This window comes from Oryza brachyantha, chromosome 8 (genome assembly GCF_000231095.2).
Source record: "Oryza brachyantha chromosome 8, ObraRS2, whole genome shotgun sequence".
NCBI lineage: Eukaryota > Viridiplantae > Streptophyta > Magnoliopsida > Poales > Poaceae > Oryza > Oryza brachyantha.
Genome location: NC_023170.2, coordinates 16,152,433 through 16,425,774, shown reverse-complemented (window position 1 = coordinate 16,425,774; position 273,342 = coordinate 16,152,433). Strand labels below are relative to the sequence as shown.

Here is a 273,342-nt window from a genome sequence, read left to right as displayed (position 1 = left end):
TGGAGTGAAGAGAGGTGAAGCAGAAACCTGCATCTGTTTCTTACACTTGTAGAGATCTACTACCAGTTTTATCTGCCATGCTGAGAATGACCTAAAAATTGGCGACAAATGGCTAGCCCAGCTGAAGTGTGCAATAGCATTTCTTTGTTGGTTTAGTCTGATACTGAATCCCATTGCCTTTGAAAGCTCAAATCGATGTAAATAAATACTTCTAAATAGACGTCGGCGGCGTTCTTTTCAGCTAAAGCTTGATTACGGATGGTGGATTATCGAACGGATTACAATAAAAGAAATACGATTTCTCTAAAATCTCTCTTCATCTCTTCATCAGTATTACTTAGATTACTTATTTCAAGCTTATATTATATTGTTTAATTAAACCCTATGAGCAATCCATCATCTACCATCCACAATTATGTTAAGAAAAAAAAAACTAAGCAAACCGGCTAAAAATGGATATGTCCGGAAACCTATTTGGGCCGCTTGCCATTTCCAGGTACCTTACTTTGATCTCCAATCAACAAGCAGACTCACTAGAACAGTGCTTCTATGCAATCCAATCCTATCAAATCAAATCGCAAGCCTCAAAGCTTGCTTACGTGCAAGTACGAAGTTTCAAAAAATAAGAATCAGAATTATGAATTTGCAAAGGTATATGTTATTAAACTCCCGTTAATCCTTCTGGAATTTTATCTGTTAACACATATCTGGGAGAATTCAATGATGAACCAAGACTAAAATAACCATTTGAGCCCCTTTGAAAAAAAAAGAGGAATAGAAAAAACATAGAATTCTGACAGAAATGTAAGTGTAAAACAGAGAATTGCAAAACACAGAAAAAATGTAGGAATGGTCATTTGATTGGATCACAAGAAAAACACATGAATTTGAGGTGAGATAAAGACCTAAAGGATTTTTTCCATGAGGTTATACCTCTTGTTAAATTTCCTCCAAAACTTATACGGGAAGAGGCATTCCATAGAAATTTTATATGATTTCATAGGGTTCATTCCTTTGATTCAAAGGGCTTTGTAGGAAAAATTTCTCTAAAATTCCTATAAATTTCCTTTGAATCAAATGGGGCATGAGTAAATTTCAGAGAACCCAAGTTTTATGGTCAGAAAACTGCAGGTATTATGAGTTATGGCATATAAACATTGGTTTTACGGTCAAATGATTTCATATAATCCCATCATTTTTCAAATCTCATGCAAATTTAGTATCTCTAAACTAAAACGACTCAAAAGACAAAAAGGTTAAACCAGCCATCGGTTAAAGCAAATGCATACTTAAGATTTTCGTAGATAATGAAATTCATTCATTCCGGTATTTGCTTGACAAAAGCTACAACCAATTATTACAGCGTTGCATGAAAAATAACTGTAAATTATAAATTAACAACTTTATTAAAACAAAAAAAAAAGCTAGTTATAATTGTGTGTTCATCAAATAGTGGACTAGATATCCGAAATCAACGGCCAATCTAAAGGCCCATACAACCGCCGGGGCCCACCGACGCCCACTGGAATTTAAAAAAAAAACAAAATTGCCCCGCGGGCCAGCGTGGGTGTCGACGTGGCGTGACACAGCGGGTGGGCCCGGCCCAGCAGAGTACGCCTCGTCCGTATTTCTTGTCGTCGCAGTGGGCCGCGAGCCCATTAAATCCCGCGGCGCTGTTCCAATCTCGAGGGGGAAATCGATCGATCGTATTGCGCTTCCGCGTCTCTCTCTCTCTCCCCTCGCCTCCGGCCGCCTCCACCCACCCTCTCCCCGTGGGCGGAGGCAGATCTAGGGTTTCCCCTCTCGGCCTTCGTCCTTCTTGGGCCGAGCCCGCCGCGTTTGGATCGATCCTCTTCTTCCCCTCCTCCTCCTCCTCCTGTAAGTCTCTCTCTCGCTCTCTCCCTCCCTCCCTCTCCCTCTCTCTCCCCAAGCTCTGCTTCTGCTCACTACGCCGCTGGCTCAGCTCAGCTCGTTTGCCTGTCGAGAGGGGAGCGTTTTTGTTTTGTTTAGCTCAGATGTCCCTTTGCCCGTTTTGCCGCGTTTGAGTGTGGATTTGAATGGCCGCGCGTCTGCTCAGAGCAGATTTGTGGATGTGGCGGGGGTTTCGTATGGGTAGGATTTGTCTCCTTTTTTTTTTCTTCTCTTGTGAGAGAGTGAAATTTCATGGCCACGCTCTACAGGACAGTACAATCTAGCAGGCATTCCAAGACGCCTCAGATAAGAAAAAAAACGCCTTTAATGATCTTTTAAGGCATTTTGAGAAGGGTTAATTATATTGATGACATTATAAATTTGGGCATTTTGAAATATGCTATTACAATTTAACTAATTGGAAATCGTAAGAATCAAAAAGTTAGAGCATATATTGCAGAAATCTATTCGGCATTGATGTATACATGTATGTTCAAATTTTGCCTGCTACTTCATGCTAATATTGCTCTAGATCCATGTCAACAAATCTTATGCAATTTTGATCACAACATTTCTGCATGTACATGTATACGAAATTACAATCCGTCCGACTAATTCTACAAAATTTGTTCAATTTTGGTTGCTACAAGCGAGCACTGATTGCTCTGCTGCATACTCTGTTGCTGCTTGGTCCAGACCTTGCCTGCATTGTCGCAGCTTGCTGCGTGCTGCTCTGCCCATGTCACCTTCCGCTTGCTCCGGCGCCGCCTTCCTCTGCCTCCGCTTGCTCCGGCGCCTCATCGTAGTGGCAAGGAGGGCGTCTACTGCCGCTGCCGCGTGCTCTGCCGGCTCGGCTTAGGTTAGGTTTAGGCAAGGGGAGGGGATCTAGTGAGCCGCATCCCTCTCTCTCGGTCAGTAAGGCAATGGAGCAGGGGTATTACGGTCCATACGAAAATACGGTAGTCAAAGGTAGTAAAAGACAGACAACGAGTCAAACACCGTCTCAGACATACATAGGTGCATAACTCCAATTTTTTAATTCTTGTAGTAGCATCTTTCCAATCAGTTAATTGTAGCATATTTCAAAACGCCCTAATGGCGTTAATTTAATTAACCCTTTTGAGAACGTCATATTTACTTGTGTCGGGGAAAATGATGCACTACGCTTTGGATAAACACCTCAAAAGTTGTGTAAGCTGGCATTTTTAAGAATGTTGTAAGAACTTTCTAGGGTGTTTCTCAGAATGCTGTCATAATTTTTGTTGGCGTTTTTCAGAATACCTTCATCTTCACTTTTTAGAATTTTCAGAATGCCTCCAATCAAAAAAAAAAACACTTCATTAAAACCCCTAAATTATGACCAATAGCATCATCCCATTCCATTTCATATTGACTGTACAATCAAACCAATATCAAGACTCATCCAGCACCAATAATTTCCAAACTGTTCTATTTTTTAGATAGCAGTTCAAATGTCTTCTCATAGCATAGTTTACAGCTAACAGAAATAGCACACTGTTACAGTGAAGTACTCCCTCCTTCCCAGAATAAATTCATCTTCTTGAACTAGGAAGATGAAAAAAAAAAAGGCAACCAATCAATGAGGGTCCATCTATAGTTGTTAAAAATCAACGAGGGGCAATTTATATAAGTAATTGTTTGTGATGGCATTGGGCACTTGCCAGATAGCAAGGCACTCTTCAGAAATGTCATCAATCCACAAACGAAATCCAATAATGTAAGGGAAATATTTAAGCATTATTATAATGAACAAGGCTCTATTAAAGGATTAATGATGATCAAGGTGCTTACTTGACTCAACTTAAGGTTGTCTGGTAACAGTATTAACAGGTGAAGCTACAGCAACGATTTATATGATTTATTCAATATAAAAAATTAGGATGTTCAGATAATCTCTTTATTTCAAAAGTTCAAAACTATATTGTTTGTTTCTGTGAGTTTTTTGGGTGAAACAAATGTATTGCCATACTAATACCTGTAAGGATTTATCATGTGTTATCTCTTTTGCGTTGACTAGTTTGAGGCATTGTTTGATATTTTGTGTATTCAGTTTTATCTGTGAACTGAAAGTGTTGTGGTTTTACTACATTAGACCTGACTTGATTTTAATTCTAATGAAATTGACAGTCCATTAAGGCTCCATCAGCTAGTCTATCTTAAGCATGGCTGAACTAAACATCAGTTATAATACAATGGTGCAGGATAGCGAGATGGTTGATGGCAATGCGACAGTTCAAGGTAGCGAAATGGTCAACGGTAATGAGATGGTTGAAGCGAATGTGATGGTCCATGGGAATGAGATGGTTGGAGCGAATGCCATGGTCCATGGGAATGAGGAGATGGCTCAAGGGAATGGCATGGTCCATGGGAACAATGACATGGTTCAGGGGGGTGAAATGATCCATGATAATGAGATCATTCATGGTAATGAGATGGTCAGTGTTGATGTGATGGTTCATGGGAATGAACTGGTCAATGTTGAGGTGACCACACCAACCACATTGAGACGACGGCGGAAGAAGTCACTAGTGTGGGAGCACTTCACAATTGAAGCCATGCCTGGGGGTTGCTCAAGGGCATGCTGCAATTTATGCAAGCAAACCTTTGCATACAGTTCTGGCTCAAAAATTGCAGGTACGAGCCATCTCAAGAGGCACATCACCCTGGGGTCATGTCCAATGTTGAAAAGCGAAGATAGGAAGCTGCAATTAACTTCAGTGCCTGGAACTGACAATGAGGGTGAGGGTACTGCAGAACGCCCTCGCCCTGCTAAGAGGCGTTACAATTATACTGGTTATGCAAATACCACATTTGATCAAGACCGTAGCTGCTCGTATCTGGCAAAGATGATAATTTTGCACGACTACCCACTTCACATTGTTCAACAGCAAGCATTCACTGCTTTCATTGAGAGCCTGCAGCCTCGGTTCAGGGTGGTGGATGTTGATGCAATAGAGGGTGAGGTGTATTCGGTTTACCAAAAAGAAAGGGAAAATCTGCTGCAAGCATTCAACACTATGCCTGGAAGGATCAGCCTCATTATAGGGTTATGGACAACTAGTCAAACTCTTGGCTATGTTTCAGTTGCGGGTCAGTTTATTGACACTGACTGGAAATTGCATCGAAGAATGCTTAACTTTATGATGGTGTCTTCTCCTCATTCGGAGAATGCACTTAGTGAAGCTATCAGTGCAAGCCTTGCAGACTGGAATATGAAGGACAGGCTGTTCACCATCACTTTGGATAATGATTGCTCATCGCATGACATCTACAGTGCAAATCTGAGGGACTATCTCTCCAATAAGAACACCCTCATGCTCAAGGGTCAGTTATTTGTTGTGAGGTGCTACGCCCATATCCTGAATGCAGTCGCGCAGGATGTCATTGCTTCTATTCACGGAATTATCTATAATATCCGTGAAAGCATAAAGTTCATAAAAGCTTCACCTTTCCGTGAGGAGAAATTTGCTGAGATTGCTCTTCAGTTAGAGATTCCCAGTACCAAGACCCTTTGTCTCGATGTTACAACCCAGTGGAATACAACATACCTTATGCTTTTAGCTGCCTTGGATTATAGGCAGGCATTTACCACATTAGAGACATGTGATGATAACTACAACGAAGCACCCTCCGCAGAGGATTGGAAGAAGTTGGAGGCAGCTTGCAATTATCTTAAGCTGCTCTATGATTCTGCTCATAGCATCATGGCTGCAGCAAATCCAACTTCGAATATCTTCTTCCATGAGGCTTGGAAACTTCAGCTGGAGCTTTCGAACGCCATAGCGCATGAAGATCCAGTTTTCAGCACCATTGCCAAAGATATGCACGAGAGGTTTGACAAGTACTGGAAGGACTGCAACCTCGTGCTTGCCATTGCTGTTGTGATGGATCCACGCTTCAAGATGAAGCTTATTGAGTTCAGTTACTCTAAGATTTATGGTGTTGAGGCCGCAAAATATGTTAAGGTTGTGGATGATGCTGTTCATGAGCTTTACAAAGAGTATATTGCCCAGCCCCTCCCCTTAACACCCGCCTTTCTCGAGCAAGGGGAAGCCAATAAAACCGCACCCACCGGTGAGAATAACGCTCAGGTAACTCCACCTTCTACCGGTGATGGTCTTTTGGACTTTGACATGTATCTCTCAGAGATAGCAGTAAGTCAGACCACAAAGTGTGAGTTAGAGCAGTACTTGGAAGAAGCCCTCACCCCTCGCATCCAGGAGTTCGACATTTTGGACTGGTGGAAGCTGAACACCCTTAAGTTTCCTACGCTGTCGAAGATGGCGCGAGACATACTGGCGATCCCAATGTCCATGGTGAGCAGTGGCAGCTCCATCTTTTCGGCTGCAGCCACAGGAAGCCGCATTCTTGACGACTACAGAAGCTCGCTGCGTCCTGAAACCGTGGAGGCAATATTCTGCGCAAAAGACTGGCTCCAGTATGCACCGGCTGTCCCTGAAGCCCCGAGTACTGCATTGGTGAAGGTGGAGACCTAGGTTGTTATTTGTTGTTAATAATCGATCGGTTTGTCTTGTTTTTATCTTCGAGCTTAGCTGGTGTCCTAGAACAGAGAGAGAATGCGACTTGCTTGTGTTCTAGTAGCTTTATACCATCTCCTAGATGTACTTTGCATTCTAGATTTTTTTTTTCCTGTTGTTCAGATTGACCTATTGTGACACCCTTAACTGCCTGAGGCTGTGAGATATCCTGATTGCTTCTGTGTTGGCTGCACGCTGCTGCCAGCCTTGGCTGTGTAGTCTAATTCTTTCATGCTTAAAAGGTGATGCTATATTAAATGATGATGATTCACCCTTAACAATAGGCAACGCTGATGGGTTCTTCCGTTACTGATGATGATTCTGACAACACCGCCATCAACACACAGCTTGGTGCGCATTGGTGAATGCGACAGATCTGTTTGTGCATCATGAGCACTACTACACTTCTTGAATTCGCTGTGTATATTCTGGAAATCGCATGCTGTACAACCGAAAAGATCACTGTAATGAGCCTGAAAGGCCTGGGACTCGCCAAAATATAATTCATTTTTATGAAAGTTGATTTTACGACCTGGTAATTGTTCGAAATTATTTAGCAACATTTTCAAATTACAAGCCTTTTTCTATATATACTAGTTAAATAGTCGTACTTTGCTACGGAGTTATCAAATTTTATTATATGAAATAGTCGCCTTAATTTGAACTTATATATAGATATCAATCTATATTTAACTGGTTTTAATATCAAGAAATTTGAGCGCTAAATTATAAAACTGTAGTGAGGATAGATGGTGGTGCCACCACCACTACTATTTTTTATAGGAGTATATATTTCATAAAAAGATATGGTGTATTATGAATTAGAACATAAGGACATCAACTATAAGATTGAAAAGTATAGGAGAGAGGGGGTCCCCAATTGACGGTCTTTCTTTGTCGGGAAGAAACGCCCAATGTAGTTATTGACTTTTATGTCTATACTTTCTCCTAAAATGAAGGACTCGATACAAGATGTTAACTTTGGCGAAAACCCTTTCATTCAAAGAGTTTGTAGCAAAATAGTCATTTGACTTTAGCACACGACTTTTAGAAGTCTATCTTAAATAACCCCACTCATCTTCTTGCGATGCATCTCATGGATTCATGTATAACGATATCCCTTTGAAGAGTGGTGCATCCATGCATAAAAGCACTTTTTGTTGGAATCATCATATGATTAGCCACATAATTATTCTATTGGTGGCAACCTTAGAGCAAGTTCAATAGTATAGCCAACTACTAGCTCCAATTCTTTTATAGCCAATCTAATAGTCAACTCATACAATAGTTATCTACAAAACATTAATACATGATCCCGCATGTCATACACACATTTTGTCTGGGAGTTCGTGTGCAGCTGACTACAAATTAGTAGCTCATCTCTCTTCTCTCTCCTCTTATCTCTTTAAAATATGCTTATAGTTGGCTTATAGCCTGCTATTGTACCTGCTCTTAGTGAAGATTTTGAAGCTGACATTTAATAGTCAAATTGGTATGTATTGTTGTATTCGGTTAGCCTCTTTGACGTTGGGTATGAGAGTAATCACCCCAAAGTTTAGGCTAAACAAAGGAGGTTACCTGCATGAAATTCATTGAATAAATTTCAATAAAGCATAGGTTAGCATCTTTCGCTTTTGCATGAAATTCAATAAAACATGTTTGATTACATCCCAAAATGTTCGATAGAATTATACTAGAAAACCGTTTGGTCCTGGAGCTTTCTTATTTTCCATGCAAAAGACTGTCGCATGTACCTCCTCCTTGGAGAATGGTGTAATAAGAAAGTTTTTTTTTTTGCCTGAGTAACTTTGGAAATGTCATTGGTTCTAGATACGTCTAGTGTCATGGGATTTGAGTTCGATTGCCCAAAAAGTTTCTTATAAAATTTAGTGATGTAATTCTTTTTAAAGCTCCATTGTCCTCAATCTTCCCGCTTCTTGAATGAGGTAAAATGTTTGTTTCTTCCTAAGCTTGTCGTTGGCAATCATATAATAATAAGTGGCACTATTATCACCTCGAAGAACGTTGAAGACGTTTTCTTTTGGTACCATTTGGTCTCTTCTTCCCGAAGAAGGCTCGCTAACTAATCCCTAGAATGAGCAATTAGGCCTCGTTTCTTGGCTGCGATATCAAGGGAATCCATAGTATTTTACAATTTAGCTTTCTCCTGTCTATCTGTACCAATAGCGTGTGGTGGCCCACCCACTTAGATGCTTGCATAACACACTCATCTTATTGTTCCAATGTTTATATTGCGGCCCTTAGCCGACTTATTCCATATGTCAACAGCATGATCATGGAAATCCTCAATTAGGAACCAAGCTAATTCAATTTTGAACTTCTTATGATTCCTCATGAAAACCTCCACACTACTGCGAAGTAATGAGTATGATCCGATAATCCCCTATGGAGAGCATGTACCAGTACAAGCAAGTACTTGGACTCCTATTCCATAGTCATTAAAACCATGACCAACTTCAAATAAGTTGGAGTTGGAAGCGAATTTGCCCAAGTAAACGGATTGCCCATTAGATCTATCTCTCTAAGATCAAAGATGCCAATTACAACATTGAAAAAGGAAAGCCAATGGTTATTAAATCAGTCATTGTTCTTTCTTGTGCTGCTCCTTGGGATATTGAAATCCCCTGATTAATCTCGGAAGGTGATCTTGTTTAAAAGTATGAACAAATTCAGCTAGGAAACTAGCCTTGAAATCATGTCGAGTCGGTTCATACATTGCCACAAGGATCCACAGGAACTTATTCTCCTTGTTGATCAGATGAAATTTAGCATTAAATTCCCCCTTCATCAACCAGAGATAGTTCTAGCTTGGATGCATCTATCCCAAGGAGTTGGATACCTCCAAACAAAATCTGCACCTCCTGCTAACCGATCAAGATTAGTTTTAGACCTGTGTTTCTTTCTTGTTTCCATAATCACAACAAATCTAATTTCTGTTCCCTAATGCATTTAAATTCAGCTAAAATTTATATTTTCAACCTTAAATATTGAGTTGAGTTTAGGATTTTTTTTAATCACAGTTCATCTTTCAGACTTTGCTTTTAGATCACTAAAAACATGTATATAAAAAATTTTATTTACAAATTATTTTTCAAGTGCAGACATATTGTTTAGCTTTCTAAAATAAAATATCACTCATCTTATGGGCTTGTCTTTAGAATCACCAGCTTAGTTTTTTAGCCATCCAAGCCCAAATTGGGCCAGAGTGCTTTTATGCAATCAAATCCAATCCAATCAGATTTAAGATTGCTTGTGAGCAGCTACGAAATTTCCCAAAAAATAAGAAGGCCAGCCTAGCTGGCGACGGAGTGACGCTGCATGTGGGCCCGCCCAGGCAGAGCACGCTTCCTCTTTTTCTTTTTTTTTTCTGCCGTCGCAGTGGGCCGCGAGCCCATTAAATCCCGCGGGGTTGTTTCCACAGCCGCGAAGGGGGAAATCGATCGATCGCATTGCGCTGCGTGTCTCTCTCTCTCCCCTCGCCTCCGGCCGCCTCCACCCACTCTCTCCCCGCGGGCGGAGGCAGATCTAGGGTTTCCCCTCTCGGCCTTCGTCCTTCTTGGGCCGAGCCCTCTAACCCCGCCGCGCTTTGGATCGATCCTCTCCTCCTCCTCCTGCGGTCCTGCCCGTAAGCCTCGCTCTCACTCTCCCCCTCCCCCTCCCCCTCCCCTCCCCCATACTCTGCTTCTGCTGCTGCTCGCCTCTGCCTGAGATCTACGGTGTTTGGGGTACTTTTGGGTGATGCGTCTGGATCTGAGCCGCGGCGGCGGCGGCTTCAGCTCGTTTTGCCTCTCGAGAGCGAGAGGGGAGGCTGCGAGCTTGAGGGATTTGATTTTTTTGGCGCAGATTCCTTTCGCCAACGAAGGAAATGTCAGGTCATCGAATTTATGTTGTGTTTCAGCTTCAATCTCCCGTTTGTCGTCCGCGCTCGTTTCAGGATGGGTTTGGGTGGTCGTGTCTGCTCAGCGGGATTTCTGATGGGGTTCGGATGGGTAGGATTTATGGTCTCGTTTTTTTTGGAGGGGATGATGATTCGGAATTTCATCGACATGTTTGTTTGGTTGCGAGGTTGATTACTTTGCTGCTGTGCTTTCCGCAGAAAAAAATTGTATATAGCTCAACGCATGCTTAAGGATGGATGGTTTTAGTTGGCGAGGGTTTTGATCTAGAGGTAGGGTGGTTTGACTTCCCTTTCATGTGATGGAAATGAGCAGCTGGTATGCGCACAAACTAGAACTATGGAAATATATGTTTTGTTGTTGTTTTAGATAGGTATCCTTGGATTGTTGGGCCTATCTGCTGTTCTATCGGCCATCACAATCATAAATAATGTGAGCTTACGTTGCCGAAAGGAATCTGCGCTAGTTGCATTTGTTCAAAGTAAAGCTATATTATGCAGGGCCGGCTATTTTGTTCCAACCTATGTATATTTGTCATTGGTCTAACTGTTGTTATTTGTACTAGTCAAGTACATTAGGGTGGCTTAGTTTTCGCTGTGATTCTTAAATATTTTTTTCTACTGCAATTTCTGAGCAAACTGTCTGCCTTTTCTGTTAGATTTGTTGTGATGCGTACAATTTTATATTGAACCTCAGAAACATATAGATTGTTCCCCTACCAAGCACATTTTCTTTTAAGGGGGCAAATAGAGCCTTCCAAAGGCTGTGTGCTTCTATGTTTTACTTATTTAAGTGTCATCATTTTATTTGGCAAATTGGTTATGCCTCAAATAGGTCTGCTGCTAGAATCTAAAACTTAAATTTGTAAACTTGATACCTGAATATCGTCTGAAAACTATATTGTTTGTTTCTGTCAGATTTTTTGGTGAAACAAATGTATAGTCATACTAATACTTGTAAAGATTTATAACTTGTTATCTGTTTTGCGTTGACCAGTTTGTGGCATTGTCTGATATTTTGTGTATTGAGTTTTATTTGTGAACTGAGTGTTGTCGTTTTACTACATTAGACCTGACTTCATTTTAATTCTAATGACATTGACAGGCCATTAAGGCTCCATCAGCTAGTCTATCTTAAGCATGGCTGAACCAAACATCAGTGACAATACAATGGTGCAGGACAGTGAGATGGTCGATGGCAATGAGACAGTTCAAGGTAACGAAATGGTCAATGGTAATGACATGGTTGAAGGGAATGCCATGGTCCATGGGAATGACATGATCCATGGGAATGATGAAATGGTTCAGGGGGGTGTGATGATCCATGGTAATGAGTTGGTTCATGTTAATGAGATGGTGAGTGGTGATGAGATGATTCATGGGAATGAGCTGGTCAATGTTGAGGCAATCACACCGACCCCATCAAGACGGCGGCGTAAGAAGTCACTAGTGTGGGAACATTTCACTATTGAAGCCATGCCAGGGGGGTCCTCAAGGGCATGCTGCAATTTATGTAAGCAAACCTTTGCATACAGTTCTGGCTCCAAAATCGCAGGTACAAGCCATCTCAAGAGGCACATCACCCTGGGGTCATGTCCGATGTTGAAAAGCGAAGACAGGAAGCTGGCGCTACCTTCAGTACCTGGAACTGACAATGAGGGTGAGGGTACTGCAGAACGCCCTGCTAAGAGGCGTTACAGGTATACTGGTTATGCAAATGCCACATTTGATCAAGACCGTAGCTGCTCGTATCTGGCGAAGATGATAATTTTGCATGATTACCCGCTTCACATTGTTCAACAGCCAGCATTCACCGCTTTCATTGAGAGCCTGCAGCCTCGGTTCAGGGTGGCAGATGTTGATGCAATTGAGGGTGAGGTGTATTCGGTTTACCAAAAAGAAAAGGAAAATCTGCTGCAAGCATTCAGCACTATGCCTGGAAGGATCAGCCTCACTATAGGATTGTGGACAACTAGTCAAACTCTTGGCTATGTTTCAGTTGCGGGTCAGTTTATTGACACTGACTGGAAAGTGCATCGGAGAATGCTTAACTTTATGATGGTATCTTCTCCGCATTCGGAGAATGCACTTAGTGAAGCTATCAGTTCAAGCCTTGCAGACTGGAATATGAAAGACAGGCTGTTCACCATCACTTTGGATAATGATTGCTCGTCGCATGATATCTACAGTGCAAATCTGAGAGACTATCTCTCCAATAAGAACACCCTCATGCTCAAGGGTCAGCTATTTGTTGTGAGGTGCTACGCCCATATCCTGAATGCAGTCGCGCAGGATGTCATTGCTTCTATTCACGGTGTTATCTATAATATCCGTGAAAGCATAAAGTTCATAAAAGCTTCGCCTGTCCGTGAGGAGAAATTTGCTGAGATTGCTCTTCAGTTAGAGATTCCCAGTACCAAGACCCTTTGTCTTGATGTTACAACCCAGTGGAATACGACATACCTTATGCTTTTAGCTGCCTTGGATTATAGGCAGGCATTCACCACATTAGAGACATGTGATGATAACTATAACGAAGCACCCTCCGCAGAGGATTGGAAGAAGGTGGAAGCAGCTTGCAATTATCTTAAGCTGCTCTATGATTCTGCTCATAGCATCATGGCTGCAGCAAACCCAACTTCAAATATCTTTTTCCATGAGGCTTGGAAACTTCAGTTGGAGCTTTCAAACGCCATAGCGCATGAAGATCCAGTTTTCAGCACCATTGCCAAAGATATGCACGAGAGGTTTGACAAGTACTGGAAGGACTGCAACCTTGTGCTTGCCATTGCTGTTGTGATGGACCCACGCTTCAAGATGAAGCTTGTTGAGTTCAGTTACTCAAAAATTTATGGTGTTGAGGCTGCAAGGTATGTTAAGGTTGTGGATGATGCTGTTCATGAGCTTTACAAAGAGTATGTTGCCCAGCCCCTCCCCTTAACACCTGCCTTCGTTGAGCAAGGGGAAGCTAATAAAACTGCACTGGCCGGTGAGAATAATGCTCAAGTAACTCAGCCTTCTACTGGTGATGGGCTTTTGGACTTTGACATGTATCTCTCAGAGATAGCAGTAAGTCAGCCCACAAAGTCTGAGTTAGAGCAGTACTTGGAAGAAGCCCTCACCCCCCGAATCCAAGAGTTCGATATTTTGGACTGGTGGAAGCTTAACACCCTTAAGTTTCCTACACTGTCGAAGATGGCGCGCGACATACTAGCGATCCCAATGTCCATGGTGAGCAGTGGCAGCTCTATCTTTTCGGCTGCAGCAATAGGAAGCCGCATTCTTGACGACTACAGAAGCTCGCTGCGTCCTGAAACCGTTGAGGCGCTATTCTGCACAAAAGACTGGCTCCAGTATGCTCCGGCCATCCCTGAAGCTCCGAGTACTGCATTGGTGAAGGCGGAGACCTAGGTTGTTATTTATTATTAATAATCGGTTGTTTTTGTCTTTATTTGTCTATGAACTGAGCTGCGTTAGTGTACTAGAACATAGAGAGAATGCGTCTTGGTTGTGTTCTAGCTTTAAATTCTATCCCCTAGCAGTAATTTGCATTCTAGAGTGTTCCTGTTGTTCAGATTGACCCCTTAACAGCCTCGAGGTGCTTTGCCGTGATGTACTTTTGCTTGTGGCTGTGAGATATCCTGATGCTTTTGTTGGCTGCACGTCGTTGTGAGCCGTGGTTATGTAGAATCTAGTTCATTGATTCTTTCTTGCTTTGATTCATCTGAGAGAATCTAGTTCATTGATTCTTTCTTGCTTTGATTCATCTGAGAGTTTAAGTCCGACAGGTGATGTTATAATGGCACATTTTCGCAGGACACAGGTTGCTCAGATCAGTTGGTTGGTGTTGGAGACATTTTGATTCATTGGCAAACGGCCAGTTGCTGCTGACAACAGTGCCATCAACATAGTTTGATGTGTTTGTGCATCATAAGCACAAGTCCACCTCTATAATTCAAGAAAATTTAGCAGGTGCTAATTCGTTTCATTACGTCTAACAGTGGATATATTATGATACTATATAGTTACTTTGTGTTGAAAATATTGCTACATTTTTCTGACATAAAAGCATAAAAGTATAAAGCGGTGAGCATGTTTGATTTGGTCGCACCAGCTCTCACAGCAGATGACTCGAATAAACCTTCCCATGCTCCACTGGAAGCCGAGACTGTATAAACCTCTGATTATTTCGTTGATCATTCTAATCGGATGCACAAATGCAGAGAATTTAGGGTAAGAAGCCAGTGGATAACTGCACGATCTAGCACAAAATGAGATGAGCCTTCAGAGTATTCACAAGCTCATAGCTCAGGAACCTCAGTTGGGTTAATGAAATTAAACCACAACCAGGAATATCTGCTGATTAGATGCATACCCCCAAACAACAAGAAATTCAACTTAGCATTCAGAAACAAAAATGCGAAATGCGGACAGTGTTTATAGACTAATGATGCAATAGTAGATTTGGCCACATTAGAGTAGCTGCTGGTAGCAAAAACGTTGGCATAACAGTTATATTTCTCAGTACCACAAAGATTGGAAGGAGAATACTTGGAGGTGGGACAGTTTCGTATCATCAAACCAGACCAAAACATTACACTGAAGATAGAACAGTCTACTCGTCCTCCTGGCTACGGAGCCTGGCAAGCTTGTTCGTGACCACGATGTCGAGCTGCGCGGCACGCTCAACAATCTCCTTGCGCTTCTTTGTAGAGACATTGTGGGCGATCTCAGCGCAGTAGGTCCTGTGGACATGAAAATTAATTCACTGTCAGAAAGGCTTGTTACTACTAAATCTGCTGATGACAACAGATAAACAGCAAAGTTGAGTCCGGCCAGACAGTAAGATCAGTTAATGGAGTGCTTGCCTGTTGTGCATCATGAGCAACTCCAGCTCAGAGACATTGTGTACCACAAACTTCTTGAACTTGTTAGGGAGGTAGTGCCTGGTCTTCTTGTCAGAGCCGTAACCAATGTTGGGCATCAAGGTGCATCCCTTGAACTTTCTCCTGACACGGGAGTCAATACCCTTTGGCCTGCGCCAGCTTGGCTGGATGAATAACAAACAAGTCCAGCAAAATAAGCCAAATAGGACATTATGTAATAGTAAGTAGATACCAAAAAAACAATCAAATGCTCAGTGACTAGGAGGAAGCAACACAATAGCAGTAAATTCTAAAACGGTGGCGTCATATTCACATCAATGAAACTGTAACCTAGCACACCATCACCATGATAACAGGTGCACAAGTAATTCATAGCGAAGCACACTCCAATATTTTTTAAACATATAGGCCTTGTATTCTGATAAGACCTAGAGCAGCACTAGGATAGATTCTGAAGCTTGTATAAAATTACAGTCTCTTGATACCACACATCCTCATTTCTTAGCAACCCAATTCAACAATGTGACATCCTTTTGAGTACGGGATTACAAAAACATAGAATAAAGGAAGATTTATCTACAGGGAAAACAGCCACATCAAACAAACTCTACAAGCATGGTCACTAAACTAGTCCATTTGAGGCACTGTCTGACACCAAAACACTACTTGCCGCATCAAGACACCGCAAATCACCAGATGCCCAGACCAATTAATTAAAAACACTCTCTTTAGCCACTAATCCAATCAACACTAGATCCACGAATCTAAAACCTAAACAGCAGTGTATAGAACAACGACAACAGGTTAGAAATCGAATGAATCTCAGGGTAAACATTCCATCCCGGACAGAGAGAGAGAGAAAAAAACAACCAAAGCCATAGACCTCAGCACCTCACCTTGAGGCACAGGTAGCGGTCGCTATGGGGCCTCTTGAACTGCTTCACCCTCTTCTTCACGATCTTCTTCGTCAGCAACGGCACCGCCATCTGCGCTCGCTCGACCACACAGACAAAACCTAGTGAGACGGAATCAACGAGGCAACAAGGAAGAACACCCCACAACCAGAATCCCCCGGATTCGAGCGAGTAGAGGTGGGCCTCACCTTACCTTCGGATCGGAGAGCGAGGACGCGCGGGGAAGAAGACGCAGCGGCGGTGGCGGCGGTGGCGAGGATGGGGGAAGGGTTTCTTATACGGGGGTAGAAACCCTAGCGGAGTCGTGGCCCTTGATCGGATGGACGGCCGGGATCTCTCCTGGTGGAAGCGGACGGCTGGGATCACCTTGTGCGGTGGCCCAGCAGGAGAAAGGCTTGATCTGGGCTGGATCTGCTTGGATAGATGGGCTGGATCTGCTGAGGCCCATATGAATCTTCTTTCTTTTGGGCTTGTCTGATGGGCCTCAGGCACGTTGATGGACCGAGGTATTCTGGCGCAGCCCAAACCATACGGAGATTTGGTGATATATGATATATCATATATCCAAGCAGCTTGTGTCCATTTGGAAATTTTTATCGCCAGGATTTGATTGATAAAGCGTAAATTTGGCAGGATTTTTGTCAAGAGGACCGATGGCTAGGGATAAAAATGATAGGAAAACCCTCTCACTCATTTTTATTACCATATTGTTTTTCTTGGAAACAGAACCGATAATGATTGGAAGGCGGAAAATCAAGTCGGAAAACTTTAACATCAATATGTATTTAACAATACATGATTACACAACATCATATTTACATCGTACCAGGTATGCGTTATGTAACACATGTATATAATTGTATAATGCCACTATATTATTATCGTATAATATGACAATAACTTAGCGATACACCTAGGTGTAAAAAACAATATAAGTCACAATAAAAACGGATAACTCTGTCGTTAGTAAAATTTAAAAGGTTGAAGCGAGACTGGGTAGCATGTGGTTTGAGATATTGTTGTAACTTTGGTTAAAGTAAATGCCGGACTATCCATTATCTTAAATCTTAAAGAGGTTTGGTTCGAGGACTTACAAAAATTTGGTGGGATAATACAAAGTTCTACTACCACTAAATCCGAAATGCTTAGTGTTACGTGCGATGCCAAAACTTGGTATTATCTTTGTTTTATATTGTAAGTCTTTCTGATTTTGTCTAAATTTATTGATCGATAAATGTATAATGTGTCTAGATTCATTAACATTTATATAAATCTAGTAGTTAATGCTAGAAGACTTACATTGCGAAACGGAGGGAGTAACTAATAATAAAATTAGTAAGCGTTAAAGATGGCATCGGAGTGAACATTCCTCAGCAATAGAGCCGGGTATGTGAACAGCCCCCACGTTGCAAAATTGACAGCGATGTGCACACATTTGCTAGCTAGGAGCGCACTCCGGTCGGTGGTCACCTTTCACTGCACTCCACTGCAAAAGGGTCCAAACACAACTGTAGAAGTCTAGAAGATGAAACGAAGAAGATGAATCATCTCATCATCTCGCCAGCCACACTTGACGGCTCTGCCTGGGCCCGTTCACTTTTGCCCTATGTACTGAAAGATGTTCTTACTTTGATGACATGGAAGATTTTTTAATTTGTATAGCCACTATTTAATATAACAATAGAATTAACTACAACAAAGTTAATAATTTATTTTAGCAAAACAACGTGATGAACTTTATATAGATTTATTTAAAAAAAGTCCAATTTAGCATCTTTGTTTGGACCACTTTAATATCTTATTTGCTATATTGGCCTAATAACCGTGAGTATAAAAGATGAGTGAAAAGATTATCTAAGGGAAGAAGGCAGTGAGTGTTTTTTAGGTTAGCAATTTCTCCTATGAGGACGGGAGTGGGGGATAAAATGGCCCCATAGGGATTCGGGACCGAGGCCCCGGTTTTAGTCGAGGTGGGGGTGTGTTCATACCCCCGGAGACCAGAATGTACATTAGACTTTTAAATCAAGGCCCAAGAAGCAAAAAAGCCTAGAAAAAAGTCTAACAGACCCTATCTACAATCTCTCTCTGCCTCACTCAGTCACTCTCTCCCTCTCACCGTCTCACCCAACCAGGCGGCGACGGCCAAATGGGACGGCACGACGGCCAGTCTACGTGGCGTCCTGACCCTCACCATCCCAGCGGTAGCACGGTGGCCAGGCGGGACGGAGTGATAACTCGGCAGCGCGGTGCCAGCCGTCGGTCTTCATCCCCTCTTCGACCTTTCGATGCTCGACAGTAAATACCCCCGCTCTCTCTATGCAACCTTCCTTAGGGGCGTCGGGGGCCCTTCAGGTCCAGAGTCAGGGAAGAATTTCATCATGTTTTTGATTTCAAGGCCGAGGCTAGAGATGAAGTTCAGGATCAGAACCAAGGTTGTTCTTGTCCAATCCAATCTCAGAGACCCGTCGACAACCCTAGTGCTCTTGCATTGCGCATGTACCCTACACTGTCCTTCCAAACTGTCCATTGATTTGGGCTGCATCACGGTTCAGTCATTCAGCATGCATGTGCACTCATTGTCCGGATGACCCATACTAGTGGCTGCCACCTTTTCGAGTGATTGCTGTACTGCAGCCTCCTCCATCCAGAGACGCACACATGGTGATGATGCTACTACTACTTTAGTACTATGTGCGTGTAAAACTACACCATCCATGTGCCATCTGCAGATTCACATCTGCAGGTACACGGTACAGACGTTAGCTGGTTCTTATTTTTATGTATACGAGAGAAGCAGCCTGGGCCGTCAGATCTCGGGGGGCACATGAAACGGACGGTCGGATTGGTTGCCAGGCTGCACTGGTACAGGGCACAACAACCGGGTCAACCGTGTACCACACGGTGCTACGCAACAAGATCGGATAGCACCGTAGCAGCGGCCGCTCCACTTCACTTGCTGCCCACCGTTGGATCGTCCCTGTCAGTTTCGGCAAACTGCCAATCCCGCTGGTCGAGGTATTAATTATCTTTTCGTTTTTTTATTCCTATATGTTAAATTTTAAATGTTTAACCTTAAGATAATCGAAGGTAATTTCGAATTTTTTTCAATCGTAATTTATTTTTCAATCGTTGCTTTTATATTGTTAGAACATGCATGTATAAAAGTTCTATTTACAAATTATTTTTTGTTTGCAATTTTACGTCTTCACTATGGCTCCCATCGTTTTAAACTATGGCTCCCATCGTTTCAATTTTTAAAGAAATAAGCGAAAACGTATTTTTACAAACGAAAAATAATTTGTAGGTAAAATTTTTATATACGATTGACCCTATGATTTAATGACAAAATATTTTGAAATATAGCCTAAGTGATTGTTTTATTCAAAATTGTATCCCAGGATAAGTGATTAGAAGTAAAGTAAAAGAAACTAGATCAAAAGTTAATACTTGTGCCTAGCACTAAAATTTTTTTATATCCTGAATTACTCTCCTTCCAACGGTCTCCAGCTAGCTGGGCAGGTGAATAGCATAAACAAATGCAATCTCCCACTGTGCAGTTTTTGGGACGGAGTAGTACGTCGTAGATGCAGTTTCAGACATTCATGGCTGCACAGTGCTCTACCTACTATACTAATGTTTGTGGTGGGCCCAGGACAGCAGTCACTGTTTGCCAAGCTCACTGACAAGAAATACAAGACAATTCATGGGTAATTACCCGGCCTATTCATAATTAAGGTTCCGTTGATTCAGTTTAGGATTATTCTAATCTGACTTATTAAAAGTAAGCTGTACAAACAAATAATTATTGTAACAGGTTATTATAATCCAGAGCCCACATTATTATAATCTGATAAACTCATCCAAATATGCTTTCTTTAAGATTATTGGGTAGCTTTAGACCTACTACCCTACTATACTTTAAAATAATTATTTATATTTATCATTCGTTTTTACTTTAGCTTATAATAAAATCCAGCTTCCAGTAATCTGACTTAATAATCCAGATTATAATCCCTAACTGAAACAAACATAACAGGACGTAAATCCAGATCAGGCAACTGCACACACTCTACACAGCCACTGATCTGGAGATCCAAAATTAATTAGTAGCCTCAAATTGCAGAAGATCAATGGGAGGTGAACTAAATATAGTAATAATCGCTGTACTTATCTAGTAATTAACAACAGGTGCACCCAACCAATTTTTATTGCAAGTGGAAATCAAAGAAAAACTAATAAAAGGAGAGAAAGAAAGAAGAAAAAATTGGAAAACAAAGCAAAAAAAAATAGTAGGGAAATAATTGTTCAAGAAATGATTCCTCATGCAGACACCAATGAACACCACTAATCGTAGTAAAAGCTATCAACCTATCATACGATCGCCAAGAAACCCACCAAGGCCAGCACGGCGAGCGCCGGCGCCGAGACGCCGGCGGCGGCGGCGGCGTTCTTGCTGGCGGACGGCGCGACGGAAGAGGACGCGCCGCTGTCGCTGCCGGCGCCGGCTGAGGGGGAGGGGCCACCGGCGATGGGCGCCGGCGACGGCTCGGACGCCGGGGCGGTGGCTGCCGTCGCCTTGCTGCCGAGGACGAGCTTGGTCTTGGAGGCGAGGTTAGCGGCGCCGAAGGCGTGCTTGTCGGGAGCGCCGCCGGTGACGGAGGAGCCGACCTGCCACACCTGGTTCACCGACTTCATCCCCTTGTGGAGCTGCAGCTTGCCGTAGAGCCGGATCTTGCCGCCGCTGCCCTCGTCGGCGGCGAGGTCGGTAGCCGGGAACGCGATGGGCGTCGAGGTGCCGCCGAGCGGCACGTAGCCGGTGATGTTGTACGTCTTCACGGCGGGCGCCGACGACGAGGAGCCGCCCTTGAGCGCCACGAGCGCCTGCGTCCCGGCCATCCCCTCGCCGGTGGGGTTGAGCCCCCACGCCACCCACCCGCCGCTGCCCGCCGGCGCCGCCACGAACGCCACCGACAGCGACGACTTGGCCGCGTCGTAGGTCCAGTGCAGCGACGCGCCCAGCGACGGCAGGTCCTCGCACGTCGCGTACGCCCTCCCCGCCGGGAACTTCTCGCCGGCGCACGCCCCGGCCGCCGCGGCCGCGCGCATTGCCGCCGGCGAGACGAGGAGGAGCACGACCAGCGCGATCTGGTGCGCCATTGCCGCGCGTGGATCTGGAGCTGAGCTGAGTGGGTTGGTGGTTTGCTTGATTTGCTTGGCTCTTGGGCTCCTCCAAGTGTGGGAGTGTGAGTTTTTATAAGGCTCAAAAAAGTGGGGGCCATCTGTAATTAGGAGGAATCTCAGGGGGGGGGCTTTGTAAATTTACATTTGAATAAAAGTATACTATTTTGGAAATGAAAAGGCAAATTTGGTCAGTATTTAGGGGGTTAATGATGATGGCATTTGGTTTGGTGACAAGAATGCATGAGACATGAATCCTGACTCCCGTGAGCTTGTTGCGTGTGTTAGCCACGAGTTGTGGACTTGTGGGGTTTGTAGTTTGTATAATTCTGGGTTTATATTAAACAAACATGTCATTTGTCTGGAGGTTCAATTTTGTTGCAACAACACTTCGAAACCACTCGCTTCTGTCTCAAATGTCTAGCTTAAAAGAAGAAGGATGATATAAAGATATTTTCTTCAAAAATACCTACGTAATATCGTAAACTTATTAGATTTTATAATATTTCAATATAATTTCAAGAATTTAAAAAGGTCGATTGAATCTTATACTAATGATATTATCTTTTGGCTTGTATTAAGCATAAGAGAAATAACTTAATAATGACAAAAAATTTGGTTGTTAGTAAACTTTTATATACTATACATGTTCTTAGCAATTTAAAACCAAAGATTGGAAAATAAATTAGGGCAAAAAAACCTTAAAATCAACAATAAATTTTAGCTTACAAATATAACCACAAGAGAAAAAAAGATGATGCTAGAAAAGATAAATATTTATAATCAGAGGGAGTATTGTTTTATCAACAAAACATGGAGCGTAAATAAAATAACAGGACTTGTACAGTATACCTTTACAAAATAGTATATGCCTGGTACCTAGATATACACTTGTGTATCATGTTTGGTACTTAGGTATTAGCTTATACCGTTTTGTAGCATTTCTTATAAAATAAACCAGCAATGTCATGTCTGGAACAGGTGAATTTAGGCACATCAAAATATTTGATGCCGTCTAAATGGTAATTTTTCATGTGTTCCTGCATATAAATAGATCATGAATACCTGTCAAAGAGCTTTGAATACCCAACTCACAGGTCACTTGACTTGCACTAAGCTAGTCCACTAGTATTGAATCTTGCCTAACTCTAAATTCTTCAACATTGTTCAGAAATAGCTTGCAACGCGTTGGCTGCAAAACTTTAGCTTACACGTCCACAGCCATGTTAGGAGCATCACCACTAATGCACACTGTAATACACATACACATGGTGAATTAAATCAGTCAATGGTCAATGCAATTCTGTAGATTTTGGGAGCCGGCCAATTTCCCCCCTTTTTTTTTCTGAAGATCGAACAGATACAGAACACCAAGTCTGAAACATTCAGAGATTCAGAAGAGCCCAATGGCCATGCCATGTGTGATCCATGTGGGAGCTTGACGCGTGCTCCCAACGGCCGGGGTGATCGAGAAGACGAACAGCAGCAGCAGCTGAAACGACCAGCAAAAGCCTTGCTAGTCTGCTAATCGTGATTAGCCTAAGTTAACCCTGAAGTTAAGTTAACTAGTGTATCATTGTTGACCAAGCCATGGTCGTCGCTGTCAGGGGCACATGAACCAATGCATATTCATAAAAAAAGTCTAGGGCTGGCTAGGGGTAATTGGATTTCTGAAAATCGAGTGATTGACCCGTGAATTGCGAGGATTCATGACGAACGGAATGACAACTAGATGATGCAATTACAGGATGCACATGGTCGCATTCAGATTTCAGAATGGAGTAATCAGATACAGTATAATTTAGTACCAATCTAGGCTATTAACAAGAAACAGAATGTAGTAACATGAAACGCGCGTGTGACTCTTGACTGATTGGATATTTTGTTGTATGAAACTGAACCTGTTTACCTATGGATTTGGCAGATCTCCAGGAATCAATACATAAACACATCCCTTCGCAATCTCACATGATTCCGAAGTATGAAACGTATCAAGGTACTTTTGGATTCGTCTCAGCCAGCTGCTCCAACAAATCCAGTGGGTTCACACTCGACAGAATTTCAGAGTGCAGACAACACTAGCTTTAGTCCGATTGTTCCGAATAGATGATTACATGATAAATTATCTGATCTTGTAAAATATCTAAGGGTGCAATTAACCATTCATTATCTAAAAGGGTTAACAATTACAGAACTTAAAGTTTTTATAAAAAATATTTTATGCGTTTTATAAATAAACAGAAAGATTTTATGAAGATCACACCGTTTAGTTGCTTGGAAGCGTGCCTGTGATACTCTATAAACTGAAAATCTGAACAATCTGATACTTCTGTTGCCTCTCCACTTTGAAGCCTGAACCTACCTGCTACTACAACAGTAACTACAGTACTGTGTATTATGTCGGCAAATTAATCAAATCATCGTACTTTGCGCAAATTGCAACGGCAGGGGTCACCAAGAACAGGCAAAGAAAACAAACACATCTTCCATTTTAGTATTACCATGTACATTGGAGTACTTAAATAAATCTGAAACGATTACTCCCGTGATCATCACTGATAAATCCATCTGCAGTAGCGCCAAATGGCCAGCTAGGGCCATTAGATACCAAACCTTCACGCAACGCCATCCAGAAACTGCAAAAAGGTGACAGGCCACACAGTTGATTATTGCAACTTGGGTTTAAGAAGCTTAATTGGCATGGAAATGGAAGGAGACAAAAATATGGTACTCAATTATACGAGCTATTATACAGGAAGAAAAAGTTCAGACATCCCTATCACTTCAGTATAAGCTAAGCACCAGTCTCCTCCTGTACACATCTTGTAGAAGCAACTCAAAAATGATCTGGGTTTTAGGCATGCATGTGATTGTCTGAAATGACAACTTTTTGGTCATCAAATTGGCTAGTGTTTTACAGGGTGTAAGTGGCCCCATCTCACAAATTGGAGATAGCTTCAAAGGGAAAACATAACAGGATATGTGCTGATTAAGTGATTAGGTGCCTGCATGTATACGAATGCATCATTTGTTCAATGATTTGTGTCTGGTGTACATGCCAGTGTCGAAATGATTCTGGACTCATGGACTTGTCAGTAGCTATCTTTTCATGACACTTTCATCTGCCAGGGCTTCTTTGGGATAGCTTAGATTAGCCTATGAAGCTAAACTCTTTAAGAGTGGATTGGAAATTTTAGGTGAACTTTAGCTGAATCTGAGGCTCCTTCTGCAAATAATTTGGTAAAACCTGGTAAAAAAGGATATGGGCCAGACTCCAGAGTGTCCCATGAGTTCTGATTCTTTCTAAATCTGAAATAAAGTAGGTAAAAAGGTTCCTTGATGGACGATGCTTTCAGGTACAAAGTTAATCTTTTTCAGATCCAAGTGTTCCCATCTTGTTGGGTGGTTAGGTTTCACATTAGTTGCAAGCACTGCACGTTCACAACCCTTTTGTGCTGGTTACTGCGTTTCTTTAGCATCCTATCTCCTGTGTTTTCGGCGTGATATTCAGGTTTCAGGTTCGACAAATTGCTTTTTGATCGGACCACTTTAAGACAATAAAGATGTACATTAGCCATTGAGAAATTGGTAATGGCAGATTATAAGCATCTGAATTAAAAACATACTACCTCTGTTTCATATTGCAGTGTTTCTGGCCTTTTCCTAAGTCAAAACTTATTTATGTTCAACCAAATTTGTAAAGAAAAAACTTAGTAACTTTTACCACACTAAATTAGCTTTTATTAAATCCATATGTGTATTTTTTTTATTTAGATAGTATAGTTGTAGAAAAAAGGAGTATTATCTTATGTTAAGTTTGGTTTAGATAGTCAGAGAGAGCAAGAAGAAAATGAACTGAAAGACAAGCATAGTAATGGTAATGGGCCAACTTCCACAAACGTTGGATTTGGGCCGAATAATTCAAGTCAACTGACATGGTTGACCGTTGATGGGGCGATGAAAGATTCAAAGCCACTAATTTTCTCCTCGTAACATATTTATTCTATATTTATGCTCCAACTTCCATGTGGATGAGAGAAAAACTGGAAGACCTTTTGTTCGGCTGCAGTAATTCTGCAAGTGAACCACACCAATTTTCTCCAGGTAGTAATGCCCAAGTCAACAAACTTGTGCTGTAACACTTAATAAATGCTTACACATTTAAGACTTTGATGAATCTTATTTAGGCATTTTTAAATTTGTTTACACACGCTGTGACCAAGGTTGGATTGATTACTGAACAGTACATTTCTCTTCCAATGCTGTTAGGAGTTGTCACTGCAACATCAGCAACTACCAGCTTGAACACCGGCATGAAAGTTCAGAAATTTCACATGGAATTCAAATTGTCACAGTAATTAGAGCACAAAACCAGGAATTCAGAATGAGTTTCAGCAAGAACTACTTTGCGTTTGTCGTACGTCTACAGAGCAAGTGGTCATAAGTTTTGTGGCCGGGGCTTCCACACGGTCAGAGCATGAACTGTCCGGTACAAATTCAGCAGGAAAATTCATCCATGTCAAGGATTTTCCGTGGCATGTAGGACCAAACCGAGTACGACAGGTTGAACAAATTTGAAACCATGCAACACGATAGCTGCCATTTTCGTCGAGTTTCAGATTGAACAGGACGGCAGTTTGACTGACGAGCTCTCACAAACATGGGGTTCTCATGAAATTTCTCCATGGCTGTGTTCTGTCAACGACGATGCATTGCCCTGTTCTGAACTTGCAATTGCTGGCGGCTAGCACTTCCTGTTCTGAACTTGTGATCTTGGTTGCATCCTTGGCAGCCTGGGGATGTCGAGACAGCGATTACATGAACAGAAGTGGCTGGTTTGATTTTCAGGTGTTAACGATGAGAGCGCGTTTGCTTATACTTATAATATAAAAATTTAAATTTTAAAATTGAAGTAGATTTTAGGGTTTTTTTCATGGTTTATTATACGTCATTTGTTGTTACAAAGATGAGACCACATATAGAGAAATTTCATCCGTAAATTAATTTTTAATTATAAATAATCTCACATGCGAATCAATTGAGCAGTAAAAGCTTAATCGCAGAAAGCGACAAGTCAGCAGACTGGAGTAGTAAAAGCCAGCAAGAAGGTTTTTTTTTTATTTAAAGAAAGTTGTCCCCTGTGTTTGGCAAGCGCGACGTCACGCAACCGTCACCGTGACGTCATCGGACCCCGTCCCTGTCAAAGCACACCACCACATCGCTTTCGGCTTGGGAACGACGGGACGTGACGGGAATTCTCGATCAATTTACCATTTTTTTTTTTAAAACTGCTAGTCTTTTATTTAATTTTCCTATTTAGGGTGTAAAACTCCTGGCAAGAAGTTAGGAGTTTCTTAGGTTTCAAAAATAATGGAATTTTCAGCTACTAGATTCTAGTTTGTTTTACAATTTTTTATAATTATATATTCTCTCAATATGGATAAGAATCTAAACTGGTTTAGGGAGGGGGGTTTGAGAGATTCTACGACTACCAGAAACTCTTTAAATAGACTATTTATTTATAGCTTATATTTTAATTTATATATGTTCTTTCAGCGATTATATTATATTTAACATCAAATAATTAAATTGATAGATATGATTGTCGGGTATTCTTTCCGTATACATACTACAGATCCTGATAATTTTTGACCATTATCGCTTAGGCAACACACTCATGCGGCACTGTTCATCGTTGTGGTCACGGGGACTACACGGGGAAGCGAACGGACAAGGATTGCTGACAAGTGGACCCCATATCGTATGGACGACAGTAACTACAGGACCTGCACCCAAGGCAAATTGCGATTTGCGGTGGAAGTAAGGAAGGAGAGATCCGGGTCACCTAACATTACGAAGCAATGGCAGGCTAGAACAGTAAAACATAGAAGGAAAACGGTGAAACATGGTAGCAAACATGCTGAACGGTGTTATAATAAATCACTCTATCAGATAATTCATAGCCATCGATCTCAGAACATACGACCGAGATTCTTCCAATGCCATCGTATTGTTTTTTCTCTATCATTCGCATGCAATGGGAGCTAGATGTGAAGCGGTTGGCTAAACTTGTTAGCCTCATGTCATATCGGATGTTTGAACACTAATTTAAAGTTAAATATACACTAATAAAAAATAATTTTATAAATGAGTACTAATCCACGAGATGAATCTAATGAGCCTAATTAATTCATAATTAGCAAATGTTTACTTAGCATCACATAGGCTAATAATAGATTAATTTGGCTCATTAGATTCGTCTCACGAATTAGCCTAAAATTATAAATGGATTTTATTAATAAACTATATTTACTATTTATAATAAGTGTCTAAACATCTAATATGTCTAGGAGCTAATCTTTGGCCTCGAGAAACAAACAACCCTCGGGAGCATCGAGCGGGCCATCGACGGCATGGCCAAGTGTGAATCCGGACGGCCAACGACGTGCTCCACGGGCGGGCGACGCGGGGTTTTGTTCTGTTCATGCATGCAACAGAGACCCATTGTTTGCATTCGATGGCTGGATGCTCTTTCCGTCGCTCTCCTCTTATTTGCTCCTTTCACGGCTGCCTTTTCTTTTTTTTCTCCCTTTTTTCATTTGGAAATATACTTTGTCCGTTACAGAATAACTTTATTTTTCGCTCGTCACATACGTACTAATATAACGATTATAAGATTAAAGTGCCCTCTACTTTATTAAATCTCAATACAACTATCACCTGTTTTATCAATTCTCAAAGCATTTATTTCTCATCTTCCCAAACTCTAATGCATTGATTACTCTAAAGATATACTTATTTTATAATGAACTAGGATGCCTAAAAGTAATCTTATTTTGGGGGCGAAGGTACAAGTATAGTACTGGCATTATATGTGACCATTATAAATGATTTAAAGGTACAAATTAATTTATTTTTCACTTAACTAGACTACATTATAAATTTTGAGAGTCTAAATTATCTCTTTTATGATATTCCCTACGGTACATGTTGCGGCCACATACACCACAGTCTCTCAATGTGGATTGATTTAATGTTAGGTATGTCGAAATCAAAATGATTTCGCAGTTGGATTGGAGCTGAATTACTACAATAACATCTTTTTAATTTTATAATAGAATTTAAACCTACACTCGTTCATACCACCAATATATAATTTTAATATATTGTACAGTAAAAGTTCTCCTTTCCTACTGTCTGACAAGCTATGACAAGCTATGCCTGAAGTAAATAAAAGAGGTTCCTCCGACTTAAAAGTCGGAGAGACATTGAGGTTGACATGTGGACCCTATCATGTATGAGACACGGGTTCACATGTGTCCCCTGATTTTAAGCTAGAGGCTCCCGTTCCCAAATAAAGTGATGATCGTTTTTTCATCTGTGGGACACTGAGATGGTGTTTAGTTTAAAATTTGTTTTGCAAAAACATCACGTCAAGTTTTCGAATACATATTTGAAGTATTAAACGTAGTCTAATTACAAAACAAATTTCAGATTCCGGCTGAAAACCGCGAGACGAATTTTTCGAGCCTAATTAATCCGTCATTAGCACATTAGTTTTCGAGACTATAGTACTTATGGCTAATCACTTTCTAATTAGGCTCAAAAGATTCGTCTTAAGATTTCTTCCGTAACTGTGCAATTAGTTTTTTAATTTAACTATATTTAATGCTTTATTTAGATGTCCAAAGATTTGATGTGATGTTTTTGAAAAATTTTGGAAAGTAAACAAAGACCTGAGAAGCAGCAGCAGCACAGAGCCGGTGAGCCATTAAGGAGGGCGTCTGGTAACCTACAAACATTGAATGGACGAAACCTCTCTCCAGTGGCATCCATCATCGGCCAGTGACAGTCCAACCATCTGCAGGCTGTAGCTGACCAACCCCTCCCAAATCGATCAACCATCGCCATTAATTAACCAGTTAATTAACTCGATCTCACAAGGTTACCATCGGTGTTAACTCGATCCCATGCATGTGTGGTGTGGTGACTGGGTGTCATCTTCTTCCTCCTTCCGCCACCGACCCACCGCGCGCCGGAGAAGCTCCAGAGTCGGACATGGGTTGACCAACGCGACGGCCGGCGATGCGCGTGCTTCACTTTCACCAACCCCCGGGCCACATGCACTGAGTAAGTTCGTATGTTTATAACGTATAAGCCAAAATTTAAATTTTTAAACTTAAACTTAGAGTTGATTTTAAGTTTTTTTAATCACAGTTTATTTTCCTGGAGTTGTATTTAAATCGATAAGAACAAGTATGTAAAAAATATTACCGGCAAACTATTTTTTAATCGTTAATAAGCGGTTTTGCTTGTGCTTGAATAAGGTTGTAACACGATAACCGTGAGATAATCGTATAATATGATAAGCCATGGCTATAGCAAGGGTATAGCTTACCCATTTGAATCTTACATTTGTTTCAAACTCGATGGATGTCGACGGGCTCTTATCGTTGTACCCCTACATCCTAAAATATAAATGCTTTTACGTTATTTACTATGGATTAAGACTATGAATAAAATCCTTTAATACCTATTAATAAATAAAAAAATGTATGGTTGTGGGAGGATAAATGTGGGATAGAATAAAAAAACTTTAAATTAAATATGATGGACGGGCTGCGAATAGGACTAGACATGCTTATATCGTGAAACATGATTCAAATATAAAAAAATATTTATATTGTAGATCAAAGATAGTAGATGGTAGGTAACTGTGAGTTAAAAGGGGTAAATAAAACCTGGTCACAATCCCACAACGAGAACCGAGCTTTGCGCGGGTTGCTAGCTGTGCTCACGTGAGTTCAATCCCTGGGATCGCAACTTGCACATCTTGTCCGGGAATTTTTTCCCTTATACATGTGCGCATCTAAAATCCTAAGCGTATAAGCGTATGATAGGGATACGCATGTGTGTGTATACGTGTGGTGTGATGTAAGAGTGGTGTGCGTTCGTGTGCTCTGAGTTATACCCTTGGAAAAAGAAAAAGCCCACAACAACCATCCATCTTCCTGGATCGAACTGGGGGGATTTTGTATCACGTGCCAAGATTCAAGGCGGAGATCTCGTCTGGGCAACGCTAGCCATCTCATCTGCAGCAGCCATAGATGGATGGACAGATAGATCGGTGATATTGCATTTGACTCCCTTCGATGGGCACTCTGTACTGGATGCTGGAGTTATTCTAGAAGGAAGAAAAAAAAAAGAAAATATGGAATGAAGGCTGAGTGGGTGATTGATTGAGATACTGGTAGTGGTACCACCGTTTCTGTGGGGTTCACTTGAGCCTCCTCCCAAGTGATGTGCTGATTAATTGTCTCATTGTGAAGCAAATCAGCAAAACAGTACAAGATGATGGCCCTGTCATTCCTGATGTGCTTGCTCTCTCCAGTATCATCAACTCATCACTTTTATAGTAGTAACATCAAACTCACTCGCTAGAACTCTAAAAGAGGGGACTCTAACATCAACCTAGCAGATGAATAGAAAAAACACATGATTTTAAGAAATGATTTTAAGAAATAAAAGAGTAAAAAGAGAATCACAAAACACACAAAAATACAAAGACCAACCTAAGTAGATAGTATGAAAAACACAAGAATATGATATGAGAGACACTCATATGAGGTTTTTTAGGAGATTAGAGCTCTCGTTAACATTTTTCTAATATACGTGCATGGTGCATTCTAGATAAAATAAAACAAAAACGCCATGGACAAAACTAAAACTCGCTTGAACTATTCGGGAACGGGCTACCCATATGATTTGAATTTTACAAAATTTCTGTACAAATGCTTTGGTTCAACATGGGCTTATTATGAATGGTACTTAATATCGATTAGTAGGGGATTAAACGGCAGGTTTAATTTACATTAGAACCGGTGAACGTGGACGCCAAAAAGGCAACGTGCAAAGAAAACCTTCCTGGAAACCAACCTCAGACCGCGTCAATGCCGGCCCAATCACACGCATCCACGTGTCCTTCTTCCTCCTCCGCCTCCTCCTCCTTATTAACCGCGCCACCTCCACCCACCTCCCACCCCGCTGTTCTCTCCCTCTCCCTCTCTCTCTCTCTCTCTCTGAACCCAACCACCTGGCCTTGCAGGTGCAGTCCTTTGCTTGCCTGGATCCCCTCTTCTTGGAGGCAAGAACCTGAACCACCATGTCCGTGCTCGGCGTCTTCTTGGCGTCGCTGCTCGTGGCGGCGGCGGGGGCGCCGGCGCGTGTGGCGGCAGCGGGAGGGGGTTGTGCGGCGGAGAGGTTCACCAACAACCGGGTGTACCGGGCGTGCAGCGACCTGCCCCGCCTGGGCGCCGCCGTGCACTGGACCTACGACGCCGCGGCGTCGTCGCTGTCCGTGGCGTTCGTGGCCGCGCCGCCGTCGCCGGGCGGGTGGGTGGCGTGGGGGCTTAACCCCACCGGGAGCGGCATGGCCGGCACGCAGGCGCTCGTCGCGCTGCCCAAGGGCGGCGGGTACGAGGTCCAGACGTTCGACATCGAGACGTACGCGCTCGGCGCGCCGGGGAAGCTCAAGTACCCGACGGCCGACCTCGCCGCCGAGGCCGGCAGCGACGGCCGGGTCAGGCTGTTCGGGACGCTCACGCTGCAGAACGGCACGGGGGAGGTGAACCAGGTCTGGCAGGTGGGGCCGGTCTCCGGCGGGAACATGATGCCGCACGACATGGGCAACGACAACAAGGCGGCGACGGGGAAGCTCAACCTGGTCACCGGCGCCGCCACCTCCTCCAGCGCCGGCGGCAGCCTCCTCAGGAAGAAAAATGTGAGCACTCTTCAATCTTAACGTCTACTAGTACCTGTTTGCGTTAAGCGTCGCTCGTTTCTTGAATTCGTAATACTGAAATCAAAATCGTAGAAATTAGTCATCCCTGGCAAGAAAAGGGAGTAATTTTTCAAAGCTCGAATTCCATTTCCTCCAGGGCACTCAAATCCAAAACCTAAAATCACGGCGAATTTCCTGTGTAAAGTTTACACCTTTTTTTTAGCAAACGCTCTCTTGTTTTTTTGTGGCTTTAGAAATGAGCAACAGTAGTGTTTACTGAAGCCTGAAGCGTTACTGGTATGATGAGTCAACTTAATTTGAAGTAGTGGTAGAGTTGAAAATTGAAACCAAAGAAAGACAACACTTTTCTAATTGCTTGGTTAAAATAATCTTGCCTCCTCCTGTTGCCATGTGAAATGCTCGAATGGTTATACATAGGTTTGACTATCGTGTCCTGGTTAGTTGGAAATGATTTCGACTTCCGATTCATTTCAGACTTTCAGCCGCGTTAATCTGTACGGAAGATGGCGTTTCTTGACTTTTTATGTGTGTGGAAATGCGTTCTTTGCTTCCGTACCATACACTGATTTTCCATTCTTACGGATTGCAATTTTCTTGCCTAGGAGTAATTGTTAGACTTCAGCATGGATTTGTGTACTTGTTGATGAATACATAGTCAATACGCCATGCAAGTTCAGTAGAGAATAGGGATGTGTATTGTTCTAATAGAGCGGTCAATTTTTTGCTACAAAACAAAAAGGTGTAGTTTTGTTCATGTTGATTCATATTCACACATTGCTTGAGCATTCTAATATTATTATGATGTATTACTAGTTTGGTTAAACTTTCTTTCTTTTTTCTTGTGTGTAGACGCATGGAATCCTGAATGCTGTGAGCTGGGGTCTTCTACTTCCCATGGGAGCCATATTTGCTAGATATCTCAAGACATTCAAATCTGCCGATCCTGCGTGGTTCTACCTTCACGTAGCTTGCCAGCTGATTGGTTATGGTGTGGGAGTTTCTGGCTGGGCAACTGGTATTCATCTAGGGAACCTGTCCAAGGGAATCACCTATTCGGTTCACAGGAACATCGGGATCGCAGTATTTGCACTTGGTACCCTGCAGGTATGTTCTATTGCACACATTGTTATCGGCTCTTTATCTGCACAAAATTCAGGCCTATTTGTGCAATTGTACTATCAGACTGATTGTTTTATGTACAATCTTCCGTCCAGGTCTTTGCGCTCTTCCTGAGGCCCAAGAAGGATCACAAATACCGTGTTTACTGGAACGCGTATCACCACTCAGTCGGTTACACTATCATCATCCTGGGCATCATCAACATCTTCAAGGGGATGTCCATCTTGCAGGTGGAACAGAAGTGGAAGACCGGCTACATCATTGCGATCAGCATCTTGGGTGGCATTGCCGTGATCCTTGAAGTTGTTACATGGACAATTGTCTTGCAGCGGAGGAAGGAAGATGACAAGGCCTACAATGGCGCATCAAACGGCCACTTGCCACTCTCAATGTGATCCATGTAGAGGCTGGAGGGCCCTATGATCCTTACTTATATAATCAGGAGACTATATTCAGGGATGTGTATGCTTATAGGATTAGGCCTTGTGATCTTGGCATCTCTTCTTTTGTTCGATAGATATGTGTATACTGCACATTATACTGGAGATGAGAGATGCCGGTACAGCTTGTTTGATTTTTGTTCTGTTTCTGAATTGCTGAGTTGATCATCCACTTTGTGTGTTCTTGGTGCCATTACAAATGTTCCTTTTGGAAAAGTTTGGCAAGGTGCCCCCAGTGGTTGGTGAATCAGAGAAGAAATATTAAAGATGCATGCAATGCTTGCTAGTGGGAGCATGATCTCTCTAGAAAGGTTGATGCACGTAGCCGCCTAGCAAGCAGGAAGGGTACTGAATACTCCATTTGCCATGTGTTTTTCGTATTGTTCATTCAAGAAGCTGAAGGAAGTGATAAGTGATGTCAGATTTCACTTTGTTCCAGTGGCAAGGCAGCAAAATGTTTGGCCATCTGGTTCTTCAGTTAGCTTCAGAAGAGCTGCATATTTCTAGAAGATGCAAACAGTCCATCTAAAAAATTGTTTACATGCAAACACCAAGTTTATCGGCCTCCTGAAATGTCATGAAAGTATGGGCGATGTTAAGAGCAAGTTTGTCTGATTTACATAGAGAGACAACTGAACAATTCAAGCTTTTCGTGCCAACTGGTCCATGTAGGACCGCAGGAGAGCGACTATACAGAAAGAATAGTAGTAGTACAGTAGAGAGTGTGGTTCACTCAAACTCATTTAAGACGACTGAACAGAGAGAGAGTTTGTGGCGCGTGATTTAGTGCAGGTCAGTTCACAACTTTCTTGCTTGCAATTAGGAGAAAAGAAAGGGGAGATGTTGTGGCAAACCATATCAAAAGTACAGAAAGCAACCATCTTGGCAAGATCTGTGACATCAGAGATGCCTCCAGCTGATCGCACAGATCGCAGCAACAACCTCGTGTGAGTCCCCAGCGCGTGTTCTAGCGATCATGCTAATCTGGCACTAATCCACTAACCAAACGATAAACCCTTGTGTTGCCATGATGCTAATATGCTATGGTTAGGTGGTAAAAACTGCATTTTTGACTGCAACATTTGGCGAATTCTGACGCACCTCGTTCAGCTAAACCGATCATGATTAGTATAAGTGTAAAGCTGATGAATCATTGACTCTACAACTATACAAAATAGATATAAAGACGATGAATCATTGATATTATTATTATTAGTAGTGCTCAAGATGTGCAGATCAGTTCCAGAAGCCTCACTTTCCAGATGGTCTTTGAACTCACTGGTAAACACCTACCAACTCAAAAAACTAAATTAGTACATGACTTCACCAAAACTGTCCAAAAGGGTTTCCAGCAGTAGTGGATCCACAACATAAATGCCTGATCATTGGAGTGACACAAACTCCTAAGTGAGCTTTGGCCAAACTCAACTACTGCTGCACTGTACTTTCTGAACTATTATTAAGCTGCAGAAAAATCAGGTAGAAGCCAAATTATACCAAATCTCTGCATCATTAAACCTAGATGACAAATTGGTCCATAAGATTTTGGCCACTTTGCATCACTGAACCTAAACGTCATGTAGCTTTCAACTCTCTGCCCTTTCAATTTTCTATCCCCTAGTCATGTTCAAACCAAAATTCCATCAGATTGTCAAAGCTACCAAACAGTTTGGTTGAGTTGAGTATGACCCATCACTGAATAGGGTTCTTGCAAAGTCAGTTTCGCTTGAGCTTGGCTCAACTTCCATCTAGCTCAACCAGAATTTTTTGAGTGGTCTCCTTCAGTTGAGTAGGTAGTACAAGATTTGGGAACTGCATCCATCTCTGAAACAACTTTCAGGTCAGAAGGAGAGTTGAGCTGTATTAGGCCTGAAAAAAAATGTTCAGCCGCTGAAGTGACCAACAAGCATCAAAAGAGACTCATGGATCAGGATGTTTGATGCATGCCAGAACAAAAAGCTTTTTGCTGCTTTATGGAAGGAAGCAATTCTCGTTGAGCTGTAGTTGAACAGTGCATGAGTGCAGTAGGAGCAAAGCATCAACTAACTCCACGCATCACATTCTCAACAGCAGACAGCTTGGATGGTTCTATCAAGTTCCCAACAATTCTGCAAAGCAGGTATTTGTTGAACTGCCAGAATATTAGTTTGTGGAAGAAAGGAAAAACAAGAAGAATAAAAAATGCTTGTCTGGATGCTTTCAGGCAGATTGGAATCTTGTTAACAAAGGACATAGCCCACACAAATCACAATTACCATTGCTGCAAAATGAAGTAAACGAAGACCCGGAATGATTCACTGAAGTAAAATTGTAATGTTGATCAGTCACAACTCTCAACAACTTCTGAAAGAAAAAGACTCGCAATAACTTTTTCTGTATTCTACCTCTAAAGAATTCTGTGTAGCACCATGTGCCCTCTGTCAAAAGAAATTGAAAAAAAAAAAAGATGAGGAAAAAAAACTACAGTATATATTTTGTGACTACGCACTCATTTCCTTTCTTCTGTTATGCAATGAATGGCGAGAAGTCAGTGGTGAATATGTACAGAATTAACATTTGAGCCCTTCTCCCTTCGCTAAGTAATCTAAGATTCAATTCCTATACAGAACTCAACCAAAAAAAAGACTATTTTTTACACGTTTCACAAAGGGCACAAGTCATGCACCTCTGAGCTGCCGAACTGCTTAAAATCAGAGCGTTGCAAATAATTCGATGGGTTCTTCTTGGAACTTGTAGACACTTCTCCCGTTAGAGCATCAATGGACGGGGTTGTAATATACAATGGATCCATGGGCGGGGGCGCAGAAATCACTGAGCAGCAATGCCTGACATTGATCCTGTGTGTAATGGTTTCAGTTGAGGTGCTACCTGTTACATTGACCAAAAGAACAGCCTCCTTATCTCTGGTGACTTCACACCAACTATTTTGCAGTACTCCATTGACAAATACTTCTTTGGTGTAGAAGTCTTCATGGTGCACAGTAACTTCCATTGTTTCCCCAGGTTCAATGAGACCAGCTGACGGTTCAACCTGTAGAAACATAGCACGATGAAGGATTAAATTAAAAATATCGATGTTGTTAAAAGCAAGATGGAGATCATACGAGATGATGGAGCACTTTGCTATGAATGGTTAGTGGTAGCAGCTGTTCTTGTCTGTTGTGACAAAGTGGTCAGTCAGCAATTCCACTGAGATCCAACCAGTTTAGGCCTATTTTGGATGGACTAAATGGCAGCCCATCCACATGTATGGGTTTAGGAATTTGAGCTAAAATCCTAGCCCATAGAAGTGGATGGACCAGGATTTGCGCTCATCCAAATGAGGCATTACGGTTTTTAGTTGAACAAAAGCTAAATATTCTTTTTATGTTACACACGCCTTTTTCAGTATTACACATAGTATAAATACTGTACTCATTTATGCACCGAGGAACTGACATATATGAACTTGTCTATCAACTCATGCATAGATTGGTATAGATTTTTACCAAATATATAACCACAAAAGAGCTACCCTAATTGGACTACTAGAACATAATACATGAAACCAAACCTGAGCCCATCCATGACTATCTTGGTACAAGGCCATTGAAACTGTGGTTCATCTCATTTGCTTTTGTGTTCTTTTTCTTTCAGTTTGCTTATTCATAATGAAAGAAAGCCTGGTATAGTTCTCAGAAAAGGTTGGACCGTTGGAGTCAAATTAATAGAAAAGGTATCAAGTCATAGAAGTAAAATAGAGGTTCCATGGTTGTCCAGTTTGTATTATAGAATTGAAAAGGTATCTCCTATATTTATGAGCTACATTTGAGGCATTGAAAACTGAATATGTAATGGAGAAAATTTCTATGGTTTTGAACTCAACAGTCTTTCTGTCATACAAGCTGAAGAATGGTCAATACTATAGGTAGAAATAGAACAAACAACTGATAGTGTCGCCTACTCTGTAACAGAAGTAGGATAAGAATTGTAGCCTTGTAGGTTCGCTACAAGCCAAAAATTGTTTGAACCTAATCCAAGATGACAACTATTTGGGGTTTTTGGGCTGAATGACACATGCAATCCATACACTATGGGTTTTCTTTTTTCTTAATAAGGGAAAAATACAATGAGGTTTAAGAGTAGACAAAAGACAAAGAAAAGGAATACAGGAATAAACAAATGAACAGATTAAGGAATACCTCAAGCCAAAGTGGCAAGCCAAAGGATGCCCTTGGAGGAAACTCAGATTTAGTTCCATCCTGCTTGGTGATTGACTGGCTTTCACACAGGATTTCAAAAGCAGCCTTGTCTCTTTGACAATCATTAGTTATCCGAAGGACAACTTGTTCTTGATTTTCCAAAATTATGTTATTTGTGCTGATTATAGTGTCTGGAACAAAATGGGACTCCGGTAGTAAATTGCGTAATCTTTTGTCAGATTCGAGTATTTTTCCATACTCCTGCCTTCTTATAAACTCATCCACCCTTGCAATATCAACACTAAATGCACACCTCACTGGTTTATGATCACTATCTGTGACATCCATGCAAGCTTCATATCTAACAGAAGAGCAATCAGACAGCAAATTATGTATGACGGCGTGACTATGCTTAAGAGAAAACAAAATGTGTGGTAGATTCTCCTTTTCAAAAAGAGTGATAAGTTGTAGAATCTTACGACGTAATTTTAGCAACAACAGGGCATTCTAATGAGCATTCTGCTGTTAATACACCACGGCTATCTCGATACAATATTCTGTCACACCAAGCAGGTATTCTCTTCTTCTCACCCGAGTCATATCCTACATTGTTTTTGGTGCAGAAAAATTAGATCCAAAGCAATTGCATCATTTTAATGAGCACATAAAACAGAACATTTGAATATTGTGACAGCACTGGAACCTTTTAAATTATGGAGGTGCCGTTAACATCAAAAGTAAAAACAAACCATACCTGCAAGACCTGGTAGGTGTCTCTGGAATTTGTAAGTCGGAGGAAATCTGATCAAACCTTCACGCATTCCTTGAAAAACTTTTCCTGACTTCATTTCTGCTTGAAGTTGGTCCCTTTCTCTAAGCCAGTCGAAACTCCTTTGAGAGACCATGTCTCTTGCTTCATCATAGGTGATACCATAAAGTCGGTAGTTGAAATCACCAAGAAATACAACCATATCAGCTTCTGCCATCTCAGGCATATCTTCGTCAACCTGATTACCATTGGCCTGCCATTATGACAATAGCTATAAATATTTATTCTTTGTTCCATGAAAAACGAGGTACGTTGGATATTTTTCTGCAATTCAGTTCAGCAGTTACATACGTTCACGGTTTTATGCAGTTGAACAGATGTAGCAGAAGCTGTAGAGCAAACACAAATAAAAGAATGTTATAGAATTCATTTACAACAAACTATTTAAACAATAAATACACTTGAAATATAAAAGTTGAGAATGACTACCTGCAGATCCATGAGGTTTATTGAAAGTCATTGTTCGATAGATATGATCAAAGTCAGCATTACGACGGCTAACATTTTCTAGATGTGCAGCAAAATGATTGTTCACAAAACAGATCCTGCGATCATAGACTCTAATTCTTAACCCGACACCACCCTGCAAGAAGAATGATATATCATTATTCAATGAAAACAGGAAAGAAAAATAGAGAATTACTTTGTATAAAAGTAACTCATGAATCCTATATATTTCTAAATAATTGAGAGTTTCTCCTGGCAGACTGCAGCTGCACACTTCCACCTCTAATGGTCTAACCATTGCACGCTCACAAATTGTTTCTAGTTGAAGTATGTGAAGAAAAACATTTTTGAGTATCCTATGATATTGATCACACCAGTATAATGTTCTTTGTCTGAATGAAATTTCCAGCGGTATAGCGCACATATGATATGTTAAAGAACAAATATATTTTTGACAATCATGTACCTTGTTGCCAATAGCACGCCCAAAACCACATGGCACTGCAGCGGCATCAACATCACCAACATGAGGCTTAAGGTCCTTCCTTGCCCTTGAAATTATCATGATGTTCATGCCATACATATCATATGAGAAAAGTATGAAGGTGCAAAAAACAATAAATATATAATAACAGAAAAATGTGTCACTAAGAAATGGTTTTAAGATAAACCAGTACCATGCAGCAATAAGTAATCCAGCCAGCTGCCTTGAACCAACTCGGTGGAAGGATATCCCCTCATCAAGGGTCTTGCCAATATTCTCTATCCACCATTGACCATTAGCACTGCCCTCAAGCCCTACCTAAGGCCACAAAGCAAGAAATATTGAATAAAGTGCTCAAACCTCACATAAGAGGAATGGTACATGTACAGGAAATAACCGAGTGCTGTCAACTGTGAAAAGCAACTGTTAACTTCAGTTTCAGTATTCGTCATTTTATATACTAACAGAAAAATACACAGTTCTCTTGCGCCTTCTCACAAAAAACTGTAAAAGTGTAATCTGCAACTAGAGCACTAGATTGAACCCTTATGCTTAGGAACATGAAATGCTTCTAGCAGTATAGAGGCCAGATTTTATCCGTTATCTAAAAATATGAGTGATAGAGATTAAACAAGAAGGAGAAGAATTAAAATATAACATAGTACAATCATTTTTGTCAGAAAAGCAAGCATGCCCTTAATGATGTTATAAAAAATAATACAAGTTAATGTTCAGCTATATACTTAAACTGCAACATTTTTAATGTAGAAGTATTCTTATTGTTCTCGTTAGTAACCTATTTACCTATCTCAATAATAGCTGCTTCTGCTTGGTTGAACTGAAAAGAAAACAATGAAATGGAAGGTATCTTACGCTTTCTTTCGCTGCAGCCATGGCAAGAACGCCAGCACCCATCTCGACCTCTTGTAGGCCAACCACCACCAAGTCAACATCAGAAAATGCACCACCCAACCATGAAAAAAGTGATTCATAAGATGCTTTCTCCTGACCAACATTCCAAGTACCAACAAGCATTTTAATGTTCTCTAGTCTTCTATACGACAACTCCCTGTTTGACAATTCAGTTCGCAGAATATCGTCTAGAGGGCCAGGGGATGCTAGAGGCCATCCACGAATACCACCATGATGAGCAAGAGTAAAGACATAAGAACCACCAATAGCCATTTCTATGACTGGACAGCTATGCCCAGTCCATTCTGCCAGAAGGTTACCTTCAACATCCATGACTTGAATAATGCCACTGGCATAGCCCACCCACACCCTTTCTCCAAGTGCCTTCATGCACTGAACAGAAGAACAATGATGCTGGAATTCATGTAGTCGACTCCCATTTCCATCCCACAGAATGATAAAACCATCTGTGCAGCCTGACCAAACCGTTCCATTCATTGTTTGAGCCACTGTTTCTATTCGGCGGTTATCTTCAACAAATGTCCCTTTTGTAGCAACTCTGCGCACTGCACCAGCTGCTCCCATCAGGGCATTCCTTGATTTCTGGAAAAATGTGAAAGAGCTCTGCGGTTTGTCCTTCTTCATGGGTTTTGCTCTGATTTCTTCCTCTATAAATTGTTCTGGCATCATGGGTGCCTCTAGCCGAGCTGATTCAACTTGGCCGTCCATGTCAAAAACTTTTAACAGCTCCCTCGTTCTCGCATCCCTACAGGAAGAACATCAGCAAAATTAGTTCCTAACTTTGAGTGCGCCAATGAACTCAAGGATAATGCAATTTATTTTATGAAAGCATACCAAACAGCAAATGCCATGCTAGTTAAAGTCCAAACTTTTGCCAGGGAATGGTCAGCAAGCATGTGTTTCACATCAGCAGCAGGGAACGAAGATATGTTGCCAGCTGTTGCATTGTTCCTAAGGTCAATATATGACCTTTCAATCCGTAAAGCAGCCGTATGTTTTTCTTCTGGTGTTAGTGAGAGGGAGTTAGCAATGACGTCCCAGGGCCATGCCTTTATAACACCCCCTTCGGATCCTGACCATATTTCACCTGTTTCGAGATATTAAAATGAAACACATCATTTTTGCCTAACTTTCTACCTCTTTAGTGGATATTGTGAAATTTAACTCTTGTATGGAGCAGAAGAGATGCCTTAATGCCATATAACTAAGAACGAATGGTTCAGCCATTGAGAACGACTGAATGCAAAAAAGCAACCAAAATAGCTGATATTTAAGTTTTAAAAGGAACGACCATAAAGCATCTTTTTAAGTAGGCTTTTCACGTGGTATACAACTAAAAGACAAGTGAACTTTCAGACTTCAATTATTAGCATACAGGATCATAATATTTCAGGAATAAAATGGATTTATTTGGATTATTCGATAAAGTTCTCTAGGGTAAAAGAGTTAAACATTTCACAGGCCAATCCTATTGTTTATGAAAACTGGAAGATGTTTTTAAGGTGTTACTTATACATGCCAAAACTTCTCTACTTTTAGTTAAAGAGAAAGTGAGAAAAGCGTCCAAGCAACTACATTCATGCATACCACCTAGTTCAAAAGATAACGGAAGACTATGGCTCCCATCTTTTCGCAGTTGCAATTGCTTATAAACCAAAAATTTGAATTTTAAAATTTAATTTTGGAGTCGATCTTGTGGTTTTTTCATCGTGTTTTATTTTACAACATTTGCTTTTGAATTTCAATGAACACGTATGTAAAAATTTTATCCGCAAATTATTTCTCCATTGCAAATAAGTTGGTTCGCTCTTTGGGAGAAATAGCGAAACGATGGGAGCCTACCATTAGACAAAGAGTTTTACTCCCATCCTTCCTTTTGTACTTCGAGGTACCAAATCGCTTCTCACCATTGGATCACCATTGGATCTAGCTAAGTAGGATGTGCACTGTTAGATCCAACGATCAAAAACGATTTGGTACCGCGAGGTACCGGTACCTCGAGGTAGGTACAAAAGTAAGAATGGGAGTAAAACTCTTAAACAAAAACTTACAACACTTATATTACATTTATGGATGTCTACATCTCATACAGAACATAAAAAAAAAACTAGGTCACTGTTCAACCTTTTCCATTTGCAAAAGAAGTGATATTCCTCAGATCCCAAAAAAATGTTATTCCCGCTTCAGTATATACTGTAATTGCTAACGCACTGATAAAGTGACAATCAGTCAATTAAACTCCGCTGAATTAAGCATTTCATTAGCTAAAAACATTTTTTGCATTTTTAGACAGCAAGGAATGCCATTGCCACATTACGCCCGCAGCTCACTTTGATTCCTACCGTAATTTGCTTGTACTCAAACATTCAATGAAAAATAGAAGTGATTGAGACGATCAAGCTTCTCACCGTAAGATGTGATGACCATGGAGAGCACGGGCGTACGGCTGTATGCCTGCCACGTCAGGGCCTCCTCGAACAACAGTGCATCGTCGCCGCCGCCGTCGCCTGGCGCCGCCGCGGCGAGGTCCATGCGCCACGACCTGATCCCCCCATCCTTGTGGCCCGTCCACACCAGCCCGTTCGCGCCGTCCACCTCGATGCAGAGCACGGGATGCACGGGCGCGGACTCCCTGAAGGGCGCGCTCTCCTCGTCGCCGCGGCGCGCCCCGGCGCCGCACCCGACGAACACCTCGTCGAGCCCCCACACGCGGACGCCGGACTCGGAGCCCGCCCAGAGCTGCCGGCGCCGCGGCTCGCACGCCAGCGTCCGGAGGAAGGAGCCCACCTGCGTCTCCCGCAGCGGGTGGGGCCGCACCTCGAGCGGCGGCGGGCGGCCCGGGTGCATGGCCGCGCGGAGCGGCACGCGGAAGACGCCCTTGCCCCCGCCCTCGCCAACGAACTCCGGCAACGCCCTTCCCCTGCCGGCACCCCACCCTCCGCCCTCCGACACTGCCCGCTCCAGCGCCACCGCGCCGCCGCCCACGCCGCCAACCCCGGCGAAGTAAGCCGGCTCGCTCTGGCGACAGTGCTGGTGGTGCTCGTAGTACGAGTCGTCGCCGCCGTACTGGCGCCCCACGGAGGCGTCGTCGACGACGCTACGCGCGCCGAACCCAACCCCGAGCGCCGCGTCCCGCGTCGCCGGCTGGCCGTACGACGACGCGCGCTTCCGCACCGCCTCTCCCGCCCGCTCCACGGCGGCGACCGCCTCGTCGTCCGAGTCCATCCCAGCCGCCACTCCCAACCCAAAGGGCGCCTCCGCGCCGCGGAACCGATGCCGCCGCCGACGCAGATAGATAGAGCGAGCGAGCGCGCCGTGGAGGGAAGGGAAGCTGAAGCTGAAGCTGAAGGCGAAGTCGATGGCGAGAGGAGAAAGGGGGGTTTATATGGGTGGATGCTGCGTCGTCGTGGATCGGGACCACGGCCGGGCAGTGTGATAGCCACAGACGTGGAGGCGGAGGGAGACGAAGCTCCTCCACGCCTTCTCCTTCCTTCCTTCCTCCGTCGCCGCCCTCGCCGCGACGTCGGAAACGGCGGCGGCAGAGCTCAGGTCAGGCCGGCTGGATGTATTTGCTTCTGAAAAAGGCTGAAAGCAACGGTTTTCCAAATGGAGCCGAGTCCATTCTGCAGCCATTTTCGTTTCCTTTTATCAAAAAACTACTCTAGCTTCCCGAACAATTAAATATTATTTTTTTATAAAAAATTATATAAAAAAGTTACGTTCAAAATTCTAACAAAATCCATTTTCAAGTTTGTTACGGCTTCCATCACCCTCAAACTCAACCTATGTATATTTAAGAGTTGATGTTTAGTTCATATCCGCTCAAACTTAAAACGTAGAAGTTTATAAAATCAACTAATAGGGTTATAATATTATGCCTGTTAAGTTTTAATGTAAATTTATGTATATCATTAATTTTGCTTTGAAACTAAGCATCTGAGACGTTATCGGTGATTAAAGTTTCAGATTTCCCACTGAACCTTTTTTTTTTCGAAAAAGATGAAACGATGTATGACCGGATGGAGTATCGGGTATGATTTGTCTTACGACAGAAGAAGTACATACGCACAACCTGTATCTGTCGACACCTCAAATCAAGCAAGTCAAATCGTGCTGCTTAAACTCGATTTTACTTGGGATAATGACACATGTTGAATCTAGCACTACTAAGACCGTTTAGTTCCCAAAATTTTTTTCCAAAAAAGTCCCATCGAATTTTTAGACATCTAAATAAAACATTAAATATATATAAACATTAAAACTAATTACATTAAGACGTGATTAGCCATAAGTGCTACAGTAACTAACATGTGCTAATGACGAATTAATTAGACTAAAAGATTCGTCTCGCGGTTTTCAGGCGGAATCTGAAATTTGTTTTGTAACTAGACTAAGTTTAATACTTCAAATATGTGTTTAAAGTTTTGATGTGATATTTTTACAAAATTTTTTTCAAACTAAACAACCCCTAGCATGATCCATCCAAGAATTGACACTGTCAAGCTGCGTTCAGTTCCCGACAATCTCGCTCATGTGAAGGTTTCTTGGACCGTGTCTAGGCAGCACATCTCGCAGGAGAGGGACGGCAGGGGCAATTGTGTGGTGACAGTAGAGTGCTTTCGGTTGCCCATAGTTCGGGATAATCGAACTTAACACCAACGTTTTTTTTTTGCTGCTGTTTATGTTTATACGTTAAAATTTAAATTTTAAACTCTAAATTTGGAGTTTATTTTTAGTTTATACTTTTAGACCACTACGAATATGTATATAAAAGTTTTATTTACAAATCATCTTTTGTTTGCAGATATATTATTTTCAAAGGAAAAAACAAACAATCGCCCTCTAAATCTGGATAAAGAATGGTTGCATCTTCTTGGTGATCCTGCCTCCACTAATCTAACCGCCCACACCAAAGTCGCCTCTGGTTGGAAATCAAGCAGCAGGCGCCGACCACCATTAAAGAGCAATTAAACAATCGCCATTAAGGTTGCCTCCATGAGCAAGGAAAGGCAAATTCTCCTTAATTCAGAGCTCAAAAGCATCGCTCGCTCTTCGCTTCCAGCGTACTCCTGCAGCACAGGAGGCAATGGTTAGTTGTAGTTGCACGAACAATATCTAGGCTTTTAAGTTTAAATATCTATACAGATTAAATTATTTAAACGGCTAAAATTTTAGTTTAAAAAGGTCATATATATATATATATATATATAGTTGGATACAACGACCTCGTAAAAAAATACTCTTAACGAATATAGAGGCCAGGTTTTAATTAATCCTTTATCTAGGAAAGAACAAGAGGCAGGAGAGTCTCACATGGCATACTTGCGTTTGCGTCATGAGCAGAGCACTCGAGGAGGCAGGCAGTGAACGAGTGGCCAGGCGCACTGGGCATCAGCTTTTCTCTTCAGTCGCCATCGCCGTGATCAAGATCTTCGTTTCAGGTCACTCGATGTCCTCTCGTCTTGTGTTGTGGTTTTCAGATTTACTGTTATACTGACAGTGTCACTGATGAAGAAGCTGTTGTTTGTACATCTGTGAAGCTGCGAGTGTGACGTTGTGGTGATATGAGGATGATGCTGCATGCAGCCCCGATCTGTGATGCGATCGTGCAAAATTATTGAGCGATGATTGATTCGTACAGCGCACTCACTTCAATCAGGTGGTGTTTAGGTGTTAAAATTTTTGGGCAAAAACATCACATCGAACGTTTGCCCGAATGTCGGAAGGGGTTTTTGATACGAATGACGAATTTCACGGCTAGCCTAAAAACCATGAGACGAATCTTTTGAGCCTAATTAATCCGTCATTAATACATGTTGTTTACGGTAGCACTTATGGCTAATCATGGACTAATTAGGCTCAAAAGACTCGTCTCAAGATTTCTTCCATAACTGTGCAATTAGTTTTTTGGTTTATCTATATTTAATGCTTTATTTATGTGTCCAAAAATTTGATGTGATGTTTTTGGAAAAAATTTTTAAACTAAACAAGGCCTCAGTCTGAAGGGAAAAAATAAAATTTTCGTTTGTCTCCAAAACGTTTTTTGTCGATTCAGGCCTTGTTTAGTTCCCAAAATTTTTTTCCAAAAACATCACATCGAATTTTTAGACACCTAAATAAAGCATTAAACATGGATAAATCAAAAAACTAATTGCACAGTTACAGAAGAAATCTTAAGACAAATCTTTTGAGCCTAATTAGAAAGTGATTAGCCATAAGTGCTACAGTAACCAATATATGCTAATGACGGATTAATTAGGCTCAAAAAACTAATTGCACAGTTACGGAAGAAATCTTAGACGAATCTTTTGAGCCTAATTAGAAAGTGATTAGCCATAAGTGCTACAGTAACCAATATATGCTAATGACGGATTAATTAGGCTCAAAAAATTCGTCCCGTGGTTTCCAGCCGGAATCTGAAATTTGTTTTGTAATAATTAGACTACGTTTAACACTTTAAATATGTATCAAAAACTTGATGTGATGTTTTTACAAATTTTTTTTGCAAACTAAACACCACCTCAGAAGCGTCAGACAGAGTGGGTGAGCATGATAATTCCACTTGACAAGGCACTGAAATATTTGATTCGGTTGTGTTGGATGGTCAAGCAATCTGTGTACTATTGCCTGAGAGCCGAATGGAAGAGGCACAAAAGAAGACAAGCGTCGAGCAGAAGCAAAGTTCAGCCACGCCTTAACAGTGCTGCGGCAAAGTCGGCAAATCCTACATTGTTTTTCTGAAAACCAGCAAATCCTACCTTGTGCATTTCACAGAAAAATATTATATGTAAAGTTTCACTTTTCATTTATTAATTTAGCCGTTTATATCTTCAAAAAACTAAAATGAAATTGAAATAATCCTTCGATCCTAAAATCTCAACTGTCTTAAATAACACAACACTAATCGAGCATTATGACCTTGAGCTTGCTTATCAATGAATAGGCTGAACTCTCAAGAAGACAAGAACTCTTTTTTTTTGACCAGGAGAAGACAAGAACTCAAAATCTAGTTTTAGGACAGCCAAACACTCTACTGACCAGCTGTCTGAGGTAACAGTAGTCAGTAGCTAGGTAGGCCGAAAGCTGAACAGCAATTCTGCCGACCGGCCAAACCATATCATAATCTGCACTCCTATGTAGCATCCGAACTTGTATAGTCGTTAGACCTGCAAGCGTGTGAAAATCGCTCGCGAGTTCGTCGGCGGCGGCCGGCGGCGGCGGCGGCGGAGGAGACAAACGGCGGCGGCGCCGGCGAGGTCGCGAGACGTACGGCGAGGTGGGTGGAGCGGCCCCCAACTACCAGAGACACCTGGCGTCGCGGGGGACCAATCGCGTCGCGCGCGGTGGGGGCCCACCCCGCCACCGCCTCGTAACGGCTTTTGACTTTTCTCGACTCCGCCTCGCTCCGCACGCTGATGACCTCACCTCACCTCGCCGATGACGTGGCGTCGTTTCATTGGCTATCAGGTGTCACATAATCTTAGTTTTTTTTTGGATTATCTAAATTATAAATAGTTATGTAAGGTTATAAACAACTATGCTAGTTTACTACTACCCATTTTCTTTTAAAATGCTGAACAAAAAACATTATATAGTTTATTTTTTAGACACATAATGCTCAATAGCTTAAAAATATAGTACTAATAAAATCCCAAGTCCATAATAAAATAAAAATAAGGCTATGTAAGGCCCTTATCTTTTTTTTCTAAAAAGTCCAAATATTATATCTGTAAACAATAAATATTTTTAATAAAAATTTAATATACGTGTTCTTAAAGATTTAAAAGCAAATGCTGAAAAATAAAGTATGATAAAAAACTTTAAATCAAATCCAAATTAAAGATTAAAGAATTAAATTTTAATTTATAATAAGAATAAGAAAAAAAATAAAGATGAGCATTGCTGGAGCAGTATTAGTTGACCATGATTGTATAAACGCTGTGCAAGACTACTGCATTACGTACGTGCACTCAATGTACTTGTTCTTGATAGCTACCACTAGGGCTTTTGTCACTGATAGGTAGGTCCAAGGTTCATTGGGCCCACTTGTTAGTGACAATAGCATCACTTCTCTGACTACAGAAAATCCTGATCCTTTACAGAGTACTACCTTCATCTGCCTATCAAGTCAAAATGCAACACTATTCCTTAATCCAACAAGTCAAATCAAAACAGTATCTCTATCTCAACAAAAAAAACAGGGAGATGATTGATACTGTATCTTGGCTTTGATCGGAAGAGGCAATTCGTGATCTCCTGCTCGTTTTCGTGTCCAACCGAACTTGCCCGAACGAATAGTTCATGTGATAAATAAATAGAGCAATTAATTAAGGTCGGTGATGGCCGATGAGTGATGACATTGGCACAACGAGCAGGGAGGATAAATAAACCGTGTGCCTAATCTTCGGGGCTCAGGGTGATGATCCGATTAGACTAATCGTATTGTCCAATTAATTGAGATCGTGTGGTTGGATTGGATGGTGTTGATACTTAATTTTAATTGTGTTGTACTGAATTCGATATGTCCCTACTTACTTAAACTGGCAGGTAGCAATATGTATGAAGCTCCTTCTTCCTCCATGGTCCGCGGACCTTATGTTTTGGCAGCGATTTATCCAAAAATTAAAATTTAGAACTTAGCCACTGTTTATTTCGATGTATGATTATTGTGATCTAGATTATATAATTAATCTGAAACAAATAATTAGATTGTTGTGATAACTTATTATTATGTTAATATACCGTACAGATTACCATAATCTAAAAACTCCTCAAGGATGCATTTTACATATTATTAGATAGCTAAAGATCTACTACCATTGGGTATTTAAGTTAATTACCCACAATGTCAACCATTACCTACCTCAACTTACAATAATCATACTCAATAATCTAAATTACAATAATACTTAGCCTAAGTATGAATAAACAACGACTTAATTTTAAAGTTGATTTTATGCTTTTTATCATATAGTTTATTTTATATATTTGTTTTTGAACAGTAATAACGTCCTTAGTCTATATATTTTGTGTTCATCTGCTGCGAGTCCATGACCTCATGGCATCTTTCTATTTTTTTTGGTTGGAAATGATAGGTTAGTTGGAAATTATTATGAGAGCTGCCAAATTTTCATTTGGCGTTAGTGGATTTGATAGTGTTTATGCTTAGTTTTAAATTTTTTGGAGTGGATTTGATATACTGGCATGCAGGTAGGCATAAGTCATGAGCTGCTTCTTCATCATGACAGCAGTTAGAGCTACCTGACACTGTTCCATGGAATCTACGTTGTCATTCTTCTTGGCATGTCTCTCCTATCTTCATCTGTTATGAATTTTTTTATTTTTTAAAACTTTTTAAGAAATAATTTTATTACTAAATCTTGGACAAATTTGTTTCATCAAATGAACTTTTTGACCACGCAGGTATTGGTGACGTTGCAAGATAACGCTGTCACTCAGGGTATTTGGTGTGACAGGCTTGCCACACCACCGACACAGGCGTGACAGCATGGTCTTGCCACGCCGGCGACACTGGCGTAGCAAGCCTGCCATACCAAAACTCTCTGTGGTAGCGTTATCTTGCCACGCGAATGTTAGTGGCGTGGCTAAAAGGTTCATCTGGTGAAAATATTTTTCTCCGATGTTTAGAAATAAAATTATTTATTAAAATGGTTTAAAAAATAAAAAAATCACCTGTTATCGGGTATGTGACCTCATGGCAATTTTTTTTCCTTTCGGAAATGATGGGAGCTTCCAATTTGACATTTGAGACTTAGCATGGTGGTGGATCGTGGACTTTTCGATATATGGTTAACCATTTTATCATGTTTATAAAATTATCGTAATTATCATTTATTTATTTTGTTACGATTTGTTTTACCATTACAAGTATTTTAAACATGACTTAAATTTTTTCGAATAAAACAAATTGTTAAACATATGTCAAAAAGTCAACGGTGGTACTTACGTGACTTTCCGAGAACACTTTGCAAGCATGTGGACTCGATTTGAAATTTTTTCCACTGAACCTCATGACCAAAAAAACAATCGAACAAAAAACATCAAAATTTGAACGTGGCGACGAATTAAGGCCCATTTGGAACTCTCAAGGAATAAGTTCACTTTTGGTCCCTCAAGTTGTCACGAAGTATCAAAATCGTCCCTCAACCGTAATACCAGAAATGTTCGCCCTCGATGCTACAAAAACCGTTCAATTCAGGTCCCTGGACAGTATTGGAGGGTGGTTTCGCTGATGTGGCATCCTAGTCAGCAAAAAATAGATTAAAAAATTCATGGGGCCCATCTGTCAGCCTAATAAGAACACAAAAAACCCACACTCTCCTCTCTCCATCGAGGTCGGCGGCTGCGCATCGGCGAGCTCGGGTGTGGGCACGGGGAGGCGATCACACTGGGCGCGAACTTGGGCGGCAGTGGAACGGCAGCTGGCACAGGCTTGGCTGCTTGGGGCGGATGCGCCGGCGAGCTTGGCCTTCGTCGCGGCGCCCGAACAGCCTTCCCCATCCTCATCGGAATTAGCAACAACGCGCCCGTCCCCGTCTCCGGTGTTGCCCGGGCGCCGACACCTCCCGCCATCTCCTCGCCCCGCGCTCGCGCCTGGCTCCTCCAGCCAGCCGCTGAGTCGCCCCGTCGGGCTCCTGTGCGCCACACGGCCGCCGAGCCGCCACCGCCGCCCCGCACTGTCGGCCGCCGGGCGTCGTCGAGCCTCGGCCGCGCCGCTCAGCCACCGAGCCATCGCCGCCGGGCCGCTCCCGCCGTCGTGCCGCCGTGCTCCCGTGCGCCACCTAGTCGCCGAGCCACCGCCGCGCCGCCCCACGCCGCCCTACGCTGCCGCTGCCGTCGGGCGTCGTTGAGCCCCAATCGCACCTCCGCGTCGCGCCACCTGGTCGCCGACCACCGCCGCCACCGCTCGGCTGCTCCCGCCGTCGTGCCGCGCTCCCGTGCGCCATGCCACCTGACTGCCGAGCCACCGCCGCTGCCGCGCGGCCGCTCCTATCGTCGTGCCGTCGCGTTCCCGTGCGCCACCTGGCCGCCGAGCCATCGCCGTTGCCGCGCGGCCGCTCCTGTCGTCGTGCCGCCGCGCTCCCGTGGGCCACCTGGCCGCCGAGCCACCGCCGCTGCCGCGCGGCCGCTCCTGTCGTCGTTCCGCCGCGCTCCCGTGCGCCACCTGGCCGCCGAGCCACCGCCGCTGCCGCGCGGCCGCTCCTGTCGTCGTTCCGCCGCGCTCCCGTGCGCCACCTGGCCGCCGAGCCACCGCCGCTGCCGCGCGGCCGCTCCTGTCGTCGTTCCACCGCGCTCCCGTGCGCCACCCGGCCGCCGAGCCACCGCCACGCCGCCCCGCGCTACCGTTGCCGCTGGGCGTCGTTGAGCCTCGGTCGCACCGCCTCGCTGCGCCACCCAGCCGCCGAGCCACCGCCACGCCGCCCCGCGCTACCGTTGCCGCTGGGCGTCGTTGAGCCTCGGTCGCACCGCCTCGCTGCGCCACCCAGTCGCCGAGCCACCGCTGCCGCCGCCGTGCAGCCGCTCCCGCTGTCGTGGTGCCGCTCCCGTCGTCGCGCCGCCGGGCTCCCGTGCGCCACCCGGCGCCGAGCCACCGCTGCCGCCACGCGGCCGCTCCCGCTGTCGTGCCGCTGCTCCCGTTGTCGCGCCGCCGGGCTCCCGTGGGCCACCCAGCGCCGAGCCACCGCCTCCGCCACGCGGCCGCTCTCGCTGTCATGCCGTCGCTCCCGTCGTCGCGTCGCCAGGCCCCCGTGCGCCACCCGACCCCCACGCTTCTGCTGCCACCGCACGTCGTTGAGCCCCGGGCTCCCGCGTGACTCCCGACCGCCGAGCCACCCCCGCCGTCGCGCCGCCACATGTGCTTTGTGAGGGAGAGAGGAGAAGAGGAGGGAGAGGAGAGAGTAAAAGATTAAAAAAAAATCTGACATGTGAGACCCACCGGCCGCCACGTCAGCAAAACCGGTCAAAAAATAGGTTAATACTGTCAAGGGACCTTTAGTGAATGGATTCGGTGAGTTTAGGGGTTCACATTTCTGTTATTGCAGCTAAGGGACGAAAAACAAACTCGCAGTCAAGTTTAGGGACCTTTAGTGAACTTATTCCAACTCTGAATTCCGACGGATTCCGTCCGGCCCAGTCTCTGAATCCCAGACAAACAAACGAACCCCGGGCCCGTCCGTAATGGGCCCAATTGAGCCGAGATGTGCAATGGGCCGTGGATGTTGGGCCTAACTCGAGAATCCCGTGTCGCGTGCTATCTTCTTCTTCGTTTCCGGGGGGCTCTCCTTCCTCCCTCCCACGCGCCTCTCTCTCCTCGCCGTCGTCGCGGAGGATCCTAGGGTTTCGTTCGCCGGGGCGCCGGCTCGCCGCCGGCGTCCACAGAGTCAGCAGAAGCGTGCGTGGGAGCGCCTCCCCCAGCCCGTACTCTCGCTCTCGACCCCCCCTCCTCCTCCCCGTGTAAGCTTCCCGCGGGCGAGGTGAGTAGCGCATCTCCGATGCTCCTCCTTCAGATCTATCTGATCGTGCAGCTCAAGCGCCGCCCGCTTGCTCCGTGCAGGGATGGACGAGTGGGTTCGCCAGGCCGAGGCGTGGGTGGGGCGGGCCGAGATCTGGATCCGTCAGCAGCCCCCCGAGCAGATTTACCTCGCCGTCGCGGTGGTCGCCGTGACGGTTCTGTTGCTCGTCGCAGGTGGTGTGTCGAGTTCAAGCCTAGTTTCTTGCTTTAAATCCTCTAGTCAGGAGACTGTTTGGGCGTGCTAGTTTCAGTGTTGCCCTAGAGCCAGGAGCGTGAGCTCAAGTGAGACATTGGGATTGCTTAGGCTTCGTTGGTTTAGCAACTAGCTGGAGTGATATTAAGTTCATTTTTAACTCAATATTAAATATCTGGCTTGTAAAAGTCCAGCAGTTTGTCTCACAGACGTAATTGCCAGTTAGTTGTGCATCTGATTGCGTAGTCCACAGCTAGTTATAATTTACCATGTTGTTGCAGAGATCCAATAAGGTTAACCTTTGAAGTCTGGGCTTATCTTTTTTTTCTACGCTTGTCACAAGGACGTATTGCCATTATGTTTGAGTAACTTGTGTTGTCCTTCTTAATTGTTTAGCTTTAGCTCAAATGACCATGAATTGCTCAGACTTGGGGAGGTTCGCAACCTGCTAGAGTTGTTTTCAGTACAATTCCATAATCTTGAAGCATCTGGCTTGTAAAAGCCCAGCAGTTTGTCTCATAGCCACAATTGCTAATGAATGAACTAGCTGTGTAATGTGCATTTGGTTGTATAGCTCCATATCTGTTTATAGCATAGTATATTGTTGCTAAATCAAATAAGGTTACTGTTTGAAGCTTGGTTTTACCTTTTGTTACCTTTGTCATAAGAATGTATTGCCATAATGTTTAAATAACTTGTACCACCTAGTTTTCCTTCAATCCATCTGATGAATTGCATGTGTGTATGCATTATATTCATGGCACAAGCACACACAAAATCCTCAATGGGTATAACTAAAGGCATCATCACCACAAAGTGGAACTTTAAAGTAGTAATTGCTACATTATTTTGTTGGTGTTGCATGTGCAGTAATTAACAAGCAATGTTTGGCTTCTCTTTGTGTGCAGTTTCGTGCCTGAAATCCTCAAAACCAAACACCATAGTGCTATCTGGGCTCAGTGGTAGTGGCAAAACTATCCTTTTCTATCAGGTAATTTATTGTTTCTATTATTCCATTTCCATATATTGTCCTTTTTTTGTGTTTCTTACTCCTTTAAAGTGAGACAGTTATTCAATTTCTTGTGGATTAAAGCAGAAAAATGGATTTTATCAAATCGATGAATAGTGGGTAGAACTCAATTTTTTCTGTATCTTGTTTCAGCTTCTTTCCATGCCTTGTAGTCAAGTAGCTTAGTAAATTATCATTCTAAGTGGACTGCACATGTGCACTTTCTGCTTTTGATGTTATAGTCTATCAGGTCTCTCTTTTCTAGGTTACTTTGATTCGACTTTATATGCTCCAGTCTTGATTCTTTTGGTGAAATATTATATTGCAACACCATAAATAACTACTTTGTCAATTTCAAGTTAATTTTCCTTGAGTGTCTTTTATCTTGTGCTAATTTTGCCTTTCTCTAGCTTCGGGATGGATCTTCACACCAAGGAACTGTGACTTCAATGGAACAAAACAATGATACATTTGTGCTTCATTCTGAGTTGGAGAGGGTAAAGACTGCTTCTTAGAGATAAATTTTTTTAGCGCCTTGATATAAAAATGGAAGGGATGCTATCCTGTTATATAGAACCATGCATTTGCTGACAACAATATACCAACATCTGTTCTTGTTCTCTCCGCAGAAAGGCAAAATAAAGCCTATTCATGTCGTGGACGTTCCTGGTCATGCAAGGCTCAAACCCAAGCTCGATGAAGTCTTGCCTCAAGCAGCTGGGATAATTTATGTTGTTGATGCTCTAGATTTCTTGTCTACTGTGCAAGCTACTGCAGAGTAATTTTGCTGACTTAATTCCTGTTTTTAGTAAAACCATGTGGTGTTTATTTTAGCTGAAATTAAAACCCATATCTTACTGGGTTGAGATTAGGAGTGTGACTTGGAGCTTCTTTCATGATCAGACAAGTAATAAAATTGTGTGCTGTACTGCTGTGTCAACTGTTTTGTTTTAGTTGGTATTATCTCACAATATTCTCTTATCACAGGTACTTGTATGACATTCTGACAAAGGCAACTGTAGTGAAGAAGAGGGTTCCTGTTCTGATATTCTGCAACAAGACAGATAAAGTTACAGCTCACTCAAAAGAATTCATCAAGAAGCAATTGGAAAAAGAAATGTATGTATTTCTTTTAACATATTATACTACTACTATACTAGCATAACTATAGAGCATCAAACTGTGATTTTAATGCATTTACTTAGTATGCCATAGTTTTAATGTATACAGTAATTATTTTGCAAAACAAGTATCTCTGGTTCGTACACTGAAACTAACTGAGGCCACCCAGCAGCTCATTTAACTTAAACCACCTATCTGAGATCCACTGCCTAATAACTGAAGTAAAATATGAGATCCACAAGGCTTCTAAATTGCGCTGATTCTATTGTTTTGCAGAAACAAACTCCGGGAGTCTAGGAATGCCTTATCATCGGCTGACATCACTGATGAAGTCAAGCTTGGGAACCCTGGAGAAGCATTTAACTTCAGCCAGTGCCAGAACAAGGTGACAGTTGCCGAAGGTGCTGGTCTGACTGGTAATGTTTCAGCGGTTGAACAGTTCATTCGTGAGTATGTGAAAGCTTAGTAGGTCTTGAGAGTTGCCCCATCTTTACAGAATAGGGTTTGTGTTTTGTTCAAAATTGTTGATCTGAGCGGAGACTGATTTTCCTGATGGAAGAAGAAGAAAAACCTTCATCATGCATGGGTTTGATTTCCGTTGCTAACTCCTTACAAAACATCTGTTCCTGTGATGCATGATCATCTTAAAATTACGTTGTATATATCAATCCTGCATCGAAGAACCCCTTAACTACACGAGGGAAGTTACGTAAGGGGATCTCAATCCGTTTACCGGATGTCTCGTGCTGTTCGTTGCCTTCTCTCACCGACGGCGAGCTCGCTTTCTTCTCCGAGGAGGTATCTGTCGGCCACCATACCTGGCGGATCGATTAGAGAAGGAAGATAAAAATAATTAAATCAAACGGCTGATGGACCGATAGATTCGCTGAAACCAGTCAATTGATAAGATATTGTGACCAACAATTAATATAGAAGCACTATAGTAAGACTATTAGTTATGTTATTTATATAAGGGTTAATTCGTTTCATGCCACTGTCGTGACTTTTTCATCCATTTGTCTCCCTTTCGTTTTCTTCCATCTCCTCCTCCGGTTAGCGGGGCGGGGCGGGCGGAGGTCGGCGGTGAGCGTGCGGGACGGGCGTAGGCTGTCGGCGGCGCGGACTAGGCGTGGCAGTGGCTTGGCGGGGCGGTGGCCGAATGACGGCTTCGGAGGCCAGTCTCAGCCGGCCACCGCGGCCACCACCACCACTTCCATCGCTCGTTGGTGTAGAGGAGGAGGGGAAGACGAGGTCATTGTCGTCCTCAATTTTTCGATGCGGCAGCGTGACGGGGGTAGATGACGAGAACGAGGGAGATGACGGAGTGGACGGAAAAAGTAAGCGAGATGACAGAGTGGATGAAAAAAGTCACGACGGTGGCATGGATCTAATTTGGAAAAATAGTGGTGGCACCCATCCAAATACGTGAATTGTAATGATATTTTTCTAAATAACCATATTTGTAGTGGCATGGAACGAATTAACCCTTGATATAATTACAATTAGTATGTAGACTAGCATAGATCATCGGCTATATTCAATGATAATTGGCCAAGTTATATAGAATATCTAATCTAGCTTATTAGGAGTAATTTTAATAAGCCTAACCGGACCGAATCGAACCGATATAATCACTAGCAATAATATATAATATATAGGTCAAAACATTGGACCGAATCTAGAAAGGCCGAATGTAGCCAATATAATTAATAGGTAATAACCAGAACGATTAAAAAATAGCTTTAACTGAAATTGATAAGATATACATACAAGTATAATCGGAATATTGGACTTAAATAAAGAGAATGCCCTTCTAGCCGATACAACGAGAACTCAGGTACCGTTCATCGAACCTAATTGATGTAGCTTACTTGATAGCTTGCTTAATAATGAACTACTACTATGGCTATGCGTCGAAAATTGCAGTGGACATGGATTACAAAGACTCCGAGATGCCCATATTTAAACCCGCGAGTTGATACAAGTACATATCAAATATATGAGATAATACTTTCCTAACCAGACAAGGATTTAGGAAATAGAAGATAACTAAACCTGCCTAACTACAAGAAATATTATGTTGTAAGGAAGTATAGAATTATCTTGCCACGGTATTCACGATTTCTTATTGAGCTTGTCTTTTTCCATATAACGACTAAAGAATTATTCCAACTTTTGATGTTAACATATATATATATATATATTAAAAAATACTATAAATATTATTAGAAAACTCTAGGGTTCCTGATATTTTTAAACTTAAAAGACTAACCGGTAGAGTATAGCTGATTAGTTGGCCCGTTTGTTATCGCTGCCGTTATGCATGGCACATGTATATTTATAAATAAATATCCGCTCAACGAGAAATAGATATCATTCACTTGTTGACGCCACCATGTATCCCGGATGTTTCGTGCCGTTCGTTGTCAACTACTCGGTGGCGAAGTACCTCCCCGTCGGCGGTGTCGTCAGCTCCGACGAGTTCTCCGCCGGAGGCCACCTCTGGACGATCGACTGCTACCCCAGCGGCGTGAAGAAGACGGCGGCCGTCAGCGGCAAGTACCTCTCCCTCTTTCTCAGGGTCAAGAGCGCCGGATCCAATGGCGTCAAGGACATGTTCGAGGCCTTCGCGCTGACCAGAGGCGGCGAGCCGTCCGCCGGCGCCGCCGCCCAGAGGACCCACTTCCGCGTGTTCCGGTGCAACTCCGGCGACGAGGACTGGGGCTGGTCCCGGTTCGCGGCGCGGCAGGAGCTGGAGGACAGGTACGTCACCGGAACCGGCGCCTCACTTTCCTCTGCGGGGTGGTCGTCGCCGCCTCCGGCGGCGTCGCGCCCCTGCCCGCCGTGCCGCCGCCGAGCATAGGGAAGGAGCTCGGCGGCCTGCTCGACGCCGCCTACGGGACGGACGTCACCTTCGTCGTCGGCGGCGAGAGCTTCCCTGCCCCAGTCGCCGGTCTTCAAGGCGGAGCTCTTCGGCTACATGTCCGAGTCCACCTCGTCGTGCATAACGCTGCACGACATGCCGCCCGCGACGTTCCGAGCTTTCCTCCGGTTCATCTACACCGACGACCTGCACGACGACGACGGCGACCTCGTCGGCGGCGGCGGCTCGCCAACCGACACGCTCCAGCACCTACTCGTCGTGGCGGACAGGTACGCCATGGACAGGCTGAAGCAGATGTGCGCCGAGCGACTGCTGCGCAGCATGACGACGGAGTCGGTCGCCGATATCATGGTCTGCGCCGAGACGTACAACTGCCCGGAGCTGAAGACGAAGTGCGTCGAGTTCTTCGTCGCCGACAAAAACTTCAAGAAGGCCGTTTTCACCCATGGCTTTGCAGTGCTGCTGCAGAAGTTCCCGGTGATCGCTGCTGACATCAAGATGAGAGTTGGGAGATAGCTTTTGCATATCAATTGATCTCGTCTGTTAGCTTATGAAATTTCTCCTCTCTTTGTGTGCTGTGCTAATTAATTAAGATACTTTCCAATCAGAGATTTGCTCCAGTCCAATAAAACGTATCTCGAGGTATCAAATCGTTTCTGATTGTTGTATCTAACAATACACGTCCTACTCAGTTAGATCCAATAATAGGAAATGATTTGGTATCTCGAGGTTTTTTTTTATTGGACCGAAACAAATCTCTTCCGATTAAATGCATGTCTTTTTTTAAGTTAGGTATTCATAGTGCAATGATTAGAATTATGTCAATAGAATTATATAAGTGTTCACATAGGATAGAAGAGATGAGGCAATAAAAGCACAAGATATTTTTATAACCGTATTTGACAGGGCAATACGAGTCGGACGTCGACTATAAGGAAGGAAGGAAGAATTCTGTGGTATAAATAGAGTGACTTCCGAGAGGCGGGGAGGACAAGCAACACGAGATATATAAGCCATACAACTACAGGATCATAGAGCATCTACATCAAGATCAAGCCCATACAAATCATGTCGACTTCGTTGACAATTATAGTAGGGTAGTCTAGTCGAGAGTAGAGTTCCAATCTTATATTCTTGTAAATCTCACCGACATGGTTTAATGAGCAAAATAAGCTTTGACTCACTGGATTAGGGATATTATCCACTATCAATGTGCCCAAACCATTATAAGAGTTATTTGTTTCATTTATTCTTGTGGATATTTCTCTTATATACCTTGGTACAAGTCGAATCTTATACCATCTAGAGAGGGTCGATGTAATATAACGATAATGAGAGTCGATGTAATATAACGATAATGAGAGGGTAATGAGCCAAGACCAATAGAACTTAGGACGATGCCATACGTACGACGCTGTACGTATAATCTGCGTACGATAACGTTCTAGACATGCGCTCCGTCGTCCACGCCAACGTCAACGTCGTGATTACATCGTACACGGATCGTATGCAAAAGCTCGTATGTGTAGCTATTTCCATAGAACTTATCACAACATCACTTATATTCTTAGCTCAAAAATATCTAAAATTTTAGCTTACTCCTTTTAAACCCAGCTTTTAATTTTAGCTAACTCCTTTTAAACCCAGCTTTTAATTTTTGTAGGCTAAAAAGCTCGGTCCATAACTGCCCTTGGCCGACGTTTGATTTTCCAAGATTTGTGTCTGAATCGGAGAGGCGACGAGAGCATCCAGATCCGACTAGATATCTCCCTAGGAAACAAATCGATCTACAGATCTCCACCAAAACCACAGAGAGATTAGTTTGCTAAGCAGCAGAAGGCATATTAAGAAGGGGATCGAAGATTGTTGGGCGTACGTACGTCCGTTGCATCCATCCACTGGCAGGCAAGCATGGCGGACTCCGGTTTCGTGGAGCTCAAACTGGATTACACGGCGGCGGCGGAGCGCTGCGCCGCCGGCGACGTCGTCCACTCCGGCGTCCTCCACGCCGGCGGCCACGCCTGGAGGGTAGGCTGCTATCCGCGCGAGTCCAAGGTAGACGACAAGGGTGAGTACATCTCGCTCTACTTCGAGCGATTCGGCGAATCTTCGAACAACCTCGAGGCCATCTTCGACGCCTTCTTGATGGGAGGAGACGGCCAGCCATGTTCCTTCCATGCAACGGGGTGTGTGCAGGTATGGATAGTTCTATCATCCTTGAAAACGTATCATTTCATAAAATTTAGCGTGCGGTTTTATTGTTCTTAAAAAATATCTCAAGTTATTAAATTAACTCTTTATAATGTATTTGGTACCTTCGTGGATCAAGAAGCTCGAGTTTCAAATTTTACTACAATAATTTTACCATATTTGAAAAAACATATGTAGGTATTTTCTATGATAGAAAATATAGTACCTCTTGGTACTTTCTCAAGTATCGTAAAATTGCTCTTACATTAAAAATTTAGTTACTCTAGGTAGTTTCTTAAGGATCATAAAATTCCTCTCAAAATTTACGCTCAAAATTTTGGAATGTACTTAAATTTACAATAGAAAATATGATACATCAATTATATTGTCGGGAGATGCTTTTTACGGTTCTTTAGAAGGTATCAGAGAGTTACTGTAATTTCTATTGTACACATTTGGTACGTGTATGTGTTAGATATTTGGAGGTACCAAAATTTGTAGTGTAAAATTTTGGTTCATTCGGACATTTCTCGAAAACTATGAAATTTCACTTAACAAGAATAGTGAACTTATCCAAAACTTGGTATCTTCGGGTACTTACATATCTTGTGGTACAGTATTTCTACCGTGAAATTTTAGCAACTCCAGTTTATTTTACTAAGAATAGTAAAATTTCTGTGCAGAAACCTCCTGAGGACTGGGGATGGCAAAGATTCGTGAACCGGAGGGACCTTGAGTCGTCGTCGTTCATGGTGGATGGCAAGGTCAGAATCATGTGTGTGGTGATCGTTCTACGTGACAACGCCGTGCCCGTGCCGCCGTCCGACATTGGGGCCCATCTCGGTGGCCTGCTGGACCGCGGGGACGGGACGGACGTCTCCTTCCTCGTCGCCGGCGAGACGTTCCCGGCCCACCGTGCCGTGCTCGCCGCCCGTTCGCCGGTGTTCCGAGCGGAGCTCCTTGGCTCCATGGCGGAGGACAAGATGGCGTGCATCCCCCTGCAAGACATAGAGCCTGAGGCGTTCAGAGCCATGCTTCGGTTCATCTACACCGACGAGCTGCCCGTCGACGGCGCCGTCGAGCTGATCAATGGTGGCTCTTCCTCTTCGTCCGCCGCCGCAGCCGCCACGACGAAGAATATGACGACCGAGCTGCTCCAGAATCTGCTCGCGGCCGCAGACAGATACGATCTGAATAGGCTGAAGCTCATGTGCGCCCAGAGACTGTGGGACGCCGTGTCGGCGGATACCGTCGCGGCGACGCTGGCCTGCGCGGAGGCGCACGGCTGCCCGGAGCTGAGGAAGATGTGCCTCGAGTTCTTCGCGGTGGACAAGAACTTCAAGAAGGCCGTGCTGACGGAGGGATACTGCCGCCTAATGCAGCGCTTCCCTTCGGTCATCGATGAAATAGGAGCTCTGATTGAGAGCCGAGACAATGCAGATCAACGGTAGTCGATGCATGCCATTCTCCTCTAGATAATATACTCAGCTCCAGCGTGATAATTCTTTAACGTTTTAGATATGACACAGTCTTCTAAATCAATATTTTATTATGATTTCTATTTAAATATAAACAAAAAATAGCAAAATATTTATTTTTATTAAAATACTCCTTTTCATCGATACGTGTTGTCATAGTATTTCAAACTAAATATTTAAAAATTATTAATAGTTAAAGTTTTAAAAGTTTGACCGTCCCTCGTCCAAAACGACAATTATGAAACTAGAGGGAATAGTGCACAAAGTAGTTTTTGATTTTATTTATAATACTATCATGAAAAATTATAGTAACATTTTCAACACAAAATTAACCAGCATACTGTTTTATGAAGTTTAATGAAAATAATATGGTGTTACTAATATTATTCTATTTACTACTACAAACCCAAAGCATATTATATACTAATTTTGTTTCTAAAATAGTCTGATTTTTGTTGCATTTTAAATAAAAATTTCCATAGGAAAAATATAATATTTTTATTTGGAAATAATCCACAAACCCAATCGGGGCTTTTGTTGAACTAGAGATTAAGCTTTCAATTGCACGAGTACCTAGCGTAGTGATTCGTACACGTTGTGTCTTAGACATCTGAGCTCCTGGCTCATCAGAAGGTAGGCTAGCTAAGCTATATCCTTAACACGTGCATGTCCAAAGAGATGGCGATGACTCTGTCAAATCGAGATTGTGGGTGTTCTGTATCACAATCCCTGTATTCTAGGTTCTGGCTGGTTAGAGCAGAGGACTCGAAATCCTCCTTAGCTTTGTGCGTTGGACTCTAAATCCTAACAGAGTGGTTCGATTGCTGTTTAAAGAATCGCCATCGTAACCAAAGAAAATGGTCTAGGGGTGAGCATTCGGTTAGTTTGGTTATAGGAAAAATTCAGTTATTAGAATTTAAAAAGTCAGGACTAAAATTAGTTTGGAAAAGCTAGCACCGAACAATTTGGTTACGGTTTCAATCATGACTGAAATTTGACATTTTGAGTTTACATATTAAACATATAAAGTTATTTGACTACCTCCCTTGACGGCTTTCTTCGGGTGGTGCAGGACGCTTGGCGCCCGCCTGTCCACCTCCCTCCTCTCGCCGCCCTAACCTGGTGCCTCTCTAGCACGGCTAAGAGTCTGCAGAGCTGGAGCGATCACCACTTCGGCAGTATTTGGCTTCAGCTTATGTTAGCAAAGGAGATAGTCTTCTGCTTCGATGTGGCGCAGGAGAACCGCAGGCTCTCCCCTCTAGAAGCCTGGCTCAGGAGAGATTTGAAGCTTAAATGCCTCGGGCTTGCCTCGCTTGAGCGTACCTTGGCTCGCCAGCGCTCGCGTCTGATCTGGCTCAAGGAAGGGGATGCCAACACCAAGCTCTTCCACCAGCACGCCAGAGCTAGGAGGAGGAAGAACTTTATCTCGCGTCTCCGCAAATGTGCTCATTGCGCCGCCTCTCACGAGGAGTTGCAGGAGCTAGTCTCTTCTCACTTCCGCAGCATCTTGGGTTTGAGTGTCAACCGCGAGCTAGCGCTGGACTTGCAGTTTCTTGGTCTGTAGTCTGTGCCTTTGGACGGGCTGGATGACCCCCTTCACGGAAGAGGAGGTGTGGTCGGTGGTCAAATCCTTGCCATCTGACAAAGCACCCGGCCCAGATGGTTTCTCAAGCCGTTTCTACAAGGCTTGCTGGCCTGTGATCAAGGCAGAGATCATGGCAGCGCTCAATTCCCTCGCCTTGGCCAATGGTCAAGGGTTTGACCGTCTCAATGGTGCTCTTATTGCCCTTCTGCCTAAGAAGGAGGAGGTAATCGATGTGGGAGACATCCGGCCGATCAGCCTCATTCACAGCTTTGGGAAACTTTTCTCCAAGATCCTCGCCACCTGGTTGTCCCCTCACCTCAATGCCCTAGTCAAGGTGAACCAGAGCGCTTTCATCAAAGGCCGCTCTATCCACGACAACTTTCGTTACGTTCAGCTCACGGCCAGAGCCCTCTACGCCAAGCGCACCCCCAGGCTTCTCCTTAAGGTGGACATTGCGAAGGCCTTTGACACGGTCAGCTGGCCCTTCCTTTTGGAGGTGGTCACCCACCTAGGGTTCAGCCAATGGTGGCGCGACTGGATCTCTGTCATCCTCGGCGCTTCCTCTTCCCATGTTCTGATCAACGGGGTTTCCGGGCCCCGTTTTCCTCACCAGAGGGGCCTCCGCCAAGGGGACCCCCTCTCTCCCATGCTTTTTATCTTGGTCATGGAGGTGCTCAATGCGTTGCTCCGCAAAGCTGCGGAGACAGGCGGTCTTCTCTCGCTCAATGACCGGGCAATCCGGCATCGGGCCTCCCTCTATGCAGATGACCTAGTCATGTTTCTTTCCCCCGTTCGTCAGGACATTGAGTTCGTTCGAGCCATTCTCTCCGTCTTCGGTTCTGCTTCGGGCCTATGCACCAACTTCTCCAAGTGCTCGATCACTCCGATCCGTTGCTCGGCCAGTGAGCTTGAGCTGACCCGCTCCTCCTTCCCCTGCAGGATCTCCGAGTTCCCTTGCACCTACCTTGGCATTTCTCTCTCAGTCCGCAAGTTACCGAGGTCGGCCCTGTAGTCGCTGGTCGACAAGGTTTCTCGCCGCCTTCCACCCTGGAAAGGTCGGCTCCTCTCCCTTGTCGGACGGACCGTTCTTGTCCAGTCAGTGCTCTCTTCTATCCCGATCCATGTGGCCATGGTAGTCGGCTTGCCCAGCTGGGTGGTGAAAGCCATCGACAGAAAGCGCCACGCCTTTCTTTGGACGGGTTCGGACTCAGCCCATGGTGGCCAATGTAGAGTGTCGTGGTCGAACGCCTTTCGCCCTAAGGTGTTTGGGGATTGGGCATTCCTAACCTGCGTACGGCCGGCTTTGCTCTACGCCTGCGCTGGCTCTGGTTGCAGCACTCAGGGCACCCCTATTGGGCGGGCCTCAAAGCCCCTCCTGAATGTTGTGTCTCTGACATGTTCGCCGCTTCCACTTGTTTCTCGTTTGGCGATGGGGAGACTGCTCTTTTCTGGTCAGACCGGTGGATTGGTGTCCGTTCGGTCGTCGCTTTGGCCCCGCTTCTACTTCCCCTAGTCCCTCGTCGAATCCGGACCCAACGTTCAGTCGCCGCGGGCCTCGCGAACAACGCTTGAATCTCTGACCTCCGCGGGGCTCTCTGTTCCGGTCATCGGCCAATTTCTCCTTCTCTGGGATGCGGTACATCAGATCCGACTTTCGCCGGGGTCTCAGGACCGCCTCTGCTGGCGATGGACCAGCGACCAACGCTGTTCAGCGCGCTCGGCCTATCAGGCCTTCTTCTTCGGCCATCAGCTCCTCCCTTGCGCTGATCTGCTCTGGCATGCTAAAGGCCCAGCAAAGTGCAAGTTCTTCCTTTGGTTCGTCTTTCGCCATTGTTGGACAGTGAACCTGCTCCTTAGATGTGGCTTTGATTCCCATTCCGCCTGCCCCTTCTATGCCCAGGATTCTAAGATAGCGAACCACATCCTTATCGACTGTGTGTTCGCTAGACAGATCTGGCTCTTGGTTCTAACAATCGCGGGATGGGCTTCCATCTCTCCATCTAGGGGTGCCTATCCTCAGGACTGGTGGCCTTCGTCGAGAGCCCTCCTTCCGAAGCATCTGAAGGCTAGTTTTGACTCCTTTGTCCTTCTTGTCTCCTGGCAGCTCTGGTTAGAACGCAATCGCCGGGTTTTCGATCACGAGCTATCTTCCCTCCAGGATGTGCTCCAAGCCATCCGTTCGGAGGGCCTGCTGTGGTCCTCCGCTGGGGTAGCACCCCTTGACGCCTTGTTAGGAGATTAGCGTACCGTAACAAGTGTGTTTCTCCCTCTTGGGCGTTTTTCTGGGAGATTAGCTCGTAGCGTCTAGGCTCTCTCCCCTGCGTTGTTTTCTTTGGGGGTCCCTGCTGGAGGCCGGTCTAGCCGTATGCGTCGTGTATCAACACTCTTTATCTTCTAATTTATTGGTGTGCAATTCTTTTGCACGTTTAAGAAAAATCTGAATATTATTTAAACAAATTATGACAAAATAGCAGTGAACCATTAGTTAATTGTAATTACATGTTTTTAAGTTTGGACCGTAATTCCTAAAGGACAGGGTGTTTTGTTTTTTTTTTTTGATAAAAAATTGGTAAACTTAAATTGTATGTGCGCTGGCTTGTAAATATTCTTATGTTACTGTGTTGCTTCATTTTGTATAGGGTTGAAGATCAATCGGGATCCATTTTGTATAGGGTGGTCTAATACACGCACGGTTGCTAGGCCCCCGCGTGCCCGACCACTTCTATGTATATCCTCTATCTCTCTCTATATAAAAAATTTTAGATAACATATAAAATATATTTTAGACATGCAAACTTTAGACATATAAACCTTTAAACACACACATATACACACACATATTTTAGACATATAAACTTTAGACATGTAAATTTTATAATGCAAACTTATATACACACATATACATACATATATATATATAGAAACACAAAAGGATATAAATATTATTAATATAAAATTAATATGGAAAAATCTTTATACATATAAATTTATATATGCAAATTTTATACTCATAAAATTTAAAACCATATATACTATAACGGGCCGGCCCATATATTGTATATACAGTAAACAGGCCATCTCCACCTCTACTCATGGGCCTGTCTGTCTCTCCATCCCCACTCATGGGCCACTCCTACTCTAGGCCGATGTGTTCACGCGAGGACCAGGCGTGCAAACACGCATCAATTAGACTTTTTAGGCGACGACGGGCCCAAGCAAGGACGCATGTGCACAAAATGCTGTTGCCACATCTAATCCTTCCAACATGTGCCTTGAGTAGCAGTGTTTGGTGATCCCATGTGGATGGTTGGTGATCCATGTGGATGAGGCTGACCATCAATGTGGCAGATGACATGGCTCGATGAGATTCATTGAGATGAGATATGGAGGCTAAAAAATAGCCTGAGTTTGGATGACAGACTAGGGCCGTTTTGGACTTTCTGCATGGGTTCTCCACCCTATAAATAGAGGTGACTGCTGGTTTAGAGTTCACCTCGAGGATTTGAGAAAATATTTTGTGAGAGTTATTTTGATCTGTTAATTCTAAAGAGAAAATTTTTTTTGTGAGAGTTATTTTGATCTGTTAATTCCAAAGCTTTTAGGGAATTAACAGACAGATCTTTCTAAAATTCTTAGGCGGTTAATATAGGCTATGTAAACTTCATTCCATACAATAAAATATGAAGTTTATTATGATAATTAATATTTTTAGTTTTCTTCCGTACATTTTAATTCCAAATTTATGTTTTCCGTATTTAATTTTTGAATCTTTTCGTCACATGAATTTGGTTTTGATGCTCTATTTTATTTTTGATGTCTCGCCCCTCCCTATTCTCAATGAGATGTTATTTTTATGATTTTAAAAATTAATTTCGCTGTGACTAATTATATTACATAAAAAATTTAAATCAAATGTTATGTGGTCCGTTTTAAAAATAAATAAATAACCTTTAACAATGTGAAATTATTAATGGTGTTTCCACTAGTCCACATGTCTTTCAGTAATTAAAAAATATTCTGTAATGATGTTTTATTTGATATATATCAAAGAATTTATTTATTTCAGATAAAAGATTGTGCCAGCAAAACATTTTTACAACGCCAAGTATTCATTTCTTTTTACTATAGATTTATCTCTGATATCATTGTTAACGATTTGGATATTTGGGCGTATAAACAAAGTGGTATAAAGTCTTGATCGATCTTTCATTAGCGCAACTAAAGTGTCTTGGTATCGCTGCACGTGTCACACTGATGTTGTATTTAAACTTTTTTCAAAAAAATATATGAATTGCACATAAACTTTATGATTGAATTATATATATATATATATATATATATATTTATCTTTATATAAAGTTTCTAATATATAAAAAGTTAATATATAGAAAGAGGGTTATTATTTGGTTTTTTCGTGACGACATCTTTTCAATGAAACATAATTTGTAAATAAAATATTTATATATGTATTTTTAGGTATGTAAAAGCCAAGTTTAAAAAATAAACTATGATAAAAAAATCCTAAAATTAACTTCAAATTTAAGGTTAAAAATTTAAAATTTGACTTATAAGTATAAGCAGGAGCTAAAAGAAGAAGTGAAAATGTTTGACTTTTTTCTAATTGAAAAGATAATTTCTTTCATATGTAAACTCTATAATTGGTTTAAAATTTTTTTAATTTAGAATATCTTTGATATATAGAAAGCCTATGTAAGTAAAGGTAAAGTCAGTACTAACCCTCTGATCTTACTACGATAATTTTAACTGTCAGATTTAAAGAATGATGAATGAAGAATATAAAATCTGTAAAACCACTCGGTACACTATAGGGTTGAATAGACACAATATATTAACCAAACAACTATTAGCGAATCATATGATAGAATAGACACAATATATTGACCAAACAATTATTAGTGAATCACCGACGAGCCCGACTAGCCTATACGCGTCCCACAGCCAAAACTAGTTAGACAGATCGTCACGGTGGACCGTGTCGATGACTCGGATGTGCGCTTCTCCATCGGCAGCGAAATGTTCCACATGATCCGTGCTATGCTCGCCGGTGTTCGGCGCGAAGCTACTCGGCTCCATGGCAGAGTCCAACAAGTCGTGCATCACGCTATCCGATGTCAAGTCGGAGTGCTGCTCCAGTTCATCTATACGAATGAACTACCAGCGAGGCCTTACTAGCTCGAGCTCAACCGAATTTCCATGAGAGATTTCTCATGACGACAGACATGTATACCCTTGACAGGCTGAAGTTGATGTGCGCACAAATGCTATGAGAGAGCATGTCGGTGAAGACGGCAGCAACAACGCTAGGCTATACCAAGATATACAACTGTTTGAAGTTGAAGAAAAAGTGCATCGAGTTCTTGATGCAGATAAGAACCTTAACAAGATGGCCGTCATTGAAGTACAGTCGTGAGGCATCGTAAATCATTCATTTTGTTTTGTCCTTTAGAGCATTCTATTTATCGAAGTAGACAATGATATAGGTACAATTCTTGTACGTAGATATAATCATATAAATGTAATCTCTACTTAAATTCAAATTGACTTATAAGGACACGTACAAATGTGCTTATTAGCTGACTCTCGATCAATTAACATGTAAGCAAATTTGGTAACATAGAGAAAAGAGAAGGAAGAGGAGAGAAAAGTCGTTGTCAAGCGTGATAACGGCTTTAGAGTCGATTATTAACATTTACTAAAGTAAACTTTTTTCATGAGAATGAATAAAAAGAGAAACTAACGTAATAAAAATATTTTATTATATTAATAAAGAAATCATACCTAACTATATATTTTTGCGCGTATTATTATAAAATAGATCTTTGTTGCTGACGTAAATCCGATAAGAATTCATAGTGGACTCTAACTTTAAGCATGTCTAGCAAACGAAACTCTTAAATTCCATACCACACTCTAAATCCAGATCGGAGATGCATGAGCTCGCGCGGCCGTTTCGTGCGGGCGGTGGCCACGCGCACTTGCGCGGAATTCGCACTGTCTGAAGTTGGCTGGCCCTACGAAGGCAAGTGTCCGTACCATCCAAAAATACTCGTCTCTCTTTCCGCAAAACTATACGAACGCAGAAATATAATCGACCCGATTTCACGTCCCGATACATAAAAGAGCGTGCACGGTTCCAATGCATCTCACACCATTATACGTTCGGCCGCAAAAAACGTGGGTACAATCCGATCCAATATATGATGCCATCATCGTCGGGCTTCGCCGAGTTGAAGATCGACCACCCTGGGTCGACGAACGGCTTCGCCATTGGCGACGGCTTCAACAAGCGCGTGTGCGACGGCGAGCACGAGTTGCTCATCAGATGCTACCCCCGTGGCTGCAAGGTGCACGACGACGGCGAGTACGTGTCTCTGCGCATTGTCCTGGTAGCGAGGTCCAGCCACGTTAAAGACGCCATCGCCTGCGCCTTCCTGCAGCCCGCCGGCGGCGGCGGTCCGCCGCCGATCTGCTGCACGGAGAAGGCTCTCCCGGTGAGAGAGTCCGGGCGCGTGTATGCCTACGGCGCCGCGTTCCGCCGCTTCGTGAGGCGGAGCGACCTCGAGCCGCGGTATGTCGTCGACGGCGCGGTCACCGTCGTCTGCGGGGTGGTGACCTTCGACGGCCACGGCGAGTGCGACCGGTCTATACGCGTCCCGCAGACGAGCCTGGGCAGCCAGCTCGCCGCCATGGTGAACCGCGCCGACTGCTCGGACGTACGCTTCTCCGTCGGCGGCGAGATGTTCTACGCGCACCGTGCGGTGCTCGCCGCGCGCTCGCCGGTGTTTGGCGCGGAGCTCCTCGGCTCCATGGCGGAGTCCACCATGGCGTGCATCACGCTGGACGACGTCGAGCCGACCACGTTCAGAGCGCTGCTCGAGTTTGTTTACACGGACGAGCTGCCGGCGAGGCCCGCCGGATTGAGTTCGACCGAATTCCACAAGAGGCTGCTCGCGGCGGCGGACAGGTACGACCTCGACAGACTGAAGCTGATGTGCGCTCAAAAGTTGTGGGAGAGTGTGTCGGTGGAGACGGCGGCGGCGACGCTAGGCTACGCCGAGATGTACAGCTGCCCAGAGCTGAAGAAGAAGTGCATCGAGTTCTTGATGACGGGCAACAACCTTAACAAGGTAGCAGTCACCGACGACTACTTCCATCTTCGGGAGGATTTTCCGTTGGTTATCAAAGAGATAAAAACGCAGATTGGGAGCTTGCCATCTTCACCTGTCGTGTATGAGCGTGCTGCTAAAAGGTCAAAAATTCAGTGAGCAAGTGAGCATTTTTGGATTTGGTTCTCAGAGTACAGTTTTGGACGGAGTGGGGGCATTCATGCCAAGTACAAAATTCGGGATTGCAATAGGTTAGGGCTACAAAATTCTTTATTGACGGAAATTTTGTAAAAATCCATCAAATTTTTAGGTTGTTGGATTTGCTCCGGAGGTTCATATTTTTTTTTTGCTTTTTGAAGCAAAAAAGGCAACATGACATATTTGCAAACAAAAAATAGTTTATGAATAATTTTTTTTATATATATGTTCACATCAATCTACTACATCTGTCCCGTAATAACTTCATTTTTCATTTTTTCGTGTCTAACGTTTGACCATTCGTCTTATTTGAAAAAATTATAAAAAACTTTAAAAAATAGTCACGCATAAAGTATTATTCATGTTTTACCATCTAATAAGAATAAAAATATTAATTGTAAAAAATTTCAAATAAGACGAAGAGTAAAAACATTGTATCAAAAACTAAAAAACGGTCTTATTTCGGGACGGAGGTAGTAAAAGCTAAGGCTGAAAATAATATGACGAAAAAAATTTTAAAACCAAATTCAAATTTCAGGTTAAAAATTCAAACTTTAACTTATAAGTATAAGTAAAAGCCAAATGATGGGATGCATGATTTGTGCAGTCGTGAATGAAAAAAATTTATACCGTTCACGAGAGATTCGGTTCCGCGACCAAGCCTTCACTAGCGTGAATCAGGACATATCTTTATCTAGATTCACTGTAATAGAATGACAAATTCGTTATAATATGACCAATCGTGAATAGAAAAATTTGCACCGTACACGAGGGATTCGATTCCGTGACCTTCCCTTCAATAGCATGAATATGGACATACCTCTATCCAAATTAGTTGTAATAAGATGAAAATTCATTGTAATAGAATGTGTCATATGATGACAAATTCATTATAATAGGACGTGTTATATCTAGCACTAGGTTTGTTCTTTGTGGGACTGAGGGAGTACATGTTTATGGGGTATACATTGACCTATTTAGATGACAGGTAAGAGACAAGGAAATATCCTCAGTAGTATGCAGATGAATTTCATCCACAGCTATTGAAGAAGCTTTTAGAGGGATATCTTGTCTTGTCGGACTAAGAGCTCTTATCTCTTTCTTTTCCCACGGTAACTAACTAGAGATTGAATAATAGAAGCCAGATTTAACTTAAAGGAAGGGGAACAAAGCAAGGGCTTTCAATGCGCTCAATCCGTTGCTTGTTCCTTTCCTTTGGATTTATTATCATGCTTTGACCTTTATTTTATGACAGGCGAGTAATAAATGCAAAGGGATATACTCATCTTCTAGTGAAGTCAGTGTGGCGTAGGCGTCTTTTCATAATAGGTAGGGTTTCTAGTATTGCTTTGATAAGCTAAAGTAGTGTAGTAAGGTTTAATCTCTCAATAAGAGAGGAAAAGAAGGTCTAGGATTCCCTAGTTAAGCAAGGTGCTGATCAATCACTTTCTTGAAATACGTTCTCATACCAGGAGGAGTTCCTGCTGATTAACTATCCATTTCAAGCTTTCTTGGCGAGCTATAAGATGATCAGATTTATAAGTAAGTATCTCTTGTAAAATATGAGCAACACCAAATCCTTCTAAAGCCCAAACTTCCACGTGCCAGCATCCATAGGAGAATTTACTTCGGATAGATGTGATCGAAACCTCGGAAAAGGTTCATTGCCGTGCGGTTTAATTAGTACTACTTCGGCTAGCCGGCCACCTTTCTAGTAGAAATAAATAAAGCCAATAATGATTATTATTCAATAAGCATTCCTCTTGTCAAAACTTGTTTAGCGGTGACTTCTATCGATCAGGGTTATCCCATGGATACTATTTTTATTTTTACTGTTGAGTACAGGGAATTCCATCCTAGAAACATACCATCTAAGCAATTCAACCATTGGGAACGGCACGCCCCCTTCCCTAGGGCTAGAGGTGTATTGAAACCGTTGCATTGAACCTTTTAACCTCTAGCATTGAACCTAACGCTAGAGCGAGTACTACGATACCGTGAGGGAAAGGTGAAAAGAACCCTAATCGGGGAGTGCAATAGAGAACCTGAGATCCGATGCGAACAATCAGTCGAAGGAGCGGAGTGCGGGCGCTCTCAAAAGATTGAATGGAAGCCCATATTTGCTCATGGGCCGATATGTCTCTAGCTTGTGTTTCAATCACGGATAACGCAGCCAAGCTACCTGCACCTGTCTGGCCCTTTGAGTCTATAGCCGCCAAATCTAAAGATTCGGCGTCCCCGGGCGGGCCTCATCTGATGGACTATCAGCTTCACGCTTCTTGGTACCCTGCTACATTACAATACCTCGCTCCTTATACGGGAGCAGCCCTGGCTGAGTATTTTATGTGGGCTCATGAACCTTTGGCTAATTTAATTCGCTGGAGAGATAAGCCCGTGGCTCTTTCCATTGTGCAAGCAAGATTGGTGGGATTAGCTCACTTTTCCGTGGGTTATATATTCACTTATGCCGCTTTCTTGATTGCCTCAACATCAGACAAGTTTGGTTAATTTAATTAATTTTTTTTGTACTGTATCAGCACCTAGTTCATTACTCTTGATGGAGGGGGAAGATCCGCCTTCTTAGATTTATTTTTCTATTTATTTTTCCATCTAGGATACCAGCATGTCTGGGATTCCTGTGGTTCTTACTGCCCCGGTGAATGTGTAGGTACCAATGACTATCAAAGAAAGTGAGACCTATAGGTTGGATTTTACTCCCTAGTCGTATCTTTTAGTAGGTTCGCTTTGGTCTTCTTTGTTGCCGTAGACCAGATTGGTAGCCTCGCCCCTGGTCTCACTTCCCAAAAGCAGTCTTGATTGGTCATGTACCTTACATCGATAACTTGAGAAGTGGAACCGCTACCAACTCTGGTTTCTGAACACAGCATAAAACTGTGAACAGGTTGGATGTGCCATCTAGCCGATTGCCTATTGCATTCCATCAAGCAACTAATTGAAATTGAAGGCAAGAGCACCAGCTCCAGTTGGGCAAGGGGGGTTCGTACAATCTACGGGACAAGCCCTGCCACAGGAACTGAAATAGACTAAAAGAGGACTCCTGTAGAGGAGAGGGGAAACCCGCTTAGATAGGGTGATAGCCCGGTTTTTCTTTCGCCTACGAATAATAGGTAGCCCCACCCCAGGCAGAGTTTGTGAACCGTGTAATAGGCGACTATTTCGCGCGGTTCGGGGTGGTGTCAGCTCCACAGAACTAATATATGAAACCTTATATCATATTTAACAGATACGAGTGTCTGCGTAGGGCCGTCCCCCACGCCCGCCCCGGGGCATTAAGGGGTTTTGTTTTAGGAACAGACGGCGGTCGATTTGAACGGTAAGCTGCCTACCTCCAATAGGAATACGAGGTGCAGCTAAATCTTTTCACGGAAGACCCGAATGGCCCTAGTGTTTAACCCGAAGCTAGGCGCCTCCAAGCAAACCCGGCACTCCTTAACTAACTACTGTTCAGTTGAAAGTAGGTGGATCAATAGAAAGCCTCTTCAACATCGGCCCTCGTCATCAAGAGCAATCTGATCTCGCTTTGATTCATCAACAATAGGATGACCGATAAGATATGGTTACTGGACTAGTCTGCTCATTTGACTTTTGGGGGAGAATGGCTTGTCTTTTTTTTGCTTCGGATTGCTCGAAAGCCTAAATCGGCAATAGGAAACTCGTATTCAGAGATGGAGGAAATCAAGTCTCATGTTGCTCCTAAGAGATTCCTCTTTCCTATATATATCGAATATACAAGTTGGTTCGAACCAACGACTCCACCCTCATATGGATTGTGATGCGCGCTCCTTGCTTATCCTTCTATTCTGAACAAATCCCAGTGCTGGAGGGCGAACTAGAAAATCGATTTGTTTCTTCTTATCCACTACTGTAGTAATATAATTGAGAATATATGACTTTATACAAGTCACTAATACTTCTTTTATTGAAAATAGAATTGCTGATGATAAATACACATACAACGGATGAGTTGACCAGCCTGATGTTATACTATCTATTAAAATAGTTATACGGTCTAAGAAACCACTGATATAAACAACTAAACCATTTGTATATTCTTTTGTTATAGAGCAATATTCGATTAATTGATTAGACATCATATCAACAAACGCCTCATATATTTTACAAAGAAATCCTTTTAGCAGGGGAAATCTGCCTATTCTAGAATCTGTAAGATCATAGTCATGATCTATATTTTGTGATGAACAATTGGCTTGTAAATTGATAGAATTTGGTCTGGAAACGGGTATGTTGTTGTGTGAGTGTGTAACTAATGTGGGTCAGATTGCGATATCTGTGCCCGGAAGCGGTTGGTTTGTCTCTATGTGTGTAGGTGACTTGAGGTTAATTGTGGTCAATGGCTGGTGAGGACCATGACTAGGTTTAGGGAAGAACTGAGGTCTGGATGGTCGGGATGCGGACCATGACTAAGTTCGGGGAGGAACCGAGGTCTGGATGGTCGGAATGCCATGTGACATGGTTGGAGTAGAGTCGTGATTCTCGGAGGTCAATATCGGTCACCGGCGATGGGATCGTGACTAAGCTCAGGGAGGAGCTGAGGTCCGGACGATCAAGGATGCCGGGTGATGATGTTGAATACGAGATGACACATGGTGGAGGAACACCGTGCGGGGTGGAGTCGTAACGGGCTTCGCATGTTGCATGTGTAAGCATCGGGAAAATCGCGAAGTAAATCGGATCAAGATCGGACGAGAAAAAGCGAAAAGGAGTGGGTACAGTAAAGTCGCGCACTGTAGCCGTGCGGGTTACTGTAGCGAAGCCACTGTTCATGCTCGGATACTGTAGCACGCGGGTACTGTAGCACCGAGGTTTGGTTTTGGATTCTAATTGAAGATGAGTTCTACTAGGATAACGAGTCTGATTCCTAGTCAGAGATAGATTTTGTTGATATAAATAGGTACCGAAGGGTATGCTCCCGGTGAGTTTTTTGTGAGATTTAGTTGTTAATTTTAGATCGATAATTTTTATAGGAGTGTTGTTGGTGCACTTTGTAAATACCAGTGAAAGCAATAAAGTTTAGATATTCAATCTACATATTCTGCTTTTATCTACCGGTATTTCGATGGATCTCGACGATCTGATCTACGGCACAGGAGCGGCGCGATCAAGTTAATCTCAGGAGTGAGGACATAGGACGGTGTTACCAGAGGTAATCGCAGGAGCGGCTAACCAGAGGTAATCTTTTATTTCTGCTAAAAGAGTTTGGGTTTTGGTTCTACCTACCATTCACCCTCCTCTAGTAGGTCTGTTTAACTCTGTTTCGATCCAACAGAATCTTCTGTTGAACTATCACCACCGTTTGAGTTTTTAGAGCTATCACCACCATCTCCGTCATCACTATTTCTTAGGATAACACCTACAATTATTCCCATATATTTTTTTAGTTTATCAAGTGCTATACGAATGCCCAATCCTTCTTCATTATCCAACCCATCTTTTCAACAATTTAGTGCTATTTGTTTTTTAGCCGACCAACCTCAGTCCAATAGTTGAGTATATCTTTAGAATTGATGCCAACTCCAGGGCTCCAGTCTAGGTAGCAAATACGCTTCTCGATAGCAATCATTTATAATAGTTGTATATAGATTTATATATTTTATCGTCGTAGCAGTGATATTACAGTTGCTAATATATATATCGGTAACTTTAATAGCAATGATATAATAGTAGAGAATTTCAGAATGCTGTGGTATAATTAATCAAATCAATCATTTTTTTTTCAAATTATATGTATGCTAGATGGTCTCATACTCATAGCTTGACGAACTTTAACTGTAGAGAAATTTTTTGCCGTCGTAAGTTCAGATGCTACCCGCGCGCGCGGTACGTCTCCCTGGTCGTGGTCGCCGCACTGGGACCCAAACCGACGAACGTTCAAAGGCATCGTCACGACCGCTAATTTGCGGCGGCGGCGGCGGCGGTCGCATACCCGTCCCGCCGTCGACCCTCGGCGACAATCTCGGCGCCATCGGGAACCGCGCCCATGGCTCGCACCCCTTCTCCGTCGGCGGTGAGACGTTCCACGCGCACCAGGCCGTGCTCGTGCTTCCCAGTGTTCCGCACTATTCTCTCTCTCCCAAAATAAATTAACTTATCAGTTTTTGATGCCATGTTTAAGTCTTCGTCTTATTAAAAAAATTATGATTAATAATTTTATTGTTATTAGATAATAAAGTATAAATAATACTTTATGTGTAACTAATTTATTTAAAATTTCTTAAAAATTTTTTAAATAAAACGGATGGTCAAATACTTGACAAAAAATCAAAAAGTTGGTTTTTTTTACAGTACGTCGCCTCCACGGCGCCGTGGTGGGCCAGCGTCACGCTGCACGACATCGAGCCTGCGACGTTCTGTAACGACCCTATTTTTTATTTCATTTAATTTCCACGTTGTGGTATGGTTTTTCACGTTAGAAGACCACTCGTATGTATATCATCAAAATAGGAAAACACAATAAGACAAATAAAATCTTTTATTTCACTTACATATGCATATTATATACTTCTTTCATATTTCAAGTATACATCATCACCTATTACTATGAAAAGTACAGTAGCTAATTAAAAATGTGGTGTTTATTCTAACACCAAATTAATTTAGGAGGTTACCAGAATTTATCTTTTAGACATCATAGAAATATTGTGAGTTATTCATACCATATATTTTGCAACCGGACCATATAGGGGCACAAAATTAGTAGCATGAACCATCTCTACAAATTTCCATGAATATTCAATTTTTAGAAAACCCTAAGTTTTTGTTCAATTACAAATCAGTCCCTAAACTCAGAGTTACCTCCTGAATTTTGAAAATATTAGGGGCTGGAATGAAAAAGGTATCAAATATCTGCATTTTGCCAAAATTTCCATTTTTCTGGAAATCAGTAAAATTCTCAAAATTTTCCACCGAGCAAGCAAATGTGAGGTGTCAAGCTCTAGTGTTGCCAGCAAGTTCTTTGCAGGTGAGTCACCTAGAAAAACACTGTACACAGTAATAAAATCTCTCAAATTCACCGTAACAAGAGTCTCACCAGTAAGCCATTCCAAATCAATTCACACAGCACAGCCGTAGAACTCAGTATAACCAAAGGAGAGTTAGAGAGAGGAAAATCTGAGCAAGAAGAGGGCAAGACCAGCAAACTCAGGTGGAGCAGGGGCTCCAGCTCCAGAAGGAGCAGGTACCCTAGTTCAAGGAGAAGAAGATTGTTATAGCAAAATCATTCTGATCCAGAGAGTGGCAGTAGAAGCACAGGAGGAGTTTTACCACACATCTTTCAGTATCAGAATAGAAGCAACAAAAAGGTAACCAAAACTTTAAAAACAAAGGAGGAGAGGGGATACTGCATACTAATCATTAGCATTAGTATTTTTAGATGGATATAAATTCACATCAATCTGGAGTTTAGGTGAGAGAAAAGTATTGCATATTTTTATAACTGGACAATCATAGTTGGTCTGTGTGCTATTATAGTTCTGTTAGAAATAAATATTTATTCATGAAACAATTAGTGAGAAATAGAGCATGCATAAGAATCCGGCATAATTAGAGTGTTCAGTTTATTTTATTAGTATGTATATCAACCTTATAGGTATTCAGTCATAGTTATCATCTCTGAAATATAATTACCTTTAGAAGTTAGAGTTAGCCATTATTTCAGAACACTGCATTAGAGGGAAATTATTCTGAACCTAGCAACCACTCTGAACCAATATATCAAAGATATAGAAACTAAAGTGTCAGATTGTAGTAGTAGTATATACATCCTAGCTATATATACAATCACAGTGAAGAACTTTAGAGGAGGAGATATATATGTGTGTACTGTATAGCAGGAGAAAATGGGAAAAAGGGGATCCTGGAGTTAGTGAAATTACTTGTGAATGTTGGGGTCACCGGAGTTGCCAGAACTGCAACTGGCCTTCTCCATGGTGGCCACCATCGGAGCTGGGTGCCGACGGCCAAGGGGGCTGCATGCATCCAGATCCAGGTGAGAGAGAAAGGCAGAGAGCAGTAGAGAGTGATGAGCTTGGCAGGAGGCAAGCTTGGGGGCTTCGATTAGCAGCAACAGAGGAGTCACTAGGGGTAGAGCACAGCAGCTGTAGTGAAGAAATGGAGCTGCAATGGCAGCAGCAAGGTGAGAGTGTATGTATGTGAGAGAGAGCAGACAGGAGGAAGAAGAAGATAGAAAGAGGCAGAACGATTGATGCAGTAGGTGAGAGGTGCAGTGAGCATTCACTACTAAGTTAATTAGTGCTTTGGCTTAAAGAAATTGATTCCAGAAATTAGAGTATTAAAACTTGAGTAGTTGAATTGGTTCAGTTTTCCAAACTATAATTTGTAAGTTATATACTGTACTATTCAATTATTTAAATTCAATTCTTAATTTCATCATATTGTTGATTAAATAAAGTCTAAATTTTTAAGTATTAATCAATAAATCACTTAAGCATCATAATTTAAATATCTTAGAGTATACATTTTAAATTAACAATCTGAAACAAGGTTACTTAATAAAATGTATTGGGTTTAATATTCATAAGACACTGTTCATGTGCATTGCATGCGTGTATATCATACGTTCAGAATACATTTTTATTTGGTCTTTCGTATTTTTAGAAGTTCGAGTTCCCGAGGAATCAATCATTTCGACTGAATCCGGAGGCACTCTTGGTGTTTTCTATCCAGGCAAGTCCATCTCTTGATCATATTGCTTAGTTATTTCAAGTATTTACAACCTATATAACCCTCACCATTGCATAGAAAACCAGAAGTTTACTTTTAAATGTTAATTATGTGCATGGATATATATGTGGATCAGTTCCTTGATGATCTTATTTGTTGGCAACTAGTACTTGTGTGTTGTGGAGTATATCATAAGGTTAACTAACAACTGTCATCTGGTATGCAAGCGTCGTAGCGATCGTGTCGACCACATGACCTGGAATGGGACGGGCTGGCTTAGTAATACTTTCTTAATGGCTTTATCCTGTGGGCTAAGGACTTCCGTGAACCCCGTGAGCGTGGGCTAGCAATGAGGATCGTTGTTGTTGCAGGATCCGACTAGATGATATGGATTGCCGTTGTTGCGGGATCCGATGATTGATCTGCTGTTGTTGCGGGGATCACCCACAGAGATAATTGACAGATGGGATTGATAAAAAGCTTATGATCTTAACCTTGCCGGCATACAACGTGCAGTGTGTTTAAAGCGCCGACGGGCGTGGGCATTAAAAGATTTAAGACGTCTGCGGGTACAGCGACACACCTCTGCAGAGTGTATTGAATTGTGATATGTCACTCCCTGTTTCGGGTAGAAACTACGAACGCGGCAGGAAAGGAACCTATCGGAGGTTCTACCCTGTGGTACCTCATGTGCAGTAGATTTTTAAATTAAAATAGAAGATTTTGAAAGAAAGAATTGCCAAAATTAATAGGAATTCCTTGAAGGATCTTGGATACTATATTATTGCATTCAACCACTTCATTGCTATTGATGGTCTTGTTGAGTACCTTTTGTACTCATCCCCTATGTTAATTTCTTGGATATAGATGTTGAACCATTAGATACAAATGAAAAGAAGATTATACTGAAGGAGTGGAAGAAAAGCAAGCGATCGATAAGAACCCTGAAGGTCTCTATGATGACGTTGAGGTCGACGAGGAGTAGTGTTCGATGTATTGTCATAGCATGGGCATGGGTAGTAGCAGTAAAACGTTAGTATTTTAAATACTACTAGTAGTATTAGTAGTTGGACTGTTTTTGTTGTTTATATTTCTAGCTTTTGGTTTATATTTTTTTTATCGTTGTGCGAGTCCTGTCTTAGCTAAGCTTTTAGGGTATTGTAATAACCGGAACCATTATAATATTTCTGCTCTGCTACTCTGATGGACATATTTCTTGATAAATAGAGTTTATCGAGTAATGTGTCAAGACTGGTATTCTACCTCGGAAGTGGAATACATGAGTCGCTTCACGCTCAGAGAGCTCTGCTGCACTTTCGTGTACACGGACGACTTACCACCGGGCCGGGAGCATCGATCTTCGCCGTCGAACGGTAGCTTTCTTCGGAGCTCGCTCGCGGCGGCGGACAGGTTCGCCACGAAGAGACTGAAGCTCATGCAGTCATGTGCGCGCACAGGCTGTGGGAGGAGACTCTGCCTTCGCCGAGATCATGGCGGACAGCTTCAGGAAGGCAGCGGTCACCGACGGCTACTTCCGAAATATATATTATTTGAACCTTTTTAAAAGTAATCATGAAAATAAACCGATTCCAAAACTTATTTTAAAAATAAACTGTTTTGCTACACGTCACCCTTGAAGATGTGGATATCCTTCATCTCTGTGCCAAGGCAAATCTTGTTATCTAAGTACGGCCTATCCAAAAGACAGTTACCTCAGGGATAATCCCCCTAGCTCAGAGACACAAAGCAAATGATCTATTTTTAAAAATAGTTTTCAAGCCGGTCCATAAAGTGGTTTGGTAAAATTTACTCTAATATATTTGTTGCTTATTATCTCCTTGTGAATTTTCTTGAATTTGATGAGTCTTGTACTCTTGTGCCATAGTACAATACAATGCAAAGTTGCCGTACTAATTAAGCAGAAAGACTAGTTTCTAATCCAAAAGAAATTTGTAAAACATTATGGTTCTTCAATGCCACCGCCATTAACTCACTGTCACTCGCAATGCTTCATAAAATACACTCAACATAAGCATGATTTATTTTCTCGGCTTCATTTCCACAGAAGATGCATGTTAATAAACAGAACGAGCCCATAATTAACACCAAACCATGTACCCCAATGCTGACCTACTACTGCTCCAGACAGAAGCGTTAACAAACTGTACACAACAGTACACGGCTGCTACCATGAGTGATTGCACAGCCGAAGAAATGGTGCGAAGGGTAAACTGAGTACCCCCGTTTCCTCTTCTACTACAGGTACAAATGATACAACACACAGACGACCTAGGGTTTCACCAGCAATATTGCACAGAAAACAGCACATGCAAAGCTTAATATGGTCTCATGGCATCGGATCCCTCTGTGCACCAGGTGGAGCTGTTGGCATTGGAAAGTTGAATGGGTAATAGGCTCCGCCAAACTGTGGGGCCTCCACGTATGGGCTCTAGAACAAGCAAATAACGATTTTTAGCACGTCCATGAGGGGAAAAAAAGGCTATATAAGAGCTTTTACAGATTAAGTGTGGTCCAAGTTCAGCCAAACGCCCTAACCTAATGAGTCCATTGTTAAGGTGCCATGATAATGGACATTGACAAATGGCCATCTTTACAGATTTCACAGAAGATGAAAATCATAATGAGCAGAGCAGTTACCTGGGCAGGAGGAGGGTTAGGGATAGGATTGTATGATGGCTCCCTTCTTGGTGATGAATCAGGGGAGCTACCATCGTTGTCGTCCAAGTTATCTATATTCATTTGCGATGCTGCACCCTCACCATTGTTGAGCTCAACCCGCTAAGTGGAGTAAATACAAGTCAGGTGTTAACAGCATTACCTAAACTTTAACGGAACAAATGAACAGACTGTACCTGAAAAATTTTGCCTAAAGTTTTCAACCCTTTTGCACGAGCACGCAGCTCCTCCCGCTTGACACTTCCATCTTGAAGCACCTGACATGCATGCAAATTCACTATCACACTACTTATGTTAAATGAAAATAATCATGAATAAAATGGTGATGGGAAAGCTGGGACAGACCATCTGACAGACATGTGATAGGGTGGCTTCTATGTCAGCAACGTTAAGCTTCCACAAGGAATCAACCATAACCTTTTTGTGGTTTTGCATGTACATTTCTAGCTCCTCCTCTGTGTAATGTCCTTCAGCACTGAGATACTTCTTCAAGTCTTCTTGCAACTGCATCAAAGCTATTGCACCTACAGAACCACAAGAGAACCAAATTCTTTATGACTAACATAATGCTAGCACGAATATTGATGGCACTAGCATTATCATATGCTTTCGAGTTAAATATATTGATGGTTTTATTTACCTGCTGCAGCTGTTACTTGGGATTTGATAAAATGGCCTTTGTCTCTGAACCACTCAGCAACAAATGGAACACCCAAAAATATTGCTTTCTTCCCAAGTTCTTTTGCAGCTTGCCTTGAATATACGTAGCCAATGGTGTTTAACATAACAGTCCCATACGCTGCACAAGAAGCAAAAAATGACCCAACAGAGTGAGAAAGTTCACATGAAATGGTTTAAGGACCAACCTGAATTCACAATGAGCACCAGCAGAGCAGAGCAGAAACAACATAAAATCTGAAGTCAACATTGAATGTGTTCTAATTACAGACTTGGAAAATACATTTGAATCTAGGGGACATGGGTAGTGTACCAATGAGCTAAGACATCGTTATATACTCACAGAAGGGATTAAATTGCAGAATACAGGTCAGATTCGTTCAGATCCTTTTGCAACACGCACATAATGGAAATTTTGAATGAGCTTATGGTTCTTGTATATTTGCTTCAGAACTTCAGTTGATAAGCTCCACAAGAAGTACGTCAAGAAAAAAACTAACAGCATGTTGATTTTTGCCATCTCATGAGTTATTTTTGTCATCTCGTGAGCTATGTTTGTCCAGATATCTTATTATGCAGTTATCTATTGAAACATACGATGAACTAGTAACAATTCCTTTAATATTGTTTGACAACCTCTACAATAAGTGCTGACCAAGTCCTTGTAGCAATATGCAGGACAGGAAGAGACAAAGGGAAAAAAATCCAGAGTTGAAGAGGAAAGGGGTGAACAATGTTGACAAATACCTGCATTTCTAAGTCTGGACACCTCAGCTTGAGCAAGCTGAATAAATTCCTCTTTATTTCCTTGAACGTAAATGTGCAGCCGGTTTTTCAAAATCTCTGCAAGTTTTTCTTCCCTTTCCTTCTGAACAGCCTGCAGTTGAAGTATACTACTCAATACTCAGTACAATAATGTGGCAGAAGAATATGAAAAATGAAAAAAAAAATCAAAAGAAAGCTGCCTACAAGAATCATACTGATGTTCATCAACTGTAACCATGTTAAACAATGAGCATGGAAGCTAATATAAAAATAAAATAGCTAAAGGAGCATGCCTGCATTTTCTCTTGCAACTTCCTTGTGTCAATTTGTTCATCTTCACCAAAGTTATCAAGTGAAGCCATTGAGGCCATAGCGAGTTGACCAATATAATCTTCAAACAACTCACTCCCAAATAGCATTGCAAAAATAGCTGCTGGGTCAATTATTCCTTCCCTATAGAATTTCAAAATCAAATGAGTTAGAAAATAGAATATTGTTGTATGATATGGTTATTCAGAAAAGAGGGTGGTATAATCACCATCTATCCCACAAAATCTGCATATCTAGGATGGAAAGGAAAAAAGTTCAACTAAAGTACTGATGTTGCTTTGCCACAAATGACAAACCCACCGCCATTAAAATCCTATGAAGCTTTTAATGTGTTGAAAGACCATTATATAATCATTTGAGAAAGTCAGAACATACGTTGAGATGCCAGATCTCCCATGTGCATCGTAAGCTTGGCGCTGGGTAGGGTCACTAAGGACTTGGTATGCCTCTCCTAATTCCTGCAAAAAGAATTCCAAAAAGTAAACAACCGTATAAAAAGGAAAATATGCAAAGATCATACATCCTTTCTAAAAAAGTAAATGTCATTTAATACTACAATAGTCAAGCATTACAACTTCAAATAGATCTGTTGCTGCCAAGTAGTTACTAGTTAGTGGCAGAGAGAAATTTTACAAAAATTAACTAAGATGCTATTACATGGAATGGCTAATCTGCATAGTTAAGGTCAATGGCATAACTAGAACTTGAACTTCCAGTTAAACATAGCCTAGATCCTAGTAATATAATTATGATTCCAAATGCTTAGTTATGGAGTACTGAACTTTCTGCTGTTGAGTTTCACAGAGTAGTTTAGATATGCAAAACATCTACTCAACGTAGCATTATGTTAGGCATATGTATAGCTACTCATCATTAACAAAATCTGGGATGTAAAATAAGCATTTTGCATTTTCAGTCTAATTGGAAAACACACAATTTGACTGGTGCATGGTGGTTACTCGCACTTCGCTGATTAGCGATTAGCAATATATCAAGCAGTTTTGACTGAGTAGACAAACAAACAGAAACACGACTGGTTGTAAATCCAATTTACAAATTCAAGTTAATGCAGAGAAATGCGTACTGGGACAGTTCGCATTGCTCAGCCTTCCTGCATCAACTGATAAACCTCTAATCTGATTGGATCGAGGCTTCTAGGCTATCCGCTGAGTCGCTTGCTATGGCAGCACTGACTGGCTAAAAAAGGGGGTAGTTACTAGGAGTACAGCAATGGCGGAAGACCTACCTGAAACTTCGCCGCGGCTTGCGGGTCATTGGGGTTCTTGTCCGGATGGACCTGCCGCGCCTGCGCCACCACCAGCAACACAAATCAGACCAAACAAACCAAACCAGACGGAACGAGGAGGGGCGGCGACTCCCAGCATACCTTGACGTAGTACGCCTTCTTGATCTCAGACTCGGTGGCGGTCGGGCTCACCCCGAGCACGTCGTAGTACGCCGTCTCCACCACCGTGGCCGCCATCCCCTCCACCGCCGCCCCCACCGCTCCCCGAGCTCAAACTAACCGTCGATCGAGCTGCCCCCCTCCCCTCCGCGGTCCCGATTCGCCCGCCCCCGCCGATCCGATCCCGGGTGAGGGGAGATCCGCCGGAGTGTTGCCCGCTCGCCGGACGGTGGACGGAGATGGGCCGCGGCGGAGGTCGGGGCTTTTGGGGGCGTCCGGCAAAGCGCGTGGCGGCGAATTAAAACAGAAATTTCTTTTTTATTTTATTTTATTTTTGGATGGATGGAGGGGGAAAATGAGGTGGCTGGTGGGCCCACCAGTACGCTGGCCGAGTTGGAATGGGCCCCGGCCCGTGGACCGGTGGACTCCACCGGATCTAATCCGGCATCGTGCTGATGGCTTTTCGTCTTTGGCTTTGTAGAAAAAAAAAAGGGGAAGAACAATGCAAACACTTGTCGTCTGCTGGCTCAATAACAAAACCCTCCTTCTCAACTAATATAAAAATTAGAAAATAATGGTGATGCAAATTGCACAATGACTACAAACACTTCTGTCAAATGAACGAAAACAAATAGTACATGGGCTGCATTCTTTTTCTAGAGGCAAAACGCATCCCCCAGTTCCACCGCTCAGCCCAACAATATTATATTACTTTAAAATATTTAGCATGCTTTCACCTTTGCCATTTTTTATAGGTAGGCCATGTTCCTTTCTGTCGTGGATTTTGGATTTTCATTGGCATACTTTCCAATATCCTAAATTTTGTGTTTCATATAAAAAAATTCTATATAAAAAATCTATGTCCGATCTTCTGAATATTCTCTCAAAAAATAGTCTTTTATACATTATATGCAAAACTGCAACAGGATCCCTGATTTACCACCTCTTGTTGGAAGGTTTTATCACATGCCAGACTGATGTTATAGTCTGAGAAACTTTATAACTCGCACGGAAAAATCTCCATTGTTTTTTGGATTAATTAAATTCATGTCATTATAAATTTGCATGTTTTAAAAATTATCATTCATATTCAACTAATTCGAATGATGCCATTATAAATTTACAAGTATTTAAAATATAGCACTACATACCACTTTCGGAGAGTGTGGTGAACAACGAAGACCAATATGGTCCAATTTTTTTAAAAGTGCACTGAAGGGATACGCAATAACATATCTTAAATAGTTCTAAAATTATAATGATATTCTTCCAGTTAGTCAAACATCAATGATATTTTGTAAAACATGAAAATTTATAATAGCGTGATCCGATTGAACATTCTTTTTGGGCCAGGAATGGAACTGATGGGCTTCCTGCCAAAATGAAGGCCGTGTCATAACTGGGCCTTAGGCCCTGTTCTGTAAGAAGCCCGTAATTTCGGCCCATCTTAACAACCAAAAACACGGCCTCCAATTACGAAAATACCCTCCAACAGAGACACTACACCGACCTCCCAGCTGGCCCCCACCAACCCCTCCTCGCCTCCCTCCGCGTACGTAGCCGCTGACAAGTAGGTCCCACCAATGTCGGGCCCACATGTCAGCTACCAGTTCACCGGGAAGTTTCACGTCACAGTATCCCCCACTCCACCCTCTCCACCACCGACACGCTCCTCCGCCTCGCCGCCGCCGGCTCACCCGATCACGCGCTGAGGCAGAGGAAGAGGAAGACGACGATGAGGAGCGCACCGCTGCTGCTGGCGCTGGCGCTGGCGCTCCTCGCGGTGGCGGGGCCGTCACCAGCGATGGCGAGGAGGCACAAGGGCGAGGAGGAGAAGGCGTGCGACAAGGGGTGGGAGTGCAGCGGCAGCCGGTTCTGCTGCAACGACACCATCACCGACTACTTCAAGGTGTACCAGTTCGAGGACCTCTTCGCCAAGCGCAACGACCCCACCGCCCACGCCGCCGGCTTCTGGGACTACAAGGCCTTCATCACCGCCGCCGCGCTCTTCGAGCCCCGCGGCTTCGGCACCACGGGGGGCAAGGAGGTGGGGATGAGGGAGGTCGCCGCGTTCCTCGGCCACGTCGGCGCCAAGACCTCCTGTACGTGCTCTTCCCTCTCACCGATTTCTCGTTCTAACTTCAGCAATTCGCCGTGCGTATGGATCGAGAGGTCGAGGATGGGAAATGGACGAATTGGTGGATGTGCCTCTTGAATTGTGTTTAGGTTTTGTAGATCACAGGACACGTATGGGAGTTGTCAGATTCATGGTTAGAGTCTACTGTAGCATGGAGGGTACTTGCTCTGCGTAATGTAAGCGTTTTAAGATCTGAAAGTAATCTGGATCTGTTCATAGGATTGAAGGTAACAATTAACTACTAAGCCAGTGTGGGAACTCCAAATGTGTGGGTTTTCTCGGCTACAGCTGATTATTGCCGAATGCAGATATATGTGTGTTTTCGATTGGCATTATATGCATCATTCGTGCCATTTCCAGATATATCTGCAATTTCTGCAGCTTAATATCCCCAAAATAGTGGATCTTGGTCCAATTTAATATGTACTTGATTTATGTAGAAGATTGTTATCTATGTCGGGTTGTATATTGTACTAGCACAGTTTGTTCAAGTGGTTGGAAATCTTCAGTAGATTCATTCTAATTGTGTATGTTCACTGAATGCACAAGTTTCAAATAAATAAAAACTAGGTCTGTAGCATCTGATAGATACTGGAACTGTGACTCGTACAGGTGGATATGGTGTTGCAACTGGTGGTCCATTGGCTTGGGGGCTTTGCTATAACCATGAAATGAGCCCAAGCCAAAGCTACTGTGACAACAGCAACGAGCTGTATCCTTGTGTTGAGGGAGTCGAGTATTATGGTCGAGGCGCTCTTCCTGTTTACTGGTTAGGATGACCTATCCTTCTCGGTTGCTGGTGATTATTAACTGACAAGGTTAAGATACTGATTATTTATATTTGCTTGTAAATGATATTCAGGAACTACAACTATGGTATCATTGGTGAGGGTATCAAGCAGGATCTGTTGAACCACCCAGAGTTACTGGAACAGAATGCAACTCTAGCATTTGAAGCTGCAATCTGGAGGTGGATGACTCCAATGAAGAGGAGGCAGCCATCAGCCCATGATGTATTTGTTGGAAACTGGAAACCAACCAAGAACGACACTTTGTCCAAGAGGTATCCTGGCTTTGGTGCTACAATGAACATCTTGTATGGTGATCTCAGTTGCGGTCAAGGCTCCATCGATTCGATGAACGTCATTGTATCCCACTACCGACATTATCTTGACCTGATGGGAGTTGGCAGTGAGAACGCTGGAGATAACTTGGATTGTGCTGACCAACTGCCATTCAACCCATCCTCAAAGAGTTTGGACTCCTAAGCAATCTGCATGTTATGTCGACAGATGTTTCCCTGTACATTTGAGTCATGGCCATCTGGCTTCCTAAACAAAGAAATATTATGTGAAAAATATACATGGCACTTGTAGTATCTCCCAAATACTGCTACCAAATTTGCTTGTTTGCAAAATTTGTATCCTATTTATGTAGTAAGTGTACAAGAAGCTCTCATTTTTGTTTTGTCATACATACTGAAGCAGATAATTCACATCCAAACATACAATTACTGTTGTAATTATTAAATGCAATGTGTAACTCATTGCAGTTTGCTTTGCAAATTTCTGTACTGCATTGCTACTTTCTTAACTCTGTGGTACAGCAACAGTCTATGATTTTACTCTCTTGTTCTGTCAACATGTTTTCTTAACTCTATAATTGAGCTTTGCAAGGGAGAGGCTTGCTTATTTTCTAAATTGTCTAAATTGTAGATGTTTTTTTGGGCTTAGCTTGTTTTATGTTTTGGCTTACATTGCAATTCTTTTGTAAGGCACAAATAGTTCAAATCATACTTTGTTACCATAAAAGTTTTAACAAACTGACTGGAGTATTTGCTTGTAAAAGAAAGATATCCACATGAAAGAGACATTATTGGCTGTCAAAACCTATTATGAACTTAGAAAATAACCACCGGAGTATCAGAGGCATATTCTTCAGGACTGCAGTTGGGCAGATATTTACCACTGAAGTACAGCTTATCCAAGTGTCTCCTTTGGGGACCATCAGTTGGGAACCACACATGTATAGCCAGGTAGAGATAGGATGACTAATGAGTCGTGTCCTTTTCCTTTTTCAGTTCAGAGTAGTAGCAGCCACTATTGACACTTAGCAAGGCAAGAAAGAAGGGAATGGAGCTCACTAACATCCGCCGAATTGCCGCCCCCTCCAGCTTCTTCTCCAGCTGCTGTCCTTGCACCTGCAGGTAATGTCTGCATCTTCTCTCATGCTTTGATGCCAATCATGTGTTCATGGAAGGCACATGACCTGTGAAAATTGTGATGCTGCAGGGTTAGAAGAACTGGGAAGGCAGTGATAGGAGTGTCTGCTGCTGGTGGTAGGTGCAGCAGTGCTGATTCTGCATGTTTAGAATCCATTGAGCAGCAAAATGCATATTTCCTTTCAGGTATGATTTGTTTCCATTGTAAGAACTGAGAATGCTTTCAGTGCCTACTGATATATTTCTGCCCAACTGAATTTGCTTTGTGTATGGTGGCCACAGGTCCCAGATCCTTCCTTTATTACAGGAGGAGAGACTTTGCTTCTGTGGCTCTACTCCCTTTTATACTTCCTCGTGTTAATATTGCGAGCGCGTAAGTACAGTATTTAACCACAATTATATCCCTACTCTGCTCTAAATTGCCACAGCTAGCAGTATTAATTTACATTTTATGAGTATTTTGTTTATGTTCAATTGGTTCAACTGTGGAATGATGGCCTATAATCAAAAGTTGAAACGAACCAGTCAATCAAGTATACTTAGAATAGCCAGCTGTGTATGAGAAAAACCTACTGAAAGTTGTTTCATGCTTGTAAAACAGTAGCATGACATCTTTCAGAAAAATTCCTTCTATTTGACTTTGTAGGGCTGAGTCAATTGATGGTTCAATTATTCAAAATGGTGTGAGGAATGTTTTATCCAAGGTCAAGGCTGCTGGCATGCTTCGCTTGGCTTTCCATGATGCAGGGACTTTTGATATTGCTGACAAATCAGGTTCAATTGTTAATGTCTTCATTGGTTGAAGTTTAATAAACACTTGTTGTAAACAGAAGTTCTATAAAAAGTTTTTGAGCAAAAGTTGGATGTTTGTAAAGACACATGATAGAATTGTAGGATATTGCAAACAACAATAAGCAACGAATAACTACAGCTCAAGATATCTAAAAGGTCAGTCTGAGAAGTCAAACTATGGATGAACATTTGTGATATTATCTTGCAGGTGGCATGAACGGCTCTATAATTTATGAAGTTGACAGACCCGAGAATACTGGGCTAAATAAATCCATAAAGGTTTTTTTCCCTCCTAAAAGTTTCTCTCGTACTACCAAGCAGATCCTTCTTTTCCCTTTCCTTACTGAAAAACGACATGTTTTGCCTTGATATTTGTTTTTAATTGCTTAAAAACTGAACAGGTATTAGGAAAAGCAAAAGAAGTAATTGACCGTGTGCAGCAAGGTATATTATATGGTTTACTCCCTTCATGTGTTCTTTCTATATTGAGCTTCAGTTTGATGTATCTCAAGCCACATATACTGTTATTTTGTTAACAGTTTCATGGGCGGATTTGATTGCCGTGGCTGGTGCTGAGTCAGTTGCACTATGTGGAGGGCCAGAAATTCCAGTAAGATTAGGTCGATTAGATTCCAGGTGCAACATCAGTTGTTTGTTCATTTAACAATTCCCTTGCACTGTTGGCAAACCTTTAAGCTATTCATTTCCCACAAATGTTTCTGTTAGTTTGCATCCATACTGTCTGAAAGAAATATCTGTGTTCTTCTGAAACAATGCATTCGACTCTGTAGTACTGCTGATCCTTCTGGTAAGCTTCCTGAAGAAACGTTGGATGCCACTGCCCTGAAAACATTATTCAGCAAAAAGGGCTTTTCGTGAGTCCTCCTTTTCTCTACGTACACATCTTTTGTTGAATTCCCTTGAAATTTCACACTTACTATTAAATTTACTAATTCGTGGCCAGAACTATGTATCTGCATATGATTCCCCCAAGGCTTCTACAGATTGTTTCAGAAAACTTAGCATCCTTCCATGTCTGAAGTTAAATCTTGATGCTTGGCAGGACACAGGAAATGGTTGTGTTATCTGGAGCACACACAATTGGAGGTAAAGGATTCGGAAATCCAAATGTTTTTGACAACTCATATTTCAAAGTACTCCTTGAGAAGCCACAGGCATCTTCGTGTAAGTGCATCCAATGTGTCCATCCGTTCCTTTTAAATGCTATCATCATATAAATCCATAAGGCATAAGAGAATCTCGATTTACCTTATGCTATGTAAATCATCCTAGTAAAATGCATGATCGACTTAGATTATTTCTAAATCATCTTAATGAATGTATTGTGTTCTTCTATGAAGCTGGGATGCCGGCCATGGTAGGACTGCGGACAGATTGGGCACTCACTGAAGATGATGAATGCTTAAGGTTCATTTCTTGAACTACATAAAAGAAGAGAAATTTTATCATCCTTCAGAAAATGACTCTGGATATCAAAATTTTGATATCTCGATTTACATTAGAAAAATGTGATATCTCTGATATTCCTTAAGAATGGTAAAATTGCCCGTAAAATAAATAATGTCGTATACACAATACAAGCTATCAAGAAAAACTAATCGTAGTATATCTTCAATTCTTTCAGTCAGGACTTAAAGCAGGGCCTAAGCTTTAACGCATTAATTTTGTTGGACAAATAGATAGATTTGCCATTGAACATATGTTTACTACTACTTGCAGATGGATCAATTTATATGCCCAAGACCAAGCTAAATTTTTTGCCGACTTCAAGGATGCATACATCAAGCTTGTAAATACTGGAGCCTCGTGGAGATCTGCTTAATTTACTTGTACCAGAACTCATATTTCAATGTTCAAACGTAGGAACTTTAGAGCAATTTTGTACAAAACAAAGCTAAATGTGTAATTCTTAATATCTGTTCCAAGGGGATAAACATCCCCTCACCGGCGACCGGTAGCCACCGAACACAACGAGAGAGGATCCGGAGAGACAACGAACCAATCACCTATCGAATTGCATTTTAGGAACTAACGGAAAGATATTGGCTATAAAGGGTGAATACGAGAGAGCATTGTTATGTAGTGTCACACTGGAAAACGCTTATCCATCTTCCTAATTTATAATCTATTTAAACATTGTATGTAATTCCACTGTTACCTCGAATGAAAATATTTTGATGGAGAACCCTCCGACCCACGTATAGGGATGGTCATGCGTTGATCTACGAGAGATTTACGATTATCTCTGGTTCAACTAAATAAGTCAAATTTAGTTAAAAGATTACAACTTAGGTTGAGCTAGATCTAACCCTAAATTACTTGTGGGCCAACCTAGTCCATCCTACACTAGTGTCTTTAAAAGAAACTAATCAAAAGAACTTGACCAGGATCTTGTGTTGAAACCTATTCATTTTGAAGTTGAGTAATGGTTAAAATTCATATATGGCAAGTCAACACTAATCGACAAATATTTTGGAACGAAGATAGTATACTCCCCACTTAAAACCCATAAATATATATGTTCATGTTTGGTTTGGAGGATTCTTAAAAAAAATGGATAAATAAAACCGTTTCATATGAAAATCCTGTAAAATTCTTGTGTCCGAAAAGGTCCTAACTTTGACCACTCTTATATCTAAAAGAAAAATTATAAATATATAAGTATGTTGCTCACAAGATGTTAAATAAAATTATATATTTTTTTTATTCACAAGATGTAAATACGGGGTAGAAGTTACCGATCATCAAAACTGAAGCTGTCACAGCTCACCAGTAAACGAAAACGGATGGAGAAGATAAGAGCAGCAATGGTTAGATGGCAGGTGGTTGTGGTAAACAGGTTGAAGACGACAACTGCGACAGCAAGAACGCGAGGCCAGCGACCACAAACCGATCTCCACTTGTGCAGATGATCAGAGAGAGAGAGATGGCCAAGCCGCGAGCAACACGATAAGCCACCCGATCAGTGGCTCGCCTCACTCCATGCGCGAGCTCGAGCTGAGCAGCAAGGCAGCAGCTAGCTACCTAGCTGAGAGAGCGAGTGGACGATGGAATGAGGCTCGCAGCTGCCAAACCTTGCAGCTTCTTCCGAATCTCAAGGGCGGGGGTCGCCGTCGTCGCTGCAGCTGCAGCTGTTCGGCGGCCATGGCGAGCTGCGGCGGCGAGCGGCAATGCGGAGGCCGAACGAGACGACGGCGGGGATGAGCTGGTGTCGCCGACGCGGGCGGGGAGCAGGCGCGCCCGGTTGTCGGCGAGGCGGCGGGAGAGGATCAGGCTGCTGGACGTGGTGGAGGACGGCGCCGCCGGCGCCGTCGGCGGCATCGGCGAGTTCCTCCGGCAGCCCGCCGGCGTGGAGTCGCTGCTCAACACGAGGGCGCTGCAGAGCTTCGCCGCCGTCGAGCCGGAGCCCAACACGTTCCGGTGCACGCTGCGGACCATCGGCTTCCTCGGCTTCCAGGTCGCTCCGGTGCTCGACCTCCGCGTCACCCCGACCTGCACCGACTGCACCGTCGAGATGCTCTCCTGCAGGGTACCCATTGCTCCCTTTGGCTCACTGATTTCGCTCTTGCCATGTGAGCTTAAGCTCCCTGGTTAATCTGGATTAAATTTTGGTGATTTTTTTTGTGGCAGTTTGAGGGTTCAGGCTCAGTTGAGCAGCAGAATGAGCTATTTTCAGGTAAAATTCAGTTTGAGTTTAATTTGCTCATTAAAATTATTAGTAATTAAAAACTCACACTCCTTTAAAATTACTTGTAATTATGAGTGGAAACATCTGATCTCTCGGTGAAATTTAGTAGCATAATCATCAGCTTTTCATTGTGGATCATTTCTAGCTAGTGCCCTTAGTCTGAACTCTGAACTTTCTTTGGGTGTCAACAGAAATTTGTGTCTAATATGGAGGAATGGTCGTTTGCAGCCTTCATGAGCAACCATATAACATGGAAAGACGACGGTGAGGAGCCATGCTTGGACATTGATGTCAATTTGGAGGTCACTCTGGAGGTATATTGGCATTCAGTTCAGAATGATCACATTACATACAGCTTGTAGATGAACAGAACATACTATTTCACCAGTTTTTGCATACTGATTAATTCTTCTTCTGTTGCGACTAAGAGATATTTTCAGTTCAAAATCATTCAACCAGTGATTTTTTTTCAACGTGCACTGAACTTCTTCAGGTGTTCATTACAGGTGTACACAAAGCCATTCACCATGCTTCCATTGTCAGCAGTGGAGAAACCAGGCAACCTGTAATGCTCTCTGCACTGATCACCTTCTGAAAGTTTAGTAAAAGAGGCAAAACAACTCCCCAAAAAAAACACATCTTTTGCACTTGAAACTGAATCATTGTTCACTATTATCGTTTTGGTTTAACCTTGGCACTGAACATCTTGTGCAGGTTGATGCAAGGCCTCCTGGACAGGCTAGTACCCTTACTGGGGGTGCAGCTGCTGAGAGACTACCATTCGTGGGTTCAGCTTCAGCAGCAGCAGCAGCAGCAGCAGCCTGGAACATCCTCATCAGAAACTGCTCAAATCAACACTTGATTGGTCCGGATGGTTCAATCAAAATTCAGGGATTTTGGAGAGGGAAAGAATTCTGAAAAAAAAAAAGCTGGGATTGTTTGGAACAAAATTGGTTGCCTGTGTAACTCAAAATCAGCGAGTCAGAGATGGTTTGTACTATAGTCCATTGGACCATTATTTATGACTGCGTCAATACTTCAGTGAAACTAAGGCATCAAACTCCACAACTTTCAATCGCTGTTCCATTCGAAATACTAGCACTGGTTCTCGCAAGAAAAAAAAAGGAAAGAAAGAAAGAAGCAGAAGAAATAATGAAAAAAAAAATTCAATAAGCACAAGACTGTGCTAGTATTCATAGTATCTCTACTACTTAAATCTACTACTTAAAAGGTCAGCCGTCCTCTTACTCACCCAAAGTCACGCAAAAACAATCTCCACAAAAACCATAAAACAATTGAAGTGGTTTAAAAAATATGTTTTTCCTCTAAGTACACATACAATTCATTATTAGTTTTATGGATCCGTTGCAATATGTGGATATATTCCTGGTAGTAGAAAAATATATAACACCTGGGGGTGAAGGAACTACGAATGGCTTCTGTACAGACAAAATATTTAACTCAAGAAGCCTCTGCTCGTACTAGCGTCCAAGTCCGTGCCCCTTGTTTGATTTTTGTAAAAAAAAAAAATGACGATTGCCGAACTCTCCTTATGCTCAAAGGATTCTTTAGTTTCTTTCCTTCATAATGTCGCACACAATCTAGACGATCGTTATGCTCCAAGGCTCAAGAAGAAACGAAAATACCACCCGAAAAATCAAAAAAATGTTCCGTTGCCGGGATTCGAACCCGGGTCTCTCGGGTGAGAGCCGAGTATCCTAACCAGCTAGACTACAACGGATTATAACCTGATAATGATATTTTCGCTATATATTATGTAATTAATAAAACGATTAGAGGAATTAATATTTTCGCCATTCGAGGCTACCTGCATCCGTGGTGTCGTGTGTCCGTCCTGGCTAGGATGACGTGGACATGGGTACAAAAGAAAGATATGGCTGAATGATTGATGTGTTGAAAAATTAGCAGTACACCAAAACTGCTTGCAACTGATGAGTAGACTCCAGTGGTGTACTTACTATGTGTGCATACACATCTTCAAGCTAGGTAGACCGTAGATGCCATCATTTCATGACCTCACCAACATCTCCAACCTTGGTCCCTGGACATGTCTCAACTAGAGAATTAAAGAAACAGTAACTTTAATTGCTGCTGCAATGTTGGTGGTTGTTCAATCTGGTCAACTCTCTCTGCTTGAAATGAACTTGTTGACCACTGAGACAAGTGCGGGTATAGGGAAATTTTAGAGTGTGGACAAATCTTCAAGTGTTTAGTATAAATATTTGTTTCCAATTAATTGAGAAAACATTTAAATTATATTGTGAAAGACGAACACAAACATTAGCACACACTAAGAGCAGTACATGTAATACAAGCACATCACATGTACTACCTCCGTTCCAAAATATAAACATTTCTAGGTTAGTAGGTTATTTAGCATATAATAAGGAGATGCCAAAAGATTTTTTTTAGTCACTTTAGTAGTCATTTTTTTTAATTTTGATTGATTATATTCCTGTTTTAAATATCAAATTGGCTCTGAAATCATTGAAATTATTGAGATCATGAGAATATATTAGTGCAGAAATGCTTATACCGTGGTATAAAATTTAAATCCTAAAAATGTTTATATTCTGGAACCAAGAGAGTACACACCATGAATGCACCTTCTTTTAACACATGCTAAAACAAAGGAGAGAACAACGGTAAATTCGTGCTTAAACTTTATAACTGGGGTATCATATTTTCTGATATAAAACTTGATACCATATATTATGTATCTATAGTTATCAAATTAATTTTTTACCTTCAGATAGTACAGTTAATTTCTCATTGAACTATATGGCTTGGTACATATATAACTTCTCATTGAACTAACGGGGCTTAATTTCAACTCGAAATTATATATATAATGTGCATGTGAGCGCTCCGTGGGAGGAGTCCGTTACATCTCTTTAGAAAACGGGAATTCTATTACGAATTTAGTTCTCACTTTGTATGTATCTAGTCTAGTTTTAAAATACCTCTTGCAGTCGTTTGCCTCTTGTTTGCACAAAGTTCTTGATTTCTCCTGTTGCTATAGACTTTGATATGGCACAAGTTGAATCACTTTTGAATTCGTGCATTTATACATGCATGGTGAGTTTTTGACCATATACATACATTGATACATACTCCAGGCATGCAAAAGGTAATTAATTAAACACTGCCAAAATTCATTCATGATGGTCAGTACGTATCTTCAAATATAATGCTTCTTCTGGCATCCTCCAGATTGAATTGCAAGGAAGTTAGACTGCACAATTCAAACAATTCCGCTCAAAAAAATTAAATTCAAACTTCCGCGCCATCGGTCGATTTCGCGCCTTTTTTTTCCTTCTTCTTTCTTTATGCTTCCCCTACAAAAATTGCACCAAATCACACAGGAGAAATAGTTTCTATTTCACAAAAACATCCATCTCATATATTACACAAAGTTCCTTTTCCAGAACCGGTTATTACACACATTACACAAGCTAGGATATATCATACAGAGAGTGCATGACCAAAGGACGTACAGTACTACATCCAAATTTATTCCATGACCAGACTACTCTCAACTCTGCATCAGCATATGAGATCTCCTCGAGATCACCTGCATATACATGGCTAGTTACACCATTAGGACAGCACAGCACAATACAACACAACCACAATTAGTACAAAACATAGGAGTACTACATAATCAATCGGTTTTTTCACAATACAATACTTAAAAAGTACCTTGAGATACTAAAAGTTTTAATATAAATTTGTCGTACCTTAAGATATATACCTTAAAGTACTAAAATTTTATACTGAAAAATGTGGTACCTAAAGGTATTTTTTAAGGATTTGATATGGTCGTCACTCTCCCTGCTGAACAATGGCTATCAAGGCGGCGACCTCGTCGATGTCCATGGAGAGCAGGCGGTCCGCTGCCGCTATGACGTCCTCGTCTGTGGCGTTGTCAACTTCGTTGCTGTAGTAGTAAGGATCGACGGCTGCAGCAGCGGCGGTGGTGGTGGTATGGTGCAGGTCGGTCGCCGGAGCCGCCATGGGGGCCGGCGCTGCTGCTGCAGCGGCGAACACGGCGGGGACGGGCGGCGGCGGAGGCGGGCGGAAGAGGAAGGAGCCGACGTCGTGGGCGTACCGCTCGGCGATGGCCCTGATGTTGCTGAGGGTGAGGCCGTAGCGCCTGCGCTCGTCGATGTAGAGGCGGCGCGGCGCGAACGGGAAGTTAAAGGCGCGGCCGCCCGGCGGGCTGTGGCCGTGGAAGCAGTAGAGCGCGGCGTCGTAGGCGAGCGCCGCCGTCCGGGGGCACGGGAACGTGCCGATCCACAGCCTGGACTGGGTGCCCGGCACCCGGATCTCCGCCGCCCACCTGCCCCACAGCCGCCGCCGCACCCCCCTCAGCCCCAGGTTCTTCGGCGCCGCATGATGCGGCGGCGGCGGTGGCACCATGGTGAAGCGAAGCGAGGACGGGGAGAAGACGACGCCGGCGCCGGCGCCGGAGAGGAGGAGATGGAAATGGTGAGTTGTGGTGGGGGGAGAGAGGGGAGAAGGGGTTATGAAGGCGGGAGGGGTGGACACGTGGCGGCATGCACGCATGCATGAGTAACGTGAGAGGGAGCCCACGTGTCCATGCAACCTGCACGTTTATTTGACAATTTGTAAGATACTATTTTTATTTCTATTTTTTATTTTTTTATTCATTTATTTACGAAGAGAGAGATATATCTTAGACACCTAATGAGCCATGCATACGTAGTTATATCTCTAGTCTTTATATGAGATAGAGATATGATTAAAGCACGTATATTACTGCATATACAGAAAAAGTAGTTGAAGCCAGAAACGCAAAAGGAAAATGTTTCAAGAGGTCCAATAGCCTTTCTTTTCAACTTTTGAAAAATTCGAAGTAAACTTAGCGTAATGTAAAACCATAGAATAGGCCAAACCTCCTATTTCGCCAACGGAACCAACGGCCGTATGCGATGGAACGTGGTGGACCAAGAAGAGGGTTGTACAAATTTGAAAAGAAGCATCATCATTTGGATACCAAAATGAGGCGCTTTAGGGTGTTGTTTGTCAGCTTTTAGATAAAAGATAAATTATTTTCTAATTTTAATTATAGTTATTTAATAGTGTAAATGATGAAATTAGCTACTATAAGCTTAGAAATCTATTTCAGAAAGGTACGATGATGAATTCTATATATAAACATTTTTAAAAAAATACATTTTAATAGTTCAAGAAACGTGCGTATAAAAGTCGAGAAAAAATCTGAGAAAAATCTAGAGTTAAGAACGCAGTATCAATTGAATTAGGAAACAACAAGGGGCCGAACATTTGATGTCTTGCAAAACATCGAACGCTGTTGCACCATACTGTAGAAAAATATTTTAAATGTGTCATCATGACGTTAATAGAGATTCAACTATGGTACTTGAAGATATAGGGTTTGGCTACCGGCGATGTATGCACGAGATAGTAGACACATGAAGTTTTATACATTTAGACTCTATCAGGTAATTATTTCTATGTTTGTTGTTGGTTTCGCAATTGCAACGAGCTCATATAAGTACAACATAAGAAGGAAAGCCTTAATGTAGTTTATGGTTATATGAAGTGGTTATTGACAGCTTTTGTCATGCTTATCCAATGTTGGTTTGATGAGATTTGTGTTGTCTGGCTTCTATTGCCCCTTAGAGTATGTTGGCCTCTCAAAGCTCATTGGCATGTCTTCTCTTTTCTGAGGCTCTTGTATTGTCCTTATGTCCAAATAGAACTAGGAAAATAAGTATGAATAATATATGAATAATTTTTATATGAATTGAGTAGGACTCTGAAAAATCCTTGGGGTAAACGATCGTGTAGATAGAATCATATCTGGATCGATATAATCATATATAGATTGGATTATCGTTTTCTTTAAGTATAATTTACTTCTACCGTATAGGATTGGGTACATGCTATTTCTACCGAGATAAATGCATATATATGGGTACCCCATATATATATCAATGACAAACCACTTGATAAAAAATATTTTATCACTTGATGAAAAATGTCTCATTACTTGACAAAAAGAATGTTTCAAGAATGTGTAAATCTAAAAAGAGCTTATTGCAATACAGAGATATTGCTACGTCAAATTGAAGGAAACAGGGTATGCATCATTTGCAACATTGTAGTAGAATAGGTGAAACACTTGAATAGAAGAAAATGAAACAAGATCAAAAATATTCCAACAAAGTTTATCGTCCCATTCTTTCCCTACTTTTCTAGAAACCATCTCTAGGAAGAGGACCATAGGTGACGGCAACCGCGCTAGTTCCATCAATTGCTCTATGTTAAAGATTGAGAAGGACGTGAATATATCCATTAGTAATTTTATAAATAAAAAGTTATATATATATATATATATATATATATATATTCTCTTAGCGAACTAAAAGCTAATATAAAAAATAAACTTGACAAAAAAATCATTAAAATTAATTTTAAATTTCAAATTAAAAAATTAAATTTTGGCTTATAAAAAAACGAAAATATGGGGAACACGGGGTAGGTTTTATTTCGAACATCCCGCACGTTGCACCGCCGAGCGCGAGAGGACGCACGGAGCGTACGTGCGCGCGCGGCGACGTCGTTCGGTGCGCGGACGTGAGCGATCGAGCCGAGCCGAGCCGCGACCGCGCCGCTTGTCTCTTCCGCTGCAACACTACAAAAAAGCATCGCTCTGACTTTGCAAGAGTCCATGCCAGTGTGTAGGTGGACACAGCGGCCGGCTTAATTGGTTAATTAATCACGACATGGCCTCACCTCGTTAATTATGCCATTGCTCCCTCCAACAAAACCTCCATCGTGTTAATGATTTGATTATATATGATGGACTTTTGCCAATCCTGCGTGCATACAGATATATACTCTCTCCGGTCGTTTTTTAATTGACGTCGACTTTTTTGTCAACGTTTTATCTTTAAAAAATACATAATTATTGATTATTTTGTTATAATTTAATTTATTACTAGAGTAGTTTGTAGTTTCTAGTATGATTTATAATTTTATATATTTCGATAAAATTTTTTAAATAAGACAAAAGGTCAAACATAAATCCAAAAGTCCATGGTATCAATTAAAAAGGGAGAAAGTAAAAAAATATTTTTAAATCTTTTTAAGAAATAATTTTATTACTAAATCTCCGGGGAAAAATATTTTCACCGCATGAACTTTTTGGCCACGCCACCAATAATGGTGTGGCAAGACTGTCATGCCATGGCACGCCGATTAGGCTGCGTGACGACGTTGTCTTGCCACGTTAATGTTGGTGGTGTGACCAAGAAGTTCAGACTTGAAAATATTTTCTCCGGATGTTTAGTAACAAAATTATTTCTTAAAAAAGTTTAAAAAATAAAAAAAATTCGAAAGTAAATGAATAAAAACAGACTTATTACGCTAAGATGCAGCTTAAGTAGTTAGTTTTTTATAAGTCTATCAATCGGTAGATTTAACGTATATGTTTATATTTACGACTAATTACTTTTTAGTGACAAGTGAGTATCCTTCAACAATAAGATATTAATGAACACTTTATTCATCTAAATGATTTTGTCCTATAAAATATTTACAGGTTTAGGAAATGCGTGCGCGCGTTTACCAAGGTGATCGTGCAAAAATGAAAAGTAACAGAGGTAGCGCCTGATATGCATTACACGTAGATCGATATGAACATCGCAACGCTCCGCATTGACGCCTAATGCGTCACTCACTTCCATCGGCGTGGTTTGACTCTTGCTGCGGCGTACTATTATGCATCATCTGCTGGATGCATATACGAGTTGAAAACTTCGTTACGTAAGTTCATCTTTTTGTCGTTGGTTTATCATATCCTGAGGATTATGTATTGTGCTGCGTATTTATGCTATGCTCATATATCTTGAGGATATGTTAATTAAGATTTTCTACTCGTATCTAAGACTCAGTCACTCATCTCCATTAATCAATATATGTCTAAATTCCCTCACATCTATATTTATATATATATTCTTAACTATCTTAAAAGTAAATATTAAAAATAAACTTAAAAAAAACTTAAAAATCAACTCCAAATTCAATGTTGAGAATTTAAAATAGATATTTCGATCATTTCAAACTTTATAATAGTGATAGGTTTTACCTAAATGCATGTAATAATATCTATATTTTTCATATATATTGTAAAACTTGTTAGTTTTATCTAAATTTATCAATTGATATATATATATATATATATGAATCTATATAAAGCTAAAAAAGCTAAAAAGTCTTACACCGTAAAACGGAGAAAGTAACTGTAGCTCCCGTGCTCCACTTTGAAGTAGAGGTAGGATGTTGCCAACTTCTCGTCCATTATATCAGAAAAGACGATGCTAGACCCAGGTTCCAGAATGCCTCGACGAATGCTGCGTTACCCACTCTCCATGTCCCATTTGTAATTATGTGCATATGTTTCATAACTATCTACACTAATACGGCACAGATATCTGACGACCGTTGAGAATTTTGTCCAGCGTTCCAAATATGGAGAGCATCTTCGTCCGACCGGTGTAACAAGATGGAATCAAGTTTTTTGGGACATCGACGGCATACGGCAAGGCTGCAAAATATTTTCAACGAAATGCTATCATGTACTACGATGAATCTAACGCATTTCAGGGGCACTCCAATTTGGAGGATTTCGAAGGAAAAAAATCTAGAGAGAAAACTGTCAAAAATCCTGTAAAATTCCGTTCAAAGAAGGCCTTCAAAGGGAAAATACGCCATTCATCTACTTGTGCACGGCAAACATATATTTGCACTGCAGAATCTGAAGCACGTTGCATTATTACAGAGTGCTCCAGGGTAGCGTCTCAAAATGAAATGAAATATAAAAGAAAGAATAGTAAAACCAAAGAAAGAAAAGAACACCCTCACACTGGTATTAGGCTTTTAGGTAAGAAGCAATCGACCGTTCAAAAAAACGACTATGCTTCCGGTGCGCAGATGCCATACAGATAATAGACTGATCTGCATTCTTACAACAAGGGGCTGGGGCCCATCACATGATGATTTCCATCTCCGGCTTCCTTGGCTAGCTAGATCACTGCATGCAATACCGTCAGCTGCTCCTAATAGAAGCACATCCACACGGAGCAAAGCTCTTACCTTGTTTGGAAATTACAAATGGGTGTCAGCTCATAAGGCTGTTCTGCAACTCACTGAGAGCTGCCATTCGCAGGGCGTGCGAACTTGTTGGTACTCCAGCAGCGCCACCAGAAAGATCCACCTTTGCTTGCTCATTGTTGTCTTGAAAGTCATGTGAAAGTTGCAGCTTTGATAAAAGCTTCACAATATTACATGACAACAACTAATTTTAATGGCATCCAGTCAGTTTGGGTAGTCAGTCGAACCAAAGCATGCAATGGTACGGGTCTACCACTCCGCAATGTGATGATGCACATGGATTCACTGTTTCATCAAGGATCCTCTCTTTGATCAAGCACATCAGAATGTGAAAGTCTGAATACGCTAAGCTCCACAACATGATAACACATAACAGGTTTCCTTGAGTTCTACAAGTCTGTCAGATAGTAACATGCATGCCTATTTACAGTAAATGTAAAGGCAAACAACAATAGACTTCTATAACTTCTGGGTGCTACTACGCCAAAAAAGATATTATTTTTTAACAAACTTTTAGAAGCACTAGAATAACTCACATTTTCAATTAATTTCTAAATTGGCTTTAGGAATCAATTGACCCATTGTCAACAATGGAAATTAAGCCAAGTTCCGTTATCCAAACAATTAACCTCAAGACAATGGTTATATAGGTCCCCTAACAAATACACCAACATGGGGAAGGACGGAAAGGCGCCGTCCTCTTTTTACAGAGATAAGAAAATTTTGTGGTAGAACAAAGATCAAGTTGATAAATTTTTATTTATGTTCTGACAAAGGCAGCATATAATTGATGAAATAGTGAAATACCGACATAAAGGTATCAATCCTATGATACTGAGCTATCTTGTAGTTGACTTGTTTCTTAGACCAAATCTCCATTACAAACAATAGCACCAGGGAGATGATTCTCGTAAATAAATTTTGTACAAAATGAGAAGACACACTGAAGAGGATTCCAGGCAAACATATAATAAGAAATGGAGGATCTACCTGTCAAGAACCTCTGAAATATTTTTCAAATGAAAAAAAAAGACACCATCACTAGCAATCAGTAAGAACTAAGAACCAACGTATTTGAGATATCAAACAGTTACGCTGAAATAAAGACAACAGACAATCTTGACAAAACTGAGAGACCACGATGAACAGTCTAATAATATTTCATAGCACACGGTAGCAATCTAAGACACAAAAGGCTGGTTGAAATTTATAAGATAAATTGCCATTTTCCCAGAGTACCGGTAACCAAGACAAGTAAACCAAGCTTCAGCAGTATATGACAAATTAACAACGGATATTCTTGACCAAAATCTGTAGCGATAAAGAAATCCATAAATCCAGTTGCCACTCCAAAATGTTTACCATTAGGATGGTGACTCAACTAAGGTCTCAAGGGGAATACAGCAGTGACTACTGACACAGATAGACCCCAGACATTCAAACTGAACCTTGACGACGACGCTGGACCTTCTTGACCCTCAAGACTGTTCTAGGACTCACTGTAACAGTAAGGACATGATATATCAAGCCATGCACAAGAGATCATGAAGACGAGCAAATAAAGGAACTGTTGTATTGAAAACGTAAGTGCATGCAATTTATACTGTTCTAATGAAAGACACGGCTAATACTGAGGATCATACTGGAGGTTCTGAATCACACACCTGATTGTCCTGATCTGTAGACGGATCATTTGCATTGTTTGTTTGAAATGGCTTTTCTGCCTCACAAGTTGGACGGTTACATTTTGTGCGGAATGGGTAGTTTATGTTATTACACTTCTCGCATTTCCAACTACCTTCTGGCATCTTTGGTTCTGCCATGTTAATATTACATGTAAAACTTATAGTCAAAAGGACAAAACCATTAGAACATGCATTTAAGTGACATGCAGAATTTATTCAATGTGGAAATAAGCTGTCGTTGACAAGGGGATCTTAGGAGTTACTGCTTTCATGGTATTAATGGTACATAAAGAATCATAAAATTAAAGCATCGCATGTATAGTGTTAGACTTACTTGAACCCCTTGAACCATCAGGTTTGGACCCCTGCACAAGAGTTAATATGCAAACTATGAGCACAGTAAGCATAATGGTTGAGCTCTAGAATACAACAACAGAAGCAAAAGCATGAGAGAAAAATAACAAAAGGTCAGATGAAAGCAAACACACTTAGGAAAAGAGAACAGCCCAGACTATATTACTATAAATTTGCATACTGATTGCATAGCTCAAGTAATAGCTTGAAACAATTTATGACATTCCACAACCCACACTAGTACTATTAAAAATCATTGACTTGCAACTGCATGGCAGCAGTCACTTGATTAATGGCCAAAGCAGTAGGGTGGACATTGTATTGCTATGTCCAGGGTTTCCAAATTTGCTGCATCAAGAGGAAAGTGCAACTTGTTTTGCCAAGAAAGAATAATAGCCACAACTCACAAGAAATGCTTATCAACTTAGTGCTCAGATCCTGGTGCTCAAACAATTGAGGCATATTTTTTATATTGCATTGCAGTGCAAGAACATATTGTCTAGACAATCAAATCAAGGCATATCTATTTATTATCAGTATTTACACAAAAACATTGGTTGGTTTTAGATTTATATAAACAAAGTTATTTCGTAATTCAAAAGTAGTAATACATTAAGTGGAAACTTGCACAGTACAAAGAATCGTCGCAAGTGATCAAACCTGGTTTTCAGGTCTTGGTGTGTTGCACTTTCTCATATTACAGACTGTCCGGAATGCAAAGTTAATGTTGTTGCAGTTAGGGCATTTCCAATCATTATCGCGCCCAGCTCCTACAATAAAGAGTCAATCAATAGACAACAAAACCAATGAAAAGTCCCAACCCATCTCATTGCAAATATATACCTGCAGGTTTCTTCTGGGACCCTTCCTCTGAATAGGAACCGGCCCTTGTTCCCTTCAAAAAATAATATAAATAAGAGTTGCACAGTTTTCTCATGATGATGTATCACACAACAATAGCAAATGGCAGTTAGAGAAAGCCCTTCAACAGTTAGACCCACAGGCCACAGAGCACAAAGTAACAGGCTCCACAATAGTTTGTTATGTAAAGGAATAAAAATTAAATCAACCTAATATGCATGAACAAAGTACTCATAATCCAAAAGAGTTTACCATTGCACCAGGGCCAGCAGGTAAGCCCAAGCTATATCTGTCCATGGGCATCCCATACATCCCTCCTATTTAGAGGACAGGAAATAGTTAGATAGAAGGTGTAAGGAATAGTGCCACACAAGTAATATATAGATTGAGAAAGTGCTGGTGACTTTTTATCTAATATGCATTTAAATCATAAACTGCAACAGCAAACCAAACAAAAAATGAGATAGCAATAACTATTTTGTCTATAACAGTTTACATACTATAGTGTAGAAGAGTGAAATAATTCTTACAGAGATATACATGCCACCATTTCTATCCAGTAACTATAGAAAATAAATGTCAGGCAAAAGCATGTTTCCTGTAGAATCCAATCATGGTCACACTAAGATTGCATAAAATAACAAATATAGTCTCCAAAATGCTACCTATCATATCCAATAAGGCAGGCACTTTAGCACTTAGCAATTAGTACAGTAGATATTGTTGTTGAACTCTTTACCTGGCCCCATCATTGAGCCACCGGAATATGGAGGTGGCCCTGCCATATGCATCGGGCCATAGGGGCTACCCATTGGCAGGCGGCCACCATAGCCATATGGATATCCAGAACCCCCAGGGAACTGAGGGATACCATAACGTGGCAAAGCAGGCCCGCCATAGAGGGAGGCACCATACGGAGGAGCAGCCCCACCAAGGTACATGGATGGCGGCGTCCCTGGGCTCATGTATCCCCCAGACATGGGGAAGTGGGGCGGAGTCTGCATAGGTTTCTGCATATCCTTCTGAATGAAAGGCAACAGCACAACTAGGTAAATGCAAAATCACAACAAGTGGAACTAATCAACCACATGCGTGCACATCAATGGCAACGGCGAGCAGGCGCAGGTACCGTATAGTCCGCGGGCCTGGACTGGTTGCAATTGCGCATGTTGCAGGTGGTGCGGAAGGCGAAGTTGACGTTCTGGCAGCTGGGGCAGACCCAGTCGTCCTCACGCCGCCCACCTGAGTGTCATCCATTCAGTCATTCGCACCAAAAACGCAATTCCCCACACACACACAGCATACACAGTAGCGAAGACGAAGATTAAACGATGATGCGGCGAAGCAACCTACCGTCGGTCCGCGCGCGCTTGCCAGCAGCTTGGCCGCGGTTGTCGACCTGCAAACAGACAGCCAAACACCGCGGGCGTGAGTTTCCGAGACGAGATCCATGGCCGATCGAGAAACAACGGGTCCAATTCCAGCCAACCCCTACCCCACTAACCCTCCCACCCACCACCCACCCAACAACACACGCCACCTCGACGGCAGCGGCGACGGATGGATCCCGGCAGCAAACAAACCGAACCGCCGATCGACCGATCCGCGGCGGCGAAACACCGCAACGCGAGGGAGGAGGAGACCCGTACCTGAGAAGACATGGCTAGCCGGTGCGCGGCGAGAGGGCCCGGGCTCCTTCGGAGCAGAGGGAATCCGGCGGGCGGAGGACGGGGAATCCGGCGGCGAGGGCTAGGGTTTTGTGCGCCTCTCTCTCTCTCTCTCTCTCTCTCTCTCTCTCTCTCTCTCTCTCTCTCTCTGATTTCGGGTTGAAAGTTGAAACTGATTTCGGGTTTGCACGACAACGCATCCTCCGTACGTGCGCTGTATAGCGCAAAACGTGGACGGGGCGACGAGGCGTGGAAAGTGGGAAATGGGAACCGAACATTTGGGCCCACGCGCGCACACCCGCCGCTGTTAAAGTGGGCCCTCCGCCTCACCTGGCAGGCTGGCAGCCGCATCCGGCCCATCTGTAAACTCGCCGTGGGCTTTAGGCCTGTTTGGGGCTTTGATTGATGATTTTGCAAACATTGGGTTTGGTTCTCTGCCTATAATTCTTTGCTAGTGGCAAAATCTAGTCAAATTTAAGCCCTACAAATTTATTGTTATGGGTACAGTTGTATTTGGTGTATTATCAATATTAGTACGAGTATTGTATCCGTGTTAACTTTGCGGTTCAATTTAATAATAGAAATAAGATATCTTAACTCTTCCAAATACAATTATATAAACCAACATTCGAAGTTATATGCCAAAAAAAAGTATTTGTTAATCCGGTCTAAACTAATGTTTATAAAATAGCAATAAACCATCCGTTAACATACACTATTATAGCTTTACACGATTAATCATATATTGGCGCACATCGTAGGTACAAGTTTTTAGGTTTAGACAATAATTTTAAAATTTGCAAGGCCGAGTTTGTAGACTAATTTCATAGATATTGCAATGGCAAGTTTATACCCTAATTTTAGAACCACCGCAGATCAAAATCACACATCGTATGAATAATTTTAATTAAATATTTTATTTACATTATCTAATATGACCTCAAATTTTAACTTTGTAAAGCCAAAGTTAATAAAAGTTAATTTATACAAACATGAGTTTCAACCCATACCATTTCCACTCTTCTTGTTAAATGAAACATTGTTGTATATATATCAATGAACAAATAAACATGTAACACTAATTCAGAGTCTAATTTTTTACAATTGTTATCCATAAACGATTAAAAATGTTTTTCAGTGATTTATCATTTGATATATCAAAAAAACTATTTATTTCACCTAGAAAACAGTACCCACACAATATTTGTATAACCCTAAATACTCATTTCTATTTATGAGAGATTTATTTAATGGTATTGTTAGTGACTTAGCTGTTTGGACATCCAATAATAGCAGTTTAGATCCTTGATCAATTTGATGATGAGCAACTGTGACGTGGTGGTGAACACGAACATAATTATATTTTCATCGTTGTCGACGTTTTAATGGTGTTTCGCACTCCCTTATGCTACCGTGTCAACCATACCGATGCTGTGATTAGATTTTTTTATTCCAAAGATATATAATGCATATTTATAGAAACTTTATGATGGGAAAGTTTATATCTCTATATTTATATAAAGTCTCAAATATATAATAGTACTGTCATGTCTCTAATTGAAAATGCAATTAATAGCATACGAAAACTCTATAATTAGTACGAGAACGTATCTAAAATACAAATTAGAAATTCTTTGGCACGGTCAGGTTTGGCTACAAACCAGACACACACACTACTTTTTCTCGGGTAAACAAGTCGTCCAGTTCAGTATCAGGTCAGCCAAGAGAAGAGAGTGCATCGAGCTGACCAAGTGACAACCTTTGACCCCGAAAAAGAGTTAAAGCAGAACGAACAGCATGGACGATGCATGCATGGCGGTCAAGATCGATCGAACCCTTCGTCCTCGTGCGTAGGTAGTCGCAATCTCGCCTGCCTTTTGCTGCATTCATCATCACTCGCATGCCGCTACTGCTACCTCGCCGGCCACCACCTCGCCGCCCCTGTGAACGATCACGAGTCCACCTTCTCCCGCCTCTCCTTTCCTCGATCGATCACGACGTCGGCGATCTGACTATTTATATTACGATGATGCTAGCTTGATCGCCGCCGGGCCACCGGGTATTGCAGGGATGGAGTCGGAGGGGGAGGAGGAGACGTCCATGTCGTCGTCGTCGTCGTCGAGGGCGCCGCTGCTGCTGCTGAACCCGGTGTACGCGCGGAGCAAGTCGGTGATCCACGACGAGCTGCGCAACTTCCGGGTGTTCCTGCAGTGGTGCGCGCTGGACCACTCCTCCCGCGCCGCGCGGGCCGCCTCGTACGCGGCGTTCCTCGCGCTGGCGCTCGCCGTCCCGGCGGCCGTCTCGCTCTCGACCCGCGCCGACGCGGGGATGTCCCCGGTCTCGGCGTCGGCGATCACGTTCAACCGCGTCGCGCAGATCCCGGCGTCGGGGCTGGCGGTCATCTCGTTCGTCGCGCTCGCCGCCTTCTTCCGCCGCTGCGGGGGGCTCCGGCAGCTGCTGTTCCTCGACGGCGGGCTCCGCGACGACACCGCCTTCGTCCGCCGGGGCTACGCGCGGGAGCTGGACCGCGCGTTCCGCCTCCTGGCCGCTCTGCTCCTCCCGTCGCTCTGCGTCGAGGCCGCCCACAAGGCCGTCTTCTTCTTCGCCACCGTGCGCGTCGAGCCGCCCTCGCCGCTGCTCCCCGGCGCCGCCGGCGTGCCGTGGCGCGCGGTGGCGCTGGTGGCCACGGTGGCGTCGTGGGTGTACCGCACGGGCGTCTTCCTCCTCGTGTGCGTGCTGTTCCGCCTCACGTGCGAGCTCCAGATCCTCCGCTTCGAGGGGATCTACCACATGTTCGACGTCGAGGCGCGCGCCTCCGCCGCCGAGATCTTCGCCGAGCACCGCCGCATCCGCACGCAGCTCCTCGCCACCAGCCACCGCTACAGGGCGTTCATCATCTCCTGCCTCGTCACCATCACCGTCAGCCAGCTCAGCGCCCTCCTCGTCGCCCTCTCCTCCAAGGACGGCAAGAGCTTCGCCAACTCCGGCGACCTCCTGGTACAACGGCACAGCCACTCCTCCGTCGCGGTAAGCTCGCTCGGCTCGACACGGCGCTCACCCTCCTCGCCTGCCGCGCAGGTCGGCTCGTCGGTGCAGCTGAGCGGCTTCTTCATGTGCCTGCTCGGCGCGGCGAGGATCACGCACAGAGCCCAAAGGATCGTGTCCATCGCGAGCCAATGGCACATGACGATGGAGTCCGTGCACCACGCGAAACCAGCGGCGACGAGCAGCTCGTCGGCCAGCGACATGGACGCGCTCCACCCCTCGGCCGGCGCCGCTCCGGCGTCGCACCAGCCGGAGCTCGGGACGACGGCGGCGGCGTGCGCCTACAGGAGCAGACACGCTCTCGGTACACCAGACAAATTACCCACTCGCGCCATTTTTTTTCTCTTTTCCTCACCAGTTGAGAGATTCAAATTCACTCGCGCCATTTTTTATTTATTGCAGTGACGTATCTGTCACACAACAGCGGCGGAATCACGCTGTTCGGGTTCACGCTGGACAGGGGATTGCTCCACACCATCTTCGCCTTCGAGATGACTCTGGTGCTGTGGATTCTAAGCAAATTTGTAGAATTCTCCTAATTCTACCTCGTGTTAAACCGTAGTGTAATTGTATAGATGCTTGTCAGCTTATCATGTTTCAGTAAACCGTAGGCACCAATGTACATATCATAATTCAGTTTCCATTCTGAACTATTGAAATGCAAATGTATATTTAGATGGTCGGCTATGGAATATAATAGTAACAATCTTGCATATTTGCAAGACGTTTTCCTCAATATACATGGCATAATTTAGTGCCACTATGATTGTTTGGTTTTTTTATAAAAAAACAAAACGACATATTTATAAATGAAAAACTGTGAACAAAACTTTAATATATGTATTCCCGGTGATCTGAAATCCAAGACTGTAAAATAAACTCCATTGAAAAAACCTCAAAATCAACTCTAAAATTAATGTTGGGAAATTTAATTTTGGCTTATATAAGCATAATCATAAGAAAAAGATAGAGATGGTGAATTGCTGAAATTGTCACTTTGAAGATCTGTTTGATAGATCTCTTCCTCTTAAATTTAGCTCTAGGAGATGAGTCTTTAGAGGAACTGTAAAGCTACTCGAACTGAGCTCCACATCTTTGGTTTATTTTTTTAAGATCACTATAGCCTGCAGGGGCGGAGCTAGCACGAGATTTCTAAAATCTCTACTAAAATACTATTTCGATCAATGTTTCTCTATACTGTACAATGGAGATGACTCCAATGATAATTTTGGCTAGGTTCGCCTTTATCTATGATAGCTTGCTGCAGAATATTTGGTTGGACTTCATCTCTTGAAGAGATAAAAATGAAGCTAGAGCCCTACCAAATGCTGAATCTGATAAGGACAGCTTGAATTAGCTAATTGAGACAGCAAGTCCAGGTTAGTAGCTGAGAGAGAGAGAGGGGCATTGAAATGGCGACAACCTCGTCGACGCATGCATGCATGGGAGCGGCTATTGTTAGGCTGCAAGAACGACGGCCACAGCCAGCAATGGCCATGCGGCTAGGTCGACGACGCCCCATCTCCGTCTCCACCCTCCTCGCGAGGGCGGAGGAGGGCTCCTGAATCCGCTATCTCTTCCCCGCGATCTCCCTAGCTAGCTGCTTTCCCCTACCGAGAAAACTGCGTACGCCCCCCGGCCCCGCCGTCGTCAAGAGCTGGCGCCGGCGGGCTGGACATGGCCGGAGCGCTGTGCCTCCTCGTGCGCGTGCTAGCCGTTTCGTTCTGCCTCTGCCTCGCATTAGCCACCGCCGACGCCGCGCGCTTCCTGGCGGCGGCGGCGGCGGCCGACGGAGAAGCCGACGCGCTCCTCAAGCTCAAGGCCGGCATCGAGGACGGCGGCGGCGCGCTGCGGAGCTGGTCGCCCGGCACGAGCCCCTGCGATGGCGACGCCTCCAACTGGGCCGGCGTGATGTGCAGCGGCGGCAGCGTGCTCGGCCTGCAGCTGGAGAAGATGGGCCTGTCCGGCACGCTCGACCTCCGCCCGCTCAGCAGCCTCACCAGCCTCCGCACGCTGAGCTTCATGGACAACAAGTTCGCGGGCCCCATGCCCGACGTGAGGGAGCTCGGCGGGCTCCGCGCCATCTTCCTGTCCGGGAACAAGTTCTCCGGGGAGATCCCCGCCGACGCGTTCGCCGGGATGGGGTGGCTCAAGAAGGTGGTCCTGTCACGGAACAGCTTCTCCGGCGCCATCCCGAGCTCGCTCACCGCCGTGCCGAGGCTCCTCGATCTGCAGCTCAATGACAACAAGTTCCAGGGCAAGATCCCCGACTTCCCGCAGAAGGATTTGAAGCAGTTCAATGTCGCAAACAACGAGCTGGAGGGGGAGATCCCGGCGAACCTCAAATCCCTCGGGTCAGAAATGTTCGCGGGCAACGACAAGCTCTGCGGCGGGCCAGTTGAAGCCAAATGCGAAGCGGCGTCGCCTCCGCCGGTAACGTCGCCAGCGGCGTCGGACAAGATCGGGGCCTCGCCGTCGCCGCCTGCAGCAACGACGACCGCGGCCGCGACGACGACGACGACGACGACGGGCACCGCTCCAACCGAGGACGGAACGCAGCAGAAGCCCACCGAGTGGTCGGCGTCCTTCGGCGTCCTCGCGGCGTTCCTCGGCACGGTGGCCATCATCTGCTTCGCGGTGGTCGCGTTGCAGAGGCGGCGGGAGTACAACACCGAGAACTTCGGCCCGACCGCCTCGACGAAGCCCGCGATGCAATCGCTGCCCCCGTCTCCGGCCAAGACCACGCACGCCGCGCCGCGTGGCTCCGCCGCCGCAAACGACGACCGCAGCAGCAGCGCCGGCGGCGGCAGCACGGTGGCGCGGGGGAAGGCCGGGGAGCAGGGGCGGCTGACGTTCGTGCGCGACGACCGGGGCAGGTTCTTCGAGCTGCAGGACCTGCTGAAGGCGACGGCGGAGGTGCTGGGCAGCGCCAACCTCGGCGTCTGCTACCGCGCCACGCTCACCAGCGGCCACTCCGTCGTGGTGAAGCGGTTCAAGGAGATGAACCGCGTCGGCAAGGAGGACTTCGAGGAGCACATGCGCCGCCTCGGCCGCCTCTCCCACCCCAACCTCCTCCCCCTCATCGCCTACTACTACCGCAAGGAGGAGAAGCTCCTCATCCATGACTACGCCCCCAACAAGAGCCTCGCCCACCTCCTCCATGGTATCATCTATCCCCCACGGTGACCCACCTCCATTGTTTTCATCTCTCGCCTTGTCAACGAGATGGATTTTGGGCAGGTGAAGGGAAGGGGATCAAGAAGGCGGTGGTGCACTGGGCAGCGAGGGTGAAGCTGGTGAAGGGGGTGGCGCGGGCGCTGCAGTATCTGTACGACGAGCTGCCGATGCTGACGGTGCCGCACGGCCACCTCAAGGCGTCCAACATCCTGCTCGACGAGCGCTTCCAGCCGCTGCTCACCGACTACGCGCTGGTCCCGGTGATGAACCAGTCGCACTCGGCGCAGCTCATGGTGGCCTTCCGGTCGCCGGAGCGGAAGCAGTTCGGCCGCTCCTCCAAGAAGAGCGACGTCTGGTGCCTCGGCATCCTCATCCTCGAGATCCTCACCGGCCGGCCGCCCTCCTACGAGGCCGCCAAGCCACAGCAACCCCCGCCGCCGTCGGACCAGCCGCAGCCGCCGCCGCCTGAGAACAACCTCGTCGGCGTGGTGGCGTCGACGCCGGAGGGGGAGTGGCTGGAGGCGGTGGTGGACGCCGACCTGAGGCATGAGGACGACGAGTGCAAGGCGGAGATGGTGAAGCTGCTCAAGATCGGCATGGCGTGCTGCGAGACCAGCGTGGACAGCCGGTGGGAGCTCAAGACCGCCGTGGACAGGATCGAGGAGCTCAGGGAGGGGAAGGAGCACGCCAACGAGGACTACTCCTTCTACTCCTCGATCAGCGACGGCGCCGGCCGCGACAACGGCGACTTCGCCAACGTCGCCATCAACTGAACTCGCACCACACACTCTAGCGCGCATCAAATTGTAATTAAGCATCAGCTGGTAAATTTGAGCTCACTATGTAAACTATACATATGATGCCAACACACTCATTCTGAAACTAGCAAATATGTACTATATTTATCTTTTGGAAAAAATTTCGTTAGAATTTGATTCATTTTGTTTCTCACCCCTTACTTTCAGGTTTGTTCATGTAGTGGGTACAACTGGGAAATTTTTGCTATCCATAAAAAGCTAAAAATATGAGTAATTTTACCGTACCTGAGGAGATACTACCGTTTTCTATATAAAATTTGATACCTCTCAATACCTTAGATACTAGAAGGTACTAAATTTTACATAAAAATCAGTGATACCTCATGTACCTTCTCAATGATGAAAAAATGCTCTAAAAATATTGTATATTTTGGTTTTAGTTTGTAGTATCTCAGTGCAATTAAAAAATGTTACCTCCACAAGCCCAGATACATATCTAAAGATTATTATATTTTAGGATAATTAGAGTGAGTAGCGTCAACAATTTACTCCCTCTCTATGGTAATATATGACGCTGTTAATTTTTTTATATTGTCGATCATTTATCTTATTTAAAAAAGTTATGTAAATATGTAAAAATATAAGTTATAATTAAAATATATTTAGTAATAAATCCAATCATAGTAACATAAATAATAATTACGTAACTCTTTTGAATTAGACGAATAATAAAAAATATAATAAAAAGTTAACAACATTTATATTAACATACTGAGGGAAAAAAATATACTTGAGGATGATAAAAATTATCTAAAATCAACGACAATATTAACTACTTAGGTGCTACCTCCGTTTCATAACGTAAGATGTTTGACTTTTTTCTTGTAATGTTTTATTATTTATCGTATTTAAAAGTTATGGAAATATCATGTATTTTGCTTGTGACTTACTTTATTATCAAAAGAATTTTAAACATGATTTATCTTTTTTTATATTTATACTAATTTTAAATAAGACGAACGGTCAAACTTTTTAAACAAAAAATCAAGCATATTATGTTATAAAACAAAGGTAATACTTTACTTTCTCCACCACACCTTGCTGTGGGCGAGATTGCTATATATCGTGATCTCCCAGACACTGACTACCACTCTGAAGTATCAAGCATCCACCAAAATGCAACTTGTGCATTGCAAGATACTCGAACATGCACAAAGGATGCAAAGATCAATATGGCAATGGCAAGGTGCACAACCTTTTATGTGAGAAACCTCTGCATTTTGTTTGTACACTTCCACAACTTGGCTTTCTGTTTCGGAGCTTTCTGCCTCAGTTTTTTTTCCTTATAAACTAAAATTTTAATGCTAAAATTTCGTGATTTTTATTATAGTTTATTTTATAACATTTGTTTTTAAATTGATAAGGACACATATATAAAAGTAATATATATAATGTATTTTAATTACTAATTAATCATACGGACAAATATAATCAGAATGATTGGTCTTTTTGCCTAAAAGCAGGAATTTAGAAAATCTTGCTATGCTTAATTAGCCTATAAACGAGTTGGCGGGCATATCCACTTACACCCCTTACACCCCTAGTTACACATGTGCACACACCAGACGTAAACATGAGCACACCGACGTGCGAATGTAGATATACCGCTCAACTTGCGTCGCCAAACTACATCTCCCTCTGATCCTGTGAACAACATATAGCTTTGAACTTTCAAACTCAATACTATAACACTCCGACTACTTAGTTTTTAACCTAACTTGAAATTTTTTTACATAAGTATAATAGTATGAAAGCTCTAGTCACGACAAACCTAAATATATCATCTTTCATATAGCCAAAATCATATACTTTAAATAATTCATATGGTCAAAGTTATCTCGTATTGATTATATGCAATTTAATTTTACTTTGGCTCACATTTTATCATTAAAGTTTTACTATGGACAGGGTAAATTGTCATTATAGCGGTTTGGATCATCCTAGATAATTTTTTAGTACACATTAACGATATCAAATTACAACAATGACAAATTATCCGATCAAAATTGAAAAATGGGCTTAAAGGTGATATAAAGTAAAACTCAGATGATAAAATGTGGTACAAAATATAACTAAGTTTTAAAAGTAACTTGTTTGAGATCGGAGAGAGTATATCAGTAGTGAGGCATATTATAGATAAATTTCTATATGAAATGATGATTTAGATATACCCTACGGAGTATTTATTATAACAAAAACCAAGGGCAGATAGATGGGTAATATCACTTTTTTGTCCTTGCTCCAAGATTATTGGATGGGGGCAAAGGGTCATATTTCTTCTTAATGCAATTAATGGCATGAAAATATTCTGTCTGTTTTGGGAATTGTTCCATTTACACTTTATTTTTTCTGCTGTGTCCGGTAGGATTTAGGGTATAAAGTCATGTCCTGTAATTTTGTACCGGAATACCCATTTTTTTCTGCAAATTACTGGTAGGAGGAAGTCCATGGCTCATGTGGCATGAAGTCTACGCGTGTGCCACTACCACACCAAGCTCACAAATGCATACCTCCTACGCTCTCTCAAAAAAAAAAAAAACAACTTCTGTTTACCAATATAGATAGACCTATATTTAGATTCGTAGCGATAAGATAAGTTAGTACGTACTTATTGGGATGAGAGAGGAAGAACTTAATAAAGTTATAAAAGCAGGAGTACGTCTATATAATAATTGTCATGTGATGTCTATTGTTCGTGTCCTAGCGGTCTACGGCAACACAATGTCTTTTTTTTTCTTCCAATTCTTGAGTGATCATTAACCACCACACTATTGATGTATAGCTAAATTAATATGTTTACTTTTGCTTTGACTGCTATTGGTCGAATTTGGAACTGCATGGTAAGTCTATCGTACATTTTCTTTTGGTCAACTCTTTTGATGACTTCTTTTATGTGAAATGCATAAAACAAGTGTATGTCTAGTTAAGTGATAAATTGAAAAAAAAAAACCACTTCCATGAAAAGGTCTAGAAGACCAATTTATATAGACGAAGACATCTTATTGTGAAAAATGCAACAATTCAGAGACGTTATACATTGTTGTGCATGGAGTTTACCGATTAGTGACCCTGACCATGAGTTCCAGCACCAAGCAAGCACGCTGTCCGACTCCCATGCGCCATGACAAACATGTCTCGATAAAACTTCGTTACAAATGAGAATACATCCACGCAAACCCTACACATAAAACGTGGTGCTACTTAATGCTTCTTAGAAATTGAAATCGATGAATCTCTCACGTACATTTTTCTCACCAATAAATTGGAGCACGACACAGAGAACCCCATGTAGGGTTTTCTCTGTGTAGTAGGTTTGTCGGGTTAGAGAGTTCGACGATGGACGGTACCCTACACCATGGGTGGTCAAACTTGCATAACGCTATCGTCGCTCTCGTAGACTATCTCCACCCTGGCAGCGTTGACCTCGCTCTTGCTGCTGCCATCGTCGACGTAGACCATGTCGATGCTGTGGAGGATGGGGATCATGACGATGGAGCAAATGCAAGCCAGGACCGGGCCAAAGATCCAGAGGAGGAGGGGCACGCCGCCGTAGAAGAGGCGGTTCCCGACGAGGTTGAGGAGGAAGCCTCTCTCGAGGACGTCGGCGATGTAGTCCTTGGTCACCGGCAGGTCGGCGGCGGGGAGGGCGTTGACGAGGAAGGTGGCCTGGTTGATGGTGCAGATGGCGGCGGTGTGGGAGAGGAAGGAGAGGAGGAAGACGAGGAGGAGGGTGACGTATTTGAGCGCCATCATGTACTCGCCGTGGGCGCCGAACACGGCGTCGCTGAGCGGCTTCTTGACGGCGTAGGTGCTGCTCAGGACGGCGGCCACGCCGGTGCAGAAGAGGATCGCCGTCGTCGCCATCAGCGTCGACCCCATGATCACGTTCCGCATCGACTGCACCACCAGCACCGCCTTCTTCTCGTTCTCCTGCACCCATCCATGATCCATCCATGGCTACTTCAGCTGCCGGCCGGCCATGAACACACACCACCACCGCCACAGTTGTACATACCTTCATCATGCGGAGGAGCCAGAGGCGGCGGGCGGCGGCGTTGATGCCGACGGTGGAGGACAGCGGACTGCGGCGGACGGCGCGCCACAGCCAGACGTGGTAGACGACGGGGAACAGCACCCCCACCGGGATCAGCACAAGGTCCAAGTACGCCTCCTTCCACGCCGCCATGATCGCTCTCTCGCCGGCCGCCGCGCGCGGCTGCCTGCACGCTGTCTTCCACGGCGAGTGCGTCGTCGCAGAAGCTAGGTGGCCGGTGCAAGTAGTGCAACCTGAGGCGTCTCTGCACTGACCTTCATGATCTCCATGTGGAGAGATTATATATATAGTGATCAGCCGACGATGGATCGATGGAAGTGGCACTAGCGAGGTAGCTAGCGAAAGGTAGAAGATGACCAAATTAAGTGTGCACGGCATTGCATGCTTAGTTGGTTGGTGGAAACATATTCAGGTTCCACGAAGGCAAGACGAAAAATAGGGGGAAAAAAAAGCTAGACATGCATGTCATGGTGACCTAAAAAATGGTCAAGGAAAAAACTGAAAAGAGAAAGGTCAGATGATGGGGTGACCAAACCACATCCTGTCACCGAGTTGTGACGAAGGATCGATCCCCCCCCCAGTGCTGTTCATCTTTGTCCTTGTTTTTTTTTGTTTCCTTTTGCTGTTCTGGCTTCTTTTTTTTCTTCAGAAAAACTCCTTTACTCGTAAAGGAAGATTTAGTTTGCGTCCTCTGGATTTTTTTTTTGGGAATGATGGTAGAGCTATTGGTCTAATGTAAATCACGCCCAAACAATGATTTTTTTTTTGTTTGTGAGTCTTCTTACTTTTGAAAAATTTAGATTAAAGTTCACTCAGATTTATTTACAAATCTGTATTTTTAGTAGTCTTACCTCATCTGGTGTGGCAATGGTCACACCAATTTAACTGGCATGACCAAATAATGCTACCATGCCAACTGTCCATGGTATAACAATATTATTTGATTACGCTAGGCGAAATTGGTCAGGTGTGCAAGTATAAAAATAAACGCAGTGGGGTTTAGTTTTAAAATAAAAAACAAAAAGATTCACAAAATAAAAATATTCATAATAAAACAATGATAGCTTTACAAGTCGGCCTTTTGCAAACCTTCTTAAACATATCATGTGAGGACCGTCAGTCTATAAGGCAGTAAGCAATCGTTTGCTTTGCTGATAAGAAGGTAAGTGCCCTGAAAAGGGAAATTTTTGCCTTTTGGCCGACATTCTCCTACCTCTTTAATTGTAAAAAATCAAGCAGGATGCATGTGTGGGTGGGTGTGTGGGTTTATGGATTCATACATGCACATACGTGCATACCGAGGCAGAAATGTCCATTCGGTTGTCTTCCTTCTGGTTAAAAGAGGAAAAAATTGTTGATTTTTGTGATAAGATGTTTAAGATATAAACGATGAAATTAATCGTTATAAAGTTTATAAATTTAGTTTAGAAATCTAATGATGAGTTTCTATATATCTATTTTTTAAATACACATCTTTAACCGTTCGGTAACGTGCGCAAAAGTAAAAAGAAAAAGAAAAAAATGTTGACAAAAAGTAGGCTTGAGCATTGTGAATATGCTCTGAGCTATCGATTGACAGGTAAACTGTATGAATTAATTGCCATACCGCTGTCACCATAGTTGCCCAAAGCTGATTACATCCTAGATTTTCCCTGGCATTAGTGTTGTCCCACTAGCCATTATCGTTTAGGTGTCCCAAATGCTAGCCCCCTCGGCCCGAAGGACTTCAATTTTTTTCCAGCATTTAATCATCTGTTTATTTAAAAAATTATAAAATATTATAAAATAGTCAGGAGTAAAATACTATGTTTTATCATCTGGTAATAATAAAAAAATATTAATAGTAAAAAACCTTAAATAAAACAAAGAAATCAAACGTCGTATCTAAAAGGGAAAATGAACTTATTTTAAAAAGGAGAGAGCAGGTGTCAAAAGGTTCAATTTAAAACAAGGAGTAAATAAAATATTATTGTTCTTTACTGAAGCATTTAGACATATTTTTAGAAGTAATATGGCAAATAACGATACATATTTGCTTGGTTAATAAATATATCTCTATCCTAAAATGAGTTCTAGTCATCTAAGGGCACGTACAAAGGTGTCTGTTAGCTCACTCTCTTAGTCGCCACATAAGCAAATTTGGTGACATGGAGGAAAGAGAGAAGGAGAGAGAAAAACTGTTGTCATGCATGGCAACGGCTTAGAGTTGACTCTTAGTATTTATTAAAAAAACTTTCTTGCATGGCAATGTAGAAAAAGGAAACTAGCTTAATAAAAATATTTTATTGCATTGATGAAAAAACCACACCTGACTCTACCTTTATACGTATCATTATAAAATAGACTCTTATTACTGAGATGGCTTGAGATAGAGCCTACAATAGACTCTACCGTTGAACATGCCCTAACATTTATTAAAAACGAGTATTTTTATGTACGGCATGACATTTGCTATCATCCAATTCTTCTTTTTATCTATTTTTACTAACTATAGGAAGCACGTATCCTAACTATGCACAGACTTATAGTGGTGTTAGAGTAATTATATCTTGATGTATTTTTTACAATCAATAAAGTTTATTTTGTCCAAGAAAGATACTTAAGGATGAAAGGATCAATATGAAATCATTTTCATAGGTTGATAAGATCTGATTGCTTCGATATATAAAACCTCCCGATGCAACTAATCCTATGCATATCGGTATATTTATATATGATAAAAAAGAATTACTATTGTAAAGCCATATCACCCTGTTCCAACTTCCTCTTGAAGTGGCCCTTATATGTACATCGTCCACATACATATATAGTAAAAAGTGGCTACTACACATTCTAATTTTTAATAGATTACGTGTACGAATTGTACGCGCTTTTCCGTTACCTAGAAAAACCTAACTAGTGGGTTGTCTGAGCTGGATAAAGCCGTCAACAAAAGCCAGCTTGTGGTCTACCTGAAAATGCATGCCATTACCCATCTCAGTATTTCGGCCGGCCGGCCGGCCGGCCATTTATTGGGGTTGGTCTGGCTTCGTCACAACGCAGATAGTAAGTTGTGTTTCCTTGTATAAGCTCTTTCTTATACTCACATTTTCTAAACGGCTAAACAAAACATTTTTTAATAAAAAATGTTTATATATAAGAAGTTTATCATGTTATCATTCTAAAGTAGATTTTTAACCGTGATTAATTTTATCATTTATACTGTTAAATAGATATAAAAAATTATTCATCTTTTAGATTAGGAAAAAAGCACAGCCTAAGAATTTTTTTGCTTGTGCTTCCCTTATAAGCCAAAATTTAAATTTTAACCTTTAATTTAGAATTAATTTAGTTTTTTTATCGAAGTTCATAGTCTTGGCTTTTAAATCGCCAAAGACATGTATATAAAAATTTTATTCATAAATTATTTTTTATTCATAAACTATTTTTTGTTTGCTAATATACCGTTTAGGTGAAAAAGCCTAACAATCGTCCTACATAAAGTAGTTCTTCCTTGTCATTATCTTCCTCTACACCTCGTTAGTCTTCCCGGTTTGCTCATCCCCGTTGGATTGCCACGATAAAATGGAGGCGGTGGCCACCTCCGAGTCAGATATGCACGCACAAACTGATGGAAAATGGTGGTAGCTAGCTAGCACACACAAAGTATAATTAATTAATGGCAGTAAGTGATGGTACGTATAGCTAGCTAGCGTTAGACCGGCCGGCAATGTGTGTGGAAGTCGCTGGCATGTGTCGTCTCGTCTCTCATGAGGGTCTAGAAACCGCGAAGAAACTTGTGATTCCATTTTGTTCAATATCATATCGTACGTGAATATCGAGTGGAAAAGCGCCACCATCTACGTAGCATTCATTCATTTCATTAGAATATAGTTGGGTTAGAGTGTATAAAATAAATTATCCGTTTTTTCTATCAGTTTAGATTTTAGGTGTAATTGACTGTTGCATGTAATTTAATAGGAATATCGAAGTTAGAAGTCTCGAGTTACTTTTAAATCCTGACTGGCATACAATTAAATAAAATAATTACAGCACACTCCAATATTCCATACTTGAGGGGAATGTCTCTTAATTAATAAAAATCTCGATCGTTAACCGAGTTCATTGGTTGTTGGTGTGGGTTGCTATTATATAAAAAGAAGAAACTACCGAGTATGAAAACGAAAATCCCTTGTCTTTTGGTTTTTATCTGAAAAAGCTAAACGTTATATTTGTAAATAAAAAATAATTTATAAATAATTTTTTTATACATGTTCTAAATGATCTAAAAGCAAAAAACTAAAAAATAAACTACAATAAATATCATATAATCAACTTCAAATTTAAGGCTAAAATTTTTATTTTAGCTTATAAGTATAAATAGAAGTGAAAAGATAAGCCCGAAAGTTATCATATAAAGGAGTGGCATTTGGGTGAAATTTTTACAGGCAGGTTTTCCATATACCTTTTGAGTTTTTTTTTAATCTTTTAGGTACGGGCAAATTGGAATGTTTGAGTGGAGATATGTCAACCTAGCACTTCCGGAAAGATCAATCAGTTTTGGAACGCGGCGCGAATATATGTGTTTTGATCAACAGCTTTCTAAGATATGGTTGTAGTGAAATTCTAAGAAATGGTTGTAGTGAAAGATGCAACAAAGTTCTCCTGCACCTTTTCTTACATATGCACGAATATGCGTGACCAGTTTTATTAAATTTTGACAATTAGTCCTAGTGTTTATCTTAGAGTTTTTTCGTCATTTATTTTAATCTTGGTTGTGCAACCACCAGTACATATATAAAAGTTTACCTATAACTTTTATTAGTTAGTTTATTTTTATAATGCTGATCAGTTATAGCCTGATCAATTGATGGGGAATGTAGTTGCTACTAGCTAGCTGGTATTTTACCCATGAGCTTTTTTTCTCATTCTTAAGAACGTAACATGAGGTACCAATTTTTTTAATATAAATTTTGTTATCTTCTATTATCTAGGTACCAAAATTTATATAGAAAAATGTGGCATCTCTTAGGACCTCCTCAAGATGGTAAAAATGCTCTTTATCCATTCATTTTTAAGCCCATTTTTTAGCTGTTTAGAATTATAAAGGAAACCTAATGATTAAAAAATAATTTATGTATAAAACTTTTATATTCATATTCATAGTTATAAAAGCAAAGACTAAAAAATAGGAAAACGTTGTGATGAAAAAACTCCAAATCAAATCCAAAATTAAATTTAAAATTTGGCTTACAAGCATAAGCATAAACGAAAAGATATGAGCATTACTTGCTAACATATACCATCCGATCGACACAGCCTCTTTTATATATGTTATATATATAATTTTCAATCATACACGATATAATTTTAAATGTGACTTATATTTCTGCATATTTGCAAAAAAAAACTGGATAAGATGAATAATTAAATGTTTGTCTAAAAGTCAATTGTATTAAACTTTAAAAATCAGAGGGAGTATAAAGTTTCCATGAAAAGTATTTAACCTTTTTCCAAGGTTAACTATTGATTTTATACCCTTAGAAGTATCAGAATTTAATAAATTTTTCTGTGCAGTCTCTTTACATGAGTGAAAGCTTGTGTTTAATCTTAAAATTTTGTATTCTATTTTTTGTTTGTAAAACACAATTTATCCATTATATGCAACGTAATATATACTTATTAAAAATATTGAAACATACTCCACCGTTCCACATTGTGCAAGGAGACTATGAAAAAAAGCACATTTTTTGAAACTTTTAAAGGTATAAATCAATTATTAATCTTGCATGTATATAAGAGCTTTTTAGGCATTTTCTGAAAAAAAATCATCAGCCCAGGGCAATATTGTAGAACAATTGACAACTCCTTAGTATATTGTAGAAAAGTGACAATGTTAATTGTAAACTATTGAAGTGTGATAAACTCAGTGGCATCAAATAGACTATATCAAATTTTGATACGTTTCTTTTAAACCCAATTCTTAAATTTTATATTGCACAAAATTCTCGACTTAGGGGCTCATTACCACCCCTGCCCGTTTTAGTTGCAGCAAAGGAGGGCTGCACGGGCCGTCTTAAAAGAAGATGAAGCACCCAGATGGGCAGGGCCCATCAGTCAGCCATCACATGGGCCTTGCGAGATAGACTGCCCAGATGCTACGGCCTTCTCTTAGAGTTTTTGTTTTCTTTTTTCTTAATATTTACAAAAACATATTTTTATTTCATATATTTTCATAAGCCTTTTCTTTCCAAAAAATACGCCATTTGGAAGGACCTTTTTTTCTGACATAACAGACGTCTGTCGAGAGAGTTATAGGGAGAAAGTGAATTTTATAGACTCTGCTAGGGTGTTTTTTAAGTCAGGTGGCCACATAGGGTTGCAAGGAGATCATCTGTAAAATTCATATTTTAAAAGTTATCCTTATATGTATATTTTTAAAAATAATTTCTTTTATAGGGTGTCGGAGTATAGTTTTGTAAATATACAAAGCATAAACAAATATTTTGTAAATATTAACAAAAAAACGAAAATGAAAAAAAATCGCTCTGTTACAGCGCCACGATTCACATTCTCGGCGTGCCCGTGCTATGCGTACACGGCAGTGTACACGTTGCCCCATCGCTCCCCCAACCGATCCGCCGAAAGGGCATTTATACGTAGTAACAAATCGCAACACGTACCAAAAAGAGCCAAAAGCAACTACGCACCAAAGAGCCACGCAAGCAGCATAACCCACATGAATAAAGATTCTGGAAATGGTAAGAGGATATTTGCTAATTAAAACCTAATTGTAGTAATCCGCAAGTAAACGGAATCGTACGATTACAGTGCCGGACCTGGTAGGGAATGTTTTGCTTGGGCTCTCTTATAAATCGAAATTTTATTATTGCATTCGTATTTATTTAAATTTGTGGGGGTAATGTGTTCTCTGAGTTTTTAAGATGCAAAGTGACACCTTACATGAATCGTACATTGTCGTGAGAAATTTATACGGATAAAAATGCAATGTAACACCTAAAAATCAGGTATTCACAAGGATATAGACTACCAGATAACGCTATTGACCTTTTCACCTGTTTGACTATTTATCCTATTTAAAAATTCTATATAAGTATAAAAATTAAGTTATAACTAGAATGAATTTGATAGTAAATTTAGTTACAACAAAATAAAAATAATGATCAAATGTATATAAAAAAGTAAACAATATAACAAATTAAAATAAAGAGATAATACCAGATATGTACATTTCTTTTCAAATTTACCATTGCGTGCGTACATAGGTGTATGATTTGTCTATACCCCATTTGAAGTAGGGCATATTTGTTCCCAAACCGGTGGACTCTGGCACAAATTCGCGATCTTCCATATGAAAAAAACAACAATATACAGTATTTTTGAGTTATTGCTATACAAACATGCCGCCAAGATGTGACTCCATACCAACATCCACACCTTATTGTTCACAAATAATATATCGTCCTTTATTTTTAATGTTAAACGTCGTTGATTTTAGATATAGTTTGACCATTCATTTAATTAAAAATATTATGCAATTATAATTTATTCAGCGGTAATTATTTTACTATTACAAGTATTTAAAGTATGCCATACATTTTTATATGTGAATTAGATGAGACAAATGATCGAACAATATTATAAAACTGAGAATATTTTCTTAAGTATTTCAGCATTGAATCTTCCGCAATAAAAGAGAAAAGCTTCCTGAATCAGAGAGAGAGAGAAAAAACATTCACAATCTAGAACGAAAAATATCTAGACGTGACTGCACGCGGCCCCCACGAAAAGCCCATGTCCGCGGGCCCCACAACCCCCTCCCACAAAGTACCAACGGCTCGCCCCGGCCACCGCCTACCTGCCTATCCAAGTGGACGGTGCGCTGCGCTACCCGACGGGGCCCCACACGTCAGCCACGCACCCGCGCCCCTGGGGCCCACAAGGCAGCGAGACACGCTTCACATCACACCCCCCAGTCGCGCCGAGTCGTCCTCCACACTCGCTCGCGCTCGAGGCGGCCACAGTGATCACACCGGCGAAACGCGAATCCCCAGCTATAAATAAGCCGCTCTTCCCCCAAAAATCCCACGATTTCGATCGCTCGCTCGCTCGTCGTCGTCTCGATCGATCGATCGGAGATCGATTTGGTTTCCGCCGGCCGCCGCCATGGGGAGCCTCCCGCACTGCCTCTCCGCGCGCCCGCTCGTCGTCGCGGCTGCCCCCGGGCGGCCGCGTCCGTGCACGCGCGGCGGAGGCGGTGTCAGGCGGCGTAATGCGGCGGTGGGGGTTCGGGCGGCTGTGAGGTCGGTGGCATCGGCGGTGGAGGCGGAGGTTGGGGAGGAGGAGGAGGAGGCGGAGGAGGAGGAGGAGGTGGTGGTAGTGATGCCGGAGAGGTACGCGCTGGGCGGCGCGTGCAGGGTGCTCGCCGGAATGCCCGAGCCGCTGGGGGCCACCGCGCTGGACGGAGGGGTCAATTTTGCCGTCTACTCCGCCGGCGCCGCCGGCGCCGCGCTCTGCCTCTTCACGCCCGACGATCTCAAGGCGGTGAGCTCGCTTCAGACCTCAGAGACAGAGAGCACACAACGGTGTCACGCGTTCCTCACTAAAAAGTTTTTATTTCCAGTGGCTCTGTTTTTTTTTCTTTTCTGATGCTTAATTGAGGTTTTGCATTGTGTGGAATTGTGGATGGTGCAGGATGAGGTCACTGAGGAGGTTCCCCTTGATCCGCTGTTCAATCGGACGGGGAACGTGTGGCACATCTTCATCGAAGGCGACCTGCACAACATGCTGTATGCGTACAGGTTTGATGGTAGGTTCGCTCCTCACTGCGGACAGTACTTTGATGTCTCCAATGTCGTGGTGGATCCTTACGCCAAGGTGATGCATTAGTTTCAGTTTGCCTTCTAGTTTGCAGATAGCAGAAACAGATAGTGTTTTGACACAGCGCTTACTTGCAGTTTTCTGTTACTGTAGGCAGTGGTAAGCAGAGGAGAGTATGGTGTCCCGGGTCCTGGTGGCGATTGCTGGCCTCAAATGGCTGGCATGATCCCTCTCCCGTACAGTACGGTATGCCAATGGATCAGCTCATTTGCTTCTCGTTTTTTTACTCCCACTTGTTTTCATTTATTCCTCTTTTACTCTGATGTCCTAGATAGTCGTTATATGTCAGCTGGTTGCTGAATGTACGACTAAAGAATTGCATTTTTTTCACTAATGTTGGAATTTTGATTATATTTTTATTTGTTTGCAAGTGGAAAAGAATTGGAATTGTATTTATTTTTTGCTGTTACGAATTGTAATTGCATTTAATTGCTTCTGTTACTGTCTCTGTTATTAGATCTCACAGTAAAATGCTTGCATTTGCAGTTTGACTGGCAAGGTGACCTACCTCTGCGCTATCCTCAGAAGGATCTTGTAATCTATGAGATGCATTTACGTGGGTTTACAAAGCATACTTCAAGCAATGTAGAACATCCAGGGACTTACATCGGGGCTATATCAAAGCTTGACTATCTGAAGGTGCATTTTACTAATTACATTGGGTCACAGGAACAATTTAGAACACTCTGACATATTCATCCTTGATAAGATCTTCACATATGTCTAGATTTTGCATGGCTTTTGCTGAAGATATCCTATTATACAACTTTATTATAATCAAGTATGTCTAAGACCTGTGTTCTTTGTGATAGCGCACGTACGAATTTGGTCTTATGTATTGAAAGGTTTACTTAGTGGCCCGGCATTTTTTTTCTTCTTTTTTTTCGTGAGTGATCCATTAAGCAATTAAACGATAGCTGTATAATAGTCTGTTTAGATTTTTAGTTGTGTGTTTATTCTTAGTTTATTTCTGGAATAACCTATCTACAGGAGCTTGGAGTTAACTGTGTGGAGTTGATGCCTTGCCATGAATTCAATGAGCTGGAGTACTTCAGCCACTCTTCCAAGTATGCAGACTTAAACCCACAACTGAGCTATAAGTGTTTAACCTGGGGGCTTGATACGAATCTTACCCTTGCAAAACTGATTTCACCATTTTCAATGCATTAGTTAACATCCAGTCAACTATTTTGCATAAGGTATTTCGGTAGATATGATAGATATGACCTACTGCTAATGATACCATCTTGAATTTTATAAGTTGATAAAATAAACTATATTTTCTTTGTGAGATGCTAAACCATAATTAATGTTGGTCACATCAGTATCATATTACAATTGAATAATTGATAGCCCAAATCTTCCACTCTTATGAGAGTTTTCACTTGCGTAGATTTTGCATAATTGCAACATAACACCCTTTTCTTTGTCTAGATTCTTGAATGTAATTTTTCCACATATCTAAACTCTGTTCGTTGTTTTCCTTTCATTTTGTATTGGGGTTGCATTTACGCCCTTACTATACTTGCAACATGTGTACTGTGTACATCTATACATGTTTTTTTACACTACTATGATTTGTCATATTTTTGTTGGGAACTTTTTATAATGTTTTTCATATAAACTGGTCAATATCTTGCCAGGATGAATTTCTGGGGATACTCCACGATAAACTTTTTTTCACCAATGACAAGATATTCATCAGGTGGGACAAGAAACTGTGGGCGTGATGCCATAAATGAATTCAAAACTTTTGTTAGGGAGGCTCACAAACGGGGAATTGAGGTAACCAAGTTGATATAAGTTAATTCTTGTCTAGTAACTTGTTCCTTTTCAAAATATTGTTTGACATGGTTATATCCTAGTAGGTGATCATGGATGTTGTCCTCAACCATACAGCTGAGGGTAATGAGAAAGGACCAAGATTATCATTTAGGGGGGTAGATAATAGCACATACTATATGCTTGCCCCTAAGGTGAGATATACTGCTCATTGTGCAACTTTTTTTTTTTTTGACAGAGATGTATATAATGCAGTCTTTTGTGTAATTCTATCTAAGAATTTGAAGGGCGTTTGTTCCTACAGGGAGAGTTTTACAATTATTCTGGTTGTGGGAATACCTTCAACTGTAACCATCCTGTGGTGCGTGACTTTATTGTAGATTGCTTGAGGTATATAAATACAGTTATTGATCTCCTCTCTGCTTATCATTTTGTCAATAACTCCAGTTGCAAGCCTTTTAAGGATTTTGCACCTGCAAATTGCCTTTTGTTTTTCAAAAAAAAAAAGGTTCACACACTGATGATATTCCAATGTTTGAGGATTAGTACACTTGGATATTCTTCTATATTCTAAGCAGGGAAACCACATCCCATCATCTTAACAATTCCTTATGCTCATTACTAATAAATAAATTAAAGAACTAACCATTTTGTTAGGCCATTTTTCATGGTATCTTTGGTGGATACCATGTGGTGTTTATTTTGTTTACTTTGTTATAAACAAAATAGCTTTAACGTCGCAGATACTGGGTGACTGAAATGCATGTTGATGGTTTTCGTTTTGATCTTGCATCCATAATGACCAGAGGGTGCAGGTAAATAGCAGTTCAGTTTTCTGTCCTTTGTCTCTTCTTTCTAGAAGATTCTTAATTTTTCTGTTACTTTTACAAGTCTTTGGGATCCAGTTAATGTGTATGGAGGTCCAGTGGAAGGCGACATGACTACGACAGGGACACCTCTTGCTACTCCGCCACTTATTGACATGATCAGCAACGATCCAATTCTTGGAGATGTCAAGGTTACTACTTTGCTTGAATTTCATTGTGCATTTACAGTTTCTACATTCATACCAGTAGTGTTACCATTTTTTTGGCAAAGAAAATATTTTTCTGCACTAGTAATACCTTTGTTCTTGTATAAAAATAAATATATACTCCCTCTATTTTGTACTGTAAGAGGTTTTGGTTATGCGTAGATTCATCGATATATCAATTTATATTATTTATATACATGTTTAAGTTCATTAGCATCCATATGAATTTAGGCAATGCTAGAAAGTCTTATATTATAAAACGGAGATAGTACTAAATATCAAGTATCTATGATATATATAGCATACCGTTGTGTTCTTGTGAAATCCTTTTATTCTTATGTCTAGTGGTGGATCTGCCTGGAGACCCCAGGCCGTCTGGGCTCATCACAGTAGGATCTATTGAAATTCTATGCAGTTATAAAAATTGAAATATAATTTTTATTAGCTCTAGTTAATTTTGCCTGGTCTCTAGAATGTTTTTGGATCCAACACTACTTATATTCGGTTGCATTTATAGCTCATTGCTGAAGCATGGGATGCGGGAGGCCTCTATCAAGTAGGTCAATTTCCTCACTGGAGCATTTGGTCAGAGTGGAATGGAAAGGTAACAACTACATACCTTGATCTGTTTGATTTTCTAAACCAACAAATATTTCCTTGGCATACACCAAATAGAGGTTACATTTGAGACACGTTTAGATAATATAACGTAACATGTTGTTTGACTAAACTTCGAAGGCAAACTGGTAAACACATAATACAGGAATTAAATGTTGAGGTGTTTATCAGGTCTAACAATTCATAAATACACCTTTTGTTCTTTAGCAGGCATGGGTTATGAAATCATATGCATTGCATCCATCGTCAGTAAAAACCAATATCTGACACAGCTCCTGTTTATCTGTGTAATTATTGCTTCATCATATTACTGACTTATGTTATGTGCTTATTTGTCCAGTACCGGGACATTGTTCGTCAATTCATTAAAGGCACAGATGGATTTGCTGGAGGTTTTGCTGAATGTTTGTGTGGAAGTCCACATCTATACCAGGTACATAGTGAAATACCTGTAGATGAATCTGATACAGTCCAAATTGGATGGGATCTTTAAAACTGTCACATGATGAACTGGTGATAATAGTGCATGCAGCTTACTATAATAATGCTAGATCCATGCATAACCTTTAAAACACAACTTGCAATTAAAGGGAATGTTCATTTTTCTTTATTGCTTTCTTTCTTTCCTGTTACTTTTTGGGTGCTTTCGTGTCTGGTGAGGCTTCGATTTGGCCTAACCTCTGAATTATTACTGCCATGCCATTTTTCTTTTCTTTTGTTCACTTCTCTTTGTGAGAGAGACCATGTCATGCATGTATGGGGGAGCATTTCTGACATATAAAGATACACAGAGAAGTACCAGTGCAAACCCTTTTTTATTTGTCGAGCCGGCTGAAGGAAGCCGACCAAATTTCATTAAGATTTGAGAAAGGTACAAGTTACAAATAGCACCGGCAGTATGTTGTTGTGGTAGTATCAGAGCTTGAATGCCACGAGAATCAAATTCCTTGTAACTAAAGGGGACTACTCATTTCAATCTTTGAACAATCCAGCCTCGTTTTCAAATGGTATATCTCTCCTTGATGTCTCTGAAGCTGGGCTGGTGTGCGTGATTTCTGCTCGAAGATGCATGTATTACGTTCCTTCCAAACTAACCAGCAAACCAGCATGAAGAGTGTCAAAAGACCTTGTGTAGGTTGCCTGAAAGGAACACCTCGCCTTCCTCTATTCTCCTAAATCTGCCAGCAGATCACCTGGAAGTTAGAAGGCTACACTTGTCCAAGATTTTAGCATTCACCAGCTCAACTTTCATTCTCGTCATATATAATTTGCCTTTTACTTCAAATTTCCTTTTGGTTTTCATTAAAAATTTTTATCACCTGTCATTTTCCATCACAAATTTTCCTTTATTAATCAGGCAGGAGGGAGGAAACCTTGGCATAGTATCAACTTTGTGTGCGCGCATGATGGATTTACGCTGGCTGATTTAGTGACGTATAACAAGAAGTACAACTTATCAAATGGCGAGGACAACAGAGATGGAGAAAATCATAACCTTAGCTGGAACTGCGGGGAGGTAATACCGAATTGTAATGTTTTTGCATAGTTCTTGTTTTATCTCTAGTCAAATCCCTGACACATGATGTTGCAATGGCTTTTCTCCATAGCAAAATCATTAGCATGATGAAGGTTTCCCCTACTAAATGTCATAGTCTGCAAACTTCCTGTATTTCTTTGAGAAGAAAATGTGTTGTATTTTGTAAGTGAGATGAGTCACAGGGGTGGACATACTATAAATCCGGGTATTTCCAGGAATACCCAATTATTTTTGGGAAAAAAAACATACATAGGTGTATTACTTATATATACTATGTTAGGCCTAAGAAATAGGATAATGACATCATTTGTTGCGTCCAAAGCATGCCAATCGGAAAGTTAAGTTGTAATTTTTTTAGTTGTTTCGTAATGTGCTCAGATTTGAGATTTTTCAAATATGAACCGAAGTATTTCTACTAGATTGTTACTAATGCAATTTAATGTGTATTTTTCTCAACTTTTGTGTTTTGTATGAAGCGATTGTTTGTAATTGTGAATACCCAGCCGTAAATTCCTCCGTTTGCCACTGATGAGTTATTGGACTTATGGCTGAAGATTACTAAAGGCAGGTAGTTAGTATTGGTGGTAGCCTGGTAGGGAAACCATGAGTCCGGTCACTAGGATTTGATGAAGGTGGTGGGAAAACCATGTGAGCTCAGTGACTAGGATCTGCGCTCTGTTTGCTCCACCAGAGGCGCAGACCAGATATAAATCAATGATTTCAAATTAATTAGTTTTCTTTTAATTTGCAGTTGAGAATCTTATAAGAGTGCACATTTAAAATTTGATGTCAATGATGTAGGAAGGAGAATTTGTGGGGTCGTCAGTCAGAAGATTGAGGAAGAGGCAAATGCGCAATTTCTTTGTTTGTCTCATGGTTTCTCAAGTAAGATTCATTATCTGACCTCTTCCATTATCTTAAGACTGTTCAACAGAATGTAGGATGATGTCAATATGCTAGTACTGTACTTCGCAGTCTTTCATTAGTCACGTAGAAGGGAATGCTGATCTAACAGTGTTGAATCCTTAAACTAACCTTCTGCGGTATTTAACATTTTTTAAATTATTAATGTATTTTTAATTCTTTAGGGAGTTCCGATGTTCTACATGGGCGATGAATATGGCCATACAAAAGGAGGCAACAACAACACATATTGCCATGACCATTACGTCAGTCCAAAGTGGTCGTGTATTTTTCGAATCAGCTGTTTTTATTCCCTTCCTTTAATCAATCTTCGGTTCCTTCTACAGGTCAATTATTTCCGCTGGGACAAGAAAGAAGAATCCTCTGACTTGCACCGTTTCTGCTCTCTCATGACCAAATTCCGCAAGTAACTGTTCTGGAACCCTTTTCCACATGCTAAACAAGTGAGAATACATCGAACTGACGCTTTCGTTTCTTTTGCATTGCAGACAATGTGAGTCCCTTGGCCTTGAGAATTTCCCAACAGCTCAACGGTTGCATTGGCATGGCCACCAGCCTGGGAAACCTGACTGGTCTGAGACAAGCCGTTTCGTGGCCTTCTCCATGGTACAAATATAATGCTCTCACACAACACCAACCCCCACCCCACCCCCAACCCCAAAAAAAAGTCTTTTTCACGTTAATCAATTTGGAGGGAGATGATGAATACTTTATATCCATGTCTATCACAGAAAGATGCAACAAAAGGCGAGATATACGTGGCCTTCAACGCCAGTCATTTGCCGGCGGTTGTTGGACTTCCGGAGCGTCCTGGATACCATTGGGAACCACTGGTGGACACAGGCAAGCCAGCACCATATGACTTCCTCACCGACGACCTACCTGATCGCGCTTTCGCTGTCCAGCAAATCTCTCATTTCCTCAACTCCAATCTCTACCCCATGCTCAGTTACTCCTCCATCATCCTTGAATTGCAGCCTGATGTTTGAAGAGAACTAAAGCATATAGTATATAGTAAAGAAGTATAGCAATGAATATGAACAAAGCCCTTTTGCGAATCTGCCGAAGTTGTGCCTTCTGTTTTGAATGGTGTAATCTGTACCCTCATGCATGTGCCGAGCATATGGTGATCACTGATCAGATGAGCTCCTCAGGAACGACTTAGCAGAAGAGCATTCTTTGGCAAGAACAGATGAACTGCACAGACTACAGGGTTTACTGGCCTGTAGAAGAAAGATTATCCTCATTCCAGTCGACAAGAAAGAGGAAAAGACTCATATTTGGAAGAACAAGGTACAGTAATTTTGCTATGCAGTTATGTACATAGTCATTCTGCGTTGATCCGTAGTACAATCAGATTCAGAGCTGCGAGATTTGTGTTTATATTCATCGGTGTCATTTCATCGAAAGGATCAGATTTCCATCCAAGTTTTACAGCTTCGATCGATCAGTTGCAATCAGCACCTCTGTTCATGAGTCATTGCTCTCTGGATAAGTGATGCATTTGTAGACCCTGCATCTTGGACAAATGATGTGCCCTGCCTGCAACACCAGAAGAACCAGTTCAGGACAACACAGGAAGAAGGCGAAGAAAGGCAATGGCGTGTTGACATGTCCTAGATGAGATATTGAAAGAGAGGATGCGGAACTGACGGCCTTGCAGGTCGGGCAGCGGCGGTAGATCCGGCTGCTCTCCTCCGACTTGACGTTGTTCTTCTTCCCCTTGCAGAAGCCGCAGAGCAGCCACCCCGCGCCGCTGCACTCCTCGCACTCTACACCTTCTTCCTTGGAACAACAAAATCGAATTTTTAATTTTTTAATTTTAAAACTATATCCTCCTAAAACTATTTTTCAAATCTAAACGTTTTGATCACACCACGCTACTAACGTGGCAAATAAGTTTTATGACTATGTTTCCATCACCCGGTCTCGCTGCCATAGGTAAATAATGGAAGCGGATCGTCTGACTTTGGCTGGGCAACGTCAGAGGGACGTCGAACGTCGCTCCATCGTCCGTTCGGCATCCCTAGGCGATGCTGCTTCCTTCGTTTTGTTCGGCAACGAGGACGGCCCATTCAGCTTAATTATTGTTTTATGTATTCATAATTGCAAAATACCGACTTAATTGGTATCCAGTTTCTGCTGGTCCATTTGTTCAGATAACGTTGTGGAATTGAATTCCTCCTTAACTTTATGTCTATCGATGCAACATTTGAATAGCTAACCAATTGTATGTATTATAGTAGTTCTAAATTTACAATATCAATTTTTTGCTTATCGTTATGCTAATGAGTCAAAAATTGATTTTAAATCTTAAATTTGGAGTAGGTTTTGGAGTTTTTTCATCATAGTGTATTTTCTACCATTGGTTTTTAGATTGCTACGAACACGTATATAAAATTTGTATTTACAAATTATTTTACTTTTATAAATATGTCGTTTGGCAATTCACTTAAAATCCCAACAAATTCACTAAAAATACACAAAACAATAATTTGATCATATAAAATCCCTTTCTAAATTTAAAGTTGGGAGAAAGTCAAAGAGCTTCTATTCAACTCAACAAACATATGCAGTCACTGGATCAATTTGTTGTATAGTACTCCCTCCATATTTTTTTATATGACGCCGTTGACTTTTAGATCCACGTTTGACCCATCGTCTTATTCAAAAAAATATATAATTATTAATTATTTTGTTATAATATGATTTATTATTATAGAAACTTTAATTATGCATTATAATTTTGTATATTTGGATATAAATTTTGAATAAGACGAATGGTCAAATGTTATTCTAAAAGTTAACGGTGTCATACGTAAAAATATAGAGAGAGTATATTGATTGTTTTATACTTTGATTAATTTAGATGTATATATCGCCCGGTCTAGGACTAACCAATGGGCATGTGCATGCTAACCAATAGTACAGCTACAGTATACTGACGACCATCCATTTGAAGGGAGGAAAAAAACCCAGAATTGTCCTCACCGCCGAACGAAACGAAGGAAGCAGCGTCGCCGTGGGATGCCGAATGGACGATGGAGCGACGTCCGACGTCCTCTGACGTTGCCCAGCCAAAGTCAGACGATCCGTTTTTTATATTTTTTACGAGAAAGTTACTTTAAAATACCATATTAATTTTTTTTATAATTAATAATTAATTAATCATGTACTAGTTTATTATTATGTTTTTTACGCTAGATAACTTACCTCAAAACAATCCAAGCCAAACGCGGCCTATATCATTTAGACTGACGTGGCTAAACACAGTTGCTATATATTTGAAATTACAAAATAAAAAGGTTCAAAAATTAAAAAGAAGTCCAACAATATCATCACAGCACGGCGGTTTTCAACAGCGTCAGATTCGATTCTCAGCCGTCTATGCTTTGGATCGGACGGTACAGAGAGGGCAAGGTACGGGTGGCGATCCTGACTTTTGATAGGCTCGATGGTAATACAAAATAAGTAGAGGGGTTTCTATGGAAAACTACCAGGGGGACACTGTCTCGCTGACCGGTGGGCCCGCCCTGTCGGCCTGAGGATTGCATTTGCACGGTGGCCCCGCACGATGCTATGCTCCGGCGAGGGAGGTGGAGATGGGAGCGAGCAGTGTGATGGAAGGCACTAACCTCTGTGTCGGCCTCGGTCTCCTCCGGCGGCGCCGCCGGCCCTGCCGCGGCGAGCTCCCTTCGGACGGAGACGCACCCCACCTTGCCTTTCCTCCTCCTCGTCCGCCGCGACTGCGACGACACGGCCGGCACAGGTGGCCGGTGCAGCGGCGACAGGCTGCACTGCCGCCACCTGCCCACCCAGCGGTCTAGCCCCGCCGCGCCGCACCACTGCGCCGCCGCCGCCGCCATAGCTCCGCCTCCTCGTCTGCTCGCCCTCTCCACCTCTCCCGCCTCGTCTCCTCGACTCGTGTGGGCGGATAAAGTCGCGGCGAAACGAAAGGCTCCCGTTCCTGACTCTCCGGGCCCACTAGTCCACGTCGGATCGCCACCACCTGGTACTGGCACATGGGACCCATGCAGAATCCAACTCGACGCATTTTCTCGCTTCCAGGTCAACGCTTTCAGTGTCGCGTTGACCACAACCAGATCTCGCCGCCGCGTCCATGACGTCGCATCGCCGCCTCCGCCTCCTTTTGCTCGCGACGCTCGCCGCCGTCGCCGTCGCCGGTGGAGAAGAAGAAGAAGCGTTCTGCGACGCGGCGGCCGTGCTACGGACGGACCGGCTCACGGTGCTCCTGATCGGTTACTCGGAGCGGCGGCTCCCGCTGCTCCGCGCCATCGCGGGAGCGTACGCCGCCCAGCCGCTCGTCCTCGCCGTGGTCGTGCTCTGGTCCAACCCCTCCACGCCGGAGAGCCTCCTCTCGGGCTTCCCGCCGGCCGTCACCCTCCACCGCACCGCCTCGTCCTCCCTCAACTCGCGGTTCCTCCCGCACCCGTCCATCCGCACCGCCGCCGTGGCCGTGGCCGACGACGACGTGCTCCCCGACGCCGCCGCCCTCTCCTTCGCGTTCGCCACATGGCAGCGCTCCCGCCGGGGCACCCTCGTCGGGTTCTTCCCGAGATCCCACCACCTCGACCTGGCCCGCGGGAGGTGGGCGTACGCCGCGGCGCAGCCGGGGCGCTACTCCATGGTGCTCACCAAGCTCCTCGTCCTCGGCGTGGACCTCCTCCGGATTTACACCTGCTCGCCGGAGCTCGCCGCGGCGCGCGCCGTGGTGGACAGGGAGCGCAACTGCGAGGACATCCTGATGAACTTCGTCGCCGCCGAGGAGTCCGGCGAGGGGCCCGTGCTCGTGGACGCCGGAAGCATCAGAGACTGGGGCGACCCGAGGAACGACGGCGCCGGTGGCGAGGCGATGAAGGCCGTCGGGCTGAGCTCGACAGGTGGCACGGGGCACTGGGAGAAGAGAGGGGAGTGCATCACGGAGTTCCACCGGCTGCTTGGAAGGATGCCGCTCCGGTACAGCTACGGGAAGGTGGTGGCGGCGGTGGCCGGCGGCGAGCAGGGGCTGTGCATCAAAGGCGGCCGCCTCGTCCGGTGCGATCAGGAGTAGCGTGACATGTTGAGTTCTTCTGTGATGATCACTGTAAAATCTGAAAACCGAGCCATATGTTCAGACTTCAGACATTGGTAAAATGATGTCAAACCGAAAATACATGTAAAATAATATTGCCGTCGTCATTCTCCATATCAATAAATTAGCTATCTTGGGGACTAAGCTTGTCGACGTCATCGTTTTTAGTGTCGAGACATTGGACCACAGCGCCAATAAGGATGGTGCCGAGCTAAAATGTCTATTTTTTTATTAAAGTTTTTTAAGGGTTTATTTATGATTATAGTTTTTTAAAAATACTGCAAGTTAAAAATTGCAGGTACTTTATCCTCGAAAACAACCACCCAATTCGAACCGATGGACGATGAAATACGAAGTATTTCAACTTTCAAGCATCTAGAGACCAAACATCGACCTTTTCTTGTAAGAAGACACGATCTGTGGAAATACGAATGCAGAACGGGATGGGAGCGGACCGCCGGTTACTGACCTGACCTACCGTTCGTCCTCGAGAGGTAGAAGTACACAAACGCGAAGACCGGAGGCCGTCCGATCACGATCCAACGGCTGGGATCGAACAGCGCCCCCCTCCCGCGCTTCCAATGCGAGCGAAATCTCTCTCCACGTCTCCCTAAACCGTCGGAGAGAGTGGGGCGCCCGCCCGTCGCAGCAATCGTGGGCGCGCAGCGAGCGATCGATGGTGGCGCAGCGGCGGCGGGGTGGGCGGCCGGCGGCGGCGAGGAAGGGGCAGTGGACGGCGGAGGAGGACGAGGTGCTGCGGCGGCACGTCCGGGAGCACGGGCCCAGGGAGTGGAGCTCCATCGAGGCCAGGGGGCTGCTCCCGCGCAACGGCAAGTCGTGCCGGCTCCGATGGGTCAACAAGCTCCAGCCAGGCCTCAGGACGTAATTCATCAACTCATCATCTCATCTTTATGCTGCTTCTGTATGTGATGATGCAAAGATTTGTTCTTGGTTGTTGTTCGGATCTTTGATATATATACCATCTCTCTGTCATTGATTCAGAGAAGCATGTTTTCTTCTTGAGTTTCTACTTTTGTTTGCATTGATCATTTGCAAAGATTTTTCAACATGTGGATATATAATATAGGACATTCTAGTCGTCCTCTTGGCCTTCTATGTAGCTTCTATTTTAATTTCCTTGTGACAATTCCTGCAAGCTTTGTTCTTTGCTTTTTCAGATCTTTGGTATCATTTGTCTGTCCTCGTTTCGGAGAAGCGTACATTTGAGTATTTTCTTTTCTTGAATATGTAGATTTTCTTGCACTGGTCATTTCCGAAAATCTTTCAACATGTGAATGTATACCAGGGAGTACTCATCGACCAGGAGCCAAATCGGAAGCTCTCTTTGAATTTAGGCATCAACTGAATTTCTTTCGAGGAACGCATCCAAACACCCATTAGGAATACAATTATTGTCATGATTGATATGCTAGATTGCCAATGCCAACAGACAGTCAATTTCTTTACTAAGTTCTGAAACTGATGCCTGCTTGCTGTCCAATTAAGGGGGTGCAAGTTTACGCAAGAGGAAGAGCGCATGGTGATCGAGATGCAGGCGAAGGTTGGCAACAAATGGGCCTTGATCTCGAAGCAGCTCACTGGCAGGACGGACAACGACGTCAAGAACTTCTGGAGCACACGGAAGAAGAAGCTAGCGAGGATGTCGAAGGCGGCGGCGCCGGCGCCGCCACCATCCCGCAGGCGATCCAGCTCCTCCTCTCGTGCCCTGCCGTCCACTCCCACGGTGACTGTCGCCTGCATTTTTCTTTTCCTGAAACGAAATTTTGCTGCTTCTGAATTAGACACGCCCAGCTCCTGTCTGAATCTCATTCACTTGCACTGCATTTATGAGATGATCAGGCAGCAGCTGCCATTGACATTCAGAAGATTTTTAATCATGCTTGATATACATTTGATTGCTGTCAGGAATCCTGCTCGCTCATGAAGGACCCGTTCCAAGAGTCAAGTTCGTCGTACCACGTCGGTGAAAGCAGCCATCAGGCATGCACGGCCATGGAGAACCAGCTCACTACTGACGCACAATCACCTGGACGACTACCTGCCTATGAGTGCTCACTTGGACTACCTGCACCTGAATCCTTAACTGGATTGCCTGCTCCTGAATCACCCTCGTGGCCGTCTTCCGGCGAGCTCGCCTTGGTTCCCGCTGCAGAATGCATGCGTAACCCGGCTCCATTGATGCTCTATCCTGCTGCGTCTGGCGACATGGCATCTGCTGATCACTCTGGGTACGGCGACGAGCTCGCATGCCTGCAGCCAGTCTTGGAGTTTCAACCGATTCAGCCCTACGGTCTAGAAGACGACATGGTGTTTGATGAGCTATCTCCGGCGACTTTGGACTTCTTCGATCAGCCGCCGCCGCCGCCGCCGCTCATCAAGTGGTAGTTGCTGACGCCGGAGATATACTGTGAATGGGATTCATTCTTACGGAGATATTATCAGTGGTGAATTGTATGGAGTACTAGTTTATCAAATTAATCATTGTTCTACCTTTTTAGTTTATTCAAAAAAAAGTTCTACCTTTTTAGCTTGGTATGAACTGTGAAAGACCACAATGTTTACCTGTTCGATCGAATTTACTTCACTATTGCGTACCAAGTTATCAGAACTATGCATGCATGACATAATTACTTCCTCCGTATTTTTATATATGGTCATGTTGATTTTTGACACGTTTAGCATTCGTCTTAATTATTATTTATTTTGCTATGATTAAATTTATTATTAAATATATTAAAATTATAGCTTAATTTTTGTATATTTACATAAAATTTTTAATAAGGTGAATGCATGGTCATAACAAAAAATTATCGGTGTAGTTTATTAAAATATGAATGGAGTATGATTTATTTTCGGATCACTGATTTATTCCAAACCCTGTGAAAGAGAACCGGTCGTTAGACGAAAACTGGCTGACGTTTCACGGATAATGGCAAGAAAATTTTCATCACTATATTTATGTTTAACATGGAAATTGCTCATTTCATGATCAGTATGTTCCCCCTTTATAGGTATCATTCGCACTTTAGAAGAAAAAACAAAATAATTATTAGCATACAAATAATAATTTATGAGCAAAACTTTAATATACGTGTCCATAATGTTAAAAGCAAATTGTTATATAATTGAGAGTTGTTACTCTACGGTATCCTGTTTTAAACCAAGATGATTCTTGCAATGTACCAAATATATGATGTTTTAGATTTAATATCATATCTATACCAATTGATACTCATGTGATACCAACCAATATTATGGTGTACCAAATAATACAATGTTGGTAATACATATAAAGAAAAAATAAAAATAAAAACTAAAAGGGTCTTAGGTGACAATACATCAAACCACGCACAAAGCTATTTGGTATGTTTGATGGGAACTAAGGTGTCACATTCTCGTCCACCGTCCTATAGTTTTTCGTTGAAATAAAACACTATAGAAAAACCAAAAAATCAAATCCAAAGTTATTTTTAAAATTTAAATATTAGTTTATAATCAAAAGTAGAAAGGAAACGATAGGAAACTATAATTGACCGGTCCATCCTTTGGTTTGGTTTATGCTTAACACAAAATTTAAATTTTTCAACCTTAAATTTAAAATTGATTTTGAGATTTTTTTTCACCAACGTTTATTTTACGATTTTAGTTTTTAAATCAATGTATATATAAAAGTTTTATTAAAAATTATTCTCTATTTACAAATATACTGTTTTGAGTTTTTTTTTTTACACCCTAACGATAACCCAGTCTCCAAGCACAATATAATCACACGATCTAGCGTCTCCAAAGAGGAAAATCCTATCAAGTTTCATGAGTTTTCCGGCCCAACCTGTTGTGCGGCTGTACATCTTGGCCAGAGTTTCGATCAAACCGTGAAATGACGCACAAAATTACTTTTATATTTGTTCTTTGTGTGGTTTGTACGATATTACCGTTGCCGTAACATGCGTGTTCGGAAAACCCCGATGTTACCCTGCGTAATAACTGATGCTAGCCTTAGCCTTGGATGTCGGTAATAAAGGGGTAATTACAGAATAAAAGGGAGGGTCCTCTACTGAAAATGTACCCTCGACGTCGTAATGGTCCAAATCGTACACTACAGATACAGCTTGGCAAATTTTAGTTTTCAACCATGTAAAAAATTCTCCAATCTAATTTGTAATAAAACAAATTCTCGAATCTAAATTTGAATTCAAATTAAACGATATCGAAAATTTCAATGCAAAACTTTAGATTTAAAATTGTTGGGGCCTCCTCAAAGAGAAGGCTCCCTCCAAAAATTAGCGTATGCTGCTAATTGTGGCGCGCACACGGTATTCTTTAGTAAAAGGCGAAAGAATAGTTCGCTTTGTGCTCACCACGCAGCTGCGTGCTTACAAACGGCGCACCCAGCCCTCCTTATATAGCCAGCTCCCCCGAACTACCTGCGTAGCTCGGCGAGGTGGTACTAAACTCATCCACCCGTCTCACTCCTCAGTCCTCACTCCACGTAACGCTGAACGCTTCGGATTCCACCATTCGGCCCACTAATCCGGCCCAAGATGCCGCCGTGGGCCTCTCGCCAACTTCCCGCTTGGCCCAGTGGCATTCCGGTAAATATACGCAGGTGAGGGTGAGCCCACGAGCTCTCTGTCGAGGCGCGTTCGAGAGGCTTCCGGAGTTGGAATCGAAGCTTCTCCGGCCTTCTTCTTCTTCCTCCTCCTCCTCCCGAGCTCGCATAAATCTCCCGCCATTTCGCTTCCCCTCTCGCTGCGACTCCGAGTGCACCCCGAATAGATTGGAAGTTAGTGGCGGTGAGTGTGATTTGATCGGCGCGCGAGGAGGAGGAGGATGGTGGTGCTCATGGAGGAGTGCCCCGGCGGCGTGGCGCTGAAGAGGAAGGGCGCGGAGGAGCCGGAGCTGTTCCTATGCCCCGGCGACGTCGATGGAGGGTTCCCGCTCGCCTGCCGCGCCACCAAGATGAGGCGGCTGGTGCGTGATGACGCGCCGGCGGCGGCCGCGGCGGACGACGTGGCGATGGGCGAGGCGGCGTCGACGGCGGAGGCCGCGGGAGGTGAGGGGGCGATGATGGTCTACGAGCCGGCGGACTCTGCCGGAGGTGTTGGCTTACTCGGCCAGCTGCGGCGGCTCCAGCCGTGGACAACCTCCCTGCGCGCCGGCGCCGGGTGGATTCGCGACATGCTCCGGGAGGCGGACAGCCGGACGGTGCGGCAGCTGCTGTCCGGCGTCCAGGAAGACAGCGCCGGCATGGCGCTGGTCCCGTGTGGGTCCTCACCGGCGCCGATAGCGGCGGGGCCGTCGATGGCAGAGGACACGGCGGAGGCCGCGGAGGAGGACAGCGAGGGCTCGGTGGCCGCGATGGAGATCGAGGAGGAAGAGGGTGTGCGTCTGGCCCAAACTCTCGGCGGCGCCGGGGCCGGCTGCGGCGAGGGGTACTTGTTCCGGAGGTGGCCGCGGCACTGCCTGGCGCAGCCGCAGCTGCCGGTGATCGGCCAAGCGAGCCCGGCGATGTGGTCGTGGTGAAAATGAAATCTTTTTCCACGCCCATGTACTTTGTTGCTGTGCTGTACTCCGTATTAGAAATCAGTTTGAAGTGAAATAGAAATGAATTTGACTAGACTTCAAGCGGCTGTTTGGAATTTGCACTCGGATCGCGCAGGATTTCGAGAAATTTCGAGCAAGTACTCCCAGCGTTTTTACTGCGATTAGTAAAGGGAAAATTAGCAGTAAATTAATATTTGGTATAAAAACTAATTATTAGGTATAAAAAGATGAAATGTGGAATTAAAATTAATTTTTCAATATAAGATTTTTGCAAAAAAAAACAAGCATCTGAATTACGGAATTCTCACATACGTGCGGCCCACTCCTGCTGGGCCGGAACGGGATTCCCACCTACGTACTTGCTGCCTACTCAAGTTGGCCACAAAGGCAATCCCACCTCTTTGCGGCCCATTTAAGTTTCTGATCTATTGACGTTTGTAAGGGGAAAGATGGCACTGCTAAACAGCTACAGTGCTAGGCTATTCAAAAGTTCAGACATTCATCAAACTTTTAGCTAAAATTAATTCAAAATAGGACAGTATGAACTATATATAAAGGAATGAACTAATTGAAATCCTCTTTTGATTTCCTCGAATTTCCATTTGCAATATCGATTGACTAGAATCCATAATTTCATAGGTAGATGGATCGCACTGATCTTGACAAAATGACAAGTGCATTTATCTGCAAAAGAAAATCCTTGCAAAAGCTAAAGCTTCATAATGATATCATGGCCGACAAGAAATTACTAGTAGCCCAGCAATGCGATCAATGAAACTATGAAAGCATGTATTCGCATCGATCAAGCGTAAGTGATGTCCAATCGCATAAACCGCGGCGCCGACAAGGTGCTCGTTTTGGCATCACATCAGGGTTGCTGATCAAAGTGGCTCGAGATTCCAGCAGACAGATCGATCGACCCTTAGCTGGCAGGGTCAACCACGGTAAGCGAAACCGTAGAAATCGTGAAAACCACGGTACCGCGTACCCACGGATACCGCGATAAATTTGAATCTAAAAATTTTGAATTTAAAATCCGCGGTAATCACGTGGTTTTGGGTCAAAACCGTACGGTATCGGCCGAAAACCGCAGCTAGTGTAATCCGACGATTAGGTGCAAATTAATTTTGAAAAAAACTGTAAAAATATAAGAAAAATAGAAAACTATTACGTAGCTATATTTATGACATTTAGGACATGTTATATGGGAAAAAAGAAAAATTTAACATATTTTTTTCTAAATTCTTTACAAATTTTGGCATTACAAGTATATTTAGAATCAAATATTACGTATAAAACTAATACATGTTTACAAACATGTGACTACATTAGTACATATATAATTTACCTTAGCTTAGATACTGGAAATTAACAAAAGCCTACAACAAAATATTACTAACTATCTACATCATAAATAGCTAACGCAATAAAAAATATGCCTCGTCTATCCAGTATCACCTACATAGTCAACTAAGTGCTGCAAACATTCAAATATGTGTCTCATGTATCAAATACCTAGGTTCTATGAAGTGTGAACAATACCGTTTTTTATTTTGCCTAACCATTTTTCGGTATTGAATTTTTATTCATTCATAAATTTAGTTTTTTTCATCAATTTTTTTCACCAAACATCATTACAAATCAATCTCTACATCATATATTTTTTCTATAAATTTCCTTCAATTTTTTAAATTTGGATCAAATTTGCGAACGGTTACTGTGGTATACCGAAGTCGTGCCCCGGCGGAGAGCACGGTTAGCGCGGTAACCGTCACGGTTTTCGTGGTTTCACGAACCCTGGGGTCAACACTATGTTTGTTCATCAGGAATTCAGGGTAGCCGCCCGCTTTATTTCACATTTATGATGATATACAGTACTCCTTCCGTTACAGTATAAGATGTTTTCACTTTACCTAGATTAACATGATACTAATTAATCTATATATATATATATATATTATATTTATTAATTAATAAATTTAGGTAATGATAAAAAGTCAAACGGAGGTAGTCCTATGAGAGAATACCATACCCATATCTCTATTGATTATCGTTTTGAGTAATACACAAAACAGTTACGTATATTTGCATTAAGAGAAACTAGGTATTGTCGAGCTCAGTTTTATGCGAAGCTAGATAATACATGCAGAGTAAGATTTATACAGGACTCTTAATTTTTATTTCTATAAGTTTTGGTTTTCATAAAGAGCTATTAAATTTTATTTACATAGGTTCGGATTTTATATATTATTTCTTAAATATGGATTGGGTTTCATATACAATTTTTAAATTATATTTCTATAAATATAATTATATTGTGTATACAAATATATCGATTACTCTAACCGTTATAATCTAATGGGTTTTTTCTTAGATTATTGGAGTTAAAATGTAGATCTACCGCATCTAATTGTCAATGTTTTTCTCTTTTTATTCCATTAACATGGTAATTTCTAGCTTTTAGAGTGAACGCAAGGGCACCTTTCAAAACTTTCTTTATCATAATACAATTATAATATAATAGATAGATAGATACTCCTACGTCCTCAAATAATTTCATTTTCATTCATCTCATGGGTAATCCGTAGTAGATAGAATTAGCAGGATAACTTCTCGCCGTAACATCTCATGTCTGTTAATTCTTCATAAAAAAGAGAATGAAACTCTGAGCTCTTCCTTTGAAAAGAAAAACCAATGAGCTATTCGGTTTGTAGAATTTTAACCCATAAAAATAGAAAATATGCGGTAATAGAAATATAAGGTTTGAGTAAATATCATTTTTTTCTACGTTTTTTCTATGAATATGTGGAAATGGAAAATTCCATTTGTTTTATCTATACTTTATTTGTAGGAACCGAATAATTTTTATAGAAATCTAATTTTTAATAATTTAATCCTTTGTTTGTCCTCCCAAATCGTCGAGAACTCATAATTTCTCCATCGAGTCCTCTCACTCTCTTGGTTGGCGGGCACCGCATTTTCTCGAATTGCTTGAACTCTGATTTCAGGATGGTCAGGGGAAATTTCACTCTCTTGGCTAATTGTACCGAAGAGGAATAGGCCTTCAGACTATGAGCTGTGTACATGATGCGTGAAACAGAAATTCAGTCTCGATCGCCGGCAGGCGGCCATGCTTTAGTTCAGAATTGACATGTTTCATCCTGGTGATCGATCATTCGTAATGGTATAAGAGCAAACTTTTATACGTGTATTCTTATACGTAATGGCATAATTAATCCATCCAGATTTGCTGCCAGATGAATGTCTGATCATCATATCATTTGGTAGGAGCCGACGAGACGTCGATGAACAGTGTCCCCGGGGGCCCTAGCGCCCGCATGCGTCGTCCCCGTCGGAATGCTATGCTCTTGCAACGCAACCACCATGCCGCCGGCCGGCCCCATGACGGCCGCCCGGCCATCGATCCTCCATCTCTGAATGCAATGCAAGCAGCTGTAGCTATAGCTCTAGCTCTAGCTAGTTACTACTTCCGTACTTTTTCTCTTTTTTTTTATACTTATAAATTTTAAATTTCAACCCTAATTTTAGAATTGATTTTATAGTTTATTCGCTGCAGTTTATTTTTCAGCATTACTTGCTAAGAATATATATATTAAAAGTTGCATTTATAAAATATTTTTCGCTTTCACGCAATGACCTCCTCCCGTGTGGAGTACTTTCGCGTGCGTGTGGCGGTTGCAGATAAGGCTTGAATTTGAATATACATGACTAGACCTCCTAAAATAACTCTGCATTAATCATGATCCGATTAATCGTCTTGAAAAAGGATTTGAGAGGGTGATTGTTTAGCTTATTCAGAGAAAAATCAAACGGTATATAAAAATAATTTGTGAATAAAATACACATATATATATACACACATACACATACACATATACACACATGTGTTCTTAGCAATCTAAAAAGTCAAAGTTGAAAAATAAAATACGATGAAAAACTTCTAAAATATACTCTAAATCTAAATTTAAGATTGAAAATTTAAACTTTGGGTTATTAGTAGAAACAAAGCGAAAAGATGGACCGGTAAAAATTTGTCTTTCATCTCTTTGCACTAATGTGTAGAAGTGTGGAACATATATATAAAATATTATTAGGAAGTATATTTTAAATACAAATACAATACCCAGCATATAATTATATTATTTTATCCAATAATAACAATGCATTTCTTTATTTTATCCAATAATAACAATGCATTTCTTTTTTAATTCCGTTGTAATACATGGGCATTTAGCTCAAGTATAGTCTGAAACGATTATACATATGAATGAGTAGTGGCACCGGCCGGCATATATGATTGATCATTTTTTTTTTTGTTCATCAAGCAACAGGTCCCATGTTGCATCCCATCACTGATGGATCGGCTGATGAATGCGCAGAATGCAATGCGGCTTGGCATTTAATTAATCAATTCAGCCTACATACTAGTAGCTTTTATATATATATATATATATATATATATATATATATATATATATATATATATATATATATATGCAATATACTACCTCCGTCCCATAATAACCTTATTTTTCATTTTTCTGTGTTCAACGTTTGACCATTCGTCTTATTTGAAAAAAATTGTACAAAATCTTTAAAAAATCAGTCACATATAAAGTACTATTTATATTTTATCATCTAGTAACAATAAAAATATTAATCGTAAAAAAATTTTAAATAAGATAAATGGTCAAATGTTGGACACGGAAAAAAAAAGGTTATTACGGGACGGAGGTAGTATGCATGGTCCATGGATGAGCCATGAGCTTGGGTTGCAGAGAAAGAGTGTAGCTCTAACATGCTAGTATTAAAAGCCTTGGAAAGAGCCAAAACTGATGAATTATTATTGGGCGAAACGATATGATCGAGTAGGAGCGGCGTCGATGGATCGTTTGTTATGCAAGAAATGTGTACGCATGCATTATTGTTAGCTGGATACATAAGCTACAGGACAATGTTACGGTATATTTTACTCAGAGTGGTAGCAGTGTAGTAAAATGTATATCTACTATGTATTTTATGTATTTTTATAAGTATATTAAATATTTTATTCTAAACTTTGGTAAGATGTATTTATGAATTTATCTATTTTAAAATGATATATGATATACATTTTTATCGTAAAGTTATATATTTTAGTTTTAGTTTTATTGTTATAGAATTTCAACTATATATACTAGCGGTGTAGTATAACAAAATTAGATCCGTTGGATCAAAACAATAAACAAATACAATCATTCAAAGCTAAGGTGCACCATCACTTGCTGCAAACAGCTAGTATGTAATTAGTAGCTAACACAAGCTCTATATAGCTAGCAAACTACTACTAGTTAGCACGGCTCTGAGTGCTACTCCTATCTAATCGCATTAAAAATAATATTCGATGAATCTCTTACTGGTCACTAATTCATGTTTTTCCATGGAATACTATTATTTGGTGCTATGATTATGCTAAATGTATTGATTGGCCATTTTGGAAATGTGGTGGTTTAGGTTAAAACAAGAGTCCAGTCAAATTCTAGCTAGATCCTTAATTATTAGCTTTGAATTATATTGATTTTAGTGGCTTAGTTTAAAACGAGTCTATATCAGTTACAACTTCATAATTTCTAATTAAACGAATAACATATACAAATTGGGAGTTCTAGATGGGGACAATTCATATTTATTAATTTTAAATTCTAAAAGTATTATATTTTTAAAAAGTTAAAATTAAAGAGTCCATAATATATTCAATTGCTTTTTTATTTAATACGAATTCCTAATACAATCTATGGACACTATAACATATAATTCATCTAATTAATCGACGATATGGTAATTAGGCTAAAATATTTGTAGTTTTGTAAAATTTACTTTTATCTTTATATTACCCCTAGCAGATCTTATGGAAAAACTTTTAAAATACTATATCTGTGGCTCAACATTTTGGGACCTATCTCAGTTAGCTTGGAATAAACTTAATTAGTTACTACTACGTACTTTTTCCATCTCAAAATATTTGACAACGTTGATTTTTTTATACACGTTTGATTATTCGTCTTATTAAAAAAATTACATAATTATTAATTATTTTTATATAAAATATACTTTTATACATACATATAGCTGTACATATTTGACAAAAAATTAAATAATGCAAATAGTCAAACATATAAAAAAGTCAATGGCGTTAAATATTTAGGGAAAATATTTAGGGACAAAGGTAGTATATAGTATATCAGTATCGAACTTCTTTGCACTGTCATTTTGGCTCATGCGTGTATTGAGCATTTTCTTATACTTAAGTTGTCGATTGCCATTGTGGACAAAAAGAAAGCACTGTAATACTTTACCTTACATTTTGCCTGCAGTCAAAAGCAATTCAGCTAGTGGAGTGTTCAAACTACTCAAATACTGCTATATACTATCATCACAGCTAGCTAGCGAGCTGGTTGGCCCACACAAATTCTCCTTAGTGTTCAAATTCCAAAGTTTTCAATCAAAAATTGAATTTGGACAGTTCTATATCCAGTCCCATATTTTTTGATTTTGATATATCTAAAATGAATGGGGCAATTTTCTTGTCCCATATATACACATATAATTCAGTCAACTATCAACTGGGCCTAACACAATGAAGCTATCACGTATGGTGGAGTATTAGTAGTAGTAGTTAAGCGTTCTCGTCAACCTTTAGTTTTGCCTAACACAGGTGGTTACCAAAAAAAAAATTGCTCCTATTGTTGGTATGGTATGCTCTTGTCATTTGAAGTGTTCAAAGAAAAAAAAAACATCTCCAAGTTGTAAGTAACACTGTAACAGCAGTATGGTTTATCTGCATACAAAATTTGTGGTAAAAAGAGTGGGGAAATGACACTTATTTACCACGGTACATGCTAATAACATACAGATATTTAGCTTAGGGGCTACTCAATTTGGTGAAATTTCAAGAGAATTAGAGGAATGGAACTGTTTTTGTGAAATTCTTGTAAAGTTCATATGCTTTGAAGAAGAGCTCAGAACTCATTTGGAGCTGATGGAATTTAAAGAGGACCCATTTGCAAGAAGCTCCAAATAACAAGCTGAATTGGTTAGCTCTGAAACTGTCCCCCTGGCAACTTCTGAAAAAGCCTCCGAAACCTCAAAAGGAATCACAACAAAAGTACACAAAAAAGAAGAAAAAGAAGAGAGGCAGAAATAAGAATGTCACAAATGCAGCATAAAAAAAGGTAAAAAAGAAACAAACTTGTCAAAAGGTAGCACGCAATAATACTACAAGTCAAATTAAAAATGCAGCATTATACTGCTTTTCTACTACAAAGAACAAGGCAAACAAAATGGCCACAAATACTATGCATCTTCAGAGATCCAGAGTCTCACACGCAACGCAACGCACGCTCGCTCGTGTGAATTTTCGCGTATACAATTCGCTGCACACGTGCTGAAACCCAGATCAAAATATCAGATGTGTTCTGATTGATTGATTGATTAGCGAAGAGATCGAGTAATTAGCCTGCAATTAAATTTGCTCCGATGCTTAAACTGTACAGCAGCCAGTAGCTCAGTTCAGCTCAGCTTGGCCAGCGTCAAGACTGCACTAATATATTGCTCCTTTTTTTTTTCTTCTCTCTTCGCTGCTACCGAGTCTTTTCTCTCCTCGGGAGCTGCTCAAATTCGCCTCCTTTTCCTCTCCTCTCCTCGCCGGCGGCGATCCGGCGATGCCTCCGGGTCGGCAGGAGGCTGAGGCGGCGTGATTTGAGCTCGTGTGATACCGGATACGTTGGTGGCGATGGCGGCGCCGGCGGCGAGCTCAGGTGCGGAGGAGGGGGAGGGGAGGGGGGCCAGGGTGAACCAGGAGCTGTGGTACGCGTGCGCCGGGCCGCTCGTGTCGCTGCCGCCGCAGGGGAGCCTCGTCGTCTACTTCCCCCAGGGCCACAGCGAGCAGGTGGAGCTCTTCTCTGCTTCCTGCGATTCTTGATCAAAGCTGCTGCTTCGATGAACACAAATTTCTCCTTTTTTTTTTGGTTCTTGTTGTTTTATTGTGGTTTATTTACTTTTTTTTTTCATCTTTCGTCTCTTTGTTGTTGCCTCGTGTCCGTGTTCGGCGGCAATTGGTTCTTGAGGGTTTGATCTTCGCCATCCATCCAAATGGTTTCTTCCTTTTTGTTGTCGAGGAGAAAAAAGTATTCCATTTTTCTCGGTGTCCTTGTCTGAATAGGAGAAATATTTGGGAATTGTTTTCTTTTTGGTGCTAAGGAAGACATTTCAGAGAGGAATGGTTCAATCTCTAATCGCACGTGTTGTTTATACTTCCCTTTGATTTTGTTCATTGTGAGATCAAGTCTTCGTCTCATGGAAGTTTGGTGCTGTTTGATGCATTGCTGGAGAATGCCAAATCTGTCCTCGTTTTCTTGACGCCCATTTACATGTTGTTTAGCAAAAGGCCCTTTTATTTCTTATCTTGCAGACAGCCAATCTTTTTCTAACTTTCAACTATGAACATGCAACTTTTGTTGATCTTGTTTCACTTGCTAGCAAATTCAGTTATACAGACACTATTCTCATCTGTAGAATATAGATGATCCTGACTCAATGCAAACGAAAAGTGCTCATGTTAATGGGTTGCTTATATTTTACTGTTGAGTTTGATACAGAAAACATGTGTGTTGTGTACAAGTAATATGCTATGTATGAGTTAACGAAAGTTCAGTTACTGGCACAACGCTTGTAAATTTGCAAGTTATGTGCAAGTGGTCTGGACTCTGGACTTTCATGGCGAACAATTCTCATTCCTCGATACCCAATTTCAGGTTGCAGCATCTATGCGAAGGGATGCAGATGCACAAATTCCAAGCTATCCAAATCTTCCATCAAAGCTGATATGCATCCTCCACAGTGTCACTATGCATGTAATCTCCGCCTATTTGAAAAACAGTAAATGGAAAAAAAAAGTTGCACGCTTTACTAGTTCTCTTACTGTTATAAGGATGCTTTGAACTTTTTATAACGGTGCATTTCTTAACACAACATGACAGGCTGATCCTGACACAGATGAGGTTTATGCTCAAATGACTCTCCAGCCAGTTAGCAATGTAGGTCTCGCTTTCCTGAATTCAATTCGATCATTTGTATTATGTGATGTGCGAGCACCGCCATGATTTTGGAGTTGGGATTGTTAGGTGTCACAGTGTGACAAGGAAACATTGCTAGCATCAGAGCTTGCGCTGAAACAAACCAGGCCACAAACAGAATTCTTTTGCAAAACACTGACCGCCAGTGATACAAGCACTCATGGAGGGTTCTCTGTGCCACGCCGTGCTGCGGAGAGGATTTTTCCTCGCCTTGTGAGCATACTTTAGCCTTATGAAAAACGAAGTGTTGATTCTTTCTTGGTTTCTTCTAACTTTTATGCACTGTCTTATGTGTAGGACTTCTCCATGCAGCCTCCTGCCCAGGAACTGCAGGCTCGGGATTTGCATGATAATGCTTGGACATTTCGTCATATATACCGAGGTACAGAGAGAAAATAATATTTGAATGTGTTCTTTCACGCATGAGTAAAAGCTAACACAAGTAAAGTCCATACTCTTGTAAACAAAGCCCCTATTCAACTGTCGTATGTCTGCTTTGGCCTTTTGGTACTAAAAAGTTCAGGAAAATCTATGTTGATTCGTGCTTCAATCTATTTATTGTGTTTAAGATACATCTGTCAAAATGTACGATTCCCTTTCTCTTCATCAGGCCAGCCTAAAAGGCATTTACTGACCACGGGCTGGAGCCTATTTGTCAGTGGAAAGAGACTACTCGCTGGTGATTCGGTCTTGTTTATTAGGTAAACCGTTTATGTCAAATTCCTTTACCACTTTATGGATAGTAAACTGTTTCCTGCCTGAAAATGTTGATGTAACAAACCAATCTGGAGGGACTACTAAACTTCCTTCATTTTGACCATAGGGATGGAAGACAGCAACTCCTATTGGGGATCAGACGAGCGAATAGGCAACCTACAAACCTCTCATCGTCTGTCTTATCTAGTGATAGTATGCATATTGGAGTTCTTGCTGCAGCAGCCCATGCTGCAGCAAATAACAGCCAATTCACGATATACTATAACCCAAGGTAAACAACATCTTTGGCAAGGTTTAATGTAGGAAGAAACATTATGTGATCTTTATTTGGAGTAGTACTGTTTTTTGTGTATTCAGGGCTAGTCCTTCAGAATTTGTGATTCCTTTTGCCAAATACCAGAAGGCAGTGTATGGTAACCAACTATCTCTTGGCATGCGGTTCAGAATGATGTTTGAAACTGAAGAGTCAGGAACAAGAAGGTATAGATTGCCAACTTATATGTTTATTTGTGTAACATATTGGATGCTCTGGAATAACCAGCTGTTTGAAACTGAAGAGTCAGAATGTTCTTGTTACTTCAAATCCTTTCAACTGAAAATTTCTTATCCTAACCCCTCTAAGGGTTGGATATCGAGTCACCTCAATTCCCAGGGGGACTCTCATACAGACTGGACCTAAAAAGACCCTTGGTGTGTTGTGCACACTTGGGTGTTTTGGGAGCACCACCATTTCCCTGCATTCAGTTCTCTGTGTTGACTGTGTTCATGTTCCCGGACTTGTGAATATGTGATGTTTTTTAAAATACAATTGTTTTCTGAACTTGAGAGTTTGTGACACCTTCCTGCAGGTACATGGGTACAATAACTGGTATAAGTGATTTGGATCCAGTAAGGTGGAAAACCTCTCATTGGCGCAACCTTCAGGTTTGGTCTGATGCATACATAACTATACCCCCCCCTTGTTTTTTTTTTTCTGGAATAAGTAGATCTATATGCAGGTTGCATGGGATGAAGCGGCACCAAGTGAGAGACGCACTAGGGTTTCCCTCTGGGAGGTAGAGCCTGTCATTGCTCCATTCTTCATCTACCCCTCACCATTATTCACCGCAAAACGTCCGAGGCTACCTGGAATGGCAGGTAATTAGAGAACTACAGTTCCTGACCTGATAAAATGACACTCTATAAATGATTAGTACTTGTATCAGACTTGTAACTAAAATTTTCAACCGAATATCATTCCTAACAGAAAACTATGATTTCTTAGCTTATAATATGTGAATCGTATCTGTAGATGAAGGGACTGAAATGGACAGTGTTATTAAGAGGACCATGCCATGGCTTGGTGAGGAGATTTGCAAGAAAGATCTGAATATTCAGAACAATGCAGTGACTGGTCTAAATTTAGCTCAGTGGATGAACATGCAGAATAACTCACTTCCTGGCTCGGTTGTGCAACCAGAGTTGTTAAGCCCGTTAAGTGGAAAACCTGTACAAAATTTGGCTGCAACTGATTTATCAAGGCAAATCAGTTTCCACACCCAATTCTTGCAACAAAACAACATCCAATTTAATACTGCATTGGTACCTCAACAAAACCAACAGACAGAACAGTTAGCGAAAGCGATAGCTACACCAAACCAATTAGTAAGTGTTATAATACCGCAGAAGGTGGTTCAAGATTGCAACTCTGAACAAAGGCAGCATGTGGTTACTCAAACAGTGCAAGGCAACCAGCCAAACATAAATATTCCACAGCCTCAACTGGTTGTCCAAGCTCAGCTTCAGCAACCTCAAGTCATTCTCCAGGCACAACTGCAGCAACCTCAAGTTGTTGTCCAGGCCCAACTCCAGCAAACGCAGCCTTTGGTCCAAAGTCACGCTGTCTTACAAGGAGGTCTTCAACAAATCCAGCTTCTGCAGCAGCAACAATCACATGTGCAGCACCAGCAGGTAACGCAACAGTTACAGCAGCAGCAAACACAACAGTTACAACCTGTCCAGCAGGTTCAGCACTCAGTACAGGATCAGCAAATAAAGATGCAACCTGTTCATGTTTCCGCTGACGCAAATATAAATAAACAGATAGCAGATCATCAAATGAAATTACAACTACTAAAGGCTTTACAACCGCAGCAGCCTCTGATCTCAGAGCAACAGAAGATGCTTTTGGATTTGCAACAGCAAATGATAAGTTCACAATCAGCTCCTCAGCAGTGTGTACAGGTAACCACCCAAGCTACTAGTTTACATAACAGTGACAATGCTCTGTACCCAACACAACATAAGGTTCAGTCTCACCAACAAGTTCAAGATTTAACTGGGAATGTCATTCCCAATGCAAAACCAGACATCGTTACTTCCTTGGGTGCTAGCTCTTTACATGCAGCTGGTGGACTGCAATTATTGAAGACAGATGATGTTTCATCTTCTTCAACATCACCATCCACTAATAGTAATCATGTTCTTTTGCAACCCATCCAAAGTAGCTCCAAGAACCAAAGTTTAACTACAGCAGGAAAGACATCTCAATCATCTGTTGTGTTGGGTCCTACGATTGAACAGGACAGAAAGCCATATCAAAATGTTGAGCAAACAATGATGATTCCCAAGATGACAGAGCAAAGGCCAACTACTGGACAAGACTGCATAAAGAACAACCCTCAAATGGATTACTTGGATACATCCTCTTCAGCTACCTCGGTTTGCCTTTCTCAGGCTGACGGATCATTGCAACAAAACTTTCAACCTTTATCCTTCAATCCGCACCCCCTTCTAAAAGACACAGTTCCAGATAGCGTGTTTGAGGTTACAGATCCAAGAAACAACCTTCTATTCGGGGTGAATATTGATGGTCAACTGGGCTTACCACTTAATGCAGACCTGCTTGCAAATGACATTGAAACTGATAAATACATGGATCAGCTGCCTGGAAATGGAATTTCTAATTACATTTCATCAAAGGATTCTCAACAAGAGTTATCGTCTTCAATGATTTCACATTCATTTGGAGTTGCTGACATGGCATTCAATTCTATAGATTCTGCAATCAATGAAACTCCATTCTTAAATAGAAATTCTCAGGCTACAGCAGGTCCTGCACATCAACGAATGAGAACCTACACCAAGGTTTGCTATCTAGCTTAGCCTCAACTTGTCATTTCACACCAGTTTTTATCGAGTCAGCAGATTGAAATAAACTAGCGTCTTTAAGAAGTCATATTCTTAGGATGATTCTAAAGAAAATTCATGAGATTATTGCACATGCTGATGATTATTGCAGCGTGCACTGTGCTGATGAAAATAATTATCTACAGGTACACAAACGCGGTGCGGTGGGAAGATCAATTGACATCAATCGATACTCTGGATATGATGAGCTCAAACACGACGTTGCTCGGATGTTTGGTATTGAGGGGCAACTTGGTGATCAAAATAGAGTTGGCTGGAAGCTAGTATATGAAGATCACGAGAAGGATGTTCTACTAGTTGGCGATGATCCATGGGAGTAAGTCAAATTCCACAAAGCCTATTTTTCATCCACGCACACAAAACTAACAATCACGTCTTTCTGGAGACGTGAAAAAAAGGGGTACCGGAGACAAATCTATGGATGGGATTAGCCTATTTGAACATGACCTTGGAGCAACAACATATTGCTTCTGAATTTATTGTGTGAGCTTAGATTCACCAACATGCAAAGAATGTTATCTAACTTCAACTGAACATTTACCTGTCAAAAAATGTGGTGACCCTAAAAGCAACTCCTCGTTACTTAGAAACAATCAAACACATTGGCTGCAGTGATCTCATTTTATCAAGAAATAATAACGTGACTACATTTTCTTCAGACCCTTCATGTTTATTCACTTTCAAAGTTAATCTGTTTTCTATCTTGTTATAACTAAAAAATTGGTGGCTTTGCATGTGCAGCGACTTTGTGAAATGCGTACGGTGTATCAGGATTCTTTCTCCACAGGAAGAAATGCAGATGAGATTAGTTGGCGACTTTGGAGACAGATTTCTAACCAATCAAGCTTGCAGCAGCTCAGATGGGGGTCATCCCTGGAGGATAACCGGCGACTAGAATATAGAAACTGATCAAAATCCAGTTTACATACATATTGTAGTTGTCTCCACAAGATCAACTTTTTTGACGTTAGTCTCATACTCTCATGACAGTGCAGAGGATGATAGGCAATGATAATTTTGGCTCTGAAACTTCGAGCTTACATGAAATTTATCGACATAAAAATTCAATAAAAATATGGACACAAGAGGAAGGATGTGTTGGCGTCATGGAGTGCATTACAGGAGCTCCTCCTTTAAAGTTCACTCCATTGTTCAGAGTTCAGACTATTGTCTCCGTTGCGGATTCGAATTCAGTGACATTGTCCCATGACATTCTCGGTGACATTATGTCAGTAACATATGGAACCCGCATGTGTCTGGACCCACACGTCAGTGATAGAATGTCACCGAGAATATTACGGTGTAATGTCACTGAATCCCATTCCCTCTGTTGCAGTGTTGTAGATGTGCTAATTCTTTGTATGTTTTGATGGCCTTATTACCCTCTTGTAAAGCCGTCCATAACTCCATACGTTTATACAATTATACGACAATGTATATATTTTTGCTGTAAGCTTCAGCACGGAGATTGTCAGATATTACTGCTTGTAAGCTGTTCAGATCTAAATGAAGGAACAAAAACACCACTTTTATGCGTGAGGCGTCGTTGATCGTGTATTTTTGTTGGAATCTTGTACAATCTTTGAGACCTTATTTTTAGATAATGGAAATGGTCAGTCACTGGTTAGTGTCGAATTGTATATCTGGGACGAAGTATTTGAATGAGTACCAAAATCTCGTTGCAACTTAACAGAGAATTGTGTTTTGGATGTGTGCATCTTAACTATGCACACTTGGAAGTGTTCTCACTGTCATTTTTTTAATCGTCTAAGATTCAATAAAGATTCTATTATCTATCCCTTGTCTTTTCATTTTAGCATATGCTTATAAACAAAAATTTAAATTTTTAACCTTAAATCTAGAGTTGATTCTAGGGTTTTTTAACGAAGTTTATTTTTTAGCTTTAACTTTTAAAGCACTAAGAATACATATATAAAAATTTTATTTATAATTATTTTTTATTTGTAAATACGCTGTCACCCGCTAAAAAGATTACCGACCCATCTTTCTCTAAAGAATGAATTTTTAAAGATGACTAATGGAGTGCAGTTTTAAACTCATTCACAGGGGATGATTGATTGGTTTTTTATAGGAAAAATAAAACAAGATATTTACAAATAAAAAATAATTATATACAAACTTTTATATGTGTTTTTAACGAAAGACTAAAAAATAAAATACGATGAAAAACTCTAAAATACTCTAAAGTCAACTTTAAATTTAAATTTAAGCTCAGAAATTTAAATTTTAACTTACAAACATAAGCCGAGGACGATAGAAAATATTCAAAACAGAGGCCAAATAACATAATTAAAAAACGGCAAATACTATCATAATCCTTCTTTCTCGCTGACCTACTGGCCCCACAACACAGAGACATATGAACTCACAGATTCAACCAGCCGGTGGAGAAACAGAAGGCGATTTTTTGTCGCCGCCATCAAACGCGCCGCCGCCGCCGCCGCGGCGAGCCCCGACGACTCGACGCCGGACGGAGAAGCAGAAGCAGAAGCCGTTCTTGGTCATCCAGGTCTTCGCAATGGCGGTCTCCCCGGAGCTGGAGCGCTTGCAGCACGTCGAGCCCTCCCGCTTCGTCGCCTTCTCCTTCCCCAACCCTCTCCTCCACGACGCCTCCAGCCCGTACGGCGACGGCGCGGGGTTCCTCCGCGTGGCGGTTCTTGACTCCCCTCTCCGTCCTCCTCCCGCCCCGGCCCCGCGCACGGCGGCGATGCTCGTGCCGGCGGGACGGCACCGGGACTGGATCTTCTCCACGCGCGCCGGCCACCTGCACCTCCTCCTCTCCTCCCAGCCGCAGTGCCACCTGTCCCGCCTCGTACTCGTCGGCCCTGAGCTCACCGCGCCTTCTCCCCGGGGGGTCGTCTCCTGCGCCGCCGCTCGCCCGGACCCGGATCCTGCGCACGCTCGGCTCCTCCCGCTCCTCCTAGCTCTATGCCCCAGGGCTGCGTTTGGGGGAAATGCCATCCCCGACGTGCCGTTGCTCTCCTTCCATGATGACCTCCTCCGGATTGCTCCGGTCAAGGTTGCCACCGGCCCTGTGGTTGGTGAGATGGTTGTCGAGGATGTGGCTGTCGACTGCACACCGCATCCGGTTGAGTTGCGCCGCAGATTGCGGTTCAAGCGCACGCCTTTCCTTGTCCAAACCCAGGTGCGCCTTGTGCGGCGATCGTCTCCGGGTGATTCTTGCTTGTTGGAAGCATTGGATGAGGTTGCAGGTGGTTCATTGCAGCCTGAGGTGGGTGGAGAGCTAGTCCAGCCTTACCTACAGGCCATGGCTTCCGGTCTCGCCGTGATCGCCCCTTCCATGGATGAGAGTTTTCGGTTGGGTGACAAGCCGAGGTGTCTTTGTGCCGGCATCGGTGGCGGCGCTCTTCTAATGTCCATCAGGATGGGACTTCAGTGTGATGTACTAGGGATTGAGGCCGATGATGTTGTCCTGGATGTTGCAAGGAGCCATTTTGGACTGGTGGAGGATGAGTTCCTCCAAGTCCGTGTTGGTGATGCTATTCAAACAATCCAGGATTTTGCTCGGAAAGGGGAGCATGATATGAATTTCAGGGCAATTATGGTGGATCTTGACTCCTGTGATCCTATATGTGGAGTCAGTGCACCACCATTGGAGATGACACAGGAAAGCGTTCTTCTTGCTGCACGGACGATCCTACATCGTAATGGGGCTTTGATACTGAACGTAATCCCTCCTGCTGCAGATGGAACCTTCTATAAAGGGTTGATTGATGTTCTTCGCCGAGTTTTCTCTGAATTGTATGAAATAAGTGTTGGTAATGGCGAAAATTTTATTCTAGTTGCCACAGCGTCGCCAGTTGAAACTATCCTTTCTGATGGTTCAGGAAGCTTTCTGACAGAATTGAGGACATTATCTGGGGGTTTTTTGGAACACATAACGAGAATTTGACATTCCAAATCACTGTATTGCTCCAGAAAGTTGCTGTGTTTGGCTGTGTATACATCACAACAAATATCACATGGCACTTCCGATCTCAAATGAAGAAGCCTGTTTGAACTGGCCATTGGGTTTGGTATTTCAGATTCCGCAGTTCTTCCTATGTGTGAACTCGGGGTACTTACTGCTGTATTTCAGATCTTGTATAACTGGACAAGTAACAGCAAACGTGGAGATACCATTACAAATCACTTGCGGTGCAAGATGAATATTTAGTTAGTTAATGCCAATGAGACATGCTGACAGCTAAGAGAAGAGAAAAGGAGATAATTTGAGTAGTCAGAGTACAGAAAGATGAGCTCAAAGAGCTATAGCTTTTTATCAGATTATCAGATTACAGGTATTTATGTTCATGAAGATTTTTCCATCCTTTTAGCCATTATGGGTTGTTAACAGTCATGAAGACAATACAAATCCTGCATGTTTTAAATCAATCGCTATTGGATTATTCTTAAAAGAAAAGATTCATAATAGAATTCTTATTTTAGCTAATGGATTTCCTTTTCACTGTGCATTTTGTTGTACGTCACTTGAATCAATAATTATGTTTGCATGCCTGTGAATTATGTTGTCTGATGGTGTTGATATTGGTAATAATTTTAAAATAAAGCACAAATCATCTTCTAGTTTAGCATGTTCGATATGAGTTTTGTCGATGCATTGCCCTGTCAAAATATATTCTTTCCAAAGTTAATATTGGGTACGGATTGTGCCATTGTTTATACCATATGTGACTGACCTGGTTTCCCTTCTTTTCAGAAAAAAACTTCAAGGTGGAATTGTGGCATATCACAATAAGAATACCGATTGGTCCAAACATGCCAGAAAGGATAATATTCTTCTTATTCTGGCTAGCTTTTGTGTAATTCACTTCTGTTCATGTGTGGAGCAGCAGCATTTATTATATGGTTGAAAAACCAATATTTTGTATTAAAACATAACATGTTTTTGTTAGTATCTTCTGTGGTGTTTTGGAGAATAATATGAAGCAATTAAGCACATTTGGAACACATTAATTTGCCGAAATCGATATTCCCGTATAATTGCTTCAAAAATCCTCCGTTCCAAAGGTTGTCTTGTCTCCAAATTAGACAGTACTCCGTCGCAAGATACAACTACTCTTAGGATTTATATTTGTTTCAATATAAAACTACTTTTCCACTTACCTCTTCTCAACCAATCACAGTCCTTCCTTATTTAGTTTCTTCGTCTACTTTCTCATTTTAACTTATTACAATTACTTGAGAGGGATATGGTTGGATGACAAAATTACCCATCCACTGTACCACAGGGACAGATACCATCCAGATGAGAATGTTGTCTAAACTAATATTGAAATATCTGGTTTTGTAATTTGGGATATGGGTGAACTTTACAGGAGAGTTTAGGGTTTTGTATGTATAAAGATGTACTAAGGTTATTATTACACATATACACATGCATCATATACTGAATGAGTTAATTACAATCTCTTCGGTTGTGTTCATCTCTTTCGACTTGATACATATCCACGCAAAAAAAAAAAAAATCAAGTACTATGCGTTCTGAAATATATATATATTTCTAGATATTTTTTAGCATTACCAAGATTAAGAAGAAAATAGTATAGTGTCCTTTAATATATGATGAATGTACATGGGTGAGGATAAATGAGGATAAAATTAGAAGAATTTTGGATTAGAAGTGTGATTGATAGAACTAGTACACGAATACTTATATTTTGGTATAAGATTCAAACGAGATTTGCTCACTTCTGGAACAAATGAGGTATTTGTGATGAAGAATACATATTTAAGTAATTTAAGATTTCAGAATCATCCTAAAAAACATTAGTTATTTATAATATGTAGGTATGTTTTACTTAGTGAGTTTATAAAAATATTAGTATGTGACTATACGAATATATGCCTATCTTCTTGTCATTAGACATCCCATAACTGGCGATATATCAAAATATTGCTAACTCTTATATATTTAATTAGACATAAAAACCTACTCAATTCTCTTGCATGTTTTCTTTTTTTGCCTAAACCTCGTTCTCCAACCCAAGTTGAGCGTGGCCCTACCTCTGTCATGTCATCTTCATCTAGCGACACAGTAAACCCTATACATCTATTGAATTTTCAGATATAATTCAATATAACATGATATTTAGACAAAATAGGCATTTACCTACCACAGTGAATTCCTTATTTAAAATTTGAAAACCTATCCTACTTTTGATCATGCAGTTTCAGGCTAAGAGCCAGGAAAGCCCGGGCCCACCTGTCAGTCAGGTCCATGTCATCTCCTACGTAGGGGAAAATCCCCAACTTACCCCCCTCCTCCCTAACCTCCATTGGAGCCCGACGAGGAGGAAAAAAAACAGAAGGGAGAAAAAAAAACCGAGAAAAATCTCACCTTCCTCTTCCTCCGCTATATCGAGCTCGATCCCCGCAAGAAATTCGCTCCGAAATCTTTCGATCTGTTCGATCCATTCGCCCGATCTGTCGATCGGCGCGCGCGAGCCCTTGGTTTCCGGGGCGGTTCCGATCCGGTCTTCGCCGCGTCGTCGGAGGAGGGAGGGGAGGGGGAGGGGGAGGAGATGAACGGCGCCGGCGGGAACCACCAGCAACAGCAGCAGCAGCGGCTGAGGCAGCAGCAGCAGCAGCAGGCGCTCCTGATGCAGCAGGCGCTGCAGCAGCAGCAGTACCAGTCCGGCGTCCTCGCGGCGGCGGCGGCGGCGGCCATGACCCAGGTCAGCCTCCCCCCACCATTCCCGTTCGCTCTCTCCTTGATCTGTTGTTTGCGTCATTGTGCGCGCGTGTTGGGCAGCAGTAACACGCGCCGATCTGCTTGCGAGCCAGGAAGGTGGTTGTCTGCTCTGTGCATTTCCCCTCCTTTCTAGGTTGCATCTCGATTGAGTTTTTCTGCTTACCGGATGTGGTTAAAGCCTTAGAGGAGGTTCTTACTTGATAGAAAGTTATGTTCTTTGGAATTGAGCAAGTGCTGTTGTTATCTTCAGTTTCATAAAGGTCGTTAATTGCATGCCATTGTTCATGGCAAATGCTGTGCTAGCTGCCAAGTTAGTTTGGTGCAAAAGAAAAAGAGATGACATGTTTTGAGTTGGATGAAACATGGCTAGGAAGAATTGGGTTTCACTTCCTTTACTTTTTTTGAGGAAAGGGATCATATCACCCAATACGTTATTCATATAAACATCGCATGGAATTATTGTATGAATTATTTCATTTGTTATGAACCTGGGAGAGTTGAGCTTGTTTACATTGCCCTTTTACCTCATTGGCTCAGTGCACATTCTTCGTAGATAATAAAATCTTTTTAATCAAAATGCTTTCTGATTCACCTTAGGCTTTTTGCCATTCTCTCCAATCACCTTAGGCTTTTTGCCATTCTCTCCAATCTCATCAAGGTTTCTAATTGCATAATTTTATATGACACACCGATCTTTATTCATAGCTTGGTTAAATGGTGCGACATCACTGCTGCTCAAAGAACATAGGTTTGGCATGCTGGCTTAACAATCAAAATCACATCACCATATCATTTTTAATGGATAACAGATGACTTAGAAACTATGTTTCGCGTGATGGGCGGTGAGGGTGTATACCTGCCCTACCGGTTTGTTTCCCCTATAGTTTAGATTTTTGGTACCTATTCTTCTTAGATAGATTATTTGTTTCTCCTTTGTATCTCACATCGGCATTTTAGCTTTTCTCATTACTTATTTGTTTTTTATTTGTTTTCCTGTGCTTTTGGCTTCACTAGCTTGTTTGGCATTAGTCTTTGATTCTTGTTTTTATTTGACATTCTACGTTTTGCAGATGGAGCCTATTTCAAATGGCAATCTCCCCCCTGGGTTTGATCCATCCACTTGTCGCAGTGTGTGAGTGATTTCAGTCTTTTTCTGCTTTCATGTTCATATATGATGTACATCTTCCTTTTTTATTTTTTCTTTTATATGCCCAACTGTGTTTTGTTTCATTACCAATGTGGAATTTCAAAGGTAACACATGTGGCTATATTTATGGTTATGCACAATTTACCACTGAGGTGGTGCTACTTCTTAGTTTGGTAGAAACTGTACAATTTGTATGATTGTTGGTTAACATTTTGAAGTTTAGCATTTTTAGTTTTCTAATCCATGATGTTGTATCAACTAGGTATGTCGGTAATGTGCACCCTAATGTTACTGAGAGTCTTCTAATCGAAGTTTTCCAGAGTTCTGGCCTTGTGGAAAGATGCAAGCTCATTCGGAAGGAGAAGGTATGCTTATGCATCCTGTATTTGAGTTTCATAATTAGAGCACTAAAAAATTACATCGTAAATGATTGTTTTTAAGAGATTTCATCTTAGTAGATTCTTAATGCCTCATGCATCCAAAGACTGTGCCCAAGGTTTCATGAAAGTTCGAGAAGCCAGTTTATTCTAATCCACAACATTCCTGACCTGATTTTAGTCATAATAATTTCCTAACATTCTTTGTGTGATTTGGTGCATAGCTTGTCAAATAGCATCAAAGTTTAATTGGGACCCGTTGTATTTGGTTAACTTTCATCTGTTTGATAAAAATTCGCTCTTTGTTACAGTCTTCCTTTGGGTTTGTTGACTATTATGATCGGCGGTCAGCAGCTCTTGCAATAATGACCCTTCATGGTCGTCACATGTAAGTTCCAGTGTTCCATTAACTTCAACAGCATAGGTTTCAGAACCTTAAGTCTCTTTTAGAGTTTTTCATTACGGACCTTCTTGCACAGATGTGGCCAAGCAATCAAGGTGAATTGGGCGTATGCAAGTACGCAGAGGGAGGATACATCTGGTAAGATATTATTAATGAAACCATCACCTGTCCTTTATTCGTTTCTAATTATAATTCTTATTTGGTTAACTGTGCCCACTGCATTGTCTCCAGGGCATTTCCATATTTTTGTTGGCGATTTAAGTTCTGAAGTGAATGATGCAACTCTTTATGCCTGTTTCTCAGCATATCCTTCTTGTTCGTAAGTCTTTAGTTCTTTGTAACATGATAGACCATATGATAATTTTTTATCTGCATTCTGCAACTTATACCTTGCAATTCTTACGTGTTATTCAAGTGACTCAATTTTCTATAAATAAAGTTTATCTCTTTTTAAGTTTATGATATGCTGATTTTGAACTACATGCATTTTTCTTTGTTTTCTATCATTTTTTTCTGTAGCTTTTCAGTTGTTCATTTGTGTCATTTATGATCAGTGATGCTCGAGTCATGTGGGATAACAAAACTGGACGCTCCAGAGGTTATGGTTTTGTCTCCTTCCGTAATCAACAGGCATGAACAACTCAGACCTTTTTCCATTTTGCAGATGTTTAACTATTTTGGTCCCTGGGTGATGAGTCTGCCACAACTTACTTTACCTATTATTCTGGTGTTTTAGCTATACCACAGAAATTGCCTATTTTATTTATTTATTTCTTTTCCTGGCAACCAGAGTTCTGTTAGAGCCATTGCTGTTGTAAATTTGTAATTTAATTCACTGAACTGTTCTTGACCTGTATACTGGGTACTGTTAGTTTCAGATGAGATCTAATGTTGTGTTCTCATGCTTGCCTATTGGTAATTTTGATTATTCTTTTTATGATTCCATATTCTCTAATCTATTCTCCTATAAAAACTAGTGGTGGTGGGTGGTGAATCTGCCACTCATCCACAACCAACTCCCCGTTGTTTTAAAAGGAAAAAGGATTATCGGACTAGAGGCCCACATATCAGCCACCCCCATCACTCTACTTTTTGTGGAACAAAGAAATGACCATGGAAAGCAATTAAGAGGTGATATATGCAGAAAATAATAGTAATAATGGGTTAATGATGATTTTCTTGAATTAAAATCATGTTGCAACACATGGGCAATACGCTAGTATTCAAATATTTTCGTATGGTACTTGACTAATTGTATATCTAATTTTAGTTCTTCTGGTTCCTTATGTCATTTAAATCCATAGCTGATATTCAAACTGTAGCATATGTGGGGTCGTTGATGTTGTATGAAGGTTATGCGAATTCCAAGTGTCAGTTTTTTTCCTCTTTTCCTTTTGCATGTATCTTGGCTTGGTAAAATTTTATTATCTGCTGAAGTTTCTTTTGTAAATTCAGTAAACCCTGGAGACTGTCCAGTCCTACAGTTGCACCTAGTGTTTCATTCCTATTATAGCTCATGAAATTTTACTTAATGCAGGAAGCTGAGACAGCTATAACTGAAATGACTGGTAAACATGCAAACAGAGCTTATGCTATTTATTCATTTTTCCTTATAACCTACTGGCTTTCCAGTGTTGTAACTTTCTGACTTCTGCAAACTAATATGATTTAATAGGCAAATGGCTTGGAAGCAGACAAATAAGGTGTAACTGGGCAACAAAGAACAATTCAGAAGAGAAACAAGAAACTGACAATCATAATGCGGTTGTACTAACAAACGGCAGTGCCAGTAATCCAGGTTAGCCGTTTTACTAGTTTTGTGATCTTAAAACAGTATTATGCTACTCATCTGAATAGCATGGGAGCTGCTCCCTCTGTATTTAAATAGATGACACTTTTGACTTTACTCGGTCAAAATTTTGAAACATTGGCCATCAATAGCTCTCAAATATTTAGTTTGAAAACATAAAAATCATACGTGTATAATTTTCTTCTTAAAGTGCTTTTACAACATTATAACTTGAACACCAAAGACCAAATAAAGTCAATGGTGTCATATTTCAAATATGGAGGTGAATCTGGCATTCTACCTTTACTTACACAGTTACACTGCATTTTATGATAGAACCCTTTAAAGTTCTTCAATTTTACATAGTAGCCTGTTCACATTTTATTTCTGGTGTACCTGTTTTTGGACAAGAGCATATTGCATTTTTATGTTTACCTTAGGAAAAAAATTTAAATTTGATATAGTAAGATTGGAACTGACTGAATTTTCATGGATATATGTATTGTCTGCAAACACCGTTGAAATCTGCAAGTGCTTCCTGTAGCAAAAAGTAAAAAATTGAAAAGCTGTTGGAATGCAGATCACTTCCGTTTTTTATTATTTTTTTCGATACATAGCAAATACACTTTATTTAGCTAGTTTGTAATAATAATGACTTGACTAATACCTATTCCTTGCCTCTAATTCTGTGATTTTTTTGTCAACTTAATTCTGCAGGAATGGAGGCAAGCCAGGACACTGGAAGTAAAGAAAATCCAGAGAACAATCCTGATTGTACTACGGTGTATGTTGGCAACCTTGGGCATGAGGTAGAAACTATTGTTGCAAACCCAGTTTTTTTCCTAATATGTTATAATTATATATCTCATTTCATCTCCTATCAACATTGGTGCTAGCACTTTTCTCTTCTTTCATGTGTTCTAATTACTTCTCACTTCATCTTCTATTAACTAGAAATTTTAAGACACCTATAATTGATCTTTTACTTAACTGGTCAGGTTAACCGAGATGAGCTTCACCGCCACTTCTATAATTTAGGCGTTGGGGCTATCGAGGAAGTTCGTGTTCAACAGGATAAAGGATTTGGCTTTGTGAGATACAGTAACCATGGCGAAGCAGCATTAGCTATTCAGATGGCCAATGGATTGGTAGTGCGCGGAAAGCCGATCAAGGTATTGTCCAAATTAAACAAATAATACTTCATCTGTTCTTTCAGTTCACTACATGATTACTTATGCAATTTCCCATGTTCTCTTTTTAGTGCTCATGGGGCAACAAACCTACCCCACCTGGTACATCTTCTAAGCCACTGCCGCCACCGCTTCCTTCGTATCAACCGGTACCAATGGCAGGCGTGCCGCAAGGCTTCACGGCAGCTGAGCTCGTGGCATATCAGAGGCAACTTGCCTTGAGCCAGGCTGCAGCTGGGCAGATTGCTGGTCAGCATGGCCTTGCTGGGCAGGTATCTGCAGGGCTTCTTGCTGCTGGCTCCCAGGCTCTCTACGACGGCTACCCGAACCAGTCATCGGCGCAACAGCTCATGTACTACAACTAGGGTTAAAAGGAGGGGAGGCATTTGTAGTGTTTGGCTTGTTTGCTGCAGGCCTGGCCTTCCTCTTTTCCGTTCTCCTATTTTCTGGTTTCTGTACCATTTGAGTGAGTGCTCTTCCGGGTTCGCTGCTTGTCGCGGAATTGTGTTATCATCTTCTTATTATTGTTGTACTATTGACCATTTTCTTTTCTATTTTGGTCCAAGTAGTTCGCCTTAACAGAGTAACAGATGTATTTGATGGAATGTGAATTTGCGATTGATCAATGTAAAACTCTCCTGATGCCCATCTGAGGATTCACCTTGGGCAAAGAGGGCTAGTCTTATCATGTAGCCCAAGGTTATTTTCCTGTGATCTTGCAGCTTCCAGTTGCTATCCTCTGCTTATCTGTGGTCATTATTTGTGCCGTCAGTGATGAACAGGGTTTCACTTATTGTTTTCCTCTTTGAAACCGTGTGTCGGCGGAGAACCGATTATCGGTGATAATCGTGATAATCATGGAGAAATCACATGAATTTAAATTCAATTTTTCAAAAAAAAAGTGTTGCTGTTTAAGGGATCAAACCATACGATATTTAGTGATGATCGTGTGATATTGGACAATTATCGTGGTAGTTTTGGCAATATCAATAATTGTGGTGGTTTTTGTAATATTGATAATCGTGGATTTGATATGAAAATCATGAATATGTCATGATTATCATGATATTTTTTTTCCTTTGCAATATTTGCTGAACATAACCACTGTATATGTTATCTTGTCCTGGAGGCTGGCCGGCTGGGCGGTCGTGATAAGCGAAACCTTGGCGATGAACAGGCTCAGTTTGTTGCAGTCTGGACTCTGGAGGATAAGAAGACATTTTCCATCTCAGTTCTCAGATAATCAGTGCAGGAGAAAAAAAGATGCTTGCTTCGAATTCTCAGCTGCTGGATGGTCCAAATTCACTTGTGAAATCATGCAATTTGACCGATTGTTTCACTTGGTTTTATCACCAACTTCATGTTTCCTCAGAAAGGATTAGCATCCTAAAAGAGTTAGTAAGAACTTGAAATTTCAATTCCAAAGAAACGTTTTTTCTTTCAAAATCTTGCTTCCATTTCATCTTCATTCTCTTTGTTCAGTTCAGAAAAGTTTTTCTATCAGCTAGGGCAGAAGCCGTCGCCGCCGGTGATGCCATGATGGGTTCTCTCCTGCTTCCACCACGCCCGCCGCCGCCGTGGCCTGCCTCCTCTTCTCCTGCTCTCGCCTCCGCTCGTCTCCTCTCTCCCGAGCTCCACGCCTCGGCGAGGTCCGCCTTCCTGGCCTCGCCGCGAGCTCCGTTTCTTGGGTTAACCTCGGGCGCGCGGGCTTCGCCGCGGTGCGCAGACGCCTTCTGCCCAAGGGCCGCGCCGCCGCACGCCGATGTGGCGGCGCTCATGCTCGCCCACGCGGAGGCCGGCGACTTCGCGTCCGCGCAGTCCATCTGGGCACAGCTGCTGCACAGCTCCGCCGCGCCGCACCTCCGCGCCACGGCGCCCCGCCTCCTCCCGGCGTACGCGCGGCTCCGCCGGTTTGACGAGATCCTCCTCGTGGTGCGGGAGCTCTGCGCGCGGGACCCCGGCGCGGCGCGCGGCCTCTACCCGCTCGCCGTCTCCTGCTTCGGCGCCGCCGGGGAGCTCGCGCTCATGGAGGACGCCGTCCGGGAGATGGCCCGCCTCGGCCTCCCCGTCGACTCCGCCACCGGCAACGCCTTCGTGCAGCACTACGCGGCCTCCGGCACCGTGCCGCAGATGGAGGCGGCCTACCGGCGGCTCAAGAAATCGCGCCTGCTCGTCTCCACCGACGCAATCCGCGCCATGGCGTCGGCCTACATCTCCCAGCGCAAGTACTACAAGCTCGGCGAGTTCGTCAGCGACGTCGGCCTCGGCCGCCGCAACGCCGGCAACCTGCTCTGGAACCTCTACCTCCTCTCCTTCGCGGCCAACTTCAAGATGAAGTCGCTGCAGCGCGCGTTCCTGGAGATGGTCGGCGCCGGGTTCCGGCCGGACCTCACCACCTTCAACATCCGCGCGGCGGCCTTCTCCAAGATGTGCATGTTCTGGGACCTCCACCTCACCGCCGACCACATGCGGCGCGACGGTGTCGCGCCGGACCTCGTCACCCACGGCTGCTTCGTGGACGCGTACCTGGAGCGCCGCCTCGCGCGCAACATTTCCTTTGCGTTCGACCGGCTGGGCGGCGGCGCCGGCGAGCCCGCCGTGGCCACGGACGCCATCGTGTTCGAGGCGTTCGGCAAGGGGGGCTTCCACGCGAGCTCCGAGGTGTTGCTGGAGGCCACCGGCGGCAAGCGGCGGTGGACGTATTACAAGCTGCTCGGCGTGTACCTGAGAAAACAGCACAGAAAAAACCAAATCTTTTGGAACTACTGATACTGAATTACTGACCAGCTTAGTACCAGTAGCATTTCATTAGAGTAGGAAAATGCTGGAAATGTACAGTGATTATAATTCAGAATTACATCATGAAACAAAGATTGAAAACTTTGGCAGGATATATACTCTCTTAGAAAATCGATCTATATTGACATCAGTTGCTTCCTTTTTGCACTGGATCAGTGGTTCTGAAATAATAGATGCCATGATGCTACTACAATCTGGCAATCCTGAAGAAGCAGCCAGAGTAAAACTACATGGGATGGAAACTGAAGTTGACAACAGTGGCACATGATTACACCAGATATGAAGACATGATGTTCCAGCTAATTTTCATATGTGCAGGCATTGGTGCGATGAACCTGAGGAGATTGGGCTTCTCCTTGGACCATGGAGTGCCATTTTCGTGCCATTCTCCAGTGTTGCTCAGGAATTTCGCGATGTTAGGGATGACCATCTCCCGGCAATGTAGATGCAGCAAAGGTACTTTAGAGAGGACACTGCCCTTCTGGATTGCCAAGCCTTCTGGGCGCCTTAGCTTGTATGGCTCCCCAGTGAACGGCTCAAAGTCAGGTTGGGGATTCTGCTTCCACCTTTGGTGCACAAACCACCCATATTTGTAATCTCCAACAATGGGAGTGCCTAGGGCTTCTGCGCAATGTACTCGGAGCTGCAGAGGGGCAAAATAGAAGGATTGATTCTTCTTCAGTAAAGAAATCATAAATTTCACATGTATTATATCTGACATAACTTGTGCATTCAGAAAACTAAATGGCATACACACCAAGATGTACTCATGTACACATAAGTTTAGCAACAGGAGCTAAAACTGAGTTGAGGTTACCTGATGCTTTCGGCCTGTCAATGGCCGTAGCTCAATCCATGAGCACCCGCTAATAGTTGGTCCCATCACCCGATATGCTGTTACAGCTTCTTGTGCACCATCTATGCCAGAAGGATGTGCCAGAATGACACGCTCAGCTTTCCCATCATCGAGAAGTACCTACTTATGAAAAATATATGTTTTCAAACATGTAATTTAGTACATATTCCTTGATCAATCCATAGTAACTCGTAGCACAAGTACTAAGATTACTTCATAGATAAAGGTTATGTGAAAAAGATTGGAAGCTAAGAAACTAACACACTTACAAGAGGATACCATTTTTTTTTAACGTTACATGCTTTAGGTGGTTCACTACTCAGAGTAATAATAAGTACTACTAGATGGGAACACCTTTGAAAGAGGCGCAGAAATAATCCCTTCACTTTCTTTTGGGGTCCCAATCACCAATGCCCAATACCTCTGCATGTATGCTTCACAGGCAGCATTCCATGCCTACAAGATTTGTCAACAATTTATGGAATTAGCATGCAAGTGATGAAAAAAGGAGAGCAAATCAATATCGTTTAGATGAATAAACTGCTTAACCACAAGCACAATCAATTGATTTTTACCTCATTACCTCAGAATTTGTTTTTGCTAAATTTACGCTGGTGAAGAGCCAATGCAATCGAGTAAAGCTTTCTTTTGTTCTCCCCATCAACAGCAAACCACTACTTTCTCTGTCCAGTCGATGAACCTGTGGTCACAATACAAAAGCCATTGGGAAAAATCTTCAGTGCAAGCTTATGGTTATACATGCTGATCTACGATAAAGACACTCTTGAGCTCACCAATTTTGGACCTTCATCATTTCCATATGACAGAGCTGCTGCTGCAAGAACATCCATGCTGTTATGTACTGGCAAATGTCCCTTCATGGGCACTTTCGGGGGCTTGTTAAGCACAAGTATAGAAGAATCCTGTAATTTCAAATTTGAGCATACAATTATGATTGAATAATGCAAAATAAAATCAGCAAGTTCCAAACAAAACACTAAAATGATGCCAAACTCGCATAATTGAACAGAACACTGAAATTGTGTCAAGCTGTCATTTTTCATAGTTTCATCATTTGACAGACATATTAAAATTGTGAATGACACTCTTATGATATTGTAAAAGCACCTTAATATGTAAACAATCATTAACTAATTCATATCATAATACTGTATGTCCAAGATTTGCTATATTAATTGTACATAAGCAGAGGGACTTACATAATTTATCCGCACATATTACATGAATTATGTAGGCTACAAATCTTGAATCAACAATGAAATACACCATACAGCCATAAATTTACCTTGTGGATGACAAGCCTTTTCAGGTACTCGATCTCGTCTTTATTCGGATGCAAAGTGGCAGTTGGAATGGTCTCATACCGCTTCTTAATCTCACCCTCTGCCACTGACACAGGAAGGTGAATTCTCATGCCAGGCTCCATCACATCGTTATGCTTGATCTGCAACAAACTGCTGAGCATGTTTACTTCATTCACATTGGAGAACAAATAGTATAAACAGATTTTAGGAACGAAATCTCTACTGTATACCTTTTTAAGATGATGCTTCTGGCTCTTAATGCTTTCAACTGAAACCTCGTGATCCGAGCACTCGGAATAAACCTGGAAAATGGGTAGCAACTAGTTTGATTTCACACACAACAAAAGAACCCCTGTCGACTGCACATGACATCAAACTTGTATAAGAAGAAACTGCAAGAGGGTAAATTTTGAACAAAGGTAATTGAATATCATGATACTATTGTCTAGCAAGGGCAGAAGCACACAACACTAATCGTGAACACTAAAATTGCAGCATTTCACCACTAGAGTCCACAGACTCCAGAAGAGCATTTCAAGCTGGAGAATATAAGAATCCTGCTCTTCTAACATATTTCACAAATTTGGGAAGAACAAAAATGCAATATTTGCACAGTGTGAAGGCCAAGTGCAATTTTACCAGCCTCTTGTTGAAGTGCGCCTGCACGACCTCCTGCGGCACGTCGGCGAGGTAGTGCTTCACCCAGCTGACCGCCGTCACGCGCCGCGGCGACGCCGCCGCCTTCCTCCCGGGGAGCGCGTCACCATCCCCGGCAGGGAACGGCGGCAGCGAGAGCAGCTGCCGCGGCCTCGGCCCGGGCTTGGGCTTCCCGAGGCAGGCGACGTCGTTCCCGTCCACGCGGACCACCTCCGCCGGCGCGGGCGGCGCCAGCCGCGACAGGCTCCGCAGCGCCGCCCACGGCCAGGGCCCCACGCGCCGCCGGCGGTGGCGCAGCAGCATCTTCCCCCCCTCGACCAGCTAGCTCTCCGGCCGGCGGCGGCGGGCGCTCGCATGTGCAGGAAACCCAGCAGGTGGGCCTCGCTGACGTCAGGCCCAATACCAAGGCCCATTTATAGAAGGCCGTACGAGGTGTTGGGCCCAATTGGTATGGTGGGCCACGTGGGCCCCTGCCGCAGGGGAGGGTAGGGAATAATAATTGGGTGGGGCCAAAAAGGTCATCGCCTCGGGAAAAGGACCCCCTTTTTGTACACTGGCCCTCGCATTTCTCCCTTATTTCTGTGTAATACTAATGTATCATTACATTGCACCACACCATATAATTAACATAAATACTATAAAAAGATATTTTATTAGAATGGCGATAAGTTGATAATTAGATATCAAAACTGATATTTGGTATCAGAGTTATTCCGTTCTTAAAACAATATAGTTGTTCTATGGTCTCTCTTTAGAATTAATAATTACAACATTTGTTCCAAAATAAATTATATTTTTAGTTTTTAAATAGAATGTTTGATTCTTCGTCTTATTCAAAACATTTATGATATTTTATTATTATTAGATGATAGAACCTGAATAGTATTTTGCACGTGACTAATTTTTTATTTTTAGTATAAATTTTTTAAATAAGACAGATGATAAAACGCTCGATTGAGAAACCCAGAAATATATTTTTTTGGACAGAGTAGTAGACCATAAAGAAAAGAAACTAAAGAAATCATTTAATTCCTTTTTAAATTTTATTAATATGGCGTTTTTACGTAAAGTTGGATGGAAAACAGGACGGATAACTTCCCAGACCATCTTGTGCTTCAGCCAAAGATCATCTAAAAGAAAAAGAAAAGCAAAAATAAAAAATAAAAAACGAGGAGATGACATCCATGTCCCTCTCAAGAAAAAGGCCTCCATCGGTCCATCCATTTCCAAGCGGTCAACATGGAGGAAAGTTTCAACAAGGAAGCACAAGCAGCCCATCTGGAACTATACGAAAATGCAGCCACACGATTTTTGCAAACGTGCAAATCGAATCGCAGAAGCTGCCAAAAAAAATCAGGAGATTTCGGATCGTCTCGCAATAACCAGCACAGCAAAACACATGTAAAATGTCACCAAATACGAATACGCGTGTGACATTTCCTACAAAGAATTTTGTATTTTAGTGGACAGACCTTTTAAAATTTTTTGTTTCATGGAAAATATTACACATAAAAGCTTATCATATAGGGTAAAAATTGTAGCTTCACAGTAGTTAACTAAATTATTTATACTCTCAAGTACCTATCCTAAATTATATAATTCAGAAAATCTCATCATAAAAGAATACAGTCATAGCCCTTACTGGATGCAAGAGAAAAAGGAAATACAGCTTTGCAGTAATAAAGAAAATAATACGAGATATATTCCATAAATAGGAAAACAGTGCAATATTTTTTTATATATAGCGAATAATAATACAGTATAAATACGCTATAAATACGGTCTATGCGTTTTTGGGAAGATTATTCATACCAAGGCCACGTCAGCAGTCTTGGTCCTCTTTCTTTCTCTCTTCTCCACTCTTTCCACCAAAAGCGGCGACGAGCGGCGGCGGCGGCGGCGGGGAAGTGGAGAAGAAGAGCGAGCGCCTCCACTCCTGCAGGTTCGGCGCATTCGCGTTCTTTCTCGAGGCAGGTAGCCATGGGCATGGAGGACGTGGCGCGCGCCGCCGGCGGCGGTAAGAAGCTGGCGCTCGCCAGCGTCGGCTTCGCGGACGTCCGTGTGGGCGGCGTTGCCGGCGGCGGGTACAAGGAGGACCTCTTCGTGGTGGGCGACGACCTCGATGTCGCCAGCGTCGTCGGGAACGTGGCCGTCAGGCTGCCGGACGTCGGCGCCGCCGCCAGGGTAAGGGGGCGCAGATCTCGGAGGGTATGGTTGATGGATGTTTAGGCGGCAAAATTGCATCTTTTTTTTTCCTGGAATTGCTGGGATTGAGTTTTTTTGCGGTAAAGATTGCACCTTGTCTGAAAATCTGATCCATGGATATGGTTTTTCTCATGTTCGTTATCTAGCAAACAGTTCGTCTCCTCTGATGCTTTCTCTGTTCAGTCCTAGACTCCTAGTACTTCAGTTTCAGATTGTCAAGTACTCTGCGTAACCAAGAATTGGTTAAGAGTAGGGCTTAAATGATGTAATTTGTTGAATCTTCAAATTTGACTAAGTCTTTGAATGGATTTACTAGGGATTAAGGAGACAAACCTAGGGCTCAAGCCCTAGCTGCCTTAGGCTTGGTTCCGCCACTTCCGTTCCCTGCTTTTCTCTGTTCAGTTTCAGACTGTGATGTACTCCGTTCTTTCTTGCTTAAAGTTTCTACTTCCGATTTTGGTATTTGTTTCAACTCTATTTGAGCAAGTTTTTGTTTTAAGACTGTTTGATGTGTCAGTTTTAAGTCCATTATCTAAGAAACCGGTTTTAAGTCTTAACTCAGTTTTTAATTGCTCAAATATGCTAATGGTTTTGTTGATGTCGTCCTCTTGAATCTTGATCTGTTGACTCAGGGTACTTCTGATAAAGACATAAGTTGCTCATATATCCTTTGCCATTTTTATTAGTTAACGAACTGTTAGCTGTCCTTTTGGTGAAATCTATGTGACCTCGTTTTTTCCCTTACAAGCTTGCTTTGGCTACTTGTTTGTCCACTTAAGTGATGAACATGCGTTGCTTGCTATGTGCTATTTAGGATTAGTTCAACTCGTTCGTCCTATTGCCCATTGCCATGTGCAAGTGGTCCACACGTGCTGAGTGTTCTTTGTACTGTTCTTAGGCAGATATTTCTTCAAAAATAGACGCCAAGCCAATTACTTGAGAGCAACATATACTAGTAAAATGTCCTAAAAAATATTCAAGGTCAACAGCCCTTGTAAAGTTTTACCTTCCTTTCAAAAAATCATGTTTGCTTAATATACTTTTTTTAGATAATGGAAACGATTTTTTACTTATATATATGATACATATGGAAATTGTGGAACAATAAGCTTCAATTTCTGTGATCGTTAGCCCAATCTTAGTGCTAGTAGAACAAGTTACTTTGTACTTTTGTGTGTTTATCTGCCTAAGTCAATTAGTTTTGATCAGTTTGGGAAGACTTGTTAGGGTGATATGTTTCTTTCAACAAAGGCACCAATTTTGTCATCTGGTACCTCAGATTTTTCTTGGTCTTCTCAGATCTGCCATCCATAGAAAAGATTCCTATTTTTGCTGTTATCCCTTTCAGTTTCCAACTCCCAAATTGGACTTGGTCATGTAAAATAAGAATTCAAATTTATCCTGCTAACAGTGATGTTGCCCTTCGTACTGACAATTAGGCAAACCCAGCACACTGTAGTAGTATTGATGGTAAAGAACGCAAAATAATTACCTGAATACTCGAGGTAATTTCCAGATCCTGTCAGCTGTTTATATCACAGAAATCCACAAACAAATGCAACAGCTGGCTGTCATTAATTGGACATATAGCTGTCACTTGCTTTCCTATTCAAAAGGGAGAAAATTGAAATTATAGCTTATTAGCTTTACAGTGGGTGATAACTGTAATCATTTTTATAGGATCTATATGACTATACCACAGCAAAATGCCTGTAGGTGCTTTTTTTAGGGGTGCTTTCAGGGTTGAAACTTCAGCCAATAGTGTTTTCAGTGATAGTTGTTCATGAATTTTAATGTAATCTAAGTGGTGATGGTGTTGTTATTAGTTGTTAACATTGGAACTATTACTATATCTTATGTAGAATTTCTTGAGGAACAGAGAAGTTGGAGAGTTTGTGAGTGGGGCATTAGCTGGTGCTATGACTAAAGCTGTTCTCGCTCCTCTAGAAACTATCAGGTATTCACTTCCATCTCTGCATTCATTTATTCACTCTGTAACTTTTATCTTCTTTTCTGATTACATGGTGTAGTTGGCTTGGATTAAGTAGGGTCTTGATGTACCAGCTGTTTTTTTTTGCTTTGCTTATCGTCTGTTGGTACACTTGAGGGGATTTCAAGAAATCTGTATTCTAAACATAATTGAGATATTATTCTTTATTGTTATGTTTCTAGTCTTTGTTGAACAGTCATAAGCACCCTTTTCTTCTAATACTATTATTAAAATATACTACCTCCGGTCATCTTTATTTGTCGTTTCAGACAAACATTTTGGCATATTTTCTTTGTTAATTGTTTGTCTGAAACGTCATTTAATTATGTATGGAGGGAGTAACAATTTGTAGGTTCATGGATGCTTAGTTTGTCTTTGTTGGGCTTGTTTGGTTGCTAGTTGTGTTTGTTTCCTTAAGCATGTGTTTGTATTTTGATTCTTAGGAGGGTGGGGGGTTCTCCTCCTCTGTATATTTCTTCTCTTAATGAAAAAGAATATAGCAATTGTCTCTTTTGGTGTGAACAACAACGGAAATTTACTAACAAGGGATTCATATAAACTTAAGCTTAGTCAGTAAATAAAGGGGAGTGGCCATGTTTTGTGTGTGCGCTCTTTACAAAAAAAAAATATCTTCAATGGACAGCTGTTGCATTGTGCATTATGATACATGGTGTCTCCCTTTCAGGACAAGAATGGTTGTTGGGGTAGGATCAAAACAGATTTTTGGTAGTTTTGTGGAGATCGTCGAACAAAATGGCTGGCAAGGACTCTGGGCAGGCAATACAATAAATATGCTCCGGATTATACCAACTCAAGCAATTGAGCTTGGCACATTTGAGTGTGTCAAAAGGAGCATGACGTCAGCACAAGAGAAATGGAAGGAGGATGGGTGCCCAAGGATACAAATTGGCAGTTTAAAAATTGAGCTTCCACTTCACTTACTATCTCCAATCGCCATTGGTGGTGCAGCTGCTGGAATAGCTAGCACCTTAGTGTGCCATCCTCTTGAGGTTCTTAAGGTATTTTCATAACCTACAGCGTATTAAAAGTCTAAACTATCTGTTGATCTTCCAGCTGTTGAAATTGAAACATATGATGCTTTTGACGTTATATTTTCTTCATAATTAAATTGTAGGCTTTATAGTTCTATTTCCAAAGCAGTTGAAATTGGAAAGTACTGCAAAATAGTTTTCTGTAGCTTACACCTAATTGTTTTTTATATCCTTCTGCTGGCAAGCCATTTCTCCATGTGGTGATGTCTGATACTCTGATGTTCTATCATAGGACCGCTTGACTGTCAACCGCGAAGCTTATCCAAGTATAGGTCTTGCCTTCAGCAAGATATACCGAGCTGATGGCATCGGTGGTCTCTATGCTGGCCTCTGCCCAACATTAGTTGGCATGCTTCCTTATAGCACTTGCTACTATTTCATGTATGAGACGATGAAGACTTCTTATTGTCGTGCACATAAAAAGAAGTCCTTGAGCCGTCCCGAGTTACTCATTATTGGAGCTCTTTCAGGTTAGCATTCAGTGCCACATAAGTTTCACCTGCTGATTACAAGTTCACTAGCCAACAATTTCATTTCCAGAAATTCTGATAAGATTCACAAAAAGTTTTAGCATTTGACTTGACTATACCTTCTCTTTTCACAATTTTGATGTTCGATGCTCTAGGTCTAACTGCAAGTACAATCAGCTTCCCTCTGGAAGTGGCGAGGAAGCGGCTTATGGTTGGAACCCTGCAAGGGAAACGCCCGGCCCACATGATCGCGGCCTTAGCTGAGGTGTTCCAAGAGGAGGGCCTCAAAGGGCTTTACCGTGGATGGGCTGCGAGCTCCCTGAAGGTTATGCCGAACTCCGGCATTACCTGGATCTTCTATGAGGCATGGAAGGACATTCTTTTGGCTCCACAGCTCCGCACCTAGCACTTGCAGTCTAGCATGCCTGGGATTGTTCAACAAGGCAGGCATTGCTACAGAATAAATTTCTTGTGCTGTGATGCAGTGTGGGATTTCCCTCCTTTTTTTCTTCTTTCAAATCCCACACATGCCAATCATCTAGCTAAGAGGCCATTCTGTGCCAATGATTAGAAGCATTAGTTAATCGGCTTTATCCAACCTGGGATTGTTTTAAGTCGGTCATTGTTGACAAGGGGACTTACCATGTGGCTGGAGTTATGAATTTCCCCAAAAATGCTGCGAAATTCCTTCAGTAATGAAAAAGGTGTCAATTCTCATAGTAGCCTTTGCATGAATGTGGTTCAGAAATACTATGAGTACCATTCTTTTTCTGCAAATTGCAGTACATTGCAACAAAATTGCAATATGATTGTTGTCGTTTCTAGGAGGAGGTGAAGCCTCCAAAGATTGCCATTTGTCCTCTGCAGCAGCTGAAATACAAGGGCTTTGCTCTTACCGAAAGTTTGTCCTGTTCTCCGATATTAATATCTCTGCTCCCATAGGATCGTATGTCATCCTAGTTGTCCTAAGTTATTTTTTTTCTTAAATTACATTGAGTTTATAGAAAAATATACCAATATTTATAATATTAAATTAGTTTTATTAAATCTACCTTGACAGTGTATTTATTTATTTGATATATTTTTTAGTAAACTCGATCAAAATTAGACAAGCTTGACTTTAAAAAAACCTAAAATGATTTACAAAACGAAAGGGATGGTTTTGGGTAGTCTGTGGCCGTAAAAAAAAACCCATCTGTCATGATATGGTATGTGCATGTTATTTAAAAAAAAGAGAGAAAAGTATCTATTTTACTCCCAAAAATAATTGATGGACCATTTAGCCCTCAAATTATTTTTTGGCTTATTTAACATCTGAACTATTGAAAACGGTTTTTACTCTCGTAAGCTACTTATATTTTTTGTCTCTCTACATATTAGTCATAGTTTGCATTAAAATTTTGATAGGATAATAGATGCATTACAACTTACGTCTCACTAATCTTTAAAAAAAATGTAAACTTTTTACATAGGTTGAAAGCATATTAGATTGATTTAATCATCCCTATTTTAAAGTTCAAGCAAATAGTCATGAATATATTAAAAATATTTTAAAACTTTGATAGTGGTGTCATAAATGGCTCTAAAAAATTTCACTTTAAATATAACTTGTATTAACAAAAATAACAAAGAAAAGTGTTATGAAGCAATGAAGTGAACTTTTTTTAATAGTTTAGTGGGTGAAATGAGTCAAAAAAAAAATAGTTTATGTAGTTATGTGGTCCAGTCAATTAGTTTGGGGAGTAAAGACTTTTTATTGAAAAATAATTTAGATCTTTTATTGTGTTTGTGAGGTACGTAAATGTATGTCAATAGTTCTGAAAATCTATCATGAAGCTACCTAGTAATCGTAATCATGCTCTTGGTTCTAGTCCTAAATGGAGATACATGCATGATTGTTTATAAGCTTGCATATATCATAGTATTGTTTATAGTGTTTGTTGGGAATATACTCTCTGTTTCATAATATAAAATGTTCGACCTTTTTTATTACCATATTTAACCATTTGTTTTATTTAAAAATTTATGAAAATATCATTTATTTTGCTTGTGACTTAATTTATTATAAAAAAACTTTAAGCACAACTTGTTATTTTTTATATTTGTACTAAATTTTTGAATAAAACGAATGGTCAAACGTTATAACCAAAAAATATCAAACATCTTACGTTGTGAAAAACGTAAAACGGAGGTAGTAATTTCTTTTGGCAATTTTTATCGAAATTTATTTTTCCATGAAATTGAAGAAATTATGTGATCTAGCTATATCCATTAAGTGGCTCCTGCATGGTTATTAGTGGTTAACACAAAGGCAAGGCGCCATTTGCCGGCCATGTCCGCCCACGCTTCAACTCCGACGATGGCCGGCGCTGACACGGTTCTCGAAAAGCTTCGTGCCTCTCGCGCGGCGATCGTCTCGGTCCTTGCAACCGCGGTGGAGGCCGAGGTTGCCATCGACGCCGCCGGCGATCGTCTCGGCGACCTGTACAGCGGCTTGCCGTCCTCGTCCCAGCTCCAGTCCCAGGCTGTGGCCGTGCGCGCCCTGCGGGCGCGGATCGACCGCGCCGTGGCGCCGGCCGAACCTCTCCTCGCGGCGTTCCGCCGCGTGTCCGCGCTCGCCGAGGAGGCCGCGGCACTCCCGGCGGACCCGGGCGACGCCGAGAGCGCGGCGGGGTTCGCCGGCCGCGTGGACCAGCTGCGCGACGCCATCGAGGAGGTGGTGGCGCGCGGGGACGAGGCCGTGAGGAGGGTGGAGGAGGCGGTGGGGTTCCTGGGCCGCACCAAGGCCGCCGGCCGCGGCCGCGTGCGGCGGCTGACGGAGGCGGCGGCGGCGCTGCGCGCGGTGTACGAGACGGAGGCGGAGGAGATGCGCTTCGAGGGCCCGCTCGACGAGGCGCTGCTCGGCCTCCAGGACCTCTTCGAGGCGCTCCTGCTCCGTCTCAAGCACGCTGCCGCCGGCGAGCTCGGCGACGCGGACGAGGGGTACGAGCTGGGCACGGACGACGAGGTGGACGCCGCCGCGAGGATGGCCAGGACGCTCGCCGGCAACGACTGCTTGGACATCTGCCTCGATATCTACGTCAAGGTTAGGTGACGTCACCATTCCACGCCATGGCAGGCAGCTCGTTACGCTGGGAGTGGGAGTAACTGAAATAACTGTCACTGTGACGTCAGGCGAGGTACAGGAGAGCGGCCAAGGCGATGATGCGGCTGAACCCGGCGTACCTCAAGGCGTACACGCCGGAGGCCGTCGACGCCATGGAGTGGGAGGCGCTGGAGTCGGCCATGGCGCTGTGGAGCCCGCACTTCCACGTGGCCATCGCCGGCGTGCTGGCGGCGGAGCGCCGGCTCTGCGCGCGCGTGCTCGCGTGCCTCCCGCCGGCGGTCTGGCCAGAGTGCTTCGGCAAGATCGCCGCCCGCATCGTGGCGGCGTTCTTCCGCTTCGCCGACGGCGTCGCCGCCGCTTCGCGCGAGCCGCAGAGGCTGTTCAAGCTTCTCGACATGCTCGACGCGGTGGCCCGGGAGAGGGAGTGCCTCGACGAGCTCTTCTCCAGCGAGTCGGCCACGCTGCTCGCCATCCGTGAGCGAGCGCGAGAGGTGGAGCGTTCCCTCGCGCGTGCCGCCGCCGGCGTATTCTACGAGTTCGGCCTCCGCGTCGAGACGCACTACGTCGCCACCGCCGCCGGCAACTCCGGCGTCCTCGAGGCCGGGCACGTGCCCAAGATTGTACGGTACGCTGTGAACTACCTCAAGTGCCTCGCGTCCGACGACTACCGGGGGCTCATGGACACCGCGCTGCGCGCGGAGCGGGAACTTCAGCGCGTCGTCGGCGACGGTGAAGACGACGAAGACGGCAGCGGAGGCGGAGGCGGCGAATGCGAGGCGCTCGCCGAGGCGGCGTCGAACGTGCTGGAGGCTCTACACCGGCACGTCGAGGCGGCGCGCCGGGTGTGCGCGGACGTGGTGGCGTCGCACGTCATGGCCATGAACGCGTACTGGTACATCTACATGCGCGCCCGCGGCACGGAGCTAGCCAGGCTCATCGGCGACGAGACCATGCGGCGGCGGTACAAGGCGTCGGCGGAGGAGGCGGCGTGGGAGTACCAGGACGCGGCGTGGAGCCCGCTCGTCCGGCTCGTCAGCGGCAGCAGCTCCGGGGCGCCAAGGGCGTGGCCGCCGGACGAGGCGCAGGAGAAGGCGGCGGCGTTCGCCGACGTGCTGGAAGAGCGGGTGCAGAGGCACGGCGCGGAGTACAAGATACCGGACGGCGATCTCCGGGAGCAGATAAAGGCCGCGGCGGCGAAGGCGGTGCGCGGCGCCTACGCCGGGTTCGTCAAGGCGAACGACAGGGCGGTGGCCTCCGGCGGCCGGCGGGAGTTCCTCCCGGTGGACGCCATTGAGGGGATGGTGCGGCGGGTGTTCGACAATATGGGCGACGGCAGCGCCGGCCGGGCGAGGAGCCGGCGGCAGAGCGGCAATCTTGAGGGGTTTGAGGGCTAACTGAGCACACAATTGCGCATTGGGCATTGGAGCCAAAATACATCTTTTAAATTTGAAGATTTGTGGATTTGGATACATTGGCTGTGTTCTTTGGAAGATGAAAGATGGTTTGAATCTTTATACAAATTTAATGGTATAAACGATAAAATTAACTATTATAAAGTTAAAATTCACTCTAGAAATAAGATAATAAATTTCAATATAAAAACATTTTGTAAAAAGACATCATTTAGTAGTTCAGAAAGCGTACAAATTGTCACTTTGTTTTCTCTGTGAATTATGCTTTTTGAATTATGGTAAATTTTAGCATTCCCTGTTCTCCATAGCGGATGGACGGCATCTGTCTGTAGTATCTAAGAAAACAGAATGCATCACATGATCACGTCGCAATATCACACGATTGGACACAATCTGAAGATATGGAGAAACTGGCACACATCTGCGATCTATGCAAGCACTTACATTACCAAGCAGTTGATATTTTATCGCATACAAGCCAAGCCAAAGCCATAGGGACTAATCTTCTTTTTGCACACAGCTAACCAACTATTGAAGTACATTATTTCTATAAATAAGCATACCCCCTAACATAGATACACTGATGCACACCACTAAACTGTATCTAGCACCTAGGCTACCTAATGAGAATCATATGTACAATCTTAGGGAGACAAGTTTTGTTAGCCCTTCTGGAAGTACTGGAGGTTGTTCATCTTGAGGGCCCCAGGCATACCCCTCCAGTGAAGAAATTTGCTAATTGTTCAAGAATCTGATTCGGTGTCTCCTGAAAGTAACAGAAATTGAGCTTAAATTCTGCACTTGAAAGCTGATGTAAACCAGTGTACAAGTAGAAGAGGATGCAGACAGCTCACCTTCACCACAAAGCTGCTCAACCCGGCTCACAATATGCTTGCCATAGGTGTATTTCCTCAATGCTTGTAGATGACCCTTCACACGGCTGAGCAGGAGCTCTCTCTGTTGCTCGCTGCATGTTTCGAGTATCTTCTGGACTACATAATTTGCATACTGATCCTTCATCATTGCCTAAATGCATAAAAAATGATTAGCAAATCAATCAGTACAAGAACAGCAGGAAAGAAAATTGCAGAATCTAGAACTATCGGAAGTAATCAGCAGCATAACAGTATTGGTATTTGGTTCTTCGGTGGCACATAGCTGGATGAAAGCACATTGAAGGAATTGTAACTTTGGTTTTTATCTAATCTTATATGGAAGCAAAAACACAGGATGCTACTGCATGATGGCTGAAAGCACATTGAAGGAGTTGTAATTTTCCTTTTAATCTAAATATCCTGATAATTCAGGTTTTGCTTCCTGTGAAGTATTGCTGCCTTTAACTCGATAGAAAAAAAAAGATGACAGAAGAAAATGAAACCATTTGAATCACCAGCTTATCATACATACCAGCAAGTTATCATTGCCCTCAGTCTGCTCCACAATCTCCCGGATCAGAAGATCTCTCTCAGCAATATCCCCATGTTGAAAACACTTCTCTATCACATTTGATGCAAATTTATTTTGGCTCATGGTAACAACCTGCCCAGCCAATTTACTGATAATTTGGGCCCTTTCATGGCTCTTTCCTCTTTCCAAAACATGCTACAAAAGAGGAAAATCAATGAATCAACAAACAAGATTACAAGATGACATAAAAATAAGTTCAAACACTTCGTTCATGGCATCATCCACTATCACAACGTCAATGCATACAGATTTCAGTGTCAACTGCCAACAAAGGAACCATAACGTCTGCCTGTTATCACACAGTGACAGTTCACTCGTCAAGGAATTGTTTGAAATTATTATATTCTCCAAGGCAGGATTGAGTGATTGCCAGGGTATTATCACACAATACTGTGATGGGTACTGTGAGGGGAGTCCATATAAAAATATGAGGTGTAGATGCTATTAACAGTCTCCAATCGTATATTTTAACTGTTAATTACTTTCATAATGTATTGTTAACAACTACAGAATTAAGATAGTATTGAAGTATATTTTCAAACGCAAATGTGCGTGACACTGAAGATATCTACTGTTAGTTTAATAATTAGTCAAAAGTTATGAATGTTGACTTTACGTTATATCTTTTTACAGAGGGAGTAGAAATTTTGGCAGCAAGTATGCATCAACTTGCAGACAAATTTTACCTGTGTAACATAGTTCCCATACTGATCTTGTGCGAGGACGCAAGCCGACTGCAATATCTCATCTATTATGCACTGGCCTTGTGAATCACTGCCACAATGCTCCAAAACTCTCTGCCGAGTAGGATAAAGATTAATGAGAAAGCCAGCCACCAAGCTTTAGCACAAAATTCATACCAAAATACTAATCTGAAGTTACCTGAATAACACGGCAACCATATGGGTGCATTGAAAGGCTGGCAACCTGCCCCTGAAAAGCAGATATTACGAAGCCAATATGTTCTGTTGGGACACATTCAATGCACTTCTGTATAACATGATTCCCATTTTGATCACGGACACATCGCATAATGTTTCCATCAAGCTCACGGACTAGATCTATTTTTTGGTCAAGTTCCATAACTTCAAGAGCCTACACGTTTTAAAATAGAGGTTAGGTAAACATGACAATGGTAACTGATCATAGAGGGTACTAAGCTGCATCTTGTTAGTATTGCATGTACATGCATCCATGTCATGCCAAATGGAAAATCGCCAGGCCCACAGAATATTTACACAAGCAGATTATAAAGCAATTGCTAGGTATATAAAAGTATTTTATTTAGAATTTCCTTGGTGAATTTCCCCAAAATTCCATAATGATGACATATACTGATATACAACATGGATACCATTCTAATAACCACTTGTATCTCGTGTACAACTGAGTACTGATACTCTCTTAACACATTTGTCCAGTTTCTCAATTATTTATTTTAGTTCTCCTCAAAGTTCACAAGTTCAAAAGGCTGAGGGCATTTCAGTCAAATTTTCTAACGAATGACTTTACACTGCTTTGTATAATGATCAGTGATATCAAATCAACAGATTTTTTAGATTTTACCATATTTCAATGATGTGATTGGGCCTAATCACTCGGTTTAAGGCTGAGACTAACCCTTAAATACTCTGCACATGACCAAAACAAAAAGGATCTAACAAAGCTACATCAGAACTTTAAGTCGGTAGCTAACACTCCTTTTAATATCAGAAGTATGGAGCAAATACACAGTCATAACCAGCCTGAAACCATATACCACTAATCCATGAATTCTCAGATTTTGACTAAATAGTTGTTTTTTAAGTGTAAAGAGCTTCACAGATAAACTTTAAACAACTGTTATAAACAAAGAGAAGAACCGCATACCCACACAATTCAATATATTTGTTTGCCATGAAACAAAAGCATACTTAACTTTTAGCATAAAGAAAACAAGAGAAATATCAATATTACCTTTTGAATTACTCGGCATCCATACATCTGAAGGCTTAAAGGTAAAACATGACCAACAAGCTTAGTGGCAAGATCCCTCCTTTGTTCAGGAGTTCCATGTTCAAAGAACTGCAGAGATTATAAGATTTTTCTTCACATAAAACTCAAAGTTGTTGCTGGTTACAAAGCATAATTATGTGAAACAAAGTGGTGACCACAACATGCAACATAAAATTTTTAATATGGATACTAGGCACAGACAGATTAACCCTTACAGCAGCACAGACAGATTAATCCTTATTACAGCAGCATACCTTTTGGATCACATAATTCCCAAACACATCAGTCATTAATGATGAAGCATGAGGAAGAACTTCGGCAAAGACAGATGCCTTCTCTTCAGCAGTGCAGTTCTCCAATTTCTGCTGGATAAATCGGCTGCCATGTTGGTCAGCGCTGAGGTCAAGAATACATCAGGCATTAATGTCCAAAAATAGTATTTGATTAGGCATATCTAGGCAGGAAAAAATACAGTAAGACTAACCTGTATTCTACTATACGACCCGCGATATCAGATAGCTCAACCCTGCGAGCCCTGTTAGACTTAAGTTCTTCCAGAAAGGAACAAGCCTTTGGGTCATCAAATTTCTCCCTCTCTCGTTGCCCTTGAATACTGGAATTAACAGTCATATTTCTTGGGGGAGTTTGGAACCTCACAGAATCATTTCTCCTACCAGGAGAAAATATTCCAGTGAAAGGCTGTCCCTGAAACACTGGGCTTGTTGGGTAAGACACTGGTGCTCCAACATAAGGTGACATGCCTTGATAATTTGGAGCACTACCCCCTCTTCTCGCTGCAGGAGAATCGTAAACTCCAGTTCTTGGAAGTTGAAGCCTCTGTTCAGATGGATACGTAGGTTGAGGTAATATCTTTGGGGGATCAAAACTATCAGCAGGATTTCCCACAACACTAACCCTTGGTCCCAGTGAATTGTATTGATTTATACCAGCATACTGAAGTAAAGAAGGATGCTGAAAGAACTGAAAAAAGTTCGGGTCAGGAATGGATGGCTGCATAGCAACCCCAAGTTGTTGTCCATACATTTTATATGGCTGCAAAAATTCTGTTCCTGCACTAAGATTGCCTGCTGACGGAAAACCAGATGGCCTACCACTAAAGCTTGGAGTAATAGGGCTGTCAACAGGTCTAGCAACAGGACCCTGAGGAGCATAGCTAGTCATAACAGGTGGTAAAGCTGAAGCATATCCAGCAGTTCCAAACAGAGTTGGCAATACACTAGCCGGATGCAAATTCTGATAGTAAGGGCTTCCAAAAGAGTTGGGCGCATAAAAAGGTGTTATACCAGGCAGTGGTAAAAATTGCTGCATGTCACCAGTTGGTAATTTTAACTGAGTATGAGACATGTTGTCAACAAAAGGAACAGGGGGAAGATGTGTTCCTTGAGGAATCATTTGAATAGGATCACCCTGGACTAAAGGTGAGGGGCCATACTGCTGCATGACATTGTCCTGCCACTGCTGCTTAACATGCATGGTATCATGGCTATCCAAACTTATCCTCAGGTTCTTCATATTGGAGTTCACAGTATCTAGTTCAGTCAGAACAGAACCGCTGCCAAGCACATCATTTCCAAGTTTGATGTCTATGGTCGGCTTTTCTTGCTGAGAAGCTTGCATACTGGGGTTGCTATCAGGAGATGATGAATTGGGAACAGATATAGATGGAATATTGTTGCTAAGTGTACTTCTCACTGTGCTAGATACAGGAACAGGGGTCCATGAATTCAACCCAGATGTCTTGACAGCATCAAGTGAAAAATTTGTTGATGAGTTAATGTCAGAATGGTCAGATATACCAACTCCAGTATTGCTATTTGATGGATGAGAAGAATTATCATACAAAGAAGTACCACTCTGCTGAAAACTCTCCTAAAAAAATAAAAGCAGATTGTCAGAATATCAACCGTAAATTTGTAATATGCTTGAAAAGTAAATCAAAGCAATACTTCAGACTTCATTTGCAAGTGAATGCAGGAAAGTTTATGTAGAGAATAACAAAAATCCAATATGGATGAATCCCAGGGTCAATTGTAACCAGATATCATGCCATTGACACCAGAAAGTTTGAGACTGCATTTCTCAGTGACTATGGATGAAAATACCTCCTTTTATTTTATTTTGCAATTTCATAGACTAACTAATTAAAAATAACATGACCTTAGCCATAAAAGAAAAGTTTTCTACTAGAACTGATAATGTTGTCCATAATGTAAAATATCCCACACCCAATGATATTCCTATACAGATTAGCACAATCAATAGCATCATGTAACCCCTAACAGAGTAATTGTACTAAAACTGGTAAAGAACTAAAGCCTATGGAAAATTGAACTCCACTCCACAGATAAGGAATGTCAAATTAACCTTTTATCGATTATGGGGAATATTGACAAGCTATTGAACAATATCGTCAGTATTTTTTATTTTTAAAAAAGGCACGGGAAGTCCTAAGATTTCAGTAAGGTCTGTTACGCTAGTGACTTTCAGAAAGGCAGGACAGCTGGTGAAAATGGCATACCCATTTGCTGCCTGCTGGAAAATTTGTTGAGTCAACACTAATGGTTCAGAAGCTACAAACCAATGCAACAAATGGCAGATATGGAACACCATATGGCAGCTTATAAAGAGAACATGGTAAACATCTTCAACACTTCTAATGGTATGCTATATGCTATACTACAATGTAACAGTGCATTTCATGGTCATTTATGAACTGGAACATTTAAGGCCATTAATTGTAGATTTGTGGTAATTACACAGAAGTTCTAAGTGATTTGGCAATTTGGGTATTCCTAACTTCTAGTTCTGATGATTTGTCTGCCACATTACCTCTGTTTTGGTATTTCTCAAATGTATGCAACAAGATTAGAGTGATCAATTGACAATACAATAGGAGGTCTTAATATTTTCTCGTCAAAATAGTGTTAGTGCATACTCAAACTCAAGCTGAAAGAGTGGTTGACATTGGTATAAGAGCAGGGTAGTTCATATGCAGATTTTGGTAAGAAAGCTTGATGAAGTCGAGACATAGGTAAATAAATACATAGATATTTTGATGTGACACATAAGGGGAGCAGGAGAGGTTTTGGTCTATGAGGAGCACTCACCGATGCAAAATCCCCGAGATTCATACAATGGCTGTCAAAGTTGGACCCGCTTTTACCAGAAACTTGGGCATCCTCAGCTGAACTTGAATCCAACCTTGGTGACCTATCATCCTCAGGCTCTTCTCTGTGTGTTGACAGAGTGGATCGAGGGATAAACAAGGAGCCTTTGCTGCTGTCATCTTGAGAGACCACTCTCCATTCTTTAACCTTGCCAACCCTGTTCATGAAGCGGCGGCTCTCCCTAGAGATAAGTGGCGGAGGAAGCCTTGGGTTCAAATTGACCTTGGAGCCATAATAGTCACAGTATGCAGGATCAGCACGTAGCTGCTCCTCAGATTTGGAACTATCCTCCAAGTTGCCCAACTTTCCCTCTAAATTAGCTTCCAAGTTTCCACCTTGCTGACCTATCATATGACCAAGAGCAGCAAGAGACCCTTCCATGCTAGGTGGTGCACTTCCACTACGATTTGGGACAGACTCCCTCCATCCCCCATAAACAGCAGTGTTATTATCCACAAACCCCAGACCTTCTCCTGAAAGGTTACCCAGTGACGAATCAAATGCACCAAAGTCCTTGCTCCAGTTACCAGCCCCTGCTCCTCCAATTAACCGGACAGCGCTCTCTGTGGCCATTAAACTGCAGAGAGAAAATGAATGGTCAGTGTTCATACAATTGAATTTATTAATAATTTACATTTTTCCATATTGCCACTTTCCAAGCCTGGCTTTTCATAATTTACTGGGTTAGATAATGACATAATGTATTAGGTGACAGCGAACAAGGTTAGCTTGGTGCAAGCAAATAAATGTCAGTGTTCATACAATTGAATTTATTAATAATTTACATTTTTTCCATATTGCCACTTTCCAAGCCTGGCTTTTCATAATTTACTGGGTTAGATAATGACATAATGTATTAGGTGGAGAGCGAACAAGGTTAGCTTGGTGCAAGCAAATAAATGTCCAATTTGCTTCTTCAATAGGGTAAAAAAGAAAAATCAACGATACAAAAAGAAAAGCAGCATATAAGCGGGCTAAATAAAATGCTACTAGTAATTGAAACATGCAATGAGGCCGTAAAATTGCAGTTGCAGGGGCTGGGTAATCATAAAAATGACAAATTTAAGGAATACTCCACGATACTAGTTTACCAGTGACAGTCAATCCAACGTAGCGTGCGCCATGGGGGGGGGGGGGGGGGGCAGCTGAACCCGCCCCATCAAACAGAAGGAAACATGCTGCCATTACTACTACTGCACCACGCAGGCATCAAAGAAAGAGAATCAGGGGGAAACCGGATGGGTTACTGGAGGGGATAAAAATCAATCCAAGCCGGAATTTTTATCTCCAATCAACGCCAGGAGGCCGGCAGAGGAGAGACCGAGAGAGGGAAGGAGGGAGGGCTAGGGCTAGGGAGAGAAGAACAGATACCTTCAGTTCGATCCCAACCGAGACGAGAGGCCGGCCCGCGTCGCCCACCACCCCCCCTAACCCCCAAACCCGCTCTCCCCGCCGGCCGAGGAGGGAGTCCACCCCCAACCCCCACCTCGGGCCTGCTCGCCGCCGGCCGTGCGCGCCGGAGGAGGAGGAGGAGGCGGGAGCAGGTCTGCAGGCTGAGCCCGTGTCTCCAAGAGAGAGAGAGAGAGAGACGGAGAGGAGGACGAGGAGTAGAGGCGAGGGTTTCGCGAGCAAAAGCAAGAGAGAGAGAGGCGAGGAGGAGGTGGTGGCGGCGGCGCCGCTCGCAGCGCTGCTGCTGGTGGCGTGCGGTGCGGTGCTACGCTCTGCTGGGCTGGGGCGTGCGTTGCTAGTGGCTTTGTGTGCACTCCTGGGGTTTTAAGGCTTTTACTAGCGACGGCATTTTAGTCATCAAGAATATTTAGTATCGGTAACTTTTATATTATTTTAGAGTTAAAATGGGTTAAAATTTTATAAGAGTGTGTTTTTTAAAAAAACTATAGGATAAGCATGTTTTTATTTTTTTGAAAAACTATAGGATAAGTATGACTTTGACTAGATATCTTCTGGAGTTGATAATTATTAAATATTTTCTAAGAAAACTCATGTGTTTGTCATACTATTGGATAAATACAGACTTCTTTTATGGACTGGTGTATTATTTTAAATGGAGAATAAAATAATATTTGATTATTTTAAATCAGACTAGGGTATGTAGCTCATCCACTACTAGGGTTTAAGAAGGTTTAACGGTTTTTAGCCTTAAAGGATATTCTTACCGTTCTTTTTATTTTGTTAAATTTAATGTGTTAAATTTCATATAAATTTTTTAAGACTATAGGATAGGTATCTTAAATATGTATTCCATCCGTTTCAAAATAAGCGATCATTTTGGTCAAAAAATTTGTCCTAAAATAAGTGCCTACTACAACTTAAAACGAAAGAACTATGATTACATAGGAGCATACACAGTATTTGGACAGATTGTCATCACCAAAAGGATAAATAAATAGGGGCACGAAGTTCATTTTATTTGAATACTGATTTGTCCAAATTTGGTCAAAGTAGACATTTTTTGGACGATGGAAGTACATAGTTATTATTTTTTATAAAGAAAATTATGTCGTTTTGACAAAAATATCAAATAAATATAATTTTAACAAAATGGGGTATTTTAGAAAAAGTATAAATATTTAAGTATTTTAAAACTTGACTGCCTTAAACACATAACTTAACAAATTTAGGACTTACCCTTATATATAATTGTAAAGGTACAAACAGAATGGGACCTAAATTGATAGTGGGCGAATTTTTTTTATATAGATTAGGTTTCCGCTGCCACCAGGTTTACCATACCCCAACGCTGACTATGTTAACTGTGCTAAACAGTGATAAATTGTACAAGATTTATCAAAAAAATCTGAATTAGTTTATAGGTTTAAATTCATTGCGGTTATGGCAGTATTATCGTCATTGTATGCTCATGTAGAATAGAAACTCTGGTGTAGATTACGTGGTGTTCTTAGTAAAGCTTCTCTGTTAGAAATTATGTTCTTTAAATGTTGTTGACTTTATCTTGTATTGCTGTTGTTAGACGCATACGTTTTGGAAGATACGTGAAGGGAAGAAAGTACTCTCTAGCCCTTTGCATGGAAATTGCTTGACTCGTTCTCATACTGTAAACAACCCTATGATGTTTCCACTGAAATGTTATGAAATGCACTTGACAATGATTAATTATTTTCTTCATTACCACATGTTTTCATATTTAACTATGTTTAACACACACCTTCTCAGTTGTAAAGTTATATTTGCACTAGTAGCCAAGCAAGTCTAATTATAAAACGGTGCAAATTAATCTGAACTTGATTGAAGCAAACTAATGCCGAATGAACAAATAGATTGGTACATTATCCAAAGAGCTGTAATGTTTTTGGAATGCTAAGTACATGTGGTTTATGATGTATAGGTTTTCTGAAGAGGACAGATGTGGGAGGACACAGATAGTGCAGCAGTTTTGCTGGATTGAATTCAACTAATTGATGCTGCTACAGTGCTGCCAGATTGCTGATGAGTAATTTACATTTCATTCAACCTAGCACACAAAGGCTCTCCTAACAAAATCAACTAGACCCCTAACAACTCCCCTAGTCCTCTTCAAGGAAAAACACTAACCATACACTGATACACCACCCTTTACCTGTTAATTAACCTCATAATTACATACAAAACAATATCAGAATTCAGAAGTCTCCTCTCTCTGACAGAAGAATCACACCAAGAACATGATTACCATGGTAATTAAACCCTCTAACTAGTACTTATCCTCAAGCCAATAATCACCAGTTACAGTGATCAGCCTTGTAATAGCATTTTTCATTACAAGACTAGATATGTAACTGCAGAATTCAACGCAAAAGCTTAGGCATTTTTGTGCCATTCAGTGACATCTGGGACCCACATGTCATTCTATGACACCTGGGACCCACGTGTCATTCTACTGTACTTGCGGCTGTGCCAAGGTCTCCTCTTTCCCGCGTCCCGGCGCGCCGGCGGCCACCGCCGATACCAACGCGTCGTAGCTGTCCGCCGACGCGTCGGCGAACTCGGCCATGGCGCCGGTCACCGCGGCCATGCCGGCGCAGAGCACGCGCTCGGCCATGCCCTCCATGCCCGTGGCGACGCCCGAGCACACCGACCCGACGCCGGCGACGAAGAAGTCCAGCCCGTCCATCACCCGCGCCTCCGACGCCGCGTCGACCACGTGGCCCCACTCCATGCACACCGCGAACGCCAGCGGCAGCGCGGCGGCGTGGGGGAGCGCCCCGCCGCCGCCGCCCCCGATGCCGAGGCAGCGGCGCGCCCACGCGGCCAGGGCGCGCGCGTAGGCGCGCTGCGCCGACAGCCACGTCTCCAGGGCGCCGCGCCACGCGCGGATCTCGCACTCGAGCGCCACCGCGGCTGGAGGAGGTGTCGCCGCGTCCGGGGCGCTCAGAGCAATGGCGGTGGCCGCCGTGGGGTGGCGCTGGAGGAAGAGGAGCTTGGCGTCGTCGATCGTACGCTTCTGAGCTTTGTGGCGCTCAGCCATGGCGCGCCACATCCGTGACAATCTGCATAATGCAAAGACAGTTCCAATGTTGAAAGATCACATTGATGCCCCAAAAAATCTTCTTTTTTATTTATTATCAAAAAATGATTTTGCTATTTCGGAGAGTTGAAGTGCTCAAGTTTAAATTTTGTTGAAATTATACACAATCTGGATATGCTAAAGCGCTAAAAAAGAGTAGGCTATAGTCTGTGCTCAACAGTGATGATGGTAAAAGATGGCTTTTGTACCCGACTAAGACAACATGATTAAGATGTCAGCCTTTTTTGCTGCATCTGCTTATGTTTATGTTTTAAGTATGTTTGTACGATTTTAGCATGCTGATGGTGATGGAAAAGCAACCCGTTTGAATTATGTCTTTGTTCTGTTACATAAGTGAAGAATTTGATCTTACAATCGTTAGAATTTATTAGACCTGTTCAGTTTTAGTTGGGTTTCAGTTTGCGATAGGGTAAATCGTTAGAATTTATCAGTAGCGGTTTTCCCCTCTAAACAGTAACAGACAGATGAACAGCATAACTACTTCTGCATGCCTATTTTTCACAATGATTCTATATCTGAGAACCACAGTAAATTTCTAATCGTTGAAACAATTGTAACTAGTTATTTACTCTGCTAATCAAATTGTGGATCCCCTTTAAATAGTTAATATATGCACATTATCCCGGCAAAAAAATTAATAGATACACATTATTGAGTTATTCTAGGAAAAATATTTAGTTGATGGACAGAAAACTCTCACTGTGCAGGACACCGAGATTGAACAGAACTACAGAAACGTACCCTTGGATCAACTCCATGAGCTGAGGTTGCATCTCCTCGTCTCTTAGAACTTCAATCCTCCCTGATATTGACTGAACCGTGTGTATTGACACCTTCATCCGAGTATGTAGACTTCTCAATGCTGCACGGGTCTTATCGACAGAGGAAGGTTCATCACCTTTCACATCTTGGTTCCTCAAATGATTCAGCCTTTTCTCATAGTCAATTCTTAATCGCTCGCCTGCCTGCAAGTGATAAAACAAAGCATGATTCCCACTACTCACTTCTATTGATCCTCTGGACAAAGTTTCTGGTGGAAATTATACCTTTACTTCTTTGTATAATTTCTTCTCCCATGTATACAGTCTATCTAGAGTGGAGTGATGACTTCCAGACATTGTACTACAAGATTCTTCAGAGTAACAGCTATTTGTCTCATGGTCATAGAGATCCTCTATTGAGCTTGTGGGAGCAAGAAGGAAGCGAGAAGACGATGACCGGGATGATGCAGAGCGCAAGAGTGCGACTGGGTTTAGCATCTTTGCTGCATTATGAAATTCATTGGTAAGTCCAGTGAGTTAGATTTGCAATAGTTTAAGTAATTCCAGTATTGGTTTGTAAAAGTAGTACCAGAAAGATCGTTTGAGGTTGAGTATTGAGCTCTACTTGCCTCCAACATCACTGAGATTTCCTTTGCAGCATCGCAGATCCCCGAGAACTGACTATCAATGTCTTTCATGGCCTCAACCAGACTTGCTGGTCTGCGGTTCAGATACACTGTGAAACCAGGTGTGTCTTCTGCATTTGCAACTTTGTTCCTCATCAACTCTTTCTTATGTGCCTTGATCTCAAGTTCTACTTTGTTACGCGGTTCACATGCTTCAGCACACTGAACTCCTTTGGATTCAAATCCTTTTGTTTCCTGCTTGGCGTTGACCTCGTTTTTCACAGGGTGAACGGCCCCATTAGAAGCCATACATCTCTCATCTGAGTGCTCGCATTCATCGTCATCATCGTCGTCGTCATCGTCATCAGAATCATCATCATCTTCTTCTTCCTCCTCTTTCTGGTGCATTTGTTGATGTCCTTGACACTCGTCATCTTCTTCTTCGAGTTCTGGGATCCCTTCCTCCTCTCTTACACGCTGTAATCGTGCCAATTCATCATCAGTGACTACATTGTCATAGCTACTCCGAGGTCGCGGATATGCAAAGTTGTCCAGTGATGAGAATGGATTCCAGAAGAAGTCCCACTGTGATGATTCCTGCTCCTGGGGTGATGGAGGTGGGTAGCTTGGCCTATCATTCGACGCATAATAAGAAGTTCTTGCTGGTTCCTGGGGTGATGGAGGTGGGTAGCTTGGCCTATCATTCGACGCATAATAAGAAGTCCTTGTTGGTTCCTGGGGTGATGCAGGTGGATAACTTGGCCTGTCATAATGCATGTAATAGGAATTCCTCACTGGCTCCTGGGGTGATGGAGGTGGATAGTTTGGTCTGTCAAAAGGTGGGTAGTAGGAAGATGGCCTCATTGACGAGGAATGAGCCGCAAAGAACCTGTCCGTGCCACCATAGTTATCCATGGGGTAATGTGACTCGATATGGATTGTTTCCACAGGTCTTGGCTGCTCTTCAACTGATACTGATGGGTTTGGTCCTGACCTCAAATACTTTGAAACATGGATAGTTCTCTTCTCATATGAACCATAAGGGAGGCCAAGCATCTCTGGCTTCTGTTGCTTCAAAGGAGAAATGAATTGATCAAATATGAGCTCATGGTGATCATCCCCAGCAACGAACCGCTGGAGGGCCATTGAAACACGCCTCAGGGACTCAATGTAGGCAAAGTGAGACGATGCAAAGCGGTTCCGCTGCTCCAGTGCCTGCTTGATGAAGTCCCTCCTGTCCCGGCACATCTTGACAGCCTCCTCATCTTCTAACCTGGAAGCAGCACATCCCATGTCTCCACAGCCTTGTTTATTTCAAGAACCCATCATGCTTGGACCAGAACTTCTGAGTTCAACATGTGAAAAACATGGAGAATGTAACAGGTAAGTTCTGACTTCAAGAAACAGGTATTTTCAGTTATGTATCATTGCAAAAATTACCTAATACTGTAAAAGAATCGATTTTTGGTGACGGGCACATCCAGGCTGTAGCCAAACAAGAAGATGGCCTGAATCAACTCAACTATCTGACAAGTTTCAGAGAGTTCAGAAGCTGCAGAGACAATGCACAACAATTATATACAATCAAATTATGCAGTAGCAAAAGGGAACCTAGGCATAGACCATTCAACTGCAAGAGGGCAGTCAAGAATGCTGCAATTGATGACTACAATCACAAAAACTAGCTACTCACATGCAACAAGTGCAAGCTACTGAAACCAAACAGAGCATGAAATGCATCTAGTTTCCCTGAGAACCTGAAATATCTCTACGATAAAAAGAGGAGTGAAAGCTACAAGGCTACAGAAAGATGCTCCTTTGCAAATGAAATACCCCACCGCAAATACGCTACACTCCACATTTGTTCGGTAGCAACAACATTCTTTTCTCACAAAAGAGGGCTGAGAAACCAAGAAAGAGAGGAATATAGTCCTTGACCCTACCTTCAACTTGCACAATGATGATTGCGGTAAGTGAATGGACTCGACGCTAAACTAAATTCAGTTCAGCACACAGTATGAATTCAGTGAAGCCAATGCTATGAAAACCAGGTTTTCTGGTATACTGGACTTCCAATTTACACTTCACGGTAAACAGTACTGACAAAATCATTTTTAATGTCCTTAAATTAAATGAAATAAATGGCTTGGTTCTGAAGATGTTAACAGTAAAATGAGTGCAGAATTCCGAACTTCAGAACTGATGGACCATGCTGAACTTTTCTACTGTGTGCATATAAGTAATTAGCAGGGGTAAAAAAATATTGTAATGTAAGAACTCCAAGCCAAAGACAAAGCTCGGGTGATGATTATGGGTAATAATAGGTATAACAGCTCTTGTCTCATAGTGCACATAAAAGAAAAATCAAGTCTTGGACTAGCTCCAAACCTCCAGCTTAATGTCAAATCCTCTTGCTACAACGGACAAAGAAAGGTAGACAAATACGACCCGTGAGTTTACAGACCAATTCTCACTCTAAAAAAAATTCAGAACCCTTACTTCCTTCCAGAAAAAAAAAAGAAAATCAATCAGAATCATTCCTTTAACTGAAACAAGGAGACTGAACGGATAATTAAAATCTTAGACCAAATATCGAGAACAGGGCAATGTATTGCCTAAAGCCAATTCTAATTTCTACAGTCTCCTGAAGAAACTGAATACAATTCTAAGGGGTAAATAAACAAGAGTAAGGACAAAAAAAAAGATCAAATCTTGTGGGGGGGAGAACAGAACACACAACAGCAGCAGCAGTAGCAAGAACCAAGAAACATGGCAATCTCTGCGCAATTCCCATCTTGCAACACCAAAGAAAAGGCAAAGCCAAGCATAAAGATCAGGTGGACAGGGGCGCAGGAGCACATCATTCTGAAGTGTGGAGGAAGCAAAGGCAGAGTGACGAGTCCTATGTAGAGGAGAAGGAAGGGGAAGGCCATGAGCGCGCACACACACAAAGAAGAAGATGGAACCAGGGACAAGGGGCATACATGTTCTTGAAGCACTCAAAAGGAGGGAGCACACAAAATTCTCTAAAGATCAAGAACAGCTTCGCAAGAACCCTCCTCCATTTCTTTCACCACACACCCCCATCTTTCTCACTCTCTCTCCACACTTTGGCCCCACAAAACCTCTCATCCAACCACATCAATTGAGAGCATTAAACAACACAAGGAGGAAAGGTGAGAACAAAAGGAGGAAGAACAATGCAGCCCTATATTATGCACACATTAAAATAAAAGATGACAGGTTCAGAGAGACAGCTACTCCTACCTGAGACTCAGAAGGCCTCCCTCCTCTACTCTCTATCCCTTTCTCCTCCTTTGGGCGCTGTGTATGCGTGTGTACATGAACAAGAAGTGGAAGAAGTCTTTGTGCAGAGAGAGAGAGAGGAGAGAGGAGAGAGTGTGAGTTGTGGTGGCAGAGAAAGAGAGAGGCAACAACGGTCAAAAGACTTGAAAGGAGGAGAAATCACTGGGAGGAGAAGGGAGAGAAAAAGTGAACAGCAGCCCACCAGCAGATTAACTGAACTGAGGTATGGCCTTATTTCCCAATAATACCCCACTCATTTATACCCTTTGCCATTTTACAGAAATGGCTCTCTGAACATTTTGTTCATGCAATTTCAAGCAATTTGTGGGATTCTCTCTCTCAAGATGAATGAATCGGGATTTGTGAGAGAATTTTACGTTGGAACCCAGAGATTATTATAATAAGAGGAGGAAAGGTGAGGGCTTTCTAGATCGATTCAATTGGTGTTTGTGAGAGAAATTTCACATTGGGATTCAGGGCTTATTATAATTAGAGGAGGAAAGTTGGGGGCTTTCTTGAGAAATACCAGTAGGCGTATGACTGCAAAAACATTCATGTCCTTTGGAGTTATCATCAGTTGAATAATTTATGGCATGCACCAATACGACAACACTTACGTTAGAGAAAAGAAACTGAAGTTATGACCGTGACAACATACTTTGGACGTACAGCTTAGACTTCAGAGAAAGCTAAAAAAAACAATTTAAAACTTGTTTTTTTCTATTTTAATAGCATAATATTGGGTTCAGTAAAAACGTATTCATGAATACTGCTACTATATAAACTGAACTTTCTAACAGCCTTCTGAATAAATTCTGCACAACATGACGCTCTGCATTTTTGTCAGTTCACAAAAGAGGAGAAAGACATCTTTTTTTTTCTCTTCTCTGAACTTTTGAACAAACTTCGGGATAGTCAGTTAAGTTCAGGCTTCATGCATGCCGCTCTCGACGCCTCACACTTCTCTCATTTCACAGGGACAAATTCAGTTGCATCAAGAAACAACTTTTGAACATATCGAAACCTTTTCTTTTCTTTTTTTTTCTGCACACCAAAAGAAAGAGAGGGAAAAAAAATCTGATCAAGAGCAATCTTTAACAGAGAAAGAACAATAAGAATTCCGATATCTATCAATCAAATCAATGTGGTGTGTGGATTGCCACTGCATGCGGCACCTGGCCACCATGCACAAGGTGTGGGCTACCACCACACACACAACACAATGCAGGTTTGTGCAAAAATATGAGCTCATCGATCCCAAAAAGGTCAGGGAGAATAAGGCATACACAATGCGGTGACGTCGAGGGGAGGCGCCGCTCGCCGCGCCTACCGCGGCCGGAGACAGCCTGGAGAGAGAAGGAGAGATCGAGAGAGAGTGGAGACTCCAGAGGGAGAGACCGAGCGATAGAGGAGAGAGAGGACAGGGAAGGAGTAAAAAAATTGAAAGATAAAAGTTTTGGTGGGCATTGTGCACTATGAAAAAGATATCATATACGTGTTTTTTCTCTACGTGACATTGTTTTTTATCTAAGGGCTGTTTATTTTTTAAAAATTTTCATCTAAAAACATCATATCGACTCTTTGGATATCTAAATAGAGTATTAAACATAGATAAAACGAAAAACTAATTACACAGTTACGTGAGAAATCGTGAGATGAATCTTTTGAGCCTAGTTAGTATGTGATTAGTCATAAGTGCTACAGCAACCCACATGCGCTAATGACGGATTAATTAAGCTCAAAAAATTCGTCTCGCGGTTTACAGGCCAGCCGTGAAATTCGTTTTTTCATTTGTGGCCGAAAACACCTTTTAATATCCGATCAAACGACTAATATGACATGCAAAAATTTTCATTTCACCAGAACCACACAACGAAGATACTCATACTGTTAATGCCCTAAGATGCTCATCTTTCTTTTAAAGTGTTGATCAATTCGGATGAAAGTTCCTCAGATGCCTGCACTAGGTAGTGATTGGTATTTTCGGTGGAGTCACACTAGCGAATCCATATATCCTCTCGAGGACTAGATTGTTTGATGTTTTTTCCCTCACTTTTTCTATATTTTTGTAAGGCCAAAAACGGCACGAAATTCTTAAGGACATGCCAAGTGTATGATTTTTTAAGCATACAAAATCTATATAAAGGGCAAAAAGAGAGGGTGCGTTCGTATGGTAATGATATATATTTGTTTGATATGCAGTACTACAGTGTTACCATGGTAGTCATAAACATTTGTATTTCAAATCAAATATGTGCAAAAAAAAACTTTGCTCTTACGTGTTACGAAGAGTAAATTGCATCCATGGTACTGGGTGCAATATAGTAAAAACTTAAGAATTAAGCATGCTAGTATAACAACTTGGCATGTGTATCTAATTTAGTACAATAACTTGATAAATAAGCTTATAGATGGAACAACTTGCAAATGAGGGTACGTATTTCGAGTCTTTTCTGTATACAAATTCAAGTTTCTAAGTACTTATTTTGCATATACTTGCTCAGTTTGGCATAAGAATACTTAACTCTGTTATCATTCTAGTAACTAAAAGTTAATTAAATTTCATGTGTAGAAAATTTTGAAATTTGGCTGAGATTTGAGAAGGTGGAGAAAAAAAATTAAAGTCATTGGTAAAAATTGAATTAGCAATGTAATTCTTATAGATCAAATGCAAAATTATAAAGTAATATCCGTAGTATTGCTATATAATTGGATATTTACATTGTGAAAATATCAATCTATTACCTGTTAACCAAAGCAACACATAGCTAGTCAAGTTGTTGCACCAAAGAAACAAAATTGTCAAATTCTTGTTCTAGAATGCACACACACTTAACCAAGATGTTTAACTACCCACCTGCCAAGTGCCCTAGCATGAGTACAATTTACTCTGTGCTGAATTACCGTTGATGCGCTTCCCAAGCATCTAATCGGTACCTTTCTTTTTTTGCAAAAACTTCCTTCATCAACATTTCTTATGAACTTTCTAAAATCAAATTTTAAATTTCTAATATATGTTGTCCCTTTAAATAATCCTTATAAACTCATTTTCATCCACCCATCCCCTACAAGAACTTTAGAAGTTAGAACACAGCCTTGTGAAATTATCCAAATAGAAACACATGTCGTCGCAGTGCTGCATATTAGGTGCTTGGGGCATTCAATTTTTTGCCACCGCTACAGTGTTATATTTACATCTTTGTCATTATCTACATGTTATAGACACATCGATTAAATATCCAAATTTAAAGATGGCAAACAGTTAATATCCTCCGTACATATGTTCATACTAGGCAATAGCACATTACCACTTGTACAAATGAAAGATTATATTGACCAAATGACCAGGAAGAGGAAGGAAGGCATGCACTCCAAAGCAAATTTGAAAAAGGTCCTCTTGTATGGATGGATATGAGCATGCATGGGAATTTTCAAAAAGATAAAGCACAGTTTGTTAGTCTGCCTCCTCCCCTCTCATCAGAGATGAAAAAAGCAAAAGAGATGAAAAGATTCTTCCACATGTCCATGCCCCAGAATTTTTTTAGAGGCCCTTTTCTCACACCTTTATCTTGGCTTAGATGCCTAGGCCTGGTGCTGTTTTTTTCAGTAAAGCCCTTATACCACACTTATTTACTATGGGGACCCTTTCCCCTTAGTTGAATAACATTTATTATGTTTAGCTTCTTGCCATTCCACTATTAAGATAAAAAAATACAAAAAGTTTTGATACTTTGAAAAATGACATGATGAGCAAGTATGGTTTCTACTGGAGGCTCTGTTGATTACTCAAAACTGCTCAGTGTGACAAATTGAAACTGAAGATTACCAGACGTTAAGAGTAATAGAGTTGTTAAAACAAGACAAATAAGGTGTTTCCATAGGATGTACTGTAGTGGTCAGGTAGAGGTAGCAGGCAAGACAAATAGAATGGTGCACACAAATATAAAATTTCAGTGAACCCTCTGTTGGATTACCCAAAAACTGCTATGTATAATTTCTGAAACTGAAGATTACCAGTGGTTAGGAGTAATGCACATAAATTCAGATGATAAAACAAGACAAATAAGGTCTTTCCATAGGACAAGCATTAGTCAAGTTGAAGTTTTTTTATCCTTCTGCCCATCTCCTACTAGGAAGAGAACAAACTGAGGAAGACTAGTTGCTCATAGGATGCCACTCCAATCTAGATCCTCTATTTGCAGCTTGCAGCCTTGCAGGTCACTTAGCATTTGACATTATCAAAACAAGACAAATGACAAGCACAACAAGGCCTGTGTTTTTCAATGTCTCATCGACCCAGGGTTCAGAAGAAGACATGATTGGCAAACATGGCCATTTTGTCTTAGTTTGCTACTACTCTCAGCTGCGAGATCCACAGTACAGGGCTATCCTTAACCAAATGCTCTACTCTTAGGACACAACAAGAATCTTAACTTGTTCTTTTCATCAATACAACGTGGGCCACCACAATGAAAAAAAAAGTTAGAAAAAAAAGGACAGAGTTATATATGAGAGCAACTACACTGAAGAACACTGTCCAATGAGACGCAGGCTGCATACTGTAGCTTCAGTCTGGTCAATTTGCCATCCATTTTAGACTCAACCTTTTTTACTGAACTTTTTCCTGCTGAAAACACAAAAATGCAAGTACAGCTACAGTGCTATACCTGTATTTTTTACACCCTATATCAATTGAATTAATTGGACTGTAAAACCCTGCAAGAAAAGCTGACATGAAAATTTCTTTAAAGAACCAGAGCTTGCATCCTGCATGGGTTTATAATAGTGTGTATGTTTTTTTCTGTCTGCAACTTGGAAAAGTATTGGATCTGTTCATGTTATGTTTATTTTCTACCTTCTGCTGCATGTACCACTGTGTAGGAGGATAGCAGGTTTGGTGGTGTGCACACACAGCTCACTCACTGTCAGGAAGTCCAATGCTTCAGGCACGTCAGTTCATGGCTGCAAGAATCAAGATCCCAATGCAGTTTCTCTGAACTCTTTTTCAGTCCAATTTTGGCCGTCAGTTCCAAGCATATTTATAACCTATCAAAACCACCATATTAAAGCCAAATTACCTCACTTGGCTGAAGAACAATGGAGCAAGCAAGAAAGAGCTTCAGGGTCTCTCCTCCTTTCAGTCTGCATTGAAGGATGGTTAGTGGTTGCCCTCCATCACATGATCTGCTGCCACAGAGTTAACTCCTCTGCATCTAATTGGTACTCTTACATGAGTAGGAGTACATGGCAAGGGACTCTTTGCAGCAAAGAGATGACACACTCTTTACTCCAGACATCTGACTGCGCCTGCTTTAAAGGGCAAATGACAGGTGCAGGAAGCTCAACCCCGTTCTTCTGTTAGATTTCTATATTTGTCTAAATTTATGATTTGATTAATATATATGATTTGTATATATATGTCTAGGGCCGCATTCGTTCCCCAGCTAAGTTAATTTAGTTTACTCGTTTTTCACGCGCACGTTTCCCGAACTGCTAAACGGTGTATTTTTTAAAAAAAATTCTATAGGAAAGTTGTTTTAAAAAATCATATTAATCTATTTTATATTTTTTAAATAATTAATAATTAAATAATCATGTACTAATCTATTACTACGTTTTCCGTGCTAGGTAAGTTAACTTACCCATCCCTCTGCCGAACGCGGCCTAGATGTATTAGCATCTATATAAATTTAAACAATGTTAGAAATTCTTACATTGTAAAATGGAAAATGTATTTCACTATATTATTGCCGCATATGTTTTTCAAAAAAAAAACAGAAAACTTGCTTCTGCTACATCGCCTAGACCACTTGTTCTAAGTTGTTTGTTGAGTTGGCTGTCGCTTCTTTTGAAGTCAAGTGCGGATTATCCATTATCTTAAAAAAGTTATTTGTTGAGTTTGATTATCAAAATATTCGATTTATTCCTATAATTAAGTCAATAATCCACAACAATCAATTAGTGAATAATCTATTTCAAAACAGGGTCCACTGTCTACATTACACCAAGAAATTCCATTAAGGTTGTTGCAGTGCAGGCATATGCCATCACTGTCACTATATACCAATATGTGAGAAAAAGCCTCTCCTCTGCATCAAGATGTGAGAAAAGTCTCTCCTTCAGCAAAGTTTCCAAATCGGCAGGGATGTAGCAGCGTGATAGTGCCATTGTGGCCCAGGCCATTTGTCCATGGCTGGAAGAAGAGAGAGATTTGCACAGTGCAAATTTTTATGGCACATAAATTGCAGGGCACAGTGAATGACCAGTTTGCCTTGCATTTACCTACTACGTCCATCCGTCTTGAAATAAGTTCGTTTTTCAGTTTTTAGATGTAATATTTTGACTTTTTATTTTATTTAAAATTTTTTAGTAATTAATATTTTTATTGTTAACTAGATGATAAAATATGAATAGTAGTTTATGCATGACTAATTTTTTTAAGTTTTTATAGAAAATTTTTAAATAAGATGAATGATTAAACGTTTAACATGAAAAAACAAAAAATGACGTTATCATGATACGGAGGTAGTATATAAGAAGCATACAACCACATTGATGACCCCACCATTGATGCTGTGGCAGCAGGAATTTAGTGGCAGCCATTTGCTGTGCTCATGGACTTTGGCTGATCTGATGCTGATGCAGAACATTCGGACTTCACTTGCAAGGGGGGCCCACCAGTTTAGATTATTCACAAACTGAGAAACTGACTTTCTGGGGTCCACACAGCACTGCACTGTCGGTTCATAAGTTCATAGATCGATCTGCAGAGTTAATGGTGATAAGTGACTCGATTCACTGTAATTTATAGGCTTCTTAACTGTTTTCTGTTTAGCTAAGCAGAGTTTCAGTAAAAATCTTTGGAAAGGTTTCTGCGTGGCAAGAGGCAAAAGTCTTTCTACACATACGCCGTGTTCTGAAAGGAAGACAGACACATCACCTGTTCTAAAGTTGCATGATGATGCACCATGATTTCTCTGCAGAGTTACATGCGTGCTTGCACGAGCAGGTTATTATCCTTGTAGAAGCAAAGTTCTCAAAGATAAGGGAGAGTACAAAACCTACCTAAAAATTCAGAAAAAAGCTATGCAGATTTGAGCAGAGCACACTTCAGGCTGCAGGCTGCAATCAACACAGTGCAATGCCTTTCATCAAGTGTGAGATGTGAACTGAGTAGTTGAGCCAGCCATCTGCTTCACTCTCATCTGCCCCCAGCGTTTGCATCTTTCAGAACAAAGCCTGTAGGTTGTAGCTTGAGACACAGCTTGGAACTGTGTCCAGAATTTGGTTTAACCAAGTGAATTTCCAATTAACCTTTGTTCTCTATGCTGCATAAAACCCCCATGATGAACACAGGCTCAAGAAATGGAGATCTGACAGCAACATCTTTTCTAGGTACCACTTTAGTATAAGCATTTCAACCTCAAGGCATTTACATATATTAAGGTAGCCAAATGCTTTCAGCTCATAGAACAGCTAAGCTACCAAGTACTAGCAGATGATGCCACACATGGCATGCTACATCTTTGCAGTGCCTCAGGGCTCAATCACTGGGTCAGCAGGGGAACAGAATGGGGGATCCATCACGCCGCAGCTTGTTGTCGGAGAGATCCAGCTTGCTCATCTTCTCCTCGCACCACAGAAGCTGCTCCTTGCTGAGCTTTGCCATTCTCAGGACCCTTGACACGACCTTGATGTCGATTAAGGCGAAGAGCAGCTGAACTTCCTCCATTGTTGATGGCCAGGTCTTGCTCTTCAATCCTTTTTTCTTCTTGAACAGCTCTTTCACTTTCACTTCTTTCTGCAGGTTTGGAGACAGCAAAGAGTGGCATAAACACAAACTATAGATTACACAGATCTGAGTCTCTGAGAGAGGGCGTGAATGATTGATTCGGCTACCTGGGGCTCAAATTGCTAAGAATATATGTTGCATTAGCAAGAAAACATTTATTTCTCAACATGCCACGTTTGGTAACGTATGATGTAAATATATCCTGAAGGCATGCAAACACAGCCACCATGTAAAAAGCTAAAAATTCCATAGCCATGCACATAACTTTCAGAGTTTTTGTTTCACATGAGGTGAACATCACATTTATGTGAGAAAAATTTTACTACAAGCACATTGCAGAAAGAGATGATAAAACAAGCCAATAGAAGCTAGCAACAATAAACAAAAACCTACCCAGTTAAACACTAATGAAACCTAATCAAGGAGCTAGATTTTTTTTTGGGTCATTCTGCCACACACAAGAATAAGATATTACCTTATCAAGAGAGGATTGAACTTGCTGAATCGAGCTTCCAGTATGACTATGAACACTCATGAGGGCACTATTCTTTTTCTTGTCCTTTTTCAGGAAAAGGCGGAAAGTTAGGATAGACTCCTCTAATAATTTGATGAGGTCAGCTGCAAAAATTGATGGTTCCAATAGATCTTCAGCATTATATTTCCCATCTGCAACTGTATAGAGAATATAAAGATGAAAAGAAATATATTAATTAGAAACAAGTATGGCATTAATTAACATAGTCATGTAAAAAATGTGTTTAGAGAACCCAGTTCTCAAATGAAAGCAAAACATTTCTGCAATAAAAGCAAAAGGGAAGCCATGACTCGACAGTAGAGATATAACTACGTTTGTTGCATTCAGAACTTACTGCCTTGCTGGTAGACCAGACTAAAATCTGATGCAAGGATTTTTTTTGTTTAGGGATTTTATGTACTAAGCATCACATCAAACAAGATTTGGTTCAATGAACCAATTATGTGTCTAGGTAATACAATTTATTACTGTACCAAGTCCTGCCGCCAGTCTAGACTGACAAAAATCTTTACAAAATCCTACGGAATAAATGAGGAAGTTTATGGGCATGGCCTTCTGACACATCTTAAATTTGCAAAGAATGCTCTTAAAGTTTGTGTACACCATTTCAGTCACAGGTTGAACACATGTTACAGAAATCAACAGTTCGAAACATGTGGCTCTTAATTCTTAAATAAATATAGAGGTGTTGCCATATTCACATAATTACTCAATGATGTTATAAATCTAGATGTTGTTAATATTTTCCTTAGCTGCAGAGAAATGTGAAACAGAGTTAAAAGTAAAAATGATCCAATTATAGTGCACAATGATAGTGCCATAATGTACAGCAGATCAGATTGGCTTGTAGCATCTGCAATGTCTAGGCTATTCAATGCTAAAGCCAAAGTGAATCACACTTTTAGAAGTTAAAATAACCTACATACAGGGCAGTATCCACATGTCATTTAATAGGACAAATATGTTGATGTGGATAAACATGATAAAAGATCCATATGATAACCTTTTCTCCCACAACATGATGGCCCTTAAACATTTCTACCATAATTAAGACAGTAGATATGACACCCATATTAAATCATTACCAATTACCACACTTCTGGGAGACATTGTCATTTAAATTGAAAATTATTAATCGGTAACTGAAATTTTTAGATCCCAAACATAAGTGTCATTTGAAACAGAAACTATCATCTGACACAGCAGCTGTCACTAAGACATTTGTTGTACAAAAAAAAAGGGACAGTATAAAAGTTTTAGATACCACTTTCTCCATATTTAAATGTATGATGCTTTGACTTTTTGGATATGAAGTTTGATCATTCGTCTTAAAGTAACATTCATTTTGTTATGATTTTTCTATCTCTAAAAGTACTTTAAGAAAATATATAGTTTTTAAATATTTGCACTATTTTAAAATAAGACGAATGGTCAAACATAGAGTATAAAAGTCAAAACATCATACATTAAAATATGAAGGTAGGTAGTACTTATCTTGAGTTGAATATGTAAGGTTGAAAGCTCTGAACAGTATCTAGTCTCATCCTATAATTACAACTATCCAACATTGTTGTCAAAACATTTGATTATTCAATGAATCTTAGTACCATGGCTTATCACCATGGACCTACCCAAGAGCAACACAGGACCAATGGATTGTGAAAGGTATACTAAACAATGTAATTAGTTGGATAAACAAATAGAATACTTTGACCTGATGAAAGATGTACAAGGAACAATAAAGGTCAATCTATCAAACATATGCCAACCAAATCACCAAAAGAGAAAGAAATGCATGCATATGCATCAGTACTTTGTGTTGAACAGGAGCCTTCCACAGGTAGGAAAAAGATGCATTAATATGTCAGAAGGCTCCATCAAACTGCGCAATATCTTCAATGCACTTAGGTCCTAGCTATAATTTGTACACATAGAACAGCATAGCAGGTTCCTGGACATCTTACCAATGGTAAATCATGGTGGCATAGGCCTTGTTTGGCACTGTACAAATCCCAGCCCATCCCCAGGGATGGACCAGGAATTTAAACTAAGATTTGGTCTATGCCAAACAAGGCATTAGTGTGTACTGCCAATGTATCTTTTTTTTTTCTTTTTTGCAAGAGTACTAGCAATGTTCTATAGTTGCTAGAGCTTTTCACAACATGTGTCAGAACAGTACGTACAACTTGCTGGCTTTGTCACTAGGCAGTTAATCAGAAGTTCAGTTCAAGATGACATAAAATTACAACCAAGCAAATGTAATGGTTGTAACTTAAAAGAAGCTAGCATGCAGACAAATTATTTGTTTAAAAGAAACGCCATCCAACAAGATTCAATGAATTATTATGCCCTACAGAAACCCAATCCAACAAAAAAATGTGAATAAGCTGCCGGGAGGATTACGACTGGATTGTACTTCCCATGGAAAGGTATTGAATTGTCAAATGATGGGTAGTATTTTTTTAAGGAATGCAAACCTAGGAATCATACCTTGAAAAGTGGGGACCTGAAGCAACTTCGACAAGGAACTCCGAGACCGTGCATATATCTCAACCCGGGAACCTTGCTCAAATGGTTCATTCTCAACAAATCTCTGCAATAGAACCTGAAACTGCTGGAATGCTTGAGCAGCACAGCTGTAGGTGGTGGGGTTATCAGGTTGAGCTGCGAGTATCAGACTCAGGTGCACATACATACAATGAAGAGCCTCCCAACTTAAAGAAACATGTCCAACATATGCTGTCTCAAGTGTTTGGTAAGGATCATCCTCGCCGTGCTGTTGCTGAAGATGTTCACAGTCCTCCTGAAGGTCATCCCTCCTTTTGAAAGAGAGGCTGCGCAGAGTTGATGCCAATTTGGATGCTGATCTAGGTGACCTTTTTGAGATGCTGAAAGAACCTAGGAAGTTTTTTCATCAATCAGTAAAAATGATAAGTTGTTGACACTCTATAGAGTAGCACAGCAAAAGAAACCATTTCACCATGTAAGCAAAGCAAATGTGCATGCAAGTGTGATGGTGTGACCGAAACCACTTAATTATGTAAGCACATGTGCATGCATAATTGTGACGGTGTGACCTTGCTACATAGGCACTGACCTATAAAGTGATGGAACCCTCAAGTCTGACAAATAAATAATAGGCACTGATGTATGCATAAAGGGAATATCACTAAAATTGCTGAAATCGGTTAACAGAATAGAACTGCAGAAGATGACAATTAATATCATATAAATGATACAATCAATAAGAATCTCCATTCAGATTATATGACTTCATATGGTTGCTTTGTACTCATCGCGCACAGAAGGAATTCTAAAATGTATGATATTCAATAGCCATGTAGATGTATAGAATTTATCATAGATATGTACTAAAAATCGATGTTACGTGCAATTGCATGAATTTAGCCCAACAAACATGGTAATATCAGAAAAGTTACATAAGACTATGCTGATAGAAAGAAATAAGTAATACTACACATTAGGTTTCGCATTCAACTCAGACATGCAAAAAAATATAAACAACCATACAAGAAAGACTGCATGTGTAGCTAAATATTTCACCTGGATCCTTGAGGAGCTGTGTGATCATCTTATCAAACACTGCCATCCTCTCACAGTACTTTTCATAGAGCGAATCAAACCCGCACAGCGGGAACCCATCGCCGACATCCGACTGCATCCACTCCCTGGAGCTACTCCCTTCCTCCTCCTCTTCCCCATCCTCCTCCACCTCAGCACATTCCTCCTCAGGGATGAGCACCATGAAGCTGTTCTTCCTCAACTCCTTGAGCCTGCGCTTCACCTCATTGGTTATGAAATCATCGTCATCGTCCTCCTCATCCTCACCTTCCACGCCCACATTGCCTGCGTCGGCGTCCACACCCGCGGCCGCAGCCGGCGCAGGATTGTCCTCCAAGTTCTTACCTTTCTGCTCATCAGAGGCCACATTCCCGCCGTTCGCGCCGTCGTCCGATTCAACGATCTCTCCTCCTCCTCCCCCGGCGTTCTTCCGGCTCTTCCCCAGCTTCTTGATCTTGAAGAAATCCATCGGCACAGCCCCAGAAGCCTCTAAATCCTAGCAAAGCGGATTCGATCGATGGTAAAGGAGGCCTCTTTCCCCTTTCCTTAATCCAAAACACTTTCGGCTTCCCTGCAGGCAGTACAAGAATCAAATCACCGAGTTGAACCTGAGCAAAGAGAAGATACCGAAACAACAAGCTCACGAATCGGGCGCAAAGCAACCCGGCAAAGCTGGCACCGACCTCAAGAACCTGATCCGCCCGCCGCGGAATCCCCTCGAGCAAAGCAGCAGGATATATGGTGCGCGCTCGACTCAACAGCCTCCAAGATCCACGAGAGGACACTGGCCACAGTCCCCCACAGAGCACCGACGAATCACCGACAGAGACGAGCAATCGCGTCGGGGCGGCTCACGCGTGCGGCAGCGAGCTCCATGGCGGGGTGGGGGCAATCGAGGCGGAGGAGGGGGGGGATCGATCGATGGAGAGGAGGGATGGGGAGCGTGTGCGTGCTTGGGTTTAAGCGAGCGTTACAGCAGCATTGCTGCTACAGCTACAGTGACAGTGGGTGGTTTGGGTCACGAGGTTTAGGGAGGGGAGGGAGTCGGCGCGCCACGCCAAACTTAAAACATGTTTTAGCCGCGGGTTTAAGAGCGTATCCAACTAATATCAAAAAATTCTATTTTTAATAGTTTACTTATGTCTAGAATCAATCGTTTCATATCCTAAATTAGGACAGGCATATGTGTTCTCAGTACAATCTATTTTGTTTTAGGCTTCTCTTGAAAGAGTGTGATTTTATGTATAATAATACATAATTTAGAGTAGCAAAGTATTAGGCTATTAGCATGAGAATTCTCATAAAGATGCTGTAAGAGGAACATATTCCGTTACGCGCCTCTGTATCTATCTCGTGCACAAAAGTTAATTGCTAACTCCATCTTAAATTTATTTGTTTCACGGTATAATAACCGTATTTTTATATGGATTCTTATATTCATACACTTATGTTTTTCTTATATTTATGCTTACAAATTAAATTTGGGATTTTTTATTCTAATTTATTTTTGAGACTTTGTTTTCGTATCGCTAAGAATCTGTATATAAAATTTTCTCATAAATTATCTTTGTTGGCAAATTTATTGTTTGTCGTTTTTCCAAAAAAATCAAAATAAACTCCTCGATCATTCTAATGATTACGGAGCCAGTACATGCATAAAACTAAAACAGGAATGTAATCAATTTTAAATTTTAAATTTATTCCCTGAAGTGACTAAAAGAAATATCTCCTCAGTATAAATTAAATACTCTAAAAAACTTATATTTTGGGAGGGATAGTAATAAATATTACTGAAATTTTAAATTTTCGATGTATACATTGGGCAATATTATAACCACATAAGACATATTATCTACAAATTCATTATACACTCTCTCGTTTAAACCTTCGTCAGTGCTGATGACGGTGATTTTCCTAATCCGTGGTTAGAAAAAGTAAAACGGGGTTACTCACGTGGTCAAAGCGGGTGGTGGTGTGTGGGGCGCGTGGGAAATCGTGCGGGGAGCGTACGACCCATGTCGGTCAGAGCGTGGGGCCCACCACCTTGTCCTCGCCTGGGAGACCGGGAGAGAGTAGAATAGTCTTGGGGTTGTGGGCTCTAGCGTGGCCCAAGAGTTGGCTGATCCGGGCGGCCGGAGTGGATACGGCCCATTTGAGGCCCATAAGTGGAGACCTCTGCCTTAGAACATTGGAGGCCCGGCAGCGTTATCAATTTTGTCATGCAAGTGCTCGGATGACTAGGGCCGTAGCTATGGGAATGGATCAAGGTCCGTGGGCTCTTTCACAACCCTATTTAATTTTTAAAACCTTTTTAGCTCAAAACTCTATGCAGTTTTATTTTCGACCTGTTTTAAATCAGACACTTAAATTTTATTGGTAAAATGGTTGGGCCTATTACCACCTCTAGCCGTAACTGTGTTATGAACGGCCCGTCGCATATCTTGGGCCATCTGGATAGAGATGGGCACCGATCGACCTACAAATAATGGTGGTATGACCTTTGGCTAAGCAATTAACATGTTCAACCTCTCATGTCCATCGTGGCCATAAAAAAAACATCTCGATTTTATAATTATCAGTTTGCAAGAGAGCGAGTACAATAATTGTTATATATATTGTCTAGGTAGAGAGGAGAGAAGAAAAAATTATTGCAAGAATATAACCGGTGATGGCATGAGCTCTAAAACATTGTGTATGTACGAGTGATATATCATATATTAATATTGTATTATATATTTATATGTAATTAGTTTATAGATAATCTACTAGAATGATTGTAGGTGATTTGTCAATTTTTAAAGTTAGTAGTAGTTAGCTGTACTAGACGATGTAAGCTTGTCAGGAATTTATTCATATGTCTGTTTAGCGGTTAGTTAGAAAACGCAGTCGTTTATAGACTCCCTTTAATTGATAGGATGACATATGAAATTAGGAATATTTCAATGATATAGAACAAATTTAAGAAAGTTTTTGAAACAGAGGATTAAATCATGACCTTCTCTTCAATGTATAACATTTATCTCGTGCATTTTTCTTTCTTCTGGTCACCTTTTCAGAGCACACGTTGAAGCGGCTCTTAGGTGTGGTTTAGTTTGTAAATTTTTTTTTGCAAAAACATCATATCAAAACTTTAAACACACATTTAAAGTATTAAACTTAGTCTAATTATAAAATAAATTTTAGATTCCGCCTGAAAACCGCGAGACGAATCTTTTGAGTCTAATTAATCCGTCATTAACACATGTTGGTTACTGTAGCACTTATGACTAATCACGTTCTAATTAGACTCAAAAGATTCGTCTCATTATTTTCTCCATAACTGTATAATTAGTTTTAATATTTATATATATTTAATGCTTCATTTAGATATCTAAAGATTCGATACGATGTTTTTTTAAAAAAATTTAGGAATTAAACAGCTTCTAATTGTTCACTTTCTCCGCATGAAAAGGCGTGTATGGACTAATGGAAACATATGTCAAATCTGGCAACGAAAGAAGCCGACACAGAACACGGACATGCCACTGTCAAGATAATCTCAAAGTCTAAAAGATGGCAAACACCGAGTGCCACTGCTCAGCAAGTGCTTGATCTTTCTTGCCTTTGAAAAATTGAACTCTCACCTCTCTAACTAACACCAAGGTTTACCTACCGCCTTGAATAGAGTTATTTGACTTATACTTATATTTATAAATCAAAATTTGAATAGAGTTATTTTTGAAAAAAAATTCACCAGAGTTTATTTTTTTTACATTTGCTTTTAAATCACTAAGATTATGTATATAAAATTTTTATTTATAAATACGTCGTTTTATCTTTTAATGAAAAAAACGAACAATCACCCGACCTTTGAGATTGAGTGCTAGATTATCCTATCGATATGTTTTTTTTTTGCCAGATTTCAGTTTTATTGTCTTAATTTTGAATTATCAGAAACCATTTAAACTTTCATTTGGACCCAACATCGAAATCTCAAAATTCTGTGGTTCGGCGAAAACGTAAATTAACCGTGTCTCACAGTTCATTTGAATGCTGCTGCTGCTCGCCAACCAACCCCTACGTGAGACTGTGGTAACTGCTGCAACTACCCTGATCTCACCTTTAATTCTCGTAACCCTACCACGGCCCGATCTCCGTCGGAGGATCAAGATGCCCATTTATGATAAGCCGTCAGTGTCAGTCATTCCACCGCATTTCTTCAGTCATGCTTTCTCATTGTCTTCGATTTTAAATAAGGCATTGTTTAGTTCTTAAAATTTTTTTCTAAAAATATCACATCAAAATTTTGGACACCTAAATAAAACATTAAATATAGATGAACCAAAAACTAATTACACAGTTATGAAAGAAATCTTAAGATGAATCTTTTGAGCCTAATTAGTTCATGATTAGTCATAAGTGCTACAGTAACAAACATGTGCTAATGATGGATTAATTAGGCTCAAAAGATTCGTCTCGCGGTTTCTAGGCTAGCCGTGAAATTCGTTTTTTTATTCGTCTCCGAAAACCCCTTCCGACATCCAGTCAAATATTTGACGTGACACTTTTTCGAAAAATTTTCTCAATCTAAACATCACTTAAGATTCATCAGTTATAAAAAAAAAATCAGCTACTCCTTTCATCCCTATCTAGCTTCCTAAAATCTATAGTATTATTATCTCGGTCATAGAATAAGTATATTTCTATAATTTAAATTTATCCCGTAAAGAATGTATTTACTGAGTATTAATTACCACATCAATAATTTCGTATTTAAATCATGATATATTTTACCACTGTCTACTCTTCACTTCATATAATATTCTTATTTAACGAGAGGTATTTAAATTATTTTTTCTTGTAACTAATTTGTCTCTGCAGTGTTGAAAATGTATTTATACCGATACCGATGGAGTAGCGTAAATGATGTAAAGCAGACTCACGTTCATAGCTAGATCGAATAGCTGAATTATATTTAAGGATACATACAAATAGATTAACTATTATATAAAAAATTGGATTAACATATTTTAAAAACATATAAACATGTTTTTAAAATTATATTGTTTAGAAGTTAAAAATAACATACCGGTGTTAGGTCATTACCCTTGGATTTAATAGAGAGCAAATGTGGACATCGGTACGCACACCAGTAGACTGAGAAATCAAGGAAATGGATCTTTGCATTGCCCTCAAAGGCCGGAGAAACCTTTGCATGATCAAACTCCCTAGTCCAAATAATTCATTAAATTACGTCATTTTTAGGTAATTAATCAAGGCATCCAAAAAAGGCAATAGTTAGGATTAGAGAAGTATAATAATAGACTATAAATTGACTATAAGATGACGTAGAAGAAAGAGATAATGAAAAAGAAGTGGGATTGGCTCTCATGCAAGAGCCAACTATACACTAACTTAAAAAAATATTAAATACAAAGTGAAAGAAAGAGATAAGAGATAAAAATTATAACCAATCTTACTGCAATATAAGCTTATAGCTAAAAAAACCTACCTCAACGCGTCTTCTTCTAGAGCACGTACATTTGTACGAACTCTTAAAATCAATCTTTCTCTTTTTTTTTCTCAAAGAACATTCGTCTTATTTTAATAGTTATTAACCTTTTGTTACATATTTATTATTTATCTTATTACAATTAAATTTATTATTAAATATATTTTAATTACGACTTACATTTTATATCCAATATAATTTTTTTAAAATATAAATAATCAAAAGGGTGAAAAATAATATTATCTTTTATTAAAAATCTGAGGAGTACTGGTAATCTTTTTCGCCGGTCGCTGCGGCCAGCCACCTGTCCCTGCCCGATAGACAGCGACCGCACGGCCGGGGTGGGACCCACGCCACAGTGACCCAACCAGCCACGGGCCCCACGAGGCAGGCCGAGCCCCGCCGCGCCACGTGTGCCCCCCTTCCCGTTCCACGTGCCAGGTCACGTGCTCCCGTGGCTTCGTCTTCCTCGGGGTTAAAAAGAGAAAAACGAAAAAAAAAAGGAAAGAGAGGAAAAATAAAAAATCTGCAGCCGCGCTGCGTCGCCAAGTCCTAACGAGACGCGCGACGCGGCACGAGCCGGGCGCTCTCCGCCACTACTCCTCTCGCCTCGCGGCCGCGGCGGCGCGCGTTGGGGCCGGACCCGGGCGAATTGAGGCGGGGGGCGGGGGTTCGGTGATGGGGAGGATCTCGAGGCTGCTCCTGGTGGCGGCGCTGCTGGCGATCGCCGCGGCGGGAGCGGGGGTAGCAGCGCAGGAGGAGGCGGTGGATGTGGGGGAGGAGATCGTGGTGGGGGTTAAGGAGGATACGGCGGCGGCGGAGGCGGTGGCGCTCAGGGGGGAGCTGCAGCAGCTGAGGGATAAGATCTCCGGTTTAGGTCAGTGCCTTTCTCTCGCATCGGGTTGCGTCGGAGGTGGGGTGGGGGGTGGTTTCCGGGGGATTTGGGTGGGTGTTGGGCTGGTTGGATTAGATTGGTGCTCCTGAGCCAGGGTAATTTGGAGTATCTCGTTTGATTTGATTTGATGGCGCCGTGGTGAAGCGAGGGGTTTAGGGGCCAATTCGTGGTGATGTGGTGGGATTTGGCGAGCTGTGAGTGATCCCTTCCTTTGTTAGTGGTTAAGTGCTTTGTGATCTTCATCAAGTTGATCAAGTGGTTCGTTGTTGTCTGTGGAATTTTCCTGGTTTGTTCTGGTGTTGAACTGCTGATTTCGACAGAGATATGATTCACCTTCGAGTTACTCTGCTTTTTTTTTTAAAAAAAAAGAAGTGCATATATGAAACCGTGTTTACCTGAGCTTTTGAAATTGCGTATTAGTAATTTACAAAAAAGTTACTACTTTTTTTTATATCGATTGGTTCAGCATTGAATGGTTGTACTTTCTCTATCATAACTTTATTAAGCCTATGATGATTTTTCACTGGAAAAAGCTCATGATTTGGATTGTTCTTCACCGGATAAAATCATGATCTGGATTTATTTTCATTGTATAAGATCATTCTTTTGTTGGAATAAAATTGGTTATAAATGGCCTTAAAACTGTTGTACTTCCTAGAGCTAAAGCTACACCTTCAATTCCTTCAATTGGGAGTAATATCTCTTGCTGGCAGTACTGTTTATGAATCAAGCCAAACAATGGCATGAATTTTGCCTATTAGGCTTTTGATTTGACCAAAAGCCATGCTGTAAATAATTATCCTTCCAGCAACCCAAGGAACGGGCCTTATTGTTTTGATTCTACAGAATCAGGTATCACAGAGCGATCCCAGGAACTGAAGGTTAAGGATGATAGCATCGCAAAGCTAGAGAAACTAATCGAGGAGAAGTCACAAAAGATTGCTTCTCTGCAGGGCGAGATTACTTCCCTCCAGGTATGCAATGCTATATGCTGAAGGGAACTGCCCCGTAAACATTACTTTATGGTCTTAAAAAATTATTGCATCACTATCTGATCCATTTACAGGCAAAGGGGTCTGTGGCTGCTGAGGAGCAGGTTGGCAAGGCCAACGCCCGGGCTATTGAGCTTGAAAAGCAGGTGCAAAACACGAATCTTCATGAGCAATTAAAATTTACGAATTATAAGTTTCTGGTTTCTAATCTATTTTTTTTCAATAGATTGACAAGCTCAAGAAGGATATTGAAGCACAGAGTGTCGAGAAAACAACTTTGGAGAATAGGGCTAATGATGCAGAGAAGAAGGTGCAAGAGCTGACTGCAAAGGTTGATGCAGTGAGTACATACCTGGCCTACTTTTCTGTTTTCCAACAACTGGCGAAACATTGTATACCCGAGAAAATAAACAACTAACCTTCCAAAAGAAACTAGACGCATTTCTATAGTAGGTAGTAGGTTACCGATTCTACTTCCAAAGGACTAGTTAATTTCTCTCCTTTTTGTTCATGAAAATGTAATGATGCACTTTGAAATTTATTGTATTGTTATAATTCTTCGTAGGTGTTTTAAAGGGAAAGTCTTGTGATTGATATGATCCTACACACAAAATCTAAAGTATATGGACTTATTTTTCTCTCTTTTTTCTTGCCCTACCTAGCTTCAAAAGACAAATGACAAGCAAAAGCGCAAGCTTCAAAACACAGAACGTGCCCTGAAAGTTGCTGAGGTATGTTTGATGACTATTGATGCACTCAACTCTGATGATTCCGTGATGAATTTGTTTCTGTATTTGTTCTTTCCATACTTGTAGGAGGAATTAATGCGGGTGCATTTGGAAGCAACAACTAAGTCAAAACAGCTGACAGAGGTAAAGAAATAGTACCTTGATTATTATATATAGTAGAGATGCTAGTAAATTTGTTCAGTCATCTAAAGTCTAAATTTGATGCAAATCAGTGTCAATAATATGAAGACATGATCCTACAGTATAGTTACAATCCTATTGAGCAAAACTTACAAGTTACATGATCAGCTGGTGGAGTTGATCATGTAGCCAAATGCACAGTCATTTCTTTGTTTCTGGTACTTATTATTCCATCCGTTTCACAATGTAAGACTTTCTAGCCTTGTCTAAATTCATATGGATGCTAATGAATTTAGACATATATATAAATTATATACATTTATCAATTGATGAATTTAGGCAAGGCTAGAAAGTCTTACAATATGAAATGGAGGTAGTACATCTAAGTACAGAATGTGCCTGTTTCTATAATATCCTAAAGTTTGTGCTATGTTGCTTTGATCATTTGATGGAATTCTTTCAGATTATGTATCCCCTTCTTTTTACAGCTTCATGGAGCATGGTTGCCACCTTGGTTAGCTGCACATTCTGCTCGGTATATGGTAAAAACTGAAACACAGAATAATGCTTCTTTGGCATTTTCTGATTATTTACATTCTAGTCTCTCATCACTGTCAGCATCGTGTTGTGTAGGAAGTGATCTCAGGTCATTGGAATGAACATGGAAAACCTGCTATCAACACTTTTCTGCAAAAGGTGCATCTTCATTACACAGTTCTCATTTTTATTTCAAAATGTTTTCATTCAATATCTCCACTATGTTAATGTCCATGTATCATTCTTGATCAGGCATCAGAAAAATCAGCACAGGCAAAGAAATGGGCTGAGCCACACGTGGAGACTGCTAAGATGGTAGCTTACCATACCTACGCATTTATTACCTTTCTTTTTATCTCCAACTAACAATATCATTTTAAATTGTGAAGAAATGGGTTCCAGTGAAGGAAAAATTGGTCGTCCTCAAGAAAAACACAGAACCTTATGTGCAAAAGGTCTCTTCAAAATCAGTGGAGATTTTTGAGGCATCGAGGGATGCGGTCACACCTCATGTTGTGAAAGCTAAAGAGCTTGCTGATCCCTACTTCCAGGTACTTATAGCACTGCAGACTTGCTATTTTCATGAATCTAGAATTCCACCTACATCCTCCTTCGATGGCTGCACTTAGTTCATTATGGTATGTATGAACAATTTTTATGGCTATTTAACTTGTTGAAATAGGAAGCCAAGAAGTTCTCCAAACCCTACATTGATCAAGTTGCTGAGGTTACAAAGCCACATGTTGAGAAAGTTAGAACTACTCTTAAGCCGTATACTGCAAAAGCAGTTCATGTCTATGGGACATTTCTTGAGTCAGCAACCACATACCATCGGCAGGTCTGTATATCTTTCCTTTTTACATTAAAATTTTTAAATATTCTAGTACATTCTCATGTCAATATTCCATTCCCATCTCTCTTCTTGATGACCAGAGACTTTTATGTTAGTCACAGTCACTTCTCCTTTTCCCTTACCCTTTGTTACCTCGCAACCAAACTAAACAAGCACAATTATTTTTATGCTGAATCAAATGAACATGATTTTCACCCGCTTGATGTACCTGCGTCAAATTGTAGCCATGTACAACCATTTCATGCTAAAAAACAAAACACCAATTATCAATTCATAGTGAATAAACCTTGCGTTACATGAGTTTGATGTAATTCTGATATTTTTGCTGCAGTTATATGTGTATAATTGTTCTTTCATATCATTTCAAACTAGATTATGGTATTTAAATCATATGAGTAAATGTCATTTGCTGATGCTTACTCAATTGTTCTTATACTATATCTACTTCAGATGCTAGAACAATCTCAACATTTGTTCTTTTTCTAGGCTCAAGCAACCATATTGGACTACCTGCACCAACATGAGATAACAAAATCACTTGCGACAAAGGAGTTGGTTTGGTTCCTGGTAAGCACCCCTGGAAAAATTTACTCAGCTGCAGATTAATGCCCATATAACAAAACCATTTTCTCTACAGGCTTCTGCTTTGTTGGCTGTTCCTGTGTATGTCATATACAGACTTCTAATGGAAGCATTCTGGTCAGTATTTAAAATCAATTCAATTCGTTACTTCTCTGACTTCACGATGACTGATGTTGTGTATGTCACTTCTTTGAAAAACCTTCTGTTCAAGCAGCACTAAGAAGCCTAAGAGACCTCCTCATGGCGGTAACCATGGCCATAGGAGACACAAGCGCCGGCATGCTGATAAATAGACACTTGTGGGGTACCATGGGGGTTCAACCGTTATTTAGGGTTGCAGGTATGCATTTTCTTTTTTTTTTCTTTTTCTTTAACACAGAGCGTTCACACTCTCTTGCTGAGATTGGCAGCCTTTATGTTTTAACCAAACAATTCATGCTAAATTAGCAATGGTGCAGATCTTGGGAGCAGAATTAGCAATGGTGGAAGGATATATTTGGGTCATGGGCAACCCTTGCTGCGGAAAGTGCTGTATACCACCATAGTTTTCCTCTCTTTTGCTTTTCTTATTTTCCCCCATTGTATCTTTGTGTATGAACTTGTGTTGCAGCGGCCTTTTGTATCTGCATTTTGCCGAGGTTTACCGGTAAACCTCGCGTTTAGGCGTTTGTTTTTATTGGTTATTGTTTCCTGTAACTTTGTTAATGCGTGCCTGATATTTATTTGGTTTTTGTTTGGATGGACCTATACTAATACAGTTTCTGTCCAGCAACCTATTGTGCATTTCACGTAACAGTAAGATAAACTATGCATGCATGCACCAGTAGAATGATTAATAAAACTGACCAGCACAAGCTCGACATATCCAACATGGCTAAAGAAGGTAAATAGTTAATTGGGGGCTTGTTTGCTTTGGAGCCAATTTTTGCCATGCCAAAATCTTGGCGACCTCAACAGTATTATATGGTTGTTTGGTTTGCTGTCAATTTTTGTTCACACTAGCTCAAATTCTATGCTATCAAATTAAATTTGGCTTCAAACGAACCAGATAAACAATATGGGGGATGAGGAAGTATATAGTACTTTGAACTATTTCTCCTCCTCGTCATTTCATTTTTTTTATGTTTATAAGATAACATATAAAGTTTTAATATCAAATCAAAAGATGTTTTTTGAGATTTTCTTATCATAGTTTAATTTTTAGCATTTGTTTTAGGATAACTAAAAATATGTATATAAAGTTTTATATACAAATTATTTATGATTTATAAATATGTCATTTGATTTTTTTTCCCTCGTGAGAAATCCAAACAATGGCCTTGTTCGTCCCACGCGAGCACCACCTAGTTGCTTGCGTTGCAACGTGTAGGTTATGAGTCCGCCAATGTGTTCCACTGCATGAGATGTTAGTTACGATCTATTCAATTCGAGGCTTTTTAACTTTTTTGTCATTCTTTACGAGAAGATCTTTACAAGAAGAGTTCGATTCCTTGTGAGAGTAGAGTGATAAATTTAGTGCCACTGGTATATAAGAGCAGCAAAAAGTAATTTTTTCCTCCCAAATTAGTTGATAATGCTGGCTAAGAATCTTTACGACACATTATGATACCCGTTTGCTTAAGAATTTTTTAAATAATAGGTACACACAAACCCGATCTTAATATCTTTTAACCGTACATTTAATTTGTGGATGAGGTGGGATCATAGATCATACGATGGGTTGGTTTTATTTTTTTATTGAATGATCAAATTAAACCCCTATTTTTTTATTTGGATTAAGGAATACGATGAGATGGAGTGATCTTGTCACACGTTTGGAAGGATGGACGGAGGTGAATTCCTTAAATACTTACATTTCCTTTATGTTAGTGATGTTACCTTTCATAATGATAATTTTAAATAAAACAATATCTTTGGTTCATATTTAACAAATTAACTCAATATAACTATATAAATATTAATACAAGTAATATTTAAAATTACATGTATAAAATTTTACCAATAATAATCAATAATTAATAAATTTGGCTCAAAATCATTAACAAATAATAATTGAAATTATGTACGACATTTGCTTTGACGGGAGCAAGCCTCACCGTCCTCATCCCCTCACACGTATGTCGTGCAGAAGTGGGACGACACGGTCCGCCTCTTTTTTTGCGGACCTTCACAACCTTGATCTAAGAGCATATTATATCGTTCAATTCGTCCCATTTCATCTCATTTACGAACCAAACATATCTAAAATTATATCGACTCTATACTCTTAAACGTTGCAACCAAACACGCCTCAGAGGTTCGGCTTCACACCACCAGGGTACTGCCCACGTCCGGCCCACAAAAGATTTCGGCCCAAGTGTCGGTGCCACGGCCTACACTTCCCACTTCCGGCCCACGAAAAATTCCGGCCCAAGTCTCCGCGGCACGAGGAGCCGTCGCCTCCGTCTGGGCTTGGATCCAACGGCGCCGGCTCGCTCCCCGCAAAACGCAGCCGGCTCGCCCCCTTCCTTCTCCTTCTCCTCCTCCCCCTTCGCGGCGGCGCCGCCGGCGGCGAGCGGCTTCCCTGTTCTCCTCTCTCTCTCTCTCTCTCTCTCTCTCTCTCTCTCCGCCGAGCTCGCCTCCCTTACGGGAGCACTCCTTGCACCGAGCCACGCGCGACATCCACCACCTCGGATCAGTCTGCTCACTCGCACACTCGCTCGTCGCTCTGCCACCCCGTTCCACTGGACTGGAGCGGAGTGAGCGGAGATCGGGTGGCGAGCCCTAGCATGCTCCGATTGCTACGAGAGTGCCGCTCCTCTGGTTCTTCTTCGCCGTGAGCCTTTCAGAGAAAGGGAGGAGTTGGCAGCGCGCGGCGGATTTTCTTGGTTTTGTTTCCCGAGAACTTTTGGGGGGGGGGGGATTCAGGTGAATCCCCATGCTCCGGTGCGTGGCCGCCGCTCGCCTGAGGTGGCTTCCATGCAATGGGTTTGCCAGAGGGCTCAATGAGCCGTGCAGAACCCCGCATTGTCATGGTGGTGGTGGTGGTGGTGCTGCTGCTGCTGCTGCCAGTTCTTGGCATGTCCATGATTCATCATCGTCAGGTGCATCGAGCTGGGCCACTCCCAATTGTGACATGGTTCGGCTGAGGCCGTTCTCGGCTGCTCCGGCGCGATGCGGAGAGGAGGAGCACTTGGGGGATGGGATTGAGGATGAGGAGGATCAGAGGCAGCTCAAGCAAATGGAGAACAGGCGCGACGTCCGCGTCGCGCGGAAGGCTTTCATGGAGTACCTCCATGTCACCCGTGGGATTTGCTTCAATGACGCCGAGCACATGAGCAAGTGTGCACCGGTCTTCATCGGCAAGCTGCTTGAGAAGGTGAAGGATGCGGCGAAGGAGCCTGAAGAGAGGGAAGAGGAGGCACCCTTCAGGTCGAAGGTGAAGAGGAGGGAAATGAGGGATAACAGGGTCAGTAAGGCGTTGGCGCGGTTGTTCAACTTCCACCCCATCAATGAGTTTGAGCCGTTCTTTGAGAGTATCGGCATCGCGCCGGGCGAGTATGAACCCCTGTTGCCTCGTCATCTCATGTTTCTTAACGATGATGAGACATTGCTCGACAATTTCCGGGTTCTTTGCAACTATGGCATCGCGCGCACCAAGATAGGGAGGATATACAGGGATGCTAGTGAAGTGTTTAGTTTGGGCGAGGGCGTTCTGGCATCTAAGCTGAAGGCCCTTGAGGAGCAAGGGCTGAGTAAGACCAGTGTGATCAAGCTGGTTGTATCAAGCCCTGTCATACTGCTCCGTGATCCAAATGTGGAACTGAAGATCCTGAAGTGGCTAGACGATGTTGGAATTCAGCGAGACTGGCTTGGTCGATTCTTATCAACAAAAAAGTCTTATAACTGGAGAAAGATGGTCCAAGTCCCTCAGTTCTTCAGTGATCTAGGATTCACTAAGGAAGGTATTGCCAAATTGGTCAGGCGGAATCCTGATTTCTTGTTTAGTGGCTCAGGAAAGATGCTGTTCTCAGTTGTTCTCATGATGCTAAAAGCTGGGTCTGGAAAAAAGGAAGTATTTGAACTTTTTATGAATTTCCCAAATTTGTCGGTCGACAATTTCATGAGGAACCTGCGAGGGGGCATATTCTTTTTAGCAGAGGTTGGTGTTAGTGAAGAGGACATTAAGAAGTTTGTGGTATCTAATGGATCAGTACTTGGTTCCGTCCAATTGAAGAAACCAAACAGCATCCTTACGCATCTCAGTGTAGGGAAGAAGCGCCTGTGCAAGATGATAATGGAGGATCCGCAACGGTTGTTGAAATACTCATTGGGGGCAAAGGTCAGCCGCCTACCGAAAGTTGATCTCCATGAAGCATCGTTCAAGGAGAAGGTGAAGTTTTTACAGAGCATAGGATTTATTGAAGGGTCTGAAGATATGAAGAGGGCACTCAAAACTTTTCGTGGTAAAGGCGATGAGCTGCAAGATCGCTACTACTACTTATTGAAGACTGGTTTGGACCCAATAGATGTGGTGAACATGATCAAGGTAGCCCCACAGGTTCTGAACCAGAAGATCAATGTCCTTGAAGCTAAGATATCTTTCTTTGTAAACGATATGGGATTTCCTCTGAGTGCCCTGGTAAATTTCCCCGCGTTCCTGTCGTTTACTGTGGAGAGAACCAAGCTTAGATTTTTGATGTACAATTGGTTGGTGGATAAAGGAGTGGTTCCCCCTCAATTAGCTCTTAGCACTATCCTAGCCTGTGCAGACAAACGTTTCATAAAGTACTATGTAGTAAAGCACCCTTTGGGTATTGAAACCTGGGAGAAATTCAAGAAAGAGGTAGCTTCAACAAAAACAACACAACTTGTAACTCCAGATGATTAGCCTGATATATTATGTTTTCTTTCTCAACTGATTGCCATTCTGCTGGCTAGAAACTATTTTTGCTTCACACAAATAGGTAGCTTCAACTTTGTCTGGAGGTTTATACCTATGTTTACTTTAAATGTGTATATCTCCGTTAATAATTTTGTCCACAGAGAAGATTATTGATCTTGCCATGGATCATTTTTGAGTAGTTTCCGTCAAGAAAATCTACATGTTAGAGGTTGATAAGCCTGGAAGTCCTGTAACTTTTTCTAGTCTCATAATGCTTCATGTGGTAAATGGTCATGAGATCCTTGGCAGTAGTAGTAATTCTAGCATTTGTGCATCAACCACATAAACTTTATGGATGAAGGTTTTTCGGGGCACACTTCTGAGTAGTTCCTAAATGATTTTAAAATTATCTCTCTATATAAGTTTCATGGAGGTTTTTTTTTTTGTAAAAACAACTTGTAAACTTTGTAATATTTACTTCTTTCGTCTGTTTGCATCCTCGGGCACCATTACAAAATCAAATAATCCTTCATCGATTTATCCTTTCAGACAAATCAAACTGGACATGGGACCCAATTTCCCATCCTCTCTCATAGATGGGCCAGGATTAGCAAACTCCCAGTCCATACATGGAGAGATGGGCCAATAGGCCATGACAATCCAAGATTTTTAGTCCAAATTTCTGTGCCATCAAACTGAAACAAGTCCCAAAAATCTATCTCTCTCTCCTTCAGACAAAGATTTACTGGCTGTCGGAGTGATGAATCATCAGAGGCAGGAGCTGTTTGGGTGGATAAGAATGGTGAGCAGGATGGTGGTCAGGTCAGGTGAGGTCAGCTCTGCTCACTGCCACATGGATAGGAGTAGAATGGAGGTCGTCGCCGTGTGTGATGAGAGTTTCCTCCTGGACAGATGGACCAGCTGCTGACACCGACACGGCGGAATGCAGCAGCATCCGGCCGATTTTGGGGTCCGCCCACCACCATCCACGTCCACTCGTCTCGTCTGCCGAAACAGTTATTCTGGCTCACTGTTCTATGATAATATTACCCTCTTTGTCCTAAAAACAAACAATAGCAGAGCTATATGATGGTTTTGGGACAAAAAAAAACCTAAATTAATGTGTGTGTATATATGCAAAATGTTTTTCATCGATTTTCATACTTCTGTTTTTTATATATACATATAATGTTGTTTTTTATGATAATTTAAAAAATTATGTAAGTTGGACCACCCAAAATAGAAATCCTAGATACGTTGTAAAAAGACCAACCTTGAACTGCATATAACATATACTATTACTACGGATCTGGACATACCGTTATTTAGATTCGTTAAACTAGGATGTGTAATGTCCAGCAGTGGATTAATTTTTTTGGATGGAGTAAGTAGATAATTGATACATGAGTTAATTAGAAGAGTTTTGTCCTCTGATATTAGGTGGCTGATCCCTAGGTATATTTAGGTTAGTATGTTAGAAGAATCTTTTTGTCATTCGTCCACGTCAGAAAAATTTCGTCCACGTCAGAAAAATATAGTACGGTTTCGTTTTTTAAGCTTCTTCCAGAACTTACTACTATCAGTGTTGCAGGTTGCAGCACAGGAATTTCTTCATAATTCAAATTTTACCCCTTTTGGGGTGGATGGTATGTGGGCGTATCTATGGAGTACGTTAGAGAAGCTCTATCAAACATCATGCGGTTTCATTGGGGTGATATGTTTGGCTTTTTCGAAAAAAACAAACAATGTATTTATAAATAAAAAATATTTGTTAATAAAACTTTTATACACATGTTCTTCTTAGTGATCTAAAATCTAAAGCTAAAAAGTAAATTTAAAGTGGGAAAACTTTAAAATCAACTTCAAAGTTTAGGTTTAAAAAAAATTAAATTTTAGTTTATAAGTATAAGCAGAAGTGAAACGATATGAGTTTGATTTTTTTACATGATCTTCCAGAACTTACCACTGTCAGTAACTGCAGCAGAGCCGCAGAGGAATTTCTTCAGAAATCAGAATTTACCCCTTTCAGTGACAGTAACAGCAGCAGTAAATGTTGATTTGGTCTCTCGACATTACAACCATCGAATTTTATTTACTATGGAGTGCCTTGATGTTTTGTAATCTGTATCGATCGGTAGTATTAAATGGTTGCGTACATAATGAGACCTGAAGCTGCTTGTCCCGGTCAAAACATCGTTCAGGAAAAGTCCCAGAAATGGACGTGAAAGTGGCTGGAAAAAGATTGCAGGAAAGCAGACACCATTATATGCCACTAAACACACGCGATTTTGCTGTTGAGTCGTGTACTGCTTCAAGCCGTAGGTCGCTTTCTACGCCTAATTGCTCAAAAGGGAAGAATGCGTGAAAGAAACATCAGCATCTCTGTCTCTAGGTCGTTCTCGTTCCATGATGCATGGACAGCATGAACCCAGCTAAAGGAGCTGCCAAACAAAATCTCTGAACAATGGCTGCAGTGGCCTGAACCAATCATGAACCGACAGAGTAGCTGCAGCTTGCAACATGCCAATATTCATTCATCAGTTTAATTGGATTGAACCTTTCTGGTTCACAAATATACTGACTGCATAATATAATGAGCCTGAACACAGCACTGATGCTCTCATTCTTGATAAACACAGAGTATTCTGAATGATATATGCACATGAACCGAATATAGAACAACCTGACAAACAAATTATCCAGCTGCATTATGCTTCCCATGTACATCAGCAAATCAGGCACGCTACATCACGCGCACACGTTGGAAGAAGACTCAGCAGAGGAGAAATGCACTGGAGCTAACATATTGGATCTTGTTCTGTTTATTCATCCTTAAAAAGTTGACCTTACAAAATTTCATCCATCATAAGATAGCTGTCTAATGCCGGAGAGAGCTACTCCCTCATCACGCGCCAGGTAAATCCACAGGTGAACGTTGTACAATGTTTACATGATTTTACTCAATGGAATGGAATGGAATCGAATTTATATATACATAGCGAGCAATGCACAAGCACTGCAGAATAAAATGACCTAGGTACCTGACTTATTACTACCAGGCCTTAGCTGAGCTATGAAGCTGAAAAAGAATGGGTGACACACCTTACACGGGCTACATCTCACTGAGCAAATTGCTTATCTTGCGAAGCTCCGTAAGAGCAGCCATCGCTGTGACCTGTCCTTTACCTCCAAGAATGTTGTTTGAGAAGTTCTCCACAGGGCCAGGCTGACCGCGGTCTTGCTGAAACGCTGACTCAATCACCTAATCATTTGACAAAAACAAAGTTACTCCCATGCTTAAGAGTATTATGTACATGAAAATAATATTGCATACAGTACCTGGATATTTTCAAGCATGTTTTGTCCAATATTCTTTAGGGTGCCCACGACCTTTTTATCGCCTGGAGCCAACTTTCCGCTACCACGAGAGTTATTTGAATTCCCATCTAAAGGAGAAGAACAAGATGTGTCCACGTCTTGTTTATCGCCCAATGTCTCCCCACTACTCTTCTCCATGTTGCCTTCAACCTGAGGTCTTCCCAACTTCAAGAGCCACTGAAATTTAGCAATGAGTGGTTTTCTTTCATTAGAAACTACAGCCTTCTCAGAGGTTCCATCACGATCTGGACTTTTGTCAGAAGATGCAGCTTCTGAATCATGGATGGTTTTGTTATCATCATTACAGCTGGATGGTTCATCTTTCAGAATTTCATCCCTGTCATGGTCACCGGCACAGGACTTTGAAGTAACACTGCTACTCTCAGAATCTGTGTCCTGACTGTTCTCAGGATCATTACCAGAACTGGCTGCATAGAACACTGGAGAGTTCTCACCACTGGAACAAGCTTCTGGTACACGTTTTGCCCCCTGCGTTGTATTCTCATGAACTGTCTCAACCTCAGAAGTTTTTAGTGGGCTAACTTTTGGCACACGTGATGGGCTCGCAGTTACATTCTCACCAACTGCCTTTAACTTAGAAGGCTCTGCAGAACTCAGAGGATGCTCCCTGTGAACTGAGACAGTAGGGAATTCATCTTCCTTAATTTTTCCGGCAATTTCATTGGAACGTTCCAAATCATCTGATAAAGTATTCAGAAGGCAACGTCTTACTGAATTCCGATTATTCTTACTCGCACTGAGCACCTTCGCTGGAGAAGGATCTGACCGAGTATCATTACTCACACTGAGCACTTTCACTGGAGAAGGATCTGACTCTGTTCTAGACAAACCAAGCCTTTGGGTTAAAGATTTTTTTAATTGTTTACTAAAAGAATTGCCCTTCTCAACCTCCTTAGGAGGCGTTCCATCCTTGTGCGCATTTCTCCACTTCTCTTCCCAATAACTCTCAGATACAGGATGCAATGGAGTTCTAGGAGGAGTAGAAGTACCAGGATTGCCGTGCACTCTTTCAAAATCACAACTATCTCTCTTTAATAGGAAAGATGAGGATGAAGTGTTTGCATCGATGGCAATAGACTGTAGGGAGCAGGCTTTCTCAATTAGCTTCTGCACATCAATATTTGTTGGAAAATTTAATAATCTCCGAAGACAAACGGTGTCAAGTTCAGTAGCCAACAAAGATGATCTAATATGAAGAAGCATAGACATTGCCATGGCGGCAATAAATGCTCCCCTAGCTGAACACAAGATACGAAAATTATATTCCTCGTCACTACTTAGCAGCATATTATTTGTACAAGAGAAGACTTTGTCCCAAACTACCAAAAGATCATTGAGGCAGAATTCTCGTCCAAACAAGACCCGCAGCCAACGAAGTGCAAACCACTGTGGTTCCACTTTCAACTCAATGAAATGATTATGAAGAGTTGGCTCAACAATGGAGAGCAAATGATATAAAGCTGATGAGGCTTCAATGACAGGTGGTAGACTTGAACTAGATCCAACAGTGGATGGGGAGAAAAACTCAGCCATGCGAACCACTCCGCCACCTCCATCCATCAAACCATCAAACATAGAATAGGCATCATGTTCCATGAACCTTTCAGACAAAACAATACCTAATTCACCTTCCGCACCATATGCATCACTAAGTAAAATTATTTCTTTTGTGTCCCGATCAAGCTCATCAAGACTGTTAATTTTGGAAGATTTTTCAGAATCATTCTCATTGTCAGCTCCAAAATTCCATTTTGGGTCCTTTCTAGGTTTATAGCTGAAAACCATATCAGTATCTGGGAAAGGAACTCCATCAAAATCATCATTGAAGCAATCTTCATGCAAATTCCGTACTTGAGATAGTTTATCAATGTCAACTTGAAGGACATACACTAGAGGGGCCAATAGCTCATGCATTCCTGTGACGAAAATAGTCCATAAGTCTTTCTATATACGTCAATCAAATAAAACTCAAAGGATATGGGAAGATAATAATGATCAATGCTGAAAAAACTTACATGCTACATGGTATGGCATTTTAAGAGTTTAAACCATGTAACAAATGTAAGTTATTATTTTTTATTGCCTCATAAGAGAATCTCAGAGCCTATTAACTTGTAAAAGGATCTCGCAGGTTATTAACATGCAATAATAATGTGCTGTAGAAACACAATTTTCATGTAATAACAAGCCAAGGTGAATGGCACCAAAGGGTGTCAGCTGTGTTGAAATTTTCCACGGGGAGAGCAGAGCCAATCATATTACTTCCATCGACTTTAAGTGGAAAATTATTGGCTGTTAATTTCATATGCAAAAGGAGTCACTTACCTTGGCAGTATCCATACTCTGGGTGTTGAAGGCACCACATCAATAGTATTCGACGCAGCATGGCCTGACAAGCAGGTGTTTGAAAGTAACTTCCATCTTCAGGGTATAACCGAGACAAATCTTGATCCACAGTTTTTTCCAACTCTGCGCCTCTGAAAAAACCGACCCCAGCTACTATCTACAGAAGGATGTTCAATAGTTAATACATTTGGAGAATTAACTTATGTAATAAACATCTATGCTGCTAAGGGTGCATCAACTTATTGGCAGCGCATCAGCATTAATGATCACGCAGATGTTTGAAGAGTCCCACGTAGCCAAATAAGGTCAGAAACAAGTGCATAAATGTTTTAAAATATCATCATCCGAATATCAAGATTAGCATTTTATCATCATAAATCCATGTCTATATTAAATACCAGGGTTCTGAGAGAGCGGGTTGTCCACGACAAGGTTGGATGATCTGCCCTCCTCCTTCGGAACATGAGGATCTACCAGAAGACGGCGCCTCAAACTAACATATCTGCAAACAGATCATCGGTTAGATAAATCTACACATTAAAGGAATAAGGACCATTGCTTCAATCATCATATAAAAATGATAAATTGACAAAGCCAGCAGCAATGTGTCCATCAACTCCATCTCATGAAACAAGATATCACCAAGCGCGCGAGCGCGACAACACCATCACAAACAAGAGTGACCAATATACATATAATTTCGTGTAAGTTGTGATAGTAAATAAATTACAGGCATTAGCTAATAATGATTGCATCCGTCTCTCAAACCAAGACAGAAATTTCTGCCCATCAAAGTCATGTGGGAGATGAAAACAACGCCTTACTACACAGGAAATCAGGAATCAAACTGACAAAAAGGGGAATCCATAACAACATCGACTGAGCTGAGCAAATTAACAGAACAGATTGATAATAATCGACCAAGAAACGAACCACACAAGGCACAAATCACACAAACACAGAGGCGGAAAACACGGGGCCCAAGCAGCCTCACCTCCTCCGCGAATCGGCGGCGGCGCGGCGATGCTCCTCCACCGACGCCCCAGGCGACGCCGGCAGGATGCCGAGATCGATCCGCCACCGGACGCTGCGCAGACTCCAGAACCGCCGCCTCTCCTCCTCATCCGCCATAGCCACCCCTCCACTCCCCACAAGAATTGCGCTTCCTCCTCAAATTAAACACCACGAGAGCTGGGCTCCCCGCAAGAACCTTTCCACGGGGCGCTAAAGATAGCCGTGCACGCCTGTCAGAAACCAAGAAAAGGAGGATCTTTTCGGGATAAAGATGGGGTTTTTGGAGGATTCGGGAGATGGGGGAGGCAAGGGGAGGATGATTTCTCTCCTCCTCCTGTGATTGTTCGCGTGAATCGCGCCTCCTTTGTTCTGTTGGGGAGAGGAGGGTTTGGCCTCCAAGATGGATGCTTGCAAGGAAGAGATGGTTGGGTTGGGTGAAGGGAGAGGGAGAGGCTCTTCCTCTCTTTTATTTTTCTCTCTCTTAATTATTTTAGTTTTTTTCTCTTTTTACTAAGAGAGAGAATCTAGAGAGAAGTTGGGGATTTTGTTCTGTGTTGGAGGGGAGGTGTGGTTGGTTTAGTTAGGGAGATGATGCTGATGACTATGAGACATTGGTGATTGATTGGCTTGGTGGGCTAGCTTATTGGCTTCAATTTTTTGTTCTTTTGTATATTTATTTATTTATTATGTATGATTATTGTTTGGTTATTATTGTAAATTTGTTTATGTAGTTTTCAAAGAGGAGTAATTGTTTTGTTTGTGTTAGGTTGTGAAGGGAATGCATGCATGGATGAGATGGGGTCAGGTAGGGTAGAGGGGTGATGTGGTGAAGTTGTTGCTCTCTGGACTATTTTTGTGGAGATGAAATATTGAAATGGTTGAGCCCATACCATTTGGTTTATGGATTTTTAAAAGTTGGAGTCGTAAATAAAACAAATTCCTCACACATTGGTTAACTTGTGGGCATAGGCATGTATGTGATATTTCATGATCTACGACAAAAATAGATACATAAAAGCTCGGCAATTATACGTCTCAAGTTATTATGTTTTTATAGTAGGAATATCATTATGGACTACCATACAATATTATTTTTCTCCCATATATAATGTGTGCGAAATAAAACACCACTGACAAAGATGATAGCAAATTTCCAGTTGGTTAATTGTTCAATGTCTCATATATATATATATATATATATATATATATATATATATGAGACATTTGTGTCATACAATTTATGTGCAATAGAACCCCAGTAACAAACATCATTAAATTTTTGGTTGACTAGTTGTGTTCTTATTTAATCATACCCACTTCATACTAATTTCTTGGAAGTTTTAATGGTGTCCACAAAATAGTTTGTTTTTTTCTTCCTAACATATTATTAGAATTAAACCACCATAAAGTCCCGATATATCTGATGTGCGATGATCAATGCAAGAAAGTTTAGTGTAAACAAACAACAAACAAGATTAATTATTTCTATTGTCCATGATGTTTTGAGAGTCAACAGTTTGATCAATTTTCCATGGAAAAATCAATTTATAAGAGCAAACATATATGTGGCGTCATTAATTATTCTTCTTTTAGGATTTCTCTAGTAGCAAATTAATTAGCATCATTGGCTGTGGTAGTTTGTACATTACTATCTCTGCTGTTGACGTCGAAAACGAACTGAAGATTTCTTGCATGCTACAGCAACCTATGGAGTTAATCTCAGCTTGCTTCTAATGGCATCATATTTTTAAAGACTTTCTTTCGCAAATATGATTCAACAATAACCAGGATAACTTCTCATGCTTATAAAATTCATCATGATGTATACACAACATGCTAATCATCCATTGACTAGCACCTTGGCATATGCTTAATAATTTTTCCTTGTACTACTAGCTTGGCCTGGATCAAATCAACGGCATAGATTACCTCAGTTCATCACATTCGCTAAATCTCAGCCACAGGATATCTGTCTTAAGAGTGTTCTTGCACTGTACGTACTGGTCAACTAAAACACGAGACAAAATACGTATTCTCTTCAGGATTAGCAGCGATAGAGACAGCAGCAAGTTCCGCTACGTTTCCCGTTACAGCTCACTAATGATCGCGACGCGCAGTAATCGCCGTGATTCTTTGGGTTTTTTTAGAAAAAAGAATCGATATATTTGTAAATAAAAAATAATTTATAGATAAACTTTTATATACGTGTTTCAACCTATTTAAATCTCAAAATCAACTTTAAATTTAATATTAAAAATTTAATTTTTGATCCAGAAACACAGGTAGAAGCGACAAGGCTTACTTGTTGTTCCTCTCGTGCAAGTAAATGCAAGGATAATTAAAGATTTATTGTTATTACATTTAAGATGTAGCATGAAGCATCGTTTTAATTCTCTCCTTCCACAAGATACACCGGTGATGATTACCCGTTGATAAGATGATGACATGGCACTCCTCCATTTCTTGATTAAGCAGCCACGTTGGATAAATCTTTGTAGCTAAGAGTGGACCTAGTAGCTGCATGCAATGCTCCATCGACTGGGTGGAATGGATCATATACATATATACTACCTCTGGTTTTAAATATATGCTCTGTTCATTTGTGAATATGGCATTTAATCATTTGTATTATAAAATCATCCTGTTTTAAATATATGGTTCTATTATTTTTGTATATGGTGTTTAACTATTTTTTTAAAAAAACATTTTCTCCGTTTCATATTAAAAAATTTTATGTGTTTGTCTAAATTTATTTATATATCAATGTTCTGTATATATATCTAGATTAATTAGCATATATATGAATTTAGTCAAGATAAAAAACTCTAATAACGTAAAACAGAGAGAATATGTTACGATATTAATAGCTAACTGTCATACGAAAAATAAGGAGCACCATTCATATATTTGAAAATAGAGGTAATGTATTGTACGTCTTTTCTTTTTTTTTCCCAAGCCAGCGTGTTTATCTCTCCGGTCGAGCCCAACGTCATGGACCCTGTATAATTAATTTCTTTAGACTCGGTAAGCGACTGTGTGTTTTAGCCGCCAAATTGCGAATATATTCTAATTAAATACCAATTCTAATCTTTATTGGAGTGCTACTAGCTAGTATTATTAGCTTTAGTTTGCTGTCAAGATAGGGAGACAAAATGAGAATTAAGTTGAGGAAGTTGTCTGTCACTGAATTGATAGTAGTAACTACTACTAGTAACCTTGATGTTTCAATTAAGTAGATATATTCTACTTGATGCTCATCTGAACATTTCACTTCAGATGGGTCACATTTTGTTCCATGTCTGTTTATGATAATTCAGCAGGGTCCAGCTGGCAGTGACTGTTTGCAAACGTGTACATGTTGCTGACCATTTGGCTTCATCTCGAGCTTTCTCAGAAAAATGCCAGTGGCACTCAGTCTCTGCTACGACAAATTCAGACGCAGTACGTAGTTTTCTAAGCTCCAATGATTGATCGACTGAAAACAAAAATGGCACACAAAAAGTGCAAGACCTTTTTCAGCTACTGACACCCACTCTGGTTAATTGTGGTGTTAATATGTATCAGTAAAATCATTTTCCAAAAACCAATTAATCTTCTCTGTAACATAATTTATGGTTGATTGCTTATGGATCAATGGTCCTAGCTAAATTTGACCAAACTTGTGTTGTGTTTTACATCTGTCAAACAGTCAACTTAGCCAGGGAATGTTTTTCAGGCTACTTCTGAAGATCTCCAGTTCTTCACCATTGGTTGCACAGAAAGTAGTACTACTCATGTGCACTACACTACTATTTCTAGTGCAATTATTTGTTTATTTTATTGTGTTTGCATACTTAGATCCAACACTGCAATATATAATTATTGTATAGTTGAATTATTTCCTCGTGATCCTTTCAATCAGAAAAGAATTTATGCCAGGTCCATATACTCCAAACAAAATGGCATATCCTAACTATGCTTGTGCATCTGTCTCCAAATCGGTTTATAACCAAAACAACCACCCTTATACCCTTTTTTTTAAAAGAAAATCATAGACTGATTTTTACTGGTTAATTATTTTTCATCTCCCAGATTACTGCTCGAAAGTACTAACTGCTACAAAAATATATGTCTCCATCGTTTCGCAGTTACAACTGCTTATAAGCCAAAATTTAAATTTTAGAACTTAATTTTAGACTTGATTTTGTGGTTTTTTCATAATGGTTTGTTTTACATATTTCGCTTTTGAGTCGTTATAGACACGTATATAAAAGTTTTACTTGCAAATTATTTTTCGTTTGAAAAACACGTTTTCGCTTATTACTCTAATAAGCAAAACGATGGGGGCTATTTTATGGTGGTTGGAAGGTACTAGAGATACATCATCCATCCATCCATACTGTTTTCTATAATGAAATATATGCAATCTTTTCTAAGCATTCTTTAACAAATAAAAATATTTTATGCATGATTGCCTAGCAGTCGGTGGTGAGGTTAGTGGTGGCTAATGCCCTGACGACAAGACGGCCAAACATGTATGCATCGACACCAGCCGGACAAGTTTGTTTGGTCAGAGTCCATTTTTTTGCTTGTGTTTCAAGCCAATGGAAGCCACACACCACACTGCCTCTTAGGACTTTTTTAATTAGCCAGTGATGGTGCCAATAATTAGCAGTAGCTTAGCTCCAAATCAGGCACAGTTTCATGGTCTCCAGTTTTGTCACTGGTCGCTTTCTGGCACCGACTAAGCATGCTGCGTTGTGGCTAACAGAAATTATGGTGAAATAATAATGTGTAGTTAGTTTTGGTTTTTTTTTTGTGACAGCTCGAAAAAAAGGCAAAGCAAAGTTATTTAGTGATGTAACTGTCAGAGCTTCTTGCCAAGGCAAGTTTAATTTGCAGCTTAGATTTTCAGAAGATTTGGTGATGCAGAGGCAGGCATGATTTCAGGTTTGCTTGCTTCAGTTGTATGGGCATCATGAGTAGTAGGTCTTACATTATGAGATGAAAAAAAAAAAGTCAAGAAGCCAACCAAAGTAGAAGAACAATATCACCAAGTTATGGCTACGTTTCATTGTCGCTAAACTCTGCAATAAAACAAAATTAAGCCAATGTGGAGCACATTTGTTCTCTGTACGAAATGCATTCGGAGTGGACCATTGCACTTTCCATTCGCTCGACTACAGTGCTCGACTATTGGGAATGAGGTTAGATCATCATAATTAGTAAAATAGTGCTAGCTCATGGTCGGGCGGAGTCGAGGGGGAAAAAATTGGACCGGAAAGACTAGTAAATAAGCGGGCTTATAGAAAGTACTAAAAAAATAGATATGGACTGCAAAGAAACGAAAAGGTACACAATTTTGAAGCTAAAGAACATTGTCAATTTTGAATGAACTAAATAAATCCTAAGGGGGAAAAAATACAGGAGTAGGAATATATGTAGCTCGTTCACTGACTGAAATTACCATAGTGTTGAAGATTAATTATATCAGCATCCTGAACTTACTAAAGTTCATTGGAACTTTATTTTATTCAGTTTCCTCGTCTAGGGCGTTGATCTCGCTCACGACACTACATATCACAATCCTATTTCGAACTTGCAATGAGCCAGTTCGAGAAAAAAAAAATCTGCACGCAGAGAAATAATGGCAAACTGAAAACAGGACGGTACTAATATAATAATATCATATTAGCAGCAATAAACGTACGCAGTTCAAGAACCTATGACATAGCGCATACTTAGATCCATGCATTGCAGGCTAGGTAAAGTAAATCGTACAAAAATAAACCGACCGACAACACGAGGTTCAAAACACTGTAACCAGACAAAAGTTGGCTGCGACGAGAGAGAGAAAACGAGCGGTTAGTCGACCTCCTCCATCTTGCTCTCGCCGGCGTCGTCCTCGAGTGGCGGCATGTCGGTGTCGACCTCCGCCGCCTCGTCCTCGTCGATGCTCAGGCCGAGCTTGAGCATGCGGTGGATCCTGCTGCCGAAGGTGTTGGGGTCGTCGAGGCTGAAGCCGGAGGTGAGGAGTGCCGTCTCGAAGAGGAGCATGACGAGGTCCTTGACCGACTTGTCGTTCTTGTCGGCGTCGGCGCGCTTGCGGAGCTCCTCCATGATGGCGTTCTCCGGGTTGATCTCCATCGTCTTCTTGCTAGACATGTACCCTGCCATGCTCGAGTCCCTCAGCGCCTGGGCCTTCATGATCCTCTCCATGTTGGCCGTCCAGCCGTACTCGCCGGTGACGAGGCAGCACGGGGAGTCCACCACACGGTTGGAGACCACCACCTTCTCGACCTTGTCGCCGAGCACCTCCTTGATGACCTTGCAGAGCCCCTCGAACTTCTCCTTGAGCTCCTCCTTCTTCTTCTTCTCGTCTTCACTCTCATCAAGCTTCAGTCCCTCCTTGGTGGCAGAGACGAGCTTCTTGCCCTCAAACTCCTTGAGCTGGCCGACGGCATACTCATCAATAGCATCAACCATGTAGAGGACCTCGTATCCCTTCTTCTTCAGCTTCTCCAGGAAGGGGGAGTTCTCCACAGCCTTCTTGCTCTCGCCGGTGATGTAGTATATGTCACTCTGGCCCTCCTTCATCCTGGTCACGTAGTCCTTGAGGCTGGTCAGCTCATCACCGCTCTTAGTGGAGTGGTACCTTAGGAGCTCAGCAATCTTGTTTCTGTTGGTGGAGTCCTCATGGATACCAAGCTTGAGGTTCTTGGAGAACGCTTCATAAAACTTGTTGTAGTCCTCCTTGTTCTCAGCAATCTCGAAGAAGAGCTCAACGCACTTCTTGACAAGGTTCTTACGGATGACCTTGAGAATCTTGTTCTGCTGAAGCATCTCACGGGAGATGTTGAGGGGAAGGTCCTCAGAGTCAACAATGCCCTTTACAAAGCTCAGCCACTCAGGGATCAGCTCCTCGCAGTTGTCCATGATGAAGACACGGCGGACGTAGAGCTTGATGTTGTTAAGCTTCTTCCTTGTATCAAAGAGGTCAAATGGTGCCCTCTTGGGAACAAAGAGAATAGCTTTGAACTCCAGCTGACCCTCCACAGAGAAGTGCTTGACAGCAAGGTGCTCTTCCCAGTCGTTTGTCAGGGACTTGTAGAAAGCAGCATACTCCTCCTTGGTGATCTCCTCAGGCTTCCTCATCCAGATAGGCTTCTGCTTGTTGACCAAGGACCACTCATGAGAAACCTCCTTGATCTTCTTCTTTTTCTTCTCCTTTTCTTCCTTCTCTTCGTCAACATCCTCAACCTTGCCCTCCTCAGCATCCTTCTTTTCTTCCTCATCTTCATCATCAGAAATTTCCTTTTCAGTGGTCTTCTCAGTCCATAGAGAGATGGGGTAGCTGATAAACTCAGAGTGTTTCTTGATCAGGTCCTTGAGGCGGCGCTCTTCAAGGTACTCCAGCTGCACGAAATATTCAAGTAATTGTCAATAACAAAATGATAACATTTGGGCCAGGACACTATGCACACTTCATAGTTCAATTAAAGCTCTACCTAAATAATTCAGGTGATTCCACAAAAGTTCACAGCACAGGTATAGTACTTGCTACTAATTCTAATTCATAAACATGCACGCAATTGAACTCAGATGCAAACCATCATTCAGCCTACTAGAAAAATACTACAAGTCATTCAGTCTACTAGGAGTTCAACAATAAGCCAGTAGGCCACTTAATAGAACTCAAGTACATCACATGAGTGTGGTTTTAATTATTTTTAACATGCATATGCAGAACAGCAATCGAATTTTATAGCAATAATTCAAAATAAAAGTTAATGCATCTAAATAGGTTATCACAATGTTAACAGTGTAAAAAAAATCCAAAGTGCACACATATACAAGAATAAAAATGTTAAATCCAATTTACTAATTTTGATCAATCAATTCAACAAATGCTTCTAAAGGGACATTTAAAGTCATAAACAGAAAAGTTAAGCATCTGACTCAAGCAAGCCTATGGTGAAACTTGTGACACCATCATGGTCTACTTCACAAATGGCTAAGGAACAAGTATCAACAATAATCAACCTATAAGCAGATATTACAAGGTGATATATCAATGACTAGGCACACTTAAGAACTATGAATGCATCCAACAAGGCAAGCAGCACCAATTAAAAAGAATTTGATGAATTCCTGTCAGTACCTGGTCATCCTTGAGATAGAGGGTGATCTTAGTACCCCTTCCAAGCTGCTCCCCAGATGTGTCACGTGTGACAGTGAATGACCCACCAGCCTGAGACTCCCACACATACTGCTCGTCATCGTTGTGCTTGGTAGTGACAATTACCCTCTCGGCAACAAGGTAGGCAGAGTAGAATCCAACACCGAACTGACCAATCATGGACACATCAGCACCAGCAGCCAGTGCCTCCATGAACTCCTTGGTCCCTGACCTGGCAATGGTACCCAGGTTGTTCACAAGATCGGACTTGGTCATACCAATACCACTGTCGATAATCGATAGAGTGTTGGAGGCCTTGTCAGGGACAATATGGATGAACAACTCTGGCTGGGCATCCAGCTTGCTCTTGTCCGTCAAGCTCTCAAACCTGATCTTATCCAACGCCTGCAGTACACATCAAAGCACACGATTCAGATTCAGCACTCAGTTTTGTATGAAAGCTGCTGGAAATTCAAATTTGCAATCCTACAAAAATTTAATAATGCCAAATACCCTGCCAAAAGTATAGATATGGCCTCATCCTCTTACATTAAAACAATTTTAATATCAAACGAAAAACCTCTACAAAATATTATTCTAAAGTTTTGCGAACTGCCAGGAATAATTTTAACAATTAATCAGCAAAATAAAACACTGGCTGCATGACAATGGCGGGGGTTTGTTGTCATAGTACATGGTCAAACTCAATCCCTCCCATCAATTTAAGATTATAAGATAACTCCAACAATTTAGGATATGATAACTAGTTGAGTCAGAGTCAATGCAGCAAGATAGCAAGGAGAACAATCTAGTCAATGCCTCATGGAAGATTTTTCAGATGCGACTTTTTTAGAACAATCACAAACTATTTATGCCGCGAGACATTTAGCAAAACAAAATGACAAATAATGCAGTCTACGTTGACACTCTTACTTAAAATATTCTAGTCCGCGCTCAAATCATGGGAGATTTTTCAAATGCAACCTTGCGACAAAATTCAGGATTGCTAAATGATCCACACATTAATACACTAACAAAACTAACGACCGTGCATGATCCACATATTAAACACACTAGCAAATTTCAGGACTGTGCGTGATCCACGGATTAATCCAGGAAGAAATTAGTGTCGGAGTGGACCACAACATCGCAGATATATTCTAGGATTTACATCACATACAAGTAACCAGCAACCCAACACACACAAGGTTCTACATGCCTCCCGCACCGCAAACCGATCTACTAATCCGCCCAATCGGCTTCACGCGGGCGCGGCGAATCTAGATCTGGATCATCAGTAAACGAAACAAACACCGGGCGCAACCAAATCCCGCGAGAGAGAGAGAGGGGGGGGAGAGAGAGCGAGAACATACATCAGAGGAGTTGGAGATGAGCTCGCGGAGGAAGATCTCCTTGTTGGAGTAGAAGGTGTTGATGATGAGTGAGAGCAGCTGGTTGATCTCCGCCTGGAAGGCGAACGTCTCCGTCTCCGAGGCCATCGCCGACGACGGAGCAGCGGCGTCCCGAAGGCGAGGAGGAGGCGGCGGCGGCGGCGGCGGCTAGGGTTAGGGCTTTAGGGGAAGAAGAGGAGAAATGGTGGGGCGGCGATTTATAAATGGGGCTCGAAGCGAGCGAGTTGGGAGGGGAGTGGGAGAGTTGATGAGTCGTCGGGCCCACATGTCAGTCGGCTGCTATGGTGGCTTTTCTTTTTCTTTTTTTCTGTTTTGGAAGGTTCTGGATGCTGGGCTCGGTTTAAATCACCATGGTCTGTGGTAATGGGAGCGTTATTCCGTACTTCTCCATCCCAGATTTTAACTTTCTGCTTTAATGTTTGACTACTCGTTTTATTAAAAAAATTTAAAAGTATTATTTATTTTATTTATTATTTTTTTTATTATTAAAGGTAGTTTAAGTATTACTTATAAATTTTTATATTTATACTAAACTTTTGAATAAACGAATGATAAAAATTATAAGTGAATAGTCATAATGGTAGTAGTACATAATAAATAGCTTAGTGCAATTACGACTTACCGGTTTCGTTTACAGGAACACTGGAACAGTACTTGTATCATTGTAGGTGAAGGTATGTTTTGTTGCATGAGTTCTATCCTAGATTACGTTTCTAAAATGGTCAGAATATGGATTACATGTGAGAAGGTTCTCGAAACAGGCGTAGTTGATTATGTTCTTGAAGTTTTCAAAATATGGATTACATGTAAGAAGGTTCTCGAAACAGGTATAATGTTCGTTGGTTGGAAAAAAGAAACCGATGCAAAATCAAAACGATCTTGAACCTAAATAAACTGATGTCAAACTGCCGAGCCAATCAGACAAACAATTTATTTTTACTTATGTATCGAAATAACATTTTTCTGATAAATGACAAAATGACTGTGCTGGATTGAGACGAGAGAAAATATAAAAAAATGATTAGAAAAATATTATGATTAGGTGAGATATATTGGTAGGGGAACAAACAGTATTGTCCGACAAATTTGAATCCTATATATATTACACGGACGAATTTACGTAATCAGAACATAGCAATAGAGTTCTATATAGGAAGACTAAGGCCCCGTGTAGTTCAAAAAAGTTTTAGGAGATATGTCACATCGATGTGTACATATTTGAAGTATTAAATATAGCCTAATTATAAAATAAATTTTAGATTCTATCTAGAAATCGCGAGACAAAACTTCTGAGTTTAATTAATCCATTATCAACACATGTCTGGTTACTGTAGCACTTATGACTAATCATGCACTAATTAATCTTAAAAGATTCGTTTCACAATTTTTCGTATGATAGTGTAATTAGTTTTAATTTTCAGCAATATTTAATGATTTATTTAGGACGTGATATTTTAGGAAATGATTTTGGAAACTAGACAAAGTCTAAAAGAAAAAAAAAACAAAACAAGGCCCCATCTTGTCAAACAAGCCCATTGGGGCCCATATTACCAAAACAGCATGTGATGGCCCATATCACTAACCCCTTCGTCTACCTCCAGCTCTCCGTGGTCTGTCGGCCCTCCCTCCCTCTCCGACCTAAAACCCTCGCCTTTTTGTCGAGAGCTCCAGTCGTCCGGAGGGGAGGCCGAGCGAGTGACCGGAAGCCGCGGGGGAGTCCGTGTCTGTGGAGGGGGGATGGTGGTCCGGATCAGGCTGGCGCGGTTCGGGTGCCGCAACAGGCCCTTCTACCGGGTCATGGCCGCCGACAGCCGCTCCCCGCGCGACGGCAAGCACCTCGAGGTCCTCGGCTACTACAACCCTCTCCCTGGTACCCATCCGGATCTCGCTTGCCATCTTGCTGTGTCTTCCGTACGGATCCAGTTGTCTCTTCTCCGGGAGCAATTTTGGGATGATGGAAGAACCCCCGGCTTGGAAATTTTGGGATGTTTGCGGTTTAACTGATGATGTCCTGAGATGGGTAGGGAGTTTGAATGCTGTAATACTAACTTGCTATGTGTGTGTGTGTGTGTTTTTTTTTTTGGTTTTGCAGGGAAGGATGGTGGCAAGAGGATGGGGTTAAAATTCGACCGAGTGAAGTGAGTATACCTGCAGAATTTGTCCTTGTTACGGCAACTGATTGTTAACGAACCAATTGTTCCATGAACTCCACGGTCATCTCAAAGTGATGCTGATAATTAATTGTCGACAGATCAAAGTGCAAACTAATTCACCATCCTTTGTTTGTTCTAAAAGTTTTAGATCAGAGTCTGTCTGATTTTTCTTAGGTTAGCATGAACGCGTACTCCTCAATATGTACAATGTTGGTAATTATTTTGCCAAAATTTACTCCCAGTTTCCAACAGTTTGTGCCTCTGTGGTACATAGAAGACGGTTGATTTTTAAAATAGAGTGCTGTATTTTTTTTTCATGTGCAATCCCTTACATTTGCAAAATAAGCAATTCGGCACTAGGCATTGCAGCCAGCTTGAAATTTCTATTATCGATTTTATCCTATTAATATCCGATAATCATAGGAATTGGAACTTGATCTTTTATACTGTCTAATTTCTCGGTTTATGCATTATTATTCTCATGCATTCTTCATTGGCACTTCCAAACTCCCATGTTTATAATCTGGTACTATTGCCTTGGTTCAGGTATTGGCTATCAGTTGGAGCACAGCCATCAGATCCTGTGGAGTGCATCCTCTTCCGAGCTGGAATTCTACCTCCACCTCCCATGCTAGCTATGGGCCACAAGGGTGGGCCTCGTGACAGACATCCCATTGATCCAATGATTGGGTGCCCTTTAGACCTTGAGGGTGTCATGGTTTGTGACGATCCTCATGCTCCGGAAAGTGGTGATGGAGCACCTAGCAAGGAGGCAGCATAGATGAGGCATGAGATTATCTGTTTTAGCATATCATGTGGTTTTTTTTGTTGCCTTTCTGATGGAGATTTGAACCTGTTAGTAGTATGCTGTGATCTTTCTAGCTGAGTGGCGTTGGATCTCTACTTAATGTGTGTCTATAAATCAAGCAAGATTGTGTGACCTTAGTTGCATTGCTTTCTACTACCTCCACTCCAAAATATAAGCATTTATAGGTTATTTATGATAAGCTAAGGAGATGTCAAAAGATTTCATTTTAGTCACTTCAATGCTCTTTTTATTTATTTATTTTTGAATTGATTATATTCCCTTTCTAAGCATCTGATTGTTCTGGAATCATTGGAATGATTAAAATAATAGGAATCAGTGCTGAAATGCTTATATTATGGTATAAAATTTGAATCCTGGAAATGTCTTGTATTTTTGGAACGGAGGGAGTAATACACTACCCATCATTTATTCTCAGGAACACAAACCTGAAAATATGAGTTGCTCTTTTTGAAAAATTCTGCATGTTTCAGTCAATTTTACAAATTTGCATGTGCAGTATATTTGTCTTGGTAATTATTTATGCATTTTTTTTGCTTCTTTAAGAGGTTAGCAGGGGCTTGTGCTGGGTATGTGCTAATATTTTTGGAGATCAATTGTTTGTGTAATAGATCCTATACTACTAGTAGAGTAGCTGCACATATTTTCTCTGAAGCATAAAGTTAATTGTCCCTGGATGGTTATTCTTTATCTGTGCTAACCAACTGAAAGTTATCCTTTATCCAATCTGATAGGAAAGATGGTATGTTTATTTTCTGGATCTACAGCGGTAGAATTCAGCATATCTTTGGATACCTAGGCTGTAGTTTTATACAGATTAAATGATTTAGTTTTGTGCACAGTACCACTAGATGCAAGAAATTGATACCTTTCTTGTAGTTCTTACTAATACATAGCCAAAATTCCCCCTGGAAGCAATTTTCAGGGAGAATCATAGGATATTCTCCCAGATAGTGCCATCAGACTGGTTCATAAATGATGAATTGCACTACCAGTTTTAGTTTGTCTAATTTAATGCCCTGACTTGAGATTTCCTACTGTGAATTGTATCATACATGTTCACCACATGAACCATAAATTTTTAGTTTGTATAAGTGTATTTACATGGACAATTAGGATTCCTTTAAGGCTGATAGAAATAAAGTATTTGTAGTCAACAGCTGAGGGCATACACACTCAACAAGTAGAATAAAGTAGTGTTAGTTATCTCCTAATATCATTTTCACCTTTATCCCTTGCATTGTTACATAAGGTATTTCTTCTCTATGAGGCCACCCCATGGATGAAAAATGCTTAAGCAAACTCATCAAGAAACCCATTTCCTTTGACATCTGAAACAAACTCCAATCTCCAATCAGTTTTAAAGCCTGCAACCATGCATCAAATCTCTCCTCATTTCAATCCAAAACATGAACTGTGGCCAGTAACTGAGAAGCAGATCAAGAACAGCTTGAGGCTGACCTAGCTAGCTCAGCAACACGACATGGCAGCGCCAAGAAGTTGGAGAGCTGAAGCTTGCGTGATTTTTGTGGTTGCACTGGTGGCGCGGTGGTGCAGCACGTCGACGGCGAGCTGCAGCTTCACCATATCCAACTACTGCGCCCAGACCATATGGCCGGCGACGCTGGCCGGCGCCGGCACGCCGCAGCTGGCCACGACGGGGTTCAGGCTCGACCCGGGGCAGAGCGTGCAGGTGCCGGCGCCGGCGGGGTGGTCCGGCCGGGTATGGGCGCGAACAGGGTGCGACTTTTCCGGCGGTGCCGGCGTTGGTGGCGCGACCGCGTGCCAGACCGGCGACTGCGGCGGCCGCTTGGAATGCGCGGGCACGGGCGCCACCCCGCCGGCGACGCTGTTCGAGGTCACGCTGGGGAAGGGCGCCGTCGGCGACAAGGACTACTACGACGTGAGCCTCGTCGACGGCTACAACCTCCCCGTCGTCGCCGTCCCGCAGGGCAGCGCCACCGGCGGCGGCGGCGCCTGCGCCACCACCGGCTGCACGGCCGATCTCAACCTCTGTACGTGAGCATGTCCACCCACCCACCATCCATGCATGCATGTCGTCGTGGCGAACGTGTCTGTGCTGACGTGAGCAGAACCGTGTGCGTGCGTGGCAGCGTGTCCCAAGGAGCTGCAGGTGGACGGCGGCGGCGGCGGCGGGACGACGGTGGCGTGCCGGAGCGCGTGCGAGGCGTTCGGGCAGGACCAGTACTGCTGCAGCGGCGCGTACGCGACGCCGGCGACGTGCCGCCCCACCGCCTACTCGGGCATGTTCAAGTCGGCGTGCCCGCGCGCCTACAGCTACGCCTACGACGACGGCACCAGCACCTTCACCTGCAGCAGCGCCGCCGGCTACACCATCGCCTTCTGCCTCGCTTCCACCGGGTAACCAATTCATCGACAAACTCATTCCTCTCTTCAACTAGCTCGCATCTGAATCCATGGTCTCCATGTACAGATCGAACACCTCCGGCGTCACTCCGCCGATCAGCTCGCTGCCACCGCCGCCGGCGGCCAATGGACAGAACGGCGCCGGAGGCGGTACGCCACCTCCTCCGGCGGGCGACAATGGCGGCGGGATAACTAGCAACCAGCCGCCTCCTCCGACCGACGTGAATGACGGTGCCGGAAGCGCCTACCAGCCGCCTCCGACGGACGGCGATGGCGCCGGGAGCAGCGCCGATCAGCCGCCGTGGACGACGACACCGTCGTCGGCGAGCAAGCGGGTGATGCCGTCGTCGGCGAGCACGCAGCGCAACCAGCGGGAGTCTCTCCTGCTGCTGCTGCCTGCATTGCTCTTCTTCCGTTTATGATCCAAGCAGAGGTCTTGTAGGATTTTCTGACGCTGACAATAGTTATCAGAATTCCTCGTATATGTATTGTAAAACTTGTTTACCAATTAGATGCTACCAGTACTAATTTAACAAGAATATGGAAAAAAATGTGTAGAACTATGATTACTCATGTGTCGCCATAAGACGATAACAGACTAGTAACATGGCCGTCTGATGTCAAGTTAAAGAGGAATGTTGGCACTGACATGTAGGTCTGTTGACCTATAGGTTCCACGTGTCGACATGTCAGTGACCATATCACTCCACGCACGGTAAGGTCATAGTATCCCCTTCTAAGAGAATGATGATCCAAACTTGATTTGACAAACAAAAAAATTATGATCTATATCATAGCACATCATATGATCTGTTACAGTGTAATCCACAGTCAGGAGGGTACAATGATCGGAGCTGGAGGCACGGATTTCTCCAGGGGGCAGCATTCCCAGCTGCCATGTTTATCCTGAGTCAACGAGAAATGCTTGGGGATCCAGACCTCTCCCTTCTCGTTCCTCTCTCTGTCAAGCCTCCTCGCCGTCTCCTCCACTCGTCGCTTCGCCTGACGAGATCTCTCCCAGTCTTTCTCCAGGATCGCCTCGCTCACCTCGCCCCAAACCACTGCAGATTCTGAAGGTGACAAGCCCTGAAACAAGATGATAGTATATTCAACTGTTAATTTCTCCTTTTCTTATGCTTAGTTTGCACCCTGCCGTTCACAATTTTGTTGAACTGAAAGTGTTGTCTGAATTTTATCTGCATGCTATCGTCTGGACTTACAGCATGTAAAAATACACAAAGTTCAGAGCTATTGTGGACAGAATTGGCACTGCAACAATGGCCAGTGAGGCTGTGACAAATTACTAAATTAGTAGCTCTTGGTTTCTAACCACAGGTCTTGCTAATTGTATAGGTCAAGTATCAATTAGTCATTTTTCTGCTTAATTTGCAGGTTATAGTTTGGTTGAACTGGATGTGCTTAATGAAGTCTGAATTTTATCTCCATGCTGACATGCTGTCATCTGAACCTACAACTACAAACATGCGAAATCCAAGAAGTTCAGAGTTCTTGTGGACATGATCAACCATGTAAAGCAATTGCCACTGAGATTGACAGAAATGAGTACCTCTTGGTTTCTGACCACAGGCGTCTTGAGGTCGGCAATGGCGGATGCAGCATCATACAAAACCGACGTCTTCCCGGTGTGCTCATCCTTGGTCGACACTGTCCTATCCCAGTGTCCATCGATCTCGCAGATAGTCTCGCCTGATCTTGAGCTGAAAATCTTCCCCTTCACACATCTCGGATCGCCTCCGAGTCCCAGGAAAGCGCTGCTTCTGAAGTAGCAGATCTCTGCCTCGAGCCCGGACTCCTTGCAGACGATCCTGACGGTCCCAGACCACTCCACGGATGGAGCAGGCAGCAGCCTGATGAGCAGGTTCGGGCAGTCGATCTCGTAGCTCTCGCTGAATTTCAGAAGCCTGACGTGCCTCTTGCCTTTCACTGTTGCTTCTACACTCGTGCCTTCAGAGATGAAACAGGGAAACGGAGTAGAGTTTCAGATGATAATCAAGTTCGTGTTCTGTCAAGAACAGATGAACAATTCTGTGCTGAAACTTTCCTAGCACGTACCATGAAACTTTGGGATTGGGTTTTGGCACCAGACGAGCTCGACGTCACCGGTGTCGTCGGTGGCATGCAGTGCAGACACTGGAGGACGATGAGACACCTGCAGAAAAAGATCCGATTTTTCTGTCAGAGATTCAGAAGCAAATCGTCTGTAAAATCTCTCTCTGCCTCTGCAAAAGAAAGTTGTTAATAAGCTGACATGAACGATGAATCAATCCATGACCTGCTCGAGAAGGACATGGAGTGATCCACTGGAGACATGGTGCGTCTCTCCGAGGACCGGGTTGTAGGGCGCGAAGCCGAAGATGGGGGGCCTCGTCGTCGAGATGCTCCAGGCGACCACCGCCGTGAACCGCTCGACGGCGTCGCTCCCCCTGGCGCACCGGCGCAGGTAGTCTTCTCCGACGCAGTACACTCCTTCGCCGTACAGCTGAAGCTGCGATTTCGGCAGGTTGAACGTCGCAGGCAGCTGAAAAAAGAAATTCAGACAGATTAAGGCTCGGTTTAGTTCTCAAATTTTTTCCCCCAAAACATCACATCGAGTCTTTGAACATCTAAATAAAGTATTAGATATAAATAAAACAAAAAACTAATTATATAGTTATGTGAGAAATCGTTTGATGAATCTTTTAAGCGTAATTAGCTTATGATTAGTCATAAGTGATATAATAACCCACTTGCACTAATGACAGAATAATTAGACTAAAAAAATTCGTCTTGCGGTTTCTAGAGGAGTCGTGCAATTCGTTTTTTCATTCGTGGCCAAAAACCACTTTCGACGTTTAGTCAAACATATAATGTGACACTCTAAATTTTTTATTTCTCCCACTGCACGCCCCCTCATTTTTGACTCTGAATTACTGCTAGATAGTGACTGATTGTACGTCCACAGTAGTACTTATTTAGTACTGCCTGAAAGCTGAAACTGCTGACCACATTAATATTTAACCCCTATCACACTGGAATTAATTGAAAGCTAGGGTGGTCAGATTAATTTAAGTACTCCCTTGTCCTAAAATAAATAGAACTAAAATTATATGAGATACCTTTGGTAGTATACCTGTCCAGATCCATATTAATGGAATACGTCCTATCGAATTCTAGGTTGTTTACTCGAGTATAGTATAGATGAACCGATGAATCAATGATCAATCAGTCAATCAATCGCATACGCACATCCAAATTTAAGTCTGTAGAAAACCTTGGCCCATGCTGTACTGTACATCATGCTTACATATGCAAGTATGCATGTACTACAATTCAACTCCTGAAGCTTTGTTGTTTACTCAACACCTACTAATTTCCCATAAGCAAAAACAACAAATCCTCCTTATTAATTAGTGGAGCTGTTCACTCCACTAGCTACTCACTCCCCATAATTAATCATGCTGATTCCAGGGTGTGGTTACTGATTAATGCTCCTGACCTGAAGTACTCCAAACTAGTTGCATGCTCACGAGATTGGAGTTTCACATGCATATATGCACATTGCCTAGCTTGGATCAAGAATGGCTAGCAGCTAGCTGAGCTCAAGCTGGGCTCGATCAGTTAGTTCATGGTTTGCTTAGTTACCTGGAAGTGCGAGAGGTCGGAGCCGGGGCGGACGTTGCGGAACAGGCTGAGCACCCGCTGCAGCAGGTTCGCCGGCTGGAGCTCCGCCGCGAGGCCGCCTTCCAGGGACAGCGGCGCCGTGAGCACCGGCGCCGTGGCGGCGGCGGCCTCGCTCTCCGACTCAACCTGCATCGATCGATAGGTGAAAAATGGGCGGTGACCGAGCTGCAGATAAATCCAGCTGAGCGCGAACGCGTGTTCGTTCGTTCGTCGTCACGGGCTCAGAAAATGACCAGCCCCAGTTGCATGCTCACTAGCTCCATGCTTCGATCGATGCGAAAAGATTGCAATTAATACGAGAGAAGTTTAGTGTTCTTTAGTCTGCAAGTGACTCCATGTCAGATAGAGCCGAGTAAAACTATGGGAGAGATTCAGATTGATCGAAGCAGACAGATAAAAACTGTAGCAAGCTAGCAGAAGAAGACAAACATAGCCAGAAATGCGATGAGTTGAATTAAACAAGAAGAGAAAAATAATAATATAGTCGTAGCGGGTGGGCTAAATAATTAATTTTTTATTACTTTTGTATTTGGTCTAAATAAATTTATCATTGAATTCATTGTAGATATACGAGAATTCACGTGTCATGGATAGACGGCGCGCGTGACACGTTCAAATTAATGAGCTGAATTAGAACGAACGGTAGGTTGGAGAAAAGGACGCGATTGATTTTAGACAAGAGGGGAGGTTCCGAGGCAGGTCGATCGTCTGACCAAGATCGAATTTTTCTTCAAGTGTGTTGGACACTGCTACGTACTACAATATTCCAATTAGTAGTAGGTGACAGAATATACATATATTATCTGAACTCTATATTGTCTTTTTTTTTCTTCAGTACTTTGTATCCGTGTGTTCTAAAAAGAAATTGATGAGAGAAACGAATCTAGGGTAGCTGGATGTGTCGCCGGCCAATTGGCATCTGGCAAGAACGACGACTCGATAAAATCAAATTGTCAGAAGGTCGAGAAGAGGTCAGAGCCGGCCAAGAAAAATGAGGATATATATATATATATATATCGCGTATATAAAAACAAGAACACACGCAAAAAGGGGAAAAAATCCCATTTTGGAGTTTGATTCGTGGCTAAGAAAGATCGAGACCGACATGCATGCATGTATGCGTAGCTGCGTACGCGTGGTTTCTCTTTTCTGCAACGGAAAGCAAATGTCTTTTTCTGTAGCCGATCGATCACATGGATGTGTGTTTGCTCTATCTAGGTAATTAAGAAATCAATGCAAGAAAAATTAATGGGGAGAGTTTGCAGCAGCAAGAGAGAGAGAGAGAGGTTAATTTATTCGATCGAATCATGCATTGGATCATGGATGGATGTATGGCGAGAGTTTTTCTCGTGTGATGTGAAACGAAGCATCAGAAAAGTCGAGAACGGAAAGAAGACGGCAGCAGCAGAAAGAGAAAGAGAAAGAGAAAGAATCGATTCCTGGGTATACGCATGTCGCCGTCGCCGTCGAAGAAGCATCAGCCGTGACGACGCACGCCCGCACGCCACTTTCACTCACGACGGACGGCAGCGCCGGCGACGGGCAACCGGCGGCCGGCGAGCTAGCGACATATATGCATACATACATAGCGGCATGTAGCACGTACGTACCATGGATCGGTCGGCGACGGCGACCGGCGGCAAGAGCCGGGGCGGAGGAGAATCAGCCGCCGATCGCGAGCGAGCTGCGCGCGGTGGTTGATCCGATCGAGAATCCGCCTTGTCTGCGGCGGAGGACGCGGCGGCTCGCCGGCCGGCTATTGATTATTGCCTGGTTTAGCGGAGAGGCAGGCAGCGACGCACGTAACCTCTCCTCCTTCCTGCCTGCCTGCCCGCCGCCGCCGCCGCCGCCGCCGCCGCTGCTTTTTTTGTCGTCGTGTCGTCGCTCGCCACCTCTCCTTTCGTCTCGGGCGCGCGCTTCCCTCTTCTTCCCCCACCCCCTCCTTAATTTTATACTAAACGGCCATGGCCGCGCGCGTCGGCGTCGTCGTCACGCTCCGCTCACCCTGGCCGTCTTCTTCCCAGAGGATGCCTCGTGGGCGCCGCGTGAGCGCGCGCTCCCTCCCATGCACCGATGCACGAGCTAGGAGATGCTATATCCGCCCCCCCCCCTCCCCCTAAATATTATTTTTCGTTTTTTTCCGACATTTGACCATTTATCTTATTTAAAAAACTTATAAAAAACTAAAATAAATAGTCGTAAAATATTATTTATGTTCTATCATCTAATAACAATAAAAATATTAATTGCAAAAAAAAACCAAATAAGACGAAGTGTTAAAGATTATACCAAAAACTAAAAAAATAAATTTATTTTATGACGGATAGAGTATAACATGCCTAATATTATTGGGAGATGATGTCCACTTGCCTTTTTTCATGTCGCCCAAATAGTATCAAAAAGTATGAAAAAAATTGCTTCACAATTTGGAAAAGTTTGAAATTGCATGTATCGTAGAGTGTTATATCTCATATTAAGCTATCTTCTCAAATTTTGAAAAATATTTTATGACTATTTAGGTGGCATGTGAAAAAATAGTGGATATCTAACCGAGTGATAAACATATTTTCCCATATTATTCCATCTCAACAACGTGGAATGAATCCACTGTGTACATTTTATTCTTAAACTCATTGCAAATATATAGTTCTGAAATTTTGGTGACGATGTAGAGTACACTATGATCCACTGCTTCACCACAAATCAAGCTCACATTTCACATACAAATTGAGGGGAAAAAACAAATTCAGGTATGAAGTTGCGAACAGTGCTGTTATTCATGTGCTGAATTTTGTCTTTTTCTGCGTTTTAATGTGTGGATATGCTGCCCCCTAGGACTCTAGGACGTGTTTGGTTGCCTGCATTGAGCCTGGCTCGCATCCGCGCAGGTGAGAGTTGTTTGGTTGCCCGCACCGATGCCGCGTCCTGGTTCCGCTCGTGCAAAACGACCCCCCGAGCCAGGCCCGCTGGAAACGCTGGAATCCAGCCTCGCTCCTGATCCAGGCTGAGCTCATGCAGGCGCAGGGACGAGCGGCGGCAGCGGCGGGACGCGCTGGTTGTCACGCCCAGAAATTTACACCAAATTTCTGAACAATAGCATGTATTAAATCTCGGTCCAGGCATCAGCCCGAGTACACACTATGACAAATTAATACACAGTTCCACGACTTAAAAACAAATAAAAACAATTATCTATCGAAATGCAGCGGAAAAGGAAAACAAGACTAGACCATCTAATCTTCCGCTTCAGTTAGCGATGACGGCTCCACACCACAGGCATTCTCGACGACGGACTGAACCTTACTTCAACCTTCGGAACAACCATCTTCTGACACAGGCTCTGGCACTTGCTCTAGTGGGGGAAAAAGTAAGCAAGGCTGAGTACAAACCACCGTACTCAACAAGTAACACCCAAGAGAGGGAGAATAATGAATGCAACAGGGTATCAAGGATAGGCTAAGGTTAACTTGCACAAAAGCTGTGGTAATTTAGCAAACAGTAGATAAAATAGACTGAAATAAAAGCAAAGTAACATTTAAAATAATCATTCACTGTCCAACGTTACACCACGTTGCAACAGGCCCAGACCGCTGTCGAACGTTACACCACGTAGCGACAGGGTCAACCCTCTGTCCAACGTTAAACCACGTTGCGACAGACCCAAACCACTGCCAACGTTACACCACATTGCGCAGGGTCGAACCAGTTCCAAGGTTAATAAAATTATTAAAGGGGTTCAACTAATCCCAGTGAGTCTATCAGTTCGCCCAATAACCGCGGGCACGGCTATTCGAATAGTTTTACTCTGCAGAGGTGTACAACTTTACCCACAAGACATGCCTGCCAAGCATGTTACCATGCCCAAACGTATCACCACGATACCTCAGTACGGAAACCATGATAAGACCTTTCACCTAGCCCTCCCTAGACAATCGCACCACACTTCAGGTTTCACCCCCTCCTTTACACCAAGTCGGGCAGTCTCCTCTTGTGCCTTGGTAGATCCGGAAGCAGGAGAAGCTTTCGTTACAACACGATTGCCCGTCCATACTCCATCACGCCTACCCTTGCCTGGGTACGTCGAATAGGGACAAGCTAGATTACGAGTCTCACCGTTGCCCATTCTAGCTTGTGGTTAGTACGTGTAAGACCTTCAGGGTTTCCTGAGAACCGGTCCTTAATTGCCATGGGCACGACTCTCAAAACCATGCACCCATAGCCCACCATAAGCAATATTTTAGTTGTATTAAACCACATCGGGAGATTATTAATGATTACAACCATTAAAAGTGTATCAAAGTGTAACAGTAATTAAACGATAATTGGTGAGCTAGTTGAACTAAGCATGGCTAAGCATTGCCTAACCCTAAGTCTAGTCAAATTAACCCTGGGGTGACAATAATAATAAATAGGGATCAACGGATATAAAGGTAAATGCCCAATAGATAAATAAAGTAAATAGATTTGCATAAAACAATGCATGTTTGAATGTAAAAGCGGAGGATTTTATAATCATAGGTTCAATATGATCAAAGAAGGGTGCCACTTGCCTTGCTTAGACCCACGAGGAACTTCGGCGACGACTTCGAGAACGAACGGCGCTGCGACGGGGTCAAAACCTACGACAAACAAGGCAAAACAAACAAAACAAGCTATAAAACTACTGAAACAGAGAAAGAAACTATTTTTAATGGATTCTTGGTATTTTTCTAGATTTAATGAAACTTGAATGGATCTAAACGGAGACTAGATGAATTACTTATGAATTTTAGAAGTTTTCTGGGTTTTTAGCTAAACAGAAAAGTCCTAAATCAATTATTGCGCAATTAATGGGGCTGCTGACGTCAGCGAGGAGAGAGGAGGCTGACGGCTGACAGGTGGGGACCACCTGTCAGTGGGAGAGAGGGGAAGTGAGCGGCTGACACGCGGGCCCGGGGAGGGGAGAGAGGAAGGGAGGGCGCGACGGCGGCTGACGGGTGGGACCCGCTCGTCAGCGAGGCTGGAACAGAGAGGAGGGGAGCGAGGTCCGGCCGGGAGAGGGAGAGGGGCGGCAATGCCCGGGCGGCGGTGAACGGCGACCGGCGGAGGACGGCGCCCGGCGACGAGCGGCGCGAACCGGCGGGCGGCGGCGGATGGCGACGGCAGCCGGGAAGCGGGAACGTCGGCGGTGCGAGCAGCGGCGGCGGGAGCGGCGGAGACGGCGAGGGCCGAGGAGAAAGGGGAGGTGGCGATGGCGATGACCGGCGGCGCGAGGGCGTCGACGTCGGCGACATCGACCGGCGACCGAAGGGCGACGACGGCGTCGGCGAGTACTGGCGCGAGGCGACGGGCGGCAGCGCACGGCGAGGCAGGGGTCACGGCGAGCGGAGGGGTGGCGGCGAATGAGAAGGTGGCGATGGCGAAGGTGGTGACGAGAACGGTGAGGACGAGTCGGCGCGGAGGAGGCGGAGGCAGCGACGGGGTGGCGCGGCTCGGAGCGGCGGCGAGCGGCGGGAGGGAAGACGGTGACGGACGCCGGCAGCGGGGCGTGGCGACCGTGCGACGATAGTGACGAAGGGCGGAGGTGCGATGACGAGCGCCGGCAGCGCACGACACCCAGCGACGGCGCGCGGGATCGGGTGGCGACGGAGCAGAGCGGAGGAGGGAGAGGGCGGCTGAGCGGCGGCGGAGTCGAGCGGAGCGGCCAAGTGGCAGCGACAGAGGAGAGGAGAGACGGCCTCGACGGCGGCGCGGGGGCAGCGACGGCCGGCGATGGCTCAGCAACAGGGCGGTGGCGGCTCGGGGAGGACGACGGTAGTGACGCGACGAGCGCGGCGGTGCTTCGACGGTGGCGGGGTCGCGTCGGCGACGGCAAGGCGAGGGTGGCGGCCGGCGGACGGGCGACGGAGACGGCCGAAGCGCGCAAGAATGCGGCGGCGGCGGCTCTGGCGGCCACGGGCGGAGAGGAAAAGAGAGGGATAGAGAGGACAGCAACGGCTTACCGGCGACAAGGACAACGACGGCAAGTCGGCGAGGAGAGAGGACCGGTGGTGACGGCAAGGGAGACGACGCCAGGGTGGCACGTCGGCGGCGAACAGTGGCGCACGCGCCTGGCAGTGGCACACGGGCCGGCGGCGGCTACCGAAGGGGAAGAAAAAGGAGGGAGGGGGGAAGAGGATAGCTCACCAGCGGCGACGGCAACACCTCGGCGAGGAGGAGGAACGGACGGTGGCGAACGGAGCGGGGCGGCGACGCGCGGACGACGAAGTCGGCACGACGGCGAAGAGGACGAGGAGGCGGCGAGGAAGCTCGGCGACCACCGGTAGCGACGAAGGCCGGCGGAAGGTCGGCGAAGCCGAGGCGGAGGTGGTGACGCGGGTGGGCGGCGACGTCCGACGGCCGACGGGGAGATCGGCGGCTGACGGCGACGAAGGGAAGCTTCGGCGGAGAGGGGGAAAGTGGCGGCGGGGCGGCGGCGCGAGGATTTTATAGGTGGTGGCGCCGGCTAGGGCGGAGCGGCCGGTGGAGACCGAGTCGACGACGCGGCGGACTCGGCGGCGGCGGTTGCGGCGGTGGTTGCAGCGGCGGCGCGGCGTCCGGAGGAGTCGGGCGGAGGCGGACTCGGCCGGCGTGGCGCGGCGCGGGCGCGGGCGCTGGCGAAGCTTGGTCGCTGACATGTGGGACCCACCTGTCAGTGGCGCAAGGGAGGAGGGAGGCGAGACGGACTTCGCCGCGAGCGCGGGCGAGCGAGCGGGTGAGCTGGGCCGGGCGGCGGCCCAGGCGGAGGCGCGCGCGGGCGGAGGAGGCCGGAGCCGGTCGGCTGCGCCGGCCGAGAAGAAGTGGGCCGGCTCGGCTGGGCCGGCCCGGGAAGGGGAAAAAGAGAAAGAAAAAGGAAAAAGAAAAGGGAGGGAGGAAAATTGGACTTCGGCCCAATTTGAGAAGGAAGGGAAAAAGAAGGAAAAAGGAGGAAAAAAAAGAAAACCCCACTTTTACCGAGTTTTAACTTAATTTGTTTGGCCAAATTTTATATTTCTGCAATTTGAATTTAAATCCAGTTAATTGATTTGGAACCCTGGTTTAGTTAAATTAATTTCCTTTTAGAGGGATTCTTCCTGAGTTAATTAAGCCAATTGTTATTTACGGTTTTCTTTTATGATTTTAGGCTTGGGATGAAACTCCGGGCGTGACACTGGTGCACGAGGCGCTAGGAGGTCGCGCATCCCTCACCTCCCTCTCCACCATTTGCTCCCTCGACGCCTCCTGATTCATCGTTCCCCACCTCGTCGCCCAACGGAATCCCCTCGTCGGTGAATGCGTGGAGCCCCATCCCCCACTTCTTCAGCAACTGCAGCAGGCACCACGACCTCGCGGCCACCGGATCCGCCGCCGTCGGTCGACGATTCGTCTCCGCCGCCGCTGCAGCTGCTCGACGCCGCGCCAGATCTGCCGTCACCGGTCGACGCCGCCCCGTCGATGGATGCCACGGCCGCGTCGGCGCCAGATTAGCCACGGCCGCACTGCGCCAGACCCACCGCCGTTGCGTCCTCGCCAGATCCGCCGACGCCGGTGGATGCCACGGCCGCGCCGCTCATCACTAGCCTAGACCGTGTCCTCCATTTTTATAGCTTGTGTTGTTGTGCATCGTGTACTACTCTGCCATGTCCAAAGACAGCAGCTCGCGGTACGCAGGCGGAGGATGTGAAGAACATGGCAGCCGGTCGGGATGAACAGGTCGACGACGCTGCCACAGACGGCACCGCCGGCCGGCGGCCGTTGGCGGCGGTGGCGGCGGCGGAGATATCGGCAAGCATCAGCAGCGACCAGTTGCTGGAGGCAACTACTACTGCTACTCTGCTAGCCACCCTATGAAAGTTAATGGAGTTAGGCCTGGTTTAGTTCAAAAATTTTTTCTTAACATATCACATCGAATTTTTGAACACCTAAATAAAGCATTAAACATATATGAATCCAAAAAACTAATTGCACGGTTATGAAAGAAATCTTGAGACGAATATTTTGAGCCTAATTAGCCCATGATTAGCCATAGGTGCTACAGTAACCAACATATGCTAATGATGGATTAATTAGGCTCAAAAAATTCGTCTCGCAGTTTCCAGGCTAGCCGTGAAATTCGTTTTTTCATTCGTATCCGAAAACTCCTTTCGACATCCGGTCAAACATTTGACGTAACACTTCTCCTAAAAATTTTCTCAATCTAAACACCACCTTAGTATAGCAATAATTTACACCAAAACAGTTGTGTATTCGATATAATGGTTTTGTTTTCTAACATGTCAGCGTGCATATATTTTTTTTTATCTTAGAAACATTTTAGTAATTTTTATGTAAGTTACACCAAATTCATTCGAGTGTTTCAGACAGGTCCAACAAAAAAAATATATATATCCCATATATTTGATACATGCAACCAACCAAACATAATCTCTGTTCAACCATATTTGTCATGCAATCAACTAAACACATTCTCATGCTGCCAGGCTAGAAACAATGCAAACAACCAAACAAGTGCGGCTGCATCTTCGTAGCCAGGTCAGACTCATCCTGTATGAGAGAGATGAGCCAGGCTTAGCCGATGCGAGCAAACAAACACACCCTATAGCGGATGGAACTAAGTTATTTTTTTCATATTGTAAGATTATTTTGTCTTGTCTAGATTTATATGTGTTAATAAATCTAGACATATATATAAAACATATATATTTATATATAAATAAATCTATACAAACATAGAATATCTTATAATATGAAATGAAGAGGGTATCTTGCCATCCCGGGTTGAGTTTAGAACTAATATATTTTGTGGAGTGGTACATGTATGCTATATAAGTGTTGTCAAATTTGAGATTTTATATAATAATATTTGGATGATTTGTCAACAAATACAAAAACATCCTCTCGACAGATGAGAGTAGTTAGTTTCCCTCCCAACAACGGCAACAAAAAGGAAATAACCCATGTATGTCGCGTGCGTAAATCTGTTGCTGACAAAATCCATTAGGATTTCGATCAATCTGGATTCTCCTTTAATTTGGCCTTATTCCTGGATCCGATTGATTCACTGCATGTACCATGTCTTTTCGTTAATGCCTATGTTTATAAGTCAAAATTTAATTTTTTAAATTTAAATTTGAAGTTGATTTGAGGGTTTTTCAATCGAAGCTTATTTTTCAGTCTTATCTCCTAGATCACTACGAATACGTATATAAAACTATATCCACAGATTATTTTTCGCTTGTAAATATATTGTTTGTCTTTTTTTTATAACACCCAAAAAAATCACCCCCAAAGCATATACTTTAACGTGATCTCATGCATGTAGTCGTGTGAACATATATGTGAAAGGAATTGAATTAACTAACCTTCTCCATTATATGACGCGTCTCCTGCCTCAATTTGGATTTGGACTTTATGACGTAGTTTCTTAATTCGCAAGGATCAGCGACTGAAATTCATATTTTCTAAACGCGTCAAAATTATAACTTTTGGATCAAATCGACGTCTCACTGCGGCATGGGCGAAGTACAGTACTAGTATGTCTGAAAATTCCACAAAATTTCGCCTCTTGACTCTTCTGCAAATTAATCTAAGCTTTAGATGACAAACTAAGCTATCCATTTATACGCCACAAGAGAGCAGCTCAAGTTGGACTAAACTAAGCATAGAATAAGGGAATTATATCTTTTCTATGAATCGTTGAATTAAGTGCGTCTTATGGACTTGGATCCGATTCTGATAATTTTGATTCGGATTGTTGTTCTTGGTTCACCTCCTAGATCAAGGTTAACTAGATTTTGAACAGTTTAGCCCTTTTAGAAAATACATTTCATAAATAGATCCTTTGAAAATCTTGTTACAATATGGACCACTACTCTAACGGTGAGGCTGAGGAATATATCAGCAGTAAATAAGCAGACGCTGACACCCAACCTACAGCCGTAAATAGATTAATATACTATGCCAGAAAGAAATTAGAGGGTGTTTTGATGGCAAAAATTTTGACAGAAATGTCACATCAGACGTTTGATCTGATGACGGAAGAAGTTTTCGGATATTAATGAAAAAACGAATTTCACGTCTCGCCTGGAAACCGCGAGACGGATGTTTTGAGCCTAATTATGCCGTCATTAGTACATATTGGTTACTATAGCACTTATAGCTAATCATGGACTAATTAGTCTTAAAAATTCGTCTCACGATTTCTTACATAACTGTGCAAATTAGTTTTTTAATTCATCTATATTTAATGTTTTATTTAGATATCTAAAGATTCGATGTGATGTTTTTAGGAAAAAAATTTTGAACTAAACACGGCCTTAGGTCTTAGGTCCAAGTGATGAGGAAAAAGGTGGCACCGATAGGTCATATTATTTCCGACAAGACGTTTATTAGTTGATTACATTGTCAAACAGACAAGTATAATTATAGGAGGGAAGGAGAAAAATATGGCTTAGAGTCGTTACTTAAGTATTTATTTAATGAAAGAATATTTTATTATATAAAGATGGATAAAAAGAAAATAAGAATAATTAATCTGTTTTATTATATTAATGAAGAAATTATATCTGATTCTATACTTATATATGACCATATAAACTATTTTCTTATTGCTGAAAGTGGATAATATATATAAGGTTGATTCTAAACTATACTTTCGTACGTGCTCTTAAAAGTAAACATAGGTTGTATTTGGGAGAATGGGTGGAGAGGGTTAGTTATCCAACACGAAAAATATAGTAATATATTAGTACATAATTAATTAATAATTATTAAAAAATACAAAGTATATTAATATTATTTTTTAAACAACTTTTCTATATAATCTTTTTGTAAAATATATCCCGTTTAAAAGTTCGGAAAACACGTGTGCGAAAACGAGAGGGTTGGGGGCGAACGCGGCCATAATGGCATATCCAACCTGATCCTAGAGACAGAGGCTCATATCTTTAATAATTCATTTGGTCTATTCATAAATTATGTTTTCTTAAATAGCTAAAATGACAAAAAAAATGCAGGGTAGCTTAATCGGATCGCCATTTTTGCGTGTTCGCTTCTGCTCAGCACGTACGTGCCGCGCGATCGCCGGCGCCGGAAGCGAAGCATGTCCGGTTTTGGCACGCACGGCACGGCCCCTCCGGCGGAAGCAACGGCCAGGTGATGGCGTGACGCGAGGAGGAGGAGGAGAAGAAGCAAACCAGGAAGCCCAAGGCCATGGCCATGGCCATGGAGGCCCATCACAACCCACGTCGGAGATGGGCCCAAACGCCCGCCGGGCCTCCGGTCCATCCCGGCCTCGCCGCGGCGATCCTTATCCACCACCGCGTCCGCGTCGGGTCGGGGAGGGGAGGCGACGCGAGACAGACCGGCGGCCCCCGCGCCTCGCCAAGCCACGCCACGACCACCACCGATCCGGGGGAGCGGCCATTGCCGGCGACCAGATCCGACTCCCGAGGCTCGCGCGAGGAGGCGCGATGACGGGAGGGGGAGGGACGGCGGCGCAGGCGTACGGCGAGGCGTGGTACTGGGACGAGCGGTACCGGAAGGAGGCCGGCCCGTTCGACTGGTACCAGAAGTACCCCGCCCTCGCGCCGCTGCTCTCCCTCTACGTCCGCCGCCACCACCGCCTCCTCCTCGTCGGCTGCGGCAACTCCGGTCAGTCACACTCTCATTTCTCCCCTCCACACCCCCCCCTCCTCCCCGCGTCCCGTCTGCCCTAGTAGATTTCTGGTAGGCGCAGGCTCGTGTGATTTCGACATGGGGTTGGGAATCCGGGATTCCTGAGAAAGATTGTTGTTTGGATCAGCGCGGAGAGCAATGCAGCCGGCCGTGGTCGATGCATCATTGGATTTTTTCTTGGCTTGTTCAATGCTGCTCCTAGAAATTACTAGGTTATTTGATTAAGTAAACGGCAATTTTTCAACATTAGGTCATGTCTTTGAGTAAATAAGATGTAATCGAAGAACTCGACATCTCGATACGCCATGACATAGGTTTGATCGGCAGGTAAGGAGCGGTGTGGCCTGTCAATTTAGCTGACCACCTTCAGGATCACAGTCTTCCCAAAGCCATGTGCGCGATGTGGCGCGTTATGGTCTCCTGTCTTTTGTCACCATCACAATGTCTGGCTAAAAATGCACATGTAGCAGCATATGAGAATGCACCTGTAGCAAGATAGGTCCACCTTGCACTATTAAAGCAGCAAGCAAGGATAACAATTTGATCCAGCAAACCTGCGTTACTGTGTATAAAAAGTGGCTAAGAATTTCTTGGATGATATGGAAATTCATGTATTGCAAAGCCATGCTATATTTTTTTATCATAACATTGGCCTTTTTATACAGGGAAAAAATGCTGAATTGTTTTATGCTATTATCTGACTTTAATAACTTGAAAATAGTTTGGGGTGGTGTTTATATAACAAACTAAAAGTGATAGGAATGCCATCGATGAGATTTAACATCTTCAACTACATGACCCATCGGTTCTCAATATTAAGTTGCTGATTGTATTGTTGATAGGTGGGGACTGAGATATGTTTTACTTTTCATCATTTAGCGTCAAACAAGAATTCTGTATAGCTTAAATGTTCAGACTACAGCACCTAGCACTTTTGTCACTACAAATGCATATCGCTACACTACATTCCTGTTTAGTGTGTTCTTTCTAGCTTAGTTGACACTACTTGTATGGCTAATCTACCTTTGAATACTGAACAGTTTTTGGTGAAAACATGGCTGATGATGGTTATCAAGACATTATCAACATAGATATATCATCAGTGGTGATTGAACAAATGATGAAGAAATACCGTGACAAGCCTCACCTTAAATGTATACTCTTTGTCCCCAGCCTTCTTTTGTTGAATCCCTTACCCTTTGTGTGTGTAATAGTTTATAGCTTATTATATAATACTATTTATTTCCTACCCTTACACAGACATGAAGATGGATGTAAGGAACATGGCTGAATTTGAGTCCGGTTCATTCGACGCTGTTATTGATAAAGGTACCATAGCCAATATAGTCGTTACAGTCTTACAGGAGCATTTCCTATGTGCATACGCAACAGTTACATGCTCTGACCCCTTCTGTTGTTTGCAGGAACGCTAGATTCTATTATGGTAAGTTCATTATAACATATTTTCCAGCATATTCAAATAATCTTCCTTTATGATACTCAGATTTGCATTTCTTGTGTTGCAGTGTGGCCAAAATTCACAAGAGAATGCATCTCAGATGCTAGAAGAGGTCAACAGGTAAAACACACTGTATTTGTTTGAGATCTCTGTTCAGCTTATTACAACTTCTATTTCTTTCTTCTATATACAGAATTCTCAAGGCTAAGGGAGCTTATATTCTGGTAAATAAACTATCTTATTTGTTTACAACAAACTTACTATTTTTCTATGGTGTCAAGAACATTAACTTTGAATCCCATACTGTTGCAGATCACTTATGGAGACCCAAGTTACCGATTGCGTCTCCTTAAAGACCTGCAGCTTTGGACGGTAAAGCTTCATGTCATAGGTTAGTGGGTTTTTTATTCTAATAGATCAGCTAAACCATTTGTCCATTCATCTGTACTGACTTCTTAATCTTACTTTAAACAATGTCTAGCTATAAATAGTTCAACTAAATACGAGGCCAACACTAGTTGAACTAAATAAACTAAGTTTCAGTTTTGACATGTTAAAAACAAAACTTAGTTCATTTTTAGTTGAACTAGAGTCGGTCATAGATTACGTGTGGGTCGACCCACGTATATCCCTAGCTATAAACAATAATTGCTATTGCCATTAGTGTGCCGAATAAACATTTTATCTACCATTCATTCTAATGGTGCTAAAACATATTTTACTTACACTTTGCATCAACACTGTTGTCATGTTGTCATCTCAGATAGATGGGAAAGAAGTCGCGAGCCTTCATGGGAACTGACGAAGCCACTGCCTTTAGATGGTGATAGCACATCAGTTGTTAGTATTCTTGGCCCAAAACCTGATGTTCACTATATTTATGTCTGTATAAAGGTTAGCCACGTTCTTATCAGAATCATCTCAACCTGTTTGTTGAACTCTACATGGATCGCTTTACCCTTTGTCCACAATTTTCTGTTTAATGGATGAAAAAATTGCAGGGCAGCGACGATGGGAAGTCACATTTGGATTCCAGGGCTGAAGCCAATGGAGAAGCAAAATAATTTCAGCTCATAACCCTTTTGTATCATGTATAATCAGAGTAGGAATAATGTAGTACAGACACTGTATAATTATTATGTTGTTGTTGCTTGATGAACCACTTGGTGTTATTGGCAATAGCTAAGCTAATTTTCTCATACGCTTTTCCGTGTTTCATGTGCTCAAAATGTGACTCAATTGTTTGGCTTTTTCATTAAAAAAAGTCAAACCTGGGATATTTGCAAACGAAGAAAATGTAAATAAAAATTTTATATATGTATTCTTAGTGATTGAAAAGCCAAGGATGGAAAATAAATTTCGGTGAGAAAACTCTAAAATCATCTCTAAATTTAAGGTCGTAAATTTAAATTTTATAAGTATAAATTTAAATTTTGGCTTACAAGAAAAACAGAAGCGAAAAGATGGGAACCCCCGTTCCTTAAAATTGATTTTGTTCAACTTTGTCTCCACCTTTTGGATTAGTGGGCATCATAGAAATCTCTCGGAGAAAATAGAATATCCGACAAAAAAGATAACAAATGCTATTGATAAACACTTAATTTTAAGAAATACCATCGATAAGTGAGAGTTTTAAGAAATGCTATCGTATAAACGAATTTGTCTAGGAAATGTCGTAGCCGTTAGAGTTTCGTTAATTTTTTGTCATCGCTGTTAGGGTCTCGTTAACTTTTTTTTCCGTTAAGTGCTATAGTATAAACAACGTATTTAACGGCGAAAATGGACGAAACCCTAACGACGATGATATTTCTTAGACAATTTGTTTGTATGATAATATTTCTTAGAACTCAAGTTTGTCGATGATATTTTTTAGACTTATATGTTTGTCAATGGTATTTTTAGATAGAAAGAACAATTTGTGACCTAACCAGAAGAAGGGCAGGCATGGTAGCCATCCAGATCAAATCCGACGGCTCAGGATCAGCCACGTCACCCCGTGGGGCCCACCACGCTCGCACAAAAATCCTAAACCAAAGCCCCTTTCTCCTCCACCTTGTAGCCGCCTTCCGCCGCGACTTTCTCTCTCCTCCTCCGACGGCCGGCGGCGGCGCCCCTCTCCGCTCCTCCCACTCTCCCATCCATCCAATGGAGGCTCTCGCCGGCGCCAGCACCGGCACCGGCACTGCCGCCTCCCTGCCGGCCTTGCCTTCCCACCAGCAGCCGCGCTCCCGCCTGGCCCCGCGGTCGCTCGCCCTCCCCGGCGGCCGCGCCTGCGGGGCCCTCCGTGCCGCCGCCGCCGGCGGCGGCGGCGCCAAGGACGACGCCCAGGCTGGCGTCACGCCCAACGGGTCTCCGGTTATCAAGGTAAGGTAACTTGCTTCGCTTGCAGTGGAGCGAAGAGCGGAAAGGTGAAGGTTTGCTGTGAGCGTGCGAGACTGTGGGTTGATGGGTGATTGGGTGGCATTGCGGATTGGTTGAACTTGAATCCGAAAAGAGGTTGGATGTATTGCCCGTCTGGAGTTCGGTTAGATGCTGGATTGGATGCGAGGTGTAGTGCGCTTGGATTGTTATGTGTTGGTTTTACGAGGTGTAAATTTCTGTGCTTAATGCGTTTGAAGTAGGATGAACTGGTTTTGTAGCAATGCATTTGGAAACTACAAATAAACAAGAATCGTGTGTCTGGGTTAGGGTTCACAAGATAACTATCTAGTTCAGAAAACAAAATAGATGAGGTAACTCATTTAAGCTCCGTAAATCTGTCTTTTGGTCTGATATACATGCCTGGTTCATGCTGCACAACAGCCGAAGAGTGACCCAACTCTTTCGAGTCAGAATGGAGTTCTTGGATCGACCAAAGCTGACACGCCACACACGACCTTATCAACACATACTACCACTGACTCGAGTGGATCCAGAGCTGGCTTGTTTAGAACACCTATATCTGGTGGTGTGCAGAGTGCGACTTTTGCCCATGGTTTACCTCCGCCGGCATTGGCTGTTCGCAACTTGATGGAACAGGTAGCTCCTGTTAGTTAGCCCCTTGAGCTTCTTTTCAGTCTGCTGGATTTGGTCTCCAATTCTTGCCTCATGTAATGGCTGTATTTCGCAGGCTCGATTTGCTCATTTGTGCACTGTCATGTCTGGCATGCATCATCGGCGTACTGGATACCCATTTGGTTCACTTGTTGATTTTTCTAATGATTCGATGGGCCGTAAGTTAGCTATCTGATTACATTTTGTCAAAAACAACAGTCAATTAGGCTGCCATAACTAATTGTTTAGTTGATGTATTGTGCAGACCCAATATTTTCGCTATCACCATTAGCAATACACACAAGGAACTTGCTCTCTGACCCGAGATGCACACTTGTTGTCCAGGTATGGAGCTCCTGATATGTTTAGCTGTGCAGCATAAAGGTTCGTCATTATTCTAATAGCATGCAATCCTTCTTCACAGGTACCTGGATGGAGTGGGCTGTCAAATGCACGCGTCACAATATTTGGTGATGTATATCCTTTGCCAGAAGATCAACAGGTTATATTGAGCTGCCCTTTGTTGTTTATATTACAGTTTGATGCTAGGAAACTATTTTTCAGTTTGTCCCTGGCATTTTAATCATTAAGAATTAAAGTGCTAGGTCTGATGGTGAAGTTACTACTGTGTGTAAGCCATATACATACTGAGATATCACAACAGAATTCTCCAAGCTAGCAACTTGTCTCTGTTCTCATGGAACAGACTTAAATAAAATAGTTGCTTTATCATGTCTATTACAGGAAAAAAAAACGATTGGAATGCACGGTCTATCATTAATACTGAATTCAGGAAAACAACAACTTATTCTTCTTTTAGTGATTTTAAATATTCAAGAAACTGATCTGGATTACATGCGCTCGTCAGGAATGGGCACATAAGCAGTATGTCGCAAAACATCAACAATGGGCATCTCAACAGTGGGGAAATTTTTACTATTACAGGATGCAGAACATAAGGTCTGTGACTTAATCTCATATTTCATGTTGTCTGATCTATTTACGATTTTATAGTTTACCTGTGAACTGTGAACATCTACATTTTTTTTGCTGGAAAGCATTATTTCTTGACATATATGGTTGTGAAATTATGATCTGTGACAATCTATCTTCAATAAGTACAGCGACATATACTTCATTGGAGGCTTTGGCACTGTTGCATGGGTAGATGTCAAGGAATATGAAGCTATTCAACCTGACAAGATAGCTGTTGATGGTGGTGAACAAAGCTTAAAGGTTTAGATATTATGAATCATAAATATCTTGTTTATGTACAGTCTTGTCCAAAGATTAACAGGATTATTAGGTTATGTGCAAATTCGTATAGATGCGTGACTCAATAAAGCTGTAAAAACCCAGCTGCTTCTGATTATGGTTAATGCTATATATAGGAATTGAATGCAATTTTCTCGAAGCCACTTAGAGAGTTCTTGTCGTCTGAAGGGGAGGTTGATGATGCTGCACTTATATCAGTAGACAGCAAAGGGATAGACATAAGGGTTCGCCAGGGTGCACAGGTGAAACACGAAGTTGCCTACAGTTCACTATCAAGGCTATTTTTTTTTTCTTTTTGAGGCAGGAAATTTCTTTTTTTTTCCTCCCAGATCCTCAAATTTGTAATTCCTTCTATGCAGTTCAACATTCAGAGGCTGGCATTTGATGTGCCTCATAAGGTGGAGACACTAGAGGAAGCCAAGAGAGCACTCCATAAGATAATCAAGACAGCCAGCAAATAAGGTCTTCGAAAGAAATGTGAAAAATTGCAAACTCTGGCAGCTTCCTCTTCTCTCATGCAACTGTGTTGTGTGACCCGATAAAGAGAATTAAGCATCATGTAATGTAGCAATAAGTGCAAAATGTTTACCTGTTTAATAATGACTTGATGAGAATTAACATCTTGTGGTTAGAATTCTAGATATTTGCCAAGTGTGTATATCATGCTGCAAGAGCAGTAATGGTGTTGACGCTGGTTGTGAAAGTTAGATGGACCTGATGGTTGATGCCCGCAAATTGGGGTGTAATTTTGACCATTAAGCATCAGCATGCCTCCATGCTCATGCTGCTATAAATTAGGGTTCTGGTACAGTAGGCAAAACCATGGTTCTGTTGCAGAGGTGGTCAAGGCCATCAGGAACACTTGATTGAGCTGAGAATAATTCATTACTTATGTGTGAATCAAATCATACGATAAATGAATAGCCACATGCTGTGGTGATTGGAGAGTACAACTTGTGAGATGTTTTGTTGTACTTCTCTTTAGTATTTGGTTCACTGACATGATTTCAGCTTCTCACACTTTCTTAGCAGTTGAGTTCCTATGTCATAGATTCAATTCTTTACCTAACTTTGCCACAATTGTGACTTGCAATTTGGTGGCCACAAAACATATGACAAGTCACCTTTACCCGAGCGAGTTATGGTAATGTTAGGCATGAACCAAACAACCATGTCCTCCCTTACTCCATTTAAGACTAATGGTTAGTTTTGACTTTAAATTTACTATCATTAACTAACAATACTGGGTGATCGTTTAGTTTTTTCGTAAAAAAACCAAACAACATGTTTATAAATAAAAAATAATTTATGAATAAATCTTTTATATACGTATTCTTAGCGACCTAAAAAGTCAATTCTAACTCTCAATTTAAAAATAAAAATTTAAATTTGACTTATAAACATAAGCGAAAAGATAAGTACAAATCAGACTCATCTTTTGGGATATTAATAGAAAAAATCAAACGACATATTTATAAATAGAATTTTTATATACGTATTAATAACGATCCAAAACTAAATCCGGAAAATAAACTTTTCACGCGAAATGCCACGTTGACGTGGGAAGTAATACTGGAATGCATCTAGTATGACTGGGAGGAGGGCCCCGCATGTCAGCCACAGAAGAGGGGAGGAGTCAAACAGGCACACGGAGAGAGACACACACGCTCTTCTCTCTCGCCGTCTCTTCTTCGCGGGGACCATCTTCCCCGAGACCCCGACCCGACACCGCGAGATCCTCCCCCTCCTCCTCCATTCCTCCAGATCAAGCGCCCCCCCCCCCACCCGGCCCCCCGCCCGCCCACCATGGCCGAGGTCGCAGGCGCCTCGGCTTCACCTCCTCCTCCCGCCTCCGCCAGCGGCGGCGACCGCAAGCGTGGCCGCTCTTCACCGTCGCTCCCGCCGCCGCCACCCGGGCCCCCTCCGCCGGGCGCGCAGGGGAGCAAGAGGCACCGCAGGGACGACGGTTGTGGCGGGGGCGGGGGCGGGTTCGACCGGCGCCGGCTCGGGGGTGTTGGGTACGATAACCACGACGACAGGAGGTGAGAGGCCTTAAAAATCGATACCCTGGTGCGGGCGGAGTAGGGAGATGGGGAGGTGGGGTTTGGTAGCCGAAGAAAAATCGAAGCTTTCGATGGTAGTATTCACTCGTTTCCGTCGATCGGAATGGCCGTTGGTGGCCGGAAACCGTGGTGGTAGGTTGGTTTAGCAGTGAGTGTTCAGTGTGTTTAGGATTAGGATTGTCGATTTGCAGTGTGCAATCGGCAGTTCAGATTTGTGCCATTTCCCATTCCTAACAGTATGTTTAGACTAGGGACTTATGACCGAAGAGATATATGTTTTTTGCATCTTCACAATTCAGGATTTTGGCCAAAAGGATTTCTTTATCATTTGTCTCAATGGCAATGCAGTTCTATGTTTTGTTCATGGTTGAATCCCAATAA

At 42.2% G+C, this 273,342-nt stretch overlaps 43 protein-coding genes and 2 non-coding genes across 64 annotated transcripts in view; 28 read left to right on the top strand and 17 right to left on the bottom strand.

The window, feature by feature from the left end:
- Positions 1-1,794: 1,794 nt before the first annotated feature.
- LOC107304691 (zinc finger BED domain-containing protein RICESLEEPER 2-like) lies at positions 1,795-6,551 on the top strand. The gene is made up of 2 exons (XM_040527238.1): positions 1,795-1,878; positions 4,134-6,551. Exon 2 carries the CDS (start codon positions 4,143-4,145, stop codon positions 6,426-6,428), a length of 2,286 nt encoding a protein of 761 aa, XP_040383172.1. The 5' UTR covers positions 1,795-1,878; positions 4,134-4,142; the 3' UTR covers positions 6,429-6,551.
- A 3,380-nt stretch (positions 6,552-9,931) lies between these two features.
- LOC107304849 (zinc finger BED domain-containing protein RICESLEEPER 2-like) lies at positions 9,932-13,998 on the top strand. 3 transcript variants are annotated; one of them, XM_015840643.2, is made up of 2 exons: positions 9,932-10,116; positions 11,492-13,998. In XM_015840643.2, exon 2 carries the CDS (start codon positions 11,527-11,529, stop codon positions 13,795-13,797), a length of 2,271 nt encoding a protein of 756 aa, XP_015696129.2. In that variant the 5' UTR covers positions 9,932-10,116; positions 11,492-11,526; the 3' UTR covers positions 13,798-13,998. The 3 variants fall into 3 exon arrangements, with proteins under 3 accessions (XP_015696129.2, XP_015696130.2, XP_015696128.2); XM_015840644.2 differs by lacking the exon at positions 9,932-10,116 and adding an exon at positions 10,183-10,358; XM_015840642.2 differs by lacking the exon at positions 9,932-10,116 and adding an exon at positions 10,184-10,363.
- Positions 13,999-14,804: 806 nt separating this feature from the next.
- On the bottom strand, positions 14,805-16,471 carry LOC102718015 (60S ribosomal protein L32-1-like). 3 transcript variants are annotated; one of them, XM_006659536.3, is made up of 4 exons: positions 16,380-16,471; positions 16,169-16,258; positions 15,255-15,436; positions 14,805-15,131 (listed from the first exon to the last, which is right to left on the bottom strand). In XM_006659536.3, exons 2-4 carry the CDS (start codon positions 16,256-16,258, stop codon positions 15,002-15,004), a joined length of 402 nt encoding a protein of 133 aa, XP_006659599.1. In that variant the 5' UTR covers positions 16,380-16,471; the 3' UTR covers positions 14,805-15,001. The 3 variants fall into 3 exon arrangements, with proteins under 3 accessions (XP_006659599.1, XP_015695698.1, XP_015695699.1); XM_015840212.2 differs by having other exon boundaries at positions 16,375-16,470; XM_015840213.2 differs by lacking the exon at positions 16,380-16,471 and having other exon boundaries at positions 16,169-16,260.
- A 3,853-nt stretch (positions 16,472-20,324) lies between these two features.
- On the bottom strand, positions 20,325-21,411 carry LOC121055162 (auxin-induced in root cultures protein 12-like). The gene has a single exon (XM_040526906.1). The coding sequence runs from the start codon at positions 21,341-21,343 to the stop codon at positions 20,558-20,560; it is 786 nt and encodes a 261-aa protein (XP_040382840.1). The 5' UTR covers positions 21,344-21,411; the 3' UTR covers positions 20,325-20,557.
- Positions 21,412-31,402: 9,991 nt separating this feature from the next.
- Positions 31,403-33,905, top strand: LOC102718295 (cytochrome b561 and DOMON domain-containing protein At4g12980-like). The gene is made up of 3 exons (XM_040526939.1): positions 31,403-32,144; positions 33,015-33,269; positions 33,380-33,905. The coding sequence occupies exons 1-3, from the start codon at positions 31,527-31,529 to the stop codon at positions 33,677-33,679; spliced, it is 1,173 nt and encodes a 390-aa protein (XP_040382873.1). The 5' UTR covers positions 31,403-31,526; the 3' UTR covers positions 33,680-33,905.
- A 2,059-nt stretch (positions 33,906-35,964) lies between these two features.
- LOC102703713 (type II inositol polyphosphate 5-phosphatase 15-like) lies at positions 35,965-43,846 on the bottom strand. Its single transcript, XM_006660239.3, has 11 exons — positions 43,007-43,846; positions 41,433-41,685; positions 40,539-41,343; positions 39,859-39,983; positions 39,648-39,732; positions 39,164-39,317; positions 39,026-39,063; positions 38,660-38,927; positions 38,385-38,508; positions 37,906-38,266; positions 35,965-36,755 (listed from the first exon to the last, which is right to left on the bottom strand). Exons 1-11 carry the CDS (start codon positions 43,821-43,823, stop codon positions 36,366-36,368), a joined length of 3,420 nt encoding a protein of 1,139 aa, XP_006660302.2. The 5' UTR covers positions 43,824-43,846; the 3' UTR covers positions 35,965-36,365.
- A 9,058-nt stretch (positions 43,847-52,904) lies between these two features.
- LOC102718577 (signal recognition particle receptor subunit beta-like) lies at positions 52,905-56,033 on the top strand. 2 transcript variants are annotated; one of them, XM_006659538.3, is made up of 7 exons: positions 52,905-53,092; positions 53,173-53,304; positions 54,232-54,314; positions 54,743-54,829; positions 54,962-55,110; positions 55,320-55,451; positions 55,731-56,033. In XM_006659538.3, exons 2-7 carry the CDS (start codon positions 53,175-53,177, stop codon positions 55,918-55,920), a joined length of 771 nt encoding a protein of 256 aa, XP_006659601.1. In that variant the 5' UTR covers positions 52,905-53,092; positions 53,173-53,174; the 3' UTR covers positions 55,921-56,033. The 2 variants fall into 2 exon arrangements, with proteins under 2 accessions (XP_006659601.1, XP_015695704.1); XM_015840218.2 differs by having other exon boundaries at positions 53,173-53,307.
- A 1,816-nt stretch (positions 56,034-57,849) lies between these two features.
- LOC102703421 (BTB/POZ and MATH domain-containing protein 6-like) lies at positions 57,850-58,854 on the top strand. The gene is made up of 2 exons (XM_015840185.1): positions 57,850-58,217; positions 58,608-58,854. Exons 1-2 carry the CDS (start codon positions 57,850-57,852, stop codon positions 58,852-58,854), a joined length of 615 nt encoding a protein of 204 aa, XP_015695671.1.
- Positions 58,855-60,249: 1,395 nt separating this feature from the next.
- LOC102703149 (BTB/POZ and MATH domain-containing protein 1-like) lies at positions 60,250-62,023 on the top strand. Its single transcript, XM_006660238.3, has 2 exons — positions 60,250-60,534; positions 61,212-62,023. Exons 1-2 carry the CDS (start codon positions 60,250-60,252, stop codon positions 61,977-61,979), a joined length of 1,053 nt encoding a protein of 350 aa, XP_006660301.1. The 3' UTR covers positions 61,980-62,023.
- Positions 62,024-69,789: 7,766 nt separating this feature from the next.
- On the top strand, positions 69,790-71,081 carry LOC102702876 (BTB/POZ and MATH domain-containing protein 1-like). Its single transcript, XM_006660237.3, has one exon. The coding sequence runs from the start codon at positions 69,810-69,812 to the stop codon at positions 70,875-70,877; it is 1,068 nt and encodes a 355-aa protein (XP_006660300.2). The 5' UTR covers positions 69,790-69,809; the 3' UTR covers positions 70,878-71,081.
- A 10,671-nt stretch (positions 71,082-81,752) lies between these two features.
- Positions 81,753-85,798, bottom strand: LOC102702592 (chaperone protein dnaJ 10-like). The gene is made up of 10 exons (XM_015840184.2): positions 85,495-85,798; positions 85,354-85,413; positions 84,483-84,565; positions 84,071-84,230; positions 83,760-83,889; positions 82,975-83,133; positions 82,680-82,858; positions 82,511-82,591; positions 82,296-82,436; positions 81,753-82,086 (listed from the first exon to the last, which is right to left on the bottom strand). The coding sequence occupies exons 1-10, from the start codon at positions 85,588-85,590 to the stop codon at positions 81,985-81,987; spliced, it is 1,191 nt and encodes a 396-aa protein (XP_015695670.2). The 5' UTR covers positions 85,591-85,798; the 3' UTR covers positions 81,753-81,984.
- Positions 85,799-87,131: 1,333 nt separating this feature from the next.
- On the top strand, positions 87,132-92,829 carry LOC102718860. The gene is made up of 14 exons (XM_006659539.3): positions 87,132-87,614; positions 88,262-88,418; positions 88,512-88,914; positions 89,746-89,855; positions 89,941-90,056; positions 90,153-90,243; positions 90,517-90,644; positions 90,871-90,941; positions 91,064-91,106; positions 91,202-91,298; positions 91,454-91,537; positions 91,726-91,847; positions 92,024-92,090; positions 92,403-92,829. Exons 1-14 carry the CDS (start codon positions 87,248-87,250, stop codon positions 92,503-92,505), a joined length of 1,959 nt encoding a protein of 652 aa, XP_006659602.3. The 5' UTR covers positions 87,132-87,247; the 3' UTR covers positions 92,506-92,829.
- A 690-nt stretch (positions 92,830-93,519) lies between these two features.
- On the top strand, positions 93,520-95,700 carry LOC102719139. 2 transcript variants are annotated; one of them, XM_040526891.1, is made up of 5 exons: positions 93,520-94,212; positions 94,314-94,359; positions 94,600-94,685; positions 94,865-94,936; positions 95,086-95,700. In XM_040526891.1, exons 1-5 carry the CDS (start codon positions 93,736-93,738, stop codon positions 95,287-95,289), a joined length of 885 nt encoding a protein of 294 aa, XP_040382825.1. In that variant the 5' UTR covers positions 93,520-93,735; the 3' UTR covers positions 95,290-95,700. The 2 variants fall into 2 exon arrangements, with proteins under 2 accessions (XP_040382825.1, XP_006659603.1); XM_006659540.3 differs by having other exon boundaries at positions 93,521-94,212; positions 94,878-94,936; positions 95,086-95,685.
- A 339-nt stretch (positions 95,701-96,039) lies between these two features.
- Positions 96,040-96,112, bottom strand: TRNAE-CUC. Its single transcript has one exon. It is a non-coding gene; the product is annotated as a tRNA-Glu (tRNA).
- Positions 96,113-98,217: 2,105 nt separating this feature from the next.
- On the bottom strand, positions 98,218-98,814 carry LOC102702034 (ethylene-responsive transcription factor ERF015-like). The gene has a single exon (XM_040527180.1). The coding sequence runs from the start codon at positions 98,812-98,814 to the stop codon at positions 98,218-98,220; it is 597 nt and encodes a 198-aa protein (XP_040383114.1).
- Positions 98,815-103,291: 4,477 nt separating this feature from the next.
- On the bottom strand, positions 103,292-108,262 carry LOC102701751 (ranBP2-type zinc finger protein At1g67325). 4 transcript variants are annotated; one of them, XM_040526759.1, is made up of 10 exons: positions 108,107-108,262; positions 107,811-107,856; positions 107,587-107,699; positions 107,197-107,479; positions 106,710-106,774; positions 106,440-106,491; positions 106,257-106,366; positions 105,577-105,607; positions 105,222-105,373; positions 103,292-103,741 (listed from the first exon to the last, which is right to left on the bottom strand). In XM_040526759.1, exons 1-10 carry the CDS (start codon positions 108,116-108,118, stop codon positions 103,565-103,567), a joined length of 1,041 nt encoding a protein of 346 aa, XP_040382693.1. In that variant the 5' UTR covers positions 108,119-108,262; the 3' UTR covers positions 103,292-103,564. The 4 variants fall into 4 exon arrangements, with proteins under 4 accessions (XP_040382693.1, XP_040382694.1, XP_040382695.1 ...); XM_040526760.1 differs by having other exon boundaries at positions 107,197-107,476; XM_040526761.1 differs by lacking the exon at positions 103,292-103,741 and adding an exon at positions 104,700-105,056.
- Positions 108,263-110,195: 1,933 nt separating this feature from the next.
- LOC102701474 lies at positions 110,196-111,899 on the top strand. Its single transcript, XM_040527059.1, has 3 exons — positions 110,196-111,121; positions 111,203-111,473; positions 111,572-111,899. Exons 1-3 carry the CDS (start codon positions 110,225-110,227, stop codon positions 111,706-111,708), a joined length of 1,305 nt encoding a protein of 434 aa, XP_040382993.1. The 5' UTR covers positions 110,196-110,224; the 3' UTR covers positions 111,709-111,899.
- Positions 111,900-112,682: 783 nt separating this feature from the next.
- On the top strand, positions 112,683-115,292 carry LOC102701198 (pollen receptor-like kinase 4). Its single transcript, XM_006660233.3, has 2 exons — positions 112,683-114,332; positions 114,410-115,292. Exons 1-2 carry the CDS (start codon positions 112,847-112,849, stop codon positions 115,117-115,119), a joined length of 2,196 nt encoding a protein of 731 aa, XP_006660296.2. The 5' UTR covers positions 112,683-112,846; the 3' UTR covers positions 115,120-115,292.
- Positions 115,293-118,199: 2,907 nt separating this feature from the next.
- On the bottom strand, positions 118,200-119,350 carry LOC102700922. The gene is made up of 2 exons (XM_006660232.2): positions 119,180-119,350; positions 118,200-119,094 (listed from the first exon to the last, which is right to left on the bottom strand). Exons 1-2 carry the CDS (start codon positions 119,348-119,350, stop codon positions 118,528-118,530), a joined length of 738 nt encoding a protein of 245 aa, XP_006660295.2. The 3' UTR covers positions 118,200-118,527.
- Positions 119,351-127,255: 7,905 nt separating this feature from the next.
- LOC102700644 (isoamylase 1, chloroplastic) lies at positions 127,256-135,079 on the top strand. The gene is made up of 18 exons (XM_006660231.2): positions 127,256-127,762; positions 127,913-128,095; positions 128,192-128,284; positions 128,585-128,737; positions 129,089-129,165; positions 129,742-129,883; positions 129,967-130,074; positions 130,185-130,270; positions 130,624-130,695; positions 130,772-130,898; positions 131,431-131,517; positions 131,872-131,964; positions 132,889-133,047; positions 133,870-133,953; positions 134,157-134,237; positions 134,319-134,398; positions 134,481-134,598; positions 134,724-135,079. Exons 1-18 carry the CDS (start codon positions 127,385-127,387, stop codon positions 134,979-134,981), a joined length of 2,379 nt encoding a protein of 792 aa, XP_006660294.2. The 5' UTR covers positions 127,256-127,384; the 3' UTR covers positions 134,982-135,079.
- Positions 135,080-135,244: 165 nt separating this feature from the next.
- Positions 135,245-137,934, bottom strand: LOC102719415 (protein PHOTOSYSTEM I ASSEMBLY 2, chloroplastic). 2 transcript variants are annotated; one of them, XM_040526793.1, is made up of 3 exons: positions 137,628-137,934; positions 135,646-135,777; positions 135,245-135,530 (listed from the first exon to the last, which is right to left on the bottom strand). In XM_040526793.1, the coding sequence occupies exons 1-3, from the start codon at positions 137,856-137,858 to the stop codon at positions 135,450-135,452; spliced, it is 444 nt and encodes a 147-aa protein (XP_040382727.1). In that variant the 5' UTR covers positions 137,859-137,934; the 3' UTR covers positions 135,245-135,449. The 2 variants fall into 2 exon arrangements, with proteins under 2 accessions (XP_040382727.1, XP_015696171.1); XM_015840685.2 differs by having other exon boundaries at positions 135,245-135,534; positions 137,628-137,930.
- Positions 137,913-139,217, top strand: LOC102700364 (glycosyltransferase family protein 64 C3). The gene has a single exon (XM_015840432.2). The coding sequence runs from the start codon at positions 138,113-138,115 to the stop codon at positions 139,061-139,063; it is 951 nt and encodes a 316-aa protein (XP_015695918.2). The 5' UTR covers positions 137,913-138,112; the 3' UTR covers positions 139,064-139,217.
- Positions 139,218-139,724: 507 nt separating this feature from the next.
- LOC102700082 (probable transcription factor MYB58) lies at positions 139,725-141,737 on the top strand. The gene is made up of 3 exons (XM_006660229.3): positions 139,725-139,966; positions 140,591-140,828; positions 141,011-141,737. The coding sequence occupies exons 1-3, from the start codon at positions 139,761-139,763 to the stop codon at positions 141,488-141,490; spliced, it is 924 nt and encodes a 307-aa protein (XP_006660292.1). The 5' UTR covers positions 139,725-139,760; the 3' UTR covers positions 141,491-141,737.
- A 1,616-nt stretch (positions 141,738-143,353) lies between these two features.
- Positions 143,354-143,472, bottom strand: LOC121055250. The gene has a single exon (XR_005812397.1). It is a non-coding gene; the product is annotated as a U5 spliceosomal RNA (small nuclear RNA).
- A 371-nt stretch (positions 143,473-143,843) lies between these two features.
- Positions 143,844-144,834, top strand: LOC102699804. Its single transcript, XM_006660228.2, has one exon. The coding sequence runs from the start codon at positions 143,936-143,938 to the stop codon at positions 144,626-144,628; it is 693 nt and encodes a 230-aa protein (XP_006660291.1). The 5' UTR covers positions 143,844-143,935; the 3' UTR covers positions 144,629-144,834.
- A 7,360-nt stretch (positions 144,835-152,194) lies between these two features.
- On the top strand, positions 152,195-158,849 carry LOC102719607 (auxin response factor 21). The gene is made up of 13 exons (XM_006659541.3): positions 152,195-152,597; positions 153,463-153,561; positions 153,688-153,744; positions 153,832-153,996; positions 154,081-154,165; positions 154,394-154,484; positions 154,607-154,771; positions 154,858-154,980; positions 155,349-155,424; positions 155,499-155,637; positions 155,792-157,626; positions 157,815-158,005; positions 158,431-158,849. Exons 1-13 carry the CDS (start codon positions 152,442-152,444, stop codon positions 158,582-158,584), a joined length of 3,336 nt encoding a protein of 1,111 aa, XP_006659604.2. The 5' UTR covers positions 152,195-152,441; the 3' UTR covers positions 158,585-158,849.
- Positions 158,850-160,061: 1,212 nt separating this feature from the next.
- Positions 160,062-162,011, top strand: LOC102719887 (eEF1A lysine and N-terminal methyltransferase). The gene has a single exon (XM_006659542.3). The coding sequence runs from the start codon at positions 160,070-160,072 to the stop codon at positions 161,621-161,623; it is 1,554 nt and encodes a 517-aa protein (XP_006659605.2). The 5' UTR covers positions 160,062-160,069; the 3' UTR covers positions 161,624-162,011.
- Positions 162,012-164,009: 1,998 nt separating this feature from the next.
- Positions 164,010-170,029, top strand: LOC102720169 (RNA-binding protein 208). The gene is made up of 12 exons (XM_006659543.2): positions 164,010-164,408; positions 165,496-165,557; positions 165,835-165,937; positions 166,261-166,337; positions 166,429-166,490; positions 166,584-166,671; positions 166,907-166,982; positions 167,890-167,920; positions 168,028-168,150; positions 168,859-168,950; positions 169,140-169,313; positions 169,403-170,029. Exons 1-12 carry the CDS (start codon positions 164,256-164,258, stop codon positions 169,694-169,696), a joined length of 1,335 nt encoding a protein of 444 aa, XP_006659606.1. The 5' UTR covers positions 164,010-164,255; the 3' UTR covers positions 169,697-170,029.
- Positions 170,030-170,710: 681 nt separating this feature from the next.
- LOC102699526 (pentatricopeptide repeat-containing protein At3g42630) lies at positions 170,711-172,251 on the top strand. Its single transcript, XM_006660227.3, has 2 exons — positions 170,711-170,729; positions 170,814-172,251. Exon 2 carries the CDS (start codon positions 170,868-170,870, stop codon positions 172,098-172,100), a length of 1,233 nt encoding a protein of 410 aa, XP_006660290.3. The 5' UTR covers positions 170,711-170,729; positions 170,814-170,867; the 3' UTR covers positions 172,101-172,251.
- A 103-nt stretch (positions 172,252-172,354) lies between these two features.
- On the bottom strand, positions 172,355-175,271 carry LOC102720450 (RNA pseudouridine synthase 3, mitochondrial). Its single transcript, XM_006659544.3, has 8 exons — positions 174,951-175,271; positions 174,542-174,613; positions 174,293-174,451; positions 173,781-173,909; positions 173,570-173,686; positions 173,341-173,442; positions 172,948-173,106; positions 172,355-172,773 (listed from the first exon to the last, which is right to left on the bottom strand). Exons 1-8 carry the CDS (start codon positions 175,269-175,271, stop codon positions 172,399-172,401), a joined length of 1,434 nt encoding a protein of 477 aa, XP_006659607.3. The 3' UTR covers positions 172,355-172,398.
- A 1,512-nt stretch (positions 175,272-176,783) lies between these two features.
- Positions 176,784-181,398, top strand: LOC102723077 (probable mitochondrial adenine nucleotide transporter BTL1). Of its 2 annotated transcripts, none has more exons than XM_040527232.1 (5): positions 176,784-177,176; positions 179,036-179,130; positions 179,849-180,182; positions 180,448-180,685; positions 180,841-181,398. In XM_040527232.1, the coding sequence occupies exons 1-5, from the start codon at positions 176,949-176,951 to the stop codon at positions 181,089-181,091; spliced, it is 1,146 nt and encodes a 381-aa protein (XP_040383166.1). In that variant the 5' UTR covers positions 176,784-176,948; the 3' UTR covers positions 181,092-181,398. The 2 variants fall into 2 exon arrangements, with proteins under 2 accessions (XP_040383166.1, XP_006660289.2); XM_006660226.3 differs by having other exon boundaries at positions 176,785-177,152.
- A 2,153-nt stretch (positions 181,399-183,551) lies between these two features.
- Positions 183,552-185,213, top strand: LOC102722794 (exocyst complex component EXO70I-like). The gene is made up of 2 exons (XM_040527257.1): positions 183,552-183,775; positions 183,865-185,213. The coding sequence occupies exons 1-2, from the start codon at positions 183,552-183,554 to the stop codon at positions 185,183-185,185; spliced, it is 1,545 nt and encodes a 514-aa protein (XP_040383191.1). The 3' UTR covers positions 185,186-185,213.
- A 392-nt stretch (positions 185,214-185,605) lies between these two features.
- LOC102720729 (pumilio homolog 5) lies at positions 185,606-193,577 on the bottom strand. The gene is made up of 10 exons (XM_006659545.3): positions 193,225-193,577; positions 191,794-192,430; positions 189,150-190,555; positions 188,920-189,061; positions 188,627-188,734; positions 187,553-187,765; positions 187,357-187,467; positions 186,611-186,805; positions 186,058-186,229; positions 185,606-185,969 (listed from the first exon to the last, which is right to left on the bottom strand). Exons 2-10 carry the CDS (start codon positions 192,424-192,426, stop codon positions 185,947-185,949), a joined length of 3,003 nt encoding a protein of 1,000 aa, XP_006659608.1. The 5' UTR covers positions 192,427-192,430; positions 193,225-193,577; the 3' UTR covers positions 185,606-185,946.
- Positions 193,578-195,128: 1,551 nt separating this feature from the next.
- LOC102722518 (protein ROLLING AND ERECT LEAF 2-like) lies at positions 195,129-201,314 on the bottom strand. Of its 6 annotated transcripts, none has more exons than XM_040526764.1 (6): positions 201,051-201,314; positions 199,224-199,335; positions 197,747-199,128; positions 197,443-197,660; positions 197,138-197,361; positions 195,129-196,358 (listed from the first exon to the last, which is right to left on the bottom strand). In XM_040526764.1, exons 3-6 carry the CDS (start codon positions 199,074-199,076, stop codon positions 195,746-195,748), a joined length of 2,385 nt encoding a protein of 794 aa, XP_040382698.1. In that variant the 5' UTR covers positions 199,077-199,128; positions 199,224-199,335; positions 201,051-201,314; the 3' UTR covers positions 195,129-195,745. The 6 variants fall into 6 exon arrangements, with proteins under 6 accessions (XP_040382698.1, XP_040382699.1, XP_040382702.1 ...); XM_040526765.1 differs by having other exon boundaries at positions 197,747-199,125; XM_040526768.1 differs by having other exon boundaries at positions 199,224-199,309.
- Positions 201,315-208,072: 6,758 nt separating this feature from the next.
- Positions 208,073-213,976, bottom strand: LOC102721010. Its single transcript, XM_006659546.3, has 5 exons — positions 213,682-213,976; positions 212,981-213,569; positions 211,907-212,314; positions 209,357-209,553; positions 208,073-208,890 (listed from the first exon to the last, which is right to left on the bottom strand). Exons 2-5 carry the CDS (start codon positions 213,465-213,467, stop codon positions 208,645-208,647), a joined length of 1,338 nt encoding a protein of 445 aa, XP_006659609.1. The 5' UTR covers positions 213,468-213,569; positions 213,682-213,976; the 3' UTR covers positions 208,073-208,644.
- Positions 213,977-218,985: 5,009 nt separating this feature from the next.
- LOC102721297 (spindle pole body component 110) lies at positions 218,986-224,061 on the top strand. Of its 2 annotated transcripts, none has more exons than XM_015840216.2 (15): positions 218,986-219,366; positions 220,231-220,358; positions 220,451-220,522; positions 220,603-220,716; positions 221,039-221,107; positions 221,192-221,248; positions 221,734-221,787; positions 221,879-221,941; positions 222,035-222,097; positions 222,172-222,333; positions 222,465-222,620; positions 223,122-223,202; positions 223,273-223,334; positions 223,432-223,557; positions 223,665-224,061. In XM_015840216.2, exons 1-14 carry the CDS (start codon positions 219,168-219,170, stop codon positions 223,508-223,510), a joined length of 1,359 nt encoding a protein of 452 aa, XP_015695702.1. In that variant the 5' UTR covers positions 218,986-219,167; the 3' UTR covers positions 223,511-223,557; positions 223,665-224,061. The 2 variants fall into 2 exon arrangements, with proteins under 2 accessions (XP_015695702.1, XP_006659610.1); XM_006659547.3 differs by having other exon boundaries at positions 223,676-224,058.
- A 2,058-nt stretch (positions 224,062-226,119) lies between these two features.
- Positions 226,120-228,444, top strand: LOC102721573 (transcription termination factor MTEF18, mitochondrial-like). The gene has a single exon (XM_015840215.2). The coding sequence runs from the start codon at positions 226,135-226,137 to the stop codon at positions 228,085-228,087; it is 1,953 nt and encodes a 650-aa protein (XP_015695701.2). The 5' UTR covers positions 226,120-226,134; the 3' UTR covers positions 228,088-228,444.
- A 2,441-nt stretch (positions 228,445-230,885) lies between these two features.
- On the bottom strand, positions 230,886-235,350 carry LOC102722240 (TBC1 domain family member 5 homolog A). The gene is given in 6 exon segments (XM_006660224.3): positions 230,886-231,343; positions 231,421-233,396; positions 233,806-233,965; positions 233,967-233,983; positions 234,225-234,328; positions 234,821-235,350. Coding segments are annotated over 6 exon segments (2,544 nt in total). The 5' UTR covers positions 234,958-235,350; the 3' UTR covers positions 230,886-231,193.
- A 5,117-nt stretch (positions 235,351-240,467) lies between these two features.
- LOC102721857 (heat shock protein 81-1) lies at positions 240,468-244,586 on the bottom strand. The gene is made up of 3 exons (XM_040526695.1): positions 244,372-244,586; positions 242,981-243,403; positions 240,468-242,235 (listed from the first exon to the last, which is right to left on the bottom strand). Exons 1-3 carry the CDS (start codon positions 244,495-244,497, stop codon positions 240,685-240,687), a joined length of 2,100 nt encoding a protein of 699 aa, XP_040382629.1. The 5' UTR covers positions 244,498-244,586; the 3' UTR covers positions 240,468-240,684.
- Positions 244,587-246,033: 1,447 nt separating this feature from the next.
- LOC102722139 (30S ribosomal protein S16-2, chloroplastic/mitochondrial) lies at positions 246,034-247,600 on the top strand. The gene is made up of 3 exons (XM_006659550.3): positions 246,034-246,280; positions 246,503-246,548; positions 247,110-247,600. The coding sequence occupies exons 1-3, from the start codon at positions 246,148-246,150 to the stop codon at positions 247,342-247,344; spliced, it is 414 nt and encodes a 137-aa protein (XP_006659613.1). The 5' UTR covers positions 246,034-246,147; the 3' UTR covers positions 247,345-247,600.
- A 455-nt stretch (positions 247,601-248,055) lies between these two features.
- LOC102721951 (thaumatin-like protein 1b) lies at positions 248,056-250,264 on the top strand. Its single transcript, XM_040526694.1, has 3 exons — positions 248,056-249,404; positions 249,504-249,771; positions 249,845-250,264. Exons 1-3 carry the CDS (start codon positions 248,873-248,875, stop codon positions 250,197-250,199), a joined length of 1,155 nt encoding a protein of 384 aa, XP_040382628.1. The 5' UTR covers positions 248,056-248,872; the 3' UTR covers positions 250,200-250,264.
- Positions 250,265-250,318: 54 nt separating this feature from the next.
- On the bottom strand, positions 250,319-255,516 carry LOC102721670 (oxysterol-binding protein-related protein 4C-like). 2 transcript variants are annotated; one of them, XM_040526693.1, is made up of 6 exons: positions 255,069-255,516; positions 253,420-253,584; positions 252,071-252,316; positions 251,851-251,947; positions 251,345-251,742; positions 250,319-250,863 (listed from the first exon to the last, which is right to left on the bottom strand). In XM_040526693.1, exons 1-6 carry the CDS (start codon positions 255,069-255,071, stop codon positions 250,609-250,611), a joined length of 1,164 nt encoding a protein of 387 aa, XP_040382627.1. In that variant the 5' UTR covers positions 255,072-255,516; the 3' UTR covers positions 250,319-250,608. The 2 variants fall into 2 exon arrangements, with proteins under 2 accessions (XP_040382627.1, XP_015695666.2); XM_015840180.2 differs by lacking the exon at positions 255,069-255,516 and having other exon boundaries at positions 253,420-253,780.
- A 9,282-nt stretch (positions 255,517-264,798) lies between these two features.
- On the top strand, positions 264,799-267,791 carry LOC102721389 (EEF1A lysine methyltransferase 4). The gene is made up of 9 exons (XM_006660221.3): positions 264,799-265,107; positions 266,172-266,285; positions 266,392-266,460; positions 266,556-266,575; positions 266,658-266,710; positions 266,784-266,814; positions 266,903-266,981; positions 267,354-267,484; positions 267,592-267,791. The coding sequence occupies exons 1-9, from the start codon at positions 264,927-264,929 to the stop codon at positions 267,652-267,654; spliced, it is 741 nt and encodes a 246-aa protein (XP_006660284.3). The 5' UTR covers positions 264,799-264,926; the 3' UTR covers positions 267,655-267,791.
- Positions 267,792-268,651: 860 nt separating this feature from the next.
- On the top strand, positions 268,652-271,718 carry LOC102721105. Its single transcript, XM_006660220.3, has 9 exons — positions 268,652-268,954; positions 269,393-269,608; positions 269,700-269,802; positions 269,889-269,968; positions 270,048-270,125; positions 270,492-270,583; positions 270,748-270,859; positions 271,015-271,140; positions 271,258-271,718. Exons 1-9 carry the CDS (start codon positions 268,736-268,738, stop codon positions 271,357-271,359), a joined length of 1,128 nt encoding a protein of 375 aa, XP_006660283.2. The 5' UTR covers positions 268,652-268,735; the 3' UTR covers positions 271,360-271,718.
- A 986-nt stretch (positions 271,719-272,704) lies between these two features.
- LOC102720823 (serrate RNA effector molecule-like) overlaps positions 272,705-273,342 on the top strand; it is a 5,195-nt gene continuing 4,557 nt past the window's right edge. For both annotated transcript variants that reach the window (XR_005812308.1, XM_006660219.3), the window contains exon 1: positions 272,705-272,940. Coding sequence is in view for 1 of the 2 variants with exons in the window: in XM_006660219.3 (XP_006660282.3) it covers positions 272,705-272,940 (236 nt within the window). In the remaining variant the exon portion in view is untranslated. The remainder of the gene's footprint in view (positions 272,941-273,342) is intronic.

Coding starts and splice junctions, on each gene's coding strand:
- LOC107304691 (XM_040527238.1), top strand. CDS start 4,143: ATGGTTGATGGCAATGCGACAGTTCAAGGTAGCGAAATGGTCAACGGT.
- LOC107304849 (XM_015840643.2), top strand. CDS start 11,527: ATGGCTGAACCAAACATCAGTGACAATACAATGGTGCAGGACAGTGAG.
- LOC102718015 (XM_006659536.3), bottom strand. CDS start 16,258: ATGGCGGTGCCGTTGCTGACGAAGAAGATCGTGAAGAAGAGGGTGAAG. Junction 15,437..16,168: donor ACCGCTACCTGTGCCTCAAG/GTGAGGTGCTGA, acceptor TTATTCATCCAG/CCAAGCTGGCGCAGGCCAAA. Junction 15,132..15,254: donor TTGCTCATGATGCACAACAG/GCAAGCACTCCA, acceptor TCATGTCCACAG/GACCTACTGCGCTGAGATCG.
- LOC121055162 (XM_040526906.1), bottom strand. CDS start 21,343: ATGGCGCACCAGATCGCGCTGGTCGTGCTCCTCCTCGTCTCGCCGGCG.
- LOC102718295 (XM_040526939.1), top strand. CDS start 31,527: ATGTCCGTGCTCGGCGTCTTCTTGGCGTCGCTGCTCGTGGCGGCGGCG. Junction 32,145..33,014: donor GCCTCCTCAGGAAGAAAAAT/GTGAGCACTCTT, acceptor TCTTGTGTGTAG/ACGCATGGAATCCTGAATGC. Junction 33,270..33,379: donor TTGCACTTGGTACCCTGCAG/GTATGTTCTATT, acceptor TCTTCCGTCCAG/GTCTTTGCGCTCTTCCTGAG.
- LOC102703713 (XM_006660239.3), bottom strand. CDS start 43,823: ATGGACTCGGACGACGAGGCGGTCGCCGCCGTGGAGCGGGCGGGAGAG. Junction 39,318..39,647: donor GGCGTGCTATTGGCAACAAG/GTACATGATTGT, acceptor TTCTTCTTGCAG/GGTGGTGTCGGGTTAAGAAT. Junction 38,267..38,384: donor GTTGTTGCTAAAATTACGTC/GTAAGATTCTAC, acceptor CTCTTCTGTTAG/ATATGAAGCTTGCATGGATG.
- LOC102718577 (XM_015840218.2), top strand. CDS start 53,175: ATGGACGAGTGGGTTCGCCAGGCCGAGGCGTGGGTGGGGCGGGCCGAG. Junction 55,111..55,319: donor ACTGTGCAAGCTACTGCAGA/GTAATTTTGCTG, acceptor CTCTTATCACAG/GTACTTGTATGACATTCTGA. Junction 55,452..55,730: donor AAGCAATTGGAAAAAGAAAT/GTATGTATTTCT, acceptor ATTGTTTTGCAG/AAACAAACTCCGGGAGTCTA.
- LOC102703421 (XM_015840185.1), top strand. CDS start 57,850: ATGTATCCCGGATGTTTCGTGCCGTTCGTTGTCAACTACTCGGTGGCG. Junction 58,218..58,607: donor CGGCAGGAGCTGGAGGACAG/GTACGTCACCGG, acceptor CGTGGCGGACAG/GTACGCCATGGACAGGCTGA.
- LOC102703149 (XM_006660238.3), top strand. CDS start 60,250: ATGGCGGACTCCGGTTTCGTGGAGCTCAAACTGGATTACACGGCGGCG. Junction 60,535..61,211: donor ATGCAACGGGGTGTGTGCAG/GTATGGATAGTT, acceptor ATTTCTGTGCAG/AAACCTCCTGAGGACTGGGG.
- LOC102702876 (XM_006660237.3), top strand. CDS start 69,810: ATGATGCCATCATCGTCGGGCTTCGCCGAGTTGAAGATCGACCACCCT.
- LOC102702592 (XM_015840184.2), bottom strand. CDS start 85,590: ATGGCGGCCACGGTGGTGGAGACGGCGTACTACGACGTGCTCGGGGTG. Junction 84,231..84,482: donor GGGAGATCTGGCATCTCAAC/GTATGTTCTGAC, acceptor GAAATTCTATAG/GGAAGGAATAATTGACCCAG. Junction 82,087..82,295: donor CTAACCCTCCTCCTGCCCAG/GTAACTGCTCTG, acceptor TGCTTGTTCTAG/AGCCCATACGTGGAGGCCCC.
- LOC102718860 (XM_006659539.3), top strand. CDS start 87,248: ATGAGGAGCGCACCGCTGCTGCTGGCGCTGGCGCTGGCGCTCCTCGCG. Junction 90,057..90,152: donor AAATGCATATTTCCTTTCAG/GTATGATTTGTT, acceptor TGGTGGCCACAG/GTCCCAGATCCTTCCTTTAT. Junction 90,942..91,063: donor GGCTAAATAAATCCATAAAG/GTTTTTTTCCCT, acceptor AAAACTGAACAG/GTATTAGGAAAAGCAAAAGA.
- LOC102719139 (XM_040526891.1), top strand. CDS start 93,736: ATGAGGCTCGCAGCTGCCAAACCTTGCAGCTTCTTCCGAATCTCAAGG. Junction 94,213..94,313: donor TCGAGATGCTCTCCTGCAGG/GTACCCATTGCT, acceptor TTTTTGTGGCAG/TTTGAGGGTTCAGGCTCAGT. Junction 94,937..95,085: donor GTGGAGAAACCAGGCAACCT/GTAATGCTCTCT, acceptor CATCTTGTGCAG/GTTGATGCAAGGCCTCCTGG.
- LOC102702034 (XM_040527180.1), bottom strand. CDS start 98,814: ATGGTGCCACCGCCGCCGCCGCATCATGCGGCGCCGAAGAACCTGGGG.
- LOC102701751 (XM_040526759.1), bottom strand. Junction 107,700..107,810: donor CAAGCGCGCGCGGACCGACG/GTAGGTTGCTTC, acceptor GATGACACTCAG/GTGGGCGGCGTGAGGACGAC. Junction 106,492..106,709: donor CTGCTGGCCCTGGTGCAATG/GTAAACTCTTTT, acceptor TATTTTTTGAAG/GGAACAAGGGCCGGTTCCTA.
- LOC102701474 (XM_040527059.1), top strand. CDS start 110,225: ATGTCGTCGTCGTCGTCGTCGAGGGCGCCGCTGCTGCTGCTGAACCCG. Junction 111,122..111,202: donor CCAACTCCGGCGACCTCCTG/GTACAACGGCAC, acceptor CCTGCCGCGCAG/GTCGGCTCGTCGGTGCAGCT. Junction 111,474..111,571: donor CAGGAGCAGACACGCTCTCG/GTACACCAGACA, acceptor TATTTATTGCAG/TGACGTATCTGTCACACAAC.
- LOC102701198 (XM_006660233.3), top strand. CDS start 112,847: ATGGCCGGAGCGCTGTGCCTCCTCGTGCGCGTGCTAGCCGTTTCGTTC. Junction 114,333..114,409: donor CCTCGCCCACCTCCTCCATG/GTATCATCTATC, acceptor GATTTTGGGCAG/GTGAAGGGAAGGGGATCAAG.
- LOC102700922 (XM_006660232.2), bottom strand. CDS start 119,350: ATGGCGGCGTGGAAGGAGGCGTACTTGGACCTTGTGCTGATCCCGGTG. Junction 119,095..119,179: donor GGCTCCTCCGCATGATGAAG/GTATGTACAACT, acceptor GGATGGGTGCAG/GAGAACGAGAAGAAGGCGGT.
- LOC102700644 (XM_006660231.2), top strand. CDS start 127,385: ATGGGGAGCCTCCCGCACTGCCTCTCCGCGCGCCCGCTCGTCGTCGCG. Junction 130,696..130,771: donor ATAATGACCAGAGGGTGCAG/GTAAATAGCAGT, acceptor TACTTTTACAAG/TCTTTGGGATCCAGTTAATG. Junction 131,518..131,871: donor GGTCAGAGTGGAATGGAAAG/GTAACAACTACA, acceptor TTATTTGTCCAG/TACCGGGACATTGTTCGTCA.
- LOC102719415 (XM_040526793.1), bottom strand. CDS start 137,858: ATGGCGGCGGCGGCGGCGCAGTGGTGCGGCGCGGCGGGGCTAGACCGC. Junction 135,778..137,627: donor AGACCGAGGCCGACACAGAG/GTTAGTGCCTTC, acceptor TGTTGTTCCAAG/GAAGAAGGTGTAGAGTGCGA. Junction 135,531..135,645: donor GCTGCCCGACCTGCAAGGCC/GTCAGTTCCGCA, acceptor TGTTGCAGGCAG/GGCACATCATTTGTCCAAGA.
- LOC102700364 (XM_015840432.2), top strand. CDS start 138,113: ATGACGTCGCATCGCCGCCTCCGCCTCCTTTTGCTCGCGACGCTCGCC.
- LOC102700082 (XM_006660229.3), top strand. CDS start 139,761: ATGGTGGCGCAGCGGCGGCGGGGTGGGCGGCCGGCGGCGGCGAGGAAG. Junction 139,967..140,590: donor CTCCAGCCAGGCCTCAGGAC/GTAATTCATCAA, acceptor TGTCCAATTAAG/GGGGTGCAAGTTTACGCAAG. Junction 140,829..141,010: donor CCCTGCCGTCCACTCCCACG/GTGACTGTCGCC, acceptor GATTGCTGTCAG/GAATCCTGCTCGCTCATGAA.
- LOC102699804 (XM_006660228.2), top strand. CDS start 143,936: ATGGTGGTGCTCATGGAGGAGTGCCCCGGCGGCGTGGCGCTGAAGAGG.
- LOC102719607 (XM_006659541.3), top strand. CDS start 152,442: ATGGCGGCGCCGGCGGCGAGCTCAGGTGCGGAGGAGGGGGAGGGGAGG. Junction 153,745..153,831: donor CTCTCCAGCCAGTTAGCAAT/GTAGGTCTCGCT, acceptor TGGGATTGTTAG/GTGTCACAGTGTGACAAGGA. Junction 154,981..155,348: donor GAAGAGTCAGGAACAAGAAG/GTATAGATTGCC, acceptor ACCTTCCTGCAG/GTACATGGGTACAATAACTG.
- LOC102719887 (XM_006659542.3), top strand. CDS start 160,070: ATGAACTCACAGATTCAACCAGCCGGTGGAGAAACAGAAGGCGATTTT.
- LOC102720169 (XM_006659543.2), top strand. CDS start 164,256: ATGAACGGCGCCGGCGGGAACCACCAGCAACAGCAGCAGCAGCGGCTG. Junction 166,338..166,428: donor ACCCTTCATGGTCGTCACAT/GTAAGTTCCAGT, acceptor CTTCTTGCACAG/ATGTGGCCAAGCAATCAAGG. Junction 166,491..166,583: donor GCAGAGGGAGGATACATCTG/GTAAGATATTAT, acceptor CATTGTCTCCAG/GGCATTTCCATATTTTTGTT.
- LOC102699526 (XM_006660227.3), top strand. CDS start 170,868: ATGATGGGTTCTCTCCTGCTTCCACCACGCCCGCCGCCGCCGTGGCCT.
- LOC102720450 (XM_006659544.3), bottom strand. CDS start 175,271: ATGCTGCTGCGCCACCGCCGGCGGCGCGTGGGGCCCTGGCCGTGGGCG. Junction 174,614..174,950: donor CGCACTTCAACAAGAGGCTG/GTAAAATTGCAC, acceptor CCCATTTTCCAG/GTTTATTCCGAGTGCTCGGA. Junction 173,910..174,292: donor AAAGGCTTGTCATCCACAAG/GTAAATTTATGG, acceptor TTGAAATTACAG/GATTCTTCTATACTTGTGCT.
- LOC102723077 (XM_040527232.1), top strand. CDS start 176,949: ATGGGCATGGAGGACGTGGCGCGCGCCGCCGGCGGCGGTAAGAAGCTG. Junction 177,177..179,035: donor GGGGGCGCAGATCTCGGAGG/GTATGGTTGATG, acceptor TATCTTATGTAG/AATTTCTTGAGGAACAGAGA. Junction 180,183..180,447: donor ATCCTCTTGAGGTTCTTAAG/GTATTTTCATAA, acceptor GTTCTATCATAG/GACCGCTTGACTGTCAACCG.
- LOC102722794 (XM_040527257.1), top strand. CDS start 183,552: ATGCGCTTCGAGGGCCCGCTCGACGAGGCGCTGCTCGGCCTCCAGGAC. Junction 183,776..183,864: donor GATATCTACGTCAAGGTTAG/GTGACGTCACCA, acceptor ACGTCAGGCGAG/GTACAGGAGAGCGGCCAAGG.
- LOC102720729 (XM_006659545.3), bottom strand. CDS start 192,426: ATGGCCACAGAGAGCGCTGTCCGGTTAATTGGAGGAGCAGGGGCTGGT. Junction 189,062..189,149: donor GGTCGTATAGTAGAATACAG/GTTAGTCTTACT, acceptor TCTTGACCTCAG/CGCTGACCAACATGGCAGCC. Junction 185,970..186,057: donor TGAGCAGCTTTGTGGTGAAG/GTGAGCTGTCTG, acceptor TGTTACTTTCAG/GAGACACCGAATCAGATTCT.
- LOC102722518 (XM_040526764.1), bottom strand. CDS start 199,076: ATGGGATGTGCTGCTTCCAGGTTAGAAGATGAGGAGGCTGTCAAGATG. Junction 197,661..197,746: donor AACCTCAAACGATCTTTCTG/GTACTACTTTTA, acceptor TTCATAATGCAG/CAAAGATGCTAAACCCAGTC. Junction 196,359..197,137: donor CTCATGGAGTTGATCCAAGG/GTACGTTTCTGT, acceptor TGCATTATGCAG/ATTGTCACGGATGTGGCGCG.
- LOC102721010 (XM_006659546.3), bottom strand. CDS start 213,467: ATGGATTTCTTCAAGATCAAGAAGCTGGGGAAGAGCCGGAAGAACGCC. Junction 212,315..212,980: donor ACAGCTCCTCAAGGATCCAG/GTGAAATATTTA, acceptor AAAACTTCCTAG/GTTCTTTCAGCATCTCAAAA. Junction 208,891..209,356: donor TTCAATCCTCTCTTGATAAG/GTAATATCTTAT, acceptor CCAAACCTGCAG/AAAGAAGTGAAAGTGAAAGA.
- LOC102721297 (XM_015840216.2), top strand. CDS start 219,168: ATGGGGAGGATCTCGAGGCTGCTCCTGGTGGCGGCGCTGCTGGCGATC. Junction 219,367..220,230: donor GGATAAGATCTCCGGTTTAG/GTCAGTGCCTTT, acceptor TTGATTCTACAG/AATCAGGTATCACAGAGCGA. Junction 223,203..223,272: donor AGGAGTTGGTTTGGTTCCTG/GTAAGCACCCCT, acceptor TTTTCTCTACAG/GCTTCTGCTTTGTTGGCTGT.
- LOC102721573 (XM_015840215.2), top strand. CDS start 226,135: ATGCTCCGGTGCGTGGCCGCCGCTCGCCTGAGGTGGCTTCCATGCAAT.
- LOC102721857 (XM_040526695.1), bottom strand. CDS start 244,497: ATGGCCTCGGAGACGGAGACGTTCGCCTTCCAGGCGGAGATCAACCAG. Junction 243,404..244,371: donor TCATCTCCAACTCCTCTGAT/GTATGTTCTCGC, acceptor TGTGTACTGCAG/GCGTTGGATAAGATCAGGTT. Junction 242,236..242,980: donor TCTATCTCAAGGATGACCAG/GTACTGACAGGA, acceptor TATTTCGTGCAG/CTGGAGTACCTTGAAGAGCG.
- LOC102722139 (XM_006659550.3), top strand. CDS start 246,148: ATGGTGGTCCGGATCAGGCTGGCGCGGTTCGGGTGCCGCAACAGGCCC. Junction 246,281..246,502: donor CTACTACAACCCTCTCCCTG/GTACCCATCCGG, acceptor TTGGTTTTGCAG/GGAAGGATGGTGGCAAGAGG. Junction 246,549..247,109: donor TTAAAATTCGACCGAGTGAA/GTGAGTATACCT, acceptor GCCTTGGTTCAG/GTATTGGCTATCAGTTGGAG.
- LOC102721951 (XM_040526694.1), top strand. CDS start 248,873: ATGGCAGCGCCAAGAAGTTGGAGAGCTGAAGCTTGCGTGATTTTTGTG. Junction 249,405..249,503: donor CACGGCCGATCTCAACCTCT/GTACGTGAGCAT, acceptor CGTGCGTGGCAG/CGTGTCCCAAGGAGCTGCAG. Junction 249,772..249,844: donor TTCTGCCTCGCTTCCACCGG/GTAACCAATTCA, acceptor CTCCATGTACAG/ATCGAACACCTCCGGCGTCA.
- LOC102721670 (XM_015840180.2), bottom strand. CDS start 253,590: ATGCAGGTTGAGTCGGAGAGCGAGGCCGCCGCCGCCACGGCGCCGGTG. Junction 251,948..252,070: donor TCCATGTCCTTCTCGAGCAG/GTCATGGATTGA, acceptor CTTTTTCTGCAG/GTGTCTCATCGTCCTCCAGT. Junction 250,864..251,344: donor CTGTGGTCAGAAACCAAGAG/GTACTCATTTCT, acceptor ATCTTGTTTCAG/GGCTTGTCACCTTCAGAATC.
- LOC102721389 (XM_006660221.3), top strand. CDS start 264,927: ATGACGGGAGGGGGAGGGACGGCGGCGCAGGCGTACGGCGAGGCGTGG. Junction 265,108..266,171: donor CGTCGGCTGCGGCAACTCCG/GTCAGTCACACT, acceptor AATACTGAACAG/TTTTTGGTGAAAACATGGCT. Junction 266,461..266,555: donor CGACGCTGTTATTGATAAAG/GTACCATAGCCA, acceptor TGTTGTTTGCAG/GAACGCTAGATTCTATTATG.
- LOC102721105 (XM_006660220.3), top strand. CDS start 268,736: ATGGAGGCTCTCGCCGGCGCCAGCACCGGCACCGGCACTGCCGCCTCC. Junction 269,969..270,047: donor GATGCACACTTGTTGTCCAG/GTATGGAGCTCC, acceptor CCTTCTTCACAG/GTACCTGGATGGAGTGGGCT. Junction 270,860..271,014: donor GTGGTGAACAAAGCTTAAAG/GTTTAGATATTA, acceptor TGCTATATATAG/GAATTGAATGCAATTTTCTC.